Raw genomic sequence first — 274,452 nt, 5'->3', positions numbered from 1 at the left:
AATAAATGTGTGGTGAAACACAGTATTGCACGCTACACTCACTCTATACTACACCCACAGTCCGCTGTGTCAGGGACACGTCAAGGAAAGCCCGCCGGCCCTTCCCTTCTGACCAATCAAATAATCGGAAGGGAAGGCCTGACGTGCCGTGCGTGACGCTGCGTCACATACACAACTGCCCGCGACAAGAGGCATATATGAAATCTCCCTTCTACACAATATAATATTTGCAAGTATAGAATGGCTGATGTTTTTAGTCAGAAACAGGTAAACTGTAGTGTACACTTACTACTAATAAATAACTTTAGTGCTGAGTTACTTATTTGCACTGTAAGAGACTGTATATCAACGCAGCCTCTGTCGGTCTTCTCACTCACACTTTCCTGCCACATCTGGCCGAACAATGAAACCTAGCCAAAGTAGCTAGATAGCATTAACCTGTTAGGCCCCAAGCCTATTTTTCAGGTTTCAGGCTCGAAAATGACATTCCCAGAACAAATGACCATATCTTCCCTTCTAAAAGGGTTAAATTAATAATCTTTTTTCTCAAAGTAATGATAAACCTGTGAGTTGGATGTAGAAAAGTCAGAATCAATATAGATGTTTTTTATTTTAAAGAAAATTCAGATTGAACAGAGTAAAAAACTGTAAATTATAGTGTCCGTCCAAAAGATAGTTTGTACTTATAGTGAAAACTAACCTTGGATGATGGGTTAGTAGACTAAAAGCTTTAGGAATCCAAAGCACAACATGTAATAAGCACCCTGTATCAAGATTGATGCAAAACAAGTGATATTTGACCTTTTTAGACAGATTTAGCAAAAATAAAACTCTTTTGGGGCCATTTGGGTGGATTTTCCATATTTCTGGCCCCCCTTGTTCGTTTTTGACATGTGACATCTTTTTCCGACCATTAGAGCCAATAGAATCCAAGGGAAATCGTCCCGCACACACTCATGTTAAAAACGTCTCTGCGTGTGCTAGCTTGCAGCAGAGGTGAAAAATATCCCTGCTCTGATAAAAAGCAACGGAAAAGCTGTTTTATTGCTTATGGATTATCAGAACATTTCAAAGGGGACGCAGTCACATTGGATTAACCTATGGATTAATTACAGCATCGTTTTTATCGTTTTAATGCCATTGAAGACCAGTTTAGACCAGACAAAGACGAAGGTAAGCCATGTTAGCGTTGTGGGCTACCTAGCGCCACTTGTTTTGATGTACATTTTTGTTGATAATGTCGCAAGTTTGTATCTTTCAGTGTTGAGGTGGGCACCGTTAGATTATGTGTCTCCTTGCAATCATAAACGATGTGTTGGATGTGCACCTAGGATAAGTAATAAGGGAGCTAGGAGTGATTATCGATGCAGTAATAGGTTAGCATTTTTGGCTCAGGGGTCATTTAGATGCTTCTTATGAGACTTGTGTTTTGTTTTGGTAAAAATGGTTTGTATCGTCAGTTAGCTGAGATTATTTCTTTTAATCTGGTATAACACATTAATAGGTTCTTAAATATTAAGATCCCGTGAAAAAAAAAAATAAGTACCCGCCGGCGGGGACCTTGGGGTTTGAAAGATTAAACATATAGCTGCTGATGCTATCAATTTAATGCCGATTGAAGAATGATGGTCACAGAAAAGAGTGTAAGCTACATTAAGTTAAAATAAAATAAATATAATAAAAAAGAAGAACGGCCGAAAGGAAATGTAATTGTCATCCAGGCCGCTAAACTCAAACAATAGTTACAGGGTTCCTGCAGGTTTCGCCAACTCAAATTTAAGACTTTTTAAGACCTTTTTAAGACCACTTTGAATAGAATTTAAGACCTATTTCACGGCAAGAAAGTATGAAGGAAAATTGAAAGAAGAAATAGTCCCATAATTATTTACAAAGTAAATGTATTCATGTTCAACATAAGAACAATGACTGAACATAACAGCATAACAGTACAGAACTGTGCCAAAAAGTGTCTAAGTGTGTGTGCTTGTGTGTGTGTTAGGGCTGTGCAATTAATCGTATTTTAATCGCAATTACGATTTTGGCCTGCCACAATTACAAAAACAACATGATCGAAAAAAAAAAATTATTTAGCTTTGCTAGGTTGTGACAGTGCACTACAACATATTTGATCTAATTTATTTTAGTCTAATTTATTTTTAATCATCATATTTATATATGTTTAGTAGCTTGTGGAAGTGCGCTCCAAAATATTTGTTGATCTTGTTTATTGGTATTTATTATTTTTGATATTATTTATTTAAATGTCATTTATTTAATTTATTTTTGTATTGGTTTTTCAATTGAATTATACATTCAGGGTAATCAACAGTTAAAAAGATACTGTTTAAATTATTTGTTTTAAAGTTCAATAAATGGATGTTTTCAAAGTCAATGAATAATCGTATTTAATAATCGTGATATCAATTATTGACCAAAGATAATCCTGATTATGATTTTTGCCATAATCGAGCAGCCTGTGTGTGTGTGTGTGTGTGGGGGGGGGGGGGGGGGTGTGTGTGTGTGTGTGTGTGTGTGTGTGTGTGTGTGTGTGTGTGTGTGTGTGTGTGTGTGTGTGTGTGTGTGTGTGTGTGTGTGTGTGTGTGTGTGTGTGTGTGTGTGTGTGTGTGTTTGAGAGAAAGAGTAAAAGAGTAACAAGAGCTATATTCAGAGCTCCGCTGCCTTGGCTACACTATTTCATTGTTGCTGTTGTATGATTGGTGTTTAACTACGGTCTTTAGCGTCTACAGCACCTCCGCTTTTAGGGTTGACGTAGACCCAAACGTCCCCCTGTGTTGTCGCGGGAGCTGCTGCACTTGCTAATGCTACATTAGCAAAACAAACGCTAATTTATTTTGCAAAAGGTGCAGCGGGCTTCAAACACGTTCCCTTCCACTGGTTTCAACCAAGCACTAAATTCGATGTTTTCCAACCAAATACGGTTGAACTTACACTTTCCCATATTTATTTGTAAGTACAGATGTAGCACTTCATTTCAGATGCCTACCCGTGCGGGTCCGTGATCTGCACGGGGTGGGCCCCTGCTGAAAAGGAAAACCCCCCGCAGGACTTGATACGCACCCTTGATAAATAAATGTAATTATAATTAAACCAGCTGCAATGGATCATGGATCCACCAGGGGGAGCCGTGATTAAAAAGCTGCCGCACTGGAACTCATGTGAAATAAACAGCTGACAGATCTACAGGTATCTGATATAGCGGATCTTTGTTAAGATCCATATGTCACGGATAGGATCATATTATAGGCTAAATAAGAGACATGTAATCCTTTACAAAACATCACCATGTTTTTATTTAATAAAATAATGCCCTTCACGTTGGCGTAAGTACAAAACCATCGCTATGTTTTTTCATCAGGAAATGCAGCCCGGCTCAAACAAACGATTTTCAATCATCATCCTCACGATCATTTAATGTGTCATATGTTCGCGAATTGAAATGGATGCACTAATACATGTAGTTTAATCCACGTGAGTTTACAACAACAAAAATAATCGCTTTGTTTTTATATCACATCCGACCGGAGGAAAATGCAGCACGGCTCTCACTATCGATAATCGTAATCCCACGGGCAAACAATAATATGTACAGTGTTAATAGTTTACTGTATTATTAGTGTTTAATATTACTGCTATAACAATCACACATTGAGTTGTTAAAATCAGACCGTTGTTTTTTAAACGGTCTGAATGAAACGGCAGCTCTCAGGTGATCAAGGTGTGTGTTTACAATATCAAATATGCATAGTAATTTAATAAATATATGAGTGTTGAGAGCTGTTCGGGAATATAGGCTATTGCGATATGAAGCCGATACAATAAATCAAAATCCAGTACCATTCTGAAATCCCCAGGATGTGTCTAAGTGATCTAACTAGGTTCTATTCATATTCTTGATGGGAAGAGCAGTGTAAATGGGCGACCATATGCATTTGAAAAGCAATATAAATCACACAGTTATTATACAATAGGCTTTAAAAGCACCATCGATAACCATTACCCTTCTCCAATTCAAACTCTTGACGGGAAAAAAGGTTGGTTTATACTGTAGCCTCTACTGCATACATACAAAGGCCATTCAAGCTAGACGTTCTTCTGGAAATGTTCACATCAGGCACCTTCAAGTTAAACAATCAGGTGAACAACTTTAAGGTGCATACCGCCACCTCCGGAGTCGGCTTGACTCGGTTTGAATTCATAAAGAATGCACAAATGTATTTAATCGTTAATGTCAGATATGTACTAAGTAAATACATTTGTTCCTGTCCGAAAACCAGTCAGTATCTGGTGTGAGCGTTAGGGTTAGGGTTAGGGTTAGGGTAATGTTGTGAATCGAGTGGCCTGTGTTCGTCGTCCATAACATACGCCTGCCCATACCATAACCCCACCACCACCATGGGCCACTCGATTCACAACATTACCCTAACCCTTTTATTGTGGCCACCCTAAGGCACACCTGTGAAATAATCATGCTGTCTAATCAGCATCTTGATATGCCACACCTGTGAGGTGGGATGGATTATCTCGGCAAAGGAGAAGTGCTCACTATCACAGATTTTTTCAGATTTATGAACAATATTTGAGAGAAATGGTTATTTTGTGTATGTAGAAAATGTTTTAGATCTTTGAGTTCATCTCATGAAAAATGGGAGCAAAAACAAAAGTGTTGCGTTTATATTTTTGTTCAGTGTAATTATATTAATAAATGCAAAAGTAATAAGTATTTTCAAGGAGGAGTAGAACAATAAAACTAGATGAACACTTGCTCAGCTCAAGACAACAATACATCTCTCTTAACGCCAGTGAAACGCAATGTCCTTCCATTCATTCAACTGACTTTATGAAAAATGATATATCTCCCCTGGATGTGAGTTTTTTGTGTTGGTTTGATACGCTTCTCTGTAGATGAGAGGGATGAATGGGGATGTAGTCCTCTGCAGAAATGTTCCTCTCAAGTGGATCTCCAAACAAGCAGTCTCTCTATATTTAAACTCATAAACTGGAGAAAGGTCCAATCTTCTCCCCGCTTTTTGGTGACTGTTGGTAACTTCTTCAGGAACATCAGCCCTGAAGCAAACAAAACCAAACTCTGCTCAAAGTCTCTCAGGCCTCCAGCAGACACACAGCCCAAAACACAGAGGCCCAATCCCAAACCACACCCTACCCCTCCGTTCGCGCTTAGGATCTGCAACATTAAGTGCTGTTCCAAACCAACGAGTGTGGAGGGGGGAGTGGGTTATAAGCCCTCAAACAGTGAGTCTGCAGCGGTCTCTACCTGACCGGAGTCACGCTGTGTGTGTCCGTCAGTCATCCACTGATAAACTGCGATGTTAACAACCTCATGATAACCTCATATGTTTTTAACTTAGGATCATACCTGTGTTTAGTCTAGAAAAAGGTAAATATGTGCATTTTATTATAAAGTTGTGTATATTTACAGACTGTTGCAAAAACTAAGAAGCTTATAAACATCAGGTTTAAAACTAAAAGAGCTTTACAAAAAAGTTGTGGACTTTCACAGTGTTTGCGGCAGCGGATGCAGCGGCGGATGCAGTGAGGGATGCAGCGGCGGATGCGGTACCGGCGCAGCGGCGCTGTGAAAGTCCACGGCCCACCTATGCCAGAGCCAGCAGCCCATCGAAGGCAACAGCCCACCGGGAAAAGTCCCGAATCTCCCGATGGCCAATCCGAGCCTGCTCACACACACACACACACAACTGAAACCAAAACTCATTTACAAACATCTCTCATACACATATGAAACGCTCTCATACACATGTGAAACACAGTAGTGATGGGAATTCCGGCCCATTTTAGTGAGCCGGATCATTTGGCTAGGCTCACCAAGAAGAGCCGGCTCCTTCGGCTCTTCAAGTTTACCACATTATATACCTTTTATAATTAAATCAAATGTAGCCTTGTTTTGACTAATGATTTATATGTGTACACATATATCACTTAAATTATTCAATACATCCTTTCTACTGAAGTATTCAAAAGTAAAAATGACATGTTTAATCTAGATTTGCTGTGGCCAAATGTTTTCATTGCATTTACAGACCCTTAACTCTCTGATACCACCCAATGAATGCACTGACTTGCTTGTAGAACCACACACGCTACACAAAGCAGATAACAACACCTCTACAAACGTAAGCATAGACATTTAAAAAAAGGGGCTACTGTATCGACATTTTTAAATTATATTTAAAGAAAAGGCCCTGACAAAACAGCAGGGCTTTATTTCAGTATTAACTATAGAAAAAAAGACAGCAAAAGCTGACATCAAATCTTTACTGAGCCTAAGGATAATCATAAATAAATAACATTTGTTTTTAATGACTGATGTTATTTGTTATAAGATGTAGAACTTGACGTTATTTAAATACATTTGACAATTTTAAGCTTGGCCTATCATTGATAACACAATTGTTACGGTAGAGTGAAGCAAGCAGGACCCAAATGCATATTAAACTGAAAATACCTTTATTTCAAGGATAACTCGGATAAACAGAACACTCCCCTGTGAACACAGTCACAGACAAACGAGGAACCAACAAAGACAGGCAGCAAAAACAGAACTTAAATACACACAAGACTAATCAACGAAACAAGAGACAGGTGAGGAGGGAGGAGAAAATACACGGGCACCAGGGGGGTATACTACGTAGCAGGATTTTCGCTTAGCCGGCTAACTTCAGGGACAACTCGGGGTTTCCGGTCCTACAAAGCTGGTTCTTTTTTTTAGCAGGCTAGATCTCCATGGTAACTTATGCTGTGTGGCTAACCTGCCCCGGAGCAGGTTAGGTTGCAGGCTAAGAGCTAAACTCAGTGAAAGCACTGCCTGCTGACCAATCAGAGCTCAGTGTGCGGAGTTTAACGCGATCAAGTCATATTACAGGAGAAGGGAAACACAGAAAAGCTGCCGTTGCAGGAAAGACGGCCGGCAAAAATCACCGACTGTGTGAACTTGAACATTAATAGAATATCATCTCCCATCTTCAGAGCAATCTGTTTATTATAACATTAGCGTTAAGAAAGCTTACTTATATATCTGCCACAACATAAGTAACCGGATCAGAGTAACATTAAGTAGGCTACAGTCCGCGGCATATCACATCATAATGTATCATATATTTCCTTATCTGAGTCAGCTGAGCCGTATCTGGCCGTGCAACACTCACAGTGTCACATACTGTATGCAGAAGTATTATTTGAAGCAACAAATGAAGTTGACGAAACACTCGAGACAAATGTAATTAAAGTCAGATCCACTCCTGTCTTAGTGCAGTGATATCAGTGATATCATAAACCTGTTAATGTACGCATTCAAACACTTTTTCGTTTACCAGCTGTATTCACCTTGCAGGTGCAGCTATGTGGCTTCTTCATATGTCTAATATTATAGTTGACTTTTCATTCCGGAAGTATGACGCTGCTGTCAGTATGCGTCTCCATGTTTGTGATTGGTCGAATGCTCCAAATACCACCCCTTTCATGTGAACGCGCACCTAAATAGATAGGACACGGCTGGCTTGAGCGATCCACTTGATAACCCGCGTCGTAGGACCGCTTAGCGAGAGCGAGTATGTTTTGGATTAGGCCAACCGGGTCATTTCAGAATTGTGGGTACATTTTGAGTTTAGACAAGAGTGAAAAAAAAAAGTTTTTTTCTGTATTTTTTTCTTTCATTTCTCAGAGAGAATACTTTATATTTTACTCTTCCAGTATTTGCCACGCTTAATCATGTAAGAATTTTTATATTTTAACAGATAATCGGTGAACTAAGAGTAAAATCTGTCAACTCTGTTATGGACAAAGTGGGTTGAATATTTATTGTACTAAAATGCAATACATGTTTAAATGATGTCTTCCCTGAGAGAACATTTGTCCCTATATCAATTAATTAAAACTTAAGCTTTCTAGGATTAATATTATTTTTTCAGGAGTTAAAACACTGAGACGTTTCATTGAAAAGTTGCCAAGGGCCCTTTCATTTTCTGATAATTATAGATTTAAAAATTAATCAAATGCTTAGAAATGTCCTGTAATGAGTAAGTTAGTCATGACACATCTTCTGTTTTTTTGGTTGACAATAAAATGCATTTAATTGTCTTTTTTTTTAAACAAAACATAGGACAAACAGAGTTGACGTGACTCGAACAGAGTTGACATAACAGAGTTGACACACCATGAACTAAAGTCCAAACCAGTAACATTGCAATTTTAATAACTTGTCTTTAAAAAATGTGAACACATTTTACATGACTGGTAGCAACATCTATAAAGTTGTAAATTTTAAGTTGTAAATTTGTTTACATTGTCAATATCACAAAATCACAATATAACGAACCCCCTCCACCCCCAACCCACTTGTAGGCAGTGTTGGGCAAGTTACTTCCAAAATGTAATATATTACATATTACTTATTACTCTCTTTTGAAAGTAATAAGTTACATTACAATATTACTGTCTCTGAAATGTAATGAGTTACACTACTTTAGTTACTTTTTAGTTACTTTCACCAAAATAACCGCAAAAGAATAGCTAGGTATTTTAAATGCTCAAATGTAGTTTAGTGCAGCTCATTATGCATCCAGTGAAGGGCAATGTGGTATAGCATAACAACTGTGTAGGCCCTTAAGGCTACTAACAACTTGTATTACAGGGCTTAGTTGAATACTCGATTCTGATTGTAAATTCTTAACATGTGACACATTGTTAATACAGTAGTACAGACCGCTGTCAAGGACTATAATGAAGGTTAAAATATTGTAAATCAAGGCAAATATTATTTAAACCATGCTCATGGTTTGAAATGGCAAACATTGAAAGGCAAAAGTATTATTAAAACCATGTAGCCTACTAAATCATCACCTTGGTCCCATCATATACGCTGGGAAGAGAATATTTACTGTGCTTGAAAACTGGTATCACATCATCATGTGAGGTTGAATTTGTGACCTGGAGAACATTTCAGCTGCAACATCAGCTCGTTGATAATAAGCTTGGGATATGAGATATTTTTTTAGCCATTCGTGGTGAAGGCATCTGCTATTGTATGCATTATTTTTGACCCAACATTTCTAAAGGCATGTCAGAATATGGTACTATTTTCACATGAATATTCTAGCCATTGTCTATTGTTATACCACAAGCTGCAAAATGACCGCCTTACCCCACTGTACAGGCGGGTAGTTGTTTAGATATACCTGGCACCTGCGGGCCGCAGAGGGGCGGCGTAGTTTCGGGCGACGAAGACTGCTGCTCCGGGGCTGGCGAGTCAGGCTAGTAAGCTAGTGTCCACAACGGAGGGTAACGTGATGTCCGCATCTGACCTGTTGCTACTGTCTGCAGTAGATGCAGTGTTGCTGGCGTTTAGTGATGGTTGCTTTAACCATTTTCGTATAAATGATTATCCACAGATCAGATGTGTGTCACTGCTGTGGAAGCACTTTGGAAATGATGCACGCGCAGCGGAGCAGGTCACGCGCACCTGACACAATTTTTTGTTAGTATTTTTCGCTACGTTCTCTTTTTTGAATGGTTGCATAACGTTCAACTTCCCCGAAGATCTCGACGCGAAGCCTGAAGGGTAAACACCAGGTTTACTAATCTACCCGCACAATTTGTCCGGTGTCGGAATGTCTCGCTATGTTAGTACATTCTTAAAAAACAAAACACCATTTAATTTTGGGTTAAAATGTGTTGTAACTGCGTTACTGAGCATTGTAACGGGTAATATATTACCCACATTTCATTAGTAATGCGTTACATTACTTCGTTACAGCAAAAAGTAATATATTACTGTAACTCCGTTACTTTTGTAACGCGTTACACCCAACACTGCTTGTAGGCCATTTCAACATGGCGCGTTGTCACTTTGGTAGGTTGTGGGATGATTCTGAGGGAAATTGTAAAAACTTGTCTTTCAAAAATGTGAACACATCGTACATTAACTGGTAGACTGCATCAGAACATCTATAAAGTTGAACATGTTAAGTTGTTAATTTGTTTACATGTTGTCAATATCACAAAATCACAATATAACACCCCCCTCCACCCCACCATCCTGTTCATCTATAAAATCATTGATTTGATAATTGATTTGATCAATAAGAATGCAACAAAATAACAAATGCACCCTGCCCCCAGTCCCTGCAGTAAGAATTATTCAGCAATTTCAGACCATATTTCTTTGTCTATTTCAACATGGCGCGCTGTCACTTGGGTAGGTTGTGGGATGATTCTGAGGACATCATCAAAGGGATACCATAAAGTGTCCTCACGAATTGGCCTGTAGAACCTATTTTGCCCAGCCTTGTGCATGCATGTGACTTTTGCATGCGTCTCATTGACCTCAAGAATGGTTCCAGGATAAACGTCGTCGTCATATTTAATGACGCACCATTGTCCAATCATCATGTCTTTGCTCCCCCACTTGATTTCTGCTGTTTGCTGTTCAGTGCAATCAGAGGAGACTGGCATGGGTTGTTCTTCAGTGCTATCAGGGAGGACAGGCTGAACAGGAAATTCAAATTTCTGTGAGTTGTAACATGTACACTCAAAAGTCCCTCTAGTGGAGCAGGGACAGCTGACATCTCTGTAGATGACCTTTCCTGGTGATTCAGTGATCATTTGATGGAGGCGCATTGTGGATGGAACCACAGGGAGTTGTTTTGGCATCTTCTGCACTGCTTTGTTCACAGCCTCCTCCTCAATGTAGAACAGCTGTACAGAGGTCTGGGCCGTTAACAGACTGTCATACAATTGCCTGGCATTTGCAATGTCTTTTCCTTCACTGACCAGTCTGTCTGCTGTTCTTTTTAAGACGCCACCCACTCCATCTGGAGCACCTTTCCCGTGCCCTGCTTCGAAGAAGCTCCAAGTGCCCTTTTGGAAGCCCTGCTTGAACAGCTCTGTGCTAAACATGTAAAAATTGCCCTTTTGTCGATATTGGGTGCATGGTCCATCACTAAAGAAATGAACCGTATTGACTGATGGATAGTGTGTTTTCACATGATCTAACACAGGGGACATGTGCGCCCATATGGCAGGTGGACTTTTCTCTTTCGATGCTGATATAGTGGTGAAGCACAAATGTTTCTCCTCTCCACCCACATGAAGGATTCCTGTATGCAGGGTAGCCTGCTGCTGAGAGGATGCAAAGTGAACCGCTTGTATCTCTGCAGACAATTTGCAAGCATAGTTTTCGGAGAAATCGATGTGAATCAAACACTCCTGAGATGTCATACTTTTCTTGTGCTCACGGTAGTGGTTGTATTGTGTTTTAATGTTGAACTGATGCCTTGTGAAGACTCTCAGCTGACTTTGGAACATATCGATCATCTCTCCAAGAGAACTCTCCATCTCCTTTTTCACAGTCATTCGGACTGGTTGTGATTCTTTTTTAATTTCTTTCTCATTTTCTTTGTTTTTCTTCCTCCTTTCTCCCAGCTCAGTTGTCCACTGAACAAATTTTACGGAGGACCCAGCCTCATAGCCTTGCTTGATGGGATAGGCCTTGCTTCTGCAGTTTGCACATTCACCGTACGCACATTCTTTGCCAGCATTATCACAACCTATTGAGTTGGCAATGACTTCCAAGTCAGTCGTTTCAAGAAGTTTCAGCCCGTGAAGCTTCTCCACAAGAAAGGATAGGTTCTCATGCACTTTGCAAAGACAGGTTTCCCTGTCAGAAATGGATGGATGGACAACCCAAAAAGGACGCATGGAGCAGAAAAGCGTGTATGAGAGCTTACATGATGGGTATTCAAGAAGAAATTTGCGATGAAGATTTTTTAAGGTATCATTTAGAAACCTCTTTTGCATTTTCACTTTCTTCCGAGTAACGGTTTGTTTTTTTCCTGCCGTTGAGCGGCTCACGTCATCTCTCAAGAAAAACTTCTTCACGTTTGTTTGGAGCACGCTTTGGGATGTTTGGTACTTGCTTCGCTGAAATGACAATCCATGACTGTTAATGAGACCACACCGCTTTCGTGAAAAACCAAATACGGCCTGTGTTATTTTCAGTAGCTTGTATCTTTTCAGGATTTTTCCTGACACAATTTTAGCAATGATCTGACGATCTCTTTCCTTTTTGCTCTCTTGGTACTTTTGCTTGATAGTGCTGGTCAATGCATTATGAAACAGTAGAGTTCTTTGAATCGCCGGAGAGACTCTCTGTCTTCCTATCTGTTTCTTTGTTTGTGATCGAGGGGATTCAGTCGCCTTTGGGAATCTCTGCATGCGCTTCCTGTATCTTTCGACAGTAGACGTTTTCTTTTTCAGCTCGATCTCTAATCTTTTGATTTCTCTGTATAATTTGGAATTCTTTCGTCTCATTCGTTTCAGTCCTGATGTCCTTTGTCTGTAATAACAAATACAATACATTATTTACCAAGTGAATTTAACATATATTGCAAGTATATTTTAATATATTACGTAGTGCATTGACAGTTTCTAATAATGAAAGAACTACACTTCTCTAACTCTATAGTAGCCTTCTCTACTGTAATATTAAACTCATCAACCTGCTCTCACTTAACCATTCTAACCTGGATGGCCCTGGGTCAGGGTCTGGCTGAGGGTCTGGCTGAGGGTCTGGCTCAGGGTCTAGCTCAGGACTCTGCGGTGGTGTTTCAAATCTCTGGTGTTGCTTCAAATAACTCCTTGTTCTGCATCTTTGCTGAGCCTTTCTCCAATATTTCCTCTTCTGCCTCTTCCCCCTTTCAGTCCGAGTAGCCACTTGGCCAGTTGACCCTGCATCCCTTCTCTTCATCCATCTCTCCCTGTCTTTTTTCAAATTCGCTGCCCTCCTTTCAGGGTCAGCCTCTCGCCGTGCCCTGTACTGCCGTTGCCTTTCTGCTGCCGACACCATCTTCAATTACATTTTAATGACCTGAAAAGCGACATCACACATCTCACCTTTCCAGAAAAATAACTCTCAATTATATATTAACTACAGCAAAATGGTCAAAAGTGACTGAAAACGTGACTGTTAGTCGCTGTCAACTCTGTTATCATGAAAATGTAACAGAGTTGACGATAACAGAGTTGACATTTTCCACCATTTTGTGTCTAACTCCATGTGCTATCTTAGAACCAGACAACACATGCCATGACTAAAACCACAACTTTATGAATTTCCATCATATATATATTTTTTAAGAAATGATGGAGAGATTCACTAAAACATCATACAAACAGAGTTGACGCTTAATAAATATACTCTTGGTTTGTTCTCAACATTTTTGCACAAATTATTAAGAGAGAAAGATAAACATACCATTGTTCCCTCCAAGGAAGAGAGGAAAAGGAAGTGACATCACTTGGTGCAGGTCACATGGTTTTATTTGAATGCTATAGGGTTTTTTTATGTAGTTTTATGCCAGACATAACAGAGTTGACAGAGCTCTGGGACAGGTACATTTTTTATTTTTTAAATATCAAGATCAGCTGTGTTAGAGGAAAATAACATTCTGTGCAACTGATTATATACATATTTATAGATTTATCATAAAAAATCTGCACATTTTGGTGAATTATGTAATATTTATTCAAGTTGAAAATGTGAATTTCTGTCCTGGGACAGGCAATTTTGATGGTTTTGGAGGGCGTGGGAATCATTTGATGAATATTTAACAAATAAATTGTGCATAAAATGTACTCCAAACATTGTTTTTTTTTTACATAGTCTATTTAGTGATAATATTGAAAGCAGGGTCTGAAAATATTTTTTTAGGAGAAAATAATTAACATTGTTTTTGCTGGGACACCAAATGTAACCGCAATTCTGAAATGCCCATATATAGGTTAGGTTGAACCAGTTTCGTAGTACAGGCCTCAGGTGAACACAATCAAGTAAACAGGTGGGAACAGGTAGGAGGGAACACACACAGACAGGAAACCAAGGACAGATCTAAACAAGACACAACACAGATCGACAGATTGTGACAACAATTGCATAGGCCCTCAGCCCATTTGAGGCAAGCATCGACACCATTGCACTTTTGTTTTCTCTATTTCTGAACCCCCACTGGTGTAGGGCGTGTTTTGGGATTGGGCCTCGCTGTTGGAGGGCTTGATTACCCACTCCCCCTTGTTGGTTTGAAACAGCACTTAATGTGGCGGACCCTCCGCGCAGTGTGTAGGGGTAGGGTGTAGGGGGTGGATTGGAATTGGGCCTTATTGGCCTCCTGAACCCTCTCTAAACTCCTCTTCTATCCATGAAATTAAGACATTAGTGCAATAACTAACCAGTGTTTTCCTGTTTTTGTGAAAGACTTAAACACTTATTTTTGAAATAACTAAGAAGTTCGGTTTTCTGCGCTCAACATCCACAAATATTAAAACAAAATACTTATTTGGGATGTTGAGTGTAGCTGCCAGGAAAGCAATTGGAAAGAAACGGCTCAAATCAAACAGCCCATCTATAGATGATTGCTCCAGGAACTTAAATTTGGGAGCATTGGAAAGCGTATATTACCCTGATACGTCCTTCTTTTGTTTAATTGTTTGAATATTTTATTTAATTATCTATACCAGGGGTATTCAACTAAAATTCAACAAGGTCCAGTTAGAGAAAATCTCCCCATGCAAAGGTCCGGAACATCAAAATGTCTAACTTGCTTTATGAATTAGTGTGTATATATTGAAGTAGCCTGTAGCTTTATCAACGTCTGCATGTAATCAACAACTGACTGCCAATCAAATAAAGAAAGTACAATTCATAAACAACAATATTTATTGTCAATTAACATTGAACTCTACAGATATACAGTAAATACTGTGGATATGTGTAATGTTCCTCTGTGGCTGCTTTTAAAAAGAAAATAGAGAAAATAAATAAAATAGCTTTTGAATATATGAGCATCTTAAAAGTGCTTAATTTTTAGATAAATAAAATAAAGTGTAGCTGCAGCTTGAGTTACCCTTTTTCTTTGTTAACCGTTTCACATCATGACTTAACAGTTTCAGACGATTATAGAACAATATGCCACCTAAAGAGATCCATTTACTATTTGTTTATTTGTTAAGTGTTCTTTTAAATAAAAAAATATTAATATACAGCTCTGGACACAATTAAGAGATCACTGCAGGATTATCTGTTTCTCTGGTTTTACTAACATGAATTATTTTTATTTTACAAAATACTGGAAACATTTTTCTGTGTTGGAATTCAACAGACTCTGGAATGCAATGGCTACCATACGTGGAGAGATTGAGATTAAAGAACAATTTGGAGTGGCCTCTTAATTTATTCCAGAGCTGGAGCCTACTCTTTGCAAATAACTGCCAATAAACACAAGGTTAAATATTGTATTCAACTTTCTAATTGCAACATTTTAGCCTCTTATGATCAGTGCCCATTTGCTGTTTGTAAAGCGATACATTATACTTATATTGCATAGCAAATTCTTATCGGGAGCCCAAGTATACGGAGAGCTTTAGAGCAAGGTGAGCACATCATTTTTAGTTGTATCTTCATAAACATTTGCATTATTTTTTATAACTTTCAAATTACAGTAAAGACCCTGGTAACACTTCAGAAAAATATTACAGATTTTAGTCAAAAATGTTGCTTTCTAAATGCTTTTTTACATTGAGTGGATAAAAACAACGTTATTATTCACTTTATTTTCGGTGCTTAATGAGGGACTATTTTTAAGGCTCAAATGGTCTCATGTGGAAACTATACACAGACAGAACAGCAGCTGCTAATGTGTGCTGGCAGCAAAAGCATTTAAAAAGCATCTGATAATATTCCACTAATTAAGATAAACATTGTGTAAATAAATGAACAAGTTTTGTACATTAAAGACGACAATCCTTCAGGCTATGTCTCAACCTCACAATGATCCTCAGTGGAGGCTACATGTGTTTGAAGTTGTACAGCCTGTGAAATAATGAGAAACACCCCCTCTCACTAAATGCTCACTAAATGCTTCAGTACACACCAAGTTTAGCATCGCTGCAAGCAGGACAAGGAGAAGAGAAATATTTCCCTCATTAGATCACAGTTTATGGGTTCATGAAAGAGTTGGCAAAAAAATTGGTAACAAAGCCATCGAAAAAACTGGAAGAAAAGTACTTAGTTGTCCACTTTGGTGTTTTAAGGGTAAAATACAGTAAAAGTGTTTGTGTGTAATGTATGTTATGTTAACATTTTAATGTAGCACACATTATACAATTTGATATCCTTTATTAAATGTATGTTCATTTTTTTAATAAATAACCTCCATGAGATGCAATTAGGGAAAAAAGGCAAGTAAATGGACCTTAACCCTCTGGATTCTAAACCCTAGATTCCACCGGGCCGTAAGTTGCGTTACGGCTGTGCCGTGGCGTTCGGAAAGATCGCGGCCACTCTAGTCAATGGGTGCTATTCCACCAGACACGCCGCGTTACGGCTCAGAAGCGTCCCAGAAGCGTCTCGCCACTGGGCTCCGCTCAAAATAGGATTGAAGTCTATTTTTGGACGTGAGGCGTTGCAGAGGCGGCGGGCAGGAAGTTGACCGGTGACAGCATCCGGCCCATTCCCCAAATAAACTAATTTGCAGACCCTATCCCTCCGTATTCTTTCAAGTAGGAGGAGAAATGCCAGCGTTCTCCTCCGGTTTACAGGCACTGTGTAAATTATATTTATAGAATAATTATGATGATGAATGCATTTTTTTACCACTAAAATACAGCAACACATCTTTGATTCATGTCGTTTATAACTGTAATATTACAATTATTATTACCTTTGTCTGCACAAAGTATCCTGTGCAGGAAATATGCCCAAATCAACAAAAACTAAGAGCCGGCAGGCAAGACAATCCGCTTCTGAAATGCTTCTGAAACGCGCTGTTGAGGCAGAATCTCTGCTTCGCGCGTTCCTCTATGACTTTGTTTTAAAAGAAGGAAAAGTCAAAGCACCAGGATAAGGGTTAAACAATAATCTGCTTTAATGGTAAAAACATACAATACATCACCCAATCACCCAATCACCTAATCACGAAGCACTCTGCAGAGTAATCCGGGCTCAGGTTCTACCACCGTGTGAGACACGTCTCAGGAACGGCAAGTCAAAAACAAGAGCGCAGAGGAACAAAATGATCACAACATTTATACACAGGTGGGGAGGAGTTTTGTCGCTTGCTCCTTCCTAGCTATTTGTTTATTGTCGGGTTCACTTCTGAGCGAGCTAGCCAGTGAGTTGGCAGTGTTCCATTGGTCGGTTTCCCTTCTGGGCGGAACCCCAGGTAGTGAGTCCGCAGTTGTTGATTCCATCTGTTTCTTCTGTGCGCGTGTGTGTGTGTGTGTGTGTGTCTATGTCCCTCTGCCCTTAGGCAGATCCCCCAATCAATGATTTGGAGTCATGACAGAGGACTCTTTGACAGAACGCATACTCATTCCCCCTAAACATCTTCAACACACACACACATCCTATCATTTATCTTATCACACAACAGTCACCTGTTTTTCTTTATGAAAGCCATATTTGTAAATATCCAACCGCCATCGTCCCATGACAGTCACCGAATCAGTCAACCATAATAAGTTAACCACATAAGTTAATTGTTCTTGTGGCTTAATGGCTTCCCTGAACTTCCCTTCACCCCAAAGTCAGCTCTCTGGAATGAATACATTTAAAAATGAGAACAAAAGACTATGGTCTCGTTTACTGTGTGATCCAATTCTCAAGGCCTCTTTTGGGGTCTACAGGAAATGAACCATTAACTTCAAGAAAGAATTTAACTGTATTATCTTTGAGGAAAACCCCCTTTGGCTTCCCCTGTTAATTGCAAAAACCGTGGATGATTCACAGAGAGACCCTAACACTCTCCTGATATTCTGGGAACTGCAAAGCAGATGTCAAAGGTCATTTGTATTATGCCTAACCACAGATAGCCAAAAAACCACCCTTTTGATTACACATAAAAGTGGAAGAAAAGACTATTGCGCTATATTTAAAAGAGGAAAAATGTACTTTTCCCTTCAAATTTAACACACACGAATATATATAAGGTGACATTAAAATAAATATATCACAAATCCCCCTTTTGTTCTTGCCCCACGAGATCAACTCACATAAGACATTTGAAACACAACTACTGTCATTCTTTGCTACTGTGTCTGTCCCCCAACCTTAAACCTTTGGGAACAGTACACAACTTTTCATGTCAGTGAAGGAACTATCAGAGTGCGAACCTGAGTGGCAGACAGCAGTGTCCTTGTGTGTTGAACCATCCGGGCCCCCCTCCCCCTCAAAGCAATACGCCAACAAGGGTAGCTGATAGGGGGGGATGCGGCCTTTCCTTCAAAGGTGGAACTGATGAATCTGATCAGAGAGAAGTAGACTCCTCTGCTGCCTCGACAAGTCCCCCAGCCTGCTGACAGCCACTTCCGAGTCGTCTGCTGTAGGGATGTCCGCGAGATCCTTCTCCTCCAGTCCGCTGATGACAGCTTCCGAGTCGTCTGCTGTAGGGATGTTCTCGTTGACGATAGCCAGGTCCGTCCTGATGTGTCTGGGTCCTTCCAGGTGATTTCCTCGCCGCACACTGGCTCCAGTAGTACCAGATGTCCCCCTTTGCTCCTCGGCGGACGGCATGAGACGTCCTCTGGGTCACTCAGTGGGGGCCGGAGAACCTGGGGTTGAGCCACGTAGGCCTGACGACCTTCAGCCAGACGAACTCCGCTGTGTCGGCCTCCTGCTCCTCGGGTCCCCCTTTTGGCGTCAGGAACCTGTGTGGAGAAATCTGATACCCACCCCTCAAGTCTACGCTCAGGGCTTCTGGGCCCTCAGGTGTTTGACCCACCACTGATAGGCTGCTTGGAGCCTGTTGGTGGGGTGTCTTAAAACAACAGCTGTCTGTGAACAGGTTTTCTAAATTAGTTGCAGACCTCCTATCTGCCTGTGCCGCTTCAGAATCCTAACACTTGGCCTGTGTCAACAAAATAAACCCCAACATCTTCAGGTGAACTAAATAACATATTTCAATTGCTCTGAATTTCTGACAAGCATCCGTGTTATTTTTAAATGAAATCCTTGAGATCCTATTTAAAATCTAAATATAATATGAACTGCTAATGTCTCTGGTAATGGAACACACTAATGTTATGGATTCAAAAACAACTAAAATCATGATACTGACAAAGTGAATGATTTCCTGGTGATACTGCTTCTACTTGTCAGTGCTTAGATATTATCAAGCTGAAAACTGAATACAGAAATCCAACATACTGTCATCAAATGTCTTTCTATTATTAATTTAAATTAAATGTACATCCCAATAATGATCTAAACAGTCTATGGCTTTTACTTCTTTACCAGGCTAGTTACAAGATGTTGTCTAAATTAAATTCTATCTCATTACATTACTATGTTTTAACTTAACTGTAATATGTTCTTTATACATTTCAAACATCAGTTACTTTAATACCTGTTGAAAAATTACAAAATTGTTTCATTATCACAGGTCACCTTCTCTGGTATTCCCATTCTGGAATTACATCTCTCACAGTAGCCCCTCGGCCATTGATTCTACATCTGTGTTACCTGTTATAACTTAATCAATATTAGAAACATGTCAACATTTTTAGGAAACCTCTCGTTTCCCTTGGAGCTCCAGAATAATGTGTTAGTCTAAAAACATGCTTGGTTAGTCATTGTTTTAGAATCATGCAGTTGCACTGATCACATGCAGACATACATTCACACTCACACTGTCAGTCAGGATCAAAGGTAATTTGGTCTCAGTCTTTTTGGCCATGTGTCGTGCTCCGCAGAGACTTTAATATTCTACTAGCTGGAGTTGTACTAGTGACATCATTGTGTTGATGTCAACCAATGCAACAAAGTTTTTCTGGTGTTCGCAGAACCATTTTCTTCAGATGTTTAACAAACAAATTATCAATACACTTTATTAATATACCGCCCCTAGGAAATACAATACCTGACAAATGTTCATGCAAGGCATTCTTAAGTGAACCTGCAGAAAACGGCCTTTTGAATTAATATTCCAAATTAATCAATAATAATAATAACAATAATCAATTTAATCAATTTGTTTACCCTTTGAAGTGAACATACCTCATAATGTTACATCAGGATGTTAAACTAAGGTTTGGCCAAATCAATCATTATTACTGTTTCAGATCTAACTGGAGGTTGAACAAACAAAACCTTTTTTTGTTTACATCATGCAAACCACTACCACATTTTCCAATTTCAGCATCAGCCTTGTTACTCTAAAATTACGTCTTAAATGGGAATATTAGAAATGAAACAAATATTTAATCTTCAGAAATGTTCTTAACAAATGGAGAGTAATGCCATCTCTCTATCTAGTGAATAGCCAACATATTTAAAAAATGTCAGATATACAAAAATAAGCCTAAATACTCTTTTACTATCAAAGTCTAAAGCTAGACCTAAGCTGAACAGTTTTGGTAATGGACAATTTAATCTCAAAACAAAACTGGACTTGTGTTCTTGTTATGTGTTCTTCAAAATACATTCTTAAATACCTTGTGAAGTATTCACAATATAACTAATCCTCTCTAGGTTATGAAATCCATTCATCTTTAACCAGATACTATTTCCCTATTTATTTTTAGTTCATGATAATAATGGTATAACGTCCACACGTTTACCCATAGCTAGTCACTATGTCAAGATTATCATGTGTGACATAATAATCAGATGCCTTGTTTGCCAAACAAGGATATTAAACTTTAATCTTTTCAGTATTCCAGACCATCATTAAACAATCAGCCTCCCTTCCTAAACACTAAGCATATCGTTCTATACCACCTTCTGATAAACTCTTGCACAGTTATGATGTAAAATCATCGCATGATTTCTTCAGAGTCTGAACAGACTGAGACCAGCCTGTCTCAAGATCTTGTCATATTGAGAACAGTCAATGATTCATTGTCCTCTTCAGCTGTAGTCAGTGGCAGGGCCCCCAAAAAGCTAGAACCGGCCCTGGTCAGTGGGCTCCAAGGAAACTCTCTCTGGCATTGGGATGTCCTGAGGGGGAAGGGACCTCTGGATCAATGTGATACAATCAGCAGACACACGTTGTCCTCTGTACAGCAGAAATCCCCAAAAACTGCAGTACCTCTTCACACCACTGTTGCCTTGACAACGAGGCACAAGCAAACTGTCCATACCTCCTCAGAGATGCGTTCTTTGAACACTTCTTCTGTTTCTGTAATGAGCAACTTTTCACCAACACACTGATTCAGAGTACAACCCAAAGGTGGCGCACAACTATCCAATGCTGCTTTAATCACAGCAAATCAGCTACTGAGAAAAACTCAATGTAAATCTCTCCCCCAGCGGGTGACAAAATAAAACAGCTGAGTGTCTATATGGTCAGGACTGCTGAAACATGTGAATGTTAAACCCATTAATGGTAACAGTCTTCCTATTCTTCATTACTTCAGTTCTAAGTTAATAGGCAAAACAAAGACACCCTTCTTAACCACTATAGATTCATCTTTTATCTACATGCTTATTCTCTTCTTTTTCAAATTATCTATCACAGTTCTGTGTTACAAGCAGGGCTAGGTTGTAACGGAATACAAAACTAACTGTATCTAGCGCTATATATTTAAAACAAGTAATCTGATTACAGTTAATTAATATATTTTTGGAACACTTAAAAGGAATTATTACAAAATGTAATCTTCATTATTACTAAAGCTGAAACCTAAATAAATCATCACGGAACATTTTTCTGTCCTTATTACTTAATTTTTTCAATAAAAACTAAAAAGCATTGTGAAAACTCCCATTTTTGAGAACATCTCAACACTTTTATTCCATCTAAGCACGAATGTTTATGACAAACTCATCCTATTAATCCCAAACGGTCTTTAATGGTATCAATTGGGAACTTTCTTAATATTAATTATAAATGCAACGTATGTTCTCTTTAGAACAAAGACAGGATAGTTGCATCTGAAACTGGTTAGTAGCAATGTTCTGTTAATCTAGATAAGCCTGTTGTTCTTATATCTAGTAAATATATTCTTATTTTATGTTACTCACAAAACAATATGACCTTTTCCAGAATATTAGTTAACTTTATATAACATTTACCCTCTCTATACTTTTCAAACCATCTTATTTCTCCTGTCTCTCTTTACTTCTCATTTCTCCTGTCTTTCTGTCTCACTGCGCCCTCTCTTCGCCCTGCAGCAGCCGGCTCCTGCACCAGCCTCTCATAAATCACCCCTTTGTGTAACCGTGTGAGATGGCTGGAGCAAAACCTCGTGCAGCACCTCTGTCCTGTTTAAACATTAACAGGTTCCTTCTGATTGACAAACTTACAAAAACCCTCTGTTGTACTTTCTACTCTTTCTTCATAAACTTAAAAACACAATTCTGGTGGATCGTTTACGTTTTCAGTTTCCTATCTACTTTAAACAACCATCAACTGAGAGTAACTGTATATGATAAATACAACTCCTAAATAACATTACAATATATATTTCTTCCAGTGAGTTCGTTATTTTATGTCTAACAAATTCTCCTCTTTCCATGTCGTAATCTAGGTGGAAAAATCCACCTATTATATTTAATTTTGAATAAAGCCTTACATTAATGTACTTCATATACTCAGTAAATCTCTTTTTACTTTGCCCTAAGGTTACTGTATGTAATATAATGTTTCCTTGAAGTATAATTAAGTACAATCCTTAGTTAATGACAACTACCATGAAATTCACAATGCAATGCAACGGTATCAATCAGTTCTCAAAGACTATGTTTAAATAGCAGCAAATTATTGTTTCTTATTTATTTCAATATATCTACTACATCAAATCACACATTCTGTTAATTTTCTATGTATTTCACTCCAACTTCAGGCATTAGAGAAAAAAGCAAGCAGACACACTCCGGGCTGCTGCTGCTCTCGAGAGGAAAAAACGGGGGGGGGGGACTCTCACAGACAAATACAGAAACATCCCCCGCTGGACCCCTGATCATTTTCAAGAGAAGGGGGGCTTCTTTCAACAATTAACACTTCTGATTCAATTTTTCTGCTTGAACCCACTGTTCTCGTAAGCTCTTAACTCATGCTTTTCTCGTTCAAATACTCGCTCTATTATGACTCCGTATCTATTCATCTGACTAAGGCTGTTTCATGTTCAATAATATATTCTATTTATTCACCTGGTACATAAATATATCCTCCTCAATGTCTGTCCAGCTTTTTAGATGCAACATTTCTTTCAACAGAATGGGAGTTAACCCCAACAGACTTATAATGCACCTCCCGCCCCATGAGCGTCGGATCTGTTATTTAATTTAGTCTTAGATGCAGAGTCAATACTAGCACCTTCAGCTAGCTGCCGTGCGGGACTCTATACCCGCAACCAACACTACACTGACTTATAACGCAACTTTTGGTTCCTATGAACCTCAGATTTGTTATTCACTTTAGCCATGGATAGAGACTCGATAATCTACTTTGCTTCCCCAGCAAGTATAGCCTGTGAGGACTCCCATACCTCCACTAGGCCAGGGACTCTATACCCTTCCAGCCGTTAGAGACTCAATACCCTACGCTGAATTACTTGCTGATTCACTTTTATATGTATATAACTTTCCTACTTACCTAAAATATGTATTGCATATTCCACCATAACAACTATGACACCAGAATATGTCTCTGACAACTCTAAAATTTAGTTTAGCCAATTACAGACCTTCAATAGAAACAGGCTCGTCTGCTCACCTTTCAATTGTAGGATCCTCGTTTTAGTTGTCAGAGACTATTCTAGGCCTCTCCTCCGGACCATTCGTCCGCTGGCTGCTGATTTTCCTCTAAAAAACCATACTCATGACGTCACCACGTCGGCACGTCATCACGTCGGGGTCACCAAATTGTTGAGGCAGAATCTCTGCTTTGCGCGTTCCTCTATGAGTTTGTTTTAAAAGAAGGAAAAGTCAAAGCACCAGGATAAGGGTTAAACAATAATCTGCTTTAATGGTGAAAACATACAATACATCACCTAATCACCTAATCACGAAGCACTCTGCAGAGTACTCCGGGCTCAGGTTCTACCACCGTGTGAGACACGTCTCAGGAACGGCAAGTCAAAAACAAGAGCGCTGAGCAACAAAATGATCACAATATTTATACACAGGTGGGGAGGAGTTTTGTCGCTTGCTCCTTCCTAGCTATTTGTTTATTGGCGGGTTCACTTCTGAGCGAGCTAGCCAGTGAGTTGGCAGTGTTCCATTGGTCGGTTTCCCTTCTGGGCGGAACCCCAGGTAGTGAGTCCGCAGTTGTTGATTCCATCTGTTTCTTCTGTGCGCGTGTGTGTGTGTGTGTGTGTTTCTGTCCCTCTGCCCTCAGGCAGTCCCCAAATCAATGATTTGGAGTCATGACAGAGGACTCTTTGACAGGACACATACTCATTCCCCCTAAACATCTTCAACACACACACACATCCTATCATGTATCTTATCACACAACAGTCACCTGTTTTTCTTTATGAAAGCCATATTTGTAAATATCCAACCGCCATCGTCCCATGACAGTCACCGAATCAGTCAACCAACATAAGTTAATTGTTCTTGTGGCTTAATGGCTTCCCTGAACTTCCCTTCACCCCAAAGTCAGCTCTCTGGAATGAATACATTTAAAAATGAGAACAAAGGACTATGGTCTCGTTTACTGTGTGATCCAATTCTCAAGGCCTCTTTTGGGGTCTACAGGAAATGAACCATTAACTTCAAAAAATAATTTAACTGTATTATCTTTGATGAAAACCCCCTTTGGCTTCCCCTGTTAATTGCAAAAACCGTGGATGATTAACAGAGAGACCCTAACACTCTCCTGATATTCTGGGAACTGCAAAGCAGATGTCAAAGGTCATTTGTATTATGCCTAACCACAGATAGCCAAAAAACCACCCTTTTGATTACACATAAAAGTGGAAGAAAAGACTATTGCGCTATATTTAAAAGAGGAAAAATGTACTTTGTCCCTTCAAATTTAACACACACGAATATATATAAGGTGACATTAAAATAAATATATCACAGCGCCCGGTAGGGTAGGAAGCCGGAGGAGGCCGGACCAAAACCGCGGCGCAGCCGTGACGCGACGCAGACGGACCCTGTGGAATCAAGGGGCAAGGGTATTTTCTCGATTTTTAGATGTTTCCTTATATCTCCTTTTAAATATATTTGTTATAACACGGCACTACATATGTTACATATCGAAATATTCAGGACAGTCTCTGGTCTTGCTATAAATGAAAGTCACTCACCTTAGAGCACTGTGTGATGAGATAATTAGCTTTAAAGCTGAACATTTGACATCCGATTTTTGGAAATCTTCAAAACTCTTGTGAAAACACACATTTACTCACTTCATCCAATTTTTTTGGTGTTTAGATTTGGTTTACCAAAGTGTTATGTAACACATGCAACAAAAGTGAATGCTGAGCACAGAATTATTTATACGAATCAAGTTTGATCAAACCTCTCTAATATAAATGTAGAAATGTCAGTGTGTGGACCAGCACATCAGAAGTCTAGGTCGCTCAGGAGAAAATGGATACTGTGCAACAAAGGTGAAAAGACACAAAGCAGACGTTGTTTGGAAAAGGTAGAGAAAGCTATAATATTTATTCCCTCTTTCTTTCAGATAAACATTTGAAATACATATATATTCAGTTACCTTGAAATTGAGAGTATCCTGGTTTTAATTATTTGTACCTATTTTGATATAATTTAGTGTTATTACTTCTGTTTTAATTATCCCTATTTAATATAAACTAATGGTTTTATTTAAATTTAGTAGCTAAGCTATATATTCTAATTTCGGGAACCAGGACTCTGTATTTGAAATGTTATTTCAGATTCTTAAATAAAATGAAAGAAAGCTTATCACATTATTTCTATACACATATAGTTATAACATATTCAACATAGTATCAAAACAATCAATAATCAATCAGTTCTTGGCTCTCAACTTGTGAAGAGGAAAAGATGCACAAGTTCTTGTCCTACCACCGTTGTAGGTAACTGTAATAGTTATCTTCCTTTAGATAGGTCGATGGGTTGCTCTCCAGACTGAAATATGCCACAGTACACCAGCATAGATGAGAATTTCCCAACCACAGTGCTCACAAATGTGTTGTGGGACACAATCTGTAAAACTGTAATCCAGTGCCTCCACACATGATGCTGACAACTGTCTGATATTGTGGTCATTAACTTGTGCATTTGTTGCAAAAATATGCAACGCTGAAGTGATTTCTCCGGTTTCACACTTTTTCAAGATAGCTATGTCACTGGCAACGAGCGCCGTGGTCTTAGCTTGTGTACACAACCTGTTCAAAAGTTCTGCAAAGACAGTGTCCTGTTGACGTACAATGGTGTTTAAAAGGGTAATCGATAATTTTTCAGTCCAGAAATCACATAGCATGTCCTCCAAATACAAGGATTTGCCTTGAACTGGCTTGAGTTGGAAAAAGCCGCCGACAGCTATGACGCTGACTTTTCCAAATGGTGAGTGATCACTAATCCGCTTAATCTGCCTAAGTCTACCGTGAACATAGGCTAGCAAGTTATGATTCATCATTGAAATCTCATCAATCACCAGGATCTGCAGATCGCTCAATTCAGCACGTAAGGTACTGACCCTTTCCTCTCCTAACGGCGTGTAGGGAGGTTTGACATTCAACCCTATAGAAAATGTGCTATGTATTGTGCTGGCTCCTAAACTATAAGCAGCAATGCCAGTAGGGGCAGCAACCCAGATGCTTCATAGTGGATTGCTTTAATGAGGTGCGATTTCCCAGTCCCAGCACCACCTGTAACAAACACATTGAAGGGTTTTGGGTTCTTGCCATTTACCTTTTCAATGCACCATTGTCTAACTTGATAAAAAATCTCTCTTTGTTTGACATTGTCAGAATGTTCAATCACTTCAGATTCTTTCTCAAATGTTTGCCTGTTTACATCAACAGTAGTTTTAACACTGTGAAACACAGTGTCTAGCAACCATTGACCGTTATGGAAGAACTGTTCGAAAGTCTGAAACCCTTCAGGTTTTAAGTCTTCAGTCACACGCTAAGGCAGGAAAAGCTGCAAGATGTTCCTGAAGTACTTCTCGGGATTGTTGGAGCAAACACAGTGGTGGTGGCTTAAAGCCCACCTCCGCTCCGCGCCATCCGTTAGATGAGCCTGGTCACATTAAATAAGAGAAGGAGTTCAAAACACCGGCATAAAAGTTACAACAATAATCTGATTTTAATTGTAAAAAACAACAATACGAAATACAGAGTGCCCTGTAACAGAGCACTCCGGGCTCCCCGCTCTACTGCCGTGCGATACAGATATCTGGACCAGCCAGTCAGAAACAGGGGGCATCGTGCATGAATAAACATCAGTATACATAGAACAATTTGGGGGCAGAGTTTCTTTCCCCCCCCCCCCAAATCTCTAATTGGTCGATTTCACTCCTAAGCGAGTCAGAGAGTCGATGGGGAGGAGTTGTGTCAGCTGCTCACTCTCCTAGGTGTTTTTACTGGTTGGATTCACTTCTGGTCGGGTCCAATACAGCGAATCAGAGTTCTGGGGAAAAGTATGTTTCTTCTGAACAGAGCGTGAGAGCTTGGAAGTAAACAAGGACAGAGTCAATCTTTATCTCTGCACCTGTATTTACTCCTTTACTTTCCCAAGGAATATCTCACACAAACTATTCTTTCCTCAAACAATCAAACATTGGACACAGATATATTCGTGCCTGAGATTATATTGGCCCCAGAAATAACCTTGAAAATAATATGTGCGTGTGCTGGTATCTGGGTCAGTGAGTGTAAGTGAGAAGGTTATATATATATAGGATTACTTGAAAATAGTCCCAAATAACACATGTTTACTTCAAAACAGTTCAAAATAATACATGTTTACCCTACACAGTTAAAAACAATACATGTTTACTTTTTTTTCATTTATATAAATCCATCAGAAGCTGGGATTTAGAGCACTTTAAACCTTTAGGAACAGTCCACCACAGCAACTTCTTATGACAGTGGAGGGAGACCAAAATATGTTTAAAAAAAAATCGTCCTTGTCGGCTGAGTCATCGTGCTCGTCCTCCACCGACGCGTAAGCCAACAAGGGCATTTGGTACGAAGGGGAAGGGGCAGCTTTTCTCTCAAAAAATTGGTTATTAAAAAAAAGTCCCTCAAAAAATGGGTTATTAAAACAAAGTCTCTCAAAAAATGGGTTATTAAAACAAAGTCTCTCCAAAAAGGGTTTTTTATAACAAAGTATCTCCAAAAATGGGTTATTAAAACAAAGTCTCTCCAAAAATGGGTTATTAAAACAAAGTCCTTCAAAATATCAACCTGTTTCAGCGGAAAGTGGAGTCCCCTGTGCCGTCTTGGCTAGCCGTGTTTTTGTCCCCCTAGCCTGCTGACAGCGGCTTCTGGGCAGCCTGCTAGAGAGATGTCTTCTGGATCCTCCTCCTCCGGCCCGCTGATGGCGGCTTCCGGGTTGATGCTGGAGAGATGTCTTCCCGGTCCTCCTCCTCCTGTCCGCTGATGGCGCCTTCTGGGTCGACTGCTGGAGAGATGTCCTCCCGATCCTCCTCCTCCGGTCCGCTGACGGCGCCTTCTGGGTCGATTTCCTTGACGAGGGCCAGGTCCGTCTTGATGTCGTCCAAGGTCCCGACCACACACTGGCTCCAGTGGTACCAGTTGTTCCCCTTTCCTCCTAGGAGGACGGCATGAGAGATCCTCTGGGTCACTCGGTGGGGGCCGGAGAACCTGGGGTAGAGCCACTTAGGCCTGGACAAACTCCGCTGCGCTCGGGTCCCCCTTTGGCGTCAGCAACCTGTGTGGAGAAGTCTGATACCCACCCCTCAAATTGATGGCAATAAGGTTTCGAACTCATGACCTCTACTTCCTTTCCTACGCTCAGGGCTCCTGGGCCCGGCAACTGATGGCCATGGGTCAGCTCAAATGGGGAGAAACCTGTCCCTCGGTTAATAGAGCTCCTGATTGACATAAAGGCCAGAGGCAAGGCGTCTAACCATTTCATGCCTTTCTCCTCACATGCTTTGCTGAGTTTCTTTTTGATGTTCTGGTTCATCCTTTCCCTGAGACTGTGGATGGTAGACTGCTCCAAAACTGTGTCTTAGTCCTAAGGACTGTTCTACTGTGCCTGGGTCATGGTTCTTGAAATGAAATTACTAAATTGTACAATAAACCCATTATAATGAAATTACTAAATTGAAACCCATTATACCCCTCCTGGAAACATTGCCTTCGAAACTATAGAGACCATGTTTCCCAAAGAAGATATTTCAGAGTACTCATCTTCACCTACAAAGTTATTTCAAAGTCCTCTGACTCATCATCAGGAACACTTTCACCTGTCAAAAAGAATCAGCAATGTTAAAAATCAAGTTACATAGTCATCAAGCCATGCAGGGATCATGCCGAGTCAGATAAAGTTCATGCGTCATGTCTCACAATGGTTCAACTAATATGGCATAGTCAGAAATCCATTGCCAAAAAAAAATCACCTTTTGTCGGTGGGTCAATGTTACTGTAACAGTCAGAAATTTACTAATAAATTCACATTCATTCAGTCTTTGCAAAGTCAGTCTCGAGATCTCATGTCCTAAAGTGCACTTTGATATTATACCAGCTGGAGTTTTTATTAGTGACATCATTGTATTGATGTCAAACAATGCAACAAAGTTTTTCCTGTGTTTGCAGCACAATTTTCTTCAGATGTTTAAACAAACAAATTATCAATAAACTTTATTAATTTACTGCCGCTAGGAAACACAAAGCCTGACAAATGTTCATGCAAGGCATTTTTAAGTGAACCTGCGGATTACGGCCTTTTACATTAATATTCCAAATTAATCAATAACAATAATCAATTTGATCAATTTGTTTACGACATGCAAATCACTAACACTTTTTCCAATTCCAGCATAGGCCAGTATCTTTTGTCTACAAAAATCTGTCATATATGGAGCGCCATCATTTATTACTTCACGATTACAACTTTAACTTTCAAGGTATCTCTAACTTTTCATTGGGACAGCTGCTTTCCACATTTCCTGAAATGTGTTAGCCAAAAATGTAACTTCCTTATAGTACTTCTACTTCTGTTTATTGACACCTAATCTATATTAAAATGTCTAATAGATATATTTCAGAAACTTGTGCATATCATTATCTTCTTGAATCAAAACATTATTAAGATCTGTAAAGCTCTACCATGTATTTTTTAACTCATTATATTGCTTTTCCAAAATTAAATTAGCTGTTTTAAATGTTATATTAAACTCTACATATTGGACTACAAACAACAGTTATTTCCCATAAAAAGTTCTCCTGTAGTAATATATGCCACAATGGTGAAACCAATACCTCAAATTGAAATACTATATTTTGTTTAGAACTAGCTTTCCCTTCAACATGACTTATATAAAAAAACGTGAAACGTGGAAAAAATTATGAAACAATACAGATTTTAGTATTTTGAGCCCCTACTCTCCCCATAACTGACGGCAACAAAAGTCCTACATTATTCAATTAAAATAAAGAAGTAAAAACAATAAGTGTTGCTTGATATTGAGTAAGAAAAAGATTGATAAACGCTGTGAGACTGGATTTGCGGAGAGCATTTCGCCGCGATCCCAACTCCTGTATTACCAACGTTCAGGGAGCTCTATGCAAGTCAATAGGACGCCCTGCCCGTTGAAAACTGACTTCCAAGGGGTACCCTGTACGTAATAGAGTGACGGGGAGGGGCCCTGACCTTCCATCAATATGTGACGGGTTGGGAGTGAGAACGTGTTGGCATACATCACTTCCGCCAAAAGAAGGATGTCCCAATAAAAAAAAAGAAGAGACTCCTCCGAATGTGACCCACAAATGCGGCCTACTTTTCCCCAATTTGAAGGATACATCTGATCCTCCGCGGCCTAGCATATCCCAGGTTGGAATGCGCGCTTGTGACGAGTTACGTTTTTTCCGAAAATGGCGTCAACCGTCCCAACTGAGGCAGGAGCGAGTGATTTCGTTTTCAAATGTGAGTAAAAGTGTTTCATCCCACTTAAATAAATCCACACAAAAATGAATCCCAAAGGGGTAGCTTTTCATCTGCTTACAATTGCTTTTGTTTTAGGGAGCAAAGAACATACAGAGCTTTTTATAAAGCTGAGGGGGGGGGGGGAATGATACCCTCTTCACGGGGGCCAAAAACTCGGCCAGCGTTGGATGGAGGTAAGGCACAATATACCAATTGTATCATTCTTACTCTTATCAATTATCCCTCATTCTATAAAAACCCCTCCCAAGAAAACAACAATTAAATGCAGCAATACCCAATGTTCTTCATTGTATTTTTCTGTAGGAGTGATTTCTCAGCCTTTTGAGCATTAAGTAAATGTTTTATTAATTATTTGTGTGTGTCTTGCAGTGTCAGTTTTCCCAATTTAGCATTTTTGAGTTATTGTTATTGATAATAGTTCATTTCTTCTTCTATTATATCTGTGAGTAGGAAGATTTTGGAAGAAATGGGCCTGCAGGGGAAGGTGACTCCACTGCAAGCGAAGAAAAAGTGGGACAACCTTAAGAAGTATAAAGTGTGTGTGTGTGTGTGTGTGTGTGTGTGTGTGTGTGTGTGTGTGTGTGTGTGTGTGTGTGTGTGTGTGTGTGTGTGTGTGTGACATTAATAAACACATTTGCCGACATTAGTTTAGCAGCTGCTGTTATTTTACTGTCATGATTGTTTTACTCTGCCTTAGGATTGCAAGTACCCAGGGTCAGGAGAGGGAGTCAGTGGGAAATCCACCGTTGCATCTTGGCCATGGTTTGTCCTAATGGATGAGGTATTAGGACAGAGACCCTCCATCACACCTCCTGTCCTAATTTCCTCCATCCCAGAGGACACACCACGGCCGCTCCAGAGCTACTTCTCTCCACTGTCCACCGAATTGTCCATTACGTGGGTTTGCAAGGTGGATGCAATCGAGGGCTGCCATGTCACTAACATGTTTTCAGAAACAGAGAATAACAAAAGATGAATAAAGACACATTTGCTCAATGATTTTCACCATAACAAATGTCTCTGCTCTACAATTGTTTTACATACCTTATATGTATTGGTGGTCCATGTGAACCTCCTCCAGGGCAGACACCTCTGCACACAGTTGGTCCCGCCAAGGGGCACCACTGACTGCCTCCACATCTTCCCCCTCATCCTCCGCCACGTCCTCAACAATAAATGCATCGGGGGCTATGATGTCACCGGATGTCAAGTGGCAATATGTTATAACCCCGGAAAATAAGTCATGTTACAGATGTAGCACTCCAGATAGGAATCCAATGGGTGTGTCCCAGCCAAAAACCCAGCGGATCCCAGTGGCTGGGGGTGTTGCCAAATTGCTAGAGGGCGTTGCCAAATTTCCCCATTTGTTCAATTACAGGATTTAACCATGAGATGGTGTTCAACCCCTAATTTGGGGAAAATATCAAACAAGGAAACAGAAGTTTTTAGCTTGCTTCAAGGTCCAATGTATTATGCCAACCAACAACATGGTACACATAGCACTCTGTATAATACAAAACATCGATTCTTGACATAAAACAACTACTAACAATGCACATACTGCAAACATATATCCAATTTAACACACAAAATGTCCTTCTTGGAGCTAAACTGCACCATCATAGCTAGCGGCGCTAGAATAGCTAACGGCGCTAGCAAAGCTAGCATACACAGCTACAACAATTACAGAACCCAGAAAAACCCTCCAAAAATACCCTCTAACAACTATCACGCCAACAGTCTGCTTTTCACATTAATATTACACACAGACAATCTACATATATAACATTTATCACGGATGAACTCACCTAATTTGGGGAAAATATCAGACAAAGAAACAGAAGTTTTTAGCTTGCTTCAAGGTCCAATGTATTATGCACCTGTGGCAAGCTACAAGCGCCCTCTGCTGGACAGACCCGGAAGGTCATCAACCATGACTTGTCATATCTATTAAACACTCCCCTTCAAAACAGATGTCGTCCCGACATTATAATCCACAATATTAGGCCTTCATGTCAGCAACATCTATACACATTTATTAAGCACATACTGCGCTCACTGCTCAGTTTGGCAAAAGTGTACACACTCAATTTATACATTTAAGCCCTTGGCTTAGTAGAAAGTCCATCATTGTGTGTGGTGTATATGGTTGTGTCTAACAAGCTTTCCTTCCTCAGTCCATAGGTGTCTGAAGTGTATATGTGTGTATGTGATCACTCTACACCAGGGGTTCCCAAAGTGTGAGGCGCGCCTCCCCTTGGAAAACAGAGCATTTTATGACATTTTCTCTTACTGGACCTCTTTCAAATGCAATTGAATACCCCTGCATTATAGCAAGAACAGCAACAATAATAATAATAATAATAATAATAATAATAACGAGTTGCTTGGGCTCGCGCGGCCTATCAGCCGTCATGATTTCACTTCCATCGTCGTCCTGATGTGGTTGTTCTGTGTCCCTACTTGTTTTAGTTGTAATTTCTCTTTTTGACTTTGCAGGTTGTAGCTGTATCTCTAAGGGCAGATGGTCACATGGCAACAGGAGATTACGGTGTAGTGTCCGGCTTCCTCTACCCTTCCCTTGCTGCGGCAGAACTTCATAGATGGGCATGTCTTTCCCAACCTGACGGATGACTTTGCGGATACAATCTTCCCAGTGGCTTCGCAGTTTACCTGTTCCCTCTCTGGGTGTCAGATTCCTGACGAGGACACGATCACCCTCGTGTAGTACAGAACTCCTTACTTAGCTGTCGTAGTTTCTCTTGCTCCTCTCAGCACATTTCTTTGCATTTTCTGCTGTGATCTCATATGCCTCTTGCATCTGTTGTTTCCATTTCCTCATATACTCTTGATGGTCTGCATTTCCTGTCTCAGGGGTCAAGCCAAACAATAAGTCAACAGGCAGTCTTGGTGACCTCCCAAACAGGAGATAGAATGGGGAGAAGCCTGTAACATCACAGCGAGTGCTGTTGTATGTTGCTTAGCGATCCATACAGTTCCTACTAATCATCTCTCTAAGTTACAAGGATGACCTTATTTTATCAACCTCAAACAGAAGCCGTTTGTTGTACAGTATTATCCCACTTAACGCTTAACACTTGTCTATTTCGTTTTAACCTTTATAAATATAGTCTATGATTTTAACTTGGAGGCTACTATTAGCATCGTTAGCACCGATGTAGCTACCACTCGCTTACACGCTAAGCCAAGCCTTAACATTAATTACGTAGCTGATTAAAATCATTAACACGTAAATAAGTACTCAAATTTCACTTGCCGCAAAACTACATTCATGCACCTTCTGTTTCAACAGAAGCCGACTACTCTTCTGCCGGGGGTCCTGCCAACCCTGTGTCCTGTGCCGTTGGAGGTTCCGCTGGGGGTCCTGCCAGCTCCATGTCCAGTCCCGTTGGAGGTCCCGCCGACTACTCTCCTGTCGGGGGTCCTGCCAATCCTGTGTCCTGTTCCTCTGGGGGTCCCGCCGTCAACTCTTCTGTCGGGGGTCCTGCCAACCCCTTGTCCTGTTTCGTTGGAGGCCCAGCCATCACCTGTCTTGCCGGTGGTCCTGCCCACTCCTGGTCCTCTTCCATCGGGGATCCTGCCGAAGCCTGTCCCACCGGCTCCGTTTCCTGTTCGGCCACCACCGGGTCCTGCCCGGCCTCCGGAGCTGTCTGGTCTTCGCCCTCGAGCCCAGCCCCCTGAGAGCCGCGGTCTTCGCCCTCGAGCCCGGCACCCTGAGAGCCGCGGTCTTCGCCCTCGAGCCCGGCCTCCTGACTCTTCCTGCCGCGGTCCTCGCCCTCGGGCCTGGCCCCCTGACTCTTCCTGCCACTGCCTTCGCCCTCTTGCTCGGCCCCCTGAGTTCTCCCGATGTGGCCTTCGCCCCACCTTGGACTCTGCCTTGCCCCCGGGCCGTCCACCCAAGTCCCCCACCTTGGACTCTGCCTTGCCCCCCGGCCGTCCGCCCGAGTCCCCCTTCTCGGCTTCTGCCTTGCCCCCGGGCCGTCCACCCGAGATCCCTTCCGGGTCCTCCGCTGTCAGCCCAAAACCCGTCCTCCAGACCCCCTCCACCCACCCTGGTGGCCCTAGTGTTAACATCTCCTTGTAAGGAGGTGGGGCGAACCAGACGGAGTCAACGGCTGCTGACTCTTTGCCTAGGGTCCGCCCAGGAATGAAGCCACCAATTAGATATATGAAGGCAGAAGCAACCGGCACAACTCCTCCCAAAGAATCTGTATGTAAACTGTCCCAATATTCATACTCGGCTCTCTCTTCTGACTGACTGTCCTGATACGTATATCACACGGTAGTAGAATTGAGCCCATAGTACTCTGTATTTTGTACTATTGCTTTTACCATTAAATCAGCTCATTGCTTTTCTCATACCTCGGTGTTCGAGTCCTTTCCTTGAAAAGACTACTCATCAAAGATCGGCGCGGAGCAGAGTCGAACCTTCAACCACGCCACTGGGTGGTGCTCCAACAGAAGGCGGAGCTTTTTGATTAAAGATTTGAAAATATTGTTGCTTGGTTTAAAAGTAGCACAATTCATGATGTCAAACCTTGGGAAGTATCTAGATATCCCTGCCCTAATGCCAAAGTAACTGGCAACTGAATATGTTTTGCCGCTTGATGTCTATGTTTGGACCACAGCGTAAAAAGGAGGGTTTCTGCCCTGTTTCTGCTCCGCTGTTTTCTTGTCGCTCTTGTCTTGTCAGTTCGTAAACGGCCAAACTGTATACAGTTCAATCGAACGGACTTCTTTGTGCAGATGTGAGCGTCCTTAACAACGGTCAATAAATCCTTGACTGCGGTCTGTCTGTTCTGGATTAACAACGTGTCACGTGTTCTGAATTGACCAATCAAAATCGAGAATTCAACTAAGCCATGTAATAATGAGCTTTAAAAATATGTGATAACCACTCTCTTCCTCTCCCTCTCCTGACAGGCCGTCAGTGTCACTCATGTAGCTGGCTGTACTTCAGTTGTGATTTTGCGCTTTTATACATATTTCTTTTTTAAAACTTCAATTTCAGGGGTGGCAAGTCTTAGGCGGCTGGTTTCTCAGAACCTCACAGAGCACACAGAACTGAAGGAACACAGGCTTAACCAAAAATACTATCCACTGTCTTTATTTTTTTTTCTGAGGATAGGTTTGAAAGAGACAGATTTAAATTTACAAAGGGAGTTGAAGCAACATTTGAAAGAAATCCTACATAAATTACAAAAGTACACAACTAGCAAGATATATATATACTGTAGTATATACTAGACTGAAATAACTAAAATGAATGCTTGTTGTGGAGAGGGGCACTATGTCCAGCGTCCATTCCTCGGGGTAGGAGTTAGTGTGTGAGTGTGTGTGTGTGTGTGTGTGTGTGTGTGTGTGTGTGTGTGTGTGTGTGTGTGTGTGTGTGTGTGTGTGTGTGTGTGTGTGTGTGTGTGTGTGTGTGTGTGTGTGTGTGTGTGTGTGTGTGTGTGTGTGTGTGTGTGTAGTTTCTTGCATTTAAATAACTTTTTCGATGTGTTCCAGTCAGGCTTTCGTCCAAACCACAACACTGAGACTGCTCTTGTAAAGGTCTTCAATGACATCCACTTAAACACAGACAGTGGCAGAACTTCAGTGTTAGTATTATTATATCTCAGTGCTGCGTTTGACACTGTTGACCACAACATAGTACTCGACCGACTAGAAAACTGGGTGGGACTTTCGTAAACAGTTCTAAATTGGTTTGAATCCTAGTTAAAGGACAGAAAAAACGTTGTTTCTATAGGTACATTTACACATCTGAGTTAACAAATATGACATGTGGGGTACCTCAAGGCTCCATCTTGGGGCCTCTTCTCTTTAACGTCTACATGCTACCACTGGCTCAGATAATGAAGAATAACAAAATAAGTTACCATAGCTATGCGGATGACACACACATTTACGTAACAATTTCACCAGGAGACTATGCTCCAATTCAAACACCGAGTAAGTGCATTGAACAAATCAATGACTGGAGGTAATGGTTTTTGGAGCCAAGGCGGAACGTATAAAAGTTAGCGCTGAGCTTCAGTCTGCAATGTTCAAAACAACAGATGGAGCCAGAAATATAGGTGTAGTCATGGACTCTGACCTGAGTTTCAACAGTCACATTAAAACAGTTACTAAATCAGCTTACTATCACCTAAAGAACATATCTAGGATTAAAAGACTAATGTCACAGCAGGATTTGGAAAAACTTGTCCATGCTTTTATCTTCAGTAGACTGGACTACTGTAATGGTGTCTTTGCAGGTCTCACTAAAAAATCTATTAGAAAGCTGCAGCTAATTCAGAACACTGCTGCTCGAGTCCTCACTAACACTAAGAAAGTGGATCACATCACTCCTGTTCTGAAGTCTTTACACTGGCTTCCTGTGTGTCAAAGAATATATTTCAAAATGCTGCTGCTGGTTTATAAAGCTTTGAATGGTTTAGGCCCAAAATACATTTCTGACCTACTGCTAAATTATGAACCATCCAGATCTCTCAGGTCTTCAGGGACGGGTCAGCTTTCTGTCCCCAGAGTCAGGACTAAACATGGTAAAGCAGCATTCAGTTATTGTGCTCCAAATATCTAGAACAAACTCCCAGAAAACTGCAGGTCCGCTACAAATCTGACTACTTTTAAATCCAGGCTGAAGACTTTTCTTTTTGTCGCTGCTTTTAATTGAACTATTCATATCTTAGACTGCACTGTAACTTTTATACATGTATTTTTTTCTTTTAATGTTTCTTTTATTATCTTTTCTTTTTAATGACTGATTTTAAATGCCATTTTCTTAATGTCTTTCATTTTTTGTAAAGCACTTTGAATTGCCTTGTGTTGAAAGGTGCTATATAATTAAACTTGCCTTGCCGCGTGTGTGTGTGTGTGTGTGTGTGTGTGTGTGTGTGTGTGTGTGTGTGTGTGTGTTTGCATGTGTGTGTGTTTGCATGTGTGTTACGACCCTGGGTCGTTAGGTCATGTGTGTGGGGGGCTTTGGGAGAGTCAAAAAGGATGGAGGTGACCTCTTTGGATGAATCCTTTAAAAGGCAAGTGATGGCATCCTGTCAAAGAGAGGGTGAAGTTCAGCCCAGCTAAACCTATCAGCTCTAACTGTAGATTCTCCACTGTAGCCCTGCTGTCAAATCTGATAAGACAATTACTGAGGTCTTTGAGAGCAGTATTTGGGAGCGGCGTGGTTCTGATCTGACTGAAGTTCCTAGGGTCCAGCCATGCTAAGTCAGCAAAGAGAGCCATGTGTCATAAACCTCCTGTGGATTGTCTCGATTGCTGTGTCCAGAATAGCGTTGTTATGGGCATAGATATGTCTCATAATTATTTGTGTGAACATACAAATAATTTGTGTGTTGTGTTAGAAATTAAAATCAATGTTGATATGGCGTAATTTGAATTAAATACACTATTTGATTTAAATCAGTTTTATTCTGAAAAACCGGAAGTTATCACTATTAGCTTAACACTTTTATTCTGAAAATTCGTCACTTCCGGTTAGCATTTAGCATCTGGCGGAATCATACGATTTCAAACCTTGAACCAAGGTGAAATGACATGTGATGTTGTACACTGAGCACACTGGGATTAACACTCATTTATTGACGCTGAATAATGTGTAGCAGGGAATGTTTAAATAACCACAGACGCCAGAATGATACAATTTAGCTACAGAAAAAGGCAGGAATTGCATTGGACCCGCCCCCCGACAAAGCCGGCCAATAGGAGAAGACCTCAGATGACAACAGGAAGAGCAAGCCAAGAATTGATCTCTTCGACCCCCTGACCTGAACTGACCGGTCGGATGTGGAGAGCTCCTCCACTCGCACATTTCATTTTGTACACCACCGCATCTTTTGTGTAATTAAATGCTGTTAACTTTTATAAGCTTCCCTTGACTCTTTTCAGTCTCTCCTGCCTTCAGGGTTCTAGAATTGCTTTCAATTTGGCGTCCCTGGGTGGACCTGAAGCAGGATAGAGCTGAGTAGAGGGGAAGGCTGCAAGCTAACTAGCATCACACCAGGCTGCACAAAGGGAGGACAGGCTACAGACTCACTGCTGGAGTTTTTGGCTGGGCCTAAACGAAAGGTGAGACAGTTACCTATTCAATTCAAAAACTGTATCGTTAAATAACTTACATTAGGTGCAAGCGTTGGTAGTGATCTGTAGATTGATCTGTGGTGATAATGTGGTGATTGCGAGTGGTGTGGAGATTGTATATAGTGTTTCTATTCATCTCTATTGTATCTTCGGCGCCGCCCGATTAATGTGAATATTACATAGTATTAAGACCTTCTGGGGAGGTACCAGACTTGATCTGGTTTACACTGGACTGGGTCCATTCATGTTAGTCTATATGTTTGATGTGTTAAACCGGCGTAGTCTGGTTTAATAAAGTATATTGTGTGGAGTTTTTAAGGCGAAAAGTATATTTTTGTGCGATGTTCTAAGCCGAAACGATTGTGTACAAGATTGGTATGAGATCAGCTTTTAAGGTGTTAGAAATTAAAATCAATGTTTTGATGGTATAATGTAGCTTAAACATACCGTCAGTTTAAACGCTCTTTTATACTGAAAAACCAGAAATTCTTGTGCACAAGCAGTTAAGCTTTTATTCTGAAAATCCTTCATCTACGGTTAACATTTAGCATGTGGCTAATATACGATTTCCTAAAGAGGTGAATTGAGTAGCGAAATGACATGGAGTGGTGCAAACCGAAACCTACTGATTTAACACTACAACTATAGATGTCGAGATACTACCATGCTGAATATTAAATGAAAGTACAGTTTATTTGAATACACTATTGTTTACAGACGAGAGTAGCATGTGACAACATCCGGAATGACCGGAAACCAAACCAGCCGTGAAGCATTTTCTGTATGTTTTAGAGTATTGATTACAGCGTTTAGAATGTGTTACATGAAAAGTGATGAAAGAGAATAAGAGGAGAAAAGGCGTGTTAAGCATATGTTAAAGGTGAAAAGTACCAATCCTCTGTTTAAATGCAACAACGGACATTAGAGGCGAGGCGAGCCGGCTGGCGGGGAGGAGCCAGCAGAGGATATATAACGGCACCGAACGGGGGATGGGCCTTCTCTTCTTGCTCAGGAGAGCCAGATCACGGCTGTTTTCTGCCGGAACAATATTCTGTCTGTAACACTACCGCGCCTTTTTTAATTAAAGTATCCCATTTGAATCTTTTCAGAGACTCCATTTAGTCTCATTTTAAAGCTTCTCTCCTGGACGCGAGAATAAAGAACATATTTAACAATTGGGACCCGGACGTGATCTCGTTTCAGCGGGAGAGCAGTTGCAGTTTTCAAAGGAGCTTGAACAATGCTGGCAGACATACACTCGGGCCCATACAGAAAGGTAAAGAAGTACCTGTTTATTCAAAATCTTCAATAGATTACATAGTGAACAATAAGAGTGTGTGTCTGTCTGGTAAGTTGGACACCTGAGAAAGACTGCTTAAATTTAAGTTAAAACAAGCCTAAATTGATAAACATTGGTATCCTACCACGTGGCGTTGCTTTGTTACAGGCAGGGTGAGTTCAATTTCTTTTTTTTCTATTTAACCCTGCATGCTATTCGTTTGTCTGTTATTACATGTCGGCTAGAGGCCAATCACTTATATAGGTGTCTTTTGCTGCGTTTTACGTTTTACGTGAATGGTTTTAGGCCATTAAGCAGTCGGGACTGCTTGAGGCAAAGACACAGCCAAAGTTTGAAGCTAAGGTTATTGGAGTGAGTGTTTTGTGTTAACAACAGTGTGAGGCTGTTTTAAAAAAGTCATTTTTCAAGGAAAAGGCCTGAGGAGTTTGAAGCTTTCAGTGGTTACTTTATTTCTGTTTTCAAAAAGACATTGCGTTGTGGATTACGGCAGGAAGTGCGACATTCGTGCGTTAGATAGACGATATTCTTCCTATTGTGTTTGGATAGCGTCCCATTTTGTCCCATAAATAGCGTGTTTAAACAGAAGAGATGACCATACTGGCTCTTAAAGTCAAAACATTTACGTACATGGGTAGAGGACTATGACGTAAGGGTATAAGGCCCATTTATCATTGTAAACTAAATAGAAATGTTATTTTAAACTACAGTGTTGTGTGTTGAATTTACTAGACAAAATATCACCTCACCATTATTTCAACTCCAGGTGTTTTCTCAAATCCCTTTTTTCTTCAGGTCAAAGGTTGGAAAACCAGTTGCCATCTTGTCTTGACCTCATGTTCACAGTGAGCCACACGGCAGTCGCCATCTTCTAAAGAACATCATACTTCTTGTTCGAGTTAGAACTATTGGAAGTACTTCTGCTGGTAAATGTGTATTGGCGGTTTTGTGAATATTCTTGTTTGCAAATGTGTTTTGGCGGTTATGTGCTGTGTTGTTTAACCATAGTGTAATGTTCTTCCTATTTTAAAGATATTTTTAAGGAAACTAAGTTTCTCCTTGTTAAAAACGAGTCAGTTTTGCAACAGCTATTCCCTAGTGCAGTGGTTCCCAACCTGGGGGCCGCGGCCCCCTGGTGGGCCGCGAAGGTATTGCAAGTGGGCCGCCAAATCTTTTCCAAAATAGTATGATTTTTGTGGGGGGGAAATCAGATAAAAATATACAGAATAATATTTAAAATGATATAAAAAATGTAATTATTCTTTTCATCATTGCATTTTTCCTTAAAATATTAGATATGTGACGAGCAGAGAGATAGGAACATTTGTTGTAATCGGCCGGACTACTTTGCTGCGGGACCGGCGGGACAGCTCTGCACTTGATTGATGCTGATTGTGTAAACTGTAATTAAGTTAGAGTAGAGCAGAGTATTAAAATGGATAGCTGGCTAGCAACAGGGAGTATTAAAAGGAAAGAGAGACCAGAGGCTGTCAGTGAATCGACCGGTGATCTCCTGGCCGTCAAACAAAAAAGAAGAGTTCGAAGAAAGTACAGTGCTGAGTACTTAGCGCTGGGATTTTTTTGGACAGGCACAGAAGCTGAGCCGTTACCGCTGTGTGTCGTGTGCTTTGAGACTTTGTCAAACGAAGCCTTGAAGCCATGTAAACTGCGCCGTCACCTCGAGACAAAACATGGACAATATGCGACCAAGCCGCGGGATTTTTTTCAGAACAAGCTCAGGGAGTATCAGAGCAAAAAGAAGTTAATTGAGCATATGGGCTGTGAGAACACAAATGCTGTGGAAGCGTCTTTTCGGTTCTCCCAACTCATTGCCAAAGCTGGAAAACCACACACCATCGGCGAGGATTTAATTCTTCCCGCTGCAAAACAGATCGTTCAGGTGATGTTGGGAGAGAAGGCAGTGCAGCCTATCAACCTCGTTTCATTGTCGGATAATACGGTCAAACGAAGGATTGATGAAATGGCAGATAATGTGTTGGAGCAGCTGATCCAAAGCGTAAAAGAGAGCCGCTTTTACGTGCTCCAACTGGATGAGTCAACCGACGTCGCAAGTCTGGCAAACCTGCTTGCTTATGTGCGATACGAAAATGGTGGCGAGATAAAAGAGGAGTTTTTATTTTGTAAACCTCTGCCTACCCGTTCAACTGCTGAGGCCATTTTTCACACTGTGAACACTTTTATTGTTTCCAATGGGATTGACTGGTCCAAATGTGTTGGATTGAGCACTGACGGAGCCCGTGCAATGCTGGGACAGCACAGCGGGGTTGTCCGACGTGTGAAAGCGGTGGCTCCGCGGGCAACATCTGTCCACTGCAGCATACACCGTGAAGCACTTGCTACAAAGAAAATGCCCCCCGATCTGAAGACGGTTTTAGATGAGGCGGTCAAAGCTGTCAACTTCATCAAGAGCCGTCCACTGCAAACACGTTTATTTGCGGTGTTATGTGGAGAGATGGGCAGTGATCATCACCAGCTACTGTTACACACTGAAGTGCGGTGGCTCTCCCGAGGCAAAGTCCTGACGCGACTGTTTGAGTTGCGTGATGAAGTGCATGTGTTTTTTTCTCGACACAACGTTTGAACTCGCACACCGCTTCAGGGATTTTGAGTGGTTGGCTAAGTTGGGTTACCTGGCTGATATTTTCAGCCACTTAAATGGACTCAACCTCGGTCTTCAAGGGATAACAGTGAACATATTCAATGTCCAGAATAAAGTTGAAGCAACCATAAGAAAGCTGGCGCTGTGGGCTAAGCGTGTCGAGCAGTCAAACTATGACTCGTTTGAAAATATGGCTGATTTTCTGACAACGGAACAGAGTCCACTTCCCATCACCGTGAGCAACGCTGTCAGAGAGCACCTGCAAGGTTTGAGGACCCAGCTGCGCGCATACTTCCCCATCCCAGATGTGCAGTACAACTGGATAGAAAACCCATTCGCCAGCAACAGTGATGAGGCTCTCGCTGCTTTGAGTGCAAAAGAGCAAGACAGTCTCCTTGATCTCTCTTGTGACACCGCGCTGAAGCTGATCTTCTCACAGAAGCACCTGACAAACTTCAGGCTTCATGTTGCTTCTGAGTACCCTGATCTGGCTAACAGAGCTGTGAGATTCCTGATGCCTTTCCAAACGACGTACCTCTGTGAGACTGGATTTTCTGCACTCGTGGGATTAAAAACTAAGTACAGAAACCAACTGAATGTTGAGCCAGATCTTCGACTGAAACTTTCATCCATTGTGCCAGACATCAAACATCTGGTTGCCGCCATGCAACACCAGCCGTCTCATTAGGTGAGTCAACATATTGTGGGCCTGTTGTTGGACTGATCCACTGCAGCTTTATAGAAGCTTTAATTTTATTTCGTTGCAAGTATTGCTTTTACTTGTATGTAAATATTTTTCTGCTGTCGAGGCTTAACATTACATGCATAGTTTTGAACTTTATCTGTGCACTGGTTTGTTTGTTTGTAGGCAGATGATTTAATGTTAAAATACAAAGTGTAATTTTTCATTAATGAGCCCAAGCAGAATTTACATCATCTTTACAACGGATTTGTGTTTATTTGTAGGCCTATCGATTTAATGGGCTTACTTTTGATATTTGGATTTTGTTTTGATTTGATTTTGGATGTCAAATTGTTATATATGAGAATGCATTTCTCCATTGTTGATGGATATAGTTATTTATTAATCATTTGATAATTAGCCGGTTACAGACAGCCCATTGCTTGTCATTTCTGATATCTGTGTGGTGTTGATGGACAGCTCCTTTAATAATTGTGTGTGTGTGTGTGTGTGTGTGTGTGTGTGTGTGTGTGTGTGTGTGTGTGTGTGTGTGTGTGTGTGTGTGTGTGTGTGTGTGTGTGTGTGTGTGTGTGTGTGTGTGTGTGTGTGTGTGTGTGTGTGTGTGTGTGTGTGTGTGTGTGTGTGTGTGTGTGTGTGTGTGTGTGTGTGTGAGAAAAAGTGTGTGTGTGGGCTTCCAACATGTTTCTCCTCTATTCAGTGCTCCATTTAGGTTCAAATTTTAATAATTTGGATGTCAAATTGTTATATATGAGAATGCATTTCTCCATTGTTGATGGATATAGTAATTTATTAATCATTTGATAATGAGCCGGTTACAGACAGCCCATTGCTTGTCATTTCTGATATCTGTGTGGTGTTGATGGACAGCTGCTTTAATAAATGTGTGTGTGTGTGAGAGAGTGAGTGAGTGAGAGAGAGAGAAAGTGTGTGCGTGTGAGAGAGAGAAAGCGAAAGAGAGAAAGTGTGTGTGTGTGTGTGTGTGTGTGTGTGTGTGTGTGTGTGTGTGTGTGTGTGTGTGTGTGTGTGTGTGTGTGTGTGTGTGTGTGTGTGTGTGTGTGTGTGTGTGTGTGTGTGTGTGTGTGTGTGTGTGTGTGTGTGTGTGTGTGTGTGTGTGTGTGTGTGTGTGTGTGTGTGTGTGTGTGTGTGTGTGTGTGTGTGAGAGAGAGAGAAAAAGTGTGTGTGTGGGCTTCCAACATGTTTCTCCTCTATTCAGTGCTCCATTTAGGTTCAAATTTTAATAATTTGGATGTCAAATTGTTATATATGAGAATGCATTTCTCCATTGTTGATGGATATAGTAATTTATTAATCATTTGATAATGAGCCGGTTACAGACAGCCCATTGCTTGTCATTTCTGATATCTGTGTGGTGTTGATGGACAGCTGCTTTAATAAATGTGTGTGTGTGTGAGAGAGTGAGTGAGTGAGAGAGAGAGAAAGTGTGTGCGTGTGAGAGAGAGAAAGCGAAAGAGAGAAAGTGTGTGTGTTTGTGTGTGTGTGTGTGTGTGTGTGTGTGTGTGTGTGTGTGTGTGTGTGTGTGTGTGTGTGTGTGTGTGTGTGGCTCCTCACTGCTGTGTTAGCGACTGTAGAGCTTCCAACATGTTTCTCTTGTATTCAGTGCTCCATTTATGTTCAAATTTTAATAAAAAAAAGTGCTTTGAGAACGCATTATATGGCCTCTGTATTTATGGGAAGGTGGGCCTCGAAAAAATGTAAGACTTAAAAGTGGGCCCTGAGTTGGAAAAGGTTGGGAACCACTGCCCTAGTGGATTAAGCTGGAAATTAAAATAGCACACTCTGGTGGTAGTAGCGAATTATTACCCAAATAGAAGAAACACCATAACATTGTGAAGTATAATTTTAAGTGTTATAAATAAACACATGCTTGATCCCCAAGACAGAATTGCAAGTGGTTTCTAATTATAAGAGAAGAAACTTTACATAATACTTTTTCAAACACCAATTTATTGAAGCTAACACAAGTGGCAACATTAGCATAATTTCATACATTTCGGTATGCACTGTACACAGGAGATTTGGATTTGAACCAAATTCATATTTCAAAGTCAAAACCATACACGTTACAACTTTATTTTAACATTTCATATTTTAATTTTGCATATTTTTTATATATTAATTAACTTTATTAATATTTTACCTTAAAAAAAAAAAAATCTATAATACATTTTTTTTTTAATAAAACCTTGAGCAAAAAAAAAAAAAAAAAAAGATTTAAAGTTCGGACGAACAGCAACGAAGGTGCTAGTCAGAAGATTAGTGCTTCATCTTTGATAAGTTCATAAATAGTTCGAGATCATGTCACCAAAACAAACTAAGTTGAGACTAGACGCAGGGCCAGTCTCAACAGCAGATATCAAGGGAAGGATACAAATCAGATCAGATGCTTAACAGTTCCAAATCTTAGACAAAAGACATGGAACCACATGGAGAAACTGTTGGAACAATGGCAAACGAGAGGACTGTATCCAGCTGATGATCAACCAACACCAACGAAAGCCCATAGAAAAGCAGTAATTGACCATGAAAATTGAAAATACCTGCGAGAACAACAAGCATGGATCAAAGCCGGACAACCCTCTTGGTATGGACCTGCTAAAAGCGCTATAAACAGAGCTGAAAAAAGAAAATCTAGAGTTACAAGTCTGGTACTCTATCTAAAATATGTCAGCCAAGAATCAACGAACGGCATGTATGTGGCTCAAGGAGCAGTGCTCACAGCAAAGGAAGATAAGAAAGAAAAGACAGAAGAAGCTCCAGTAATCCAACCTTCAAAGCTCCTTCCAAGCCTGACAGATGCGCCTCCTCCCTACATGACAGAAGAATACAGTTTCTTTCAACCCCCAATACAAGCTCCAACTCTAGGTGTTTTAGGAGGAGTATCGGAGTTGGACGGTCTCCCCACAGCTACACGTGTCAAAGACTTGGAGTATGAGGTAAGACTCCTATCTGGTGAGCTCAACAGAAGATTGGAAGAACTAGGCATAAGAATGGAAGAGGAGCTCAACAGAAAGATGGAAGAACTCAGCAAACGTATGGAAGCACAACTCAAGAGAAGAGAAGGCGAAGGTTCTCCAGACACCACAACCGTAACTGAAGCTGGAAGACTCAAGAACTGCTCAACACTCACGCTACCGGTGATAGCGGCTGGAGAAGGAGGATTGAAATACCAATCATGGACTCACAGAGACATGGAAGCATTAGCGGCAAAACTACCTCCACTTAAACAAGGAGGTCAGAAGTGGGTGAATGATCTGGAAAAATACACAGTCCAAGACCACCTGTGCTTGGGAGACATGAGGGCACTGCTTGAACGGATAGAAGGAAGACTAGAGGCAAGAGCAGTGGATTCCAAGGCCAAATGCACCAACTCTCCAGATTACATTTTCTTCAACAAAGTCAGGTCGAGGTATTGGGCTGCCATTCGTCAAATCTACCCAACAACACGGAGTTTACATGCCCTCAACAGCCTGAGAAAAGAACCGGGGGAAGACATGTATGCCTTCCTGAAGAGATGTTAAGGAGTGTGGGAGGACTGCACTGGAGAACGACATGACGTTTCACCGTCTGTCGTAATGCTGTGGAAGAACGCGGTCAATAACGCCCTTCCCCAATCAGTGCAGGCAAGCCTGGGAGATGTGGTGGCATTAGACGCTATACCCATTGAAGAATGGAGACAACATCTCATTTACCACGATATGAAATACCAAGCAACCCAGAGATGTCAAAGACGTACAGGATTTCCAAACATGAACCAAATGCCACAGACAGCCTGGTATCAACCACAACAATGAGGAAGCTTAGAGGACCAGAACATCAGGTGATGCATCTTCAGCACTAGAGTATTTTGAAATCCAGCTACATAGAGCCACATATGTCACCACAGGAGGGAGAGGTTGAATGTTATTTAAAAGATAGTGAGTAGAATATTGCATTTACACAGAGCATCCACAGATTAGAAGTAGCAGAGTAGAACATTTAGCAGACTATTTTTGTAATTATGAGAAGGAAAATACATTACGAGTGATGTTGTTCCCCCACACAGAAAACTAATGTGTCCACACAACTAGTGAGGTCAAGAAGACGGGCTTCCACCCAAAATATGCAAGGGGCGGCGATACACCTGACGTGAAGCTGTCCAGACCTGAAAACAGAAACTCGATTCTGCTGTGGTGAAGTCTGGCTACAAAGGGAGGTATCCGATAGGGTCGCTTGTCTCAAACCAGTGAAGAAGTCAACAAGAACCCAGCTGAACTAGAGAGGGACTATTAGCAGGAGAACAGTGACGGAGCGACAGAGACTGGCCCAACATTTTCCGGCCAGTACATAGATAGACCCCGTCAGAAGACCGAGGCTGTGTTTAAAGGGGAACTTCATTTATTGTTAGCCAGAAGTGCAGTTTTTAATCAAAAAAATATGTGATTTATGGAGTCAGATTACATTTTTCTCATAAACACAATTTTATAATCGGTCTGAAGTATCTGTTTTAAGGCGTGAGCTGCAGATTAAATAACATAACACTGATTGAGAGCTTGGATGAAGAAGTTGTAGGGTTTTTACAACAGTTTCAAGAATCAGTCTTTATTTATTTATTCTTGAGTAACTTTACTGATTTATAGTGTAGTGCGTAAGGCAATATCTCATTTGAGTGAGGGGCACCAGCCCTTCATGCAGGTCACTCTCTGTGAGAATAGTTCATATTTTCCCTCCAGTTTGGAGAAATATTATTTTATCATATGTTAGTTCAGCAGTGTCAACCAATCCTCTAATCCTAGAATTATTGAGACGCATTAGCGACACCAGGGGTATTGTTTTTCGCAGCAACGATGATGCATAATACCATGACAAAAGCCATTATTGAAACAAGTAAACTATTAGAAGTGCTAATTGCTGATTTTTTTTTTGTGAATATGCATTTATACCATCAGAAAACCATAAATCATACGATATTTTTGTACCCCTTGTGGGTACACGGAGAAGTTATATTTATTTAATGCAACGTTATGGGTTTTACATGTCCTGTTCAGAATAGGGTAATCATTGCAATATTAATTGAGCATTTTATGCTCAAAGGAGGGAGTGTCATGATTATACAGATATGTTGATTTCAGTGACGTTGTAGTTAATAAATAATAACATGTAGTCAACAATAGGTCTCATAACAACAAGAGGTATGCCAAAGCTTGGGCCTTCTCCAAGGAGGGAGTGGTCCAGTTTTAGATATTAGACAAATAGAAGTGGATGAATATGTCAGAACTCTGAGTAATATTGTGCAAGTTGTCTACACAGCAGGCTAGGAAAACTACAGAGATACCAGACGAGACACCATAAGAGACTCCTGTTCGGCCAGGTGATTGGGTGAGGGTGAAAGTTCACAAAAGACAGTGGGCTCATCCCCGGTGGACGGAAGCGTGAAAAGTTGTAACGAACTTCAAACGCGCTCCGGTTAAAAGGTAAAGAAAAAGGAGCAAATTGACACCACCTCACACATTGTCACCCTTCACTGGCAACTTCCAGAACATTATTGGGAGTTAGGACTGATTTGGCAGAGCTGGAACAAAACAATAAATAGAAATAAGATAAAGATAGAAACAGCTCAAGAGACAAATTGTCTATAGATTTTTATAGATTGTACATTAATGTGAAAACCTATTTTTTGTTTTACATCTGAAAAAGAGTCCAATTGTTTATGTTATTTTTGTACTCATTATTTAAATTCTGTAACGGACACAACCAGGGATAAAATAGAGATGATGACAAGAACAAAGCCAAACCAATTGTGGGGTCCCCTAGGGATAAGAGTCAGAATAGCATTGTTGATTGTGCTCATTACACTTGGCACCTTTCTGGTTGGAAGGGGAGTACAATATCAAGTAAAACATGGAACCATTAGTTCACTCATAGAGAATGCCCACATCACTAACAAAACTCCAGCTGTGTTTCACAGACTTTCACTTATCCCCAGAGCCAAAAGATCAGCTGATCAACAAGAGGAGGAGTTAGAAATACTCGGTCCCAAACAAGAGGCAGTTATAATCAAGATGATTCACCCCCCCTATATGCAGTTCTTGTATCAAATGATGAGATGGGTTTAAGTGATCGGGATATGTAAGTGATGGGGATTTACAGATTAGGGGAATCTCTAAATACACTGGATCCATGTTTTAGTCCGTACCAGAAACACCCCCTGTTAAGCTATGAACAACCGATCGGTGACCTAAGCACAATTATTGAAAATGATTGTTAGACACAGGCTACTAACCCACAAGTACAGCTTTGTATGTACAAACTCTATGAACAAGATTCCCCAGCAGATAGTGGCGACATTGCAGATATGTCCAGTCACAAAAGTTACTACGGTTCTAGATAACAGTTAGATTTAAAGTGATGGAGAAAATATGGAGACGTTCTTTTATAGTGTGTGAAATATGTGGTGCTTGAAACATGTAGGTATTTAAATTTATAGAAGAAAATGGTTTCCGGAAAGAGTTAATTGGAGTAAACATGTTACAGTGGGTGAAAGCAATGTTTAGGGATATGGTAAAATTATTAGTAGACATGAATTGTGTTTAGATGACATTTAACAACTAAGATAGATAGTATTATTAGGAAAATAGAGTGGAAAAGGTTGGATTTATTTTACCTCAAGTGTGTTAGAATTAACTATAGATAATGCGTCCAGAGATCTCTCTCTCTCTCTATCTATCCGCCTGTCAGACCGCTACGACCCCAACTTCCAAGCAGACAAAAGACCTCACCACGGAAGACTCCTCCTTCTCCATCGAACAGACAGAGAAGCAGAGCTGAACCATCTCCACCTGAGGAATCCAGAACTACAGGTGACATAAAAAGGCACACTCTCATCGGTCCCCCACAGGACATGAAGTTCCAAGCTGAGCCACAAGATTTGGGCACAAGAGCAGAGTGTGGGACATGAGAGCAGAATACGCCCTCCACGCAACAAAGTAGAGACTGTAAAGGAGGAGAAGAAATGCAAAGCAGTTGGGCCACTCAAAAGAGTTACAGCGGAAGGATCCAAGAGCGGATGGACTGAGGAGAAGGTGGACGGAGGAGAGGAAAGGACGGAGGAGTTGGCATGGTCAGGCAGAACGTGAGGGGGTCGTGGCTTGACAACCAGAGGGGGAGAGAAGGAAAACGGGAGTGAGTGAGTTTACACATAAACACACTTATTCACCAACGAGAAATACGTAAAGAAAAATATTTATTAGCCATGAATTAATCAATTGGTGAATTTATAAAGAAAGAAAGAGGAAACTATTAAATAACCCTAAAAACACACTGAGGGTAGAACATATTATTCAATCTTTTCATCATATGAACAAATGATTATTTAAGAGATTTTTATTCATGTGTGAATTTGGGGAAGATTTAATTTGTTACAGTATAGACCTACAGTTTAAAGGGATGGTTTTAGTAACCACTCTATAAAAGCAGACAAATCTTTATTTGTATGGAAAATGTTAAAGGTAGAGCTGGTACCAAGCCAAAGATAGTATTCCAATCTAAAGCATTGATTTCTCCATTGTAGCATGGTTATTACCTCAGGAGGGAAGATTAAGGTGGAAATAACATTTGTTTTTCGTCCAAGATGTAGAGTTTTAAAAAGACACTGGGCAAAGAGCGATAGCAAAGTTTAATTTTTTAAAAACTAATGTAGTTGGGAGGAATACATGCAGGGCCTTGGAGCACTCATTGTGATGGTACATATTTGTTACAACAAACATCGTTTAGGGAGAAGGGGTCGCTCAACCCACCCTGCAGATGTTTTAAATCTTACTTGCAGCTTCAGAGGGAGCGCACGGCACCAGAGTATGAGTTTTAAAAGACAAGCGCCACCAGCTCCTAATGGTCATCCATTCACCAGATGACCTGACATTTAGAGATGTTATTTAAGGGAGAAACATGTCTGCCATAAGTGTAAATTACGGAATTGAACTACAAACCATTAATGAAATGACTTCTGTTTTAAAGTCCTTGTTAAAGGAGGGAGTAATTATCACATGCTCGGGCACCCAAGGTTCCACACACTGTTAAAGGGGTTAGCATAGCTATTTAAGTAGACCATAATTGAAAATAAATTAGTATAATGCGTTATTGATATTCCACTGGTTCTCACACCATTTCAAGGACTTTATCACTGCATTAGAACAGACCACCCAAAGTTACTGAGTAGGAACTTTTAAGTGATGAAATTCTACAACTGTTGTAACTGACCAAAATCTTCTCCCAGAAATGACTGTCTAGAAAGCCGTACCCCAGAGTAGAACGCACAACGGCCCCTTCTAGAGAACATATTACTTTCATACCTTAAATGGTATGAAAGGAGGGAGGGTAAATTTCTCATGAGGAGACAGTTACAAATGCTAGCAGAACAAGACGACCCACCCCCGTATACAGATGTTGATGACAATGATGAGTTAGTTTAAATGATATGGATGTTCGGAGATGAGATTGATCAATGAATGTCCAGCCGATGTGATTCTTTAAATGATATCATGTGAAGAAGTGAGCAAAATTAAAATGGAGTGAATCCATTTCAATTTACTTCATACTATTCCAAGATAGTATATTTTTATTATTCCAATTAATTTTTACACTATTCTAAGATAGTCCATTTTATTTGACTTTATTATTTTATACTATTCTAATATGGTAGATTTCATGTTGTATAAATCATTGCTATTCTAAAATGGTTTGTTTCTTTTCAATTTGTAAAAACAAGTGCCTTAACACTGAGCGTGGTATGAGAACGGTTTCTGTGAAAGGAGGAAAGAAGAAATGTTCTGATACCAAGCCATTGCTGCTATTTTGAAGAATAATATTGAATGCAAACACTAGAAGTTATACACAAGGGACAACTTTTAGGTTTGAACCAGGCAAATAATTTATTTTGTATTTTTGTAAAATTAAGCCTATTGAACCATTCCATTTAGATTGTATGTTTGTAATATGAGATATGCACTATGCGAAGTTCAGATGAAGAACTCATTGATTTCAGTATTATACACACCTTTTAGGTGTGTAAGGAGGGACTGTTAGAAATTTAAAATCAATGTTTTGATGGTATAATGTAGCTTAAACATACTGTCAGTTTAAACACTCTTTTATACTGAAAAACCAGAAATTCTTGTGCACAAGCAGTTAAGCTTTTATTCTGAAAATCCTTCATCTACGGTTAGCATTTAGCATGTGGCTAATATACGATTTCCTAAAGAGGTGAATTGAGTAGCGAAATGACATGGAGTGGTGCAAACTGAAACCTACTGATTTAACACTACAACTATAGATGTCGAGATACTACCATGCTGAATATTAAAAGAAGGTACAGTTTATTTGAATACACTATTGTTTACAGACGAGAGTAGCATGTGACAACATCCGGAATGACCGGAAACCAAACCAGCCGTGAAGCATTTTCTGTATGTTTTAGAGTATTGATTACAGCGTTTAGAATGTGTTACATGAAAAGTGATGAAAGAGAATAAGAGGAGAAAAGGCGTGTTAAGCATATGTTAAAGGTGAAAAGTACCAATCCTCTGTTTAAATGCAACGGACATTAGAGGCGAGGCGAGCCGGCTGGCGGGGAGGAGCCAGCAGAGGATATATAACGGCACCGAACGGGGGATTCGCGCTTCTCTTCTTGCTCAGGAGAACCAGATCACAGCTGTTTTCTGCCTGAACAATATTCTGTCTGTAACACTACCGCGCCTTTTTTAATTAAAGTATCCCATTTGAATCTTTTCAGAGACTCCATTTAGTCTCATTTTAAAGCTTCTCTCCTGGACGCGAGAATAAAGAACATATTTAACAAAGGTCAGCATCTATAGAATTTAGAGCTAAGATAAATGAAGATTGTGTTGTTTTGTATTGTCAAGCAGTGTGGTTTTAATCTGCACATGTTGAGTGTTCCCCTTCCCCCGGTCACATGAGGTTTATGCTATACTGCTAAGCTAGTTAGCTAGCCAGTTGGCATTACTAGATGATGAAGTTTGAGTGAAGATACAACTGGTAATTACTGATTAAATACACAGGGATGGTGTAGATGAACGTTGAGAGAAGATTGAGTTGTTTTGTTTTTCATGCTTTTCAAAGAAAGTCATTTGAACTTTATTATTTTGGGGAAATAAAAAGGAAGTAGGTTTATGAACCGGAAGTACTAGTTGATACATTTGAGAGGAGTTCAAAAATAAAAAAGGTCCCCTAGCGGACATAATAAGTATTACAGTTAATACATTCTTCACCACACAGATAAAGATTACAGGTGGTTTCTTTGAATTGAAGTATTGTAGTTGACTCATTTTATGACATTTGCATAATTTCATAAACTTGAGTATACACTGTACACGGTTTATTTGGATTTGCACCATATTCCTATTTTCATATTACTAAGTCAACTCCTGTTCATTTTTATTTCTTTATTCAGATTTAAAAATTTGCATAATTTCAAAATGTTAATTTAATTTGTCTAATTTTGATTAATTAATTTTAATTTTGATTTGAAAAAAACAAACAAAAAAAACAACAACCAGATTTTAAAGTTAAGTTCAGGTGACATAGGATATCTTTGTAAAGAATACAAAGGTACTATTCAGAGGATTAGTTTTTCATCTTTGATAACTTAATAATATTATCCAAGTACTTAAACATGTCGCCAAAAGACACCAAGTTGAGACCAGTCGCAGAGCCAGGCTCAACTGCAGATATCAAGGAAAGGGTAAAAATCAGATCAGATGCTTTAACAGTTTCAAGTAAAAGACAGAAGACATGGAACCAAATGGAGAAACTGTTAGAACAGTGGCAAACGAGAGGATTGATTCCAGCAGATGATCAGCCTGGACCAACGGAAGCCCATAGAAAAGCTGTAGTTGAACATGAGAATGCTGAATACCTACAACAGGAAAAAGCATGGATCAAAGCCGGACAACCCTCTTGGTATGGACCTGAAAACATTGCTATGAACAGAGCTGAAAAAAGAAAAGCTATGGTTGCAAGTCTGGTATTCCATCTGGAAGATGCCAGCCAAGGATTGACAAACAGCTTACATGTGGTAGAACTCAGCAGAAGAATGGAAGAGGAGACCAACAGAAGAATGGAAGAACTGCCCCAAAACGAGAAGAACCAAGAAAACTAAAAGATCCAAGACTGGTGCACATACCTCCATGCCATTGATAGCGGCTGGAAGAGGAGGATTCAATACCAACCATGGACTCACAGGGACATGGAAGCATTAGTGGCAAAACTACCTCCACTCACGAAAGGAGGTCAGAAGTGGGTGACTGATCTGGAGAGATACACAGCCCAAGACCACCTGTGCTTGGGAGACATGAGGGCCCTGCTCGGACGGATTGAAGGACGACTGGAAGCAAGAGCAGTAGATTCCGAGGCCAATTGCACGCACGACCCAGATGACACTTCATTCATCTACATCAGGTCGAATTATTGGGCTGCTATTCGTCACATCTACCCGACAACACGCAGTTTACATGCCCTCACCGGCCTGAGGAAAGGCACGGAGGAAAACATACATGCCTTCCTGAAGAGATGTGAAGGAGTGTGGGAGGACTGTACTGGAGAACGACATGACGTTTCACCGGCTGTCACAATGCTGTGGAAGGAAGCGGTCATTAAAGCCCTTCCACAATCAGTGCAGGCACGCCTTAGAGATGTTGTGGGGTTAGAAGCTAAAATCCCAGAAGAATGGAGACTACATCTCTTTCACCATGACATCAAATGCCAGGAAATAACAAAGGAAGATGATGAAGAAACAAAGAAACTGGAAAAAATACTTTTGAAGATGCAGGTGGCTGAGAAAGATACTGAAGCTAATCAGATGGCCATACTAGCAGAGAAGGCAGGGTGGACACCTCCAACAGTTCAAACTCAGGAAGAACCAGCGAATCAAATGCAGAACCAACAAAGCGGAGGAGGAAGTGTATGTCCACAAAACCAAGTTCAGCAGATACCTGTGTATCTTCCTACGCAAGTACAGCCACAAGCACAGCAGTATCTTCAACAGCAGACACCTGTGTATCTTCCTACGCAAGTACAGCCACAAGCACCGCAGTATCTTCCCACACAATTCCAGCAACAGCAAATACCTGTGTATCTTCCTACACAAGTACAGCCGCCAGCTCAGGTATACACTCCCATACAGCATCAACAAAAGGGACAATGGAGAGGAAAGCAACGCTCAAGAGGAAGAAGAGATGGCGGCTGCTTCCTATGTGGTGATTGTAGACATCTGGCCAGAGATTGCCCCACTCAGCAATATCCACCACAAGGTATCACCTCACCATACAGAGGAGAACCAATGTTAGATATGAGAAAAATTGAGGCGGAAGCACATGCCAGGGCCATGACGAATATTTCTGTTGGACCAGGGGATTGGGTAAATGTAAAAATCCACAAGATGAAGTTGTTGCAACCTGTATGGAGTGGACCGTGGGAAGTTGTAGAACGCACTGCAGATGCACTCCGGATCAAAGTTAAAAAAGGAACATGTTGGCACTAGGGCTGAAACAAACGACTAATTTGATAATCGATTAATCTATCGATTAATGAAACGATTAATCGATTATTCGGATCGTTAAGGTTTTAACTTTACTACTACTTATATCGATACTGCTTATCGATCCGGTCCTTTTAACGATAGTATTAACGGTTCTTTTGACAAGAAATAAGGTAAACAAATTGTGAACAAAACTAACATTGCTTTTCATTTTAATTAAATGCATAATATTTCACATTAAAAGAAACAACAATATTTTAACAAATCATATTAAATAATGCGATGACAGAACTGTAAACAGAATAGCTGAAACTTTAACAAAATACATAACTCAGTTACCTCTAATCATTAACCTATGTTTTTTCAACTGAGTTAACTATGTGTGTTGCTGCTCGCATACATAACACCTGACGTGGAAACGTTACTCGTGGATGGGGGGGCTACAGAGCTACTAGAAAGACAATCGAACCCGGTGCATTTCTCCGTCTGGATGTGGAGCACTTTTGCTAAATGTTTAGACAAATTGCTCGTGCTACTGCCCTTATATGATAAACTGTTATTGCACTTTTGGTAACGAGCATTGTCCACATCGAAACGGCTAAAGATTAACCACACCTCGGAGCGCGTTCTCTCCGCCATCTCCTCCTTGTGTGTTGCATGCATGTAGCAGCTGCGTGTGTGTCTAAACTGCCCCGCCCCCTCGCAAGCAGGCGGGGGAGAGATCTCTCGTCTGAATTGGGAAGATCGAAAATACATTATAGACGCATTTTGTAGTCATATTGCATATTAGAAAAGGAGTTGGCGACACTAAGACTGCGATATAATGTTTATGTAGCAATAATACATATGACATATGTTTTAAATGTCTCCTGTACCGATAAAAAAGAGCAATAACGTTGGAGCTTAACGGGGTGCAGAACACATGTGATGACGACACAAACGAATCGACGACTGAATTAGTTGCCAACTAATTTGGTAATCGATTTTAATCGATTAAGTCGATTAGTTGTTGCACCCCTAGTTGGCACCCACTTACACAGTGTGTAGCCGCACCGCTACATTTGCAGAAACGGCACGGCAGTTAGAACTGATTTTGGAAAACTGGTTCAAAACAATAAGGAATCGAACATTTTTACAACGACAGCACCAGGAGATGAGTAAACTCAAGAATCCGTAGAGTGTAAATACATAGAGAAAAACACATTTTTATACTCGAACTGTTTGCACATCCTAGACAAGGGATTTAGACAATATAAATAAATGTTCACTAAAAGTAATAAGTATAATGGAAAGTAGACATAGGCCTACACTTGAGTCAAATTATATTACTGTGATCTGATTAGTGTGCTCTGCAGGTTTACTATTGTTCTAAGTAAGAGTGGGATTTAAAATATTGGAGAAAATATGGAGATGTTCTTTCGTAGTGTGTGAAATATGTGATGCTTGAAACAGGTGTTTCAATTTATAGGAGAAAATGGTTTCCTGAAAGAGTCAGGTTGGGTAAATATGTAGCAATGGATGAAACAATTTTTAGAGGGAGTATTTGTAATATCATTAGTAGACATTCATTGTGTTGTTTAGATGGCATTTAACAACTAAGACGGATAGTATGATTAGAAAGAGACAGAGTGGAAAGGGTTCGATTTATTTAACCTCAGTGTGCTAGATTTCTTATAGATAATGCGTCCCGAGACCTGGACTCCCCCTCTGAGTCAGAAAGGCTACGACCCCGTCCCGCCAAGCAGACAAAAGACCTAACCCAACAGGAGACTCCTCCTTCTCCATCAAACAGACAGAGAACCAGAGCTGAAACAACAACAACAACAACATAACTGCAGCCAGAACTATCTCCACCTGAGGCATCCAGAACCAAACGGCTTGCTGACATACAGAGATACTCTCATCAGTCCCTCAGACCGGGCATGAAGTTCCAAGCTGAGCCACGAGATTTGGCAAGAGCAAAGTGTGAAACTTGAGAGCAGAATCCGCCCTCCATATAAACAGCAAAGAGACTGTAAAGGAGGAGATGACATATAAAAAGCAGTGCAAGAACAGTGGCATGTTGTGTGCTGCAGATGTGACTGGGCCAAAGGCTGCCTAAAAGAGTTACAGCGGATGGATTCAAGAGCTGATGGACTGAAGAGAAGACAGAATCAGAGGAGTTGGCATGGTCGATTAGAAGTGAGGAGGCCGGGGTCACGGCTTGAGACAACCAGAGGAGGAGAAAAGGAGAACGGGAATGAGTGAGTTTACACATAAACACACATTTGTTCACAAACGCACATAAAAGAGACCACATTTAAATAACTTGAATTCACTTGATAAATACGTAAAGACAAACAGATTTATTAACCATGAATTAATCAATTGGTAAATTAAAAATAGCAGTAAAGAGGAAACCATTAAAGTAAATTGAGAAAATCACACTGAAGGAGACATGATGGAAATATTCACTCCACTTTAAGCAGTGGGTGTTGTGGAGTACAGAGTAGAACCATATGCTTCAATCTTTTCATCATGTTAACAAATTATTCTTTTAGAGATTTTTATTCACGTGTGATCTCATTTGTTACAATATTGATCACCATTAAAAGGATAGTTTTAGGAACCACTCTATAAGACACATCTGTATTTGTATGGATCATGTTAAAGGAAGAGCTCGTGCCAAGCCAAATATAGTATTCCAATCTGAAGTGTTGATTTCTCCATTGTAGCATACTTATTACCATAGGAGGGCTTTCAGATGGAAATATGAAATGACTTCTGTTTTAAAATCCTTGATAAAGGAGGGAGTAATTGTTACATGTTCGGACACCCAAGGTTCCACACACTGCTAAAGAGTTTAACGTTGTTTTTTAAGTGGACCAGAATTGAAGATAGATGAGCTATGAAATACATAGCAGAGCTACACAGATCCTAGTAATGGTTTGACTCAAGATAATAGTTATGTACACAAGTTTCTGAATTAGATCTATTAGACATTGTAATACTAATTAGGTGTAAATGAATTGCAGTATCAGTAGTACTATAAGGAAGTGAGTTTTGTACCAAGTTTCAGGAAAGATGGGAGGCAGAAGTCCAAAAGGAAAGTTAGAACCATCTTGAAAATCATAGTTGAAATTGTGAATGAATAAGGAATGGCGCTCCACATATGACATATTTTTGTAGATAAAGGGAACCCGCCTATGCTGAAATACCTCTGAAAAGACTCTGCAGAGCACGACATGGCCGAAAGACTGAGACCAAATTACCTTTGACCCTGACTGACAGTGTGACAAAATCACTGTCAATGACTGACCCTGGGGTCAGTCACCAAACCAAACCTGACTTGACAACCAGATAGTGTGAGTGTGAATGAATGCCGGCATGTGATCAGTGTAACTGCATGATTCTAAAACAATAACTAACCAAGCATGTTTTTGGACTAACATATTATTTTGGAGCTCCAAGGGAAACGAGAGGTTTCCTAAATATTCCATAAAAAGGGGAAACCGGACACGTTTCTAATCTACTTGATGATATTTTATTCCCACAGGAGTTGGCGGTTTGCAAATGTAAAACTCAATCTAAAATCTGAAGATTCTGTTTCTTTTGGGCCATGAAAGACGGAGAGAAACACTTATTTTCACTGAAGTGTTTACTGTGGAAATAATAATAATGGATCTAAAATTGTAAACAATGTTCGTTATGTCCCTAACCAATATTTACCTGAAAGTGTTTTCCCCCTCCCCATTACAGGATTTTGTTACACATGAGTTCATGTGTAAATAGGGGGGAGTCTGTATAATGTATAATGTCAACATGTAAATGTAAAATGCACAATTTAATTTTTTTCTTTAAGGATTGAAAGAAACTTTCCGCCCCAACCCAGATGTTCAAACTGAGCATTGAAGATAGTTTTAGGATTAACCTGCTCCATATCTAGGGATAATATACTGTTTGGTGAATGTTGACATGTTTCTAATATTGATTGAGTTATAACCGGTAACACAGATGCAGAATCAGTGGCCAAGGGGCTACTGTGAGAGATCTAATTCCAGAATGGAATACCGAAGAAGTTGACCTGTGATAATGAAACAATTTTGTAATATTTCAACAGATATTAAAGCACCTGAGGTTTGAAATGTAGAAAGAACATATTACAGTTAAGCTAAAACATAGTAATGTAATGAGACAGAATTTAATTTTGACAACATTTTGTAACTAGCCTGGTAAAAGAAGTAAAGGACATAGACTTTATTGTTTAGGTCATTATTATCATTATGGGGATATACATTTAATTTAAATTCATAATAGAAAGACATTTGATGACAGTATGTTGGATTTCTGTATTCATTTTTCAGCTTAATAATAGATAGGTAGAAGCCGTATTGCCAGGTGCAATCGATGGGATTTCTGCACACGATCCAAGCAGAGAATGACGTACCTTACAGGACAGACACACTCAGGAAATCATTCACTCTGACATCATCATGACTTTAGTTGTTTTTGAATCATAATGAAATTGTATTACATAACGTTAGTGTGTTTTTACCAAAAACAGGAATAGTTAATTGTTATATTAGATTTGAGAAAGATTACAAGGATTTTATTTAGTTCACCAAGAAGATGTTTTTTGTTTGTAACATATGCCAAGTAGTAAGATTCAAATATCAGCAGGTTCTGAATTATTATTCCTCTGTCCCAGAACCAACAAGAATGTGGATGGAGAGAACTATATCTACTGGAGCCAGCAGAGATTCGTAAATTGCACCAGAGACACAGTAAAAGGATGACACAAACAGTTAGATAAAAACAGACCGATAGAATGGCGCTAGACTTGTTTAAATAAAGAGTAATATTTAGCTATTTTTAGATAGTTTAATCCTTCTTATACTTTGTAAAGGAACAAGTGCCTTTACACCAGATACAGTATGAAGATGATTTATGATGTGAAAGGAGGGCGTTAGACATTTTCCATACCAAGCTAATTGCTGCTATTTTGCGAAGTGACATTAAAGGTTTAAGATAGAAGTTATGCACAAATGAAAACTTTATATTTATGATAAATATGTATTCTTATTTGTATTTTTTACTTTTATGAGTTATGTACCATGCAATGTTCGGATGAAGAACGCATTGATTTCAATATTATTTACATACCTTAAATGGTATGTAAGGAGGGATTGTTAGAAATTAAAATTAATGTTGATATGGCGTAATTTGAATTAAATACACTATTTGATTTAAATCGGTTTTATTCTGAAAAACCGGAAGTTCTCACTATTAGCTTAACACTTTTATTCTGAAAATTCGTCACTTCTGGTTAGCATTTAGCATCTGGCGGAATCATACGATTTCAAACCTTGAACCAAGGTGAAATGACATGTGATGTTGTACACTGAGCACACTGGGATTAGCACTCATTTATTGACGCTGAATAATGTGTAGCAGGGAATGTTTAAATAACCACAGACGCCAGAATGATGCAATTTAGCTACAGAAAAAGGCAGGAATTGCATTGGACCCGCCCCCCGACAACGCAGGCCAATAGGAGAAGACCTCAGATGACAACAGGAAGAGCAAGCCAAGAATTGATCTCTTCGACCCCCTGACCTGAACTGACCGGTCGGATGTGGAGAGCGCCTCCACTCGCACATTTCATTTTGTACACCACCGCATCTTTTGTGTAATTAAATGCTGTTAACTTTTATAAGCTCCCCTTGACTCTTTTCAGTCTCTCCTGGCTTCAGGGTTCTAGAATTGCTTTCAGTTGCTTAAAATAATACTTCTGCATACAGTAGCTATGTGACACTGTGAGTGTTGGACGGCCAGATACGACTCAGCTGACTCAGATAAGGAAATATATGATACATTATGATGTGATATGCCTCGGACTGTACTTAATGTTAATCTGATCCGGTTACCTATGTTGTGGCAGATATTTAAGTAAGCTTTCTTCACGCTAATGTTATAATAGTCAGATTGCTCTGAAGATGGGAGGTGATATTCTATTTATGTTCACGTTCACACAGTCAGTGATTTTTGCCGGCCGTCTTTCCTGCAACGGCAGCTTTTCTGTGTTAACTTTCTCCTAGTAACAAGTAGCTATAAACACAATAACATTAAATACAAATGAAAGCAATAGACAGGAATATATGCATATTCAGTAGAAAGGACACGATGAATATTATAACATTTAATGTAGCCACTATGAAGGCTGACCTAAATACGGTGCTTTTCTACAGATTACTTTATTACTGCACTGGTAAGGTAAAATTAGGACGATTAATACGATGTGAAGTGCTTTTAACTTTGACCCGCTTGACTGAATACACAACAAACAATGAAGAAAGAGTTTTATCTGGGCTGCTTCGCTGCCAGCTGCTCCCCCCGGGATCCAAAAGTGACGTAGGCTATAGCCTGTACTTCAACATCAACAAAAGTGCTCGATATATGCTATATTGAACCAATAAACTAACACAAACTAACTATCACTATAACATGATGATGATAAAGAATGCATCTAACGTTCCGCTGTTCATTATAAAAAAAACAGAGCATTATGCTCTTACTTTGAAATCATGCGAAAATGTCTTCATCAGCAGGCCATCACGTGGTTTCCGACAATAACCGAGTGACACGAGACCGGCGAAAAATATGTCTCAAAATTCCGTGTGTGTAAAAAGACGATCCACAAGCAGAAATGTGAGATCCACGTGCAGAGATTTGAGATCCGCAAGCGCATTTTTGGCATGGATGTATTCATGGTCGACAAATACAAAATGGATTCACAAATGCCTGATCGAAAGTTGTAAATGTTAAAGAGATATTAACAGATCTTTTTTTTATTTGTGAAAATATTAAGCGTATTTGCAGATCCGTTTTACACTTGCACATTTATTTGTGAGTTCGCAAATCTTTTAAATGCATTTGTGGATGGTGTTTTACATTTACAAATCACATATTTACACACAAATAATTATGAGAGATATCTATGCCCATACGTTGTGTACATTTACTTCATATGCTCTCTGCATCGCTTAGTGCAGGGGTGGCCAACCAGTCAGAGGTTAAGAGCCACATTTGTTCTATGTTACTGCAAAGAGCCACATCAAACACACAGTCACTGATACCCCTTGTTTCAGTTTTTTGTTTTCTGGAGACAAGATTTCAACCACGTCACAGATGCATTTTTGTGGCATTGGGATATCTTTTTTTTTAAATCCTCTGGAGCAGAAAGAGGAGTTGTGGATTATTGTTATTGATTAATGCATCAGTGTTTCTTAGGGTCAAAAACACTAAACTCACAACTTAAAATGAAAGCGTTTAGTTTATTCAATAAAAGAGCACATGTTCAATGTGAAAAAAAAAGATTATTTGCAATTTGGTGCTATATATATTAGGGCCGGGACTTTAACGCGTTAATTAAGATTAATTAATTACACAAAAATTAACGCGTTAAAAAAATGTACGCATTTTAATCGCACTTATTTTTGCACCGCGGAACGTTTCTCACTGGATGAGTTTCAGGGGTACCAATTATACTGGAGCACCAACTAACGTTCATGACTTCAAACAACAACAAACCACAGTGAACAATAGTCAAACATGAACGAACAAGCTGATGAGACCGCTTTGGTTGGCCCCGTGGATGGGACATTTTGTTTTAAAAAACGGACGGATGGAAGCATCGATAAGAGCACGGTTGTTTGCAAATTATGCAAAAAGGAATTTGCATATCACCGCAGCACATCAAGCCTCAAGTATCACCTCAATGCAAAACCTATAGCAGCTAGCGTGGAAGCTAGCGTGGACGTTAGCCCGACTCGGAGTACAAGGACCCACACCCAATTCGCGTTGATCAAACAGTGGCCTATGCAACAGAGAGATTTTATTTTTCATCAGGATATTGGAAGAATAGGAGGGATTGAGGTCAATCACTGGCACTTTTTTATTGTATTTTAAATGGTACAGTACACTTTATGTTGAACTATTTATTATGTTGTTGGTGCAACTGGCACTTTATGTTGAACTGTTTATTGTTTTGGCCAAGGTTATTGAGAGAGTTGGACTGAAATGTATTAGATTTTTTAAATCAACTGTTGGTAAATCAACAAAGTCTGTTATGGCCTCTGAAGCAACAGAGAGATGTTTTCTAATAGTCAGGGTTTCCAATGTTCTGAATGTACTTGAAAGTATTCTGTTATACTTAAAAAACAAAGTGTTATAGTTTACAGAAGGTCTACCTACCTATAGGCTACCTGAATCTCTGAAATGTACTATATTCCTAAATATACTATTGCTACACTTTATGGCAAAAATTGCACTTTTCTGTTGGTCTTGGTTAAGTGCCACCTTGAAAAATATAAACAATGTTTTGTTGCTTAAGCTTATGTATTCAGTCATTATTCAATGGTATACTAAAATCCATGTGAAAAAAATTGCTTCTCACTGTTCTCAGGTCAAATATTTATATGTGATTAAAAATGCGATTAATTGCGATTCATTAATTACAAAGCCTGTAATTAATTAGATTAATTTTTTTAATCGAGTCCCGGCCCTAATATATATTTTTTAAACACCTTGAATTTCAGGGTGGGCGCGGGGCTCCGTTTGCGGGGCTCCGTTGGCGGGGCTCCGTTGGCGGGGCGCAGCGCCCCTCTAAGACAATGGTAGGGGAAACACTGGATAGTGTTTAATCAACGATAGGTTTCCCCCCCCTCAAAGGTGATTGGTTCTCTGCATCGCAGGTATTATTGTGATTGGCTCTTGGGCCACACCAAAATTAGACGCGTTGTCATCCTCTCATACTGACACCAGACATACACACGTAGGGAGAGCCGGGAAAAAGTAACACGGGACGAAAGTAACGGAGCTATTTTATCCGAGCCCAAACAACTTTGACCGGCCAAATTACGTCAGAATGATCAGCATTCAATACTTAACAGACCTACTAAATATCAGGTTTAACTGTCAAGAGTAGTGTTGTCACGATACCAACATTTTGGTTTCGATACCGATACCAAGTCAAGAAATGCGATTCCGATTCTTTTTCGATACTTTTCTTAAAAAAAGGGAAACAGTCTTAAATGTAATTATTGTGCTTTATTTCACACCAGAACCATAACCATAACACAAACTTTTAAACAATGAGAACAATAAATAAAATAAATGACAAGAATTCCTATTAAATAAAATTAATACATTTCTTACAGACAGGCCTCGTGGTGTCCGTAGGCTTGCCCTCACTGTCAGAGATATAGCTAAAATACATCAAATTTCGCTTCTGGCGTCTTTTTTGTAAACAAGCCGAGGCGCAGCAGCAGTTGCACTCCCACTTGCAGCCATGCTTCTCATTTTCTCACATGCTCTGGCAGCTAGAGCGTGCTGGAGAGGGGAGGGACTGCAGGCATGGCTGCAGTGCAGGGATTGGAAGCAGAGCGCTGAAAACACACGGCTCTTATTAACACGGCGCTTTCTCACCGGAGTACTTTCCCCCGTCATTCTTAAAGTACAGATACTAATGAAACGGAGGAATCGTAACGTTTTTAACGGCAGGGTATCACGGTATACCTTTCAAGTATCGGTACACCGTGCAACACTAGTCAGGAGTCAGTGTCTCTCCCCCAAACTCACACATATAAACTTTGATATGAACTGAAGAGCCGCATGAAACCAGGCAAAGAGCCGCATGCAGCTCGAGAGCCGCGGGTTGGCCACCCCTGGCTTAGTGCTTCATCTGGAGACATCTATTCAGCCCTGCTTCTTTTCTTTGTTCTTTTCTGAGGGAGTGCAACCGCCACTTCAATGTCTGTTCCTTCCTCCCTCTCCTCAATGTTTTCATTTGTCCATTTGGCAAACGTGTCTGCAGCTGCTTTCACAGTTTTGAAATCCCTGGCGATGCTTTTGAGACTTTTTTGTGTGGCACTCACCATTCGATGGGCGGAAAGCATGTCCATCTTTTGTGTCTGGAGGTACTTGGACAGCGGAGTGTTTTTTTCAAATAGTCTCAGGAATATCTGTGCTGTTAACACTGTCTCAAATCTCAGGAGGCCCTCTTTAAAGCCTCGTTACGATCTTTGGAGTTGGGCTCTCTTGTCAGCGGGTTAAATTAGTTATTGGTTTCAACAGTCACATTAAAACAGTTACTAAATCAGCATACTATCACCTAAAGAACATATCTAGGATTAAAAGACTAATGTCACAGCAGGATTTGGAAAAACGTGTCCATGCTTTTATCTTCAGTAGACTGGACTACTGCAATGGTGTCTTCACAGGTCTCACTAAAAAATCTATTAGAAAGTTGCAACTGATTCAGAACACCGCTGCTCGAGTCCTTACCAACACTAAGAAAGTGGATCACATCGCTCCAGTTCTGAAGTCTTTACACTGGCTTCCTGTGTGTCAAAGAATAGATTTAAAAAATACTGCTGCTGTTTATAAAGCACTGAATGGTTTAGGACCAAAATGCATTTCTGACCTCCTGCTAAATTATGAACCATCCAGATCTCTCAGGTCTTCAGGGACTGATCAGCTTTCTGTCCCCAGAGTCAGAACTAAACATGGCAAAGCAGCGTTCAGTTATTATGCTCCAAATATCTGGAACAAACTCCCAGAAACCTGCAGGTCTGCTGCAACTTACTACTTTTAAATCCAGGCTGAAGACTTTTCTTTTTGTCGCTGCTTTTAATTGAACTATTCATATCTTAGACTGCACTGTAACTTTTATCCATGTATTTTTTCTTCTAATGTTTATTTTATTATCTTTTCTTTTTAATGACTGATTTTAAATGCCATTTTCTTAATGTCTTTCATTTTTTGTAAATCACTTTGAATTGCCTCGTGTTGAAAAGTGCGATATAAATAGCCTTGCCTTGCCTAATAAAGATTTCATGTGACACATACACTGCTCACCGACACTATAAACCTTGTCCCTCATACTAGCCCTGACAACACCGGTAAGCACACCTTCATCTAGGCTGCACTGTTATGTGTCCTGGCTTGTAGTGGTTCTCTCCTCTATCTACACTCTTCTTGTCATCTTTGTAAAACGATATCAGACTGGTAATTGACACAGCCATGACTTCTAGTTAAATTCAGTGTGGCTAAAATGAAAAGTTTTGTTAAAATATGCAAGCATGCGAAAGTCAAATTCAGCTTTATTGTCAAAAATTCTACATGTGTTATACATCCAGAAATATCGAAATATCGTTTCCCACAGTGTGACATGTATACATAAAACAAAACAAAAGGGCCTAGATAAACGTGGTATACATTAAACAAAACAAAAAGGGCCTAGATAACGGGGTATACAGTTTAAAATGTTAATATATTTAAAGCGTTCAAAGTGTAGTTTCAGTGCAAGTCAGTTGAAACGTTCTTAAGTTGGCGTGACGTTGAAGTCGTGCGACCCTGCTGCTGTACTGGCTTGTAGTTCGTTTATAGCATAACGTTAGCATTTCGCTTTTGGCGACTAGATTTATGATTCAAAAATTATAAAAGTAGGGTTGACATGTGGAGATTATCCGGCTGAACAAAACGTGATCCCTCTCTTAAATGTGTGTCAACCACAGACCTTATTTCGAGCTATTTTCCAAAATCCTATGGAGAATTTGCATTGGTTTTTCACCAAGGAACCGGAAGAAGTTTACTTCCGGGTTTTACGACGCGTCACTGCGGTTCTCTATTGGGAGATATAAAAACGATAGCTTGTCGCAGCGAATCAGCACGAGCCAGCCGAGGAGACCCGGAAACAAGAGTCTCTTAAGTTTGAGGTAAAGCAGACACATTTAGTGTCCGGCACGGACCATCTCCGAATAACAAGATCGTTATCTTGTGCCTCGTACGAACTGCTCCCAATAACAAGTTTGTTATCTTACATCTTGCAGCCGGCACACACACACACACACTTCTTTTGCATAGACTTCCTTCTGTCCGGCCCCTCCCCCATCAGTTTAATACACACAGCTTCACATACTTGACATCTTTAAGATATGTTTAACATATAGTTGTTTATAGTTGGGTAATACAAGTAATACATGTGAGTTACCTTAATATCAATAATAACGAGGAAAACATTACCTCTGCTCTCAAGCAGTGAAATAGTAGAACTTTACATTTATATATAGAGAATGCACACTCATTTTACCAATGCAGTTTTCCAGATGTTTGACATGCTGTGTCCAAATAAGGATATCCCCTCGCCACTTCTCCTAATAGGAATGTTTTCACTTCTCATATTTCCAGCTTCTTGTTATACAAACTGCTACATATTTGATACAAAGTAATTAAACACACATATCTGTTTAATCAAACTCATGTCTGGACACTGTGAACACAGGTTGCTTCAACGTTCACACAGTCGGTGATTTTTGCCGGCCGTCTTTCCTGCAATGGCAGTTTTTCTGTATTTCCTTTATCCTGTAATATAAATTGATCTCTTTAAACTAGGCACACATTGGTCAGCAGGTGGTGCTTTCACTGAGTCTTAGCCTGCAACCTAACCTGCTCCGGAGCAGGCTAGCTGCTCAGCATAAGTTACCATGGAGATCTAGCCCGCTAAAAAGAGAACCAGCATCGTAGGACTGGAAACCCAGAGTTTTCCCTGAAGTTAGCCGGCTAAGTGAAAATACTGCTTCGTAGTACAGGCCTCTGATCACCTGGGAGCTGCCGTTTCATTCAGACTGTTTAAAAAAAACAACGGTCTGATTTTAACAACTCAATGTGCGATTGTTATAGCAGTAATATTAGACACTAATAATACAGTAAACTATTAACACTGTACATATTATTGTTTGCCCGTGGGATTAGGATTATCTGTAATGAGAGCCGTGCTGCATTTTCCTCCGGTCGGATGTGATATAAAAAAAAAAGCGATTATTTTTGTTGTTGTAAACTACATGTATTAGTGCATTCATTTAAATTCGCGAACATATGATACATTAAATGATCGTGAGGATGATGATTGAAAATAGTTTGTTTGAGCCGGGCTGCATTTCCTGATGAAAAAACAAAGCGATGGTTTCGTACTTACGCCAACGTGAATTAAACAACATTATTTTGTTAAATAAAAACATGGTGATGTTTTGTAAATGATTACATGTCTCTTATTTAGCACAGAATATGATCCTATCCGTGACTTATGGATCTTAACAAATATCCGCTATACCAGATACCTGTAGATCTATTAGCTGTTTATTTCACATGAGTTCCAGTGTGGCATCTTTTTAGTCACGGCTCCCCCTGGTGGGCAAGGGGCTAATAATATTAGGAGAACATTACATCTCATATCATGTACTAAAAATAATCCTCAGCCAACCATGTTACTAAGCTTAGATGCACACAAAGCTTTTGATCGGGTCAAGTGGAGCTTTTTATACAACACACTGGATGCTTTTGGGTTTCAATCGACCTTCATACAGATGTAGCACTTCATTTCAGACGCCTACCCATGCGGGTCCGTGATCTGCACGGGGTGGGCCCCTGCTGAAAAGGAAAACCCCCCGCAGGACTTGATACGCCCCCTTGATAAATAAATGTAATTATAATGAAACCAGCTGCAATGGATCATGGATCCACCAGGGATAAAACCTGTTTGATCCGGTTTGATAAGTTTGGTTATACATATTTGCATTCTACGAGCCAGTATGTTCGTCAATATTTTTAGACCGTTACAAAGCAAGCTAATTGGCCTATATCCCTCACATGAAGTCTGATCTTTGCCCTCCTTATATAGGACAGATATAATTAATTTGAAAGTATTCCATTAGATTTTGTTTTATCTCATTCACCACTTTCTGGTCCGATAGAATTGACACATTAAGACGCCAATATTTTGAAAAAAGATTCTCTTCCCATGTCTATAGTCAATGTTATATAGACCCTCCAGAAATCGCAATCCTGCGATCGCAGAATTTACCGCATAATCAGCAAAATGGCGCAGATTTTTAAAAGGCCGCATATTCATCAAAAGGCTGCATAATCCCCGCATTTTTCCTCACAGAGTTGAGGAAAAAAAAGTTAACTCGTCTTGACGTGAAGTAGTGATGATGATGACGTGACGTCATCAGCTCGCGCATCACAGAAGGTAAACAACACCGTAGAGTGAACGTGTGGAACTCACACAACGAACATTTCTGCTAAAGACCGGGCAAAGCAGTACCCCGATGTCTTTCACGAAAGTGGGGGGAAACTATTCTGCACCCCGTGCAACTGTGTGTTGGAGCATACGTCTTAGAGAAAATCGACGGTGACGACCCACTTTGATTCATTCAAACATTCAAAAATGCTTTCTGCTGCTGCAGACAACAAAGCCAAACAACTCACGTTCACCGAGGCATCCACCTCCAAAACCCTTTCGAGGGCTACAAGAAACGAAGTGAGTAGCCTACAAGATTGAAGCTGGTCAGATAACGAACGAGTAAATGAAAACAGAATGAGGCGGAGAGGTGTGTGTGTGTGTGTGTGTGTGTGTGTGTGTGTGTGTGTGTGTGTGTGTGTGTGTGTGAGAGAGAGAGAGTGTGATTAAAATAGCCATTGCTTTTACAATAAATAAACATTGAATGTGTTTAATTGAATAGGAAAGGGGTTTAACGTTAGTGGCAGGTTGTGTGTGAGAGAGAATAAATAAGACAGCCCAATATTTAAAACAAAAATCTATTCTTCATATTTTGCAACTTCCCGCAATTTCACCGCATAGAATCACATAAAAACCCTGCATGTTTAATCGCATAATCAAGGATTTTAGCCCGCGTTTTTCTGGAGGGTCTAGTTATAGGAGCATGGTCACTTATGGTTATAGTCTCTATGTCACAATTCAAGACTTTGTCTATATTTTGTTGTGACACACAAACAAAGTCTATCCTTGAATAGCTACCATGTGGGTTGGAATATAAAGTAAAATCCTTCCCTCTGGGGTTGTTGTTTCTGCATGGATCTATGAGACCCAGCTCTTTAACAACATTGTTCAACACCTTAGATTTTTTGGAAGTTGGTCCTTGTTCTGGTGGCAACCTATCTAATTTGCCGCTCTGTACAGTATTAAAATCCCCTCCAACTATTATCATGCCTTTACCATTAGTAGTAATAATCTTAGCTATGTTTAAAAATAAATCCTCGTTCTCTTCATTTGGGGCGTACACGTTCAGTATGGAAATAGCCATGTCTCCAATAGAGCCAATTACCATTACAAATCTTCCCATGTTATCTTTGATCACTTTCTCTGCTGAAAATGGCAAAGATCTATTAGTTAGTATGGCCACGCCCCTTCTCTTGCCATATGAAGCATGAAATACTTGGTTTACACACTCTCTTTTTAGTTTTTGCCTTTCAACCTCAACAAGATGGGTTTATTGAAGCAACGCAATTGAACATTTTAGTTTCTTTAGTTCGCTCATTATATTTTTCCTTTTTAAGGGGTGATTTAAACCGTGGACATTATAGGATACAATATTAAACCTACTCCTATTGATTTTTGTTGAAACCCCTCAGTTTGGCACCTCATGTAAATCAAAACAACTGCGCAAAACGACACACAGCGAAAAAGGTAAACAATAAACATCTCCATCAGAACAAATAAACAATGACAAAACAACATGACTCCCAAAAGTCCCCTAACCAGAGAGGTGTGGCGAATTCTCACTGGGGAAATAGCACTATGTGCACCTGCAACTTCCAGCTGTTATGTAAAGTTGCTACTTACTCTAAGTGAGTTGTGAATTTGCTCTATATTATCAACATGTTCAGTAGTTTGCACAGGTAGTATATTACTCTAAAAAGCTCTCCTTGTGTTATACGTACATTATGTTAGGCATATCTCTAATTGTCTCACTATGTTTCAGGACCTTCTCCTGGTTTTGTATTTGTTCTAGTCCTTTTTATCATCCTTACCATAGTGATCATGACCGTGAGTTTGTTCAGTGACGGCCTGTGGGTCTGGCCCTGTGGTGTGAGGCTGACTCCTCTTCTCCTTCTGTCTCGTCACCATTGTCCAACTTCTTTGTGTTATCAGCCTCTGTAGTTCATCCCTCTCCTCCTCCTGCACACTGATCCCCATGTCTCTCAGCCTCCGTTAATGTAGTGAAAAATTGAGGCTTTATTTGAAGTATTAAAGTAAACGTGTTATGGCAGAAAGTTCAATAAGGTGTATTTCTGGTATATTCATTTTATTGTCACCTTATATATTCATGTGTGTTAAATTTGAAGGGACAAAATACATTTTTACTCTTAAATATAGAGGTTTTTTCATATATTCCTGAAAACGATGTCCGATTTTTAGTAATAATAGATTAGCGCAATAGTCTTTTCTTCCACTTTTATGTGTAATCAAAAGGGTGTTTTTTTTGGGCTATTCGTGAGTAGGCATAATACAAATGACCTTTGACATCTGCCTTGCAGTTCCCAGACATCGGGAGAGGCCCTGAGTCTCTGGCTTCCTCTGTTAATTGCTAAAACCAGTATTGATTAACCCAAAGGGAGATTTGCCTCAGATATAATGCAGTTAAAGTCTTGTTAAATAAATGATTCATTTCCTGTAGACCCCAAAAGAGGCCTTGAGAATTGGGTCACACAGTAAACGAGACCATCGTCCTTTGTTCTCATTATTAAATGTATTCATTCCAGATAGCTGACTTTTAGGTGAAAAGAAGGTCAGGGAAGACCTTAGGGCATGGGAACAGTTAACTTATTTTGGTTGACTGATTCTGTGGCCGTCATGGGACGATGGCGTTTGGATAGTTACAAGTATGGCTTTCATAAAGAAAAACAGGTGACATTTGTATGATGGGCTGCATAGAGATAATGTGTGTGCGTTTTGTCAAAGAGTCCTCTGTCATGACTCCAAATCATTGATTGGGGGATCTGCCTAAGGGCAGAGACACACACACACAAGAGATGAAGCAACAGATGGAATCGACAAACTGCTGACTCACTGCCTGGGGTCCCGCCCAGAAGTGAAACCGACCAATGGAACACTGCCAACTCACTGGCTAGCTCGCTCAGAAGTGAACTCGCCAATAAACAAATAGCTAGGGAAGAGCAAGCGATAAAACTCCTCCCCCCTGTGTATAAACGTTGTTATGATTTTGTTGCTCGGCGCTCTTGTTCTGACTGGCCGTTCGTGAGAGGTGTTTCACGCGGTGGTCGAACTTGGGTCAGCCCTTTAACCCTTATCCTGGCTGCTTTGAATTTTTCCTCTGTTAATCTGACCCATTCATAAAGGAACGCGCGGAGCAGAGGTTCTGCCCCAACAATGTCTTAGTCCCTGATGCCAGGAACACTTTTAGCTGTGCAGGATATGGGGACTGTGCCTTGACATTCTTGTCCTTTAACTTTTTTATTACGTCCCGCACCTGCTTTCTCTCTTTCTGAACCTCATTCATGTAATCTTGATTGAAGTAGATGGTACGTCCCTCATATGTGGTCTTTTGTTTCCATGCCTGCTGTATGACCTGCTCTTTCACCCTGTAGTCTAGAAAGTGAACAATTATCGCCCTCTGGAATAACCAGAAAGGCAACCAGGAGAAGGTTTTGGGTAAATCTGCGGCACTGTGAGTGCAGACGTGGATGTGTCCCTTTTATCATTCATATCACATCATAATGTATCATATATTTACTCATCTGAGTCAGCTTCTTGAGCCGTATCTGGCCGTGCAACTGTCAGTGTCACATACTGTATGCAGAAGGATTCATATTTGTCTAATATTATAGTTTACTTTTCACTCAGGAAGTATGACGCGCTGCGCTGTCAGTACGCTTCTCCATGTTTGTGATTGGTCGAATGCTAGAAGCTAGATAGGACACGGCTGGCTTGAGCGATCCACTTGATAACCATCGTCGTAGGACCGCTTAGCGAGAGCGCGTTTGTTTTGGATTAGGCCAGCGCCATATAGATAGAAGAGTTACAACAACGGAAGTCCAAAAACGGTTATCGTCACGTGGTTCATGTAGACGAGGATCGTTCCCCGGAAGTTCATGGCGGGCAATGTGAATGCATTGATAACATGAGATAGAGCTACAATTTTTGGTAATTATTAGTGAATAAAGGTTTTGATTTGCAATATTTATACAACAAATCGATATGTGTATGTATTTACATCAATATGTTTTATAATGTAAAATAGAATTTGCTAAAATTAAGTGATAATATTAGGATTAGTGTGAACAACTAGTTTACATGTTAGGCTAACAGTGCCTTGGTTAAAGAGCCTGTTGCTGTTTATTTATAGCTTTGAATTCTTTAAAACCATTATTATCTTCTTAAACTTGTATGGTAGTCAGGAGCATCACTTTCTAATGTTTATTGATATATTTAGAGGGAGGGGATCTAAAGGAATGCTTCAAAATTCAGATTAGATTAATTTCTACCATTTTCTTAAATTCATGGTAGTTTCAGTAATCCCATGGTAATTGAGGACACAAGTTATCTAAGTGACTAATGTCATCTTTATGGCTTTCAGAAAGGACAGGAGACCGACAGGTGACTATCAAAGGACTAGCAGCAGCAGCAGCAGCATGATGATGATGTTAAATGTGTTGTTTTAGGAACATCCTTTGCAAATACATGGAATTCAATAAACATTGAATAGCATATCATGCAGTTTGTCTGTGCCTTTTCCTCCGTGTTGTCCTGGTTTGCTTTGCTGCCTCCTAGTCGCCACCATGGTTTGCTGTGCTGCCTGGGGATGCTCAAATCGCTCAGAGAAAGGAGTACGAATGTACGGCTTCCCCACTGACACAGAGCGGAGGAAAAAATGGCTGGCTCAAGTCAGCAGGAGCAATTTCACGACCCACAGCAAAAAAATATGTGAGGTAATTATATACAAACACTGCATTTCCACTTTTTCACAAAACGAAAACCACACCATTGGGAAAGCTTAATGTTTTGTTTAATACAAAAAAACAGGGAAAGGCTTGAAAAACATTAAGAGTTGAGACTCAGGGTGCAGGTATTCAGGCTCCATTGAATCCCCCTGTGGTTCTTGGTGCTGAAAGAGGGACTAACAGACAGGAGAAAGGGTTATACACACCTATATAGCACACCTATTGGATGGGAAATTGCCTTGGGGAGATAAGGTCTTTGTTCCCAACTGAAGTTATGGAACTTTATTATTTGTGAGTTTAACAAAGTATGACAAATGGCATCAGTAACAGATGTGATATGAATTTCTATAAAGTTGTCTCACATTCTTGGTCATATTTTATATACAGTATCTAATGACTGAGTATAACTTGTCCAGTAAGTATAAAGTGTTTCCTAATACTGTGTATTCAACCACTATGGTATAGTGTATGGTACTATGGTATGGTATCCTAGCTTAATCTGTTATCTGTCAACGTTCCCTAAATCTACTAATTTAGGGATAATCCACTGACATCCTTTAATACACATGTTAATTTGAATCAGATGTAATGATAATATCCGCAATATAAATCTTTAAACTTCTTCTTACCTTTAAAAGTCCGTCACGAACGGTCTATTATGCTGCAACTCTACAGCTCTGCTAGCCTGGGCGCTAACTTCCGGGGAACGATTGAGAGGCTCCACGATCCGCCATTGCTGTAAAAAAGTGGTCCATTGGAGTGAACGGAGATGACGTAACTCTCAGTCTATATGGCGCTGGATTAGGCCAACCGGCTAAATCAAACATATCCAGGTTATGTTGAACCGGCTTCGTCGTACAGGCCTCTGGTGTCCTCAGCGAAAGACATCCAAAGAAAGCAGGGATAAGCAAACTCTGGATCCCTCATATTTTCACAATTTAGCCGGTCTTAGTTTGATGAAAGGCAGGACGTTGAAATTAGAAGTTGTGTAGTTATATTTGTTTGTTTAATAGTAATGTGGAATTACAAGCTAGGTAGCAAACTAACCAAGTTTGCTATATAACCAAGTTTGCTACCTGTAGAAATTTAACATGAATGCTTCATCCACAATCTGTTGTCACTGCAAAAAACTCATCCAATCACAAGGATTTGGCAACAAGTATTAGCCAATCACAGCACAGTCGACACTATGTCGGATTTTCATCTGACAGAAGGGGAAGAGATTTTTTCTAACATGTACATTTGGTGGGTTTATAAGATGGTGCAGGAAGTCCTAAAACCCAGAAATTAGTTAGCATGTTACCACTTTTGGTGCTTTGTCTCAAAGTCAAAAACATTTTTTAACGTGTATTTCGCCTGAAATAAGGGTCTGTGGTTAACAGAAGATTACAAGATTTTCTCATTTTGTTTGAAGACAACAAATATGTTGGTAAATACCAAACTCATACATTTCTTAGGCTTCTATGTGTACTAAAAACAGGAGTTTCCTTTGTTGACACTTAGGCATGGAACTCTGATGTAATATGTGTAAAGCTCATTGTTGTGGGGGCCCTTACAGTGTTAACTTCCTGGTCGGCCTACCCAAATACTTCAACACTGTAACACTATTTGAGTATCTACCCAAATGTGTTGAAAGTGACATTCTAAGACAAACTGACAATGACAAATAACATAAAGTTTCATTTAAAGTCAGTCCTCAGGATATTGTTATGCCAGCCCTTCGAATCGTATTAACGTTGACAAGACTATTCCGTCTTAAGGTCCTGTTACTCACCCTGGAGCCTTGTCATGGAGATTGATCTGTTGCCATGTAAGATCGCTAGTTTTTATCCTCTTGTTATAAGTTGTTATCATATTTGAAGCTTCGGGATATGTTTGACAGGCGACATGTCGGCAAATACTCATTGTTCCCTCCTTACTGTTAGTCACTTCGAATGAAGGCACGAAGTCAATGAAGAAAAGTTGTCATGCACGCTTTTTTAAGAAGAGGTGATGGACATTTACTGGGAACTTTCTATCAGGGTTTACTGCTATTTCCTGAAACCAAATGAACAAATGTAAGCACACAATGCCATGCTAAACGACTTTAGTACATTCATGAAAAAAGTCCCAGGTTCAATTTGTGCGATCACACAGCTGCGACAAATGCTGACTGCTGCTAAAATCGGAGGCAAAGAACAAATGTTAAATAGAGCTCTATATCATTAAGGCCATAAATGACACAGCCGCCACATGGCTCACTACAGAGAGGAGGGCAGTCAGTAGAACGTTGGAGGGTGTTTAAGGGGAGGAGGGTGGGAGGCAAGGAGAGATAACAAGAGGACGTGTTTACAGACCTTTTTATTTACCCATCATCCTCGGCAGTGGAAAAGAGAACATCCAACGCCAACGACAACATGTAATCACAGCCTGTCAGGAGCATAATAAAGTCAAATGTATTAATATCTACACATGCATGCCACCTACAATAAACACCGCAAACACACTCCAAATACACACCCACACCGGAATATCTTAAGATATTACAAAACAGCTTATTTAAAAAGAACCTTATTTATTTATCACGGAGAAAAAAGGCCCAATTCTAAAGGCATGCATAATACATACACACACACATAAATTGGCAGCTATGATGATAAAATCTCTACACAGATTCCACTAACCAAAAATCCAGAAATGACTTTTCTTTGTATTCATAGGAGGGTAGAGCTGCATATGGATCCAGTCTTGTGACACCTGTTCGTGTGTAGATGTTAATTCATGGTGTTGATAAGGCCTGATAATATGTATGGGTGAGAGTGTGATCATAATTCAATTTTGTGGGGATAATGATACAGGAAGTAAAGGTCGATTTTCTCCAAGGTGGACAAATGAGCCGACAAAAGCAGATTAGAAGGAGAGATATATGTGGGATAAAAGTGGAAAGATCCCTGTGGGGAGTTCGGTCATCTAAGGGTTGAATCATAGACTGTATAAAATAATTGGACGTAGACACCTCAATGTTAACCAATGAGAACACGGTTTTGAGTTCACTGTCAGAAATCTGTTTTTGTAACCAGAAGAGTTCATATATGGATGAGATGGTTGACCAGAGGCCTGACTTTAATTACATTTGACTCAAGTGTTTCGTCAACTTAATGTGTTGCTTAAAATAATACTTCTGCATACAGTATGTGACACTGTGAGTGTTGCACGGCCAGATACGGCTCAGCTGACTCAGATAAGGAAATATATGATACATTATGATTAGGGCCGGGACTTTAATTAAAATTAATTAAAATTAATTAATTACACAAAAATTAACGCATTTTAATCGCACGTATTTTTGCACCGCGGAACGTTTCTCACTGGATGAGTTTCAGGGGTACCGATTATACTGGAGCACCAACTAACGTTCATGACTTCAGACAACAACAAACCACAGTGAACAATAGTCAAACATGAACGAAGAAGCTGATGAGACCGCTTTGGTTGGCCCCGCGGATGGGACATTTTGTTTTAAAAAACGGACGGATGGAAGCGTCGATAAGAGCACGGTTGTTTGCAAATTATGCAAAAAAGGAATTCGCATATCACCGCAGCACATCAAGCCTCAAGTATCACCTCAATGCAAAAACATATAGCAGCTAGCGTGGAAGCTAGCCTGGACATTAGCCCGACTCGGAGTACAAGGACCCACACCCAATTCGCGTTGATCAAACAGTGGCCTATGCAACAGAGAGATTTTATTTTTCATCAGGATATTGGAAGAATAGGAGGGATTGAGGTCAATCACTGGCACTTTTTTATTTTATTTTAAATGGTACACTTTATGTTGAACTATTTATTATGTTGTTGGTGCAACTGGCACCTTATGTTGAACTGTTTATTGTTTTGGCCAAGGTTATTGAGAGAGTTGGACAGAAATTGATTAGATTTGTTAAATCAACTGTTGGTAAATCAACAAAGTCTCTGAAGCAACAGAGAGATGTATTCTAATAGTCAGGGTTTCCAATGTTCTGAATGTACTTGAAAGTATTGTGTTTTACTTAAAAAACAAAGTGTTATAGTTTACAGAAGGTCTACCTACCTATAGGCTACCTGAATCTCTGAAATGTACTATTTTCCTAAATATGCTATTGCTACACTTTATGGCAAAAATTGCACTTTTCTGTTGGTATTGGTTAAGTACCACCTTGAGAAAAATAAACAATGTTTTGTTGCTTAAGCTTATGTATTCAGTCATTATTCAATGGTATACTAAAATCCATGTGAAAAAAATTGCTTCTCACTGTTCTCAGGTCAAATATTTATATGTGATTAAAAATGCGATTAATTTTGATTAATTAATTACAAAGCCTCTAATTAATTAGATTAATTTTTTTAATCGAGTCCCGGCCCTAATTAGGATGTGATGTGATATGAATGATAATGTGACACATCGACGTCTGCACTCAGTGTACTTATGTTGTGGCAGATATGTAAGTAAGCTTTCTTAACGCTAATGTTATATTAATAATAATAATAAATAATAATGCATTACATTTTTTATTGGAGAGTTTTTACAGGTGCTCAAAGCGCTTTACAATTACACATATTAGACTTGTAAGAGTCATTACTGTGGACATTACCCACAGGAGCAAATGCGGGTAAAGTGTCTTGCCCAAAGACACAATGGTCTGACGCAGTGGCGGGATTCGAGCTGGAGTTCACCAGTGCCCCTTGATCTGATGACCAACGCTCTAACCACTACGACAAAACCATATTAGTCAGATTGCTCTGAAGATGGGATGTGATATTCTATTAATGTTCACGTTCACACAGTCAGTAGATTTTTGCCGGCCGTCTTTCCTGCAACGGCAGTTTTTCTGTATTTCCTCTATCCTGTAATATGACTTGGTCGCTTTAAACTCCGCACACTGAGCTCTAATTGGTCAGCAGGCTCAGTGCAACCTAACCTGCTCCGGGGCAGCTTAGCTGCACAGCAGGAGTTACCATGGAGATCTAGCCCGCTAAAAAGAGAACCAGCGTCGTAGGACCGGAAAGCCGGAGTTTTCCCTTAAGTTAGCCCGCTAAGCAAAAATCCTGCTTCGTAGTACAGGCCTCCGGTGGTGAATGAAAATGGGAACGTTTACAACTAAAGACGGCGCCAGTGTTGTGCTAGTTACTGAAAACCAGTAACTAGTTACCATTACTAGTTACTTCATTTCAAAAGTAACTCAGGTACTTTACTGATAACTTACACCAAAACAAAAAAAAAACAGTAACGCATTAGTTACTTAAAAAAAGGTCTCCCATTAATGCCCTTATAGCCTTCATTTCAGTACTGTTATTGCATTGGAGAATAATACAATCTGTTGATCAAGAAATAGCAATATAAATAGTAAAAATAGCCTGCATGTGTTCTACAACATACCGTGCAATGGCTTTATCAACTTTTCCCTGGCTAGCAGTCCCTCGGTTAAAATCCAGCCGCTGTTGCTTAGGTGGAGGTGGAGTGGCGTCGGATGAGTCTGGGTCTGTGGTCTTAGCTACTAGCTTCATCCCAGCATGTTGTTTCTGCAGATGTTTCAACATATTTGAACTGTTTTGTTCAGTAGATAGGATCTTTGACCCGCCAAGACACAACTTAAATTTAACTAAAACGTTCTTTTCTTTGTGCTTGACAAAAGTGAAATAGTGAGAATATCTCTGTTGTATATATAAGACTATGGACTACGACATTTAGGTTGACCGTTTATTGAACACGTTGTTGCATACGCTCCCATGACAACACCACAACAACACAACTGTATCGGGTTCACACATCCCAAAACTCCCGGTGATAGTGGACTTTTTTCAATGCCATACGATCTACCCACACTACCTTTGCGATCGACGCATCGGACTCCCCTGGTGTAGTGTATCTGTAATTCATATTATCATGATATTATGTGATGCAAATCTTGGTATCTTATATAGGACTTTTAAAATGAAATGATAAAGACAATAATACATAAGTTGGTCTTTTGTGTATATGCAATCCAATGAAAAGCTAATGATGGCTTACTGCTGCCACTGGTGGCCAGAAGCTATATTATCCCAATACAATTTATTAAAATCGTCATTTGTGTAGTTTGTATACCTTAAATATTAATAATAATAAGAATAGATTTAATTTGTTAGCGCTTTTACAGGTGCTCAAAGACGCTTTACAGATATAGTGAAGAGAAAAGAAAAGAAAGGAACAACAAATAAATATATAGTTAAAGTTAAAATCAAATAATACAAAAACAATCACACATTAAAAGCCAGATTGAAGAGGTGAGTGTTTGTGAGTTTTTTTAAGGTGGTGAGGTCAGTGCAGTCTCTGATGGGTTGTGGGAGGGAGTTCCAGAGGGAGGGGGCAGCGACGGAGAAGGCTCTGTCCCCCCAGGTCCGGTGATTGGTGCGGGTGGGGATGGATAGGAGATTGGCTTCTGATGAGCGGAGGCAGCGGAAAGGGTGTGGTGGTGCAGCAGGTCTGTGAGGTAGGGGGGGGGCCTGATTGTTGAGGGCTTTGTAAGTAATGAGGAGGACTTTGAAGTTGATTCTTTGATGGACGGGGAGCCAGTGGAGGTTCTGGAGGACGGGAGTGATGTGGTCTCGGGAGCGGGTCTGGGTGAGGAGGCGGGCAGCAGAGTTCTGGATATGTTGGAGTTTATTGAGGAGGTTGGATGGTATGCCGTAGAGCAGGGGTGCCCACACTTTTTTGGCTGGTGAGCTACTTTTGAAATGACCAGCTCACCGAGGTCTACCAACCAAAAATAAAATCCCAAATTGCAAGGGTAGCTGAATAACACGTTTTATTTATACATGGGATAACTACAATAGGGCTGCAACAAACGACTAATTTGATAATCGATTAATGAAACGATTAATCGACTATTCGGACTATTATGCCTTGCACAATTTCTCAAACGCTCTTATTTAGCCATCAACTTTTAGATTTAGCTTGAGGTTGTTTTAGGCATGTGGAAACTAACAATGAAGACAATAAAGATGAATACTTGATTCAAAAATACATATATTATTAAATTAACAAATTGTGAACAAAATTAACATTGCTTTTTATTAATTAAATAAATAATATTTCACATCAAAAGAAACAACAATGTTTTAACAAATCGTATTAAATAATCTGATGACAAAACTGTTAACAGAATAGCTGAAACTTTAACAAAATAAAGAGTAACTCAGTTACCTCTAATCATTAACCTATGTTTGTATAATTGTGTGCAGTGGCGGCTGGTGGAACATATTTTTGGTGGGGCTGTTGATATAGTGAGTAAACATTTTTCTTTTTGGGAGAAATTACCCCTTAAATTGGAACTTCTGGTGATGTAATGGCCCCATAAAATCGTGGTTCTAGGGCCAGGAACAATAAGGCTGAGTCGGGCTGAGTATGCTAAACTAACTGCGGTCAAGCCAGCCTCGGGAAAACCTAGTCAAGTCAGCCCTCACGTGATATTGCGGTGCGCGAATATCCTATGCATTAAGGTAGAGTAAAAAAAAATCATCCCTCTGTGTTTAGATGAGAATAAAACAAAAACTGTCCAGTATCAAAGACTCATTTCACTTCAGGGTGATAGCAGGACATCCCATCTAGTCACTCAGAAAAAATCAGGACATTCTGATGTACAGTTTCAAAATAAAAGACCTTTGAAATCTCTATTGTATGAGCTATCATCCCTGTTTTTAGATGAGAATAAAACTAAAACTGTCCAGTATCATAGATCCATCTCACTCCAGGGTGATAGCAGGGCACCCCATCTAGTCACTCAGAAAAAATCAGGACATTCTGATGTACAGTTTCAAAATAAAATACCTTTGAAGTCTCATATATGAGCTATCATCCCTGTTTTTGGATGAGAATAAAACAAAGACTGTCCTGTATCATAGATCCATCTCACTCCAGGGTGATAGCAGGACACCCCATGTCGTCACTCAAAAAAAATCAGGACATTCTGATGTACAGTTTCAAAATAAAATACCTTTGAAGTCTCATATATGAGCTATCATCCCTGTCCCCAAAGGTCTTTTATTTTGAAACTGTACATCAGAATGTCCTGATTTTTTCTGAGTGACTAGATGGGATGTCCTGCTATCACCCTGAAGTGAAATGAGTCTTTGATACTGGACAGTTTTTGTTTTATTCTCATCTAAACACAGAGGGAGGATTTTTTGTTTACTCCACCGTAATGCATAGGATATTCGCCCACCTCAATATCACGTGAGGCTGGCTGGCTTGACCGCAGTCTAAACTAGAGAGAGAATCGCTGTCAAGTGGGCTACAACTACAACAAGATGAACATATTTGACCGTGATTTAATTGTAATACACGTTTCAAAATGATGCCGAAGTAACAATACTGATACCGGATAGTAAAAACCATGAATTAAGGCTTTGACAAGTCTGCAGACAGACGGCAGGCGAAAAACCTTTTAAAATGCGTGTTTTCTAATGGAGATTTGGCTAAGGTAACGTTGTAAATGCTCCGACCGTCCACACTCACAACAACGGCCTATACAGACATAAATAAACCAGCGACTGTATTCGCCATGACACAAACAGTATGTGGTTTGTACTTGTTTAACTTTTGTCTAGTGTCTGAACAGATATGAAGAGCTGTGAGCTCTGAGTGCTAAGAGCTAACGGCTGTGTTGTTTTTCTGGGGAGCTCACTGAAGATGACGTCACGGCTCTGCCTTCACTGCGTTACTATAGATACTACCCCAGTTCCTCACGAGTCTAAAAAACAACTCACGTCAACGCACGTAAGCAACGTGGGCACCAACGTGAGCGCTCTCGTGACGAAAATATTTGACGGCGCTGATTGGCTGAAATTATGTTTCGGCGGCACAGTTTACTATTGAGACTTTTGCAACGTGCTGGTTGCTGCTGGGTGGCTCGGGGGCAGCGCCCCGTAATGATAAACTAATGCCAAGGGCAAGGCCAGTCAGGAAACATGTGACTTATCAGTAACTTTAGACATCGTAACACAATTTTAAACAAGATTTTATTGTAGATTATACATTTTACTGATACCAATTGTATGATATTTACCTTGTTCATTAAAAATAAAAAATATAAAATATATATATTTTTGAAATATATATATATCCTACATATATATATTTTTTTCTAATTTAATTTTTATTTATTTTTTAATTTTTGTATGTGGGAAGAGGTGGGGCGGCGCCCCTAGCGCCCCTATGGGCCGGCCGCCACTGATTGTGTGTGTTGCTGACGTGGAACCGTTACTCACGGATGGGGCTACAGAGCTACTAGAAAGACAGTCGAACCCGGTGCATTCCTCTGTCTGAATGTGGTGCACTTTTGCTAAATGTTTAGATAAATTGCTTGTGTTACCGCCCTTACATGCTAAACTCTCTTGGCAACGAGCATTGTCCACCTCAAGACGGGTAAAATGTAACCAACACACCTTGGAGCGCTTCTCTCCACCATCTCCTCCGTGTGTTGCTGCATGTAGCAGCTGCGTGTGTGCAGCGCCAAATATAGACTATCAATATGGCGCTGCGTGTGTGTGTAAACTGCCCCACCCCCTCGCACACAGACGGGGGAGAGAGAGATCCCGTCTCGATTGGAAAGATAAAAAATACAGCGACCATAGACGCATTTGTTTGTCTTTTTGTTAGAAACGAGTTGGCGACACTAAGACTGCGAGATAATGTTTGTGTAGCAATAACACATGACCTTTCTACTTGGAGGGAAGTTGCTGTCATATGCCTTGTGAACACTCCAATAATGTCTCTCCACGTTACCTTTCTTTGGCAGAGTGACGCTTGCTTTACAAATAAAGCAAATAACCTTTGAATGTGACATCACAAAAAAATATTCTTCCTCCCATTCTGGGTGGAAGTGGTATGTCTTTAGCTTTTTGCTCGGTCCCGCACTCATTTTGTTGTTTGTCTCTTAATTTGAGTTTTCCCAGCACTTTGTATCGCTTTGCATTCTGGGTTAACAGACTGGAAAGCGATAGGTCGCTTTTTTTGTCAATCAAGTAAACTCCTGAATTACGGCCCGTCCACACAGCGGCGTGCGTTGACGCTTCACCATTCACTTTTAAGTGGCAGGGAGGCCAAGGGAGGAGGGATCAAAACCTGTTTTGTCTATTTTAATGGAGCTGGATTTTTTTTTTTATGAATGACTCGCGATCTACCAGCATTGGGGTCGATCGCGGTCGACGTAATGGGCACCTCTGCCGTAGAGGATGCTATTGCAGTAGTCGAGTCGTGAAGTGATGAATGCATGAATCAGGGTTTCAGCAGCAGAGGAGGAGAGTGATGGGCGGAGACGGGCAATGTTTTTGAGGTGGAAAAAGGCGGTCCTGGTTATGTGATTTATGTGGTGGTTGAATTTGAGCTGACTGTCGAAAATGACTCCGAAGTTGCGTATGTGAGGGGGGGGGGGGGGAGATAGAGTGTGGCTGTCAATGGTGAAGTTGAAATTCTGGGTGTCTTTGATACGGGATGGGGGGCCGATGATGATGTCTGATTTGGCACTGTTCAATTGGAGATAGTTTGTTTGCATCCATGCTTTTATTTCTGAGAGACAGTTGGTGAGAGTGGAGTGTGTTGTGGGGGTGATGGTTTTTGTTGAGATATAAAGTTGGATGTCATCGGCGTAGCAGTGAAATTGAAGGAGAATAATCCTCTGATATATTTTATTCAAGCCTGTGTGACTGAAAGGTCTCATCTGTCCTGGTGATTTGACTGTGCATTAACCATTATAAAGACGGAAACAATGCATTTTCTAAATATTATATTACATTTAAATCCATCCAGAGGTTTTCTGGTGATACATGAAGTCCCCGTACATTATGACACCAGTCTCATGTGAAAAGGGCTTAGCATGGCTCTCGTTTCAGCCTCAGCCCCATGAAAGAAGTATTTTTTGTATCACTTTGCTGAGCCTGTAGGCCTCTCTTGTCCTACTGCTGCCTTCCCGCCATGAAACAGCAAAACACACTGTGCTGGCAACTCATGCTTACAAGATGTAGAGCTGTCTGGAGGGCAGCTGACTTGCAGGGATTTGTCTTTGAGGGTTCGAATTTCTTTGCAATTGCAAGATGATGTCCAGTTGAATTAGGTTGAAGAAACATTTGCTAATCAGATTTTATTATCCATATTTAAAACTTGAATTGCGTATAATGTTACAGCAATCTCTTTCTTAACTTGCCATTTGCAGTACTTTTCCTGACATTTAGCATATACACCAAAAGGGTAAATAATTGTATTTACAGAGGACTACAAAATATAGAGTGAAAATGAACTTGCATAATATTTCAGTATAAGTCATCTGTCTAGGCAGGACTTCAGTCACATATCCTGCATGTTGGGACCGCCAGCTGTTCACACAGCAGGTGAATTCAGGAGATAGCTGGCATCCTGCATTGATTTGAACACTGAGAGCATGAAAAGAAGGTTTGGGTTCCAGGTAGAGAAACCATAAAAAGGGAGTTTTTTTAAGCCTTGAAACAGTGCAGTAAATATTTGGACTAAATGTCAGAAAGTGTTTCCTCATTCTTAGAACTGTGAATTACGTTTAAGCACGACAGAGGTGGAATTTATACTTTGCACTGTTGGTGGTGATCATGGTTGCCAAATGCTGCATTTTTAAGCACTATATGACCTTTATTTAACAGACTTTCCTATACGAGTTGACATGTTCGTATTTAAACCAACATCCCAGAGGAACAAATTCATTTCTCTAGATAATGTTGGCGTGTTTTGCCATTGATGGTAAATTCACTGTGAGCCTTTGGTGTTCTTCAGATTTTTGTCTCCAAGCTAATTTACACACATTTGCATGTTAAGTAAGAATCAGGGCAACATTATGCAAATTCATGAAAGCTAACTATTAAAGCCATTTTTATTGGGTTTAATTTTAGACATGCCTTAGTTCAGTGACTGAAATACCTGTATATTTGGTCACTGCAGCAATGAGTGACTTATTACGGCGCACCTTCATATATTATTAAAGCAATCCTGGGGAACAGATGGAGATACGTATGTAGTGTGGAAGAGGGAAACGACAACAGAATATAAATACATCGACATATAAGTTGACATTGTTTTACCTTTTTTTACCCTTATCTAATGTCACATTACAAAAAACGTGCTACAATAACTATTATCGAAGGAAATTGTTAGCAAAAAAACATTTATAACCTATTATTTGCCCATAGCTACATAAGGAATGTCTTAAGTATCTATTTTTCTTTACAAAGTCCAGGTATTGATACCAGTCTTTTAGAAGTAAATTCATTTGAGGAATATAGGACAATGGCTTTATTGATGGCGATTGATAATATTTTTCTATTTTTTATTAAACCTTTATTTAACCAGGTGGTCCCATTGAGATCATGGATCTATTTTTCAAGGGAGACCTGTCCAACATGGCAGCAAGTAGGTTACAACGTGAACATAAAACAACAGATAACACAAAAGGACATCGTATTTACAGGGCTACATTTACAGAGACATTGACAAGTACCAACAGTATCATAGCACCTTTCCAAGCTTTGAAAACAGGCAGTGGAACCAATTTGCTCATTTTCAAATATCTTTGAAGACTGTTCCAAGTAAGAGGAGCTGCGCACATAAAAGCTTTCGTACCTGTGTCAGTCCTTGCAGTTGGCACATGTAACAAAATGAAAATGCTATGATGCACAGACAAACCAACTGTAAAATGGATGTATGTAAGTATTTTTAGTTACATGATTGGAAACAGCTTTTAGAGTACATTGTCTTTGTTTTACAGATAATTTGATCTGATAATTTACCTTTACGAGACAGTAGTAATGTACCTCTCCATGTATTTTGGCCCAGAATACAGATAAGATTATTCAGCTCCAGCCCGGTACAGAGACATAAAAACTTCTTTATAGACATAGCAAGAGATACAACTCTATAATCTGTAAAACAGGAAGGATGCATAACCGTTAATCATTAAAACATCTTGTCGGCCCTTTTTTTTCTATCAAAAAACCACTCATAGTTAAGCTGATATACATGTGTTTGTAGTGTTTACTTACTGCACCAATGTATTGCGCAATATCAATCTAATACATCACCACATAATGTATTTCATCTACAAAAACAGCCAATAATAGTATAATATGTGCTGGCAAGTACTTCAAGCTGTACTTTATTCTTTCAAGCCTTTCTGATTTTTTTACCCTATGTATGCTCCCCACTTGAGATAAAAGCTTTACACACAGCACACACGTGTTGGTAACTCATTTCTAAAAGACGCGTTTCACATGAGGGTGTTTGTCAGGGTGAACTGCATGCTGTGCGCCTCACACGTAGAATAGAGGACGAAAAGCGACATACAGAGAGATAAATAGATATACCCCAATGCACACAAATCCCTACAGGCATGTGTGTGTGTGTGTGTGTATGTGTGTGTGTGTGTGTGACTGCATGCTGTGCGTCATGCTGCTGTTGGGCTGTTCCTGGGGAGAACGTCAGCAAACACACACAGTAAGCTCCGAGGCGGAATCTCCAGCGGGGATTTGACCTGCCGCGCTGCTGAATTCACAATCTAATACCTTCCATCAGTTTACATTTTGCACCCTAGACTTGGTTTGGCTTTTCGCTTAACACAGACCCACCTGGTCTATTAGGGAATCCTGCTAAAACACAAGTGTTGGTTACATAATGTAACATTTTCACTGCAGCAACTAATGGAGATGAAAAAAAAGACATACACAAGTGAAGAATTTAGAATTGAACTGTTTTCTTGGACCTTGTGAGCCTCTCCGCTCACACAGGGTTCAAATCGGGACGGAAAGAGCAGGTTGGTGGAACACAGGCGTTTATTAACTCCAAACAATAATATGCGCGGGTCTCAAACGTTGCCCGGGTGGGAAACTTCACAGGTCCTTTGGCGACCTTCCAGGATCCCGCCTACTGCATAACAGAACAGAACCAGGTTACGACATGCTTTTCTTCCCGAACTGATTACCTGATTCCGATCAGCTGTCTGGCCTCCGGCCGAGCCACTCCCTTCACTCCAGCCGCTAGCGCCCAAACCACACCCCGCTGCCACATACCCCCACCGCCCGACTCAGGCCGGGATCCCGCCGGCCGCAAGCTGACTCTCCCCCCCCCCCCTCCGCCGAGCGAGAGAGGAAATCAGCCACGACCATCCGGTTACCCGGCCTGTGGATCACCTTGAAGTTGAAAGGCTGTAACGCCAGATACCACCGAGTGATCCGAGCGTTGGCATCCTTCATGCGGTGGAGCCACTGGAGCGGGGCATGGTCCGACCAGAGGGTGAAAGGGCGCCCCAGGAGGTAGTACCGCAGGGCGCCGACCGCCCACCGTATGGCGAGGCACTCCTTTTCCACCGTACTGTAGTTCACCTCCCTCTGGGCGAGCTTACGGCTAATGTACAGTACGGGGCGGTCGACCCCCTCTACGTGCTGGGACAAAACGGCCCCCACCCCACTGTTCGAGGCGTCGGTCTGCAACACAAAAGGGAGAGAGAAGTCAGGAGAATACAGAAGCGGCTTACCACAGAGGGCTTTTTTAACCCTCTCAAACGCCAGCTGACACCGCTCCGTCCACTGGACCGGATCTGAAGCACCCTTTCGGGTCAGGTCGGTCAGGGGACTGGTCAGCTCTGAAAAGGACGGGATGAACCGCCTGTAGTAGCCGGCCAGCCCCATGAACCTCCTGACCTCTTTTTTCGTCTTGGGCGCCAGACAGGCTGAAATGGCGGTTGTTTTCTCTATCTGTGGCCGCACCTGCCCGCCGCCCAAGTGGTACCCCAGATACCGTACCTCCCTCCGTCCAACCGCACACTTCTTCGGGTTGGCCATGAGCCCCGTCTGCCTCAGGGACTCGAGCACCGCCCCCACCTGCTGCATATGCTGCTCCCATGTCTCACTGTGAATTATGACATCATCCAAGTAAGCAGCAGTATATGCAGAGTGGGGACGCAGCACCCGGTCCATGAGCCGCTGGAAGGTGGCTGGAGCTCCGAACAACCCGAAAGGAAGTGTGATGAATTGGTATAAACCATACGGAGTGGAGAAAGCCGTTTTTTCCTTAGACTCTGGAGAAAGGGGAATCTGCCAATAGCCTTTGGTTAAATCCAGCGTCGTGTAAAAGCGAGCAGTGCCTAGCCGATCCAGGAGTTCGTCGACCCGGGGCATTGGATAAGCATCACATTTGGACACCTCGTTCACCCTGCGGTAGTCCACACAGAACCGGATTGACCCGTCGGACTTACGTACCAGCACGACGGGGCAACACAAGTCACTGGTGGACTCTTCTATCACTCCCATCTCTAGCATAGCCTGAAGCTCCACCTGAACAATTTTCCTCCTGTGTTCAGGCAGCCGATAGGGCCGTGAACGAATGGCCACGCCCGGGGGCGTTTCTATGCGGTGGTGTATGAGAGAGGTGCGCCCTGGCAGCGTAGAGAACACGTCGGCAAACTGCCTTTGCAACGAAGCAACGTCTGCTCTCTGGCCCGGTGAGAGATTGTCGCCACAACAGACCGGGGCTACTTTGTTGCTTTTAATGACCTCCGGTCCCAACTCATCTCTCTCAATCACCGTGGTGGCCAGAGAAACCGACGCCACCTCCCTCCATGCTTTCAGGAGGTTAAGGTGGTAAATCTGTGTTGCTCCCCCCCTGTCAGAACGCACCACCTCATAATCTATGTCCCCCACTCGTCGTGTGACGACGAAGGGTCCTTGCCACTTGGCGAGTAGTTTAGAGCTAGAGGATGGGAGTAATACAATCACTTTATCTCCCGGTGAAAATTGTCTCAGTTTCGACCCTCTGTTGTACAGGCGTTGCTGACGTTCCTGAGCCTGGAGCAAATTCTCCCGTGATATCTGCCCCAGTGAGGGGAGTTTTGCTCGCAGGTCCATAACGTACTGTATTTCGTTCTTACTGGTGCTTGGACCCTCCTCCCAGTTTTCCTTAACTAGGTCCAAAACACCCCGGGGCTTCCTACCAAATAACAGCTCAAAGGGAGAAAATCCCGTGGAGGACTGGGGCACCTCCCGCACTGCAAACAACAGAGGATCTAGCCATTTATCCCAATTACGGCTATCTTCGTGAACAAACTTACGAACCATGTTCTTTAGTGTTTTGTTAAACCGTTCCACCAGGCCGTCGGTCTGCGGATGTAAAACACTAGTCCGTATTGAATGGACGCCCAATAGTTCATACAGCTCGCGTAGTGTGCGTGACATAAACTGTATGCCCTGGTCAGTCAGGATCTCTTTCGGGATCCCGACTCGGGAGATAATGTGAAACAGTGCCTGCGCGATGCTCTTTGCAGAGATATTACGCAGCGGCACTGCCTCAGGATATCGCGTTGTATAATCCACTAGGACTAGTACAAAGCGATATCCCCGTGCACTCCGGTCTAATGGCCCGATGAGGTCCATTCCAACTCTCTCAAAAGGCACCTCAATCAATGGTAACGGGCGCAAAGGCGCTCTGGGGATGGCCGGCGGGTTAACCAGCTGACATTCACGGCAAGATGCACACCACCGCTTCACATCTGCGCGAATGCCCGGCCAATAAAATCGGGCCATTATCCGGTGTAGTGATTTGTCGTACCCTAGGTGACCTGACATGGGGTTATAATGAGCTGCCTGGAAAACCATTTCCCGACGGCTTTTTGGCACCAACAACTGGGTATTTATCTCTCCTGTCTGTGTGTCACGGCTTACACGATACAACCTGTCCCTAACCACCGTAAAGTGTGGGTGAGTGAGTGCTGCGTTTGGGTGCAGCTGGGAGCCATCAATACTCACCACCTGGCCGAAGGCGTGCTGAAGGGTCTCGTCCCTCGACTGTTCGAGGGGGAAATCTTCCACGGGAAACACCAGCGGGTCCAGAGGGACCTCCGCGGCCCCCTCTGTGTCCGTTTCCCCCTCGATGTCGTCAGCCGCCTCCGACTCTCCACTAAACACAGCACACAACTCACATTTCCCTGCCGTCCGTGAACGCACCCCCATAGCCCCCGCTAGCTTAGCAAACCCCGGCCAATTCGTTCCTAAAATCAGAGGGTGGCTAAGGCGAGTGCTAACTCCAGCCTTGACTCTATGCTTTTTCCCCTTATAAGAAATTTCCAGCGTCACCTCCGGGTACTGGTAAATATCCCCATGCACACACCTCACCTTCACCCACGATGCTTCAATCAATGCCCCAGGCAGAACCAGGTGCTGATGGATCATCGTCTGATTACAGCCCGTGTCCATCAGAGCCTGGTGTGTACCCCCTGTATACATACCGGTATACTGTACGTCCCTTCCAAATCGGGGGCGGCAACTGGCGGTCCTGCAACCCGAACCAGCTGTCCGACCTCCATGAGAGGACACTCCCGTCGGAAGTGGCCGGGCTGCCCGCACCGCCATTAATCCTGCCCTGACGTCTGAGGAGCCCCCCCTGGTGCCGGACGACCAGAAGCGTAGGCCGGACCCTGGGGAGAGATAAAAACAGGAGGGTAAGGTAGAGCTAGGGGGGAAAGTGTCGGGGCTGCGGGGTTGGGGCTGTGTGATGGTGGGGAGGGAAGGGCAGCTGCTCCAGGAAACCTCCTCCTCGGGGCTGGGACGGGTCGGCCCGCTGAGACGGCTGGTGGTCGGGGCTCCTCTTTCATGCTCCGCCGGGGAAGCGAGAGGTGGTCCTCCGCAAGGACGACGGCTGCTTCCAGGTTGGCGGGGCGATGGCACTGGACCCAATTCGCCGTCGAAGATGGCAGGCTGGCGATTAACTGCTCCAGCGCCACCTGCCCGACGACTTCCTCAGCGGAGCGCACCCCCGGCTGGAGCCAGCGGCTCGCTGCATCCAGGAGCTGCTGCGCGTAGGAGAAGGGCCGGTCAGCGTCCTCGAAGGGGAGGGCCCGGAACCGGCGGCGATGTCCCTCTGGCTTGCTGCCAAGCCGGTTCAGGATGGCCTTCCTCAGATGCCGGTACACATGCCGAGAGGCTGCTGGCAGGCTGTGGGCGGCTAGCTGCGCACTCCCAGATAGCAGAGGCAATAGCCGCGCTGCCCACTCCTCCTCCGGCCACCCGCACGCCGCCGTTGTGCCCTCAAATATGTCCAGGTATGCCTCCGGATCATCCTCTGCCGTCAATTTCTGGAGGTGGTCGGGCCGGGTTGGTAGCGGGATCGCCCTCCCGAGCGGCCGGACGCTGCAGCAGCTCCCGTAGGAGAGCCCGGTCCTCGCGCTGGCTCGAGGCGATCCCGAGCAGAGCCTCGCTCTGCTGTCGCTGTAATGCTGTGGTGGTCTCCTGCATGTGAGCGAGACGTTGGAGGGCCTGACCCAGCGGGGTTTCTCCTTCCGACATCAGGTCCCTGTTCAGGTGCCACTGTGAGCCTCTCCGCTCACACAGGGTTCAAATCGGGACGGAAAGAGCAGGTTGGTGGAACACAGGCGTTTATTAACTCCAAACAATAATATGCGCGGGTCTCAAACGTTGCCCGGGTGGGAAACTTCACAGGTCCTTTGGCGACCTTCCAGGATCCCGCCTACTGCATAACAGAACAGAACCAGGTTACGACACACTTTTCTTCCCGCACTGATTACCTGATTCCGATCAGCTGTCTGGCCTCCGGCCGAGCCACTCCCTTCACTCCAGCAGCCAGCGCCCAAACCACACCCCGCTGCCACAGACCTCTTTCACAAAACAAAACTTCAAACTAAATGTACAGTATGTATATTTATGAATTACAGTATTTCATAAGGTGTCATTTACAGCCTTTAGTCAAAGGAATAACATATGTGTTCAATGTGGAAAAGAACATCTGTATGTAAAAATCTAATTTTCCATGCATTGCCAAATAGGTAAGGGTCATACAAAGATAACCATAAGCAGTTTCAGCAGCGAGGAGACGCACTGTGCAAATATGTGTCATTTTCAGTTCTACATCCATGAACGTCTACCAAAAGCATCACATGAAAAGAAAATATTGTGGTGTGAAGAAACACTATCAATATTTTCGGCAACTGCAAGCCTCATTACTGTAGAAGCTGTTGGCATGGCAAATCGTACGTGTCTTAAAACGTGATGTGTCTAGGTCTACAATATAAACAGATAAAGATTGAATATAAATAGGAGTGTGATGCCCATTGCTGAGTTTTTACCTTTTTGTGTTGGCGTAATCCAGTCTAGGGCATTGGTCAGCAACAGGCGGACCGCGGTCCGGATCCGGACCCAGACCTATACTCAATACATCAATAGCGGATTTAAATTTTGACGGGGCGATTATATTTTAACCGCTGCCGACAGGGGGCGAAAGAGACGAGTGAGCAAAACAGGGAGAGAGGCGGAGAGGAGAGTGAACAGGCGTGTTAGTGGCAGACAGGGAGAGACACATAGTTACACATTGCGCTCTCCAAGAAGAGGAAAGTGGACAGTGAGAACAGAGCTTTTAACCCTGAGTGGACTCATTCATGTTCATCCTGCCCACTGGGAGCACAGAACCAGTGTGTCTCATTTGTTCAGAGACCGTGGCGCTCATTAAAAGTGCCAAAACGCCACTATGAGACAAAACACAAAGTGTTTGACCAAACATTCCCTCTCAAGTAAGAACTGAGGTCACAACAAATACATATCGTTCCAGGGCAGGCTAACCGAGTCTAACCAATGAGCTAACCAATGAGCACCTGCATGTGTGTATGAGAATGGCCCTGACACCATTTCAGCCCAGATTCAAACTCCTGGCAGGACAAGCTCGAGCTCAATTCTCGCACTGAACAAAAAAAAAAGTGATTGAGGGACTGCAATATAAGAGGGAAAGAAAGAGAAACTTTAAAAAATGTCAATTGTTATGATGTGTAAAGACTGATATTGTTCTATAATTGGTTGAAAGTGTTAAGTCATGATGTGAAACGGTTAACAAAGAAAAAGGGAAACTCAAGCTGCTGCTACACTTTATTGTATTTATCTAAAAATTAAGCACTTTTAAGATACACATATTTTCAAAAGCTATTTTATTTATTTTCTCTATTTTATTTTTAAATGCAGCCCGAGAGGAACATTACACATATCCACAGTATTTACTGTATATCTGTACAGTTCAATGTTAATTGACAATAAATTGTTGTTTTTGAATTGTACTTTCTTTATTTGATTGGCAGTCAGTTGTTGATTATATGCAGACGTTGATAAAGCTGCAGGCTACTTTAATATTCATAAAGCAAGTTAAACATTTCGATGTTCCGAACCTTTGCATGGGGAGATTTTCTCTAACTGGACCTCGTTGAATTTTAGTTGACTACCCCTGCTCTAGGGGTACCAGGAAGGTTCATTATAGCAAATGTAGACATTTGTTGGAACAGGATATATTTGGATTTATAAAACAGACAAGTCAAATAAAGCAATCTGATTGGTTCTTAGCCATGATATACTGAGCATATACCACGGGTAGAATTGTAGTTACTTTTCACAACAAGTCAGTATCCCTCCGCGTCTGAGAAAAACTGTATACAGTTGGGCTGAAAAGCAAACTGCCTGCAGTTTGCTTTTATCTGAAGTGGGGAGCATAAACCTTCCTTTTTACGCAGCGGTCCAGACCTAGACATCAAAACATATTCAGTGTGCAGTTACTTTGGCATTAGGGCAGGGATATCTAGATACTTTCCAAGGTTTGACATAATGAATTGTGCTACTTTTAAAGCAAGCAACGATGTTTTCAAATCTGTAATCAAAAAGGTACGCAAAAACGCTATCGACCAATCAGATTGCTTGATTTGACTTGTCAGTTTATACATTTGATTACATTTCTTCCATTACGAAACAAACTTACAAAGCATAACATGGAAACATTTAAGATTAACTTTGACCTCCGGGGTGGTCTTACTATGGAGGAGTGGATTGAGGAGTGCCTACAGCAGAGGTGCCCAGTACATCGACCGCAGGGGCAATGCTTGTAGATCGCGAGTCATTCATAAAAATAAAAAATCCAGCTCCGTTAAAATAGACAAAACAGGTTTTGATCCCTCCTCCCTTGGCCTCCCTGCCACTTAATTCAGGAGTTTACTTGATAGACAGAAAAAGCGACCTATCGCTTTCCAGTCTGTTAACCCAGAATGCAAAGCGATACAAAATCAGTCAAGTGCCGGGAAAACTCAAATTAAGTTAAAGAGACAAACAAGAGACCGGGACCGAGCAAAATGCTAAAGACATACCACTTCTACCCAGAATGGGAGGAAGAATATTTATTTATGATGTCACATTCAAAGGTTATTTGCCTTATTTGTAAAGCAAGCGTCGCTCTGCAAAAGAAAGGTAACGTGGAGAGGCATTATCGGAGAGTTCACAAGGCATATGACAGCGACTTCCCTCCAAGTAGCGAGTTGAGAAAGAGAAAGCTCATGTATTATTGCTACAAAAACATTATCTCGCAGTCTTAGTGTCGCCAACTCGTTTCTAACATGCAAAAAGACAAACAAATGCTTCTATGGTCGGTGTATGTTTGATTTTTCCAATCCAGACGAGATCTCTCTCTCCCATTACATTACATTACATTGCATTTAGCTGACGCTTTTATCCAAAGCGACTTACAATAAGTGCATTGGACCAGGAAGATACAACCTTGAAGAAAACAGAATCATATAAGTACATCAGGTTTCATAGAGCCAAACATTTCAAGTGCTACTCAACTGGCTTTAGAAAGCCAGCCCTTTATAGTATATAAGTGCTTTGTTAGTAATTCAATCGCTCGAAGTGGAGTCTAAAGAGATGAGTTTTCAGTTTGCGCCGGAAGATGTGTAAGCTTTCTGCTGTCCTGATTTCAATGGGGAGCTCATTCCACCATTTTGGAGCCAGGATAGCAAACCCACGTGTTTTTGCTGACGGGAACTTGGGTCCCCCTCGCTGTGCGGGTGCAGCGAGCTGTTTGGCCGATGCAGAGCGGAGTGCACGTACTTGGGTATACGGTTTAACCATGTCCTGGATGTAGGAAGGGCCAGATCCATTCGCAGCATGGTACGCAAGTACCAGTGTCTTGAAGTGGATTCTAGCAGTTACTGGAAGCCAGTGAAGGGAGCGGAGGAGCGGCGTGGTATGGGAGAATTTAGGAAGGTTGAAGACCTGACGAGCCGCTGCATTCTGGATGAGCTGCAGAGGTCGGATGGCACATGCAGGTAGACCAGCCAGGAGGGAGTTGCAGTATTCTAGGCGTGAGATGACGAGGGCCTGGACCAGAACCTGCGCTGATGTCTGGGTCAGCTGGGGACGTATCCTCCTGGTGTTGTAAAGCATGTATCTGCAGCAGCGGGTCGTTGCAGCAATGTTTGCAGTGAAGGACAATTTGTTATCTAGGACCACACCCAGATTCCTTGCAGTCTGAGTCGGGGAAACAACAGAGGTGCCGATGTTGATTGTTAGGTCAAGAGTGGGACAATCTTTTCTTGTCAAGGTTGAGCTTGAGGTGATGAGCAGACGTCCACCGAGAGATGTCCGCTAGGCAAGCAGAGATGCGTGCGACGACCTGGGTCTCTGAGCGGAGAAAGGACAGAATTAGTTGGGTGTCGTCAGCATAGCAGTGGTATGAAAAACCATGCGGGCTAATGACAGACCCGAGCGAGTTTGTGTACAAGGAGAAGAGGAGGGGACCAAGAACAGAGCCCTGAGGGACCCCTGTAGTTAATTTACAAGGGTCGGACTCGGACCCTCTCCAAGTAACCCTGTAGGTGCGGTCTTTGAGGTATGAGGTGAGGAGGGAAAGTGCAGTGCCTGAAACTCGAAGTTCTTGGAGAGTGCGAAGGAGGATCTGATGGTTCACCGTGTCGAATGCAGCAGACAGGTCCAGAAGGATGATGACAGAGGAGAGGGAGTCTGCTTTAGCAGTGTGCAGTTCGTCAGAGACAGCAAGGAGAGCAGTTTCTGTTGAGTGACCTGCCTTGAAACCAGACTGGTGCGGATCCAGAAGGTTGTTCTGATGGAGATAACAGGAGAGTTGTTTAAAGACAGCGCGTTCAAGTGTTTTAGACAGGAACGGGAGGAGAGAGACAGACCTGTAGTTTATAACATCAGACGGGTTGAGAGTGGGTTTCTTTAGGAGAGGGTTTACTCTTGCCTCCTTGAGACTGTTTGGAAAGTGACCAGAAGTTAGAGAAGTGTTGATGAAATGGGTGAGAAACGGTAGAATATCAGGAGCGATAGTCTTAAGGAGGTTTGAGGGGATAGGGTCCAGAGGACAGGTGGTAGGACGGGCAGAGGTAATGAGGGTAAGAACCTCACTTGGAGAGAGAGGGGAGAAGGAGGTCAGTGTGTGGGTGAACGGTGGGTCTGGTGACCCAGCGGTGAGTAAAGGTGAGTCAGAAAAAGAAGAGCGAATATCATTAACCTTTTTTTCAAAGTGGTTAACAAAGTCGCTTGACAGAAGGGAGGAGGGGGGAGGGGCTTTGGGAGGGTTCAAGAGGGTGGAGAAGATAGAAAATAGTTTTTTGGGATTGGAATAGGAAGATTGGATCTTATCTTGAAAGAAAGTGCTTTTTGCCTGAGAGATGGAAGCAGCGAAAGAGGAGAGGAGAGCCTGATAGGTTAGGAGGTCGTCATGGTGTTTGGATTTCCACCATTTCCGCTCTGCTGCCCGAAGGATGGTTCTATTAGCACGCAGTGCGTCATTTAGCCAGGGAGCAGGAGGGGACTGACGAGCCGGCCGAGATGTGAGAGGACAGAGAGAGTCCAGAGAGGATGAGAGAGTAGAGAGGAGAGTTTCTGCAGCCGAGTTTGGAGGCAGGAGTTGGAACGAATCAGAGGAAGGGAGGGCTGAGAGCACCGATGAGGCAAAGGTAGAGGGGGAGAGGGAACGGAGGTTACGGCGGACAGGTGCAGAATTAGAAGAGATTAGTTTGTTATGTTTGGAAAGGGGTAGAGAGAATGAAATAAAGAAGTGATCGGATGTGTGAAGTGGGTTTACAGAGAAGTTAGAAGTAGTGCAGTTCCTTGAGAATATGAGATCAACGACATTGCCAGCGTTATGAGTTGGTGGGAATAGAGACAGTGAGAAAGCAAAGGTGGTTAACAGAGATATTAGTTTGTCTATCTTCCCTTTCTGGAGGTTGAAGTCTCCGAGAATTACAGCGGGAGGGCCAGTTTCAGCGATGTGTGAGAGGAGATTATCTAACTCCTCCAAGAAGTCCCCCAAGGCGCCTGGTGGACGGTAGAGAACAACAATGGTTAATTGTATAGGATGGGTTACTGTGACGGCATGGAATTCAAAGGTGGAAGGAGTGAAGTTAGGTAGCTTGAAGAGGGAAAAGCTCCAGTTGGGAGAGAGCAGGAGACCAGTGCCACCTCCTCTGCCAGAGGGTCTGGGTGTATGGGAGAAGGAATATGCTGTGGAGAGAGCTGCTGGGGTGGATGTGTTGGATGGAGTAATCCAGGTCTCCGTGAGAGCAAGGAAATCCAGAGACTGCAGGGAAGCGTAGCCAGAGATGAAGTCAGCCTTAGGAACAGCTGACTGGCAGTTCCAGAGGCCCCCTGAAACTACACTGGATCTCCCCCGTCTGTGTGCGAGGGGGCGGGGCAGTTTACACACACGCAGCTGCTACATGCAGCAACACACGGAGGAGATGGCGGAGAAAACGCGCTCCAAGGTGTGGTTAAATGTTACCCGTCTAGAGGTGGACAATGCTCGTTGCCAAGAGTGTTTAGCATGTAAGGGCGGTAACACAAGCAATTTGTCTAAACATTTAGCTAGTGTGCACCACATCCAGACGGAGGAATGCACCGGGTTCGACTGTCTTTCTAGTAGCGCTGTAGCCCCATCCACGAGTAACGTTTCCACGTCAGGTGTTATGTATGCTAGCAGCAACACACAGAGTTAACTCAATTATACAAACATGGATTAATGATTAGAGGTAACAGAGTTACTCTTTATTTTGTTAAAGTTTCAGCTATTCTGTTTACAGTTCTGTCATCAGATTATTTAATACGATTTGTTAAAACATTGTTGTTTCTTTTGATGTGAAATATTATTTATTTTATTTAAATAAAAAGCAATGTTAATTTTGTTCACAATTTGTTAAGTTAATTTAATAATATATGTATTTTTGAATCAAGTATTCATCTTTATTGTCTTCATTGTTAGTTTCCACATGCCTAAAGCAACCTCAAGCTAAATCTAAAAGTTGATGGCTAAATAAGAGCGTTTGAGAAATTGTGCAAGGCATACAGTAATAGTCCGAATAGTCGATTAATCGTTTCATTAATCGATAGATTAATCGATTATAAAATTAGTCGTTTGTTGCAGCCCTATTGTAGTCCCATATCCCATGTATAAATAAAACGTGTTATTCAGCAACCCTTGCAATTTAGGATTTTATTTTTGGTTGGTAGACCTCGGTGAGCTGGTCATTTCAAAAGTAGATCACCAGCCAAAAAATTGTGGGCACCCCTGGTCTACAGTATCTCCAGAAAAAAAGCCCCCTGCTAAACGACGACATGCAGAGCTAAGTGATGAGCAGGTAGACCAACTAGAAAAAAAATTAAACGAACAGAACACTACTAAGCAAACAAAATGGGCAGTTAAGTGCTTTGAAGACTGGTGTCAGGATAATTCTGTGGTCATAGACTTTCAGACGTCGACAAAACAGCAGCTCAATAACATCTTGAGATTTTTTTGCAACTGTCAGAAACGGTAAAGGCAAACTATACGGCCTGAGCAGCTATATCGGTCTACGTGCTGGACTCAACCGGCACATAAATGACCCACCACTCAGTCTGTCCTGGTCCCTCCTCAAAGACACCGAGTTCACAACTTGCAACAATGTGTTTATCGGCGTTGTGAAAATGTTGAGAAAGAAGGGACTCAACACTTCAGTCCATAACAGAAGATGACTTCAAAGCTATCAAGCAAGTACTTGATCCAAAAACTCAGAAGGGGCTAGTAAACAAGGTGTGGTTTGAAGTTCAACTGCACTTTGGGCGCAGGGGAAATGAGGGTAATCGGCAGCTCAAACCCTCGTCTTTCACCACCAAAACAGAAGAAAACGGGCTTAAGTATGCAAAGCTGATGTTCAATGAGCACACAAAAAACCACAACGACCCGCAGGCGAGAAATAAACAGAGCACAAGGGGATTTACTGCAATGTCGACAATGTTTGGTAAATTATGTGTAGTGCATATTATTTTGATAGATGAGGCTAGATTAGGATAGCTACTAAAAATCACATTTGCTTTGTTACAGGTTCACTCGAGAGCCAATGGGCGTTAATCACCTTTCCACAATGTTGCCTAGAATGTGCAAGCAAGCAGGAACACAGCTGAAATACACCAACCACTGCCTCTGCAGTACCCCCATTCAAAAGCTTTCTGATGCAGGTCTTGAAACAAAGCAGAGAAATGATGACCGTTAGTGGCCACAGGTGTGAAAGCTCCCTCCAGAGCTACTGGAAGCCAAATCTCGGGGCCTGGAGAAAGTGGAGCAATATTCTCGCCACGCCAAGCAACAGCCTAGAACAACCTCAGCCTAGTGAAGTGGTTCTCAAACCTTTTCTATCATTCCCTACTTTGAACAGGTGGGCACAAGAATATCTTAGGCAAAGTATTCGAAAGAATAATGTTTATTGTTTGCATGTTATGTTGTGTTTATTGTTGGCATGTTACGTTACGTTTTTTAGATATTTCATTTACAATTATTTTGGAACACATGTTGGCGGTATCTTCCTCCACAGGGTTTAACATTAGCTTAATAGGTGACTGGAAAGGAGGAGGCCCAAAACTGACGCGGCAGAACTACAGACCACACAGCTACAAGCCAGTGTTACCGGCACCAGACCTAGGGGTAATCTGGGCCAGCAGCAAGGGTTACACAGGCTAAGGAGCACTGTGTAACCAACATATACTGTAAACTGTGTCTGTGGATTTGTAGAGAGAGGACCAAAGTTAGCGTCTTGCTCAGATCACAGCACCTTTATTTCTGACATCCATGGCATACAGTTCTGTCACATTATGTCAAGCCTCTCAGTTAAAATGCATGATAAATTAATATCAAACCGTCTTACAGACAAAACATATAAAAAGTATAAAGTATAAATAATATAAAACATTCTGCCTAAAGAAGAAATACATGCATATGAATTAAAATGATTTAACACATATTCCACATAAACAATAATTGGCTTAACTTTGCATATGAATAGGTACCAAAATAATATAATTCAAAACACACACTCACTTAACAGCAGCACGTGACAATATGGCGGGACCACGCCATGTTACGGAATGGCCGGAACTGTGAAACTAGCTTGACTATGATATTTTCCTCAGCACCATTTACTCACTGCTGGCTGGCTAATACTCTTAACAACATTTTAAAATACATTTGCTTATGCCACAGTGTTAAATGTCAGTTACTTACACGTACAAAACTACTGTGTAAAACTGTGTTTTATGAAAACAGCTACTTAGCATGGCGATGCTAACCAGAGCAATTAGCTACAAAAGGACACTGGCTACACTTACACACATATCACAAATCCTGTGAAACATTACTAAACCATTGACAGTGCATTCAGTAACATCTAGCATTTCCAACCTGTTACACTCTTCCCTGCTTCAAGAGATGTCTCCGGACATCTAGAACCAACCTAACACAAGTCGTATTTAGCAGTCCAGAGTCGAGAAAGTGTGTGGGTCAAAGTACAGTCTGTTACAGTCGAAAGTATTTTAAGGTACTGTGGACGTTGTCACAGGTCTAGCATGTCCATACTGGTGTAGGGCAGCAACAGGTTTCAGGAACAGCTGGGTAAAATGGCATGTGATAGGGAACACAGGCAACCATCAAGTTTGCTCCTGGCCTCCAGGGCTGGTATGAAGGTTGTCCAAGGTGGTTATATGTGAGCATTTCCAGAGGTTTCATTGCTCGGGTTGACTTCATCACCGGCAGCATTTCGTCATCTGATGGTCCTGTTGCAGGCTCACTATTGTCCACCTGTTCCTCTGACCCTGCATCCTCCAAAATGTCATCCATCGCTGGTTCCTCCTGTAGTTCCTCCAGTAGTTCCTCGGCTGGTGGAGTAGTAACCTGCACCGGCATCTGCACTGAATCTGGCTCTGCAACTGGGTCAGTTTAATGTGGCTGCTGCATTTTAGCAGTCTCGGTTGCTTGTCTCCTTGGCTGGAAATCTGGAGCTAAAACGTTCACTGTTTGGTTTAGGCTGAGGCATTAGGGGTCTGACTCTCCTCCTTCCATACACAGAGGACCTGAGGCAATACGTGTTTTCTTCCTCCTCATCCGAATGTTCAGAATCCTGCTCCACCGCCTCAGTGTGGTTTACCTGGTTGTCGCTCTGTTTTTGTCTTTTCTTGTTTGGACACTGACTCTGCTCATCTTGTTCCAAGGGAAAATCATTAACATGTAGCAGAAGGTTACGATGCAGGACACGGAGGGTTGGATCTCCTTTTTCTGGCTAAGCTCTGTACACAGGTCCATCGCCAAACTTTTCAACAACATGATGAATTCTCTTTTCCCAGTAAACACAAAGTTTGCCTGGGCCACCCCTCTCTGATCTCCAGGCTGCAGCACCATGCCTTTAACATGCCGATCATAGTATTTCTTCTCTTGAGCTGAGCTCTTCCCACTGTTATCTGAGGCAATCTTATCTGCTTCCTGCATGCGAGAAGCCCATTTCTGTGCATATTCCTGTCTGGACTGTGACTCTTGTTCAGGCAAATCAACAGGCAAGCGTGGGGCTCTTCCATACAGGAGAAATAACGGTGAATAGCCTGTTCCTTCATGTCTCGTACAATTGTACGCGTGGACTATGTGGGGTAAGTGATCCTTCCATTCAGCCTTTTTGTCCTCTTGTAGAGTGCGGAGCATCTGCAGAAGTGTCCTATTCAGACGCTCAACAGGATTCCCTTATGGGTGGTAGCGGGTTGTTCGAGAATGAGCGATTCCTGCCAGCTGCTGCAGTTTCTGGAAAAGGCCATTCACAAACTCCCGGCCCTGATCATGATGTAGCTTTTCAGGGTAGCCGAAGCTTGGAATGAAGTCATAGAAGATTTTCTCGGCTGCTGTTCGGCCTGACTTATTCTTGGTCGGGTAGGCTTGTGCAAAGCGAGTAAAGTAGTCTACTAGGACTATAATGTACTCATAGCCACCCTTACTCTGTTCAATATGGAGATAATCAACAGAGAGGAGCTCAAATGGAGCACTGGTTGTTATTGAACCCATAGGTGCTCTCCCTGGAATGCTTGGCCGCTTCTGTTTAACACACTGGCACTGACGTAGTCCTCGATTTCACGTTGCATAAAAAGGCCAATAAAACCTTTCTCTCGCCAAGTGGATGACTTTGTCTGCGCCAACATGCCCCATATCCTCATGCAGGCGTTTCAACCAAGTTGGCTTCAGCCGACTGGGGAGAACCAACTGTTTTCGTTGTCCTGTCTGCCTGTACAATATTCCCTTGTCAAGTGTGAGTCTATTCCATTCATGTACGAGTCTGTGTGTCTCTCGTCCCATTTGTCTCTTGTCTCTATCATTAGGATTCCATCCTCTACTTTTCACGTTCATCACCTCACAGATGGGAGCATCTTCCTTCTGAGCAGCGCAAATGTTTTCTGGATTGATAACTGGAATGCCTTCATGAAGTGTGTCGTCTGTACCCGGATGCATCTGAAACGCAGCCACCCATGGCACGTCATTGTCTCTCATGGCTTTATTCCCCTGCCAGATGGCAGAGATAGTCTCTGGGAGAAGTGTTTCTCTGTGTCTTCCAGGTGATTGAGAAGTTGCACTGGATACTGTGACAGGGTGTCAGCGTCTGCATTTGACTTGCCTGGCCGATATTTTATAGTGAAATTAAAGTCAGCTAGCTCGCCAGCCCAACGATGCCCACTTGCATTCAACTTGGCCGTGCTCAAAACGTAAGTAAGGGGGTTATTATCTGTGTATACGGTGAAGGTGGGTGCATAATAGAGGTAATCTCTAAATGTATCGCAGATTGCCCACTTCAATGCAAGGAACTTTAGCTTGCCTTAATGGAGATGGTAGTTTTTCCTCAGCTGGCGAGAATGCCCTTGAACCATAAGCGATGACACAGAGTTCGTTTCCCTGTTGTTGATAGAGCACGGTTCCCAGACCCTTCATTTGAGGCGTCGGTGTGAAGGACGAAGGGCAAATCAAAGTCCGGGTAAGCCAGAATGGGTGGACTGGTTAGCATGTCCACAAGACGTGACACCACAGCACCGTGTTCTGATGTCCACTGGAAAGGTGCTTTGGATGAAAACTGTCCATTATTTGTGGTCTTGGTCTGGTTAGCTCTAGCTGTGGTGAATGTCTGGCTAGACTCTTTAGGGCCCTCTAGTAGTTGATACAGTGGCCTGGCTATCCTAGAAAAGTCCTGTATGAAGGTTCTATAATAGCCCAGAAACCCAAGGAGCGCTCTAACTTCTCCAATATTCTTTGGCTCTCTTTTCTTTAAATGCTGAACTGCCTCAAGCTCTATATAGACACCTTCCCTGGTCACTAGGCGCCCTAAATACCTGACCTGACTTTTAAATAGCTCACAAATCGTCTCAACGTGGTCATAAAAGGTCTTAGAAAAGCAGAGCACGTCATCCAAGTATGGTGAGCAGCACTCATCCCTTAGATCACCAAGGACTCCCTCCATGCACCTTTGAAATGCCGCTGGAGCATTGGTAAGGCAGAATGGGAGGCGGGTCCACTCGTATAGCCCCCAAGGCGTGCTAAAGGCGGTCAGGTTTCTAGAACTCTCATCAACAAAGCCCTGGTGGTAAGCACGCTTTGTGAGGTAGATATCATGTTTAGTGTGGTTCTGAATAGCAGAGATGGGGACTCAAGTCACATGACTTGACTCGAGTCAGACTCGAGTCGCATATTTTTTGACTTGAGACTTGCTTGACTAACATTGATAAAAGACTTGACTTGACTTCGTATTCATGACTTGAGACTTGACTTACAGATGTAGCGATTCATTTCAGACAGTTTGAAACGTGAGGGCCGTGATCTGCCCTCGCTCAAGGGAAAACCTCCAGCTTGACTTGAGACCGCCCCCGTGATAGATAAATGTAATTATAATGAAGCCAGCTGCAATGGATCATTGATCCACAAGGGGGTGCAGTGGGGTTCCACACTGCAGCTCATGTGAAATAAAGTCAGATACAGTACGCTGGATGTACAGTGGAACTTTGTTAAGATCCATATGTCACGGATATCATACTCTGGGCTAAATAAGAGACATGTAATCATTTACAAAACATCACCATGTTGTTATTTAACAAAATAATGTAATAATGTAATGAAAAAAACGAACGGGAGGAAATGCAGCCCGGCTCTCGATTTTTAATCCTAATTTAATCATCATCTTCACCACGATCATTTATGTTTAAGTTCGCCGAATTGACATGAAATCACTGACACATATGAATATACTGTATTCAACTTCATTAAAACGTTATTAATGTGCCTAAACTCAGTAATTCACTACATATATTTATATTTTAATGGAGCCTCGTCGGCAGTTCAGGATTCCAAAGCGTAGCGGAGGGACCCTGATCCGCATGACGGGTATTATTTTCCCCATAAGGTAGAAGTCGCTGCAAATTATCCCGCTTATTACATGGCCACATTCTCAACAAAGTAACGACATGACTCCCAATATTAATTTAAATGCTTTTATGGATTTAGAAAATGTTTTTATTGATTTAAAAAATAGTTGTATTGATTTAAATTGACATGCATCCGCTGAGAAAAATAGTCCGTTGTTACTGTTTTTTAAACAGTCTGAATGTAACGGCAGCTCTTTCCCCCACTGATCTTTTTTCTCCAGCAGCTAAATTAACTTTAGGTTACTCTGAGTGACCATAGACTGTATGTGACAAGCTTACAGTTAGTGACGTAACAACACCATAAAAGCTGGTGGGTTAAAAGCAATACGGGAGGTAAAAATAACTACAATAATTGTGATTTATTTATTGTGGCTTTTATGTTTTTAGGTATAAAATGTTATGTAATTCAGGCTTATAGTTCATCCTTCTCTAAAAGCCTTCAACAATGACAATATTCATAGTAATTTAATAAATCCTTCCAACACACATTGTAAAAAATAGCCTACTGTAAGTTAAGAAATCATTCCAATATGTACATCTTCTGATGTAACAACAATAACATTATAAATAGTAACATAGCTGAACATGGTATTGCACATTTAGCTTTGAGTGTTACTGACCTGAGATGTTTTTATTACATGAATTAAGGGGACTGAGGCTTTGGGATGCAAACTCATCAGGTATGAAAAAGGTGACAAGGATCCGAGCACCCGGCTCCCCCACCCCACAGAATATCGGCTTTAAAATGAGGAATAACAGAGGATTTTAGCAGTCAGAACAACTAAAGCAGCAGTGTTAATAATAACAGAAACGCCAAAGAGTCACATCTAATAGAAATATATAAAAGCATTTATTTTAATTGTGTAGCAGTCAGTTTATAATTTTGGCATTACTGTTGAGCATTTTGAAAATGTATTTTCATGCCTCTGTGCAAGGCTTAATCTTTCTATCTTCATAGCCACATGGTGTAAAGCAGCCTCAGCCGTGGCCGAGGCAAAGCAGCGGGTGTGGGAGAAGTTCGGAGAAGACATGGAAAAGGACTTTCGGGCGGCACCAAAGTTGTTCTGGAAAACTGTCCGACACCTCAGGAGGGGGAAGCAGGGAACCATCCAAGCTGTGTACAGTAAGGATGGGACGTTGTTGACCTCAACTGATGGACTGTTAGGGCGTTGGAAGGAGCACTTTGAGGAACTCCTGAACCCGACAACTCCGCCCTCTATGTTAGAGGCAGAGCTGGAGTATGACGGGGGATCGACACCAATCTCCTGGGGGGAGGTCACTGAGGTCGTCAAACAACTTCACAGTGGCAAAGCCCCGGGGGTGGATGAGATCCGCCCAGAAATGCTGAAGGCTCTGGGTGTTGAGGGACTGTCATGGTTGACACGTCTCATCAACGTTGCGTGGAAGTCGGAAACAGTACCGAAGGAGTTGCAGACCGGGGTGGTGGTCCCCCTTTTTAAAAAGGGGGATCAGAGGGTGTGTGCCAATTATAGAGGCATCACACTTCTCAGCCTCCCCGGGAAAGTTTACTCTAAGGTACTCGAAAGGAGGGTCAGGCCGATTGTCGAACCTCAGATTGAGGAGGAACAATGCGGATTCCGTCCTGGTCGTGGAACGACGGATCAGCTTTTTACTCTCGCAAGGATCCTGGAGGGGGCCTGGGAGTACGCTTATCCAGTCTACATGTGTTTTGTAGACTTGGAGAAGGTGTATGACCGGGTTCCCAGGGAGTCACTGTGGGAGGTGCTGCGGGAGTATGGGGTGAGGGGGTCTCTACTCAGGGCCATCCAATCTCTGTACTCCCAAAGCAAGAGCTGTGTCCGGGTCCTCGGCAGTAAATCGGACCCATTTCAGGTGAGGGTTGGCCTCCGCCAGGCCTGCGCTTTGTCACCAACCCTGTTTGTAATATACATGGCTCGGATTTCAAGGCGTAGTCATGGGGGAGGGGGTCTGCAGTTCGGTGGACTAAGGATTGCACCACTGCTTTTTGCGGATGATGTGGTTCTGATGGCTTCATCGGTCTGCGACCTTCAGCACTCACTGGATCGGTTCGCAACCGAGTGTGAAGCGGCTGGGATGAGGATCAGCACCTCCAAATCTGAGGCCATGGTTCTCAGCAGGAAACCGATAGACTGTCCACTCCAAGTAGGGAATGAGTCCTTACCCCAAGTAAAGGAGTTCAAGTATCTCGGGGTCTTGTTATCGAGTGAGGGAACAATGGAGCGTGAGATGGGTCGGAGAATCGGAGCAGCGGGAGCGGTACTGCAGTCGCTTTACCGCACCGTTGTGACGAAAAGGGAGCTGAGCCAGAAGGCAAAGCTCTCTGTCTACCGCGCCATTTTCGTTCCTATCCTCACCTATGGTCATGAAGGATGGGTCATGACCGAAAGAACGAGATCGCGGGTACAAGCGGCCGAGATGGGTTTTCTCCGCAGGGTGGCTGGTGTCTCCCTTAGGGATAAGGTGAGAAGTTCAGTCATCCGGGAGGGACTCGGAGTTGAACCGCTCCTCCTTCGCGTCGAAAGGAGCCAGTTGAGGTGGTTCGGGCACTAGTTAGAATGCCACCTGGGCGCCTCCCTAGAGAGGTGTTCCAGGCACGTCCAGCTGGGAAGAGACCAAGGGGTAGACTTAGAACCAGATGGAGGGATCATATCTCTTCGCTGGCCTGGGAGCGCCTTGGGATCCCCCAGTCAGAGCTGGTTGATGTGGCCAGGGAAAAGAAAGTTTGGGGCTCTCTGCTGGAACTGCTACCTCCGCGACCCGACCACGGATAAGCTGGAGAAGATGGATGGATGGATGAATGGTGTAAAGCAGGGGTGGGGAACCTTTTTCCTCTCAAGGGCCATTTACATTTTTCCAACATCCTCCGAGGGCCGTACAAATTATTGACCTCTGCTTAAAAATACTAAAATCACAGCCCATTCATTTGGCCTTTCTTTCATTCTGTGCAAAGAAAAAGCAACCTCTCAATCCAGATATCTCACCATGACTCGTGCATGCATTCACGTGCACGGTTGTGGCATGACCACCAAAACAGAAAGATTTGGACACAAGATGCAAATGTATTTAGTTTCCTATCCATGTGGACATGATTTAAGTGTGTGTGTGTGGGGGGGGGGGGGGACCTAACCTCCTCTAGGGGGGTCTGGGAGGATGCTCCCCCGGGAAGATTATTTTTTAAATGTTGAAGTTAGAAGCATCGATCTGGAGCACTTTGAGAGCAAAATTAGGAGCTCTATGGATACATCTCTCAATACCCAGATGAAACAGAATTAGCAGATTTCTTTTTCTTTATGGATATTTTACAAATCACTCCCCTTTCAAACTGTATTCTTGTTTATTAATAACACGTTTTTTACTGTCATATAGTATTTTATACCTGTTTACCTTATATTTATTACGTTATTTTTTATAATAACTATAATGATCATATAAAGATGTGCCTTTTACCTCACTGGTCGGAGAAAAAGCTTCTTATATTCGTTAGCATAGCTAGCTAACCAGATGCTAATAACAACACAGTTATTGACTGTATGATCAGTATGACAGAAGAACAGATCGCCACTGGGCTTTCAACTAAAGACACAGCCACGCAGAAACTGTGGCATGTGTACGGCTCCTTATGGGTACTGACATTTTTGGAAGTGCCGGAGCGGCATTATGGTGCTCTCCGTCAGAAATACACCCCTGTCAGACGAGACATATACCACGTGATGACACGTTAAGCTCGTGTTGTGTTCAAGGACCCTGACCTTGGCCAGGAAAAACAGGCACTCGTTTTTTTGCGGTCTAGATTTCTTTAATTTTTTTCTTTTTTGCGTGTGTTTATAAATCACCTCGAGGGCCGTACCAAATGGTCTCGCGGGCCGCAGGTTCCCCACCCCTGGTGTAAAGTAACTAAGTTCATAAACTCAACAAGTACTATACTTGGGCACAATTTTGAGATACTTGTACTTTATTTAAGTATTTCAATGTTTTGCTACTTTGATCTTCTACTCCACTACAGTTCAGAGGTAGGCCTACATGGTTTACTTCTACTCCCCTACATGTATTTAATACCTTTAGTTACTTTACAGATGTGGATGAATGATGTGAAATATAATCAAGTCTTAAATCAGACTTTAGTTCCACCTGGAGTAAATCCACAAGCTACCCTGCAGTATACAAAGTCATTCAAACTAGCTGCACCTTTAGCAGCTTTGAGAACACTTTCATGATCAATCATTATAAAACATAGCATATGTTATTCTGAAATGGACCAATCTGCACAATGACTACTTTTACTGTCGCTACTTTAACTATATTTTGATGATAATACTTTTCTACTTTTACTTGAGGAACATTTTGAATGCAGGACTTTTACTGTAACAGAGTATTCCTACACTATTACTTTCACTCAAGTACAAGATCTGAGTACTTCTACTTTTACTCAGGTACAATACCTGAGTACTTCTACTTTTACTCAAGTACAAGACCTGAGTACTTCTACTTTTACTCTACAAGATCTGTGTGCTTCTACTTTTACTCAAGTACAATACCTGAGTGCTTCTACTTTTATTCTATAGTACAATATCTGAGTGCTTCTACTTTTACTCAAGTACAATGAAAAAATCTAATCCATCTCATTTACCGACGAACATTTCTACTAAAGACCGGGCAAAAAGTGGGGGGAAACTATTCTGCACTCCGTGCAACTGTGTGTTGGAGCCATAGACTGTATATAGGTTGGAGCATAAGAGAAAATCGACGGTGACGACCCACTTTGATTCATTCAAACATTCAAAAATGCTTTCTGCTGCTGCGGACAAGAAAGCCAAACAACTCACGTTCAACCTCCAAAACCCTTTCGAGGGCTACAAGAAACGAAGTGAGTAGCCTACAAGATTGAAGCTGGTCAGATAACGAACGAGTAAATGAAAACAGAATGAGTGCGTGGGGGGGGGGGAGGTGAAGATTTTTTCATCTTGGTGTTTTCTCTATCGTGTGAGCTCCACACGTTCACTCTATACAGTGTTGTTTACATTCTGTGATGCGCGAGCTGATGACGTCACGTCAAGACGAGTTAACTTTTTTTCTTCTCAACTTTGTGTGGAAAAATGCGGGGATTATGCGGCCTTTTGATAAATATGCGGCCTTTTAAAAATCTGCGCCATTTTGCTGATTATGCGGTCAATTCTGCGATCGCAGAATCGCGTTTTTCTGGAGGGTCAATATAATAAGACTCTGCTGCTCCGAGATGATGGTCTAGCTTCAGCAGCTACATTACCTATGGGTGCGTTCGTTAATATTAACTGTGCGTCCGGAGTCACTGTGGCACAGACTGGACCGCTGGTGGACCGCTGGTGAACAGCTGTTAGAACGGGCCGTTCAGGTGTTCAGAGCAGAGCTCCCTGTCGGAGCGGCAGAGCGTGATGTGAACTGAAAGGTTTTTCTGTGGCAATATTATTTAAGGAATCGTTGAGCTAGCTTGCTAGCATACATTGTCACTATCTGCTAACGTTAGCTTTAGCCTTCTATTTCTAATAGTTTTTTTCATAGGCTATAAACAGAGGTGGTATAAGTATATATATATTGTACTTGAGTAAAAGTAGAAGTACTCAGGTCTTGTACTTGAGTAAAAGTAGAAGTACTCAGATCTTGTAATTGAGTAAAAGTAGAAGCACACAGATCTTGTACTAGAGTAAAAGTAGAAGTAGGCCTACTCAAATCTTGTACTTGAGTAAAAGGAGAATCACTCAGGTCTTGTACTTGAGTAAAAGTAGAAGCACACAGATCTTGTACTAGAGTAATAGTAGAAGTACTCAGGTCTTGTACTTGAGTAAAAGTAGAAGTACTCAGATCTTGTACTTGAGTGAAAGTAATAGTCCCAGAGCGTAGGAATACTCTGTTACAGTAAAAGTCCTGCATTCAAAATGTTCCTCAAGTAAAAGTAGAAAAGTATTATCATCAAAATATAGTGAAAGTAGCGACAGTAAAAGTAGTCATTGTGCAGATTGGTTCATTTCAGAATAATATGATATGATATGTTTTATAATGATTGATCATGAAAGTGTTCTCAAAGCTGGTAAAGGTGCAGCTAGTTTGAATGACTTTGTATACTGCAGGGTAGCTTGTGGATTTACACCAGGTGGAACTAAAGTCGGAATCAACACTTGATTATATTTCACATCATTCATCCACATCTGTAAAGTAACTAAAGGTATTACATAAATGGAGTGGAGGAAAAGTACAGCATGTACCTCTGAACTGTAGTGGAGTAGAAGAACAAAGTAGCAAAACATTGAAATACTTAAATAAAGTACAAGTATCTCAAAATTGTGCCCAAGTATAGTACTTGTTGAGTTTATGAACTTAGTTACTTTACACCATGTGGCTATAAAGATAAAAAGACTTAAGCCTTGCACAGAGGCATGAAAATACATTTTCAAAATGCTAAACAGTGCTGCCAAAATTATAAACTGACTGCTACACAATTTAAAATAAATGCTTTTATATATTTCTATTAGATGTGACTCTTTGGCGTTTCTGTTATTATTAACACTGCTGCTTTAGTTGTTCTGACTGCTAAAATCCTCTGTCATTCCGTGGGATGGGGGAGCCGGGGGCTCGGATCCTTGTCACCTTTTTCATACCTGATTAGTTTGCATCCCTGTATGTTAAAAAGCCTCAGTCACCTTAATTCATGTAATAAAAACATCTCAGGTCAGTAACACTCAAAGCTAAATGTGCTATACCATGTTCAGCTATGTTACTATTTATAATGTTATTGTTGTTACATCAGAAGATGTACATATTGAAATGATTTCTTAACTTACAGTAGTCTATTTTTTACAATGTGTGTTGGAAGGATTTATTAAATTACAATGAATATTGTCATTGTTGAAGGCTTTTAGAGAAGGGTGAACTATAAGCCTGAATTACATAACATTTTATACCTAAAAACATAAAAGCCACAATAAATAAATCACAATTATTCTAGTTATTTTTACCTCCCGTATTGCTTTCAACCCACCAGCTTTTATGGTGTTGTTACATCACTAACTGTAAGCTTGTCACATACAGTCTATGGTCACTCAGAGTAACCTACTGTTAATTTAGCTGCTGGAGAAGAAAGATCAGGGGGGGAGGGGGGGAGAGAGCTGTGGTTGATGGGCCATTAGTTGTGTAAATACACAGCTGAGAGCTGCCGTTTCATTCGGACTGTTAAAATAACCGTAACAACGGACTATTTTTCTTAGCGGATGCATGTCAATTTAAATCAATACATACAACTATTTTTTAAATCAATAAAAACATTTTCTAAATCCATAAAAGCATTTCAATTAATATTGGGAGTCATGTCGTTACTTTCTTGAGAATGTGGCCATGTAATAAGCGGGATAATTTGCAGCGACTTGTTCCTTATGGGGAAAATAACAATCTTCATCCAGATGAGGATCCCTCCGCTACACTTTGGGATCCTGATCGACCGATGAAGCTCCATTAAAATCTACATATTTTTGGTGAATTACTGAGTTTAGGCACGTTAATAACGTTTTAATGAAGTTGAATACAGTATATTCATATGTGTCAGTGATTTCATGTCAATTCGGCGAACATAAACATAAATGATCGTGGTGAAGATGATGATTAAATTAGGATTAAAAATCGAGAGCCGGGCTGCATTTCCTCCCGTTCGTTTTTTTCGAATAACAAAATGATTTTGTTAAATAACAACATGGTGATGTTTTGTAAATGATTACATGCCTCTTATTTAGCACAGTAGTATGATATCCGTGACATATGGATCTTAACAAAGTTCCGCTGTACATCCAGCATACTGTATCTCACTTTATTTCACATGAGCTCCAGTGTGGAACCCCACTGCACCCCCTGGTGGATCAATGATCCATTGCAGCTGGATTCATTATAATTACATTTATCTATCACGGGGGCGGTCTCAAGTCAAGCTGGAGGTTTTCCCTTGAGCGAGGGCAGATCACGTACCAATCAGGGCCCTCGCGTTTCAAACTGTCTGAAATGAATCACTACATCTGTAGCTAGCTCAACGATTCCTTAAATAATATTGCCACAGAAAAACGTTTCAGTTCAAATCACGCTCTGCCGCTCCGACAGGGAGCTCTGCTCTGAACACCTGAACGGCTAACACAAACGACTTATTTTGGATATAAAACGGCAAATTTCGCCGAATGGTGACAAGTTTGCATCACTGATAGACAGAGTACAACTGAAACATAACATCTGAAACGATGTAACAACATAATACACTTTGTGGATCCAAAAGCGTAGCAGAGGGATCTTGATCTTGAAAAATAGTCCGTTGTTACCGCTTTTTAAACCAGGGGTTCCCAAACTTTTCAGCCCGCGACCCCCACAATAACAGTGCCAGAGACTGGCGACCCCCTGTCGAGGGGAGGGGGGGGGGGTCCATGAGTGTTTTTTATTGGTTAAGTGGTCCTTGGTATGAAAAAGTTTGAGAAACACTGCGCTAGTGGATTGTCAAAGGGAGAGCCTGGTTGCGGGGAAATTATACAGACTGCTAGTCCGCCCCTGAAAATGTCTATGCAAACGTCATTATTAATAATATATATATTTTTTTTAATTATTAAAAAAAATGTATCAATCTTTTTTTTATCAATTTTTTTTATTTATTTTTTCCATTTTTATTTTGTAATCATCTCGCGACCCCCACTCGGGGTCTCGCGACCCCCCACTTTGGGAACCCCTGTTTTAAACAGCCTGAATGAAACGGCAGCTCTCAGCTGTGTATTTATTTACATAACTAATGGCCCATCAACCATAGCTCTCTCCCCCACTCCCCCCTGATCTTTCTTCTCCAGCAGCTAAATTAACTGCAGGTTACTCTGAGTGACAAGCTTACAGTTAGACACAACACTGTCATCGCAAGTGACCCTCAGTTAGTTTACCTTTATGTTCAACTGCTAAATTTGTTGCTGATAAAAAAGGTCTTCTACTGCACCTAATTACCTTAACACTAGAACCGCCAGAGGTTTTTGTATAGGCCTACCTAAACCCGTCAAATCCCGCTATTAGAATGCAATTTTTAACAACATAGGGTGCTACATAACACACTTTTCAGGAAAAGTCACAGACTGGGAGACTTTAATATTTTATTGAAAAAAAGTTACATTGCAAACACACAACACACATCACACAAATTGACCCGATTTGCGGTTCTCTTGTTAAATAAACTCACTAATTAATGAAACCAGTTCAATACGCATTATTCTTATTCTTATCATTCTTTATGAGCGCAGAAAGAGTCTTAAAATCAGATCTGTTTTTTAAATGAAATCTGACGGCAGGCACTTAGCTCTGATCACCTATGATAAATGCGCCACACCTAATCGCTGGCCATTCAGCCAAAGGGCTCCCTCTATACAAATCAAACTGTAGACGGTGTGAAAGTACCTATTGTTTTAAATAATGGTCGGAATGTGACCTGTGAGCCTTCTGAATTACCGTGGGACAGCACATTCTAAACTAAAATGTTCAATCATAAAGTAACATCTTATCTTTTCTTAATAATATCTTCATATTAATAATACTAATAAATCATACAGTATGTGTCCGAAAGGGAGCAGGAGGAAGCAAACACAAAAATATACAAAAAATATACTGCATATTAAAGCAAACGATTGTATTGTAATGTAAACATTTACATTATTATTATGATTATTTAATATATAAAGACTATATATTATTGAATTACAAGATTAGATATACTTTAGTTGATCTAAATATTGATTTGTTCAAATGCTCTTCAAAACACAACGGAAAGTCCACGAAACTTGTCTTTCTGTATTTGTGAATGAAGCGCCATCTCCTGGTTAAAACCTGAAATTGAAAATCTGGCAACGCCCTCTTGGAAAATAGTGGGAGGGCTTAACATTCCTCTATACTGGTCTTAGGCAGGTCGTAGGCAGGAAGCTGTAAGCTGGAGTCTGAAATGAAGTGCTACATCTGTAAGCTTGAGATAGATGACTTGAAAGGACTTGACTGTTTTTTTTTATTTCATATTTGCGTTTGTTTTTGTAGTGAGATATTACGTTTAGTTTTTTCGAAAAACGTGATTATAGCGTCATGCGCGCAAATCTGGCAACCCACTAGAAGGCAGGAGTCTCAGTTAACATGGCAGCGGCTAGCTTTAGGCTACTCCAAAAATAGTGAAGTTTGGATTCAAGGATTATTTTGTCGAAGACAGTAATAAGAAGAGAACAGCGGTATGCAGGGTCTGCAGCATAAAGATCAGTGACAAGACCACCACAACCTCCAACTTCATTCGTCACGACAAAAAAAACACAGAGAAAGGTGCGTGCATGTGTTGTGTTAGCTAGAAAGCTAACGTTAAGTTTAAGCTACGTTAGACTTGGTTTCAAATCAATTAAAGTGGACCTATCATGCTATATTTGCATAATATAGTTTAGGACCATACCTATATAAAGGCATATTTATACTTTTCATTTTTCAAAATACCAAACAGATCATGCATTTTTAGCACTTCCTTATTTCGCTCAATTTAACACTGCCTTTCATGCTCGGATTCAGTGAGAACAGCGCTTTCGAACGGCAATGTCCATGGCTCCTCCTGATTGGTGGAGTTGGCCCAATAGCCGTAGCGCTACTTCTGTGACGTCATAGAAGTGTTCAAATCTGGATCAGTCTGTATCAGATCCGTTGCAGCCCCTTTTTAAGAGATGTGGGTATGGAGGAAAATAGAGAGGGTTGTGTTTTCTGACACTTGGTGAGTTCCCTGGAACACCGGGGACACATTCATGTATAAAAGACGTACAAAAGTGCATTTTGCATGATAGGTCACCTTTAAGCAAAGAGAAGACAAAACGGTAAATTAACACTTGAACCGCAGAGGGATTTATTTTGACTAACCCTGATACTGACGGGCTGTCAGGAGAGGGAGAGAGAGAGAGGAAAAGAGATGCCTCGTTTATTTCCCCTGTGTTATTATCAGAAGTTACTGTACACTTTTGAATAATGTAGTTCATCTACTTTTAGTAGTTTGTTTAAATGTTTTAATTATGTTGTTTTTGTTTGTAGAAGTGCATAATTCCTTGATTTATTGTAAAATGAATCTGAACTTTTTGAGCTGTTATGATAAACTGAAGCAATTTCAAAATTAACCCATTAACTGAGTTTTAAATTGTCCTACTTAGTTTATAAGGAAATTATGAAGAGGAACAAATTAAATGATTTGAAAATGATATCTATGTAGGTGCTGACGCTGTTGGCGGTTCTAGTGTTAACAGACATTTAAATTAAATATGTGCAATGGCAAATGCCATATATGATTTTCTTACCTGGAATTCTGCCTTTTTTAACAGACTTTTTGAGTCCTAGCTATATTGTCTACAGTTCTAGGGTTAATATGAATCTAATATGATTGTCATCGGTCTAAATTAGATTTCAAACGATTAGCTGTGTATGTAAGGAAGATCATAGTGTGGGTTGAATCCATTTTCATAAACACTGTCTTTTAACTGTTTTAAATGCGGAAACTGGGCTTATTCATCAGAATTTTGTATGACTTGACTTGACTTGCTTGACCTGAGCAATGACTTGCTTGACTCTCACCACAGTGACTTGGGACTTGCTTGATACTTGTAGGTCAAGACTTGAGACTTGCTCATGACTTGCACATGTAGGACTTACTCCCACCTCTGCAATAGGAATTTTTACCATTTTAGTGGACCCACTTGGAACATCTACTGAAGCTGGAAACAGCTCTAACCCCTCAGAACAGTTACTCAATAGGTCGGGTTGAAAGAGCATTGTCCTTCCCCTTGGCCATTCCCTGACTCTACACCTAATCTCACAGATCTGTCCTGCTGGAATAGTGACACCTTTCTTTCCTGTTCTCACAATGCACTCAGAGGCGGTCTCATCGAGGGTCAAAATCTGCAGAGCAGAAACTAGGCCTTCCACTGCACTGTCACTGATACTTAAAGCTTCTTTGTGGAGTGTGTTTTGAGTGTGGGACAACTTTCACTACATCAAGTAATCTCAAAACACATCAACATATTCACATGGGAGAAAACCTGTGCAGCTGTGAAGAGTGTGGGACAACTTTCACTACATCAAGTTCTCTCGAATTACATCACCGTATTCACACGGGAGAAAAACGTACTGTTGTGAAGAGTGTGGGACAACTTTCATTACATCAAGTAATCTCAAAACACATCAACATATTCACACGGAAGAAAAACCGTACAGCTGTGAAGAGTGTGGAACAACTTTCACTACAACAGGTGCTCTAGAATTACATCACCGTATTCACACAGGAGAAAAAACGTACTGGTGTGAAGAGTGTGGGACAACTTTCACTACATCAGGTGCTCTCAAAACACATCACCGTATTCACACTGGAGAAAAACCGTACAGCTGTGAAGAGTGTGGGAAAACGTTCACTGTATATAGACTTCACCGCCTCGCCAACGCCTTCAGAACCGTTTCACGATCCTGTCAGATGATCCGGTCCATCCAGCTGATGCTTCCTTGGCGCTGGCCAGTCAGGATCTGCACCCTGTCGACACTGCAACTCCTGCGCTGGCAGCCGACAGTATTTGTGCTGCTTCCCAGGCCACTGTGAAGTCAACTCGGCGTCCCTCATCCCGTCTGGCGACCTCCTCGCGTCTTAAACCCCTTAAAGAGGCCGTGCTGAGACACTCGGGAAGTTTTCCAGGCCCTGAGCCGGCAAGGAAATCCTCTCCCAGCCCAGTTGTTACTGTCTCATCACAACACCCTCAATCACCGGCACCTCCTCGTCCCCTTTTTTTAACTGAAACTTGGTTAGACCAAAACAACAGTGCAGTTGTTCTTATAGAATCAACTCCTCCCAACTTTAGTTTTATGAGTCAGGCAAGACTGCATAAGAAAGGGGGTGGAGTAGCTATTTTGTTTAATGATTTATTTCAATGCAAGCAGACTATGTATGGGAACTTTGCTTCTTTTGAATATGTGGCCCTTTAGCTGAAATGCTCCTCTCGAGCTCTTTTCCTAAACACCTACAGACCACCCAAATACTGTGCAAGCTTTTTTGATGATTTTACCGAGTTGTCTATAGTGTGTATTGACTTTGACTGTTTAATCATTGTTGGTAATTTTAATATCCATGTTGACAATCCCCAGGACAGAGGGGCTAAAGAACTGTTTTGTGTTATTGACAATTTTGGACTGACTCAGCATGGCAAGGGTCCGACGCACAATAAGGGGCACACCCTGGACTTAATCGTATCAAAGGTTCTGAACATCTCTAAGCTTGTGGTGACTGATGTAGCGCTCTCCGACCATTCCTGTGTTTTCTTTGAGAGCTCTATTAGCGTCCATACAACTGTTAAGAAAGAGGTAACCACTAGACGTCACTTAACTGAAAATGCAGAGGAAATGTTTGCTCAGATTTGTACTCCCTCAATTGCCTATGCTAACTTCTCAGTAAATTAGCTAGTTGATCATTTTAATTCTAAAATAACAAATGTCTTGGATACCATTGCTCCCATTAAAACAAAGGAAGTATCTAGCAAGAAAAAATCTCCATGGAGAAAAGCCATGACTGTGAGAACAGCAAAAACTGAGTGCTGAAAAGCTGAACGCAGGTGGAGAAAAACAAATCTCCAGGTTCACTTGGAAATATATAAAGAGAGACTCCGCGTATATAATCAGGAAATAAAAAAGGCACGACAGTCTTTCTTCTGACATCATTACCAAAAATAAAAACAACTCACGTGCCTTGTTTGCTACCGTCGACAGACTAACTAACCCCCCAGTGTCAGTAGCTTCAGAATTTCTATCCACCAGGGCCTGCAATGAATTTGCCTTCTTCACTGACATAAATAATGCAAATTAGACAGGCAGTCAGTGCCTCTGCATCAGGTACAGCCAATGTTTTGTCCCTGTGTTCACCTAAAACCAATTCAGACACCATGACACAATTCCGTCTGATAAATGCTAATGACCTGGAAGACATTATTCAACATCTGAAATCTTCCTCCTGTAGCCTCGACATCATCCCGACAGGATTTTTCAAAACTGTTTTTCCCTGCATGGCCTCAGATATACTTCACATAGTAAACAACTCTCTTCAATCAGGTGTATTTCCACAGGCCCTGAAAACTGCAGTAATTAAACCGCTCCTAGCAAATTGATCTAAAAAGTAGTTTTTCAACAGTTGAGTCATTTCATGTTTTTAAATGGCGGTTTTGATGTGTTTCAGTCGGGCTTTAGACCTAACCACAGCACTGAAACTGCACTTGTAAAGGTCTTAAATTACATTCATTTAAACACAGACAGTGGCAGAATATCAGTTTTAGTATTATTAGATCTCAGCGCTGCCTTTGATACTGTTGACCACAACATATTGTTAGACCGTCTAGAAAACTGGGTGGGAGTTTCAGCAACAGCTCTAAACTGGTTTAGATCCTACTTGAAGGACAGAACAAACTTTGTCTCAATAGGCAACTACACATCAACTGTGACAAATATGTCATGCGGGGTTCCTCAAGGCTCCATCCAGAACGCTGCTGCACGTGTCCTCACTAACACTAAAAGAGTGGATCACATCAGTCCGGTTCTGAAATCTTCACATTGGCTTCCAGTCGGCCAAATAATTGATTTTAAAGTACTATTGCTAGTTTTTAAATCATTACATGGTTTAGGACCAAAGTATATTGTTGAACTCCTACATAATTACAAGCCATCAAGGTGCCTCAGGACTTCTGGGACGGGTCTGCTATCGGTTCCGAGAATAACAACAAAACATGGAGAAGCAGCTTTAGCTGTTGTGCCCCGACAATCTGGAACAAACTACCCAAATCATGCACGTCCGCAGAAACGCTTACTATTTTTAAATCAAGTATAAAAAGATATCTCTTTGCCGCTGCTTTTAATTGAGATGATCATATTCGAACTACAGAATGCCCTTTAAACATGTATTGTATAAGTAAGTAAGTAAGTAAAAGTTTATTTCTAAAGCACCCCTCCCAGCACGAATGCACAGAGTGCTGTACAGAATATAGCAGTGGTGTTTATTTTTGCTTTGTAATGCCTGTTGTAAAATGCCATTATATAATGTGTTTTTACTGTATTTATTCCTGTATTTATTCCTCAAAAGTATTTTTATTTGTTATGTAAAGCACTTTTAATTGCCGCGTACAGAAAAGTGCTTTATAAATAAACTTGCCTTGCCTATATCAAGCTTCTTGTTCACACAGGAGAAAAACCATAGTGGTTTTAAGAGTGTGGGAGAAAAAAAAAAAAACTTCACTTAATGGTGTAAGCATGCTACTTTAACATACAGTAGTCTGGCATACTGGGGGTGTGTTTTTTTCTTATGTTTTGTCTTTTTATGATATTTATTTTTGATAAATATATTTGCAGATGGTGATGCATCTATTTTACTTTGACGTTTAGTGTTGAAGATAAAATAATCTTGAATGATACGGCTGTTTGTCAGACCTGGGTTTACTGTTAAAGCTACACCCCCAAAGATATGCCAACATGTGTGAGATGCTCACATTTTAAAAACACATTCTTCACTAAACTGTATATGAGATGTCAAAAGCAGTATTATGTGTGTGCATCAGATATGGCTAGATGCTGTTTTTCCTATCAAAGCATTTTGTTAAGTATTCTGATACATGTATTTGAGTTTGTTCAATAGTTGTATAGAAACACTGTTTATGAAACCCTGAGGGTGAATTTGAATTTTAAAATGAGTTAAATATGATCATTCTCCCATAACTAATGACGAGGGATCAAATAATATTTTTATACTCACAACATATGACTTGTTGAGATCATGTCGAATATGGTCGTCCGTCTCATTTAACACTTGGTAAAGCGTGTGGAGAAAAGTACCCTGAACAAGCCTCTTATCAGTGGCGGGCCGTGCATTTCACACCTAGGCCTTCAGTGATGTCCTACACAGTCCTACCTGAATTATTCCACCTCTTAATACCATCATTATGACGCCATGGCTCTAGAAACTATACATTTAGACAGAAACGCAGTATAACCGGGCGTTGCATCACCTTAACATAGTCAAGTACAACAGAGTTATATTAATATTTCCGAAGCATTTATAATCAATATATCCGCATTTACAATTAAGAGTGTTAAACTACCAGCTTTAAGATCGCTTGGATACGGTCAAAACTTAAAAATAAAATGGGGCTTTTAAGGCATTAGTCTACAAAGTTTTATTAAGTCCACCAAACCAAGTTTGTTCACTAAACAGCGCATTGTCGCACCCAAAGCAGTTTCATTTAAGAAACGTGACGATAAAGACACAAACTATTCACTGAAAATAAAAGAAAACAAACAAATAATTTGCATTTGTTCATGAGGATATATTTGCGACAGTGGTGAAAGTGTATTCCTAGCACTGAATGTCCACTTTGATAAAGGTTAAACCAAAACAATTCAACAAGTCTCCTTGAGTACTTTTACTGCACAGCTGAGCCAGTGCGCCACACACATCTCTATATCTCTTGCAGAAGCATCAAACATTTATTTTTTATATATTTGTCATTTTAATTACATATATATTAATTCGTTAATATTGATTTAATATTAACGACATAAAATGACAAAAATATATTAAAATAAAATAAAAAATAAAATGCTTTGTACTCACCAAAACAACTGATTATTTGAATACAAAATCCATCCTCCTTTCTTTCCTCAAGAAGACTTCAATGACTCTGTTGTACAGTTTATCTGTGCGTTTCAGTTCCACCAATAAGTCATTTTCTATAGACATGAAGGCTAATGATGAAAGCCTAGTCTGTCCAGTAGAATTTCTGGCATAAGTTTTAATTCGCTTTAAGGCCGAGAATGACCGCTCGACAGAAGCAGTGGACACAGGGATAGTCACTGCCACACATGCCAATGTGTAAAGCTGCCCCATGCTCTCACTCAGATTTTTCTGCTTAAGGAAATCAAGGAGATCAATGGGACTTTTCCCTTCAAAATCAGTCATGGCATACATTACAGTCAGTTCTGTTTTTAGCCGGGACAGATCGAACAGTGTTCCGTGACTCTGTGTTAATTTGGCTAAGGCTGTATGCGGGAATTTTTTCCGGTAGGTCTGAAAGTGCTGGGGGTCCAGGAGGGAGAGAAACATTAATTTTTCGTGGTCTTGAAACCTACTCCGTATCTGGCAAAGAATGTTGTCCAGAATATTGCTGTGGAGTTGTTGGTAGTATGCGCGAAGGTCTCCTTGTGCTGTACGTGGGCCTCTGCGTGCGCTCGGACCACTTGAGATGCGCGCTGTGTCCTCGTAGATCTGACGAAACTGGCACCTCTCTCGCTCAATTGTGTCACAAAACTCGTTCACCCTTGTCAGACAGAATTGTACATCCAATGTTTGTTTCTGTAGTATTCCAAAGAGCACATCTGAATGCTTAAAAATCCCATTGAATGTTTCAAGCAAAAAACAAAACTCAAAATCATCCAGACGTGCATTAAATCCATCAGCGCTAAGAATAGTATCCCCATCATACTCCTCATGATGTTCCAGTATGTGGTCAAACACCTCCTTTAGGGAAACTCTCTTCTCAAAGACTGCATTGACCAATCTCGATGTATATTGCCACCGCGTTGGTGCAACATTAGGAAGACGACGCTTGCAAATGTCATCCAGCAGTTGCGTGCGCTTAGGGGATCTGGAGAAAAATGCTGCAAGGCCATTGAGGCTGGCAAGAAAGACCTTGCATTCTTTAAGCTTTGAGGCCCCTTGAGTCAGTACTAAATGTAGTCGATGTGCATAGCAGTGAATGAATAAGGCCATAGGTGCCCTCTCCTTAACTTTAGCCTGCACCCCGTTTAGTCCAGATGCCATGACCGCTGCGCCATCATAACACTGTGCCACAACTTTATCCAGACTACATTCATATTCCTCCATGAAACGGAAAATAAGAGCGGCAATGTCATCAGCTCGCTTGCCGCTTGTAACATCTTCAAATCTGACAAACCGCTCCTTGACACCTGTGTCCGTCACATAACGCAGGACAAGTGCCAGTTGTGCTACATTACCCACGTCTGTCGTTTCGTCCACCATAACAGCGACAAAGGGTGCTTTTTTAATCTCCATTTTGATCTCTTCTCCCATCACTTCAGCAATAGCATAAATCAGGTCGTTTTGTATTTTGCCTGACGTCCCAGTAAACACTTTGTTTGTGGACAGGTGGTAATGCAAGTCTGTGTTGTTCTCAGCAAGCAAAGAAAGAAGCTCCACGTAGTTTCCTCTGTTTCTGGACTCGGCGCTTTCATCGTGTCCCCTAAATGAAAGTTCCTGTTTACCCAAAAACAGGACACAATCAATCAGTCTTTTCAATATTTCCCTATTTTTGTTCACCCTTTCGTTGTGGAGCTCCGTTTCCCGGCGCACTTGTTCGTTGAGCTGTAGATCCACTCGGGTGTCCCCAAAGGTTTTCAAAAGCACCATTGCTTGTAAGTGCCCAGCCGTGCTTTGGTGTCTCGTTGCTGCCTTGGTTAGACAACTCAAGTTTGCAAATCCAGTGTGGCTCCAAACACCAAATCGATCAGTTGCAAATAGCAGGCATTCCCAGCAGTACAATTTGCAGTGCCTCTTGGAGGCTGTGAGCCAGGGGTACCGCTCGTAGTTAGTGATTTGAAAGTGGCGGAAAAACCCTTTCCCCCGCTGTGATAGGCTCGCTAGCGTCGGGGTTGGCCGTTCTCTTCTCACGATGTCTAGCTTTTCTTGAAAAGTTCGTCTTGAAAATGGCGTTGTAATTATATCTGCGACCAAATCGATCTCTTCTCCTCCTTCAGCCATTGTGGGTTGAAAAAAAACAGCTTGTAGAAATCTACACAAATTAGCTCGTTCAAATTCAAGTTCAGTTTGCTAGCTCTACATAGCTCTGCCTCTCAATAGTGCGTATCCAATCAAAAGACGTGCACGTGCTAACGTCATCGTACGCCTGCTAGCTGGCCCGTTGTCGCCAACTCAAAATCTGATTGGTTAACGCCACAGTTTTGTTTCAGTTCACTTTAATCTACAGGCGCCCGCACTGTTGATTCTGAAGGCCTAAGGGCAGATTTCTTGGACCCTGGCAACACATTATGGCTGAAATATGATTGGATAAAAGCTCTAACATAAAGGCCAACCCTCCAAATCTCGTTCTGAGGCTGGAAGCAGCGCAACCAAGAGGAAAGCTATGAAATGAAGAGAATAGACTACAGGGAATAATTTAATACATATTTGTGGAAAAAATATATCAAAATTTAATTTATATTCTGATGATGTTTAGGCCAGCAGAGAAGGCCTTGCTGGCCCTGACGGCCCACCACTGCCTCTTATTATAGCTAAACTCTGCACCAGGCTACTGTCACTGAAATAGAACACGCTGCTTTAAACCAATTATTTTGTACAAAAACTGGGCTCTCTTTGTCTTGCTGTTTAGTGTTACTTAACTCTTGAAAAAGTTCAGTACTGTTTTTGTCCCTGATGTGTGCGGGGAGAAACCGCTTCAGCTCATCAACAGTTAAATCACATTTGTTACTGAACATCTAGCATTTCCAACCAGCTACACGTGCAATTTGAACCTTAAACTGAACTGCATGTGCCTGCGTACAATCACTCTCAACATCTACCTGTGTAATACTGGCAAACGGTATTGGAAACATAAATTGCCATTATATTATTGATCTTGATAGATTCAGTTTGTGGATCATCAGATTTATGTCTTGGACACTTGGATAAAGAAACCTCCATGGCTGTCAACTTATCACCCCCTCAAGTGAGTGGCATCAGTTCGAAGGAACCCTTGAAAACATTGAACCAGGGCCACCCCTCCCTACACGCAGATCACGCAGTCTGCGTGACATTGCGGAGGATGCCTCATCTTATGCGCAAATGCGGCGCACTGTTTCCCCGCTGCGAGGCTCCGGCGCTTACAGTTCCCGAGCGTGCTCCACTGGCACACACACACACACCCCCCCCCCATCCCATCATTTTGCAAGTTGGCCTGGGGCAGCCCTGCATTGAACCCCTTCTAGGGAGAGTGAAGGTGACCTTGCATATCTTTCAAATTGTAATAGTAAATGAAGCTGCTACTTGTAAAATGTCTCCTCCGGGTACGATTAAGAATTCCAATCATTTCAAGCCATTCCCATTGCAGTGTTGGTCACTAAAAAGGTGTGAAGTTGACATATCCCATCACTCCAACAATATTGGCTTTTGTTGTTTCGATGTCGTAATCAATGCATAATCACAACATTCACGCGATGACCTTCAATATTGACTGTGCACATGCACAGTATAAAATCCTAATAAGAAATCTGGTTAAGTGTAAGAAAAACTCAATACATCTTGTGTTCCCTGCAGACATCAAGCGCTGTTCCCAAAATCCATTACGCTGAGTAAAGAAAAGCCTGTGTCTCATTTTGCAGGAAGTACAACTTGAAGCATGTGGGTCCATGTAAAGACAAACACACACACACAAGTGAAACCCTGTGTAGTCAAGAGTGTTCAAACACACTAAAAGCGCGGGTCTCTCCATTGGTATTCAGCAGGGTCAGCCGTTTCTTTCATTAGTATTCTCTGTACCCTCCCATCATCATTGCGTTGTTGCACTGGGCCACCTATCTGAAAAGTGGCCATCAGGAGAAAACAGTGCTCTGCCTGCTCCTGATCCTAATGGAAACAAATGACAAAAATAGCAATCTAGGTCCTGGAGATTAGAGGAGAAGGAAGGGCGACACACAAGGAGAAAGAGAGTGGACAGAGAGAGGTTTGACACAGGGAAATTATAAAAAAAAACCTTAGCTGCTCAGTTGACATAAAGCATTTGCTACCATGCTTTGGTTAAGTTTTGTTAGTGTCTATTGTTGCAGTGCTTTTGTGAAAATCTGTTTTAGTTTAAAATAAAGTCTTGATGTTCCACAGCAAATCAAGAAGTGAGCAAGCAACAAGCTTTTTCTTCGAGGTTAACTGTCACAATTGTTGCTAGGCTACTGAAAAATGTAACTGATGTGCTGCTTATATTACTGCAGTTTAAATTCATTGTGTGCCAATTTTAAAACATCAAAATCTGCCAGTCTGGACCAAAAAATGGAGACAGACTGATCAACAGCCATCCCTAGAGCCTCACATGGCAATAATAAAACACTGCTGCTGCTCAACACAATTCCTACTAATTAGGCTGTGAAAGCTTGTAAAACAAGCATTATCCTATGAAGCGTACATCTGAGAAGAAAGATAAAGAGAATTTCAGCTGAGCAAATGACACCACATGGCTAGAAACTTCCAGAGGGGTGGGTGAGACGGAGGTGAGGAGAGACAGATGAAAGAGAGATTCCGCAGCCTCCCACTCGATCGCCCTGTTCCACTGGACCTACCATCAGCAATGACCCGACCATCAACGGTAAACAATGCTTTCTCCTGGTAGTTCTCGCAACAAGTACAAATAATATAAAACCTGAATCTGGAAAAAAAACTGAGAGAAACCCTGAGAGGTGACTGGAGAAAGCGTGACAGCAGAACGCTGTTTTGTCCCGAGTTCCACATAATCTGAGTTTGTTTATCGGGAATGCATTTCTTCCTGTCATTTCCGTTTCTGCTCCCACAAGCTCTGTTTGAGTTCAGAGTTGCTGCTGGTGTTTGGTAGAGTTCGATTAACTTCTTGTGCAAACCTCTTAAAAACATGTTTGCTTTACTAGAGCCCGATAGACGCCACGTCATGACACACTATTAACGTAGCTGCTTTTAACTGCAACTCCAGCTTGGCTCTGTCTCACAATAAGAATGGTTGCCTGCATAAGAGCTGAGCTTATATTGAATCAACTTCCTACACTTATGTTACTCGAGTCAGCAATACATTTCTGCCTGAGTTTTCTGGGTCCAACAGCTGGTATTTTAAAGTAAGGTTATCATACAACTTAATGACAGTTGGGATTTTCTCCCACACTGTAAATTCTTAATTTCCCTGATTAAAACTCCCAATGAAATGCCCAGATATATTGTTCAGTTAGAAAAAACAGGTCAGAAAAAAACTACTTTTTTAAAATTAGATGCTGTTGAGGAAAAACACAAATGATCATTTCTGCACTTTGTACACTCAATTATTTATAGGCAAACAACTCTAAATGTCGTCTCGGATAAATGTTTGAGAGAGCGTTAATGCTTTTTAGATTTCTTCTGTCAAGTCTTACAAGTCTAATAATTAGATTGCGGCTCCCTTAACAAAGTGAGAAATTAACCTGCAATAGAAACAAATGCATGTGAAAGAGAGCTTCTCTCAACTTTTTAATTGGAACAGAATATTGCTTTAAATGTCAATTTCAAGGTGTTTGTTTCACACTAACTGCTTTTTTATTAGACCATCAGATACAAATTGAATTCAAAGTTTTACAATAACTGTTTGAATGACAAAACAAAAAAGGTATTTGTAGTCTGTATAACTGGCTTACTAAACTGTTATGAACTCAGGATATAGGACCCAATTGCACGACCGACAGACAGACAGACAGACAGAGGTAAAGTATTTGTAAGATACTTTATTTTTCCAAAAAATGATCACTATCTAATCTCAGGATGAGATGACAAAATGAGAACAAAAGAAAATCGCTCTCGTTGTGAGGAACAAAACTTTCTTGATAACAACAAGAGCATAGACCTGACCATGGCAAGAGACAAGACGAACTGACAATGAACACTGGGAGACTGGGGAATTTAAACACACGGCAACAAGACAGGTGGAAACAATCAGGGGCGGGGCTGGTGCTGATGAGCACGGCAGGCACACAAGGGGTGGACAATCAGGAAGCCTGGAATGAGAGGTAAATGGTGACAAAACAAACATAAGAAAAAGGAAAATGAAACTCTCTTAACATTTCTGTTGGTGCACAACATAAACAGTGAATACAATGATCATAAACATGTTTGAAAGGCAATAATGTTCTACATTTGGAGTCCTTTGCACATTTAACTGGAGATTTCTTATGTCTGTAAGTCTACAGCTAGCGTCTCATAGCGCTTCGGCCTAGTCAGGCAGCTACGCTCACTTTATTGTAAAAGGCACTCTGGACCTCTACTCTTTATCCGCTTCATGTATTTTACTCTCCTCTTCTTATCTTCATCATTTTACATCTGCCCTACTACTTTGTTACCTTGTAACGTAAAGTAACCTAAGGCTGTGGGGCATCCATTATGAGAACACTCGGCCAACTTCTCTACAAAGATATTTGAAAAGTTTCTAAGTTTCCAAAAAGTTCTTCACATCTTTAAAATGCTCTTCAGAAAATGTCCTTTGTGGTGTGATATCTGAAGTAAATGAGAAAATAGTTTTCATGTTGTTTTGATGCCATTTCTCAATATAACTGAAGGTTGTTTTCCTAAACTCTAAGCATAACATTAGTGTTTCAGTATAGAGTGGCGAAGTCCCTCCCCTTCCGGTGGACCTCCATGGGACCTTATTTTGAAAAAAATATGTATTGAAGTCAATGGAGAGACAAATATTATCTTTCGATCCTGTTTGAATTGTGCCACGAATTACACATATGATGTTTGTCGAAAAAAAAAAAATGTGTCGTAAAACTGTGAAGTAACACATTTGTTTGTGTGAAACGCTCAATGAACAACATCTCCGGTCTAGCATAACAACACACGTCACCAAGATGGCCGTCACTACTGTCTTGTCAACAAAATGATTGACTACCCTCACTATCAACACAATGAAACACGTCCAGAAGAATGTCATGCAAAGCTGCCTGCCTTCCTTTGATTCTCTCTGAACTGCCTGGTCTTTTTTATGTTTAATGTCAACCATTTATGCAGATAGCATGAAGTAGAAAAGATCGGCGATCGCCGATGCTAGCGTTAGCATTTCTCCCCCAGGCTTAAACGGTGTATTATAGAATGATCACACCGGTGACAGTACTCTTCAAAGGGTTCACGAAATATGACTACTACTCTTGCTGTTTAACATTTTGGGCTACTTAATGTTACTTCATGTTAAGGCTAATAAAAATGACAAGGCTGTAATGCTAACTAACTGACGTGCTTGCTACTAGCAAGGTAGCTAACTTGATCCAGCCACTCCTGGTCCTTTCATCAGACGGGAAGCGAAAGAACGAGCAAGACCCATTGCTGGTATGATAACAACCTGGTACTAAGCACACAGGCATCTTGTTAAAGTTATCTCTTAGCCAGCGCCATATAGATAGATTATATCTATATGGCGCTGATCTTAGCTATCTCTTAGTGGAGGAAAACAATTGTGACATCACTTACGTGACTCTGGGATTTGTAGTCTTTCTAGTTGCGTATTTTTCATAGTCTTATATTTCAACAGTTTTACGACAAACTGTGACTTTTTTCACATGGAAATTATTTTTTAAGATTGACAAACATCATATGTGTCATGGCAAAATTAAAACGGGATCGAAAGATACGTTTTCTCTCTTCATTGACTTCAATACATAATCTTTCCGAAATAAGGTCCCACGGACAGTAGATGGGCGTGACTTCGCCACTCTATATGGTTAGAAGTTGTTCTACATTCATACAATATATAACTTCAGATGAGGACTTATATTGTATTTAATATGTTTAAAATTCATTTGAACTTTATGTGAAACACCAAATATCAGTTTGATTCAAAAAAATTAATATTAGGATGTAGAATCCCCCCTTTCTTCTGTTTCTCCATTTTCTAATAATGTAATAAAACGAAACAGATGGCATATATCATAAGAAAAAAGTGTCCTCTGAATCTCCTTTGTCCTCTACCTTTAGTCTCTCCATCTCTCACAGCTTTCTTTTCAAACTGAGACTTGCTTTTTTACAGTATATAGCAACATGCATTTCTTGAAATGATCTGACCAGGCTTTCCCAGTAGTGCTTAAAAAAAGTGTCATTGTCCTCATTTAAATCTTTTTCACATTGTACACATGTTATCACTATTTGTTATTTATGTTTAGGATGTTTGTTGGATTCAATTAGGAGGAGAGGTTCCAGGCAGGGTTTCCGCTTGGATTTTTTGTCGCCGGTCAAATGTCCGGACAGAATTTATTTTACCGGACAAATTTGAAACTTACCGGTCATGTTTCAATAATAATAATAATATTAATAATTGTGTAGCAGAGTTTCCGTTAGCAGGTAATCATCGGACTATGACCGGATATGCCTCGAAGTGATTGTCAAGCCCTTGTGTATTTTTGCAGTTTCCCAGCTTGAAAGGGATGGTACAGTCCATAGGAGGTTTTCACTGGGTTTCACTCATACAATGACCACAACTTTGTTTTCTTTTGAGTTCTTCTTTACTTTAGTTTTTGTTGTTGCAGTACAGCATATGTAGCAAGGTTGTAAGGTGAAAAAACCTTAAATGAAAAATAATTACTGTAAATACAATGCACATTAAATAATAAATGCAAAAATACATACTTTACATATATTTTTTACCACTTGTGAATATTTTTTTTCCTTTCTTATTGTAGTTTTATGAATTATGCTTTTAAACAGTTTTTAACTTATGCAGTCTCATTAAAAATGAAAATATAATAGACTGAATTTTTAGCAGCATTCAAACCGTTTTTATCAATCTACATCTCTCAATAAACAAATCACATTCCTTTTTAACTTAACAATCATGCTGCTTTAGTTTGAGGACATCAAACAAACAAATGACACTGAACTAGAACGTACATTCTATACATTCTAACGTGCGCCACGTACGGCAAGTTGTAAACTCTTCTATAAACACACAGTTCGTCTCTCACCGGCCGCCTCTCCAGCTTTTTATGGCTGCACCAGTGCTGCTTCTTTGTCGTTTCTCTGCTGGTTTGTTGCTACTGCTGGACGCACGCTCTTTAGTTTATCCCTCTCCAGCTTTGATTTCCGCTCTCCTTTCAGGTGCGGTGCTTTTAAAGGTGCAGCGACGCTGATTAGCAATTAGGGAATGATTACATGATGACAGCTGCCACTCTGTCAAACAGCCCAACTTTTTAACCCTTTGCTCTCCTGTGGATTCTCCAAGTTGATTTCACAGTGATGTGAACGGTCTTTTAAGTGAACAATGGGAGCCGGCTCGCGCCCGCAAACAAGCCGTTTTCTTTTTTTTTTTGTTAAAGGTCACATGTCATGCTTTTCCGGTTATTACCCGTCCCCTTGTGTGTTATGAAGGTTTTTCTGCATGTAAACGGTGTGCAGAGTCAAAACCCTCGAAGTACACCCTGTAGCGAGTAAATCGCTAAAACTGAAAATACCTCCCCAAAACGCCTCGTTGGTGAAACGTCATCATGACGTCTTGATGACCATTTGATTCTTCCGGGTACGTGCTTACGAAATCACGTACCCGGAACTAAATGGGCCAATCCGTGGAGCCGTTACGTTACGTCCGCGGAGCCGTTACGTTAAGCCCCCGCTGATTGGTCCAAATTGACCAATCCACACACACACTCAGTGCTTGCAGCCCTGCTGATTTCTGCTCCGTGCTGCAGGCTGATAACAGACAGTTAGGATCGCGCGAAATTCTCTCTGCAGACCCATTCTCACAGCGTTTATCAACCTGTAAACCTTTTTCTTACTCAATATCAAGCCACACTGATTGTTTTTATTTCGGCCGTGACTTTGTGTGTGTTCAGGTTGAGTTTGGCTGTGTATCGCTAAACAAGGAAATCACGGAGGGGAGGGAGCTGCAGCGAGCCGTTTAGTGGAGAAAGTGAATACTGCTGAATACACATACTTTACAGAGATGCTGTATGCGAAACCAATGTGAGTTTGGAAAATTGTACAGTATTTTTCTATTTTAATATACCTCAACAATGGAATTATGATCAGTGGAATGGCCATGACATGTGACCTTTAAGTAATACAAGACAGAATGATATGATGATCTCCGCGCTACAGCTGCTCCGTGCATGCATGCATTGACATGTAATATCCAAGGATTAGAGACGGTTGGATTCTGCTGTTTTGAGCATTGCAATATATTTATTTTCACTATGTAATTTATTTATGATTATCCTTAGGCTCAGCAAAGATTTGATGTCAGCTGTTGCTGTCTTTTTTTCTATAGATAATAGTTACAGAAATAGAGCCCTGCTGTTTTGTCAGGGCCTTTTCTTTAAATATAATTTTAAAATGTCGATACAGTAGCCCCTTTTTTTAAATGTCTATGCTTAAGTTTTTATAGGTTGAAGGATTATTTGAATTATTTGAAGGATTAAAGTAACGTGTTATGGCAGGAAAGTTCAATCTGGTATATTCATTTTAATGTCACCTTATATAGACTATGTGTTAAACTTGTGATCTCTGCATTGAGTGACTTCTGCCTAGCAGATACCAAGAAGAGGCCCCTAGGGTCTCTCTGTTAATTATCAATAGTCCTTGCAATTAACAGGGGAAGTCCCAGATACATTTTCAGATAATGTAGTTAAAGTCTTGTAGAATTAATGTTTATCGCCTACACATCCTGCAGGCCTGGAGACTTGGGTCACCCAGCAGTAACCAAGATAAACGTCCTTTTGAGCTTATCAATAAAATGTATTCATTCCTAGTAAGCTGACTTTGGGGTGAAGGGAAGTTCAGGGAAGCCATTAAGCCACAAGAACAATTAAACTTCTGTTAATCAACCAAAACTCATGACTTTCAGGGGACAGGACATTCGGACCTATAACAAGGGTCACTTCCTAGAGAATATGTGTGTGTGCTGGCTGCAAGATGTGAAATAAGATAAGGAAACTTGTTGTTTAGAGCAGGTTCGTCAAACTGAATGAGACTTTTTGTTTCCGGGTTTCTTCTTCTGTGTCGCACTGATTGGGTGCGACAGGCCATTTGTTGGTCTCTGCCAATAAGATGACCTCTGGGGAAAGCACGTACACACCTCCTCCTGTGTTTTAGTATGAAAGCCTGTGTTTTCCTTTGGTTCGCGCTCTTGTTTTTCACCGGCCGTTCCTGAGACCTGTCTCACACGGTAGTAGAACCTGAGCCCGGAGTACTCTGCAGAGTGCTTCGTGATTAGGAGATTGGGTGATGTATTTGTATTGTTACCTTGTATCATTAAAGCCGGATTATTGTTTCACTTGCATTCTGGTGTTTCTTAATCCCTCCTTTTTAACGAATTTACCCAGTTTAGCAAACGACACGCGGAGACGAGGTTGGTTTTCAACATCCTCCAAATCTCCAACAAGGTGCCTCTTCTTGGTGAGCCGAGCCAAATTATCCGACTCACCAAGAAGAGCCGGAATTCCCATCACTAGTGCTGATGTTTAAAACTCAGTTAAGGTCTTTTTTGATATTGCTTCAGTTTATAATCGTAACAGATCGAAACATTCAGATTCATTTTTCAATAAATGATTCCACAAACAATAAACAACATAATTATTACATTCAAAGAAACTACTTGTAGAAGATGAAGTACATTATTCAAAAGTTTAAATTAACTTTGGATAATAACACGGGAGAAACGGATCCTCTCTTTTCCTCTCTCTCTCTCTCTCTCTCCCTCCCTATTCTGACAGCCCGTCAGTTTCTCATGCAGCGCGCTAAACAGTGGTCGGGGCTTCAGGTGATTATGCAGCAGCTGATTTGATCTTTCTCTCACGTCCGGTTATACTTCACTCGTGTTTATGTCCATATCGATCAGATCCAGCTCTCCTGATCGGCCTTTGTAGAGAGCACAGATCAAACTATTAAGAGTGAATATCGGCTGATAATGACCGGCGGCCGATCGATCGGAGCTTCCCTAATTATTACCGGACATTTTGACTGGCAGATTTTGAATTTACCGGTTTTTAATAAATGTTACCAGCTAAAAACCGGTAACAGAAAGTTGCTATCAGAAACAATGCCTGACGTGTTTTGGACGTAATCTCATCTTTGTTTACATTAGCAAGCCTCGCTAACACTTAGAGCTAACCTGTACTGGAGAGCACATTTGTTTAAAAAGCAGGAAATAATGTGATAAACCCGCAAGAGAAAAAGCATTTGAGCTCCATACCGTTTCAGAAATAATCCTTGATTTGGCTTAGAACAGGATGGTGTTTTATCACAGCAGAATTTAACTTTATCTCCGGTAGAATTCTGATCAGGCATTTGCTCCGCCTCCTCTTTTGTTTTTCAAGCTAAGGACCCAAAATCTGCGCTTCTCTAACAGGGCTGCAAAAGAGGGGTATGAGCAGTATGAGCAACCCAGTCTCACGGCATTTCGTGTTATAGTCACGACATTTAATCTATTGATTCGTGTTCACCAACACGATTTTCCCCTTTTTTTTTCGTGTCACACAGAACGATTTTAAAAGCAATGTATTTCTATTGGTAGTATGTTTCGTGCCTGCAGCACGTCTTTTTGTCGGGTCGGGTCTTGGAAGACCAGAAGCTGGGTGGTTCATAAAAATATGTTCTTACTCAATATCAAGCCACGATTATTGTTTTTATTTTAAATTGTATAATGTCGGACTTCTTTTGCCGTCCACGAGGAAAAGAAATGGGGCTCAGAGCCTCAAAATACTGAAATCTGTATTTTTGTAATCTTTTTTTCTTTCTAATTTGTTATTATTTTCTAAATAACACTGTTATTTACTCAACAATAACACACAATTAGCCTTGTTTTTATTTATTTTTTTAATTCTATAATCTCTGGCTTTTTTGGCGTCCGTCAGGAACTGAATTTAAAAATAAAATAACTGAAAACAGATACACAGCCACTGAACTGATTACCCAAGATCCTCAGCTATGGTTTAAGCTCGGTAATTGGATTGTTTAGCCGCAATGCACGTTGGGATATGGTGTTAATGCGATATGAAGTGATCTCTACAATAAAACAGTTTAGTTTCGGATGTACAAAGATATTAATAGGAGGAGGTGCAAAACAGAAAAACGAATTAACCTTTATTCAAACATTAAAGAATACTTTAGGTTAAGGTCTTCTTTCAAATAAGGAAAAAGCTTTGGGGGTATCTACAGATAAATATTAAGCCTGAGCCGGTGGGGGCTATGGGGCAGGTTAAGCTGCTAATGCTGCTTGAAACTACCTTTATTAACAGTAAAGTGTACTCAAACTCAGATAAAAACCATTTCAGCAAGTGTACATAAAAACAAGAGTAAAGAAAACCCATTTCCTTTTAGTTCTGATGGCAAGATGGCACTTTATATACTGTCATGCAAATGCACACCTAGAGAAGAGCTTCGCCTAGTGAAAAAATAACTCGACAATATGTGTCTGCAGAGAGGATGTGCTCCAGCAAGCCTTTTCTGGGTGTTGACTTCATGTTCTCCAGCTTCCTGAGAGTGAGAATAGCTTGACAGTAGCTGTGTCACACTATGCTCTCTCTTCACATGTGTGGGTGGGGAATATGAGCTTATGTTCACCTCTATCCTTTTTCTGTGCCAGGGACTACATGCTGTGCATGTGCCGCAACCTTGTTATCCCTGCCTGGAAGACCTGTGGCTTGAAAATAGACATACGCCCCCCACCTAAAAATGAAATAGCTCTGTCTCTCTATCTCTGTCTCTCTACCTGGTTGCCTGGTGCTATGTGTGTGACTTACTATGGTGCTAGCCCAGGATCTAAAATAGCTTCAGTTAATCCCTCAGGTTTCAATAGCTGTCACTATACCTTATATCACCTGAGCTGAGCACGGGAAAGAGAGGAAGGAATGAAAATAGAGGATATGAGCATCGGAGCCATAGGAAGGGGGGGGGGGGGGTGACACAAAAGAGGATGGCAAAGGATGTATAAGGCTCCGTTAGGAAATGTAAAGCAAAACAAAAAGTATGTTTAATGTTAGGAAATTGGAAATATGAAAGAGTACTCAAAAGGCTGCAATTTAAGTCATCTATTTCTCTTGATTTGTCTCTTTTATTTCTCCCTGCAAGACGCCAGTCACTCAATCCTTCAAACAGTGGATCTCCATCAATTATTTACCCTCAGCCAATGTACTTTTCCACTACAGATTGCAGGCTTATTGCAGAGCCCTGTAATCACATCTCCCCTGGGCCAGCGCGGGCTGAAATAGTAATGGCAGATACGTAACATCTAAAGCCACAGCATGTTGGGATGTCATCCGCGTTGTCGAGCCATCAACACTCCTCCAGCTATGACTCACCCACAGTGGCCTTGCCTTTAAAATAGCTTATAATGGCCTGCAGAAAGGCCTGTTTAACAATCTCACACACAGAAGCGCTTTCAGGTTATGTGCAAGCGTAAAGAGAGGCCAAGCAGATCATGCAGTATGGACAGGCTGCTGTCAAAGCAACAAAATAATGCCTATAATATTGTCATTGTTTTGACCCTTGTGTTGTGTTCGAAAACTGTTACCGTTCATGGTGTTCGCGGGTCAATTTTGACCCGTGATTTATTTCAGTCCAAAACACAAAAAAATAATGACTATCATAACTAACATAACTAACTTATTATGCATTCAGAACCGTACAATCCGGTTGTAATCGTATTGTATGGCCCCAAAACACATTACACAACATATTGCACACGTGCATGTGTGTGTTCAGGTTCAAGTGTTTATGTACATATTCTTTGTGAAAGGTGGAGTTCCCGTGGGGGGAGGGAGGCCAGAGGGAGGGGAGACCAGGTGCATGTTGTGAACAATTATTGATACAGTGGATGAAGGGGGTGGGGTGTCTAAAGTCAAGGATGAATCTTGATTTGGCCAAATTTGACCCGAGTCACCCACACCGGAAAACCAAATGATACACTTTTTTTTTGAGACCTTCAGACTTGGCTAAAATTGTCATTGACATATGTCATTAGATAAATTGTCAGTTTATTTCATCTATGGTTTATGATGGCTACCCAAACCATAGCTTGAGAAGCACGGCGGTACAACTGCTCTCTCAGGCTGATCTTGGATAAAAAGAGATCATGTCTGCAGTGGCGGTTCTACGGGGTGGCAGCTGCCACCTCAGAAAAATGCCTTGCCACCCCAGCTGCCACCCCATTTGGCAGCTTTGTTTTGAAAGAAAGGTTGTAGCTCATCGGACATTTATGAGAGAAAATCTCTAATGTCCGAGTGCAAGTGAATGCAGCACAAGACGCGAGCCTTGTAACCCCTCTCCCCCCTGGCTCGAGCTTGGAAATATGATTGGCGACGATTTCATTTGAACGGGAGGACCGCGCAAAACGAGAAGCATTTCGGATACAAGTAGACAGAAGCAGTGGTGTAGTGGGCGTTGGACGCGGGGGTACGCCGTACCCCCACTTATTTGAAGCATGATTTCTTTTTTTAATAGTCTAATACATCTAAAATCATTGCCAGTGTTATCAGTTGCAAGTGTGTGTTTGTTGTATTAATGACGAAAACATAATAGGCAGATTTCACATTAATTATAATAAAAACGTAGGTCAAGCATTTATGCATCTTGATTTGAAGCATGTGTGTGTGAGGGGCAGAACCGTGCACTGTGCGGGACTGCACACACAGCATTTTTATTATTTGTCCCGCGTCCCACACATTGAGACTATGTCCCGCATTTGAGTGATATCGCGCAGAAAGGCCGGATCGGTTCGCTGACAGCATCATGTAAGTTGCGCTGACAGGCGACACAGAGGTCCCCCAAGCCCCCCCCCCCCCCCCCCCCCCCACGTTGACAGTTCACGAGCGCGAGTGTCTCCGGTCCACCCACCACCCCGTCCACCCAGTAAAAAAATCCCCACTACACCACTGGACAGAAGGAATGAGGTATTTGGGGTCAGGGTATGACTTGGGTAGGCAACAGCCATACCAATAAATGGGTTATCCCCACCATGAAAAATGATGTTAAAGTAAACAAAACAAAGTCTGCCAACTCGCGCGGAGTAAATTGCACAGACAGCATAGTAAGATTGATTTCAGTAGCCACTTGTCTGGAAATACCGAAGACTAGAAACGGTTTTGAAAACTTTTGTCACGTAGTGATCGTCTTTCTCAATAGAACATCTTTGATAATGTCTTCTGGCCAATCAGAATCACGATAACGGCGTGGTGTTGTTGCAGGAAGTCCCGACAGAGAATACTTTTGCTGTAGTACATCTCTATATACATCGGTACAACTATAAGACCCCATGGTTTGATGATTGATAGGTGTGTGTGATGTCTTTCATTTTGACACACAGAACAATGGGGGCTATCCACCCTTATCCACAATGTAAAGTCATTCACACAGCCTCTTCCCTCTCCTCTCTGTGAGGAGCAGCAGGTTCAGCTTTCAGAATGAAGTAACAAAAAACTAAAATGGCATTTATTTTTTTAAATACGTTGTGTAGTAATATATATTTATTTATTTTTCTTCTCAAGAGAGCACCAGAATGTGTATTTGATGTTAGTATTTCAAAAAATCTCCTGGGGGAGAATCCCCCCAGACCCCCCTGCAGGGGTTGGGTTTTCAACTCTTTCACCTGTGGGGAAATTGTAGGATTGGCTCCAGGTCGCCCTTTTTATTAACTACAAGACAAATGTGCCTTTTTATTTCATACAGTTCAATTTGGATTGAGACAGGGAAATAAGCTAAACCTCACGCGTGGCGTTTCACTGTCAAGGGGAGCGTGTATGTAATTACATTGCAAATACTGACTTGAGCCCCACCACTGTATGGGTTAGCCCTACCATAGATTACCCAACACAAGTACTCTGGAGCCGCAACTGTTTGCAGTCTACTATTACAGAGAAGAGCCTGTCAAGTTTGGCTGTACTCAGCATTGAATCAAAACGCACCATAGCTTTAAATCTTAATAAGTTTGTGTGGCGTTTTGCTGATCAAGATGGTAATCGCCACATTTAGCTGTTATAGGCATGCCAACTTGATGCTCTGCTCACGGATGACTCGATGAGAATAATAAACTGTTTAAGAAGATGACCATACATGTGTAAATACATGTTTCTTCTTTGTGGGGGTCTGCCCCCAAAAAACAGTTTCAAGTCCTGAGAAAGTCAAATAAGACAGTGTGTAAAACTTCACTGCCCAGCCAAAAAAAAGTAACTACTTTGATTTAACTAGGCCAGTAGGTAAGGGCTTTCCACTGGCTAATAAATTCAGCGATGTATGTTTTAGCTGAATACATGTTTTTGAACCCTAACTGATGCAGTTAGTCATTTCTTTAATGTTTGTTCTTTCTGATGTAAAGTCAAGGTTGTAACTGTTTGCAATGAAGTTGTGGGGCGCTGAACTGTTCCTTTGAATCTTTTGAATGATGATAGTAATTACTGGTCTTTCAAATTTGAAGGAGGTTGAGCAAGCATCTTGAGGAACGTTCATCATTAGCTCCTCCACAAAATATAGTTTATTTAATAATAACACTGAATATGTGAATGATAACAATGATTGACAGCTGATAGGAATAATATGATTGTTAATATTATCATATTCATACAGACACACATCGATGAGACAGTTAATTAATGTACTTATTGCAGCAGTCTGCATATTTGGTACCCCTGCTGGTCTAAGAGTTAAACCAACTCATTCAGTTAAAATTCATAAAATTACGTGTGCCACCTTATATATTTATATTTAAGGCTTTACTGATGTGCCACAATAATGTCACCTAATGTTATTGAGTTAAAATATCAATATTGTGGCTTTCCAAGTTAACATTGATTGATATGACTGCGATTAAATCAGCATATACCTCTGCCAGGGGATGCCACCCCTGAAATTCTCCTGCCACCCTCTTGCCACCCCATGAATATTTGTCTAGATCCACCCCTGCATGTCTGTGACTGGGCACAGGTGCGAGATCAGCCTGAAGAGTTACTGGGCTCCGTCAATAACCGAAAGGGAGACATTGAGCAACCTCCTGTCCTCCAACCCAGGAAATAGCACCACATCGGGTTAGTGCCTTTCCTAGTTGTCTGTTCTTACACACATTAGCGGTAGCAATACAACTGTGGCAATATTGTTTCCCCTTTTTTTACATGTTGGTAATTGAGCTTTGTTGAGGCAGAATATCTTCTTCGCGCCGTTCCTCTATGAGTTTGTTTTAAAAGAAGGAAAAGTCAAAGCAGCCAGGATAAGGGTTAAACAAGAATCTGCTTTAATGGCAAAAACATACAATACATCACCCAATCACCTAATCACCTAATCACGAAGCACTCTGCAGAGTACTCCGGGCTCAGGTTCTACCACCGTGTGGGACACGTCTCAGGAACGGCAAGTCAAAAACAAGAGCGCCGATCTTCAAAATGATCACAACATTTATACACAGGTGGGGAGGAGTTCTGTCGCTTGCTCTTCCCTAGCTATTTGTTATTGGCGAGTTCACTTCTGAGCGAGCTAGCCAGTGAGTTGGCAGTGTTCCATTGGTCGGTTTCCCTTCTGGGCGGGACCCCAGGTAGTAAGTCTGCAGTTGTTGATTCCATCTGTTTCTTCTGTGTGCGTGTGTGTGTGTGTGTTTCTGTCCCTCTGCCCTCAGGCAGATCCCCCAATCAATGATTTGGAGTCATGACAGAGGACTCTTTGACAGGACACATACTCATTCCCCCTAAACATCTTCAACACACACAAACATCCTATCATGCATCTTTAACAGAAGTTAATTGTTCTTGTCGCTTAATGGCTTCTGTGAACTTCCTTTCACCTTGAAGTCAACTTACTAGGAATGAATACATTTTAATGATAAGCTCAAAAGGACCTTTATCTCGTTTACTGCTGGGTGACCCAAGTCTCAAGGCCTCTTTTGGGGTCTGTAGGAGATAAATCATTAATTCTACAAGACTTTAACTGCCTTATATCTGAAAATGTATCTGGGAATTCCCCTGTTAATTGCAAGGACTATTATAATTAACAGAAAGACCCTAGGGGGCTCTTCTTGGTATCTGCTAGGCAGAAGTCACTCAATGCAGAAATCACAAGTTTAACCCACATTCTATATAAGGTGACATTAAAATGAATATACCAGATTGAACTTTCCTGCCATAACAAGTTACTTGAATACTTCAAATAATTCAAATAATACTTAAATTCCCCCTTTTGGTCTCGCCCCACGAGACCAACTCACATAAGACATTTGAAACACAACTACTGTCATTCTTTGCTACTGTGTCTGTCCCCCTACATTAAACCTTTGGGAACAGAACACAACTTTCAATGTCAGTGAAGGAACTATCAGAGTGCGAACCTGAGTGCCAGAAAGCATTATCCTTGTGTGTTGAACCATCAGGGCCCCCCTCCCCCTCAAAGGAATATGCCAACAAGGGTAGCTGATAGGGAGGGGGAGATGCGGCCTTCGCTTCAAAGGTGGAACTGATCAATCTGATCAGAGAGAAGTAGACTCCTCTGCTGCTTCGAGAAGTCCCCCAGCCCGCTGACAGCCGCTTCCGAGTCGTCTGCTGTAGGGATGTCCGCGAGGTCCTTCTCGTCTAGTCCGCTGATGACAGCTTACGAGTCGTCTGCTGTAGGGATGTCCTCGTTGACGATAGCCAGGTCCGTCCTGATGTGTCTGGGTCCTTCCAGGTGATTTCCTCGCCGCACACTGGCTCCAGTAGTACCAGATGTCCCCCTTTGCTCCTCGGCGGACGGCATGAGATGTCCTCTGGGTCACTCTGTAGAGGCCGGAGAACCTGGGGTTGAGCCACCTTCAGCCAGACGAACTCCGCTGTGTCGGCCTCCTGCTCCTCGAGTCCCCCTTTTGGCGTCAGGAACCTGTGTGGAGAAATCTGATGCCCACCCCTCAAGTCTACGCTCAGGGCTTCTGGGCCCTCAGGTGTTTGACCCACCACTGGTAGGCTGCTTGGAGCCTGTTGGTGGGGTGTCTTAAAACAACAGCTGTCTGTGAACAGGTTTTCTAAATTAGTTGCAGACCTCCTATCTGCCAGTGCCGCTTCAGAATCCTAATACTTGGCCTGTGTCAACAAAATAAACCCCAACATCTTTAGGTGAACTAAATAACATATTTCAATAGCTCTGAATGTCTGACAAGCATCTGTGTTATTTTTAAATGAAATCCTTGAGATCCTATTTAAAATCTAAATATAATATGAACTGCTAATGTTTCTGGTAATGGAACACACTAATGTTATGGATTAAAAACAACTAAAATCATGATACTGACAAAGTGAATCATTTCCTGGTGATACTGCTTCTACCTGTCAGTGCTTAGATATTATCAAGCTGAAAAATGAATACAGAAATCCAACATACTGTCATCAAATGTCTTTCTATTATGAATTTAAATTAAATGTACATCCCAATAATGATCTAAACAATAAAGTATATGGCTTTTACTTCTTTACCAGGCTAGTTACAAGATGTTGTCTAAATTAAATTCTATATCATTACATTACTATGTTTTAACTTAACTGTAATATGTTCTTTCTACATTTCAAACCTCAGTTACTTTAATACCTGTTGAAATATTACAAAATTGTTTCATCATCACAGTTCACCTTCTCTGGTATTCTCATTCTGGAATTACCTCTCTCAGTAGCCCCTCGGCCACTGATTCTGCATCTGTGTTACCTGTTATAACTCAATCAATATTAGAAACATGTCAACATTTTTAGGAAACCTCTCGTTTCCCTTGGAGCTCCAGAATAATTCGTAGTCTAGAACCATGCTCGGTTAGTTATTGTTTTAGAATCATGCAGTTGCACTGATCACATGCAGACATGCATTCACACTGTCAGTCAGGATCAAAGGTCATTTGGTCTCAGTCTTTTTGGCCATGTGTCGTGCTCCGCAGAGACTTTAGTATTCTACTAGCTGGAGTTGTACTAGTGACATCATTGTGTTGATGTCAACCAATGCAACAAAGTTTTTCTCGTGTTCGCAGCACCATTTTCTTCAGATGTTTAACAAACAAATTATCAATACACTTTATTAATATACCGCCCCTAGGAAACACAATACCTGACAAATGTTCATGCAAGGCATTCTTAAGTGAACCTGCAGAAAAGGGCCTTTTGGGAATTAATATTCCAAATTAATCAATAATAAGAACAATAATCCATTTTATCAATTTGTTTACCCTTAGAAGTGAACATACCTCATAATGTTACATCAGGATGTTAAACTAAGCTTTGGCCAAATCAATCATTATTACTGTTTCAGATTTAACTGGTGGTTGAACAAACACAGCCTTTTTTTGTTTACATCATGCAAACCACTAACATATTTTTCCAATTTCAGCATCAGCCTTGTTACTCTAAAATTACCTCTTAAATAGGAGTATTAGAAATGAAACAAATATTTAATCTTCAGAAACGTTCTTAACAAATGGAGAGTAATGCCATCTCTCTATCTAGTGAATAGCCAACATATTAAAAAAAAATGTCAGATATACAAAAAAAAGCCAAAATACTCTTTTATTATTAAAGTCTAAAGCTAGACCTAAGCCGAACAGTTTTTTAATGGACAATTTAATCTAGAAACAAAACAAAACTGGACTTGTGTTCTTATTATGTGTTCTTCAAAATACATTAGTAAATACCTTGTGAAGTATTCACAATATAACTAATCCTCTCTAGGATATGAAATCCATTCATCTTTAACCAGATACTATTTCCCTATTTATTTTTAATTCATGATAATAATGGTATAACGTCCACACGTTTACCCATAGCTAGTCACTCTGTCAAGATTATCATGTGTGACATCATAATCAGATGTCTTGTTTGCCAAACAAGGATATTAAACTTTATAAAACGGACAAGTCAAATCAAGCAATCTGATTGGTTCTTAGCCGTGATATACTGAGCGTATACCACGGCTAGAATTGTAAGTTACTTTTCACAACAAGTCAGTATCCCTCCGCGTCTGAGAAAAACAGTATACCGTTGGGCTGAAAAGCCAACTGCAGGCAGTTTGCTTTTCATACTGGAACAAGAAAGCAGCGGAGAAGTAACGGGGCAGAAGCCCTTCTTTTTGACGCAGCGGTCCAGACATAGACATCAAAACGGCAAAACATATTCAGTGTGCAGTTCCTTTGGCATTAGGGCAGGGATATCTAGATACTTTTGAAGGTTTAACATAATGAATTGTGCTACTTTTAAAGCAAGCAACGATGTTTTCAAATCTGTAATAAAAGAGGTCCGCAAAAACGCTATCGACCAATCAGATTGCTTGATTTGACTTGTCAGTTTTATAAATATATTTAAATTTCTTCCGTTACGAAACAAACTTACAAAGCATAAAATGGAAACATTTAAGATTAACTTCGACCTCCGGGGGGGTCTTACTATAGTATTGAGGAGTGGATTGAGCAGTGCCGATCTCCAGAAAAAAAAAGCACCTAAACTACGACATGCAGAGCTACGTGAATAGCAGGTAGACCAACTGGAAAAGTAGTACCATTCAAAAACTTTCTGATGCGGGTCTTGAAACAAAGCAGAGAAATTATGACCGTTAGTGCCTGGCCACAGGTGCGAAAGCTCTCTCCAGAGCTACTGGAAGCCCAATCTCGGGGACCGGAGAAAGTGGAGCAATATTCTCGCCAAGCCAAGCAACAGCTTCGAACAACCTCAACCTATACAAGTGACCACGTAAGCCATGCTACTGATGCTGGACAGTTTTTCAGTGGATGCACAATAAACAGCAACATACACATTAATGTAAATAAACAGCCAAATAATGGATCAACGCTCTCTGTCTAATATGTTCGCTTGCTGTTAGTGTTGTTGCATAGCAACAGCATATTTAAATTAGAGTGTGTATTTTTCTTTCATATTGCCACACTTGGTAACCGTTTTATAAAAGCAATAGCTCACTTCAGGCCGTGATATATGCTCATTATATCACAGCTAAGGGGGTTGTCGACCCTCCGCTTCGCGTCGGGCCGAACCACGCCCCTTAGCTGTGATATAATGAGCATATACCACGGCCTGTCGTGAGCTATTGCTTAATTAATCTTTTCAGTATTCCAGACCATCATTAAACAATCAGCCTCCCTTCCTAAACACTAAGCATATCGTTTCTACACCACCTTCTGGTAAACTCTTGCACAGTTATGCTGTAAAATCATCGCATGATTTATTCAGAGTCTGAACAGACTGAGACCAGCCTGTCTCAAGATCTTGTCATATTGAGAACAGTCAATGATTCATTGTGCTCTTCAGCTGTAGTCAGTGGCAGGGTCCCCAAAAAGCTAGAACCGGCCCTGGTCAGTGGGCTCCAAGGAAACTCTCTCTGGCATTGGGATGTCCTGAGGGGGAAGGGACCTCTGGATCAATGTGATACAATCAGCAGACACACGTTGTCCTCTGTACAGCAGAAATCCCCAAAAACTGCAGTACCTCTTCACACCACTGTTGCCTTGACAACGAGGCACAAGCAAACTGTCAAAACCTCCTCAGAGATGCGTTCTTTGCACACTTATTCTGTTTCTGTAGTGTGCAACTTTTCACCAACACACTGATTCAGAGTACAACCCAAAGGTGGCGCACAACTATCCAATGCTGTTGTAATCACATCAAATCAGCTACTGAGAAAAACTCAATTTAAATCTCTCCCCCAGCGGGTGACAAAACAAAACAGCTGAGGGTCTATATCAGGGGTCGGCAACCCCTGGCACGCGTGCCAGCATTGGCACGCGGCACCGTAACCAGTGGCACACTAGGAATAAGTGGAATAAGTGTGCAAAATATTTAAATTGTATTTTCGGATCCGGAACGAGACCGCCGCCAGAGCGCGTCTCCCCGTTACCTGCAGAAGGAAGCCATGCACGCAACGCAGCCCCGCTCTCTTTACTCCAGGTGACTTTCTGCCGCTTTCCTCCGTGGTGCAGTGCTGATCGTTTCAACGGGGAGGAAAGCACTTCACAAATTGCAGTACCCATAAGGAGCTGTACAAATGCTGCCGTTTTTGCGTGGCTGTGTATTTAATTGAAAGCCCAGTGGCGATCTGCTCATCTCTCATCGAAATAATATGCTACAAAGGGGGCGGACTGGCCATCTGTGTGTTGAACTTTCCTGTCGGCTCCCAGACCGTAGTCGAGGAGGGCAGAAGCAACAAGCTTCAGGTTCAATAACCTACTTTAGCTTAAATGACTGGAGAGAGGTGAGCTCTTCTTGGGAGGCCGTTGCATTTATTTAGCTGTTCTTCTGTTTCACAAAATACATCACAGACCTCTGTTTTTCTGCTTTTCCGTTTCACTTCCAGAAACATACACACGCTCACTCACTGTCGCTCTACCATCCACAAACACATGCACAAGCCACACCCCTTTCTCTCTATCTCTCTATCTTAAAGGGACAGCGATCTCATCTCACTCTGCATGACCCGACGCGACCCTAATATCATAACATGTGTGCTCTGGAGAATCACAGAACGGACGATCGTCCTTATTATTATGCTGTTTAAACCAATTACTTAAATTTGTTTGTTAAATTCGGCATCGTGTATGTTGCGACATTGCTTCCCCGCAGCAAGGCTCCCCGCCCTCCTGCTGATAGTTGACGAGCGTTAAGCTCCTCAACCCCCCCCCCCCCCCCCCCCCCCCCGTTGATAGTTGGCACGCTGATAACAATCTTTTTTGTAAATGGCACTTCATATCAAAAAGGTTGCCGACCCCTGGTCTATATGGTCAGGAATGCTGAAACATGTGATTGTTAAACCCATTAATGGTGACAGTCTTCCTATTCTTCATTACTTCAGTTCTAAGTTAATAGGCAAAACAAAGACACCTTTCTTAACCACTATAGATTCATCTTTTATCTACTTGCTTATTCTATTCTTTTTCAAATTGTTTATCTAAGTTGTGTGTTACAAGCATGGTTAGATTTGTAACAGAATACAAAACTAACTGTATTCAGCGCTATATATTTAAAACAAGTAATCTGATTAAAGTTAATGAATATATTTTTGGAACACTTAAAGAAATTATTACAAAATGTAATCTTCATTATTAGTAAAGCTAAAACCTAAATAAATCATCACGGAACAGTTTTCTGTCCTTATTACTTAATTGTTTCAATAAAAACTAAAAAGCATTGTGAAAACTCCCATTTTTTGAGAACATCTCAACACTTTTATTCCATCTAAGCACGAATGTTTATGACAAACTTGTCCTATTAATCTCAAACGGTCTTTAATGGTATCAATTGTGAAATTTCTTAATATTAATTGTAAATGCAACGTATGTTCTCTTCAGAACAAAGACAGGATAGTTGCAGCTGAAACTGGTTAGTAGCAATTTTCTATTAAACTAGATAAGCCTGTTGTTCTTATATCTTGTAAATATATTCGTATCTTATGTTACTCATAAAACAATATGACCTTTTCCAGAATAGTAGTTAACTCTATAAAACCTGTACTCTCTCTATACTTCTTCAAACCATCTGACTTTTCTCTCTCTCTTCCTCTCTGCGCCCTGCAGCCCCTTTGTGTAACTGTGTGAGATGGCTGGAGCAAAACCTCGTGCAGGACCTCTGTCATGCTTAAACATTAACAGGTTCCCTCTGACAAACTTACAAAAACCTTCTTTTTACTTTCTACTCTTTCTTCATAAACTTAAAAACACCATTCTGGTGGATCGTTTACGTTTTCAGTTTCCTATCTACTTTAAACAACCATCAACTGAGAGTAACTGTATATGATAACTACAACTCCTAAATAACATTACAATATATATTTCTTCCAGTGAGTTCGTTATTTCATGTCTAATAAATTATCCTCTTTCTATGTCTTTATACTAGGTGGAAAAATCCACCTATTATATCTAATTTGAATAAAGCCTTACATTTAATGTACTTCATATACTCAGTAAATCTCTTTTTACTTTCCCCTAAGGTTACTGTATGTAATATAATTTTCCTTGAAGTATAATTAAGTACAATCCTTAGTTAATGACAAATACCATGAAATTCACAATGCAATGCAACGGTAACAATCAGTTCTCAAAGACTATGTTTAAATAGCAGCAAATCATTGTTTGTTATTTATTTCAATATATCTACCACTTCAAATCACACCTTGATCTGTGAATTTTCTATGTCTTTCACTCCAACTTCAGGCATTAGAGAAAAAAGCAAGCAGACAAACTCCGGGCTGCTGCTGCTGCTCTCGAGAGAAAAAAGGGGGGGGGACTCTCACAGACAAATACTGACAACCCCCCTCTCTCCCCCACTGCAGCTCTCAGCCTTTTTAGGAGAAGGGGGGCTTCTTTCAACAATTAACACTTCTGCTATCCTTTTATTCAATTTTTCTGCTTGAACCCACTTTTCTCGTAAGCTCTTAACTCACGCTCCTCTCGTTCAAATTCTCCCTCTATTATGACTTTGTATCTATTTATCTGACTAAGGCTGTTTCATGTTCAATAATATATTCTATTTATTCACCTGGTACATAAATATATCCTCCTCACTGTCTGTCCAGCTTTTAAGATGCGATATTTCTTTCAACAGAATGGGAGTTAAAACCCAACAGAACAAGAGATAGCGAGATCCGTTAGTTTCAAATGGCTTTTCAAAGTTTGCGTTTTCTCCTCTTGGATTTTTACATATAACTCAACTTTGACTCCTATGAACCTAAGAATTGTTATTCTGATTTTTTCCGGATGGCGTCTGAAAACAGCCACTGAACATCCCCCAACGAGTCTTAGCCGTCTACTTTTGAAAAAAGTACGGGGCCTTTCATCGTCTTCTTACACACCACACCTCGTTGATTCACTTTTATTTTATATAACTTTCCTACCTATCTAAAACATGTATTGTATATTCCACCGCAACAACTATGACACCGGAATATGTCTCTGACAACTCCAAAGCCAATTAGAGACCTTCAATAGAAACAGGCTCGTCTGCTCACGTTTCAATTGTAGGATCCTCGTTTTAGTTGTCAGAGATTATTCTAGGCCTCTTCTCCGAACCATTCGTCCGCTGGCTGCTGATTTTCCTCTAAAAAACCCTACTCATGACGTCACCACGTCGCCACGTCATGAAGTCATGACGTCGGGGAAACACCATTTGTTGAGGCAGAATCTCTGCTTCGCGCCGTTCCTCTATGAGTTTGTTTTAAAAGAAGGAAAAGTCAAAGCACCAGGATAAGGGTTAAACAATAATCTGCTTTAATGGCAAAAACATACAATACATCACCCAATCATCTAATCACCTAATCACCTAATCACGAAGCACTCTGCAGAGTACTCCGGGCTCAGGTTCTACCATCGTGTGAGACACGTCTCAGGAACGGCAAGTCAAAAACAAGAGCGCCGATCTTCAAAATGATCACAACATTTATACACAGGTGGGGAGGAGTTTTATCGCTTGCTCTTCCCTAGCTATTTGTTATTGGCGAGTTCACTTCTGAGCGAGCTATCAAGTGAGTTGGCAGTGTTCCATTGGTCGGTTTCCCTTCTGGGCGGGACCCCAGGTAGTAAGTCCGCAGTTGTTGATTCCATCTGTTTCTTCTGTGCGCGTGTGTGCGTGTGTGTTTCTGTCCCTCTGCCCTTAGGCAGATCCCCCAATCAATGATTTGGAGTCATGACAGAGGACTCTTTGACAGGACACATACTCATTCCCCCTAAACATCTTCAACACACACAAACATCCTATCATGTATCTTTAACAGAAGTTAAGTGTTCTTGTCGCTTAATGGCTTCTGTGAACTTCCTTTCACCTTGAAGTCAACTTACTAGGAATGAATACATTTTATTGATAAGCTCAAAATGACCTTTATCTCGTTTACTGCTGGGTGACCCAAATCTCAACGCCTCTTTTGGGGTCTACAGGAGATAAATCATTAATTCTACAAGACTTTAACTGCCTTATATCTGAAAATGTATCTGGGAATTCCCCTGTTAATTGCAAGGACTATTGATAGTTAACAGAAAGACCCTAGGGGCCTCTTCTTGGTATCTGCTAGGCAGAAGTCACTCAATGCAGAAATCACAAGTATAACACACATTCTATATAAGGTGACATTAAAATGAATATACCAGATTGAACTTTCCTGCCATAACACGTTACTTTAATACTTCAAATAATTCAAATAATACTTCAGCTTTCAGATGTGTCATCTGCGAAACCCCCGCAAGGAGGGAGGATCGAGGACAGAAACGTTGATCTGAATATCCCTAAAGATTTCCCATTCACCATGTCACATTGCACTATTAATGGAAACGTTCATGTTAATGTTAATTACAGCTAAGCCTCAAATGCTAACATGCACAGAGTTAGTTCCTCCCGTTGCAACAGCCTAGTTCAAACATCAACAACAGACTATTTTTCTTAGCGGATGAATGTCATTTTAAATCAGTTACAACTATTTTCTAAATCAATAAAAGCATTTCAATTAATATTGGGACTTAAGTCGTTACTTTGTTGAAAATGTGGCCATGTAATAAGCGGGATAATGTGCAGCGACTTGGTCATTATGGGGAAAATAACACCCGACAGGCAGATCAGGAGCCCGACGCGAAGCGGAGGGCTCTTGATCTGCATGAATCCCTTACTATACTATATATTACCCGTTACTTATTAAGCTGACGCTTATTATCCAAAGCGACTTACATTCACTTCAATACCCTAGACATGCCTACGGGAGCAATTAGGGTTAAGTATCATGCACAAGGATACATCCACATGATGACTGCAAGGGCTGTGCATTAAACCTCTGATTGGTGAATGCCTATATACATTACATTTCATTTAGCTGACACTTTAATCCAAAGCGACGTAAAATAGATGCACTAAACCATAAAAATACAAACTGAGAACAAGAAAAATGAAGATATATTTGCTTTATATAAGCTACACCTTTGTAAGTTCTGGTGCATTAGTTTGAAATGAACTAATTTAGAAATAATTGTGTGTTTGGTTGAATGGCCAAGGTACAAGCAAAGCAGGTTTCAGGGTCATTAAATATATAGATAGAGATAGGGATATGTGGGCCCAGCTGAAATGTGAGCAACTGCAACTATTGAAGCTGAGCGGGCACAGCATGAGTGGTTTCTTTCTGGATAGCACAGCAGATAAAAGGCGTTGTTTACCGTGATGAGGTGTTGGAAGTGTGCGGGTTCACACAAAGTAACATCAGGTGGCCTGTGGCTCTTCATCTTACATCTCACTGGTCTCAAATTGCTTTGACAAATCACAACTGAGTCAGGGAGGCCTTCTGTCAAACTTCAAAAGCAAAGAGAAGGAAAAATGAAACATGGTAGTGGTTTAAGGCTGAGTGAAAATAGGAACATTCGGAGATGTCACAAACTTGGATACACAAGGAAAAGGACTCAATGCCAACCCGGGAGACAGAGGTAAAGAACAAGTACTATACTTTATTTTCAAGATGTGTGTACAAAAAATTATCGACACTCTTAACGAGGTGAAAAAAAGGTTCCAAAAAGGCACAACGAAAATCGCTTACTACGTGAGGAACAAAACTTACGAAGAGTTTCAGGAGCATGAATCAGGCTTGAGACAAGATATGAAATTATTGGTAAGCAGACTACTGGCATGGAGACAGGACAAGACAAACTGACACAAGACAAAGGAAGGCTGGGGAATTTAAGGCGAGACACGGCAGGCAAAAACATAGTTTTTCATGCACTGGTCAATTTTGAGATGTTGTGCTATTTTGATTCCATAACATGTTTTATTTCAGGCTTTTGGAAGGAAAACGTACAACATACACATTTTACTATAGTTTGTCTATTTGCGATTTCTCCTAAATCCACCAAAAGTTAGCATTCTAACGTAACATAAAGTACCACGGCCGCTGTTTGCACCATATCATCAGAGATACCGTTGGAAAGCTCCGTTTCTCCTGCACAATCTCAAAAGATCCAAATATGGTAATTTCCTTTTTATCAGCAACCAATCGTGAAAGTACAAAGGGGTCTTAAACCAAGAAACAAAATCTCATTGGCTGGTGTCAATTTCTGACAACATGATTCGTTCAGATGCGTCACGTGGTGTGCTGAAACACTTCCTGGTTAGCTTTCCGCTAGAAATTTAAATCTCAAAATGGCATAAGAACGGCGAAAAAAACGTTGACAGAGAAGACGACAACAATTGTCACTTGCACAAAGCAAGATTATACAAAAAACAAATGAAATGAAACAAGAATTTTGAACCTGGCTTTATCCAAAGTTCAGATTTCGGTTCCTGAAATTTGTTAAAATATGCGCATATTTAATGAGATAATGCAAAAGTATCTTCCAAAGAAAAACTTGTTGTTCGTCACAACCACCACATTTCAGTTGTATTATAAATAAGGGCTGTCAGTCGATTAAACTATTTAATCGCGATTAATCGCATGATTGTCCATAGTTAATCGCGATTAATCGCAAATGAATCGCACATTTGTTATCTGTTCTAAATGTACCTTAGAGGGATATTTTGTGTGTAGGAGGCACTGTGATGGATCGTTGGAGCTCTGTGCAACTCAAGGCATATGCTCGAACGGGAGCTGCCTGGACGCTGCAATCATGTTGCGCGCACTACCCGTGCTGAGTGTGCTGACTTTTCGTACAATGTCCCACTGTCTGGCTACCTGCATAAAGTCAAGTGCTCGGCGCAGTTGTTGGCGAAATGTCGCTCCTCTGTTTTCATTAAAACAGCTCCTTATATCCGTTTGCGCAGCTAGCTAGCACCAGATGCCAACAACAACAGCAATACACGTAATGTGTGCACGTTCACGTGTCTCTCTCGCTCGCTCGCGCCACACATACACACACCCTCCCGTTCCTCCCGATGGCCAGTCGGTGCCTGCCGGTGAGCGTGGAAGTGTGGTCTGCGAGTGGCAGGAGCGGGGCTGTCAGCATCAGCTTGTATATGGTATTTAAAACTCCATGCGCTCTGAAATTACGGGGCGGCCGAGGACCAAAAATACTTATGCGTTAATCGCGTTAACTTGACAGCCCTATTATAAATATGTAATGGTAAGGTAAAGAAAAAGCTGCCATTATAATGCATTCCCGACCCAGTCTCACGGCATTTCGTGTTCACCAACACGATTTTTAATCTATTGATTCGTGTTCACCAACATGATTTTCCCCTTTTTTTCGTGTTGCACAGCACAATTTTTTAAAAGCAATGTATTTCTATTGGTAGTCTTTCCCCTTTTTTTTCGTGTTGCACAGCACGATTTTAAAAGCAATGTATTTCTGTTGGTAGTCTCACGGCATTACGTGTTATAGGAAGACCGGAAGCTGTGTTGTTCATAAAAACATGTTCTTACTCAATATCAAGCCACGATTATTGCTTTTATTTAAAATCGTATCATTTCGGACTTTTGTTGCTGTCTGTGAGTAAAATAAATGGGGCTCATTTTTCCTTCTAATTTGTTATTCTTTTCAAAATAACACACTGTTATTTAGTCAACAATAACACACAATTATCCTTGTTTTTATTTGTTTAATTCTATAATCTCGGGCTTTTTTGCCGTCCTTCAGAAACTGAATTTCAAAATAAAAATAACCGGAAACAGACGTAGGCCTAAGGAACATTTCGAGCATCACCGAGTTTAGGATGGCCGAAGACACTACACTACCCATAATCCCCAGCTATCGTTTAGGACTACAGTCCCCGTGATTAAACTTCAAGTCGGGATTGGATGTTGGAGTGGCAGTGCGCCAAGGTTACAGAATCGAAACTGGATCGAACGCCGCCCCCCCCCCCAACAATTAGAAGTTGCCAGTATTAAACACCAATTATTAACCAATTAAAATGAACCGATTAAACATCTCTCTGACACAGTTTAAACGCATTTCAAGTGGAAGAATTGTTTGTGTCTCCTCTTCGTGTCTTCGTGTCTAAATCCTTGTTTTATTTATGTTAAATTGTTGTTGTCGGTTAATTTTCCATTTAATTTATTTTGGTTTAAGATATCATTATTTTTTATTTATTATTATCATGTTAGATGTTTAAACTTTTCTGCATTTTATAAGGCAATATATACTTTTTTGTTTTTGTCCGTAGGCTACTTAGGTTATTAAAGAGTTATTGTGTCAAAATATAGGAAATGTATTAATATTTTATTGTATAATCGGTACAGGAAATTACATCATTCAGAGCACCACCTATTGGCCAAAGACGCTGCCACCGGCATTGCGATCCATCCTCTGACAAAGTAAGTTGGGTCACTAAAGTCTGATACATGTTTTGCTTAGATTTAATAATTGGGGCTTTTTTTTAAGCCTTTACTCGCATACTGTTAGGGCAGAACCTCTGCTCCGCGCGTTGCTCTATGAGTTTGTTTTAAAAGAAGGAAAAGTCAAAGCACCAGGATAAGGGTTAAACAATAATCTGTTTTAATGGTAGAACATACAATACATCACCCAATCTCCTATTCACCTAATCACGAAGCACTCTGCAGAGTACTCCGGGCTCAGGTTCTACTACCGCGTGAGACACGTCTCAGGAACGGTCAGTCAAAAACAATAGCGCCGATCCCAGGTATTAAGTCTGCAGTTGTTGATTCCATCTGTTTCTTCTGTGTGCGTGTGTTCTCATTCATAACACTCCGTTCGATGTCTCACTATGGGATGCGCCTCATCGCGGAGCAAACAGAAGCATTAATCTCATTACGCCAATCCTGATTGGCTGGTGATCTTGACGTCAGCGTCAGGGAATCCACCCCCTATAAGTAGCTTGCGCTACGCCGCATGCGTCATTCAAACACCTCTTCTCGCTTCGGAGCACATCTCGAGAAAGATCAGTAGCTAGCTAGCTTAACGGTCCACAGACTGATTTACGAAGCTAACCTTCGGTCGACGGGCGCTCGCCGGCTACTTCTATATATACTTCTGCAAGAAGACTGTTAATACCAACACACCAGTTAGTATTGCAAATCGACCTCGCCGTTTTCTCCTCGGGAATAAAGGTAAGGTTTTGATTTTTTCAAGCTAGCAACACACGTGTTGCTAGTCTTCCCTCACTACCGACACCACGGTAGCAAGGACGTTTTTTCTTTTTCTCTCTCACACAGGAGGAGGGGAAGATAAAAAGGGTATTAACACACCAGTTAATATTCTTTGAGAATAAAATTCTACACCGTCGTTTTTTCTCCGGATTAACGACAGTTGGGGAAGTATTTTTTCTCAGCAACGTACCTGTTACGAGCGGGTCCTCTCCACGCCGTCACCACGGCGACCGAGATGGACGCTTCTCTCCCTCACACCAGAGGAGTCAGGGACTTGGAGGCTCGGCTCTGTGGCTGCGGGTTGAAGATATCAGGCACAGACTCACACCAGGTCTGCTCGTCCTGTCTCGGGCTAGAACACGCCCAGGAGGCTATCGACAACCCCGGCTCGTGCGGACATTGTGCCCGCTTCACCATCAAGAGCCTCCGCCGACGGCTAGCACGCCAAGCTAGCTTGTCGGGTCAGGACTCCCTCATGTCCTCTGATTTACCGGACGGAAATCAGGACACGGGGGCGTCCACCACAGAGATGGAGCCCCGCACTGTGTCGGTCTGGGGCTCATCAGTAGTGGCAGCTGCAGAACCGGAGTCCCGCGCCGTGTCAGGCTGGGACTCGGTGGCAGCGAGGGACGTGCGAGCGGAGCCCCGCGCTGTGTCAAGCTGGGGCTCCCAACTGGACCTCACCATGGTCTCGCCCGCGGATGATGTCCCGGAGTTGGACTACATGGAGGACGAAGAGGATGAAACCTCTGGATTCCTCCTGTCCGACTCTGATGAGCAAGACGATGATGTCTTCGTGTCATCAGCTCAGGCTGCAAAGCCGGGAGCGATGGCTGCTCTCCCGGGCGATGGCACACCAGCTTCGCCCTGTCTGAGTATAGACCTGCAGGCCGTGTGTCAGCGTGCCGCAGCCAGCCTAGACATCCCATGGCCCGAAATGGCCAAGGAGACCTACAGGTCCCGTTACGAGGGGAAACATTTGCCCCAAGCAACGAGGACAAAGAGGCAACTCCTGCCGGTCTTCCCGGAGATGTTGGATGAGGTGTCGGTCTCGTGGAGAGACCGGCCCTTCAGCAACAAGGCCCCAATCCAGGGTGCCTCCTCCCCTAGACTGCGACGGTATGGAGAGGCTCGGCCTGCTCCGCATACCGCCGATGGAACCGCTGCTGGCAGCTCACCTCCTCCCGAGGATGGCGACTACACCGAGCAGGAACCCCACGCTGCCGGCAAAGGCGGACCGGTTCCAGTCAACCATGACTGAACGGTCCTACAGAGCCGCAGCATTGTCTGCCAGGGCTTTGAACATTTCCTCGCTGCTAACCGCTTACCAAGCGGAGCTCTGCGAGGATCTATTGAGTAATCCTGGACCGGCAGTACTGGACGAGATAGCAGCGATCACGGACATCTGTCTCCGCGTTCAACGCTGCGCCGTCCAGGCCACGGGAAAGGCAATGGGAATTATGGTGGTGCAGGAAAGAGCTAGATGGCTCAACCTCACCAACCTCCCAAAACCGGGAAAGAGAGGATGTGCTGGACATGCCCATCGTTCCCGAGGGGATTTTCGGATCTGCGCTCGCTTCTATGCAGAAGAGATGCGAGTCCAAGAAGAAGGAAGACGAGGCCCTCCACCTCTGTCTTCCTCGATGGGTCCAGCCGCTGCCTTCACAGCGGCAGTCCCTCGCCCAAGCTACCTCAGCTGCTCGGTTTAAAGTACCGAAACAGCAGAGGTCACGGCCCGCCCCGAGTCCCCAGCCCAGGCAGGAGACGAAGGCGAATTGGCCCAGAAAGTCTCCGGTTCCGGCTGCAGCCCAGGCGCAGCCAACCCGGAATTTCGGCCAGCAGGCGAGGAAGAAGAAGCTGGCGGCCTGACAGCCTCCTCTTCTTCCCTCGGTGACGGAGCTGGAAGGTTCCCCAGCTCCAGATGTGTTCCCGCTGCCTCGAGAGATGCCTCAAAGCCATCCTCAAGTGCACCAAAACACATGTCACAATATTGCTCTGTTTTCTCGGATAAAGCATTTTCCGCTGACGCATCCAGGCCTCAGGCTGAGGGCGCAGCTCAGAAAAATGAAAGAGAAAACAATAAAACCAATAAACAGCCCGCCATTTGTTCCCCTTTTGAGAGCAGCTACGGCCTCTCTCAAAAGGCGGACGATGAACGGGTCTGTGAAGGCACCGCCGCCACGCGCATGCGCAGTAACGACTGGGGCTGTGAGGCTACCACCGTCACGTGCAGGCGCAGTGCCGGCTGGGGTTGTGAAGGCACCTCCGTCACGCGCATGCGCAGTGTCGGTGGGGACTGTCAAATCGGGGTACCACCGTGTTCAGACACTAGAGGGCCCCATAACACAACAAATAGAGACTCAGAGGGCAAAAGACGTGACATCTCCGCTGGCTCTAAGGAGCAAACAGTGGAAGATGCTCACAACGTCTGCTTGGGTGTTCAAGACAGTTACACGGGGTTACAGACTCCAATTCGCTTTCACCCCCCCTTGCTTCTCGGGCGTTCTGTATTCACAGGCCCGAGGGGAGTCAGCCCACATTCTAGAAAGAGAGATTCTCTCACTTCTAGAAAAGGAGGCTATATCTATAATACCCGCCGAGCAGAGTCAGAGCGGCTTTTATTCCAAGTATTTCCTCGTTCCCAAACGGGGAGGGAACGGAATTCGGCCAATACTAGATTTGAGGGCTCTGAACAATATCTAAGAAGATACAAATTCAGAATGCTCACTCACACATCTCTGCTGCGTCTCGTGCGACAAAACGACTGGTTTACATCAGTCAACCTGAAAGATGCGTATTTCCACATCCCAGTATATTACCCACACAGGAAATATCTGAGGTTCGCATTTCAGGGGATCTGTTACGAATACAGAGTACTTCCCTTCGGTCTGTCTCTCAGTCCAAGAGTGTTTGTACGATGTACGGAAGCCGCGATAGCCCCGTTAAGACAACAGGGTATTCGCCTGGCAACCTACCTAGACGACTGGCTGCTTCTCGCACAGTCGGAACAGGAGGCTATTACGCAGACAAATGTCCTCGTAAAGCACCTGCTCAACCTGGGTTTCATAATAAACACAGAAAAGAGCATGTTGTGCCCGGCACAGACTGTACTCTTCCTGGGTTTACACCTGAACTCGGTGCCCAGCCCGCCTGTCAGCGGAAAGAGTGAAAGCTTTCAGAGCTTGCCTCGCTCATTTCCAGCTGCGCAAACATGTGCTTTTCAGATCATGCCTGCGGTTACTGGGGCTCATGGCGTCAGCCATCCTGGTTGTACGGCTGGGACGGTTACACATGAGGGAGTTTCAGCGCTGGGTAGCCGCTCTAAAACTAAACCCCGCGCGTCATGGAGCACGGAGAGTGATGGTTACTGTGAAATGCGTAATGGCACTGCGCCACTGGCTGCACCCGACTTTTCTGGTACGGGGCGTGCCTATGGGTGCTGTCCTTTCACGGAAGGTGGTCACCACAGACGCATGTCTGACAGGCTGGGGAGGTATTTACGAAGGTCGTCCGGTGAGGGGTCTCTGGAGCAGAGACCTCCAGCGGTCGCACATAAATTACCTGGAGCTTTTAGCGGTGTTCCTCACCCTAAAACGCTTTCTGCCTTTTCTCAGAGGACACCATGTCCTTGTGAGGATGGACAATACGACCACAATATTGTATATAAACTGACAAGGGGGTTTGCGCTCTCTCCAGTTACACATGCTGGCACGCAAACTGATCTTGTGGAGCTGCGGCCGTCTCCTCTCTCTGAGAGCGACGCACGTACCGGGTGTGATGAACCTCGGTGCAGACCTGCTGTCCAGAGGTGTACCACTATATGCAGACTGGACTCTACATCCAATGGTTGTGAGCCAGCTGTGGGTGCGTTACGGCCGAGCCGCGGTAGATCTGTTCGCATCAAAAGAAAATGCTCACTGTCAGCTTTTCTTTTCAATGCGCGATCAAAACGCACCATTAGGCGTGGACGCGCTCGCGCACATTTGGCCTCCGGTCCTCCTGCTTCCTCCACTAGGTCTCTTTATGACTGTTAGTGGAGGATGTTTGAGGACTGGTGCCTTCAAAAAGGGCACACCTCTTTTCAATGCCCTGTGGGAGTGATTTTATCATTTCTACAGGACCTAATTGATAAACACAGAGCTTTCTCCACGATCGAAGTCTACCTGGCTGCTATTGCTGCATGCCATGTGGGTTTTGAGGGTAAGACGGCCGGCCAGCATCCTCTGGTCTGCCGTTTTATGAAGGGAGCTCGCAGGCTCCTTCCTGTTTCCAGGTCACTGGTGCCCTTATGGGACTTGACAGTGGTTTTAGATGGGCTCACTCAAGCCCCATTTGAACCCCTGGAAGAAGCTGACATGAAGCACCTGTCACTCAAGATAGTGCTGTTACTGACCCTGGCATCCGCCAAGCGAATCAGTGACATTCATGCGCTATATGTACATCCTTCATGCACTCAGTTTGCCCGAGGGTTAACGAGAGTGTTGCTGAAGCCCAACCCTGCCTTTATACCTAAGGTGGTTGGTTCATGTACCCCCATTGACATTGAGGTATTTCCTCCGCCGCTGTGTCCCTCCGGGGAACAGCAGCCGAATTTGCTATGTCCAGTCCGTGCTTTACGCACTTATATGGACAGATCAAAAGAGTTTCGTCATAATGACCAACTCTTTGTGTCCTGGGCTAACCCTCAGAAGGGCAAGCCTGTTACTAAGCAACGGCTCTCTCACTGGATTGTGGAGGCAATTGCTTTGGCTTACACGAGTCAGGGTCTGCAGGCACCTTCGGGTTTGCGTGCTCATTCGACTCGTGGTCTGGCTACATCCTGGGCTTTGTTCAGGGGTGTTTCCATCCAAGACATTTGTGCAGCAGCGAGCTGGTCCTCGCCGCTCACTTTTGTCCGCTTTTACAGATTAGACGTCTTTGCTCCCAGTGTGGCCCATGCAGTGCTGGGCCCCCTGCTGAGTTAGAGCTCTAACTGTTAAGTTCTGGTTGGTCTTGGTGACTTTTGAGATAAGCTCGTCTGGCAATTCGGGAGCTACAATATCCCATAGTGAGACATCGAACGGAGTGTTATGAATGAGAACTATAGGTTACTTACGTAACCCCAGTTCTCAGAGTAACATGAAGTGAGATGTCTCACCAGACGGCCCTCCTTGCTATGGTGAAGCGAGAAGAGGTGCTTATTTTGAATGACGCATGCGGCGTAGCGCAAGCTACTTATAGGGGGTGGATTCCCTGACGCTGACGTCAAGATCACCAGCCAATCAGGATTGGCGTAATGAGATTAATGCTTCTGTTTGCTCCGCGATGAGGCGCATCCCATAGTGAGACATCTCACTTCATGTTACTCTGAGAACTGGGGTTACGTAAGTAACCTATAGTTTCTGTCCCTCTGCCCTCAGGCATATCCCCCAATCAATGATTTGGAGTCATGACAGAGGACTCTTTGACAGGAAACATACTCATTCCCCCTAAACATCTTCAACACACACATCCTATCATGTATCTTATCACACAACAGTCACCTGTTTTTCTTTATGAAAGCCATATTTGTAAATATCCAAACGTCATTGTCTCATGACATCTTTAGGATTAGGTAAATAACAAAGCTTAACTGTTCCCATGGCCTAAGGCCTTCCCTGACCTTCTTCTCACCTAAAAGTCAGCTATCTGGAATGAATACATTTAAAAATGAGAACAAATGACTATGGTCTCGTTTACTGTGTGATCCAATTCTCAAGGCCTCTTTTGGGGTCTACAGGAAATGAATCATTAACTTTAACAAGACTTTAACTACATTATCTGAAAATGTATCTGGGAATTCCCTTGTTAATTGCAAGGACTATTGATAATTAACAGAGAGACCCTAGGGGCCTCTTCTTGGTATCTGCTAAGCAGAAGTCACTCAATGCAGAAATCACAAGTTTAACACACATTCTATATAAGGTGACATTAAAATGAATATACCAGAAATACACTTTATTGAACTTTCCTGCCATAACACGTTACTTTAATCCTTCAAATAATACTTCAATATTGAACTGTTCTAAGTCTGAGAAATGCTTTCGCCATAATCAGCAAAGCAACATTAATGTCAAATTATTCTTGCGGGCGGCTAGCTAGCTAGCTAGCTCACGTTCAACATAAGCTTAAACTAGTTTAGCTACATTTATATCAGCTCATAAGTGGTGTGTGAAAAATATTTGTCTTAATTACGGCTACATACGTCGGTGTTAAAGTGTGAGTTATACGTTATCTTAATCGCTTTTGTTTTACACATGACAGTACCAACGCTGGCCGACATTTTAATATATATTTGGGGGGGAAGGGCATAGTCCACGTCCATGTGCTTGTTACGCGTATGAAACAGGAAACACGTAAATGAATTCAGTCTGTCTGAAGTAGTTAAACCATCACAATGTGCATTTAAAAAAGCTAGTTTCACTACATAATTCACTTTTTCTGTTCTCTCCTGCAGCTCCTGTACCCACACCACAAACACATACACTGATCTACACCATCATAAAACCAGCGGCACTTTTAAGAGCCAAACTCAACCTATCTCCCTATCTCCCTATCTAGCTCTCTTATATCTATCATCTATTTCTTTATTCACCCTTCTATCTACTTTCCTGTGTTTGTCAGTCTGTCTGTTTGTTTTTAATCCCGTGTTAATCATGCCAGGTGGGTCTACAAAAAAGACATGTCCCTTCTGTCAGAACATTTTATTTTGTGCACAGAAGATCTGTGGACATTGCCTTAAGGAGCAGCCAAAAAAGCCGCGCCTTGAGAAGAAGCTCAAGAGGTTTGATGAGAAGCGAGGGGTGTTGGGTGTCAGGGCGGAAGAAGAACCACAACATTGCTTCCATCAAGGATGAAGCCATTGTCTTGGTATGTACACTTTTTACTGTATGTTAAGGCCCGGACACACCAAGCTGACATCAAAGAACTGACACAGACGGACCCTGACTGTTTGCCAATATATTGGGCCAGGATCAAGTTGAATGTTGTTTTTATATACATTTATTTCTTAATGATGTTTGTATCTTATTATCAATACACTTTGATATCAACTTCAAATTTAGATATTCTTGCAAAGGTATTATTTAATATGATCTTTTCTTTCAATTTTAAAACTACTCTTATCTTAACTTTCACAGCCAAGGGACACTATTTTAATTTTACTACACATTTAAATAAACAGAGCACTTCCTTCACTTCCATGTTGTGTTCCATTCTTGCTTATGTACACACTTTTAGACCTTAAAGGTAGGGTATGTAAGTTTGAAAAACCGGCTCGAGATCGCTAGAATTTGAAAATACACAACCGGAGAAAATCTGCCACTTCCTTATAGAGCCCCTCCTCCAACACACACGAATGCGCACATGACCAATGAGGGCACAAGATAAGTTTGTGCACAGATGGAAGGCTGACAGGTAGGTAGGCCATCCAGTTACTTTAGCCGGGCCGGCTCAGATGATTGGTCGTGCTTTTTACAGTATTACGGCTTCCACAGATTAAATGTTTTTATGGATTTTTTGTCAAAGCACTTAAGATATTCATTGCTATCGGGATGTTACGAGCATTCCATGGAATATAACAAAAAGTGTATCTCGAGACGGTTTTTCAAACTTACCTACCCCACCTTTAATAAGACTACATAATTGTATGTTACTACTCTATATTACTCTTACGACTGCAGCCACAACATACGGGAACGTTTTACATCGTAGCACGCAATTTCAATTTCAACAGTGTCAAGCTATGCTTGGATTGTGTTACATTTTGTATTATGCAATAGTCATTGTAAGTGTTAACTGTTGATTGTTGAGTGGTCACACATTTGTATCTTATTGTACTTTAACTTTAAGATTATCAGGGTTTGAACTTGGACTCAGGATACTGATTTATTTGTATTTTCTGTTTGTCTATAAAATATTTTCTGCTTCTACTGTGTAACCTTCCTGGTAAATACATGATTCTGCAAAAGCTTAACTCAGCATCTAGGTTTATGAATGGCATACAACTAGATGCTGTCATCAGTAATGTTGTAGTTGTAGTTATATAGTTGTTGTTGATGTTGCCTTTCCATTTCTTTAAACAGTACATATATTATTTTGTCATTACAGCTTGGGAAACTCCATGCCATTGGCTTTAAACCAGTGCTGCTTCTTGGCAAGGAGACCAGGAAGAAGGACGTAAAATGTGAAATCCTAACCCCTCGCTGCACACTGACCGCCTATGCCCAGGATTACCTTGACAAGATAGGCACTTTTTATGAGTACCTTTGTGAAGGTGAGATGCTTGCACTATATCTTCACAGTTCACAGTATTGTGTACTGTTGGAGATTTGGTGGATGTTTAAAACCAACCTCGTCTCCGCGTGTCGTTTGATAAGCTGGGTAAATTCGTAAAAAGGAAGGGATTAAGAAACACCAGAATGCAAGTTAAACAATAATCTTGTTTTAATGATAAAAAGTAACAATACAAATACAAATACAAATACAAAGGAAGTACTTCCTGCTCTTCCTCCAATCTCACGGATCTGGTCAGTTTGAAGAAAAGAAGAGAGTGGTCTAAAGAAAACATCGGCTTATATCCAAAACCCCAGGAGGAGCTATGCGGCTGCCCCCCCCCCCCCCCCCCGAGGGGTCCTCCACTTAGAAAAGACAGCCAATCAGCGCGAGCCAGAGGCGACCCTTACATTCGAGATAACAAACCCCTCCTTGCAAGTTTCACATACTTTTGGTATTTTATAAAGATAGTTTTAAGATATAGTTTTTTATAGTTGGATTATACAAATAACACATGTGAGTTACCTTAACCTCAAACAATAATAACAAGAGGAAAACATCAGCTCTGATCTCAAGCAGTAAAAAGTACCGCACACTCATTTAGCCTGCAGCTCTTTCAGACACTTGAGCTATTGTTCTTTAAGAATATTCCCTGCAGAATCTTTATTTCAAATAAAAGGTTTCACATTGCATATTTCCAGCTTCCTTTACACATACTGCTATTATTAATACAAAGTAATCAACCACACACATATATTTAAAACAAGTAGATTTCCCTGATCATTTGACATGCTGCTTCCATTTCCCATAGAGTAATAAAACATGTTTAAGCTAATTTCTCCACACTTTTTGTAGCCCTCCAGTACCCACATATGAAAGAATAAAAGCAGAGGAATCAAATAAAACACCAATACAGGAATAGTTGATAAATAATTATACAGGACATCTGATCACAGTAAGAAATACACACACATATTCTCTAGGAAGTGACCCTTGTTATAGGTCCGAATGTCCTGTCCCCTGAAAGTCATGAGTTTTGGTTGATTAACAGAAGTTTAATTGTTCTTGTGGCTTAATGGCTTCCCTGAACTTCCCTTCACCCCAAAGTCAGCTTACTAGGAATGAATACATTTTATTGATAAGCTCAAAAGGACGTTTATCTTGGTTACTGCTGGGTGACCCAAGTCTCCAGGCCTGCAGGATGTGTAGGAGATAAACATTAATTCTACAAGACTTTAACTACATTATCTGAAAATGTATCTGGGACTTCCCCTTTTAATGGCAAGGACTATTGATAATTAACAGAGAGACCCTAGGGGCCTCTTCTTGGTATCTGCTAGGCAGAAGTCACTCAATGCAGAAATCACAAGTTTAACACATATTCTATATAAGGTGACATTAAAATGAATATACCAGATTGAACTTTCCTGCCATAACACGTTACTTTAATACTTCAAATAACTCAAATAATACTTCAATCCCCCTTTTGGTCTCCCCCCCACGAGACCAACTCACATAAGACATTTGAAACACAACTACTGTCCTTCCTTGCCACTGTGTCTGCTCCCCAACAGTATACCTTTGTGAACAGAACACAACTTTCAATGTCAGTGAAGGAACTATCAGAGTGCGAACCTGAGTGCCAGAAAGCAGCATCCTTGCGTGTTGTTGAATCCTCAGGGCCCCCCCCCCCTCAGCGGAAAACGCCAACAAGGGCAGCTGATAGGGAGGGGGAGATGCTGCCTTTCCTTCAAAGGTTGAACTGATGAATCTGATCAGAGAGAAGTAGACTACTCTGCTGCCTCGAGAAGTCCCCCAGCGAGTCGTCTGCTGTCGGGATGTCCGCGAGGTCCTTCTCCTCCAGTCCGCTGATGACAGCTTCCAAGTCGTCTGCTGTAAGGATGTCCGCGAGGTCCTTCTCCTCCAGTCCGCTGATGGAAGCTTCCAAGTCGTCTGCTGTAGGGATGTCCTCGTTGACGATAGCCAGGTCCGTCCTGATGTCCTCCAAGGTCCTAGCCGGTGATTTCCTCGCCGCACACTGGCTCCAGTAGTACCAGATGTCCCCCTTTGCTCCTCGGCGGACGGCATGAGATGTCCTCTGGGTCACTCTGTAGAGGCCGGAGAACCTGGAGTTGAGCCACGTAGGCCTCTTGACCTTCAGCCAGACGAACTCCGCTGTGTCGGCCTCCTGCTCCTCGGGTCCCCCTTTTGGCGTCAGCAACCTGTGTGGAGAAATCTGATACCCACCCCTCAAGTCTACGCTCAGGGCTTCTGGGCCCTCAGGGGTTTGACCCACCACTGGTAGGCCGCTTCAGAATCCTAACACTTGGCCTGTGTCAACAAAATAAACCCCAACATCTTCAGTTGAACTAAATAACATATCTCAATAGCTCTGAATTTCTGACAAGCATCTGTGTTATTTTAAATGAAATCCTTGAGATCCTATTTAAAATCTAAATATAATATTAACTGCTAATGTCTCTGGTAATGGAACACACTAATGTTATGGATTAAAAACAACTAAAATCATGATACTGACAAAGTGAATGATTTCCAGGCGAGACTGCTTCTACCTGTCACTGCTTGGATATTATCAAGCTGAAAAATGAATACAGAAATCCAACATACTGTCATCAAATGTCTTTCCATTATGAATTTAAATTAAATGTACATCCCAATAATGATCTAAACCAAAAAGTCTATGGCTTTTACTTCTTTACCAGGCTAGTTACAAGATGTTGTCTAAATTAAATTCTATCTCATTACATTACTATGTTTTAACTTAACTGTAATATGTTCTTTCTACATTTCAAACCTCAGTTACTTTAATACCTGTTGAAATATTACAAAATTGTTTTCATTATCACCGTTCACCTTCTCATTCTCATCCTGGAATTACCTCTCTCAGTAGCCCCTTGGCCACTGATTCTGCATCTGTGTTACCTGTTATAACTCAATCAATATTAGAAACATGTCAACATTCATCAAACAGTATCTTATCCCCAGATATGGAGCAGGTTAAATCTAAAACTGTCAATCAATGGTCAGATTGAACATCTGAGTTGGGGCGGCAGGTTTCTTCCAGTCCCTAAATGAAAAAATCCCACACTCCCCCTTTTTACACATGTAAACATGTGTAACAAAATCCTGTATGGGAAGAAAACCTTCAGGTAACCAGTGGTTATAAGAAAATACCAAACATCATTCACAAAAGTACATCCATCATTTTTCACAGTAAACACTCCAGGGAAAATAAGTATTCATTTCCAGCTGGCAGTCCTAAAAGAAACAGAATCTTTAGATTTTAGTTTGAGTTTTACATATGCAAACCGCCAACTCCTGTGGGAATTAGAAACGGGTCACATGTGGTTAACCCCCTTTTGCAGAATTTTTAGGAAACCTGTGTTTCCCTTGGAGCTCCAAAATAATATGTTAGTCCAAAGACATGCTCGGTTAGTTATTGTTTTAGAATCAAGCAGTTGCACTGATCACATGCAGAAATACATTCACACTCACTCTGTCAGGTAGTAAAGTCAAGTTCGGTCAGCCCCAGAGTCTGTCATTGATATTGCTTTTCTCAAGTCACACTGTCAGTCAGGGTCAAAGGTCATTTGGTCTCAGTTTCATTGGCCATGTGTCGTGCTCTGCAGAGACTTTGATATTCTACTAGCTGGAGTTGTACTAGTGACATCATTGTGTTGATGTCAACCAATGCAACAACGTTTTTCTCGTGTTCACAGCACCATTTTCTTCAGATGTTTAACAAACAAATGATCAATACACTTTATTAATATACCGCCCCTAGGAAACACAATACCTGACAAATGTTCATGCAAGGCATTCTTAAGTGAACCTGCAGAAAACGGCCTTTCGAATTAATATTCCAAATTAATCAATAATAATAATAATACATTTTATCAATTTGTTTACCCTTAGAAGTGAACATACCTCATAATGTTACATCAGGATGTTAAACTAAGTTTTGGCCAAATCAATCATTATTACTGTTTCAGATCTAACTGGAGGTTGAACAAACAAAACCTTTTTTTTTTTTTTTTTTTTTTCATGTAAACCACTAACATATTTTCCAATTTCAGCATCAGCCCTGTTACTCGAAAATTACATCCTAGATAGGAATATCAGGAATGGAACAAACATTTAATCTTCAGAAATGTTCTCAACAAATGGAGATTAATGCCATCTCTCTATCTAGTGAATAGCCAACATATTTAAAAAATGTCAGATATACAAAAATAAGCCTAAATACTCTTTTACTATCAAAGTCTAAAGCTAGACCTAAGCAGAACAGTTTTGGTAATGGACAATTTAATCTAGAAACAAAACAAAACTGGACCTGTGTTCTTCAAAATACATTAGTAAATACCTTGTGAAGTATTCACAATATAACTAATCCTCTCTAGGATATGAAATCCATTCATCTTTAACCAGATACTATTTCCCTATTTATTTTTAGTTCATGATAATAATGGTATAACGTCCACACGTTTACCCATAGCTAGTCACTATGTCAAGATCTATCATGTGTGACATAATAATCAGATGTCTTGTTTGCCAAACAAGGATATTAAACTTTTATCTTTTCAGCATTCCAGACCATCATTAAACAATCAGCCTCCCTTCCTAAACACTAAGCATATCGTTCTACACCACCTTCTGGTAAACTCTTGCACAGTTATGCTGTAAAATCATTGCATGATTTCTTCAGAGTCTGAACAGACTGAGACCAGCCTGTCTCAAGATCTTGTCATATTGAGAACAGTCAATGATTCATTGTCCTTTTCAGCTGTAGTCAGTGGCAGGGCCCCCAAAAAGCTAGAACCGGCCCTGGTCAGTGGGCTCCAAGGAAACTCTCTCTGGCATTGGGATGTCCTGAGGGGGAAGGGACCTCTGGATCAATGTGATACAATCAGAAGACACACGTTGTCCTCTGTACCGCAGAAATCCCCACAAACTGCAGTACCTCTTCACACCACGGTTGCCTTGACAACGAGGCACAAGCAAACTGTCAAAACCTCCTTTGAGATGTGTTCTTTGCACAGTTCTTCTGTTTGCAATGAGCAACTTTTCACCAACACACCGATTCAGAGTACAACCCAAAGGTGGCGCACAACTATCCAATGCTGCTGTAATCACAGCAAATCAGCTACTGAGAAAAACTCAATGTAAATCTCTCCCCCAGCGGGTTACAAAATAAAACAGCTGAGTGTCTATATGGTCAGGAATGCTGAAACATGTGAATGCCAAACCCATTAATGGTAACAGTCTTCCTATTCTTCATTACTTCAGTTCTCAGTTAATAGGCAAAACAAAAAACTTTTCTTAACTACTATAGATTCATCTTTAATCTACTTGCTTATTCTATTCTTTTTCAAATTGTTTATCTAAGTTTTGTGTTACAAGCATGGTTAGATTTGTAACAGAATACAAAACTAACTGTATTCAGCGCTATATATTTAAAACAAGTAATCTGACTACAGTTAATGAATATATTTTGGAACACTTAAAGGAATTATTACAAAATGTAATCTTCATTATTACTAAAGCTGAAACCTAAATAAATCATCACGGAACATTTTTCTGTCCTTATTACTTAATTGTTTTAATAAAAACTAAAAGCATTGTGAAAACTCCCATTTTTGAGAACATCTCAACACTTTTATTCCATCTAAGCACGAATGTTTATGACAAACTCATCCTATTAATCCCAAACGGTCTTTAATGGTATCAATTGTGAACATTTCTTAATATTAATTGTAAATGCAACGTATGTTCTCTTTGGAACAAAGACAGGATAGTTGCAGCTGAAACTGGTTAATAGCAATGTTCTGTTAACCTAGATAAGCCTGTTGTTCTTATATCTAGTAAATATATTCTTATTTCATGTTACTCACAAAACAATATGACATTTTCCAGAATAGTAGTAACTCTATATAACCTGTACTCTCTCTATACTTCTTCAAACCATCTGACTTTTCTCTCTCTCTTCCTCTCTGCGCCCTGCAGCTGCCGGCCCAAGCTTCTCTCATCAAAACCTCTTTTGTTCTCCAACTGTGTGAGATGGCTTTTAGCCTCGTGCAGCACCTCTGTCATGCTTGAACATTAACAGATTCCCTCTGACAAACTTACAAAAACCTTCTTTTTACTTTCTACTCCTTCTTCATCAATTAAAAAACACCATTGTGGTGGATCGTTTACGTTTTCAGTTTCCTATCTACTTTAAACAACCATCAACTGAGAGTAACTGTATATGATAACAACTCCTAAATAACCTTACAATATATATTTCTTCCAATGAGTTCGTTATTTCATGTCTAACAAATTCTCCTCTTTCCATGTCGTATTCTAGATGGAAAAATCCACCTATTATATCTAATTTGAATAAAGCCTTAACTTTAATGTACTTCATATACTCAGTAAACCTCTTTTTACTTTCCCCTAAGGTTGATGTATGTAATATAATTTTCCTTGAAGTATAATTAAGTACAATCCTTAGTTAATGACAAATACCATGAAATTCACAACGCAATGCAACGGTATCAATCAGTTCTCAAAGACTATGTTTAAATAGCAGCAAATCATTGTTTCTTATTTATTTCAATATATCTACCACTTCAAATCACACCTTGATCTGTTAATTTTCAATGTATTTCAGTCCAACTTCAGATCACTAGAGAAAAAAGCAAGCAGACACACTCCGGGCTGCTGCTGCTGCTCTCGAGAGGAAAACGTGGGGGGGGAACTCTCACAGACAAATACTCACACCCCCTTCTCTCTCCCCCGCTGTAGCTCTCAGCCTCTATAGGAAAAGGGGGGCTTCTTTCAACAATTAACACTTCTTCTATCCTTTTATTCCATTTTTCTGCTTGAACCCACTGTCCTCGTAAGCTCTTAACTCACGCTCCTCTCGTTAAAATTCTCCCTTCATTATGACTTCGTATCTATTCATCTGACTTAGACTGTTTCTGTTACCAGTAAATATTCATAGACTTCATATCTATTGATCTGACTTACTGTCCTTGTTACCAGTAAATATTCACAGACTTCATATCTATTGATCTGACTTACTGTCCTTGTTACCAGTAAATATTCACAGAAAAAATTCCCCGTACAGTCTATTCAGCTTTTATTGTCCGATGTTTATTTCAACAAGTTTAGCAAGCCTCTCAGCGCGCTTCAACACCGTCTTTCAACGATGTGACGCTGACATGGAGCCGAAACTCAGGCCCACAGAACTCTTTATCGTGACGTTTGGCTTTATAGATTCAACCCCACAGAACAAAGGATTAATGAGATCCGGTCACTTCAAAATTGCTTTTTGAAGGTTGCGTTTCTCTCCTTTGGATGTACTTATAACTCAACTTCGATTCCTATGAACCTAAGAATTGTTATTCTGATTCGTCCCCGGATGCCGTCTGAAAACGGTCACTGGACGTCCCCCAACGAGTCTTCAGCCGTCTCCTTTCTGAAAAAAGTACGGGGCCTTTCACCTTCGTCTTACATACCTCGTTGATTCACTTTTATGTTATATAACTTTCCTACCTATCTAAAATATGTATCTGTACTGTTACTATAAAAACACTGTAAACTTCGTCTGACAACCCTACAATTTGGAATATGGTCAAATCACAGGTTTCGAATTAAATCGTGTCTGCTCACCTGGTAGCCTATTGTACAGAGCTCTGTTTTTAGTTGTCAGAAGAGGCCGAGATGTTTAGCCCTGGACTATTCCGTCCGCTTGCTGCTGCTGGTCACTTCCCCGAAAACACCCCACTCAGACACGTCGGGTCACCATTTGTTGGAGATTTGGTGGATGTTTAAAACCAACCTCGTCTCCGCGTGTCGTTTGATAAGCTGGGTAAATTCGTAAAAAGGAAGGGATTAAGGAACACCAGAATGCAAGTTAAACAATAATCTTGTTTTAATGATAAAAAGTAACAATACAAATACAAATACAAACACAAAGGAAGTACTTCCTGCTCTTCCTCCAATCTCACGGATCTGGTCAGTTTGAAGAAAAGAAGAGAGTGGTCTAAAGAAAACATCGGCTTATATCCAAAACCCCAGGAGGAGCTATGCGGCTACCCCCCCCCCCCCCCGAGGGGTCCTCCACTTAGAAAAGACAGCCAATCAACGCGAGCCAGAGGCGACCCTTACATTCGAGATAACAAACCCCTCCTTGCAAGTTTCACATACTTTTGGTATTTAATAAAGATAGTTTTAAGATATAGTTTTTTATAGTTGGATTATACAAATAACACATGTGAGTTACCTTAACCTCAAACAATAATAACAAGAGGAAAACATCAGCTCTGATCTCAAGCAGTAAAAAGTACCGCACACTCATTTAGCCTGCAGCTCTTCCAGACACTTGAGCTATTGTTCTTTAAGAATATTCCCTGCAGAATCTTTATTTCAAATAAAAGGTTTCACATTGCATATTTCCAGCTTCCTTTACACATACTGTTATTATTAATACAAAGTAATCAACCACACACATATATTTAAAACAAGTAGATTTCCCTGATCATTTGACATGCTGCTTCCATTTCCCATAGAGTAATAAAACATGTTTAAGCTAATTTCTCCACACTGTTTGTAGCCCTCCAGTACCCACATATGAAAGAATAAAAGCAGAGGAATCAAATAAAACACTAATACAGGAATAGTTGATAAATGATTATACAGGACATCTGATCACAGTAAGAAATACACACACATATTCTCTAGGAAGTGACCCTTGTTATAGGTCCGAATGTCCTGTCCCCTGAAAGTCATGAGTTTTGGTTGATTAACAGAAGTTTAATTGTTCTTGTGGCTTAATGGCTTCCCTGAACTTCCCTTCACCCCAAAGTCAGCTTACTAGGAATGAATACATTTTATTGATAAGCTCAAAAGGACGTTTATCTTGGTTACTGCTGGGTGACCCAAGTCTCCAGGCCTGCAGGATGTGTAGGAGATAAACATTAATTCTACAAGACTTTAACTACATTATCTGAAAATGTATCTGGGACTTCCCCTGTTAATTGCAAGGACTATTGATAATTAACAGAGAGACCCTAGGGGCCTCTTCTTGGTATCTGCTAGGCAGAAGTCACTCAATGCAGAAATCACAAGTTTAACACACATTCTATATAAGGTGACATTAAAATGAATATACCAGATTGAACTTTCCTGCCATAACACGTTACTTTAATACTTCAAATAACTCAAATAACTCAAATAATACTTCAGTACACAAAATGTTTGTATCAATGGAGAGCTTAACATTTCCTTATAACCAACACAGTTATATGGAATGAGTTTGGATCAACTCATTTAATAAAGTCAGTTAAGTTAACAACAACTTACAGCGACTGTTTTCAATCCATCCAAATCTTGTGGGACAACAACTTGATCCAGTATTTATCCTTTGATACAGCCAGAAAGCAGTCATTCGAGCCATTTATTTGGGTTTGGCAAACTATATTTTTGTGAGATAACTAACACACATCCTTTCTACCTGTTAACTGTCACTATTTTTAGCTGCAAAGTATTACAAAAGTTGAAAGTAATTGCAAAATATTTAGGGTTATGGACAACGTTTAACTGTTTATTATTTTAGCAACCTACATACAATAAATACATTTTTAAACACTGAGTATGTAGCCTAATGAGACATGGCTTACTCTGCAGAGGGGACTTGTGGACATTTAACTGTTATTTATCAGGAAATAGTTAGGCAAGTTTACGTGAATTTGAAAAACCATTTTGGGGTATTGTGCTACCACTTGCGCATTCATTGTATACAAATTGAAAGTTGTAAAGTTGTTAATGTCAAGGTAGTTAGGTTTGATGACTGAAATGTATGTTCAGGCTTCAGCCATCCCTTAAGCAATTTCCTTTTAGCAAACCGTTCCTAAACGGTTTCCTTTATCAACGCCCAAAAGGGAACAATATTTTGAGGTTAATGGTAAGAGCACAATACATGAAGACGATCCCAGTTAACCATATATTCAGTTTGGCAGTTCTGTATTAAGGTCATGTTTCTCGGGTTGTAAACAAAAGCAGTTATCTAGTGCATCCAGAGGTCCCTTTACATTACATTTATGTTTTTATCCAAAGCGACTTGCTACTTATTTGATTGCACTTATGCAAAACACGTTTGCGTCAGTCTCATAAATTCTGAACAAAATGTGTGGATGTAAATAATGTAAGGGAACATACATGCACACGTCTATATGTTGTCTACCAACAAATTGACATGTCACATCACATGTAGTATGTAGACACAAATCGGAAGAATAATATCGCAAAAACAAAACTATAAATGGTTGACTGGATAAATACCACTATTTCTCTGCTATTAACTTTGACTGCAAACAGTCCAATGACATGACGAGTATATTTTTGGCTACCACCACGGAGGGGCCAGGTAATAAAATAGATAGATAGAATCGGAGGGAGGAAACCCTCTTTAATGGTCACACATGCAGAGCACACAGCACACACAGTGACATTTGTTCTCTGAGATTTGCAGCTTTTATATTTATAAAAGTCAAGAGTGTTTTCCGATATTTTCCTAAAAAAAATTTGTAGGTAACTTGTTGACAAGTCATGCTTCTAAAATATCTCAAAACACCTAATTGCACTTCTTGCATTTTGGGGAATAATGATTGTTCCAATAGGTAAATAATAATAACAACAATAGCTTAATCTAAATAACAATTTCACCTACAACTTCATAAATATGAAAGGAAAATGGGATACTTGGGTATGTGTATATCCTTAGGTACTCGGATATAAATAAATATTAAACGTTTAGAAAAATACAGTCTTTCATTCCTGAACAGACATGTGCTTACTATATGGTTATACCTTTTTCACACAAAAATGCAAAGCAACAGCAGGCTTACTTTACATTTGATAAATCACAAAATAAAACTCCTATGTGATTTGGTTTACACACAGAAAGGGTCTTACATTGTAGCGTTGGGCAGTAGGTCGATTACATCAAAATGATTTGGCTCATGTCCATATATTGTACGAGAGGTTGATATCATTAATATTGTGGTCTACCTAAAGCAATCCCTGACCATAGGGGTAAACTTCGAAGCAACTCATGCAACAACGTCACGCAGCATATTTAAACTTTATACTGAAGAACTGCATTTAGATACGACACTGTCCAATAATGAACATACGGGGAATAAACTTAGGTTTTTGAATCAAAGTTAAATTCATTTAATGTTACAGCACAACATGTCAATATTTATCAAACTATTCCTTACACATAAAGTATGGAGTCAATTATATAGGCAAGACGACAAAACAACAAGACTTCATAGATCAACCTCAATTAAATCGCAATAACAAAAAAATATCTGTACCTAACACCTATTGCATCATGTGATGCTGCATTTGTGGGATGTATTTTGAAACTTGAGTTTAAGCTTAACTTGGTGTACTGTATGTATATAGTAATATTTCTTCTTCAACCCACAGCTGTCAGGACAGGGTCCGTGAGGGACATAGTACTTGTTCCAAGACGCAAAAAGAAAAAGTCAGGTATATTAACAGTATTAGGTATTTTGACTGATTATAAACATTTGCATGAGTCGAATTGATTTGTATTCTAATAAATCTATCAACATGTACTTTAGCAAAGTGCATGTAAACGCATTGATTGATGCTTCTTCAGTGAGTTAACAATGCTATATTGTGACTAATAACTATAACTGATACATTATCCAAAAATCCAAAGGGCTTTAATTGTCTAATTAGACTAAAATACATACAGTCATATTTGATAAGGTGGTGATGAGAATGCTAGGCAGTAAAGGAAGCAGCAGTGCAGTATTTTCTTTGGTCATCTCAGGCTCAGCAGTGGTACAGATGTAGCACTTCATTTCAGACTCCAGCGTACAGCATCCTGCCTAAGACCTGCCTAAGACCAGTATAGAGGAATGTTAAGCCCTCCCACTATTTTCCAAGAGGGCGTTGCCAGATTTTCAATTTCAGGTTTTAACCATGAGATGGCGCTTCATTCACAAATACAGAAAGACAAGTTTCATGGACTTTCAGTTGTGTTTTGAAGAGCATCAATATTTTAGATAAACTAAAGTATATCTAATCTTGTAATTCAATAATATATAGTCTTTATATATTAAATAATCATAATTATAATGTAAATGTTTACATTACACTTCTTTATTTGTTATGCTCATACTTTAACCTTTACAATCGTTTGCTTTAATATGCAGTATATTTTTGTGTTTGCTTCCTCCTGCTCCCTTTCGGACACATACTGTATGATTTATTATTATTATTAATATGAAGATATTATTAAGATAAGATATGATGTTGCTTTATTGATTGAACATTTTAGTTTAGAATGTGCTGTCCCACGGTAAATCAGAAGGCTCACAGGTCACATTCCGACCATTATTTAAAACAATAGGTGCTTTCACACCGTCTACAGTTTGATTTGTATAGAGGGAGCTCTGTCAGTGTTCGAATTACCCATTTGCTTTCGGGGAGCCCTATTTTTCAGAGCACATCCTGCTACTAAATATGTCACACGCACGCTCTGTTGACTGGCGCAGCAGCGCGGATGCGATCAATTGCTATAAAAACACTCTTCTACTAATACAGACGTTGTCACTATGCCGGCGGATGTGGCCGTTGTTGAAGCCTCTTCAGGCTCTGCATCGGCAGGCCTCTCCCTCGGTGTGGAGCTGTCAAGCTCGACCCTAACGCCGCTTACAGCTGGCCAACTAAAAGTTGTTTTCCGTTCACGTTGTCATTTTTAGACTCCTTCGCTTCTTTGCTTGTGAATCCAAAGCTGTGACGCTTGGCTGTTTTCGTTTTGCCATATTTTTTATTAGAAAGCCAGAGTTAAAAAAATATCAATATGAACATTTCAAATAACGCGCCGGCATCACCGCAATAACCATAGCAACATAAGTAAGAATGCAGCGCCGCCACGTACAGATGGCAACACCCAGACATAACCAAAAATATAAAACAAATATTCAGAAACTGTAATGAACAATAACTATTATTTATTTCAAGAACTGTTATTTACAGAAACTCAACATTTCTAATCTGTGTGACACAAATATGCACGATTGTGTTGGGCTCCCCCTATTTATCTCAAAGTCAGCCTTCAGGGGAGCTCCCTCCCTCTTCGGGGGAGCCAAGCTCCCCCTAGCTCCCCCCCATTTCGAACAGTGTCTGTGGCTGAATGGCCAGCGATTAGGTGCGGCGCATTTATCATTGGTGATCAGAGCTAACTGCCTGCCGTCAGATTTCATTTAAAAAACAGATCTGATTTTAAGACTATTTCTTCGCTCATAAAGAATGATAAGAATAAGAATAATGCGGATTGAACTGGTTTCATTAATTAGTGAGTTTATTTAACACTCGAACCGCCAATCGGGTCAATTTGTGTTATGTGTGTTGTGTGTGTGCAATGTAACTTTTTTTCAATAAAATATTAAAGTCTCCCAGTCCGTGACTTTTCCTGAGAGTGTGTTATAGCACCCTATGTTGTTAAAATTTGCATTCTAATAGCGGGATTTGACGGGTTTAAGTAGGCCTATACAAAAACGAAGATATTATTAAGATAAGATAAGATGTTACTTTATTGATTGAACATTTTAGTTTAGAATGTGCTGTCCCACGGTAATTCAGAAGGCTCATAGGTCACATTCCGACCATTATTTAAACCAATAGGTGCTTTCACACCGTCTACAGTTTGATTTGTAAAGACGGAGCTCTGTGGCCAGTGTTCGAATTACCCATTTGCTTTCGGGGGAGCCCTATTATTCAGTGCACATCCTGCTACTAAATATATCACACGCACGCTCTGTTGACTGGCGCAGCAGCAGTTGAGTAAAGTTGGAACGATATTGGCAGATTCAGATTTCACGGATCAATAACTCATGAACAAAACTTTATTCAGACACAAATGACGTATCCTAAGTACCATGGTAAAGTTGACAACAAACTACATTTGTATCAAAAAAAGCCAATACGTGCTGTCCTCCAAACTGGAAACATTACATTGGTCTCCATCCGCAGCCGGAGAAGAAATGAGTGCTCAGGGAGCGTCTGCAAAGTGCAACTCCGAAAAAAGAGAATACAATAATATTCAATCACTATTATACAGCTTATTACTACCAAACTCACTACACACATCAATAGTCTCCGGTTGGTCAGACTTCAGCAGAGAGTTTGGAAGAATATGGTTTTGAATAATTTGGTGAATATTTATAATGTAAAATCATGACATCATCTTCAATAACCGTCTATACCTCCTGGATCATGGGTGTAATCCTAGACGGCACACGAGAGCAGATGGCCAGGCAAGAGCTAAAAAAGGTGAGTGAAACTGATTATTCCAAATATTTGCATCCCTTTAGTACTGTAGGCTTGAGAAAGGAGACTGAACTGTGTCTACAGCCAACTTCCAGCGTTATTATAATCATGCAGTTTTTGGAGACATTTGTGTTGTTTTTAACCAATACATTTAGAATATAAGCTTCCCTTTTTTTCTTGTTCCTGTTGAGAAAAAAAAAATGAATACTGTGTAAATGAAATTATTGTTTTGCACCTGTATATTATAGAAAATAACACTTATGTTTACATATTCCCTAGGTTTTTCAGGTCGCATTTGATCTATATGATGGAGCCATTGGATTTGTCAAAATAAGAAATCAAAACCAAACCATATTCTCCCAAACTCTCTGCTGTAGTCTGACCACCAGAAGACTATTGATGTGTGTTGTGAGTTAGGTAGAAATATACTGTATAATAGTAACGTTATTGAAGATGATGCCATGTTTATTGAAGATGTTACATTATAAATCTTCCCCAAAATTATTCAAAAGCACATTCTTTCAAACTCTCTGCTGTAGTCTGACCAACAGGAGACTATTGATGTCTGTAGTGAGTTTGGTAGAAATATACTGTATAATAGTGAAGTGATTGAAGATGATGCCATATTTATTGAAGATGTTATACTATAAATATTCCCCAACATTACTCAAAAGCACATTCTTCCAAACTCTCTGCTGTAGTATGAGCATCAGGAGACTATTGATGTGTGTAGTGATTGAATATTATTGTATTCTCTTTTTTCGGTGTTGCACTTTGCAGACGGTCCCCGAGCACTCGTTTCTTCTCCGGCTGCGGAAAGAGACCAATTTAATGTGTCCAGCTCGGAGGACGGCGCATATTGCCTTTTTTTTATCAACATGTGATTGTAGTTGTCAACCTTACCACGGTACTTAGGAGACGTCATTTGTGTCTGAATAACGTTTTTTTCATCAGTTATTGATCCTTGAAATCCGAATCTGCCAATATCGTTCTAACTTTACTCAACTCGCAGCAGCGCGGATTCGATCAATTGCTATAAAATCACTCTGCTACTACTACAGACGGTGTCACTACGCCGGCGGCTGTGGCCGTTGTTGAAGCCTCTTCAGGTTCCGCATCGGCAAGCCTCTCCCTCGGTGTTGAGCTGTCAAGCTCGACCCTAACGCCGCTTACAGCCGGCCAACTAAAAGTTGTTTTCCGTTCATGTTGTCATTTTTAGACTCCTTCGCTTCTTTGCTTGTTAATCCAAAAGCTGTGACGCTTGGCTGTTTTCGTTTTGCCATATTTTTATTACAAAGCCAGAGTTAAAAAAATATCAATATGAACATTTCAAATACCGCGCCGGCATCACCGCCATAACCATAGCAACGTAAGTAAGAATGCAGCGCCGCCACGTACAGATGGCAACACCCAGACATATTCACAAATATAAAACAAATATTCAGAAACTGTAATGAACAATAACTATTATTTATTTCAAGAACTGTTATTTACAGAAACTCAACATTTCTAATCTGTGTGACACAAATATGCACGATTATTTTGGGCTCCCCCTATTTATCTCAAAGTCAGCCTTCAGGGGAGCTCCCTCCCTCTTCGGGGGAGCCAAGCTCCCCCTAGCTCCCCCTCATTTCGAACAGTGTCTGTGGCTGAATGGCCAGCGATTAGGTGCGGCGCATTTATCATAGGTGATCAGAGCTAACTGCCTGCCGTCAGATTTCATTTAAAAAACAGATCTGATTTTAAGACTATTTCTACGCTCATAAAGAATGATAAGAATAAGAATAATGCGTATTTACTGGTTTCATTAATTAGTGAGTTTATTTAACACTAGAACCGCCAATCGGGTACATTTGTGTGATGTGTGTTGTGTGTGTGCAATGTAACATTTTTTCAATAAAATATTAAAGTCTCCCAGTCCGTGACTTTTCCTGAAAGTGTGTTATGTAGCACCCTATGTTGTTAAAAATTGCGTTCTAATAGCGGGATTTGACGGCTTTAGGTAGGCCTATACAAAAACCTCTGGCGGTTCTCGTGTTAAGGTAATTAGGTACAGTAGAAGCCCTTTTTTATCAGTAACGAATTTAGCAGTTGAACATAAAAGTCAACAAACTGAGGGTCACTTGCAATGACAGTGTTGTGTCTAACTGTAAGCTTGTCACTCAGAGTAACCTACAGTTAATTTAGCTGCTGGAGAAGAAAGATCAGGAGGGGGAGGGGGGGAGAGAGCTGTGGTTGATGGGCCATTGGTTGTGTAAATAAACAGCTGAGAGCTGCCGTTTCATTCAGACTGTTTAAAAAACGGTAACAACGGACTATTTTTCTTAGCGGATGCATGTCAATTTAAATCAATACAACTATTTTTAAATCAATAGGATACATACAACTATTTTTTAAATCAATAAAAACATTTTCTAAATCCATAAAAGCATTTAAATTAATATTGGGAGTCATGTCGTTACTTTTTTGAGAATGTGGCCGTGTAATAAGCGGGATAATTTGCAGCGACTTGTTCCTTATGGGGAAAATAACACCCGTCATGTGTGTGTAGAGGTGTGTGTGGTTAAAACACTTTCATGAAGTGAAGGAGGTTTTCCTTCTATAAAACAGCTGTGGGCAGCAGTGAGTGTCAAGGACATGAATTCATAGATCAAGGCAGAATGGTGCACACACTCTCCTGTCCTGCCAACACTGGCAGGACGGTAGGTGACACGCCCGTTCTAAGCCGTGTCCCTCACTCCTCCCATCCCAAGCTGCATCCCCCAAAAGTGTATTATGTTGTTACATCTCAGATGTTATGTTTCAGTTCTGCTCTGTCTATGTTCAGTGATGCAAATTTGTCACCTTTCGGCGAAATTCGCCGTTTTGAATCCAAAATAGGTCGTTTTTGTGATTCATGTAGATCTGCAATAAAAATATTGTTGGGGTATGGGGGGGTCTGGGACCCGGAGTAATCTGCGGCCGTGAGCTGTTATGTGCCATCATGACACGCATGGTGTTCTTTTTTTATATATTATAATGAAGTGTGAGCTGTGTGCTCGAGTCTTCCTGCCTGTCGGCTCTGCTCATGGATGTATAATAAGACTCTGCTGCTCCGAGATGATGGTCTAGCTTCAGCAGCTACATTACCTACGGGTGCGTTCGTTAATATTAACTGCGCGTCCGGTCCGGAGTCACTGTGGCACAGACTGGACCGCTGGTGAACAGCTGTTAGAACGGGCCGTTCAGGTGTTCAGAGCAGAGCTCCCTGTCGGAGCGGCAGAGCGTGATGTGAACTGAAAAGTTTTTCTGTCGCAATATTATTTAAGGAATCGTTGAGCTAGCTAGCTAGCATACATTGTCACTATCTGCTAACGTTAGCTTTAGCCTTCTATTTCTAATAGTTTTTTTCATAGGCTATAAACAAAGGTGGTATAAGTATATATATATTGTACTTGAGTAAAAGTAGAAGTACTCAGGTCTTCTACTTGAGTAAAAGTAGAAGTAGGCTACTCAGATCTTGTACTTGAGTAAAAGTAATAGTCCCAGAGTGTAGGAATACTCTGTTACAGTAAAAGTCCTGCATTCAAAATGTTCCTCAAGTAAAAGTAGAAAAGTATTATCATCAAAATATAGTGAAAGTAGCGACAGTAAAAGTAGTCATTGTGCAGATTGGTCCATTTTTAGAATAATATATATGATATGTTTTATAATGATTGAACATGAAAGTGTTCTCAAAGCTGGTAAAGGTGCAGCTAGTTTGAATGACTTTGTATACTGCAGGGTAGATTGTGGATTTACTCCAGGTGGAACTAAAGTCTGATTTAACACTTGATTATATTTCATATCATTCATCCACATCTGTAAAGTAACTAAATGTATTACATACATGGAGTGGAGGAAAAGTACAGCATGTACCTCTGAACTGTAGTGGAGTAGAAGAACAAAGTAGCAAAACATTGAAATACTTAAATAAAGTACAAATATCTCAAAATTGTGCCCAAGTATAGTACTTGTTGAGTTTATGAACGTAGTTACTTTACACCATGTGGCTATAAAGATAAAAAGATTAAGCCTTGCACAGAGGCATGAAAATACATTTTCAAAATGCTCAACAGTGCTGCCAAAATTATAAACTGACTGCTACACAATTTAAAATAAATGCTTTTATATATTTCTATTAGATGTGACTCATGGCGTTTCTGTTATTATTAACACTAATGCTTTAGTTGTTAAATCCTCTGTTATTCCTCATTTTAAAGCCGATATTCCGTGGGGTAGGGGAGCCGGGGGCTCGGATCCTTGTCACCTTTTTCATACCTGATGAGTTTGCATCCCTGTATGTTAAAAAGCCTCAGTCACCTTAATTCATGTAATAAAAACATCTCAGGTCAGTAACACTCAAAGCTATATGTGCAATACCACGTTCAGCTATGTTACTATTTATAATGTTATTGTTGTTACATCAGAAGATGTACATATTGGAATGATTTCTTAACTTACAGTAGGCTATTTTTTACAATGTGTGTTGGAAGGATTTATTAAATTACTATGAATATTGTCATTGTTGAAGGCTTTTAGAGAATGGTGAACTATAAGCCTGAATTACATAACATTTTATACCTAAAAACATAAAAGCCACAATAAATAAATCACAATTATTCTAGTTATCTTTACCTCCCGTATTGCTTTCAACCCACCAGCATTTATGGTGTTGTTACGTCACTCACTGTAAGCTTGTCACATACAGTCTATGGTCACTCAGAATAACCTACAGTTAATTTAGCTGCTGGAGAAGAAAGATCAGGGGGGGAGGGGGGGAGAGAGCTGTGGTTGATGGGCCATTAGTTGTGTAAATAAACAGCTGAGAGCTGCCGTTTCATTCAGACTGTTTAAAAAATAGTAACAACGGACTATTTTTCTTAGCGGATGCATGTCAATTTAAATCAATACATACAACTATTTTTTAAATCAATAAAAACATTTTCTAAATCCATAAAAGCATTTAAATTAATATTAGGAGTCATGTCGTTACTTTTTTGAGAATGTGGCCATGTAATAAGCGGGATAATTTGCAGCGACTTGTACCTTATGGGGAAAATAACACCCGTCATCCAGATCAGGATCCCTCCGCTGCGTGTTGGGATCCTGATCGACCGACGAAGCTCCATTAAAATATACATATTTTTAGTGAATTACTGAGTTTAGGCACGTTAATAACGTTTTAATGAAGTTGAATACAGTATATCCATATGTGTCAGTGATTTCATGTCAATTCGGCGAACATAAACATAAATGATCGTGGAGAAGATGATGATTAAATTAGGATTAAATATCGACTAAACAACATTATTTTGTTAAATAACAACATGGTGATGTTTTGTAAATGATTACATGTCTCTTATTTAACACAGAGTATGATATCCGTGACATATGGATCTTAAGAAAGTTCCGCTGTACATCCAGCGTACTGTATCTGACTTTATTTCACATGAGCTCCAGTGTGGAACCCCACTGCACCCCCTGGTGGATCAATGATCCATTGCAGCTGGCTTCATTATAATTACATTTATCTATCACGGGGGCGGTCTCAAGTCAAGCTGGAGGTTTTCCCTTGAGCGAGGACAGATCACGTACCAATCACGGCCCTCGCGTTTCAAACTGTCTGAAATGAATCGCTACATCTGTACCAGCATTGCCCCCGTGGTCGACGTACTGGGCATCTCTGGTGTAGACCTTACAAATGAAGTGTAGCCAAGCCCTAAAGCAGGGGTCTGCAACCCGCGGCTCTTTAAGCCCTTTTCTCTGGCTCCCTTGAGCTTAGACAAAAATAAGAAGGAAATAAAATACAAGTATTTGTAGGACTATTTATATTTTTTTGCACGGTTGAAAATGTTTTGTATCTTGTATTTTGAGGTGATACTGTGACACATAAATAAAAAACAAAACGGTTTTAATTAGGTAAACTAAAATATGTATCATGTTAGAAATTAAAATCAATGTTTTAATGGGGAAATGTAGTTTAAACATGCCGTCAGTTTTAATGCAGTTTTACACTGAAAAACCAGAAATTCTTGTGCAACACCAGCTGTTAAGCTTTATTCTGAAACTCTTTCATCTCCGGGTGGCAGTTAGCATGTGGTACATTTACAATTTCCAAAAGAGGTGAATTTAGTAGCGAAATGATATGGAGTGGTGCAAACCGAAGCCTACTGATTTAACACTACAACTATAGACGTCGAAATACTACCATGCTGAATGTTAAATGAAGGTGCAGTTTATTTGAATACATTATTGTTTACAGACGAGAGTAGCATGTGACAACATCCGGAATGACCGGAAACCAAACGAGCCGAGAAGTATTTTTTAGAGTATTGATTACAGTGTTTAGAATGTGTTACATGAAAAGTGATGAAAGAGAATACGAGGAGAAAAGGCGTGTTAAGCATATTGAATGTGAAAATAACCAATCCTCTGTTTAAATGCAATAACGGACATTGGAGACGAGGCGAGCCGGCAGGCGGGGAGGAGCCAGCAGAGGATATATAACAGCACCGGAGGAGAGATCGGCCTCTTCTCTTCCCTAACGAGGAGCGGATCACAGCTGTTTGTCTGACTGAACAATATCATGCTTGTGACCAACCCGTGCCTTTTTTAATTAAAGTACCCAATTGAACTTTCACAGAGACTCCATTTAGTCTCCTTTTAAAGCTTCTCTCCTGGTCGGGAGAATAACGAACACAGTTAACAATCTGGTGAGTTCCCTGACGTGATCCCGCTGACCGAGGAGAGAAAACCAACCGGCTGTTTCCTGGAGACGCTTGCAGCCATTCGACACACAAGAGCTCAAATCAATCTGTAAAAAGATGCCTGTTATGACAAAGATTCTTCACTAGTTAAACTAGGCAATGTTAGATTTGTGTGTTTGACGGCAGCCGGCGGATCCTGAAAATAGCTGTGCATTTTAATGTTAAAACAACCCAAATTGATAAAATAATCACTCTAAAACCACGACCACGGCGTTGTTTTGTCACAAGCAGGGTGAGTTCACACTTCTTTTTTTTTTCCATTAACCCTGCATGCTATTAACCACGTGTGGGTGTTGAATTTTAAATATAAATGTGTGTGGACATTGTACTTCGGATAGGTGCCTTGCTGTTTTCACGTAAGTGTCTCTTGTTACGCTCGTAGTTAGTTAGCCTATGACGTAAGGGTATATAGCCCATTTGACGATTTTTGTTAAGATCTGGAGACATAGCGAATCGGTTAAGGGCCGAGTAAGTGAAAACCAGCAGGGCATAGCAAATTAACTCAGGGTTAAGTAACCGAAGTCAGTGCTTTAAAGAAAGTCCTTTTCAAGAAAAGGCTTGGTTAAGGTCTAAGCCTTTATCAGTGGTTAAAACTGTTCTATTTAAAAAAAATATTGCGGGTGGGTTACGGTAATCGGAATTACAACAGCAGTGCAGTAATAAGACGACGGTCTATTATTAGTTGCTGATAGGTCTCCATATTGGTCCCGGTTTGGCGTGTCCAAATAGCAACAGTTAACCATAGTCGACTATAAAGTCAAATATTACGTGAACAGGTTTATAGCTAGTGCGTAAGGGTTCCTAACTTTAAGTGATGATATCAATAAGATAAAGCCCATTTTTTCATAGTAAACTAGATAGAAATGTTGTTATTTTAAACTAAGTGTTGTTTTGGCTTGGATTTCAGGGTTTATAATACCACACCAGTGGTTTACTTTGTTACGGTTTGTTTAAAGATGGACAAATCTCTTTGTCTACAGGTCAGAGTGCGAAATAATCGGGTGCCATCTTGTTTACACCCCACATGTGGAAAAACAAAGACAGGGCAATCGCCATTTCGTGAAATGCAAATTCAAAGCACTCCTTTCTTTGTTCTTATGCAGCTGGTTTCACTCCAATGAGGCATTTTCCTGACCTCCATCTTGTGAAGAACGAATAATACTTCTTGTCACAGTTGGAACTAGAAGGCTGAATCAATTTTTGGATATTAAAGGGAAGGATTGTTGTATTTTCAAAGTTTTTAAGTATTGCTGCTGGCAAAAGTGTATTGGCGGATTATTGATGTAATTCTGCTGGCAAATGTGTTTTGGCGGTTTTTGAAATATTCCTGGTTGCAAATGTGTTTTGGTGGTTACGTGCTGTGTTGTTTAACCATAGTGTAATGTTCTTCCTATTGTAAAGATATTTTTAAGGAAAATAAGTTTCTCCTTGTTAAAAACAAGTCAGTTTTGCAACAGCTATTCCCTAGTGCAGGGGTTCCCAAACTTTTTCAGCATGAGACCCAAAACAGAAATGTTGTGGTCCTAACGGACCCAAGCTAAAAAGATGTCAAGATTTTCCATAATATCTACATTTATAAACAAAGAATGCAACACACCATGAATTTAAAATGTAAATGAAAATGTTTATTTAATTATAAAAGTGCTTCGCAGCAATTAGGTTTCTCCCCATAAAAACCTTCCCTTTGAGCTTGCCCAGAAAAAATAAGAATCAAAGCAAAAAGACGAAACATGGGAAGTGCAGTCAAGTATATACAGTACAAATAAAATCTAAACTATACAATTAACAAAAGTGCAATATTAAGTTTGTCACTAGCTCAAAAACTATGTACACACCATTTTAAAGTATTTTAAATGAACAAAGAACAAACATGTTGTAAACGGAAAGGGACAAAACACTAACTATAGGAAGTGCAGTATACAGTACATCACAGGTGAAACCACATTTAAATTATCAGAAGTGCAACATTAAGTTTGTCACTAGATCAAAAACTATGTACACACACTTTTAAATGAACAGAGGTGTTGTAAAACACTCTGAGAGACAAAGAAACTCCAACACTTGGCAACTGATTAACTTTACTGACTTATTTACAATATGTTCTCATCTGACATGCTAGAAGGGGTATTATATCATATATTGATACATGATATAATATAATAACAATTACATCTAATGAGAGGTATGTACCTGGTTGCAGTGTTGAAAGTGTGCCGGTCCTACCCGGTCCTTAGTACCGGTAAGAGATTTCCAGGCGGTCCGGAGGACCAGGAAGAATTGACAGCTCCACCCGTGGAATTTATACTACGAAGGGCAGATATTTTGGTTTGGATTACTGGTCTGGGGGAAGCTCGCGAGTGTGTGTGTGTGTGTGTGTGTGTGTGTGTGTGTGTGTGTGTGTGTGTGTGTGTGTGTGTGTGTGTGTGTGTGTGTGTGTGTGTGTGTGTGTGTGTGTGTGTGTGTGTGTGTGTGTGTGTGTGTGTGTGTGTGTATACGTGTGTGTGTTTGTGTATTTTTGCGTTTGTGCGTATTGTGTTTGTTTCCCGGGGAAAACACTAACGAGAAACACCGGCTGCTGTTATGCCTGCTGTGACCTCAAGTTACTCCGTTCTCCGCTTGTAATTATGCCGTTACAAGCTTCTAAATTGTATTTATCATCTGAATTTGCCGAAAAAAGTTTCATATTCTGAAAGCCAAGACTTTGTTTATTTAAAATCAAACAAAACACCCGAACCCCGAAAAACTATTTTTTTACGCAAATCCACGTTTATTTTGAAATGAGCCGTTGCGACTTCCGACTGATTTCGATAGAGCGGGTCACATATTAGCTTTTTCCCACTTGATCAGAACAGCGGGAGGAGAAAAGAATGGAGTGACTGAATGACAGCTAGAAAATTAGGCTACTTGGTAATTAAAGCAAAAATGCAAACGACGATTCTTCAGATGTTTAAGAGAAAGGAGAGAGATGAAGAAACTCAGAATGTGCTTAAAATTTGAAAAACAACGCCCACAGATGACACAGGTGATGATGCTTATTTAGCCCAGAGAATGGACATGAACATGGCCATGTTGAATATAATAAGTTAGCTAACTAGCAAACTGTATATCTCTATATGGGGTGCCCAACCAGTCGATCCCCAGTCGATCTCGAGATGTCTAAAAGTAGAACAACAATATTCTGTTTTATCGTTAATGTCCTACAACAGGGGTGGCCAAACCTTTTGGCTCAGGGGCCACAATGATGTATCAATGTGACAGCCGGGCCGGGGGGCATTGTTTGGTTCCGTCTTGATTCATGTCGGGCTGAGGGTTGTTTTAATCTCATTCTCCCGCGCGCGGGGCGACGTCCACGCGCAGCTGCGACGACCAGGGAGGAAGGGACTTTTCGCGGCGCGCGCGGCGTGTGGACAGTGGGGGATAACATAAATAAAAATTGGATCGTTGTATTTTAGACTTTAAGGCTTTTTAAGATCAGCGCGGGAACCCTGGCTCATTTATACAAATATTGGACGGGCCGCATTAAACACATCAACGGGCCGCATGTGGCCCGCGGGCCGTAGTTTGGCCACCTCCAGGCTCGGTTCTACGGGGGTGCATAAGGGTCCCAGTTGAATGTTATGCACCCTCACTTGAAAAAGAGAAGGGAGTGAAAAATATTACATATACAATAACAATAATAATAATAATAATAGTAGTAGTAATATGAAGAAGAAGAAGAATATAGTTGAAAATAAAATAAACTGTAATTGTGTTCAAATATTGTGTTCAAATAACTATTGTTAATAACCCCCCCCCCCCCGTCAACGATCGCCGCCGTCTTGGTTCAAAAAAGGTTGGGCACCCTTGCTCTATATAGTCAATGGCTATCTTACTCAGAACACAACATGTACACAGCATACTATTTTAACATTAAATATTTTGCTTTGATATCTTCTATTTTAATCTGCACATTGTGGCATACATTTTATTTTATTAGTATTTTAATTTATGTAACCAATATTCTGAAAATTCAAAGAAAGACAGACACTTGTACATTTTTGACTGTCTGCTGAATTTAGTTATACATTTTTATTCTAATTTATAACAGTTGAGGCCCAGAGGGAGGAAGAGGAGACTCAGCCAGAAGAAGTGGCAGCAGGTCCCTCAGAAGCCACCATAGGTGATGCTAGCCCTACTGCATACCCTTCTATATGGAAAGAAGAACAATATGAACAGTTCAAACAGAAAAATGAATGGATGTATGCTCACAATGGAAGGCTAGGCTGTATCCCATGCCATGATGTGAAGGATCTGGGTGTCATGGCATCCCGTGGTGTTAATATTGCTATTCAGTGGGCTGATGGAAAGATAATCCCAGCTGGTCAATCAAGGGATGTGCAGCTTTCATCACTGCGCAAAAAAATCTGTGAACACAAGAACTCTGCAGCACATAATGAAGCAGTCAAGATTATTCAGACAGCAAATAAAGATATTCTTCTGAACATGAACGCGAGTAGTCAGGAGTCTGTGTTTGAGTCTACTGCCAAGGTATTCATGACAGCCTATTATGTGGCCAAGAACAACAAGCCTTTCACAGACTTTGAGATTCCGATTGACCTGCAGCATGCAAATTCTGCTGATTTGGGACGTGTTTTGCATAGCAAAACTGTCTGTGTTGACATAATTGAGCATGTGTCATCACAGATGAAAAAGGAACTTCTAAAAAACATAATAGAGACCAAGAGCAAAATCACAGTATTGGCTGACGAGTCAACCAGTGTTGGGCACAAATCAACACTAATTGTCTTCCTGAAGGCTAGTGTTGATGGAGACATGGAGCCCATTGCCTTTCCGTTGGACCTGGTTGAGCTGGATAGTATGTCTGCTGCTCATATCAAGGAACAGATTATGGGTTGCTTGCTTAAAAATGGCTTCACTGTTGAGTTGCTGAGAGAAATCGTCATTGGATTTTGCAGTGATGGGGCCAGTGTCATGTTGGGAGTGAAGTCAGGTGTTGGGAAGTTGCTCCAGGATGACTTCCCAGGCATCATACTATGGCACTGCCTTAATCACAGACTGGAGCTTGTTGTTGACCAGGCACTGGATGTGACAGGGGGAACAAATGACTTCCAAGCATTCATGGACAGCCTATATTCATTATATAGCCAGTCACCAAAAAAGATGCGGCAGCTGAGTGAATTTGCTCACAACCTGGACATCGCCCTCAGGAGGATTGGAAAAGTGTTCAGTGTTCGCTGGGTAGCTTCTTCATGGAAGGCAGTCTCTGCAGTTTAGCAGTCTTATCGGGCCTTGGCACAACATTTCCGTGAGGCATCAGAGGATGATACAAGGAACAGCAGAGAGAGGGCCAAATTCAAAGGTCTGCTTTCTAAGTTGTGCTCCATCAACTTCCTGAAAAGTCTTGCACTGATGGCAGATATTCTGATTGAACTTAAGAACTTGTCAGAAATTCTTCAGAACAGGAAGACCACACTCCCAAAGGCCCATGACATCATGACGACGTATGTGAAACACATAGAAAGTTTCAATCGCTACCCAGGACAACATGCAGTTGATGCCAGTCAGGCAGAGGAAGTGATGGAATTCAAGGGAGAGGATTTAAGAGTTGGCAGGTCTCCCATCATTGACTCTGCTCAGTTCATCCGAGCAGTGGCAGACAATATGAAACATTATAGTACCTGCAAGAAATTCAAACCACTTTCACCCCTGCCTGGTTGAAGTTTTCAACCAGCAGATCTATTCTGGGCTGGGTTTTTGACAGTGCCAATCTGAGGTCATGCTCAGGATTTAGCCTGTTTCTGTATTTGTTTTTCAGGTATGCTAAAATAGAAAACCCAGATTCACACAAGTATGTGGTGCCAAACTGTATCAATACTTCTACAGCTATCTTAGCCAAGCAGGAGAACTCAGCCTGCTGGAAATGAGCAACCCAAAACTGTGCCAAAGTGGTTGTTTCAAACAGCATCTTACTGCCCCTGTTGACCTGCAGTGTGACCAGTGCCTCTAACTCTGCCTGACTGAGACCCAGGTCTTGTGATGGCACAGCTTGGAAGGGAAACTTCACCCACTGAAGGTTTTAAGCTCTCTGTGAGTCAGGGAAGTACAGCTTGAAGTTCTCCTGTAGTTGAGACAAGTGCTCGACTATATTCAGAGAGACACACATCTTTAAGACAAGGCTTGATCAGCTGCTCCCCGATGGAATGGGGCTTCTTTGCTTTGGCAATGTGGAGGCTGACTTGATAGGATGCCCTCAGTGCCCCTCTGTTCCCTTTGAATGCCTGAAAATAACAGAGAAGATATCATCATTAACATTGCTGGGTTATTGGGTGATTTTTAACACCAGCCGGCGTACGCTGTATACCTAATGTGGACCTGGCAACCGCATTTATAGCGCATTACATTACATGTTACTTGTTAGACGCTTTTATCCAAAGCGACTTACATACTCAAAACTGTGAATTAGGACCCGCTAGCCGGTACTAGGCCAAGTGGAAGCGAAACCAAAAACGGGCCCCGCACGGCTCGGCACGCTTAAAGCGAGCTACCCGCTGCAGTGGAAACGCGCCATAAGTGCAAGCAGGCATTATTTGAGTGTGAGGACAGGGTTTGAGGGAAAGCAATACATATTCTGAACCTGAAATCAATAAAGTATGCTCTCAAATTTAAAGACCACGCTCTTGAATAAAGATAGGGAATAACCCCCATATGTATTGTGCATCACACTGCAGCAGTCACGTCCGTGCGGCTACAGTGAAAAAAAGCTTTCTCTCGCTTTCCTTCTCATACTACCTGCCACTTTCCCTCTAATCTTCCTGTGGTTATTGTTTCTCTGTTTTTCTCCCGGCCGTTATAAAAACATTTTAGGCTAGTAAAAGTTGAAACATCGCTCTGTGCCGCTGCAGAATGTAGTGGACTCGCGGGAGCGGGTAGAGAACGCGCGAGAGTGCGCAGCTGGCGGTCCGCTCCGGGGCTCAGTCTGCATTTCATCCAACTTTGCATTAACGAAACAATTTCACAACAGACCCTGACAAACTCACAAACACACAAATCAAATGATTAAAATGAGTGACTTACTTTTCCGCCGTCAAAACACTGCTTCTTGAACGACTCTTCTTTGCAGAGGAAAAAATCATTCGATTTGTCCCGATGCAGAGGATGTTTTGTTTGGAGATGCCGGTCCAATTTGTTCATTTTCAAGCTTTCGTTACTGAGCACCTCTCAACATAAAACACACTGAGGCCGCTCCTCTCCATTTCGAACAGCTTTTGTGAAGCCAACGTTTAAAAACTCCTCTTTGTATCGTCTTTTTGCCATCATGTACGATCGGGATTAATCAACAGACAATAAACAATAAACAGACGGCGCAAAAACTTTCGCGGGGGACGCGTCAGAGCTGATACAAATACAATCTTTTATTTTTAGTTTATTTGTATTTAGAAAATTAAATAATTAAATAGACAATGCTATATTGCATAATTTATTTTTCAAAATAAAAAATAAAATAAAAAAATTATAAAAAAATTGTATTTGCAACGCAGCCATCAGCTCTAACGCTGTGTGTGTGTAGCAATGCATTTAACATGGCGACCCAATCAAAACGGGTCCACGACCCATTTTGGGTCGAGACCCTGAGTTTGGGAAAGGCTGCCCTAGTGGATTGAGCTAGGAAATTAAAATAGCGCACTCTGGTGGTAGTACAGAATTATTACACAAATAGAAGAAAAACCATAACATTGTGAAGTATAATTTTAAGTGTTATAAATAAACGTAAGCTTGATCGCCAGAATAGAATTGCAAAGTGGTTTCTAATTATAAGATGAGAAACTTTGAATAATAACATAATGTAAATAATATGACTGTAGAATATTCAAACACCACTTTATTGAAGCTAACACAAGTTGAGACATTTGCATAATTTCATACATTTCGGTATGCACTGTACACAGGAGATTTGGATTTGAACCATATTCATATTTCAAAGTCAAAACCACACACGGTACAACTTTATTTTAACATTTCATATTTTAACTTTGCATAATTGTTATATATTAATTAACTTTATTAATATTTTACCTAAAACTTAAAAAAAAAAAAAAAAATCTATAACTTAAAAAAAAAAAAATTAATAAAACCTTGAGCAACTAAAATTTGTTTTAAAGTTCGGACGAACAGCAACGAAGGTGCTAGCCAGAAGATTAGTGCTTCATCTTTGATAAGTTAATAAATAATTAGAGAACATGTCACCAAAACAAACTAAGTTGAGAATAGACGCAGAGCCAGGCTCAACAGCAGATATCAAGGGAAGGATACAAATCAGATCAGATGCTATAACAGTTCCAAATCTTAGACAAAAGACATGGAACCACATGGAGAAACTGTTGGAACAGTGGCAAACGAGAGGACTGTTTCCAGCAGATGATCAGCCTGGACCAACGAAAGCCCATAGAAAAGCGGTAGTTGAACATGAGAATGCTGAATACCTACAACAGGAAAAAGCATGGATCAAAGCCGGACAACCTTCTTGGTATGGACCTGAAAACATTGCTATGAACAGAGCTGAAAAAAGAAAATCTAGAGTTACAAGTCTGGTACTCCATCTAAAATATGTCAGCCGAGAATCAACGAACAGCATGTATGTGGCTCTAGGAGCAGAGCTCAGAGCAAAGGAAGATAAGAAACAAAAGACAGAAGAAGCTCCAGTAATCCAACCTTCAAAGCTCCTTCCAAGCCTGACAGATGCGCCTCCTCCCTACATGACAGAAGAATACAGTTTCTTTCAACCCCCAATACAAGCTCCAACTCTAGGTGTTTTACGAGGAGTATTGGAGTTGGACGGTCTCCCCACAGCTACACGTGTCAAAGACTTGGAGTATGAGGTAAGACTCCTATCTGGTGAGCTCAACAGAAGATTGAAAGAACTAGGCATACGAATGGAAGAGGAGCTCAACAGAAAGATGGAAGACCTCAGCAAAAGTATGGAAGCACAACTCAAGAGAAGAGAAGGCGAAGGTTCTCCAGACACCACAACCGTAACTGAAGCTGGAAGACTCAATAACTGCTCAACACTCATGCTACCGCTGATAGCGGCTGGAGAAGGAGGATTGAAATACCAATCATGGACTCACAGAGACATGGAAGCATTAGCGGCAAAACTACCTCCACTTACACAAGGAGGTCAGAAGTGGGTGAATGATCTGGAGAAATACACAGTCCGAGACCACCTGTGCTTGGGAGACATGAGGGCACTGCTTGGACGGATAGAAGGAAGACTAGAGGCAAGAGCAGTGGATTCCAAGGCCAAATGCACCAACTCTCCAGATTACATTTTCTTCAACAAAGTCAGGTCGAGGTATTGGGCTGCCATTCGTCAAATCTACCCAACAACACGGAGTTTACATGCCCTCAACAGCCTGAGAAAAGAACCGGGGGAAGACATGTATGCCTTCCTGAAGAGATGTGAAGGAGTGTGGGAGGACTGCACTGGAGAATGACATGACGTTTCACCGTCTGTCGTAATGCTGTGGAAGAACGCAATCATTAACGCCCTTCCCCAATCAGTGCAGGCAAGCCTGGGAGATGTGGTGGTATTAGACGCTATACCCATTGAAGAATGGAGACAATATCTAATTTACCACGATATGAAATACCAAGCAACCCAGAAGGACAAAGACGAAGAAATTAAAACATTACAACTAAGACTCTTAAAGATACAAATGGCTGACAAAGATACCGAAACTAATAAAAACAAGAAAGCGGCAAGACAAATGGCAGCTACATCAGAGAAGGCAGGGCAGATTCCTCCAACAATTCAAGCTCAGGAAGAACCAGAGAATGCAGTGCAGACATCTCAAACAGTTGAACCTCACCAGCCAGAGAATCAGATGGAGAACCAACCACCAGGAGGTTTCCGAGGAGGTAGAGGCAGAGGAAAAGTTCTCCGGTTCGAGGGATGCTACATATGCAATCAGCTGGGCCATTGGGCTAGAGATTGTCCACAACAACAAATGAAATACCCACCACATGCACCAAACAACGGCCCACCATGCAGTTTCCATGATGACGACGGAGGCAGGGGGTCCCGGAGATGTCAAAGACGTACAGGATTTCCAAACATGAACCAAATGCCACTAACAGCCTGGTATCATCCACAACAATGAGGAAGCTTAGAGGACCGGACCATCTGGTGATGCATCTTCAGCACTAGAGTATTTTGAAATCCAGCTACATAGAGCCACATATGTCACCACAGGAGGGAGAGGTTGAATGTTATTTAAAAGATAGTGAGTAGAATATTGCATTTACACAGAGCATCCACCAATTAGAAGTACCAGAGTAGAACATTTAGCAGACTATTTTTGTAATTATGAGAAGGAAAATACATTACGAGTGATGTTGTTCCGCCACACAGAAAACTATTGTGTCCACACAACTAGTGAGGTCAAGAAGACGGGCTTCCACCCAAAATATGCAAGGGGCGGCGATATACCTGACGTGAAGCTGTCCAGACCTGAAAACAGAAACTCGATTCTGCTGTGGTGAAGTCTGGCTACAAAGGGAGGTGTCCGATAGGGTCGCTTGTCTCAAACCAGTGAAGAAGTCAACAAGAACCCAGCAGAACTAGAGAGTGACTGTTAGTGGGAGAACTGTGACGGAGCGACAGAGACTGGCCCAACATTTTCCAGCCAGTACATAGATAGACCCCGTCAGAAGACATGGGCTGTGTTTAAAGGGGAACTTCATTTATTCTTAGCCAGAAGTGCAGTTTTTAATCAAACAATTATGTGATTTATGGAGTCGGATTACATTTTTCTCATAAACACAATTTTATAATCGGTCTGAAGTATCTGTTTTAAGGCGTGAGCTGCAGATTAAATAACATAACACTGATTGAGAGCTTGGATGAAGAAGTTGTAGGGTTTTTACAACAGTTTCAAGAATCAGTCTTTATTTATTTATTCTTGAGTAACTTTACTGATTTATAGTGTAGTGCGTAAGGCAATATCTCATTTGAGTGAGGGGCACCAGCCCTTCATGCAGGTCACTCTCTGTGAGAATAGTTTATATTTTCCCTCCAGTTTGGAGAAAGATTATTTTATCATATGTTAGTTCAGCAGTGTCAACCAATCCTCTAATCCTAGAATTATTGAGACGCATTAGCGACACCAGGGGTATTGTTTTTCACAGCAACGATGATGCATGGTATTCCATGACAAAAGCCATTATTGAAACTATTAGAAGTGCTAATGGAAAATGTTTAGTGAATATGCATTTATGCAATCAGAAAGCCATACATCATATGATATTTTTGTACGCCTTGTGGGTACACGGAGAATTTATATTTATTTAATGCAACGTTATGGGTTTTACATGTCCTGTTCAGAATAGGGTAATCATTGCAATATTAATTGAGCATTTTATGCTCAAAGGAGGGAGTGTCATGATTATACAGATATGTTGATTTCAGTGACGTTGTAGTTAATAAATAATAACATGTAGTCAACAATAGGTCTCATAACAACAAGAGGTATGCCGAAGCTTGGGCCTTCTCCAAGGAGGGAGTGGTCCAGTTTTAGATATTAGACAAATAAAAGTGGATGAATATTAATAATAATAATTTGTACTCATTATTTAAATTCTGTAACGGACACAACCAGGGATAAAATAGAGATGATGACGAGAACAAAGCCAAACCAATTGTGGGGTCCCCTAGGGATAAGAGTCAGAATAGCATTGTTGATTGTGCTCATTACACTTAGCACCTTTCTGGTTGGATGGGGAGTACAATATCAAGTAAAACATGGAACCATTAGTTCACTCATAGAGAATGCCCACATCACTAACAAGACTCCAGCTGTGTTTCAGAGACTTTCATTTATCCCCAGAGCCAAAAGGTCAGCTGAGTAACAAAAGGACGAGTTAGAAATACTCGTTGCCAAAGGTGATGCGGTTATAATCAAGATGATTTACCCCCCTTATATGCAGTTATTGTATCAAATGATGAGATGGGTTTAAGTGATCGGGATATGTAAGTGATGGGGATTAACAGATTAGGGGAATCTCTAAATACACTGGATCCATGTTTTAGTCTGTAGCAGAAACACCCCCTGTTAAGTTTATGAACAACCGACCGGTGACCTGAGTAGAATTATTGAAAATGATTACAGTTGAAACAGGCTATTAACCCACAAGTACAGCTTTGTACGTACAAACTCTATGAACAAAATTTCCCAGCGGATAGTGGCAACATTGCAGATATGTCCAGTCACAAAAGTTACTTATGTTCTAAATAACAGTGAGATTTAAAGTGATGGAGAAAATATGGAGACGTTCTTTTATAGTGTGTGAAATATGTGGTGCTTGAAACATCTAGGTATTTAAATGTATGGAAGAAAGTGGTTTCCTGAAAGAGTTAATTGGAGTAAACATGTTACAGTGGGTGAAAACAATGTTTAGGGATATGGTACAATTATTAGAAGACATTAACTGTGCTTAGATGACATTTAACATCAAAGAAAGATAGTATGGTTAGGAAAATAGAGTGGGAAAGATTGGATTTATTTTACCTCAGTGTGTTAGAATTAACTATAGATAATGCGTCCCGAGATCTCTCTCTCTCTATCTCTCCGCCTGTCAGAACGCTACGACCCCATCGTCCAAGCAGACAAAAGACCTCACCACGGAAGACTCCTCCTTCTCCATCGAACAGACAGAGAACCAGAGCTGAACCAACAATGACAAGACTTTATCCAGAACCATCTCCACCTGAGGAATCCAGAACTACAGGTGACATAAAAAGGCACACTCTCATCGGTACCCCACAGGACATGAAGTTCCAAGCTGAGCCACAAGATTTGGACACAAGAGCAGAGTGTGGGACATGAGAGCGGAATATGCCCTCCATGCAACAAAGTAGAGACTGTAAAGGAGGAGATGAAAAGCAAAGCAGTGAAGAGAGTTACAGCGGAAGGATCCAAGAGCGGAGGGACTGAGGAGAAGGTGGATGGAGGAGAGGAAAGGACGGAGGAGTTGGCATGGTCCGGCAGAACGTGAGGGGGTCGTGGCTTGACAACCAGAGGGGGAGAGAAGGAAAACGGGAGTGAGTGAGTTTACACATAAACACACTTATTCACCAACGAGAAATACGTAAAGAAAAATATTTATTAGCCATGAATTAATCAATTGGTGAATTTATAAAGAAAGAAAGAGGAAACTATTAGATAACCCTAAAAACACACTGAGGCAAGGGCGCCGGAAGCGGGGGGGCCAGGGGGACATTGGCCCACCCACTTTTCAGCCCTGCCCCACATTTTCGCAGCTGCAGATGCCGTGGAAAACTGTACAAATCCCTTTTCAATAATTCCCCTAAAGTCACATCTAAAACGTGATCTGATCTAGCTGTGTATATTTTGTTATTTTTGATTGTTATATTCAATCTCACTAGCTACAGGCATGTTTGAAGCTTGTAAAGGGAAGATGACAGCTCTCACTCGCCACTTTGCTGTTCCTCAGCGCCGCTCCCCCTCCCTCCCGCTGAAATTATGAATGTAAGGTGTATAGTAATCATAGATAACACGGCAGGGTCCGTTACAGTTTGTTTTTATCTGGTTTCAAATAAGCAAATTCTTGGCTTTCAGAATATTAAACTTGTTTCGGCAAATTCAGATGATAAATAGGCCTACAAATTTGAAGCTTTTAACGGCATAATTACAACCGGAGAACGGAGTAATTTAACGTCACTGCAGGCATAACAGCCGGTGTTTCTCGTGAGTGTTTTCCCCGGGAAACAAACACAATACACACAAACGCAAAAATACACAAACACACACGTATATACACGCGGCGCGGAACACTGTACAAATCCCGTTTCAATAATTCCCCTCTACTCTAAAGTCGCATCTCAAACGCGATCTGATCTGGCTGTGTATATTTTGTTATTTTGTCTTGTTATATATATTCAATCTCAGTAGCTACACACATTTTTTAAGCTTGGAAAGGGAAGACCACAGCTCGCCTTTCACTGGCCACTCTGATCTTCAACAGCGCCGCTCCCCCCTCCCTCCCGCTGAAATTATGAATGTAAGGCATATAGTAATCATAGATAACACGGCAGGGTCCGTTACAGTTTGTTTTCATCTGATCTCAAATAAACAAAGTCTTGGCTTTCAGAATATTAAACTTGTTTCGGCAAATTCAGATGATAAATACAGGTTTGAAGCTTGTAACGGCATAACAAGCGGAGAACGGAGTAACTTAACGTCACAACAGGAACAACAGCCGGTGTTTCCCGTGAGTGCAGTAATCCAAACGAAAATATCTTCCCTCCGTATATTTTGATCATTTGCTCCGCTAATAATCAATCAGATCGATGGATTCCAGAGAAGAAAAAAACTTTAAAGGCCTTTTTCTCAAAATGATGACTCTGTAATAGTCATTATATAATTAAGCAATAGCTCACGACAGGCCGTGGTATATGCTCATTATATCACAGCTAAGGGGCGTGGTTCGGCCCGACGCGAAGCTTCGATCACGGCCTGTCGTGAGCTATTGCTTAAATAGTCCCTCCGTTGCCTTCTGCACAAAACATAGTGCAAGGTGGTTGCTATGCAACAGCACTAACAGCAAGCGAACATATTAGACAGAGAGCGTTGATCCATTATTTGGCTGTTTATTTACATTAATGTGTATGTTGCTGTTTATTGTGCATCCACTGAAAAACTGTCCAGCATCAGTAGCATGGCTTACGTGGTCACTTTTATAGGTTGAGGTTGTTCGAGGCTGTTGCTTGGCGTGGCGAGAATATTGCTCCACTTTCTCCGGTCCCCGAGATTGGGCTTCCAGTAGCTCTGGAGAGAGCTTTCGCACCTGTGGCCACTAACGGTCATAATTTCTCTGCATTGTTTCAAGACCCGCATCAGAAAGCTCTTGGTACTTTTCCAGTTGGTCTACCTGCTCTTCACGTAGCTCTGCATGTCGTCGTTTAGGTGCTTTTTTTTCTGGAGATAGGCACTGCTCATTCCACTCCTCCTAGTAAGACCCCCCCAGAGGTCGAAGTTAATCTTAAATGTTTCCATTTGATGCTTTGTAAGTTTGTTTCGTAACGGAAGACATTTAAATATATTTATAAAACTGACAAGTCAAATCAAGCAATCTGATTGGTCGATAGCGTTTTTGCGGACCTCTTTGATTACAGATTTGAAAACATCGTTGCTTGCTTTAAAAGTAGCACAATTCATTATGTTAAACCTTCAAAAGTATCTAGATATCCCTGCCCTAATGCCAAAGGAACTGCACACTGAATATGTTTTGCCGTTTGATGTCTATGTCTGGACCGCTGCATCAAAAAGGAGGGCTTCTGCCCCGTTACTTCTTCGCTGCTTTTTTGTTCCAGTATGAATTGCTTTTCAGCCCAACGGTATACTGTTTTTCTCAGACGCGGAGGGATACTGACTTGTTGTGAAAAGTAATTTACAATTCTATCCGTGGTATACGCTCAGTATATCACGGCTAAGAACCAATCAGATTGCTTGATTTGACTTGTCCGTTTTATAATGTGACATATTTTGCTTAATGTTTGGAGTAGCCTACAAAAACAATCCTGATATCATTAGAAAGCTAGGAATCAAAATATGTCTTCGGGTCAATGCGACTGATTTCGATGGAGCAGGTCACTTTGCATTAGGTAAAATAAAGCAGGCAGACATAACAGGAAGAATATGTACATTTTAACCCAATCAAATAGGACATTTCCACACCATTCAAATGTATCCATGTAAATTACAACCAATAAAAAAGCTTAGATTTGTTTATTTGTTACGTTGTTTACTTTATTTGTTACGTTGTTCTGTGTGTCAGCCGTTAACCTAGATAGAAAGAATATAGCCTACACTTGCAAACATGTCAGAAGAACCGACGCAGAAGAAAACTAAATACAGTCAATCTAAACTTAAATGTAACAACTGGAAGGTCACATCCCTGATATCCACATCTCCGGAGCCTGGACCTTCTTCAAACATCGAAGCCAGATGAACCCAGCAGCAGCTCTGCGGCCGCAGAAACTGTCAAAACCGCCGCCGCCGTTGTTGAACCGAAACAGGCTGGTTCCGACTGCATGGAGGTTTGCTGTCGGGACATTGAGGCGGGTAAAGCTGTACAGCTAACTATCGGAAAAAAGGAGAACGCTAGTACATTATTTGGGCAAAGAGAAGGTACAAAAACAGAGAGTGGTTAATTCTTTGCAAAACCACTAAACGATAGTGATACATTGCGATGTTAACGAGCTCATGATAACCTCATATTTTTTTTACTTAGGATCATACCTGTGTGTTTAGTCTAGAAAAAGGTAAATGTGTGCATTTTATTATAAAGTTGTGTATATTTACAGACTGTTGCAAAAACTAAGAAGCTTATAAACATCAGGTTTAAAACTAAACAAGCTTTACAAAAAAGTAACAAAATTTGGAGTTTTATTTGAGTTATTCATTTACATTTTTTGTCAAAGAGATGCTGATATGAAAACGTTGTTAGGCCTACATATTACGGTATTTCCTGTTTCTGCCGGAGAGAGGGGAGTTTGTCCCAAAGCTTGTGCTGTATTTACTCCCTCCATCTGACAGGAGGGAGCCTCATGTGTCACTCCACGGAGTTCACTCCGTCACGGAGGGGGAGTGTGTGGGGTAGGGTGTAGGGCGTGGTTTGGGATTGGGCCATACACACACGCACTTTTTTTGGCCCCCCCACTTCTAAAATGAATCCGGCGCGCCTGCACTGAGGGTAGAACATATTATTCAATCTTTTCATCATATGAACAAATTATTCTTTAAGAGTTTTTTATTCATGTGTGAATTTGGGGAAGATTTAATTTGTTACAGTATAGACCTACAGTTTAAAGGAATGGTTTTAGTAATGTTAAATATGTTCTTTATTCTCGCGTCCAGGAGAGAAGCTTTAAAATGAGACTAAATGAAGTCTCTGAAAAGATTCAAATGGGATACTTTAATTAAAAAAGGCGCGGTAGTGTTACAGACAGAATATTGTTCCGGCAGAAAACAGCTGTGATCTGGTTCTCCTGAGCAAGAAGAGAAGCGCGAATCCCCCGTTCGGTGCCGTTATATATCCTCTGCTGGCTCCTCCCCGCCAGCCGGCTCGCCTCGCCTCTAATGTCCGTTGTTGCATTTAAATAGAGGATTGGTACTTTTCACCTTCAATATATGCTTAACCCGCCTTTTCTCCTCATATTCTCTTTCATCACTTTTCATGTAACACATTCTAAACGCTGTAATCAATACTCTAAAACATACAGAAAATGCTTCACGGCTGGTTTGGGTTCCGGTCATTCCGGATGTTGTCACATGCTACTCTCGTCTGTAAACAATAGTGTATTCAAATAAACTGTACTTTCATTTAATATTCAGCATTGTAGTATCTCGACATCTATCGTTGTAGTGTTAAATCAGTAGGTTTCGGTTTGCACCACTCCATGTCATTTCGCTACTCAATTCACCTCTTTAGGAAATCGTATATTAGCCACATGCTAAATGCTAACCGTAGATGAAGGATTTTCAGAATAAAAGCTTAACTGCTTGTGCACAAGAATTTCTGGTTTTTCAGTATAAAAGAGCGTTTAAACTGACGGTATGTTTAAGCTACATTATACCATCAAAACATTGATTTTAAATTTCTAACAGTCCCTCCTTACACACCTAAAAGGTGTGTATAATACTGAAATCAATGAGTTCTTCATCTGAACTTCGCATAGTACATATCTCATATTACAAACATGCAATCTAAATGGAATGGTTCAATAGGCTTAACTTTACAGAAATACAAAATAAATTATTTGCCTGTGCTCAAACATAAAAGTTTTCCCTTGTGTATAACTTCTAGTGTTTGCATTCAATATCATTCTTCAAAATAGCAGCAATGGCTTGGTATCAGAACATTTCTTCGTCCCTCCTTTCACAGAAACCGTTCTCATACCACGCTCAGTGTTAAGGCACTTGTTTTTACAAAGTGAAAAGAAACAAACCATTTTAGAATAGCAATGATTTATACAACATGAAATCTACCATATTAGAATAGTATAAAATAATAAAGTCAAATAAAATGGACTATCTTAGAATAGTGTAAAATTAATTGGAATAATACAAAATATACTATCTATGAAGTAAATTGAAATGGATTCACTCCATTTTAATTTTGCTCACTTCTTCACATGATTTCATCATTTAAAGAATCACATCGGCTGGACATTCATTGATCAATCTCATCTCCGAACATCCATATCATTTAAACTAACTCATCATTGTCATCAACATCTGTATACGGGGGTGGGTCGTCTTGTTCTGCTAGCATTTGTAACTGTCTCCTCATGAGAAATGTACCCTCCCTCCTTTCATACCATTTAAGGTATGAAAGTAATATGTTCTCTAGAAGGGGCCGTTGTACGTTCTACTCTGGGGTACGGCATTCTAGACAGTAATTTCTGGGAGAAGATTTTGGTCAGTTACAACAGTTGTAGAATTTCATCACTTAAAATTTCCTACTCAGTACCTTTGGGTGGTCTGTTCTAATGCAGTGATAAAGTCCTTGAAATGGTGTGAGAACCGGTGGAATATCAATAACGCATTATACAAATGTATTTTCAATTATGGTCTACTTAAATAGCTATGCTAACCCCTTTTACAGTGTGTGGAACCTTGGGTGCCCGAGCATGTGATAATTACTCCCTCCTTTAACAAGGACTTTAAAACAGAAGTCATTTTATTTAATGGTTTGTAGTTCATTTACACTTATGGCAGATATGTTTCTCCTTTAAATAACATCTCTAAATGTCAGGTCATCTGGTGGATGGATGACCATTAGGAGGTGGTGGCGCTTGTCTTTTAAAACTCATACTCTGGTGCCGTGCGCTCCCTCTGAAGCTGCAAGTAAGATTTAAAACATCTGCAGGGTGGGTTGAGCGACCCCTTCTCCCTGAACGATGTTTGTTGTAACAAATATGCACCATCACAATGAGTGCTCCAAGGCCCTGCATGTATTGCTCCCAACTACATTAGTTTAAAAAAAATGTAACTTTGCTATCGCTCTTTGCCCAGTGTCTTTTTAAAACTCAACATCTTGGACGAAAAACAAATGTTATTTCCACCTTAATCTTCCCTCCTGAGGTAATAACCATGCTACAATGGAGAAATCAATACTTTAGATTTGAATACTATCTTTGGCTTGGTACTAGCTCTACCTTTAACATTTTCCATACAAATAAAGATTTGTCTGCTTTTATAGAGTGGTTACTAAAACCATCCCTTTAAACCAGGGGTCGGCAACCCCTGGCACGCGTGCCAGCATTGGCACGCAACACCGTAACCAGTGGCACACTAGGAATAAGTGGAATAAGTGTGCACAAATATTTAAATTGTATTTTCGGATCCTGAACGAGACCGCCGCCAGAGCGTGTCTCCCCGTTACCTGCAGAAGGAAGGCATGCACGCAACGCAGCCCCGCTCTCTTTATCTCCAGGTGACATTCTGCCGCTTTCCTCCGTGGTGCAGTGCTGATCGTTTCACCACGGAGGAAAGCACTTCACTAATTGCAGTCAGTGCTTGAATTGGAATAAAAAAGGTGCCAGTACTCTAAATCAGCAACAAGTATTTGGCACAAAGTCATAGTATATCCTATAATGCTGGTGGGTTTGTCTCTTTACTGTATATTTTAGAAAGGCTCACTGTACTTAAACAAAATGACTCAGGGTGCATCTGAGATTAGAGCGGGTGCAGTGGTAAAGTGCTATTTTTATAAGTGGGGAGTGGACCTGACACCCTCTAGTCTAGGGGGGTCCGGGGGCATGCTCCCCTGGGAACATTTTTTTTAAATATTGAAGTTAGATGCATCAATCTGGTGCACTTTGAGAGCAAAATGAAGAGATATATGGATACCTCTCAACATCCATAATGAAACAACTGTAAACAGATTTACTTTTTCTTTATGGATATAAAAGAAAGTAAAGCTTGACTCCTACTGGCTGGTTAAATGACTCCTCGTCCCTGAGGCCACTACCAGTTTTTTGTGCCATTTTGCTGGATTTATTTGTCAATAGCGTTGCTGCACAAAGTGATAGCCTTCTAGTTTAAATCTACTACCCAAAAAGAAACATATGGAGATGGGTTACGATTTAAAAAAAATTGCAAATCTATTTGGGAACAGTGGGGCCGGGCCTCAAATCCTATAGGGGGGTCCGGGGGCATGCTCCCCCGGTAAGATTTTTTTTGAAATGTTGGACTTAAATGCATCAATCTGGTGCATTTTGAGGGGGAAATAAAGAGACTACACCCATATGAAACAAAAATGTATACATTTAAATAATCATAAAATCATAAGTACATGGCCATAACCAATAACATACAATATCCAATATGAAAAAACATTGAAACTTGTTTATTTATTTGTTTTTGGTTCATTTATAGTTGTGAGTGTGTCTGGGCTCCTGAATCGGCCTCTCCTGTCTCCCTCCTCTCCCCCTGCTCCTCTTTGAGGCAACAGCAAAGACTAGTTTTAGCTCTCAACAAGTTTATCTTACCTTTTTTCACCTACTTAACATTTTGTTTGTATTATTCATGCATATTTTACTAATCACTACCCCCTCAAATGGAAATATGTGTTTACATAAATGGTGACCGGACCGTTTGAGACCCACTGAGATAACTTAAACTAAGTTAACTATCTAAAGACTCAGAGAGTAATTTACCTCACCAGAGCTGTAGTTATCAGCCTCTCAGTCTGACAGCAAAGGACTCTCCCTCCACCTTGTTGTTGAAAAAGTTCCTTATATCCGTTAGCGCAGCTAGCTAGCACCAGATGCTAACAACAATACACGTAACCGGTGCGCGCGCTTTCTCGCTCGCTCGCGCCACACATACACCAACACACACCCTCCCGAGCTTGAATGACACACAGAGACCAATCGAGGGCATTAGTATGATCTGTATGAAAGTGGCAATGTCGGCAGGCCACGTCATGTAGACAGCCAGTCACCCTCTGTGAGGCAGTCAGACCCACATTTGCGCTGCGTTGCGTTTACAATATATACGTATATTGCCGGTGGCTGAGTACCGGCAAGGTGCCGGTACTCAGTCAGAAGTGCCGGTACCACATGGGTAAAAATCAGAAGTGCCGGTACTGCGTACCGGTGAGTACCGGCCCAATTCAAGCACTGATTGCCGTACTCATAAGGAGCTGTACAAATGCCGCAGTTTTTGCGTGGCTGTGTATTTAGTTGAAAGCCCAGTGGCGATCTGCTCATCTCTCATCGACATAATATGCTACAAAGGGGCGGACTGTATGTTGAACTTTCCTGTCGGCTCCCAGACCGTAGTCGAGGAGGGCAGAAGCAACAAGCTTCAGGTTCAATAACCCACTTTAGAGAGAGGCGAGCTCTTCTTGGGAGGCCGTTGCATTTATTTAGCAGTTCTTCTGTTTCACAAAAGACCTCTGTTTTTCTGCTTCCTCGTTTCACTTCCAGAAACATACACACGTTCTCTCCATAGGTTCTCTCACTGTCGCTCTACCATCCACAAACACACATGCACAAGCCACACCCCTCTCTCTCTCTCTCTCTCTCTTAAAGGGACAGCGATCTCATCTCACTCTGCATGACCCTAATATCATAGCATGTGTGCTCTGGAGAATCACAGAACGGACGATCGTCCTTATTATTATGCCGTTTAAACCAATTATTTAAATGTGTTTGTTAAATTCAGCATCATGTGAGTTGCGCTGACACGCTGCTTCCCCGCAGCTAGGCTCCCCCGCCCTCCTGCTGATAGTTGACAAGCGTCAAGCTCCTCACCCCCCCCCCCCCCCCCCCGTTGATAATTCTCGATCGTTGGCACGCTGATAACAATTATTTTTTAAAATGGCACTTCATATCGTAAAGGTTGCCGACCCCTGCTTTAAACTGTAGGTCTATACTGTAACAAATTAAATCCCCAAATTCAAACATGAATAAAAATCTCTTAAAGAATAATTTGTTCATATGATGAAAAGATTGAATAATATGTTCTACCCTCAGTGTGTTTTTAGGGTTATTTAATAGTTTCCTCTTTCTTTCTTTATAAATTCACCAATTGATTAATTCATGGCTAATAAATATTTTTCTTTACGTATTTCTCGTTGGTGAATAAGTGTGTGTATGTGTAAACTCACTCAATCCCGTTTTCCTTCTCTCCCCCTCTGGTTGTCAAGCCACGACCCCCTCACGTTCTGCCGGACCATGCCAACTCCTCCGTCCTTTCCTCTCCTCCGTCCACCTTCTCCTCAGTCCATCTGCTCTTAGATCCTTCCCCTGTAACTCTTTTGAGTTGCCCAACTGCTTTGCATTTCTTCTCCTCCTTTACAGTCTCTGCTGGTTGCATGGAGGGCATATTCCGCTCTCATGTCCCACACTCTGCTCTTGTGCCCAAATCTTGTGGCTCAGCTTGGAACTTCATGTCCTGTGGGGGACCGATGAGAGTGTGCCTTTATATGTCACCTGTAGTTCTTGATTCCTCAGGTGGAGATGGTTCAGCTCTGCTTCTCTGTCTGTTCGATGGAGAAGGAGGAGTCTTCCGTGGTGAGGTCTTTTGTCTGCTTGGAAGTTGGGGTCGTCTGACAGGCGGATAGATAGAGAGAGAGAGAGATCTCGGGACGCATTATCTATAGTTAATTCTAACACACTTGAGGTAAAATAAATCCAACCTTTTCCACTCTATTTTCCTAATCGTACTATCTATCTTAGTTGTTAAATGTCATCTAAACACAATTCATGTCTACTAATAATTTTACCATATCCCTAAACATTGCTTTCACCCACTGTAACATGTTTACTCCAATTAACTCTTTCAGGAAACCATTTTCTTCTATACATTTAAATACCTACATGTTTCAAGCACCACATATTTCACACACTATAAAATAATGTCTCCATATTTTCTCCATCACTTTAAATCTCACTGTTATTTAGAACCGTAGTAACTTTTGTGACTGGACATATCTGCAATGTCGCCACTATCTGCTGGGGAATCTTGTTCATAGATTTTGTACATACAAAGCTGTACTTGTGGGTTAGTAGCATGTGTCTAACAATCATTTTCAATAATTGTGCTCAGGTCACCGATCGGTTGTTCATAGCTTAACAGGGGGTGTTTCTGGTACGGACTAAAACATGGATCCAGTGTATTTAGAGATTCCCCTAATCTGTAAATCCCCATCACTTACATATCCCGATCACTTAAACCCATCTCATCATTTGATACAAGAACTGCATATAGCGGGGTGAATCATCTTGATTATAACCGCCTCACCTTTGGGACAGAGTATTTCTAACTCCTCCTCTTGTTGCTCAGCTGATCTTTTGGCTCTGGGGATAAGTGAAAGTCTGTGAAACACAGCTGGAGTCTTGTTAGTGATGTGGGCATTCTCTATGAGTGAACTAATTGTTCCATGTTTTACCTGATATTGTACTCCCCTTCCAACCAGAAAGGTGCCAAGTGTAATGAGTACAATCAACAATGCTATTCTGACTCTTATCCCTAGGGGACCCCACAATTGGTTTGGCTTTGTTCTTGTCATCATCTCTATTTTATCCCTGGTTGTGTCCGTTACAGAATTTAAATAATGAGTACAAAAATAACATAAAAAATTGGACTCTTTTTCAGATGTAAAACAAAAAATAGGTTTTCACATTAATGTACAATCTATAAAAATCTATAGACAATTTGTCTTTTGAGCTGTTTCTATCTTTATCTTATTTCTATTTATTGTTTTGTTCCAGCTCTGCCAAATCAGTCCTAACTCCCAATAATGTTCTGGAAGTTGCCAGTGAAGGGTGACAATGTGTGAGGTGGTGTCAATTTGCTCCTTTTTCTTTACGTTTAAACCGGAGCGTGTGTGAAGTTTGTTACAACTTTTCACGCTTCCGTCCACCGGGGATGAGCCCACTGTCTTTTGTGAACTTTCACCCTCACCCAATCACCTGGCTGAACAGGAGTCTCTTCTGGTGTCTCGTCTGGTGTCTCTGTAGTTTTCCTAGCCTGCTGTGTAGACAAAACTTGCATAATATTACTCAGAGTTCTGACATATTCATCCACTTCTATTTGTCTAATATCTAAAACCAGACCACTCCCTCCTTGGAGAAGGCCCAAGCTTTGGCATACCTCTTGTTGTTATGAGACCTATTGTTGACTACATGTTATTATTTATTAACTACAACGTCACTGAAATCAACATATCTGTATAATCATGAGACTCCCTCCTTTGAGCATAAAATGCTCAATTAATATTGCAATGATTACCCTATTCTGAACAGGACATGTAAAACCCATAACGTTGCATTAAATAAATATAAGTTCTCCGTGTACCCACAAGGGGTACAAAAATATCGTATGATTTATCGTTTTCTGATGGTATAAATGCATATTCACAAAAAAAAAAATCAGCAATTAGCACTTCAAATAGTTTACTTGTTTCAATAATGGCTTTTGTCATGGTATTATGCATCATCGTTGCTGCGAAAAACAATAACCCTGGTGTCGCTAATGCATCTCAATAATTCTAGGATTGGAGGATTGGTTGACACTGCTGAACTAACATATGATAAAATAATATTTCTCCAAACTGGAGGGAAAATATGAACTATTCTCACAGAGAGTGACCTGCATGAAGGGCTGGTGCCCCTCACTCAAATGAGATATTGCCTTACGCACTACACTATAAATCAGTAAAGTTACTCAAGAATAAATAAATAAAGACTGATTCTTGAAACTGTTGTAAAAACCCTACAACTTCTTCATCCAAGCTCTCAATCAGTGTTATGTTATTTAATCTGCAGCTCACGCCTTAAAACAGATACTTCAGACCGATTATAAAATTGTGTTTATGAGAAAAATGTAATCTGACTCCATAAATCACATAATTGTTTGATTAAAAACTGCACTTCTGGCTAAGAATAAATGAAGTTCCCCTTTAAACACAGCCCCGGTCTTCTGACGGGGTCTATCTATGTACTGGCTGGAAAATGTTGGGCCAGTCTCTGTAGCTCCGTCACTGTTCTCCCGCTAACAGTCACTCTCTAGTTCAGCTGGGTTCTTGTTGACTTCTTCACTGGTTTGAGACAAGCGACCCTATCGGACACCTCCCTTTGTAGCCAGACTTCACCACAGCAGAATCGAGTTTCTGTTTTCAGGTCTGGACAGCTTCACGTCAAGTGTATCACCGCCCCTTGCATATTTTGGGTGGAAGCCCGTCTTCTTGACCTCACTAGTTGTGTGGACACAATAGTTTTCTGTGTGGGGGAACAACATCACTCGTAATGTATTTTCCTTCTCATAATTACAAAAATAGTCTGCTAAATGTTCTACTCTGCTACTTCTAATCTGTGGATGCTCTGTGTAAATGCAATATTCTACTCACTATCTTTTAAATAACATTCAACCTCTCCCTCCTGTGGTGACATATGTAGCTGGATTTCAAAATACTCTAGTGCTGAAGATGCATCACCTGATGGTCTGGTCCTCTAAGCTTCCTCATTGTTGTGGTTGATACCAGGCTGTCTGTGGCATTTGGTTCATGTTTGGAAATCCTGTACGTCTTTGACATCTTTGGGTTGCTTGGTATTTCATATCGTGTTAAATGAGATGTTGTCTCCATTCTTCAATGGGTATAGCGTCTAATGCCACCACATCTCCCAGGCTTGCCTGCACTGATTGGGGAAGGGCGTTAATGACCGCGTTCTTCCACAGCATTACGACAGACAGTGAAACGTCATGTCGTTCTCCAGTGTAGTCCTCCCACACTCCTTCACATCTCTTCAGGAAGGCATACATGTCTTCCCCCGGTTCTTTTCTCAGGCTGTTGAGGGCATGTAAACTCCGTGTTGTTGGGTAGATTTGACGAATGGCAGCCCAATACCTCGACCTGACTTTGTTGAAGAAAATGTAATCTGGAGAGTTGGTGCATTTGGCCTTGGAATCCACTGCTCTTGCCTCTAGTCTTCCTTCTATCCGTCCAAGCAGTGCCCTCATGTCTCCCAAGCACAGGCGGTCTTGGACTGTGTATTTCTCCAGATCATTCACCCACTTCTGACCTCCTTGTGTAAGTGGAGGTAGTTTTGCCGCTAATGCTTCCATGTCTCTGTGAGTCCATGATTGGTATTTCAATCCTCCTTCTCCAGCCGCTATCACCGGTAGCGTGAGTGTTGAGCAGTTCTTGAGTCTTCCAGCTTCAGTTACGGTTGTGGTGTCTGGAGAACCTTCGCCTTCTCTTCTCTTGAGTTGTGTTTCCCTACGTTTGCTGAGTTCTTCCATCTTTCTGTTGAGCTCCTCTTCCATTCTTATGCCTAGTTCTTCCAATCTTCTGTTGAGCTCACCAGATAGGAGTCTTACCTCATAGTCCAAGTCTTTGACACGTGTAGCTGTGGGGAGACCGTCCAACTCCAATACTCCTCCTAAAACACCTAGAGTTGGAGCTTGTATTGGGGGTTGAAAGAAACTGTATTCTTCTGTCATGTAGGGAGGAGGCGCATCTGTCAGGCTTGGAAGGAGCTTTGAAGGTTGGATTACTGGAGCTTCTTCGGTCTTTTCTTTCTTATCTTCCTTTGCTGTGAGCTCTGCTCCTTGAGCCACATACATGCCGTTCGTTGATTATTGGCTGACATATTTTAGATAGAGTACCAGACTTGTAACTCTAGATTTTCTTTTTTCAGCTCTGTTTATAGCGCTTTTAGCAGGTCCATACCAAGGGGGTTGTCCTGCTTTGATCCATGCTTGTTGTTCTTGCAGGTATTTTCAATTTTCATGGTCAATTACTGCTTTTCTATGGGCTTTCGTTGGTGTTGGTTGATCATCAGCTGGATACAGTCCTCTCGTTTGCCATTGTTCCAACAGTTTCTCCATGTGGTTCCATGTCTTTTGTCTAAGATTTGGAACTGTTATAGCATCTGATCTGATTTGTATCCTTCCCTTGATATCTGCTGTTGAGCCTGGCCCTGCGTCTAGTCTCCATTTAGTTTGTTTTGGTGGCATGTTCTCTAATTATTTATGAACTTATCAAAGATGAAGCACTAATCTTCTGACTAGCACCTTCGTTGCTGTTCGTCCGAACTTTAAATCTTTTTTTTTTTTTTTTGCTCAAGGTTTTCTTATTTTTTTTTTAATTATAGATTTATTTATTTTTTAAGTTTAAGGTAAAATATTAATAAAGTTAATTAATATATAAAAAATATGCAAAATTAAAATATTAAATGTTAAAATAAAGTTGTACCGTGTATGGTTTTGACTTTGAAATATGAATATGGTTCAAATCCAAATCTCCTGTGTACAGTGCATACCGAAATGTATGAAATTATGCTAATGTCACTACTTGTGTTAGCTTCAATAAATTGGTTTTTGAAAAAGTATTATGTAAAGTTTCTTCTCTTATAATTAGAAACCACTTGCAATTCTATCTTGGCGATCAAGCATGTGTTTATTTATAACACTTAAAATTATACTTCACAATGTTATGGTGTTTCTTCTATTGGTGTAATAATTCTGTACTACCACCAGAGTGGGCTATTTTAATTTCCAGCTTAATCCACTAGGGAATAGCTGTTGCAAAACTTACTTGTTTGTAACAAGGTGAAACTTATTTTCCTGTGAAAATATCTTTAAAATAGGAAGAACATTACACGATGGTTAAACACAGCACATAACTGCCAAAACACATTTACAAACAAGAATATTCACAAAACCGCCAATACACATTTACCAGCAGAAGTACTTCCAATAGTTCTAACTCTAACAAGAAGTATGATGTTCTTTAGAAGATGGAATGCCTAGCCTCAGTGTGTTAAAGCAAACAGAGTACTCCAATTAGCATTTCATGAAATGGCGACTGCCGTGTGGTTCACTGTGAACATGAGGTCAAGACAAGATGGCAACTGGTTTTCCAACCTTTGACCTGAAGAACAAAGGGATTTGAGAAAACACCTGGAGTTGAAATAATGGTGGGGTGATATTTTGTCTAGTAAATTCAACACACAACACTGTAGTTTAAAATAAGATTTCTATTTAGTTTACAATGATAAATGGGCCTTATACCCTTACGTAATAGCCCTCTACCCATGTACGTAAATGTTTTGACTTTAAGAGCCAGTATGGTCATCTCTTCTGTTTAAACACGCTATTTATGGGACAAAATGGGACGCTATCCAAACACAATCAGAAGAATATCGTCTATCTAACGCACGAATGTCGCACTTCCTGCCGTAATCCACAACGCAATGTCTTTTTGAAAACAGAAATAAAGTAACCACTGAAAGCTTCAAACTCCTCAGGCCTTTTCCTTGAAAAATGACTTTTTTAAAACAGCCTCACACTGTTGTTAACACAAAACACTCACTCCAATAACATTAGCTTCAAACTTTGGCTGTGTCTTTGCCTCAAGCAGTCCCGACTGCTTAATGGCTTAAAACCATTCACGTTAACTTAAAACGCAACAAAAGACACCTATAGAAGTGATTGGCCTCTAGCCGACATGTAATAACAGACAAACGAATAGCATGCAGGGTTAAATAGAACAAAATAAATTGAACTCACCCTGCCTGTGACAAAGCAACGCCACGTGTGGTAGGATACCAATGTTTATCAATTTAGGCTTGTTTTAACTTACATTTAGGCAGTCTTTCTCAGGAGTCCAACTTACCAGACAGACACACACTCCTATTGTTCACTATGTAATCTATTGAAGATTTTGAATAAACAGGTACTTCTTTACCTTTCTGTATGGGCCCGAGTGTATGTCTGCCAGCATTGTTCAAGCTCCTTTGTAAACTGCAACTGCTCTCCCGGTGAAACGAGATCACGTCCAGGTCACCAATTGTTAAATATGTTCTTTATTCTCGCGTCCAGGAGAGAATCTTTAAAATGAGACTAATATAAATGGAGTCTCTGAAAAGATTCAAATGGGATACTTTAATTAAAAAAGGCGCGGTAGTGTTCATGGGCGCGGGAAGGGGGGTGCTGAGGGCGCTGCAGCACCCCCTAGCGGCAGGCAGGGGGTGCGGAGCTCCCCTGTCTGAATTATTATTTGACGGTTATTGCTGCTCCCGCTGTGCATAATCTGTGTAATATGTAGCCAATACATTCCACATTGTTGGTAAAATAATATTTTGGCCTGCCCCGAATGTTTTTTCTGTAGCCCCGGACAATTCTATCTCAATAATATAATACATTAACTGTGCTTTACGTGAACCTCATCAAGACACTAGAAAGGACGGTAGGACTGTCATTTCCCGTGTTCAGTGAATGCAACAGAAGCAAGACACCAGACCAATCAGAGAGTTGCATGGACATAAAAGTGTGCTTGTGTCATTCAAGCTCGCGGCTCTGTGTGTGTGCGGAAATAGCGCATTGTGAGAGAGGGGGAGAGAGAGAGGGACCGGTGCCAGCAGCAGGGACCGTGTTGTTAGCATCTGGTTAGCTAGCTCCACTAACGGACATCCGGAGCTGTTTGTTCCACAACACGCTGGAGGAGAGCTCTCCTCTCAGACTGAGAGGCTCAGGTGAGCTAAAGGACTCTCTGAGTGTTTAGATAGTTAACTTTAGTCTAAGTTATCTCAGTGGGTCTCAAACGGTTTGGTCAAAAATTATTCAAAAGATTATGTCCGCCGCGGCACACCTTCATATGATCATTATAGTTATAAAAAGAATAAGAGAATAAAGGAAAAACAGTTATGAAATACAATATGGCAGTAAAACAAGAATACAGTTTGAAAAGGGAGTGATTTGTAAAAAATCCATAAAGAAAAAGAACATCTGCTTACAGTTGTGTTTCATCTGCGTTGAGAGATGTATCCATAGATCTCTTAATGTTGCTCTCAAAGTGCACCAGATTGATGCTTTTAACTTCAATATTTAAAAAAAATCTTCCCGGGGGAACATCCCCCCGGACCCCCCTAGAGGAGGTGAGGTCCGCTCCCCACTCGTAAGAAATAGCACTTTCCCCCTGCCTATATGCGGTGAGCTGATTATCGAGCCTTCATTCTAACAGTCGCGGGTTTACTGTGTGTTTGCATGTGGGGAGTTTTTTGTGTGCGTGCTCTATAGTGCCCGTAATAGAGAACCGCAGTGACGCGTCGTAAAGTACACTTCTTCCGGTCCCTTCGCAAAAAACCAATGCAAATTCTCTATAGGATTTTGGAAAATAGCTCGAAATAAGGTTTGTGTTTGACACACATTTAAGAGAGGGATCACATTTTGTTCAGCCGGATAATCTCCACATGTCAACCCTACTTTTATAATTTTTGAATCATAAATCTAGTCGCCAAAAGCGAAATGCTAACGTTATGCTATAAACGAACTACAAGCCAGTACAGCAGCAGGGTCGCACGACTTCAACGTCACGCCAACTTAAGATCGTTTCAACTGACTTGCACTGAAACTGCACTTTGAACACTTTAAATATATTAACATTTTAAACTGTATACCCCGGTTATCTAGGCCCGTTTTGTTTAATGTATACCACGTTTATCTAGGCCCTTTTTGTTTTATGTATACATGTCACACTGTGGGAAACGATATTTCGATATTTCTGGATGTATAACACATGTCGAATTTTTGACAATAAAGCTGAATTTGACTTTCGCGTGCTTGCATATTTTAACAGAGCTTTTCATTTTAGCCACACTGAATTTAACTAGAAGTCATGGAGATGAAGGTGTGCTTACCGGTGTTGTCAGGGCTAGCATGAGGGAAAAGGTTTATAGTGTCGGTGAGTAGTGATAGCAAGAGTACCGTTAACCTTTTAAGACCGAGTTAATTTATTCACATTAATTCCCATCAACAAATCAATTGTATGTGTCACATGAAATCTTTATTAGGCAAGGCAAGGCAAGTTTATTTATATAGCACTTTTCAACACAAGGCAATTCAAAGTGCTTTACAAAAAATGAAAGACATTAAGAAAATGGCATTTAAAATCAGTCATTAAAAAGAAAAGCTGATAAAATAAACATTAAAAGAAAAAATACATGGATAAAAGTTACAGTGCAGTCTAAGATATGAATAGTTCAATTAAAAGCAGCGACAAAAAGAAAAGTCTTCAGCCTGGATTTAAAAGTAGTAAGTTGCAGCGGACCTGCAGGTTTCTGGGAGTTTGCTCCAGATATTTGGAGCATAATAACTGTACGCTGCTTTACCATGTTTAGTTCTGACTCTGGGGACAGAAAGCTGACCCGTCCCTGAAGACCTGAGAGATCTGGATGGTTCATAATTTAGCAGGAGGTCAGAAATGCATTTTGGTCCTAAACCATTCAGTGCTTTATAAACAGCAGCAGTATTCTGAAATCTATTCTTTGACACACAGGAAGCCAGTGTAAAGACTTCAGAACTGGAGCGATCTGATCCACTTTCTTAGTGTCAGTGAGGAACCAGTGTAAAGACTTCAGAACATGAGTGATGTGATCCTCTTTCTTAGTGTTAGTGAGGACTCGAGAAGCGTTGTTCTGAATCAGCTGCAGCTTTCTAATATATTTTTTAGTGAGACCTGTGAAGACACCATTGCAGTAGTCCAGTCTACTGAAGATAAAAGCATGGACAAATTCTTCCAAATCCTGCTGTGACATTAGTCTTTTAATCCTAGATATATTTTTTTATGTCTTTAGGTGATAGTAAGCTGATTTAGTAACTGTTTTAATGTGACTGTTGAAACCAATAACAAATTTAACCCGCTGACAAGAGAGCCCACCTCCGAAGATCGTGACTGGCTGAGGGACAGACTCGGGGGCAGGTTCTCATGAATTTCTTGGCTTCTCTCCCCCGAGCCAGAAGAGGAACACTACAGCTTGGAAACACTTACTGTTCCTGAAATTATCAAATCTGTTGGGCATCAGGGACCTGAGGCAATTGTGGCAAGCATGGCATTGTCTGAAGAGCAACAGAGGGCAATTCAGGTGGCTACCATTGGTCAGCGAACCCACCCAAACTGGCATTTGTTCAGGAAAGGAAGGTTGACTGCCAGCAACTTTGGAGCTGTCCTGAGGTCAAAGTGTGTGATTGCTTCCTTTATTGCCAGGGTGCTAGGGCAACAACAGGCCCTTGATGGTGTTTTGTCTGTACAGTGGGGGACTATGAATGAATGTGAGGGCGTCAGGGCATTCACCACTGCAACTCAGATGCAGGTCCATGAGTCAGATTTGTGGCTCTCCCTATCAGGATTGTTGGGGGCATCTCCGGATGGTCAGGTAGGGTCTTCCGCTGTGCTGGAGGTAAAGTGTCCCTACGGAGCCAGGGAAATGACAATTAGTGAAGCATTGCAAATCATGGGCTTCTGTGTCAGTTAGGAAGGAGAAACATTCAGCCTGCGTGAGGAACATCCTTACTGGCACCAAGTGCAAGGTCAGCTTCACCTGAGTGCAAGGAAGAAGAAATAAAAAAATTGTGAATTGTTTTTAATTTACATTTACTCGCCTTTGCAATGTTGTGGTTGTTAGAGTGTTAGGTTTCCTGTCAGCTCATCTGTTGGGAAGATATAAAATATAGTTTCATGGAAGCCACAACGTCACATATATTGTAAGAGCATTAAGACATACAGTACATAGGCTAAAACAAAACATCTAAAGATATAACCTTGCACTTTGATAAGTCTCGTGAACATTTTCACTATTTTGAAATTTTTATAGATGAAAATTGAACTAAAGAAATAAATGGTAGATTAATCCATATTGAAAATAGGTGTCAGCTGCTACACTAATTATAATAGTTATATTTCTTAATTAATTAAGATAAGATATTACTGTATTGATCCCAATTTGGGAAATGTTTGTGTTAAAGCAGCATAACAATAAAAACAAAATATAAGTTATTATATATACAAAAGTATGTGAGGGATGGAATATTAAATTGAATATAAATGTAAAATGTACATGTGATTTTACGTCCAAGAGAAGCTATGGAGCAGAGAGTTCTCTGCCAGCCTGAGGTGATTTGTTAGTTCAATATGTCAAACTGATTTCCCTGACTACAATCTTTAGTTACATGGTGAAACGTTATGCTGCTTGTACTAATAAGACTTATCATATAAGCCACACAGGTTTTAATAGGATGTATTCATTATCTTTACTTATGTTGCGGTCTTTTCAGCAGTGCCATCTCTATAACGGCGATACAGTCACTACCCATTATTTACATTTCACCGTGACATGGACAAAAATGTAACGTCAGCTTACCTCATGGCACGAATCCAGACTCTCCTTTGGAAAACATTGGCCGGGAAACGATAGAACAAGCACGTTTCATGCGAAGACCTGTGGCTGCAACCCGGAGCAAAGCAACAAACCATTGCGTAGCTAACTAGTAGCGCTAGCTTTAGCTAACGTTAGCCAACGAAACGAACTGCCAAGTAATATTGGAAAACACTGGTAATTAATTATTCTATAATTTTTAAAACTACGGTGTTAAAAACGACAATTTCAAAAATACAGATTCTAATGGTCAGATATAGATATACAGATACTAAAGATAGGCAGGTACTTGCTTTCAAGCACAACACAGGGGAAAACAAACTTAGCGGGAGTGTTTACGTGTTCGGCGTAATGACGTACAACGGCCTCGACAATTTCTGTAGTCCTATTCAGCCATTCGGTAACAACCATCGTTTTTCAGACTCGTAAACTCTTCAAAAATCCCCAGTGGGGTCACTGCTGATGTATTTAATGTCGTAGAACAAAACGTCAATTACCTCTTAAATTTGTGTCAACCACAGACCTTATTTCGAGCTATTTTCCAAAACCCTATGGAAAATGCTAACTTACTTCCGGGTTTTAAGACGCGTCACTGCAGTTCTCTATAGTGTTCACTGGAGTCCAGCACCTCAGCACCCCCACTCAAAATACCTTCCCGCGCCTCTGGTAGTGTTAAAGACAGAATATTGTTCAGGCAGAAAAAAGCTGTGATCTGGTTCTCCTGAGCAAGAAGAGAAGCGCGAATCCCCCGTTCGGTGCCGTTATATATCCTCTGCTGGTTCCTCCCGCCAGCCGGCTCGCCTCGCCTCTAATCTCCGTTGTTGCATTTAAACAGAGGATTGGTACTTTTCACCTTCAATATATGCTTAACCCGCCTTTTCTCCTCAGATTCTCTTTCATCACTTGTCATGTAACACATTCTAAACGCTGTAATCAATACTCTAAAACATACAGAAAATGCTTCACGGCTGGTTTGGTTTCCGGTCATTCCGGAAGTTGTCACATGCTACTCTCGTCTGTAAACAATAGTGTATTCAAATAAACTGTACTTTCCTTTAATATCTCGAAATCTATAGTTGTAGTGTTAAATCAGTAGGTTTCGGTTTTCAACACTCCATGTCATTTCGCTACTCAATTCACCTCTTTAGGAAATCGTATATTAGCCACATGCTAAATGCTAACCGTAGATGAAGGATTTTCAGAATAAAAGCTTAACTGCTTGTGCACAAGAATTTCTGGTTTTTCAGTATAAAAGAGCGTTTAAACTGACGGTATGTTTAAGCTACATTATACCATCAAAACATTGATTTTAAATTTCTAACAGTAACCACTCTATAAAAGCAGACAAATCTTTATTTGTATGGAAAATGTTAAAGGTAGAGCTTTGAAGGATTATTTGAATTATTTGAAGGATTAAAGTAACGGGGTATGACAGGAAAGTAAAATCTGGTATATTCATTTTGGTGTCACCTTATATATGTTCATGTGTGTTAAATTTGAAGGGACAAAGTATCTTTTCCTCTCCCAATATATTGAGGTGAATTCTGTGTGTTTAGAGAAGGATGGGAGCAGGAGATCTCCATATTTGGGAATAGTGCCAGACGCTGGAATGCTTCCCTCGTAAAAGAAGGATGGGTGCGTGGCACAATCTTGTAGCAGATGTGTATGTGTTTTCATTGAAGTAAATATAAATGCTACATGATTACTGGTCAACTATACCTCTGTTCTTATTCTTTCATGTGTGGGTACTAAATGGCTACAAACATTGTGGAGAAATTAGCTTAAACATCGTTTATTACTCTATATGAAATGGAAGCAGTTTTATGATAGGGACGAGAGAGCTGGAGGAGGGTAGCACATTCCAGGAGGTTTCAGCATGTCAATTGTCAGGGGAATCGACTTGTTTTCAATAGAGGTGTGTGGTTAGTTACTTTGTGTTAATAATAGCAGTATGTGTAAAGGAAGCTGGAAATATACAATGTGAAACCTTTTATTTGAAGTAAAGATGTGAACAATAGCTCAAACAAATGGAAGGGCCATAGGTAAGCCTGTGAGAAGTTTGACTATTTGAAAAGCATCTCTAATACCGCTTAAGAGCATAGGTAATGTGTTCCTCGTTGTTATTGATATGAAAGTAATTAACATGTATTACGTATATTTAGCCAACTATAACAACTATATCTTAAAACATACTTTTAACTTGTGTGTGGCAGTCAGGAGGCGGGAAGATGGACTCAGGGACCAAGGGCCATAAAGGAGATGTGTGTGTGCTGGCTGCAAGATGTGAAATAAGATAAGGAAACTTGTTGTTTAGAGCAGGTTCGTACCAGACACCAAAAGGTGTCTGGTCTTCGTCAAACTGAATGAGACTTTTTGTTTCCGGGTTTCTTCTGCTGTGTCGCACTGATTGGGTACGACAGGCCATGTCTGGGTCTCTGCCAATAAGATGACCTCGGGGGAAAAGCCCGCTCACACCCCCTCCTGTGTTTTTAGTATGAAACACTGTGTTTTCTCGGGGTTCATTCTCTTTTTCTTCAGGCTGACTAGGAGGGTAGGACGGAAGTAGAGCAGGAAGTACTTCCTTTGTCTTTGTGTTTGTATGTGTAATTTGGACTGTTGCTGTATATCATTAAAGCAAGATTATTGTTTAACTTGTATTCTGGTGTTTCTTAATCCCTTCCTTTTCTACGAACTCACCCAGCTTAGCAAACGACACGCGGAGACGAGGTTGGTTCTCAACATCCTCCAATCTCCAACAAGTGGTGACCCCGACGTTTCTGAGTGGGGTGTTTTCGGGGAAGGGACCACCAGCGGCAAGCGGACGGAATAGTCCAGGGCTAAACATCTCGGCTTCTTCTGACAACTAACAACAGAGCTCTGACAATAACAGGTAAACAGATGCCAGTTTAATTCGAAATCTGTGATTTGACTATATTCCAAATTTTAGGGTTGTCAGACGAAGTTTACAGTGTTTTTTATAGTAACAGTGCAAATGCGTGTTTTAGTTGTTAAAACCGAATATTGAGTTTCGGCAGGCCAGAAGGGTATTAAAGTCCCTGGCTTGGAAGTGGAGGTTTAAGAGTCCCCACAATTAAAATCGGATATCAAGTTCCGACAGGCCAGAAGGGTATTGAAGTCCCGGGCTTGGAAGTGGCGGTCTTGAGTCCCCACAGTTAAACTGTCTAGAGTAGTCAGTAGGTTTTATTAAGTCTCCATATAAGACTGACTCAAAATAACGGATCCACAGCTCGACGGGGCGGGGGACTAGTTATTTATGTTATAAGTGATCCAAAGGAGAGTAACGCAACCTTCAAAAAACAATTTTGAAGTGACCGGACCTCATTAATCCTTTGTCCTGTGGGGTTGAATCTATAAGGCCAAACGTCACGATAAAAAGTTCTGCAAAGCCTGGGGGTCCTCCATGTCAGCGTCACATCGTTGAAAGACGGTGTTGAAGCGCGCTGAGAGGCTTGCTAAACTTGTTGAAATAAACATCGGACAATAAAGGCTGAATAGACTGTACGGGGAATTTTTCTGTGAATATTTACTGGTCAGATAGAGAGGCAAAAGCCTGCTGCTTCCAAAACCATTTCTCCCCTCAGTGAGGTGGAGCTCATTCCTGGTCGGGTGCCGCCATCTGGTGGCAAACAGGGTGTGGCACAGAAAGGACAGACTAGCGGTTCGAGTATTGCTTAATAGTATAGTTTGTTGGCTCCATCTGCTGGACGTATTTTGTAGTATCTCTTGCAATATTGCGTTACACCTGGAAGACGCTTTAATCCAAAGCAACTCACAATAACTGCGTTTCACCAGGAACATACAATCAAAGAAGACAGGATCATTTAACTAATCAGGTTTTATAAGTGCCAAAACATTTCGAGTGCTACTCAACTGGCTTTCAATAAGCCAGTCCGCTGCTCCTATATAACTCCTTTACTGGTACTTTTCTGTTACTGCATTTATCACTCAAGGGGGAGTTCAAATAAATGTGTTTATACACTCAAACTATTTACACGTCTAGACAAAGCCAGGGCAGTTAAATAAATACAGTTACTACATTAGGAGTGACGACGAGCATTGTCCTGTATATCACAAATTACTAGTGAACACATATTAACCAAGTCAGATAAATACACGCGAAGTCAATATGGAAGGGCAGTTCAAAAAAAGTGATTTAGACGTCCCAATTCCCGGAAGTTTCCAAGAACAATGGGGACAGATTGAGGGATTGATTTTAAGTGGAACAAAACAGGGAGACAAGAAGAAGGCTTGTGCCGACCTTAGGTTCCTCCATGATAAAATGATAAAAGAAGATAGAGTGGGAGGGGATGACACTCTAGGTAATTTAGGCTCAGCTCTGAATCAGTATGAGCGACAGCTGGTAAAGAAACTGGGTAACCTAAACGAGCAGAAGCCCGGATTTTTTGCCCGTCAGAAACTAAAGGAAGAGAAAGAGGCGGTTGATAAATTAAGGAGGATTTGCCACAACGCAGCAATTGTCGGGAAGGGGATGATTGTGCTTCGCCCCCCAGTCAACAATCCCCCAGTCATGGTAGCAGCCCAAACAAAGGGGGGGGAGTTTCAACGCTCTAGTGACGTTGGCACTCTCCTGTTCCCCCAGGACAGTAGGGACGCATGCGTGCTGACACCACCACCCACAGATGACGACATACATCAATATGTTGCAGAACGTATCGCATTTTATAGGGATATGACTCAAAAGGACACCTCGGCCTCAGACAGGAGGAGACGAAATCTCAGCAGTGCTGTAAATAACGGGTGCACTGCAAGAAAGGCTAGTTCAGGAGAGGGGTCTCAGACAGGAAATGTAGGGGATCAGGGGGTCTCAATTCAATCCCCCCTGATTTATCCGGATTTATCCAGTGTATCTACACAACCGCCTCCTTACTCTTCCCCTGTCCCGTACGCACCCCCCAGGGATAGTCTACAAATGACACTGACAAAAGTGGGCTCTGGGTCAGCCCAAGAACAAGCAGGTGTAAGGGGGGGTAACTTTAAAATAGTGGGTAATGTTTCGCTAACTCCTTTAAGGAAGACCTCCATTACAAGGGGCGAGAGCAGCCCCACACCGGAAGAATTGATCGCCATTGTAGAAAAATATGAGGAGAGGGAAAGAGCTTATGGTGGTGCGGACCATCAGGATGGGGAGGGGGTCTGTTGTCAGGAAGCGGAAGAATCATTGAGAAGAGAGAAGGAAGAAATAGAACAAGTACATCAGGACAGCATGAATAAAGGCCAGGAGGGCGGTAGCCAACAACAAGCAGGTGGGGAAGGGTACAGTGAAAGTTCTTCCGAGGGCGAGGGCAGTTTGAGGGACCTGCCGTTCCAAGAACGGCAGGCACAAACAGGCCATTACTCCACCAGCAAGGGAGGGGCATCGGGGGATGAGAGTGGTGAGTGTTCCTCTGGAGCAAAACAGGGAGATGTCAACGGCAGGATGTGCAAGAGCAAGGTTAAGCACATAAATATGACAGGAACAATCACTGAACTGACTGCTACACAGGTCCTTGCACTTCCCCGTATGTCTTTGAGATCCCAACACACCTCAGAGGACAACACACCTCTTCCCTTTATGGGTCCAGTAGTACAGGCTCCTTTGGTTGCGCTCCCCAATGGGAATACCGCTTACCACCCTTTCTCACTAGGGGATGTGCATGCACTGGTTGACAAAATGCCGCTACCTACTGAGGGAGGGAGACATTGGATGAGAAAGTTTGCTGATATGTCAGTAGGACAAACAATCTGCCTTGGTGATTTCAGGAGGATATTAGCACAACAGACTTCCAGCCATGACGTAAAGAGAGTTGAGGAGAGATCAGGAACAGTAACAATGAACGATAACCAGCCTATCTCTTCCAACAACATACACAGCTTGCTGAGCTTGGCAATGAGAGCACATTTCCCACAGACGGGAGGAGGTTACGGCTCACTCTCTTTCACGTTCACACCAGGGGAGGCCGCAGCAACCATGTTGCTCAGGTCACGCCAACAATACATAGTAGCTACTGATTGTAGTCCAGAAAATAGTGACCAACATATGCAGATGTTCCGTAAAGCCATATTGGCAGCAGTACCTGCCGAGATTAAAGCTCTTATGGAGGACAACCCAGAAGTTGATCTACTAAACACGCAGACATGGGAGCGTCATCTGGGCCATCATGTAGGAAAATTTAACAAACAACTTACAAAGAATAAAACTGAGGAAGAAGAGTTAAGAGTGCAACTACTCCGTGCTCAGCTAGAAATAGCCCGTAAAACAGTTCAAAATGAGAAGAAAAGTGCCAAACAGCTGATTGTTCATCCTGTGGCGCCGGCAGACCAGGCACCGGGGCCGCAAAACCCAAATGGGGGTTTTCCCAACCAAGGTCCATTCTATAACCAGCCCCAATACGGCTACAATAATGGTTTTCAGCAACAGAGGGGCGGGTTCAGAGGCAGGCCTAGGGGTAGAGGAGGGTTTCAAACAGCTCCGGGAATGTACCAATATCAAAAGAGGGGGTGTTTCATCTGTGGACAGACCGGCCACTGGTACAAGATGTGCCCGACGGGAACCCCTCCACAGGAAGGGCGGGGACAAGGGGGACAGAGAGGGCATGGACAAGGGAACAGAGCAGATATGCAGTATGTCCAGAAACCCCATGAGGCAGCCCCACAGGCCCAACACCAAGACCAGGGTCACGTTGCACCAAATATGATGGCTGCTCCCTATGGCCAGTTTGTCCAGTACGAACAAGACTGTTACCCACCACAATGAGGTCGCCCAGGGAACCCTGAATGTACGGGCCTGGCGGACCCTTACATGGACATGACTGTAGAACACGCGAAATTACCGTTCCTTGTTGATTCAGGAGCTCGATATTCAACTATCAACTCCCCCGTTTTTAACACATCCAAGTCCAGTAATACGGTCTCAGTCATAGGGTTTTCGGGAGGAATAGAGCAGGTGCCGCTCACTACGCCATTACCCACCAGAATAGCGGGCCAGCTATTTCTTCATCAGTACATTTTGGCACCCCAAAGTCCGGCTAACCTCATGGGGCGGGATGTTCTTATCAAAGCTAACGCCTCAATCCTCTGTTCCCCCGACGGACTAATAATATCATTCCCAAATGGCACTCGCCTCAATTGTTCACTGTCAACCATAAAGTCAGCTTCTCAAATGATGTTGGCCCAATCCACTGCAGCAGAAGCAACTCAGCAGGCCACTATATACTAGGGGTTGCTCGACCGGCCCCAAGACGACACGCCAGGACTATTTTCCATTTTTCAACAATGGAAGCCGTGGATTAACCTCCTCAGGCCTTATGGTTCCCCTCCAGATCCTCCCCATCTGACGCTGAATTATGATAGAATGGACGACCAAAGTTATGCATATGCGTATGACGCAGAGGTGGCTATGTCCGTTTGGGACGTAGCCACAACCAATTTATTTATGGGTCAAGCGGGGGTGGCTGCATCTGTTGAACTCACTGATGAGCAACTCTATTGGTACCGTATGTCAGCTGAGGCCACACCACACATTTCATTAGCTATCAGGAGGGGCTATGAAGCCAGGGAACTTGGTCCTATGGTAAAGACACTGCTAGAAGTCGAGGATTGGGAACCAACACAAATAGCAGCACTCACGTACTCTCCCTCACACAAGGCTTATGCTCTAAAAATCTGCACACAAGAATGCATCTTCATGGAGAGACACGAAGTGGAGAGACATCACGGTAGAGAAAAGACTGACCATTCATTTACTGAAGACATGTTGCGTGACCTCCCACCTGACCTGTGGGCATCTGACTCTCATGACGTAGGTTTCTGCTCAAAGGCTGCACCAATAACATTTGAAGTGAGTAGCACTATGCCTGTATATCAACCACAGTACCCTGTTAAACCACAGGCCAAAGGGGGAATCAGCAAGGCAGTTGAGGGTCTGAAGAGAGCAGGGGTGTTGGAACCCTCACAAAGCGAGTGGAACACTCCAATACTCCCGGTATCAAAACCTAGCGGGGAGTACAGAATGGCTCATGATTTAAGGACCATTAATGCTATTACAACTACAGCTCTGGTACCAGTGCCTAACCCGTACACGGCTATTTGTAATATCACACCTGAACATACCTGGTTCACCTGTATTGATCTGGCCAACGCTTTCTTCTGCATACCCCTGGCGGAGAAGATGAGGCCTATTTTTTCATTTACAATGGGAGGGGAGAAACTACAGTACACGAGACTGCCCCAAGGCTTCAGTCTGTCTCCAGGAATATTTAACAAAATACTCAGGGAACAGCTAGATGGCGTTTCATTACCAGAGGGGGTGGTGTTGATCCAGTATGTAGATGACCTTCTCATTGCAGCACCCTCCGCAGCCTCTTGTTTAGAGGCCACCAGGAACCTACTGGTTCGCCTCCAGGCAACAGGGTTCAAGGTCTCCAAGAAAAAGCTACAATGCACCCGTAAAGAGGTGACATTTTTGGGCAGAGTTATCTCTCCAGCAGGTACGGGCATGTCAGCAACACATCAGGAGGTTATATTGCATCACCCAAAACCCAGGACAGTCAAAGACATGTTATCTTTTCTGGGTCTCACAGGCTACAGCAGACACTATATCCCAGAGTATAACCCAAGAACAGCTGTACTGAGGACACTGATCAATGAGAAAGGCATGCGCAATCTCACTGTCACACTGGACTGGACACAAGCTGCAGAAGCTGCGTTCATTTCTCTCAAACAATCCATGTCCCAGGTCACCTCTCTCGCCTCTGCATCCTATGCATTGCCATTTTTCCTTGATGTTTCTGAAAATGAGAACACAGTAAATGGTGTTCTATTTCAGAAAAAGGGGGGATGTAGGTCAATACTGATGTACATTAGTGTCACACTGGACAGAGTGGAGAACAGGGAACCTCCATGCACAAGACATGCAGCAGGTACAGCACGTATCTTAAACAAAATTTCACACATTGTGATGAGACACCCTTTGACAGTACTGACAACACATAGCATTGTCTCTTTTGTGAACTCAAGTGCATTCACAATGACTTCCACAAGACAGACCAGGTTAGAGAAAACTCTGACGCAAGCACACATCACCTACACACATGAAGGAGTTAACAGCGCAGACACCATTGGCAGCGGAGAACCCCATAGGTGTGAGGAAAGAATCATCCAGGATGTGAAGCTAAGAATAGATCTCAGAGACGAGCCTATGCCACATGCAGAAAACCTGTTCACAGACGGCTGTTGTTTTAGACACCCCACCAAAGGGCTCCAAGCGGCCTACGCAGTCGTGAGTCAAAAAGCTGAGGGAGAGTTTGAAGAAAGATCAACAGGAGAAGTAACAGGGAAAGTCTCAGCACAGTTGGCAGAAGTAATGGGAGTCATTGCAGCATTAGAGCTATCAAAGGGAAAAGATGTAAACATCTATACAGATTCAGCATATGTTCATGGTGTCATACATGTGGAGATGCGCCAATGGATGCGAGCAGGATTTGTAACATCCACCAATACTCCCATCAAACACGAGAAACAGATCAAAAGGCTTGCAGAAGCAGTAATGTTACCCAACAAACTAGCTTTACTTAAATGTAAAGGTCACAGCACGGTGGACAACTATTTGGCTTGGGGTAACAATGCAGCAGACAAGGCAGCTAAAGCCAGAGCAGGGTATATACCCCAGTTTCAAATGCTGGTCTTGAAATCTGCTGACTTACTGCCCGCAGTAACAGATGATACTCTTAAAGAAGCTCAAGCAACAGGGTCTCCTCAAGACAAGACAGTATGGTTAGACAGAGGAGCTACCAACAAAGACGGGATATGGTACTCCCCAGATGGGAGACCAGTGATACCCCCAGGATGGATAAGATCAATGCTTAAAGAAGCACACGGCCCAACACATTGCGGCAAAACTCAAATGAACAGACACCTGACTCACTGGTGGCACCCCTACCTACCTGACATGATAGCTAATTACCTAGAGGAATGTGTAATTTGCTTAACCCATAACATCAGAGCCACTGTAAAACCGCACCAGGGAAAGTTTCCTTTACCTAAGATGGCAGGAGAAGAAATCATAATTGACTACACTGACATGATTGACAAAGTAAGAGGGTTCAGATACTTACTAGTTGTAGTCGATGCATACACAGGTTGGCCAGAAGCTATGCCATGCAGGAGAGAAGATGCAGACTCAGTGATCAAGTTCTTAGTCACTCATTACATTCCACTACATGGGTTTCCTAGGAAAGTGAGGTCAGACAATGGCAGCCATTTCAAGAACCACGACCTACGCACAGTAGAACAGTCTTTAGGACTAAGACACAGTTTTGGAGCTGTCTATCACCCCCAATCTCAGGGAAAGGTAGAAAGGATGAACCAGAACATCAAACAGAAACTCAGCAAAGCATGTGAGGAGACAGGCATGAAATGGTTAGAGGCCTTGCCTCTGGCTCTCATGTCAATTAGGAGCTCTATAAACAAAGGGACAGGCTTCTCCCCATTTGAGCTGACACATGGCCATCAGTTTCCTGGCCCAGGAGCCTTGAGTGTAGGAAAGGAAGTAGAGGTCCTGAGTCCGAAACCTTATTTCCAGCAGCTTAAGGGATTGGTGTCAGGATTTTCCACACAGGTTGTTGATGCCAAAGGGGGACCCGAAAAACACGAGGCCAACACAGCGGAGTTCGTCTGGCTGAAGGTCATCCGGCCCAAGTGGCTCAACCCCAGGTTCACCGGCCCCTACAGAGTGACCCAGCGGACATCCCATGCTGTCCGCCTAGAAGGAAAGGGGGACATCTGGTACCACTGGAGCCAGTGTGCAGCGGGGAAATCACCTGGAAGGACCCTCGACGACATCCGGACGGACCTGGCTATCATCAACGCGGACATCCCTACAGCAGACGACTTGGAAGCAGGCATCAGCGGGCTGGAGGAGAAGGACCTCGCGGACATCCCTACAGCAGACGACTTGGAAGCAGGCATCAGCGGACTGGAGGAGAAGGACAACAAGGACATCCCTACAACCGACAGCCCAGAAGTCGCCATCAGCGGGCCGGAGCACGAAGACACAGGACTTCACGGGAAGACAGAGGCACCTGCTCCCCTCTGATCAGGTTGCTATAAGCTACACATAGCACCTCTTTTAATAACCCATTTTTTGAGGGAAGTGGTATCTTAATCCACAGGTTAAAGTCATTTATTAACCTATAAGAAGACTCCATTTATAAACCCAAATTTAGGGAGTTGTTTTCTACAAAAAAAAATCTATATTCAAGGGATTTGTCTTTCTTTTTACCTCATGTGATACTGACACAGGGACCAAAACCTCTCAGAGAACAATAGAAAATGTCTGAAGGAGCCCTGAATTTCCTGATAACCTGTTGGTCACTACTAGTGTTAGGAGTAATAATCTACTTGTTCGCCCTGCTGTATGTACATTGTAACCTTTAAAATCATGGTTGAGTGACCCAGTGGTTCACCGCATTTTTTTTAATAACTTGGGGGTTAGAATAGACGTATACTGACACTAGAAGGGTTGGAGCTCACAGTATAACTATGTATGGTAACTGGAAATGGTTGGCAGGATTAGCCCTGGTTTCTACTGTGATTGTTACCATTATTTTAATCTCATGTGATTCCATTGACCACCCAGACTCCACTCCTCCGCCAAATGAATCCGTAACTAGAGTCAAACGGAGCCATTATGAGACAGTAGTTACCCCAATGTCTCCTAGACAAACCTTCACTCTCCATGCAGGTAGTGATGGAATAATACAACTCGACTTGTGCAAAATTGCCTCCTGCAGAAGCCTCGACCGTACCTATTCCTACCTAGCCAAATATGTCTGCTTAGCCCCTGCGGTATGTAACAAAACCGTCACAGATACGGTTAAAGGTGCTCCTTACATTTACAGAGGCAGTACATACAGGACCAAAGGCGACCCTTCTGTGTCCGTCAAATACACATACGGGTGCACCTGCGAGTCCTGGTCCGGTGTCCTAGCAAATTCGGGTCCTGATGACTGGGGATACATGCCACCTTACCGATCGGCGGAAATCGTTAGATCCCTCAAACATAGAATGAAAGTGATTAGGAGAAACCCAAACGTCCCATGCGTTGTCAGGTTTTGTAATCCCGTACGCATAACGCTAAAAAATGTAGTGCTCTCCGACGCTGGACTTTATGTCCTCGCGGTACATGCAGGGGGGGGTTCGCCACAAGGCCTCTTCGAAATTAAAGTTAAACCTAAGGTGGAACGAAACCTTCCTCGGGCAGCATCTAATATTAAATACCTGTCTAAAATTACATGTACGGATAAATGCACGGGGGATTATAGCCAACTTCAACCTCTAGACGTCATCCAAATGGCCACAGGATACACAGATGACAACCTATGGTTAAAATGGGTTGCCCAAACAGCCCAAGAACAAATGGCAGGGGATTGCCTAGCCTGTGCTACGGCCCGCCCGCAATTAGCCACTGACCCTGCGCCCCTGTTTCCCACAGATACCTGGGGGTACAACTGTATGTTACAACTGACTAGGATGGCCAGCCCTCCTAACTGTACCACCCTAGCCAAACTTTTCCCTCCAATTGATAATGACACTAGGACAGGCCCATTTACGCCTGACATAGGCGCCGGTGGGTACACATGTTTTTCCATGGTTGAAAAGTCCCCACGTTTTGACCTAGGAAATGTCTCTACGGATTGGTGTAACCTCACCATGTCTAGCACTAATATAGGACATTGGGCCAGAGCTGGGCTCTACTATTATTGTGGGGGCCACCGCCTGTTCACCCGTATTCCCGAACTATCTGTAGGATTGTGTGCTATGGTGCGCCTCCAGGCACCCCTAATGTTATTAGGCAAAAAACTGGGGCTCACGGACCCTAAAGACACACTTAATACCAACCTAATCACTCGACGTAGGAGACACGCGCTGTCCAAACGCCACGCCCCGGGCTCCTTCGATTTGTCTGTCGACTCTCCCACCTACATCGATTCCATCGGAATCCCACGAGGGGTCCCTAACGAATACAAACTAGCTGATCAAATAGCTGCAGGGTTTGAAAGTTTGCCAATTATCTCTGCCTTCTTCCCTGTGACCCCTATCAAAAATGTAGAAAGGATCAACTATGTACATTACAACATACTCCGATTGGCCAATCTCACTAGGGACGCGGTAGAGGGCCTGGCTGAACAATTGGGTCCAACATCCCTTATGGCTGTGCAAAATAGGATGGCGTTGGATATGCTTCTTGCAGAGAAGGGTGGAGTTTGTGCAATGTTTGGGGAGATGTGCTGCACATTTATTCCCAATAACACGGCTCCAGACGGTTCCGTCACAAGGGCTTTGGAAGGCCTTCGCACCCTATCTAAAACTATGCATGAACAATCAGGGGTACAACATTTCTTAGAGGAGTGGTTCGCTAACATGTTTGGTCAATGGAAAGGTTTAATAATGTCTCTCTTTGTTTCTGTAGCTACTTTTGTGGCCATTTTAATAACATGTGGTTGTTGTTGTGTGCCGTGCATCCGCTCCTTGTGTGTCAAACTCATCATTTCCACCGTTGAAGGAAAAGCTGCTCCTCCCCCACTGTACCAAATGCCCTTGTTGGCATATGCGGAGGGAGAGGACGAGTATGATGATTCGGCAAACAAGGACACAATTTTTTAACATAGTTTGGTCGTTCTTAACTGTCATTGGAGGTTGTTTTCTGTTCTCAAAGGTTTAAGGAAGGGGGACAGACACAGTATTAAAGAAGGACAGTAGTTTTGTTTCAAATGTCTTATGTGTGTTGGTCTCGTTAATGCGAGACCAAAAGGGGGAAATTGAAGGATTATTTGAATTATTTGAAGGATTAAAGTAACGGGGTATGACAGGAAAGTAAAATCTGGTATATTCATTTTGGTGTCACCTTATATATGTTCATGTGTGTTAAATTTGAAGGGACAAAGTATCTTTTCCTCTCCCAATATATTGAGGTGAATTCTGTGTGTTTAGAGAAGGATGGGAGCAGGAGATCTCCATATTTGGGAATAGTGCCAGACGCTGGAATGCTTCCCTCGTAAAAGAAGGATGGGTGCGTGGCACAATCTTGTAGCAGATGTGTATGTGTTTTCATTGAAGTAAATATAAATGCTACATGATTACTGGTCAACTATACCTCTGTTCTTATTCTTTCATGTGTGGGTACTAAATGGCTACAAACATTGTGGAGAAATTAGCTTAAACATCGTTTATTACTCTATATGAAATGGAAGCAGTTTTATGACAGGGACGAGAGAGCTGGAGGAGGGTAGCACATTCCAGGAGGTTTCAGCATGTCAATTGTCAGGGGAATCGACTTGTTTTCAATAGAGGTGTGTGGTTAGTTACTTTGTGTTAATAATAGCAGTATGTGTAAAGGAAGCTGGAAATATACAATGTGAAACCTTTTATTTGAAGTAAAGATGTGAACAATAGCTCAAACAAATGGAAGGGCCATAGGTAAGCCTGTGAGAAGTTTGACTATTTGAAAAGCATCTCTAATACCGCTTAAGAGCATAGGTAATGTGTTCCTCGTTGTTATTGATATGAAAGTAATTAACATGTATTACGTATATTTAGCCAACTATAACAACTATATCTTAAAACATACTTTTAACTTGTGTGTGGCAGTCAGGAGGCGGGAAGATGGACTCAGGGACCAAGGGCCATAAAGGAGATGTGTGTGTGCTGGCTGCAAGATGTGAAATAAGATAAGGAAACTTGTTGTTTAGAGCAGGTTCGTACCAGACACCAAAAGGTGTCTGGTCTTCGTCAAACTGAATGAGACTTTTTGTTTCCGGGTTTCTTCTGCTGTGTCGCACTGATTGGGTACGACAGGCCATGTCTGGGTCTCTGCCAATAAGATGACCTCGGGGGAAAAGCCCGCTCACACCCCCTCCTGTGTTTTTAGTATGAAACACTGTGTTTTCTCGGGGTTCATTCTCTTTTTCTTCAGGCTGACTAGGAGGGTAGGACGGAAGTAGAGCAGGAAGTACTTCCTTTGTCTTTGTGTTTGTATGTGTAATTTGGACTGTTGCTGTATATCATTAAAGCAAGATTATTGTTTAACTTGTATTCTGGTGTTTCTTAATCCCTTCCTTTTCTACGAACTCACCCAGCTTAGCAAACGACACGCGGAGACGAGGTTGGTTCTCAACATCCTCCAATCTCCAACAGCTTGTACCAAGCCTAAGATAGTATTCCAATCTAGAGTATTGATTTCTCCATTGTAGCATGGTTATTACCTCAGGAGGGAAGATTAAGGTGGAAATAACATTTGTTTTTCATCCAAGATGTAGAGTTTTAAAAAGACACTGGGCAAAGAGCGATTGCACATTTTAATAAAAAAAAAACTAATATAATTGGGAGATATACATGCAGGGCCTTGGATCACTCATTGTGATGGTGCATATTTGTTACAACAAATATCGTTTAGGGAGAAGGGGTCGCTCGACCCACCCTGCAGATGTTTTAAATCTTACTTGCAGCTTCAGAGGGAGCGCACGGCACCAGAATATGAGTTTTAAAAGACAAGTGCCACCAGCTCCTAAAGGTCATCCATTCAATCAGTGATGACCTGACATTTAGAGATGTTATTTAAAGGAGAAACATATCTGCCATAGGTGTAAATTCCTGAATTGAACTGCAAACCATTAATGAAATGACTTCTGTTTTAAAGTCCTTGTTAAAGGAGGGAGTAATTATCACATGCTCGGGCACCCAAGGTTCCACACACTATTAAAAGGGGTTAGCATAGCTATTTAAGTAGACCAGAATTGAAAATAAATTTGTATAATGAGTTATCGATATTCCACCGGTTCTCACACCATTTCAGGGACTTTATCACTGCATTAGAACAGACCACCCAAAGGTACTGAGTAGGAACTTTTAAGTGATGAAACTCTGCAACTGTTTTAACTGACCAAAATCTTCTCCCAGAAATGACTGTCTAGAATGCCGTACCCCAGAGTAGAACGTACCGATTGATCACGACGGCCCCTTCTAGAGAACATATTACTTTCATACCTTAAATGGTATGAAAGGAGGGAGGGTACATTTCTCATGAGGAGACAGTTACAAATGCTAGCAGAACAAGACGACCACCCCCGTATACAGATGTTGATGACAATGATGATAGTTTAAATGATATGGATGTTCGGAGATGAGATTGATCAATGAATGTCCAGCTGATGTGATTCTTTAAATTATGAAATCATGTGAAGAAGTGAGCAAAATAAAATGCTAAAATGGAGTGAATCCATTTCAATTTACTTTACACTATTCCAAGATAGTTTATTTTTATTTTTCAATTTACTTTGCCAATCCAAGATATTTTATTTTATTCTTTATTACTTTATACTATTCTAATATGGTGGATCTCATGTTGTAAAAATCATTGCTATTCTAAAATGGTTTGTTTCTTTTCCCTTTGTAAAAACAAGTGCCTTAACACTGAGCGTGGTATGAGAACGGTTTCTGTGAAAGGAGGGACGAAGAAATGTTCTGATACCAAGCCATTGCTGCTATTTTGAAGAATGATATTGAATGTAAACACTAGAAGTTATGCACAAGGGAAAACTTTTATGTTTGAACACAGACAATAATTTATTTTGTATTTTTGTAAAGTTAAGGCTATAAAACCATTCCATTTGATTGTATGTTTGTTAATATGAGATATGTAATATGCAAAGTTCAGATGAAGAACTCATTGATTTCAGTATTATACACACCTTTTAGGTGTGTAAGGAGGGACTGTTAGAAATGAAAATCAATGTTTTAATGGGGAAATGTAGTTTAAACATGCCGTCAGTTTTAATGCAGTTTTACACTGAAAAACCAGAAATTCTTGTGCAACACCAGCTGTTAAGCTTTATTCTGAAACTCTTTCATCTCCGGGTGGCAGTTAGCATGTGGTACATTTACAATTTCCAAAAGAGGTGAATTTAGTAGCGAAATGATATGGAGTGGTGCAAACCGAAGCCTACTGATTTAACACTACAACTATAGATGTCGAGATACTACCATGCTGAATGTTAAATGAAGGTACAGTTTATTTGAATACATTATTGTTTACAGACGAGAGTAGCATGTGACAACATCCGGAATGACCGGAAACCAAACGAGCCGAGAAGTATTTTTTAGAGTATTGATTACAGCATTTAGAATGTGTTACATGAAAAGTGATGAAAGAGAATATGAGGAGAAAAGGCGTGTTAAGCATATATTGAATGTGAAAAGAACCAATCCTCTGTTTAAATGCAACAACGGACATTGGAGACGAGGCGAGCCGGCTGGCGGGGAGGAGCCAGCAGAGGATATATAACAGCACCGGAGGAGAGATCGGCCTCTTCTCTTCCCTAACGAGGAGCGGATCACAGCTGTTTGTCTGACTGAACAATATCATGCTTGTGACCAACCGGCGCCTTTTTTAATTAAAGTACCCAATTGAACTTTCACAGAGACTCCATTTAGTCTCCTTTTAAAGCTTCTCTCCTGGACGGGAGAATAACGAACACAGTTTACAGTCACATCCTGCTACGGTCCCGCGCCAGCGCCTTTTCTTGCAGGCGAATAACCTGACCCCCGGCTCGATGAGCGAACTATGGATAAATCAAAGAAAAGTACCGGAGGAACACAGGATTTTATTCTGCGTGGACAGAGTTATATGCTTTCACAGCAAACGATGCTGGTTTACCGGTATGTTTGATATGTAGAAAGTTGTCAAAGGTGCTGCAGCCTTTACCTATCGAGGAACACGGAAGAGGAAGACAGCTGACGATCTTCAGTCATAATTCAATGGGGTATGTCATTTATTTCTGAATAACCTTTTTTGTTATATTCCATGGAATGATCTTAACGTCCCGATAGCAATGAATATATTAAATGCTTTGACAATAAATACATAAAAAATGTATCTCTGGAAGCCGTAAGCGCTGTAAAAAGCACGACCAATCATCTGAGCCGGCCCGGCTAAAGTAACTGGATGGCCTACCTGCCTGTCAGCCTTCCATCTGTGCACAAACTTATCTCGTGCCCTCATTGGTCATGTGCGCGTTCGTGTGTGTTGGAGGAGGGGCTCTGTAAGGAAGTCTGAAGGAAGGGGCAGATTTTTTCCGGTTGTGTATTTTCAAATTCTAGCGCACTCCAGCTGGTTTCTCCATTCCTACCTACCCTACCTTGAACTCTTTTTAAGGTGCAGCTTTATATTTAATTTATTTCAAAGTGGGCCCATTTTAATTACATTTTTTTCCTTCAAATGTGCAGAGGACTCCCCAAGTGCTGTGTTTAATTTATTTTAAAGTAGGCCTGTGCATTATTTGTAATTCTCCTTATTATTATTTGTTTCTTATTAGAGGTTAACAGTTGTATATAATGTAATAAATAAAAAATGCAAAAAAACTGTAGTTTTTGTCTATGATATAACAATAAATACAACTTTATAAGCTATCAAGCTATGAAATATGTTTTGCGGCTCCAGACATTTTTTTGGAAGAGGGAGCAAAATGGCTCTTTTGGTCAAAAAGGTTGCAGACCCCTGCCCTAAAGCATATCCCACTTTCTTTGGCTATTTCTCTCAAAATTGGAGCATAAAATAAAAAATAAACAATATGATGTATTGAAGAACACTGACGGTTCTGCCCACTTTCTTTTGAAACCAAAGAATCAGGGAAAGCGGAAACAAATGTTTTAGCTGCTATGTTTTGTATGTTTCTTTAATTGTTTACCTGACTGACAATCATCAGCCCTTGTAGATAAAAAGTGCAAGGTATTCTTTATTTTTTGTAGACTGAATAACCCAATGTAACTTTGGAAAAAAAAGATTCAAGGTCAATATTGCAGATTCAAAAATGCTCCGATAAAGCACATCTATAGCATATTGGAATGGAAGCCCTTCCTCCCAAAATACTAATGAGGCTGAAAAACAGCTTCAAGAAGCTACTGAACCAATTTAAGAAACATAAATAAACCCAAGGACGTGTAAATAGATAAATATGAGTGTCCAGTGAAACATGTACCTAATGGAAATTAATGGCCGAGGCTGCAGAAAGTGTGTCCGCAGTGGTTTCAGGTAACACGGCCGCGACATTCTAGATAGTTCAGAGGGTGTTTTAATGAGATTGAGGTCTGCACACAGGGCCAGCGGGAGACGGAGGAGGGTAAGTTACACCCAAACACACATGCACAGCAGGGAAAAGTGTGTCTACGAAGACAAGATAAGAAAGTAAATGAGTTACCCTCTTTATTGTTTAATGCGATTCAACACCTTACACGTACATGAACACATAGAACCCAACGGTATCACATGATGCTAGAGGAAGCGCAGGTGATCAGTTCCTTTTCGGATGGACTTACACTGTAAAGCAGGGGTCGGCAACAGGCGGACCGCGGTCCGGATCCGGACCCAGACGCCGACTTATACGGACCCGGAGCTATAATCAATACATTAATAGGGGATTTTTCGGCACCTCCCGCTTTTTCAACGCTGATTTGGGTGACTTGTGTAATTCGTGGAGAACCGAAGAGTTTTCGTTTTGGGGGTGGGGAGTCCGTCCGTCAGTCCGACTGACGGACAACTTCTCACTTCAAAAAAGAAGAATAAATCTAGACCGCAAAAATAATTAAACAAGCTTTAAAACTGGTCAATTGTTATGATGTGTAAAGACTGATATTGTTCTATTATCGTCTGAAACAGTTAAGTCATGATGTGAAACGGTTAACCAAGAAAAAGAGAAACTCAAGCTGCTGCTACACTTTATTTTATGTATCTAAAATCAAGCACTTTTAAGATGCACACATTTTCAAAAGCTATTTTATTTATTTTCTCGATTTTATTTTTAAATGCAGCCCGAGAAGAACATTACACATATCCACAGTATTTACTGTATACCTGTATAGTTCAATGTTAAAGGTGAGGTAGGTAAGTTTCAGAAACCGGCTCGAGATACACTTTTTGTTATATTCCATGGAATGCTCTTAACATCCCGATAGCAATGAATATCTTAAGTGCTTTGACAAAAAATCCATACAAAAATGTCATCTGTGGAACCCGTAATACTGTAAAAACTACAACCAATCGGAATTGCCGGCCTGTCTGTCAGCCTTCCATCTCGTGCACGCACAAATGTATCTCGTGCCCTCATTGGGCGTGCATTGCAGCAGTACTTCAATGACTCGCCAGCAACAGGCGGCCACTTTCCCCATGGCAGAGATAGGTTAAACATTGTCTACTGGTCGCAAAAGAAAAAATGTAACGGAACAAATTAAGAACAAAAAGAAAGTGGAAACTAGGAGAAGTCAAACCAGAGTCAATATCGGAGTTGCTTTGGCTGTGTAGTATTGCTAACCTAGATGTGTTTAGCTTTGTAAGTTTTTTTTTTATATGTAACGTTACTGCAGCCTGCTCTCGCGGAGGAGGTGCTCTGTAAGGAAGTCTGAAGGAAGGGGCGGATTCTTTATGGCTGTGTACTTTCAAATTTTAGTGCACTCGAGCTGGTTTCTGAAACTTACCTACCCCACCTTTAATAGACAATAAATATTGTTGTTTTTGAATTGTACTTTCTTTATTTGATTAGCAGTCAGTTGTTGATAACATGCAGACGTTGATAAAGCTGCAGGCTACTTCAATATATATCACACTAATTCATAAAGCAACTTAAGACATTTTGAAGCTCCGGAACTTTGCATGGGGACATGTTCTCTAACTGGACCTCGTTGAATTTTAGTTGAATAGCCCTGCTGTAAAGGATAACTATCAAGTAAACAGCAGCTGGTCGGATCAAATGTTATGTGTGTGTACTTATGTGCTTCTGGGAACATGCATGTGCGCTTTTGTTTCTCTATGTGTGTTAAAGTAACGTGTTATAGCAGAAAGTTTAATACAGCGTATTTCTGGTATATTCATTTTAATTTCACCTGATATATAGGATGTGTGTTAAACTTGAATGTACGAGTCAACTTTTTCCTCTTAATTATAGAGAGGGTTTTTTTATATATATTCCTAAAATGATGTCCCATTTTAAGTAGAAGTAGATTAGCGCAAATGGTCTTTTCTTCCACTTTTGTGTTATAATCAAGAGGTGGTTTTTTGGCTATTTGTGAGTAAGGTACAGTACCAACTGTGATTTCTGCCTTGAGTGAAATGATTACCCGTTGATAAGTATTTTTCAGAAAGTCATTTTGGGTTTTCAAGGGCGGAACTCAGTAGGTTATATGTAAGAGTTTTTTGTATGATCTGGAAACTTAAATTAATAAAAGGAGGAAATGTTATGTCAAGTATTGGACCTTCTCAATATAACTATAATTTAATTACAGTTTCCAGATATTAGAAGAGGCCCATGAGTCTCTTTGCTAATTATCAATGGTCTTTGCAATTAACAGCAGATGTACCCATGTTAAGTAAATTGGTAAAGGTCAGAGGAACTCCAAGAGAGGGCTTCCTCAGGTATAATACAGTTAAAATATTGTTAGTTAGTGGTTCATATCCAGCATGCATTAGCTAAGAAACGATAAGGATGTTGGTGTGCTGGAAATGTATGTGTGCTCATGTGCAGACGTATATATAGTTTGTTAATTGGATAATTCATATCCTGCAAGACTCCTAAAAAGGCCATGAGACGATTGGGTCACACACAGTTAGAGAGACAATGGTCCTTCTGAGTTATCAATAGATGTATTCATTCTAAATGAACTGACTTCGGGGTTGGAGGAAGTTCAGAGAAGGCCTTAGGGCACATGTGTCAAACTCAAGGCCCGCGGGCCGAATCCGGCCCGTCTACAATTTTGATCAGGCCCGCATATCAATTTATATCATCAATACAATGTGGCCCGCTTAAATGTATGATACTGTTCTGGCGGCACGAAGAGCCTACGCCGTAAGCTACGCAAATTACGTTGTTGGTACCTGATTGGCACAGGCAGAATGCTCTCAATTCCTATGGCCAATTGCGGAGCCTACGTAGCAGCCAACACAGAAGCATTAACGGTCTGCTAGCCCGCACCTGTTAGCTAGTAACACAGAGAATGTCAAAAAAAGGAAGATTGATGTTGAAGGGAGGCTATTTCAAGAGAGGTGGGAGATAGAATACTTATTTACTGAGTATAAAGAGAGGCCTGTGTGTCTTATTTGCAATGAGACAAAAGCCGTGTTCAAAGAATATAATTTGCGTCGTCATTTTGAGACGGCCCACCAGCAGCAATATGCCACCATGGACAGGGAACAGAGGCTTCAGAAAGTCACGGAGCTCAAAAAAGGCAGGCAACAACAGCAAAATATGTTTCATAGGGCCAAATCTTTAACAGATGGAGCTGTAAAGGCAAGTTTCATCATAGCAGAGGAAATCGCTAAATCAGGGAAGCCATTCACCGAGGGGGACTTTCTAAAAAACCTTTATGCTTAAAGTTTGTGACATTGTCTGCCCCGCCAATAAACAAAACTTTGCCAATGTCAGTCTGACAAGAAATACCATAGCCAGCCGTGTGGATGAGCTTTCTGACGATTTGCAATCACAGCTCAAAGATAAAGCAAAAGAATTTGTAAACTACTCAATTGCTGTGGATGAAAGTACGGATATATCAGACACGGCTCAGCTGGCGATTTACATCCGCGGAGTGGATGCACAGTTGTCTGTTACTGTCTGAGGAGCTTTTGGACTTAAAACCGATGCACGGAACAACCACCGGCGAGGATATTTTCAAAAAGGTGGATGAGTGCATCAGTGGAACCGGCTTACCATGGAATAAACTTGTGGGGCTGACGACCGATGGGGCGCCTGCTATGTGTGGGCAAAGGAGTGGACTGGTAGCAAAGGTGCGAGAGAAGATGAAGGAGACGGAAGGAGAGCTGACTGCTTACCACTGCATTATTCATCAGGAGGCCCTGTGTGGAAAAGTGCTAGGTATGGAACATGTCATGACAGTGGTTACGAAAACGGTGAATTTCATCCGAGCACGGGGCTTGAACCACCGCCAATTCAGGGCACTTTTGGAGGAGAGAAATTCGGAGTATGAAGATGTGCCATACCACACGCTGGTTATGCCGTGGCAAGGTGTTGCACAGATTTTATGAGGTGCGCGAGGATATTGCTAGTTTCATGGCTATGAAGGGGAAAGCTGTCCCCGAGCTGGCCGATGAAAAGTGGATACATGACTTGGCTTTTATGTGTGACATAACGCACCATCTCAACGCACTGAATGTGAAACTGCAGGGACGCAAACAGCTGATCACGGACATGCGCGATGCAGTGAAAGCCTTTCGGACAAAACTGCGATTGTGGGAGAACCAAATGCAGCAGGGAAACTATGTTCACTTCCCGACCTGTCAGTCTGTTGCAGACAACCTCAACACTGCTTTCCCGAATGAGAGATGCGCAGAAAAACTGAAAACACTCAAAGCCGAATTCGAAAGGCGATTTTCCGACTTTGAGACCCAGAAATTCAGGTTTTACCTTTTTACAAATCCATTTTCAGTTGATGTGGAAAGCGCCCCAGATAACTTACAGTTAGAACTAATAGAACTACAATGCAATGGGCCACTAAAGGCCAAGTTTGACTCTGTTGGGGCAGGTGAGTTTGCTACATTCATCCCAAGCACAATGCCACAGCTCCGCCTTCTGTGTGCCCGTGTCCTGAGCATGTTCGGGAGCACATATTTGTGTGAGCAGATGTTCTCTCTGATGAAGATCAACAAGTCTTCTCACAGATCCCGACTCACAGACAAACACCTTGGCTCCATTCTGAAAGTGGCTACAGCTCAGGACTTTCAGCCAAGAATAGATGAACTTGCATCAAAGAAAAGATGTCAGGTGTCTGGTGGCTTAAAATAGCATGCCAATATTGATGTGTCAAATCTGGGAAATTAGCTGCATGTGAGTTTTCCTTGACTGAAAAGTTTATTTGTACGTTTGTTGACATGTATGTGCACCTGGTTGCAAATCAGAAGGCTACAGTTTATATGGGACGTGTTAACAATATGATCAAAGATCTGTTACTGTTACTTTTTTGCTTACTATTTAGTGTCCCACACAACCATATTCAGGACTTTAAAACAAGCCTTTTGAGAGTTGTAGAATGTGGGCAAGATCATTCACTATTCATTATTTAGCTTTTACATCAGGCCATACCTTTTTATATAATGTCCCAAATAACCTTTTTTTAAATAGTCCTATTCAGGCCTGTGAAAGAGGTTGCTCTGAGTTGGCTGCCTACCAGTTCAAATGTATTCAGAAGGCATTGTTTTGCTTGACTAAATGCTATGATGCTAAGAAATTTTGTTTTTTGTCGACTTAGTTTGGGCTTTATGTTGACCAACTAATGTGAAAAGGCTATATATATTTATATATATATAAATGTACATATGGTACTGGTCTGTGAATTAGGTTAAATGTGTGTTTTGCTTGACAGTGAGGTTAGTATGTAAATGTTGGGGGTTTTATTTGCAGCTGATGTTATGCCAGTGGGACAGACTGCAAGGGACAACATGTTGAGATGTGTTTTACTTTTATACAATGTTCCACACAACCATTTAATTGTTGTATCAAGGCTTGTGATATCTGTTGAAATGTGGGACAACGTTCAATATTTGTTCTTTTATATTAGGTTGATTTGTTTGTGTTTATTATTCAACACAACAATGTTTTCATATTGTTGTCATATTCAGGCCTGTGCAACAGGTTCTGAGTTGGCTGTATGCTAGCCAGAAAGCATTATTTTGCTTTACCAAATGCTATGATTGCCAAGCAATGTGTTTAAATATATATGGGAAGGCTATATAGTACATACAACAATACATTGAAAGATATGTTTTTATGTTGTTTATTGAATAAAAAAGGCATGTCAGTAAAGCATATGTCCGGCCCTTAATGTGATTCCAATTTCCCAGAGTGGCCCTTTGTGAAAATGAGTTTGACACCCCTGCCTTAGGGTATAAGAACAGTTAACCTTTGTTAGTTAACTAATCCTAAAGATGTCATGAGACGGAGAGAAGGAAGTTTATGCAAAATGTGTGTGTGTGTGTGCAGGCTGCCAGATGCAAGATAACAAACTTGTTATTCGGAGCAGTTCGTACCGGACACCAAATGTGTCTGCTTTACCTCAAAACTTAAGAGACTCTTGTTTCCGGGTCGCCTCGGCTGACTCCCTCTGATTGGCTGCCTAGGGCTCGCCCAGGAGTTAATCCACCAGTAGATGACCTGTAGGGAGGAGCTACCGACACAACTCCTCCCCACTTGTGTGTATAAATATTATGATATTCTTATACACGGGGCTGTCTTTTGAGTGGCTGTCGTGATACACATTATCACACGGTGGTAGAATTCAGCCCGGAGTGCTCTGTATTTTGTACTGTTGCAGGGTACTCTGTATTTTGTATTGTTGTTTTTTACCATTAAAACAGATTATTGTTTAACCTTTATCCTGGTGCTGCAAATTACTTATTTTATAATTTGACCAGCTCATCAACGGACGCGCGGAGCAGAGGTGAACCTTCCAACCACTCGATTGGGTGGTGCTCCAACAGTGTGTACTCATGTAAGCGTGCTGGGTTGTGGTCTTGCAGAACAACCTCATGACATTTTAATGAACCAATCAATGCTTATAGGTTTCTAGTTGTTGGATCGTGTTCAGCTTGTAGTAGATGCAGAGTTCAAGGAACACTGACCTAAAAATAACAAAGGGAAGAGATCCACTGGCACTGGGCTTAAGATTTCATGTTGAATTGCTCCAGATTGAATGGTAGAGATGGCAGATGAGACTGTGTGTTGATGGTGTGAAGTTAAAGCAGCAGGGCCAAAGAATGGTGATTTAATTCTGAGCTATTGTCCATTCAAGCTTTGTTTCAGGGTTCCATTCCATTTATGTTGGTAGCAGCAGCTTTTAGCTTTGATGGCCCGCGGATCTGGAATAAACTTCCAGAACATCTGAGGTTTGCCCAAACCTCGAGTTCTTTTAACCTGTTGAACCCCATCCCCCTATTTAATAAACTATGAATGTTTTATATCCATGTAAGGGGAAGAAACTCAACTAACTGTTCTTTTTTTTCTTTTTTTGCCAACAAAACCACAAAGCTAACGCTGAGCCTCTGAGCCACTTCCCCCCCCCCCCAGAAACTGTATTGAAATCCACTTCCCCCATAAACTGTATTTAAGTCTCACCCTGGTCACTGACCTGCCAGTGTGCAACTTTTGACAGGATAACAACTGGTGACTTCTAGAATTGTGTGAGTAACATTCTGTTTTTAGACTTCTCTGTTTCAGTGTGTGTACTCTGTATAAATGCTCTTTAGTTGATCTGACTGAAATTGTGATTTTAAATCTCAAAACCGCTACAGTATCTGTCAGGCAGAAACTTGGGACAACTCATTTGCTAGGGTTAACTTTGATTTAAACATTTGTAGAATACTAAGAGCTTTATTGAGTAGGTGTAACTGTATTAAGGGTTAAACTCATAACTTTATAACTTAGGCTTTAATATAATTGTAAAACCATTCAGTGCCACTGAAAATACAATAACAACTCAGGAGGGAGGCAGTCTAGATTTCCTTTGAGGGCCACCAGCTGCAGAGAGTTAACTAATTAAAGGGGCGTGGCCCCACAGCTGTGAGAAATCAGCAATCAGGTGTCCATTTTAGGTAACTTTCCTGGAGCGTCAGACAGACGAAGACTGACAAAGACATTAGAGTCCTGCGGGAGTAACACTGACAAAGAAATTAGAGTCCTGCAGGAGGCACGAGGGAGGCAAAGAGAAGGCAAAATCATACTCAGATTGAGCTAAGTATCGCTGGTGTTTTATTTTTGTTGCTCTCTCCCAACTGGAGCTTTTCCCTCTTCAAGCTACCTAACTTCACTCCGTCCACCTTTGAATTCCATGCCATCACAGTAACCCATCCTATACAATTAACCATTGTTGTTCTCTACCGTCCACCAGGCGCCTTGGGGGACTTCTTGGAGGAATTAGATCATCTCCTCTCACACATCCCTGAAACTGGTCCTCCCGCTGTACTGCACTACTTCTAACCTCTCTGTAAACCCGCTCCACACATCCGTTCACTTCTTCATTTCATTCTCTCTACCCCTTTCCAAACATACCAAACTAATCTCTTCTAATTCTGCACCTGTCCGCCGCAACCTTCGTTTCCTTCTACCCTTGCCTCATCGGTGCTCTCAGCCCTCCCTTCCTCTGACTCGTTCCAACTCCTGCCTCCAAACTCTGCTGCAGAAACTCTCCTCTCTACTCTCTCATCCTCTCTGGACTCTCTCTGTCTTCTCACATCTCGGCAGGCTCGTCAGTCCCCTCCTGCTCCCTGGCTAAATGACGCACTGCGTGCTAATGGAACCATCCTTCGGGCAGCAGAGCGGAAACGGTGGAAATCCAAACACCATGACGACCTCCTAACCTATCAGGCTCTCCTCTCCTCTTTCTCTGCTTTCATCTCTCAGACAAAAAGCACTTTCTTTCAAGATAAGATCCAATCTTCCTATTCCAACCCCAAAAAACTATTTTCCATCTTCTCCACCCTCTTTGACCCCTCTAAAGCCCCTTCCACCTCCTCCCTTCTGTCAAGCGACTTTGTTAACCACTTTGAAAAAAAGGTTGATGATATTCGCTCTTCTTTTTCTGACTCACCTTTACTCACCACTGGGTCACCAGACCCGCCGTTCACCCACACACTAACCTCCTTCTCAACTCTCTCTCCAAGTGAGGTTCTTACCCTCGTTACCTCTGCCCGTCCTACCACCTGTCCTCTGGACCCTATCCCATCAAACCTCCTTCAGACTATCGCTCCTGATATTCTACCGTTTCTCACCCATTTTATCAACACTTCTCTAACTTCTGGTCACTTTCCAAACAGTCTCAAGGAGGCAAGAGTAAACCCTCTCCCAAAGAAACCCACTCTCAACCCGTCTGATGTTATAAACTACAGCCCTGTCTCTCTCCTCCCGTTCCTGTCTAAAACACTTGAACGCGCTGTCTTTAAACAACTCTCCTGTTATCTCCATCAGAACAACCTGCTGGATCCGCACCAGTCTGGTTTCAAGGCAGGTCACTCCACAGAAACTTCCCTCCTTGCTGTCACTGAGGAACTGCACACTGCTAAAGCAGCGTCCCTCTCCTCTGTCATCATCCTTCTGGACCTGTCTGCTGCATTCGACACGGTGAATCATCAGATCCTCCTTCGCACTCTCCAAGAACTTGGAGTTTCAGGCACTGCCCTTTCCCTCCTCACCTCATACCTCAAAGACCGCACCTACAGGGTTACTTGGAGAGGGTCGGAGTCCGACCCTTGTCAATTAACTACAGGGGTCCCTCAGGGCTCTGTTTTCAGTCCCCTCCTCTTCTCCCTGTAAACAAACTCGCTCGGTTCTGTAGCCCGCATGGTTTTTCATACCACTGCTAGGCTGACGACACCCAATTAATTATGTCCTTTCCCCGCTCAGAGACCCAGGTCGTCACACGCATCTCTGCTTGCCTAGCAGACATCTCTCGGTGGATCTCTGCTCACCACCTCAAGCTCAACCTTGACAAGACTGAATTGCTTTTCCTTCCGGGAAAAGATTGTCCCACTATTGACCTAACAATCAACATCAGCACCTCTATTGTTTCCCCGACTCAGACTGCAAGGAATCTGGGTGTGACCCTAGATAACAGGGTGCACTTCACTGCAAACATCGCTGCTACAACCCGCTGCTGCAGATACACTCTTTACAACATCAGGAGGATACGTCCCCAGCTGACCCAGAAAGCGACGCAGGTTCTGGTCGAGGCTTTCGTCATCTCACGCCTAGACTACTGCAACTCCCTCCTGGCTGGTCAACCTGCATGTGCCATCCGACCTCTGCAGCTCATCCAGAATGCAGCTGCTCGTCTGGTTTTCAACCTTCCTAAATTCTCCCACACCACGCCGCTCCTCCGCTCCCTTCACTGGCTTCCGGTAACTGCTAGAATCCACTTCAAGACACTGGTACTTGCGTACCATGCTGCGAATGGATCTGGCCCTTCCTACATCCAGGACATGGTTAAACCATACACCCCAGCTTGTGCACTCCGCTCTGCATCAGCCAAACAGCTCCCTGCACCCTCACTGCGAGGGGGACCCAAGTTCCCATCAGCAAAAACACGTGGGTTTGCTATCCTGGCTCCAAAATTGAGGAATGAGCTCCCCATTGAAATTAGGACAGCAGAAACCTTACACATCTTCCGGTGCAGACTTAAAACTAATCTCTTTCGACTCCACTTTGAGCAATAGAATTATTAACAAAGCACTTATATACTAATAAAGGACTGGCTTATCTAAAGCCAGTTGAGTAGCACTTGAAATGTTTTAGCTCTATGAAACCTGATGTACTTATATGATTCTGTTTTCTTCAAGTTTGTATTTTGTTGGTCGAACGCACTTATTGTAAGTCGCTTTGGATAAAAGCGTCAGCTAAATGTAATGTAATGAATTAGCCACGAGCGAAAAAATGCTAACGGCGCTTGCACAAAACAAAACACGGTATTACACCATTATTACTTATTGTAACTGCAAATCCAACCCCTTGACTAGCATCGTGAGAAGACACAGAATCGATCGGTATCTAGATCATCACTCCATGATAAGAACTTGCGACTTTATAAACAAAAATAGACATCACAACACGTGGCGCTAGGTAGCAACAACGGCAATATCTCTTACCTTCGTTATTGTCTGATCAAAAGTTGTCTTCAATGGCATTAAAACGATAAAAACGCTGCTGAAGGTTAATCCAATGTGTCTGTGTCCCTTTGAAATTATTTCTGATAATCCATAAGCAATAAACCTACTTTTTCCGTTTTCAGATTTGAGAGCATTAGATAGGCTTTGCTCTGGGAAAAACTGCATGCACGTAGCCCCCACTTTTTTTTGATAACGTTGGTTTTGTTGTCGTTCTAGTTGGAGCTTTTCTTTAGGGATGAATTATTCAAAAATACCGTGACTAGGGTGACCAGGTCCCAACAAACTAAATGTGGGACAAGGAGTATGTTTGTGTGGGACAATGTCGGACACCCTCTCAACAGCACACTGGAAAAAAAATCTCTATTTCTATTCTGTTTCATTTGGTTTATTCAACAGCATCCAATAAACAATGACAGAAAGTGAAGTCAAAATGCAGTAACAATTTAGTATCTTGATAAAGAAAAGTAAACTAAGGCTAACCAAGGCAGCAGGCATTATTCACTTCAAGTGTTTAGAAATGCATCTTCCTAATTCAACTAGTGTATTACCTGTAAAAGTAGGTACAACATAAATTAATAGATAAAATCAAAACATAAATACAAATCAAAACTGGCCAGGAGGGAACAAAAACATAATAATACATAAAATAAAATAGCTTTCAGTTTTGTCCATCAAAGCAACGAAAGGTGGGCCCCTCCACAGTGTGTGGGTTATTTTGTCACCTAGAACCACTGGTGTCTTTAACTCTGTCAAACAACTCTCCACAGAGGCAGGTGCAAGCACATCTGTTATTATGGACGCTGCTTTTGTACGACCACATGACATTTTCTTTACTATATCAGAGTCTGGAAAAATGGTCGGCGCTAGCTTGTTACCACAGTCATTTGACCTGTATGATTGGGAGTGTTGCACTGTATGGTAAACACTTGTTATTTCTGCTGCTGTTACCTTGTCTGAGTGGCCATCATTTTTTGGTTTGAGTCGGAATGTCTCCATAGAGTGGGATGTCTCTTTTTGAGCGACACGTTTTTTGTGAGAATCGCATTCTCTGTGTCTTTTGACGTCGTATTCACCGCGATAGGAAATTGAAAAATTATTCAATTAATCTGCACTGGCTTCACCCACGGGCTAGGGAATGCTCCGGTTTTTGGACAAAATTAACATGGGATCACTCCGGTAAATGTACGTACTTCGTCTCACTTGAATATTAATTGCCAGATTGAATACAACATCGACCCAATTTCTCCGGTCAATTTCAGGAGAGTTTTGAAAGTGACAAAACACTGTTCCACACATTTAAAAACACTTAATCAATGTTTACCCAGGATCCATGCACCTTCCCTGGCTTGTAAAATGTGGTGATGCGCCCTGGAGGTATCCTACTATTTAAAACATGTATACACTCATGTACACCCTTCATAGGGTTCCCTAACACAATGCACACAGCCTGGAGCAGCGACTCGGCCGTTTTCCCCCGTTTGTCCATTTGCCTATCAGTTTGTTAACGAAATGGACAGAGCCTGCGTTTTCCCCCTAAAAGTGACTTTTAATGGTGGTTTTTGCGTTTAAATGATGGGTGTTATCATTCACAGGGTCTTTGTTTTGTTTGGTTTTTGTCAAAATCATGTGATAATTAAATAAATAATAAAACATTAGTATAACCTTGAAGGTTCCCAGGGGCAAATACAGTGCCAGGTAACAGACTATTTAAACAATGTTTACCCATGATTAAGACACCTTCCCTGGCTTGTAAAATGCGGTGATGCGCCCTGGACGTATCAGACTATTTTAAACAACTTTTCCCCGCCTTTCAAACACGTATCCCTGGGTGTTTTAGCCTGTCATTTTGCAGGATATCATTTAACATTGACCCTCTCCTGAAAATGAGCATATTCAGTGCATTTCCGGGAGAGGTTACATGTTAAATGATATCCTGCAAAATGACAGGCTAAAACGCTCTTCCATACGTTTAAAAACACTTTTCCGACTATTTTAAACAACTTTTCCCCGCCTTTCAAACACTTGTTCCTGGGTTATAGCCTGTGATTTTGCACGATATCATTTAACATGGAATCTCTCCTGGAAATGGACATATTCTGTGCATTTCCAGGAGACGTTCAATGTTAAATAATATCGTGCAAAATGACAGGCTACAACTCTCTTCCAGACGTTTTAAAACACTTTCCCCGACCATTTAAACATTATTTCTGGCTTGTAAAGTGCGGTGTTGAGCCCTGGTAGTATCAGACTATTTAAAGGGTCACCAGGAGCATGAGAATATCCTCTAAAGAAGGGGTGGTGGTGTCGTGAAGAAGGCCGAATAGGGATGCCGATGTGCGGACGGTAAAGCACCGCAAAATCCACCCCTTTAGGGTTACCAGGGGCATGAGGTTCTGTAGGGTGTGATCATCAGGGTTTAGTCCGTGGGGGAGTGCTTAAGTCCGGGGGCCCGGGGACTCACGGGGCACGAGGTCATGGAAGTGCCACTGTTGCCGGAGGTCCTTAGTCCGTCCTTTGGGGCTCTGTGAGGGGCTACAGAGAGGTGGTTTTCCCGGTCCCTCTCCTGGAGCTATCAAATAACCTGAGCTCCATGTGAGGGAGAGAGGCTGGAGGTCATTAGGCAGTCCTTTGGGGCTCTTTGAGGTGCCAAAGAGAGGTGCTTTTCCCGGTCCCTCTCCTGGAGGTGTGAAAAAACCTGTTTGCCCGTATTAGGAAGCCGAGCTGGAGCTACTTCGGGGCTCTTTGAGGTGCCAAAGAGAGGTGCTTTTCCCGGTTCCTCTCCTGGAGGTGTGAAAGAACCTGTTTGCCCGTATTAGGAAGCCGAGCTGGAGCTACTTCGGGGGTCTGTGAGCAGCCACAGAGAGGTGCTTTTCCCGGTCTATTTCATGGAAGTCTGACATGAGCAGAGTGTGCATGCTTTGAAACTAATACACCCACGCTTAGCATGCTATTTTAGGGTATAAATCTTATCTTATCACCATGGATGTACCTGTATTTAAATAAAGCTTACAGCACCGGGTATTCCCAGGCGGTCTCCCATCCGGCCCGACCCTGCATTACTATGGGTCTCTGAAACAATCAGACTTTTACCACACTGTTAGCAGGCTTTAATCAGATTTGTAGCACTCTTTTCCCCGCAGAAACTAGTTTAAATCACCGTGGTCACCATGGTGGGGATTTAGGAATGTACCTGTGTGTGGTGCGGAGCCCCTAGAGAAGGCGAGGACCCCCCTAGAGGAGGTGAGGTCCGCCCCCCACTCATAAAAAATTGCACTTTAACCCTGCCTATATGCCGTGAGCTGATTATCGAGCCTTCATTGTAACAGTAATTCAGATGCAATTAGCCTATATAAAAGGGCTCAAATTGGAAGAACTGTCTGGGCCGTCTTTTTCACACAATTCTGCAATAGGTAGATCTCGCCTTTCACCTAGGCCGAGGTCGGTGATCTTGGGCTTAAAAAGGTTGGTGACCACTGGTCTAAAGCATTTTTTATTTTCATTCTCCCCCTCTCATATTCAGTGTGGACGGATTGAGACAGCGTGGTGTCCAGAAAGCTGCAGAGACTTCAGGGAGAAACCTCTGTGTGATGGACGTCCTGTCTGTTGGTTTGGAGAAGACTGAGGGTCTTTCCTCTGTGAGGAGGTCCAGGCCTGATGGAGGAGCCCATGCTGGGCAAAGCTGATACCAACTGCACAGGCCTAGTCTGTCACTTTATTTGACTAAATGTGTTTACTTTAATAGTTTTACTCCTTCTGTCCATATGTGCTTTTTATTTAAAACATTTTTGATTAAGTTTTGGTTCACATTTCAATAAATTGTATTTGTATTTGCACTCCTTTTGTCCATTATTCTTACTGAAGATTGGCCCCATTTATTTGTGACGTTGCAAACTCTGCGGTACAAGGCACAAGTGATCTGAAGCTCATAAAGCGAGGCAAATAGAAATAATCAGCTGATGGAGTGTAGATGTGGAAATAGGTGCATTCGATCAGCTGACTGTTTTTACAATAAAAGTAGTGTAGGCCTACTGGTCTTAAAATCTCATAGCATCAGCTTTTAATTTTCCTCTTGGATGTTCTTCTTGACCCTCAGAGAAGGAGAAAATGTTGTGTCTTTCAGGCATGTCCTTTCCTAACAAAAATTTTAGGAAACATAAAACATATTATTGCAGAACAAGTGTGTTATTTATGAAAGCGGTGTGTTTGTGTGTTTAGGGGCTGTAGATATAATTATTTTGTAATTGTAATGTTTTTTTTTTATTTCAACAGTGAGCTACAAAGACAATCAGATTATGAATGAAAAGTATGAAGTTCATCAACATTGAAATATATGTTATTATCAAAATAATATTGAACTGTTATCAAAACGTAGTGCAACTGTAGAAGCTTGCTCTGTTGTCTCACTGAAAGAATAACTTTTACCACGTTTTTTACAGGCAATATTGAGAGATAAATAGTAGCAGTTCTCACTATGTGTTAAATATCTTTGCCTTTAATACATTAAATTAGAAAGCTGGCTAAATCATATTGCTTGTTAACATCTAAATGTAACTTTTTGCACAAAAAAAACCCTCAACTTCACTGGTGTGTAGGTGATCAAGTATTGTTTAATGGAATGTATAAGTGTATTAAAGTCAATACTTTCTTGATTCTTTTCTGATTCTGTGAGGAGTCCAGTTCTGTCTCTCACTCTCTGGTCCAGCCTGTCTGCATCACCTGGACACCTTAAAAAAACAGATATATATGTAAAGTACAATGTGTACAAACAATATAACTGATTCTCTTCTGTTGAACATGTTGGATTGTGTATTGTCTGAGTCAGGGTCCTTTTTATTTTACTGTAACTTTGGAAGTTGTGTTACCAATGCTTGCTGTTTATTTGATACCAATTTGGTAATGCAATTCATAAAAACAACAAGGTTTGGGTTTGTTCTTCAGATGACTGTGATGTTAATGTGTAAGCTCAATAATGAACTCCAGCTCAACCAACCATATTGTAATATCTAAGTAATCATCTTGAAATATGACATTAATAATTGTAATATACACACATCTTGTTGTGAGGTTGATTTCACATACACTACTTCGACATTACCTTGTCTACATACTTGAGTATAGCCAATTTAAATTAACCTCAGCCAGTGGTGTAGTGGGCGTTGGACGTGGGGGTACGCCGTACCCCCACTTATTTGAAGAATGATTTCTCTTTTTAATAGTCTAATACATCTAAAATCATTGCCAGTGTTATCAGTTGCAAGTGTGTGTTTGTTGTAATAATGACGAAAACATAATAGGCAGATTTCAGAGTAATTATAATAAAAACGTAGCTCAAGCATTTATGCAACTTGATTTGAAGCGTGTGTGTGTGAGGGGCAGAACCGTGTGTGTAGGGTGACCAGGTGTCCCGCACTGTGCGGGACTGCACACACAGCATTTTTATTATTTGTCCCGCGTCCCACACATTGAGACTATGTCCCGCATTTGAGTGATAGTCGCGCAGAAAGGCCCCCCGTTGGCATTTCACTAGCACGTATATAGTGTCTCCCGTCCAGCCAGTAAAAAAATCCCCACTACACCACTGACCTTAGCGATGCATACAGTTCCTACCTAAATATGAATCATCTCTCTAAATGACAAGGATTAACGTATTTTATCAACCTCAAACAGAAGCCGTTTGTTGTACAGTATTATCCCACTTAACACTTGTCTATTTCGTTTTAACCTTTATAAATATAGCCTATGATTTTAACTTGGAGGCTACTATTAGCATCGTTAGCACCGATGTAGCTACCACTCGCTTACACGCTAACCCAAGCCGTAACATTAATTACGTAGCTGATTAAAATCATTAACAAAGAAATAATTACTCGAATTTCACTTACCGCAAAACCGCATTCATGCACCGTCTGTTTCAACCACAGAGCGAGTCACAATAGTCCGATATATAAGCATGAAGAACAAACAAACACGGCCGGGGGCAAGTTGTGTTCCCTTGATGAGCTGAACAGGCAGAGTACCTGTAGCTTCACGGAGCAGCTAGCAGAGAGACAAGAAGCTAACAGCAGCAGTCACTTCACAGAGCCGTCACTCAATGTGACCACGCCCTAATTTATGCAAAAACTTTAAGACCTAATATAAATAAAAGGGTCGTGTTAGAAAACAATTCACTCACAGATCCATAATCATGAAGGTGGAATCTAACTATATTCATAATAATATTTATTGCATCCATGGGTAGAAACATGTTTTTTTCTGCTGTAAAGTTGGGCATTTTAACATGGGGGTCTATGGAAATTGCTCCTTTCTGCAGTCAGTCCCTATTGCCCAATATATGAACTGCAGTGTGTGCCACTTTCGTATTGGCGTCCCGGCTCTTCCACAGAGTTTGCCGCTTGGTTTCAATAGATCAACTCCTATGTCAGCAGATGGCCTCATAGCAGGAGAATGTCTGCATTCGCACACAAAATACTCATAGACAGTATAGCCTACTCCGGGTGATTTACCGTACAATCAGTCGTGAAAGTTAATTACATCATAGTTGGCGTTCCTAGCGTGTATGCTACCGAGCTAAACAAGAAGGCTACCAAGAGCTAGACATGCTAGGGAAAACATTGTTTTTATGCCAGCTACAATGAATGACCGAACGTAGCAGACTACCTGTATAATATTGCAATTGTAAACATGTTCTTGCTAGCCTAATATGAACCACTAGCTGTTGTTCACAGTAGGTTGGCATATTGCACTGAACAACTAGCAGTAGGTTAGCATATTAATCTAGCTGGCAATCTAACGAACCTAAAACAACTAAGTCTCTCTAATATTTTGTGATTTTCATCCGATTTCGTCCAGCCAGATAAGGAAACTCCTGGCGTATCCGGCGACCAACACATGACAGGATGAGCACTCTGATGCCTCGTCCTAAAAAGCCCCAGCACCAGCTTACAAAGCTGCGATAGGCAAGATGCCGAAAACGCCTATAAGGGAGGAATGGATGATATACAGTGTATACATGTATATTTACTAGGGCTGTCAAGTTAACGCGTTAATGCAAAAAAAAATGAACGCCACTAATTATTTTAAGGCGAGACACCCCAGGCAAAAACATCGTTTTTCATGCACTGGTCAATTTTGAGATGTTGTGCTTCCATAACATGTTTTCTTTAATGAAAGAAAAACATGTTCCTTAAAACGTACAAAATACACATTTAAGTGTTTATTTTTACTATAGTTTGTCTATTTGCGTCTGTAGATTTCTCCTAAATTGACCAAAAGTTAGCATTCTAACGTAACATAAGGTATTGTGACCGCTGTTTGCACCATGTCATCAGAGATCTCGTTGGAAAGCTCTATTTCTCCTGCACAATCGCATCAGATCCAAATATGGTCATTTCCTTTGTATCATCAACCAATCGTGAAAGTACAAAGGGGTCTTAAACCAAGAAACAAAATCTCATTGGCTGGTGTACATTTCTGACAACGTGATTCGTTCAGATGCGTCACGTGCATAGACTGTATATTTAAATGGACGTAGTGTCCGTGACGTCACCCATAGGATTCTGCAGAGTTGCTGAGAAGCCCTTAGTAGGCGGAGTCGGCCACTAACGGCTTGACAGCGACGTCAGAGTCTAATCCCGCCTGCTCCAAATAAGGGCAAAGAGGCGGAGCCGAGGCGGGATCTGCTGCCTCCGAACTGGAAGTAAACAGAGCTAGCTCAGGCTAAGAAGTTAAGCTAACATGAAATACGTGCATACCAAGTTACTGCTAACAGTGTAGTTCCCCTATATAAACGTTACATTCATAATCAAATGAGACAATCTGCAAGAGAATTAGCTATGTTTTTTTTTATTCTTAATGCTTGTCATTCATACGTTAAGAAAAGACGGACTCCACAGCCCGGCCCCGGACCTCACGGAGCCGCAGTGGGCTAGCTCCGGGACGCCGGCTGGAGCTAGCCCCCTGCGGCTCCGTTAGCTCCGGTGGCCACCACTGGGATAATTGGGTCCCCTATTAACATTTGCTCCCGTTTAGCATTATGGGCGTCATAGCCATAGACTATAAAAGTCTTACCCAAGGCTGAATCATAAACTAAAATGTATATAGTATAAAGGGTTACGTCCTTAGCTGGCTAATAAGTAACAAGCTAAGCTACCAAGCACACAAACACCTGCGAACGGGAAATGTATAATATTATCATTTCAGACTTCTTGGAAGTTCTGTTAGTACATTCAAGCGCACAACACAACATTTTAATTGTCTGGTATTTGTAACAATATTCCCTAAAAGGCACAATCACCACGAAAACGGCTAAAGCTAAAGGGTCAAGTACAGTAACTACAACTAACTAACGTTATAGCCTCTATGGTTGTAGCCTAGCAGAGTCGACAAGTTGCTGTTAGCTGACAGTGAGGCATGTACATGTGGGTAGTTGACGTGACGCCTTGTTTTTCTGTTCATGGTGACAAATATATATAATAACTGGTGATGTTTTATTAAAATCTCAATTTTTATTAACATCTTGATCTTCAATAACCAATCCATCTGTAATTCATGGGCTCTATACTTCTAATATTTAAATATTTGGTTTGAAACATGAATATTGTCCACTGGTGTGACTGTCCGGGGTCACATTGCCAATCTTCAAACTACTGTAATAAACAAAATAATACAATAAAATACTTTAAATAGCTTTTATACAAATAATAGCAATGTTTACTTTATGAAACTATAGGTTTTAAGTATTCATGTACCAAATCCAAATGCTTATGACGCATTACATTTTGTCCACAAAACTGATGTCCACCTAGTGTGACACCATTTTGTGAATATAGAACAGGCATTAATTTGGGGACCCATCATTGAGAGAGGGCCTTATTTATCCAGGAAGTACAGAAGACATCCCTGGACCACATGCAATGAACAGAGGGTGAGTTTTGGCTCAGATGTTTATCATAATATTGCTATTTTGTCACTGTCAGAAATGGGACCAATAACGCTGTCCTTTGGTGTGACTTAATGAAATTGTTGATATGAACATTTTAATACATTTATGTTATTTTACATTTAAATATGATGTAAACCTTACACTGTAAGTTTGGATTGAAGGCTCTCTAGCATACAGCTAGGCCGCAAACTGACAATGTAACTGAAAAGGTCCACTGGTGTGACAACATTGTCCTATAGTGTGACGTAAAAGTCAGCTTCACACTAGTGGAAATGGCTGTCACACCAGTGGACGTAGGTTATAAATAAGGCCTAGATAGATGCATTTTAAAATTAATTTAGACTACTTATATAATACGTTTTCTAACCTTTTGAGTACACCGAAAGTAAAACATTTCTACTGTTTTCTATTTGTTTAGTTTGAGGTCCAGGGGGAAGGTATGAGAGACAGGCAGACGATGACTAGTAAGGATAGGACAAGAAAGTACAGGGAGAGGTTGAATGAAGATCCAAGGAGGAGAGAGGATTTCTTGAGAGAGAGACGCAGAAAGTAAATTAACATGCCACCAATAATGATTAAACAACTAAAATGTTTCATTACATGGACAGAAATGCTTAAGGCTTTGTCCTTTTTTCTGAGGATATCAGGAGAAAAGAGTGAATGGAGAAATTGTTAGCCTCAGTGTGAAGTCTGTGTCAGCAGCAACAAATAAGCGGCTTCAAGAAAAATGGAAGAACTCAAAAAGGAGATGTAGGGTAAGGGACAGGGCCAATAAGGCTATACTTGAACTAACTCCACAGTCACCTCAGGCTGATGATCAACCTTCTGGCCATGAAGAGGTCAATGAATTCCTAGTACCTCTTTTATGCATCACACCAACACATTCCCCCAATGAGATGGCTCCAATCAAACCCAAGGTATTCAAAAGAAAATCTTCTGTCAAAAAGCAGCTGAAGAAGCTATTTATTCAAAAAAAGAAATTACTTAAACAAGTTAAAGCAGAAAAACGAAAAGCTGAGAGGTTTAGAAGGCAGAATCAACACCTCATACAGACACGGAATGTTTGTGGGAAAAGTCCCTCAAGAACAAAACAGTCCAAACAAGGATACATTGCTGGACAAAGAAAAACACAAGTGGAGTCCTTCTTGACTAGAGATGAGAACAGCAGACTTCTCCCTGGGAAAAAAGACATTATTGGTAAGAAAGAAAAATTGCAGAGGAGAGTACTAGCAACATCTTTAGTTGATTTGCACAAAGAGTACAACCAGACATCTGAAGCAAATCATGCAATATCATATAGACAGTTTGTACGATATAAGACATTCTTTGTCACAGAAGCCTGATCAAATGATGGTAATACATGTGCCTGCTACCAGCATGAAAACATGCGGCTCCGAATTGACAGCTTGTCACAGAGGGGTATACTCTCCTCAAAAAGCCTATCATATCTCCTCTCAAGTATTACTTGTAATACTGAAGACTTACATTGTATGAATCGAACATGCACAAAGTGCTGCTATGATGAAATCAAGCTTGCGGCTTATAATCCTGACGAGCGAGCCAGATGAGAACACTGGACGAAGGAAGACGTGGTGGTTGGGAACAAAACATATACAAACTGGGTAAAGAAAACAGAAAATGGTACAGTGTCAAAACTTGTTGAGGAATTCAACAGAGAGTTTGACGCCATTGCCATCCATCATTTCAACTGGCCTCACCAGGCCCAGAAATTCAGGCAACTGAAAGACAACCTGAGAGAGAACGAAATAGTTCAACATGTTGACTTCTCTGAAAATTATGCCTGTAAATTGAACACAGAGATTCAATCATTTCATTTTGGAGGAAATCGACAACAGGCATCCATCCACACAGTAGTGGCTTACACATCAACAGGTTCACAATCGTATGCCACAATCTCTGACTCTCTCAGCCATAATGAAAGGGCTGCGTGGGCCCATATCAAACCTGTCATACAGGAAATGATGCAAAACTCGGTCCAAAAGATTGACACGCTCCATGTGTTAAGTAACGGTCCAGTCACACAGTATCGAAATTGGGCAAACTGTTTCCTCCTCAGCAGTGTACCCTATACCTGGGGGCTCAAGCCAATCACTTGGAATTACTCAGAGAGAGCCCACGGTAAGGGTGCACCTGATGGAGTTGGTGGAGCTGTGAAACGGATGGCAGACAACCATGTCCATGGGGGGAAAGACTTACAAAATCCAAAGGATTTGTATGAATTTCTGATCAACAGAGAAGTCGAGAACATCCAAATCAAATGGATTGATGAAAGTGACATTAATGTCTTCAATGAAATGTTGCCACCATCAGTTCCAAAAGTCCCCGGGCTTCTTAAAACACACCAGATACTTTCTTTTTGTCCTGGAGAGAATTACTACAGGGATCTGAGCTGCTTCTGCCAATACCCAGAGATGTGTGAATGCTTCAAACCAACTAAGATGAGGATGGACGATTCTTCGAAAGCAAATTCTGATCACCAGGGCCTAGGAGTTCAAAACCTTTAATCTCAATCAGATCCGATCAGATTTTGAAATCCCATTTTTTGTGATCCAGGAACAGACAAGTTGGCCAGATTTTGTCTCTGGAGTTCAAAGCAATTTAAGATAGGATCAGCCTGATCCAGATTACTATTTTTCAAGATGACGAGATCCTGAATATCAGTGCTTTAATCCTACCCATCGCCATCTAGTGGACATGAAAAATAATACAAGGAAGACAAGAGACCTCATTGCAGACATCCGCAATTACTTTTGAAAGGTGATGATAGATGGACTTTTTTTTTGTTGAAGGTATTTTTTCTTTAATCTAAATTACATTTGTGATTGACAATCTTTGTTGTGATACTTTCATGAGCATAAACATTTATGTCATCAACATTTGGTTGAAAAAAAAATAGGCCACCACAAACATGACCAAAAAATGAAAAATAAAATTGATTTGCCATGAAGGCTAAAAATTGTGTATTATTTCAGTTAACAAACTTTGCCATCTTCTTTAAATTGAAACATATTTTTAAATAAATGGTACACTACATTTTGCTCTGGTAATCCACTGGAAATCCACCCATCTGGTGGGATCAGGATAATCCAGTTTTTTGGGATCAAACTGATCCCAATCCTGTGTTGTCGGTTTTAACTACCCGTTTTGAAGATTTGATCCAGATTAAAGCTTGGAGTGGATTTCCTGATCTGGTCAGATATCAAAGTGATCCAAATCCTGTTTTTTGGTTTTGAACTCCCCAAAATCGAAATCTGATCTGATCCGATAGGGATTAAAAGTTTTGAACTCCTGGGCCCAATCCAAGCTTTAATCTGGATCAAATCTTCAAAACGGGTAGTTAAATTCAACAACACAGGATTGGGATCAGTTTGATCCCAACAAACTGGATTATCCTGATCCCACCAGAGGGGTGGATTTCCAGGGCCCAGGAGTTCAAAAGTCATAAACATAAACGCAAATAGCTTTCAACTGATTGCAATGTATTCCCATCTCACGCTCATGGAAGCATGGCATTCGTTTGTGTCGGCTGCCCTTAAAGGCAATGTGAGCGTCCATTCCCATTGGATAACGGAGAATTGTACACCCGGATATAAGTATTATACCCTTATTCATAATGTATAACCACAAGTATTTGTTAATATAAGTAATTGTTAATACAAATAGATATACTTGAACTTTAAATTGTGCAAGCAATACTTACTTAAACTAGCACTTAAACTAGTACTCGCCGTGAGCTAGCTAGCTAGCTAGCATTTGTTATATTTGGATAATACCCTATATTATTTAGTTACTATACCCCTCAGAAAGGTGCCAGAAACAACTTTGGCGCCGATTAGATTATTATTATTATTATTATTTGTGGCTAAATTGATCGTATTTCTTATAACTATGTGTTACCCATGCTCTTACCTTGATTCTGAAGAACTGCGACTCTCTCATCCAGGTTTGGTCACGTAAAGTAATAAGGTATGCCGTCTTTACGACGGTACCTGAGGATTGTGGGTAATGTAATCGCAAAGCGGACAGGCGTCGTCACAACAATAGCTGAGGATTTTGGATAGTGTAGTGTCTTCGGCCATCCAAAACTCATAGAAAACTACTTGTTTCTCAGAATTGAAGGGGAAAACGTGACAAAAGCATTGTGAACTAAAACCTATCAATGTCGTTTAATTAACAAGGATAATGAGTAGTGGGGATATCACTGTAAAATCAATAAACAATGAGGAGAATACTCACTTCCGGGTGTAACATTCTCTCTTATCCAATGGGAAGGGTCGCTCAGCGCCTTAACTGCAGTGGACAGCTGGATGGAAATACATTGCAATCAGGTGCGTCTGTTTATGAAGCTGAAGGAGACTCGGTGCGTCACAACTGCCATTTATTACAATGCATTTATGTGATGACTTTCAAAGAGAAAAAGCAAGAATAGGGGGAATAAAGTATGATTTTTTTTTGTATGAATTGATGTTTCATCCAATCGCAGAGCTTGTTGACTTATCACGAGGTCTGTCGCAAAGCGGACAAACGTCGTCACAACAATAGCTGGGGATTGTGGGTAGTGTAGTCTCTTTGGCGCTCCACATTTCAGAGAAAACAAGTTGTTTCTCAGAATTTAAGGGGAAAAACACAAAAGCATTGCACACAATTTAAACCAATCAATGTTGTGTAATTAACAAGGATAATCTGGTGTTTTTTAGTCGATGAGTAGTGCAGATATCACTGTAAAATCAATCGACAGTAATGGGTGTACCTACTTCCGGGTGTGCAATTCTTCGTTATCCAATGGGAATGGACGCTCACATTGCCTTTTAAGGGCAGCCGACACAAACGAATGCCGTGTTTCCATGAGCGTCAAATCCCGCCACAGATGGGAATACATTGCAATCAGTTAAAAGCTATTTGCGTCCCTTTATGAAGCTGAAGGAGCCTAGGAGCGTCACAACTGCACGCCACGGGACCCTGACCAAACGTTGCTCCTGGACGATTATGGAGTGAGAGTGTGTTGTAGCGTGCACAGCTGATCGAAAGCTTGAACACAAACCACCAAATACAAAAACATAATTCAGATCCAGTCGTCATGACTCCACTCCGGAGGGATTCCCCAATCATTTCTTACAGTTTCTCATCAAGGGGGTGTCTCCTGTCCCCGGTAAAAACACACTGCCTGAGGAAGGCTATGTGTATTTTTTTTGTCATTAACCTTTTTCGGACCAGTTATTTATTTATTTTGGTGACGATCCGACCTCCATGCTGCTACTCTGGTTCAAACTGCATCCACCAAACAATATTATTTATCTCGACCTCCCCAAAATAACCAAAATCCGACACGGTGTGAGATGTTTTTTTTAGCTGTTCTATCATCATTTCCTGCGATCTTCTTCATAAAGTCAGTCAAAATGAATGAATGAATATGCGTTTCTTTGACTATGTATAGGCAAATATGGGCGTTACGTGAAGTCCGCAAAAGCTGCACCGCATTTCGAGTCGATTGTGATTTATAAAGGGAAACCAGCGTAGGAAGTGCTGTACGCACTTTCCTCGCCGGTAAGCAATGTTTGGTGAATCGGAAAATGTCGGAAAATGTCTGTACCTATTTTTTGGATTTCTACTACGTAAGCAACCTACCCACGTGAATCCTACGCACGGCGTTATAAATGAGGCCCCAGGACAATATGGCATTTTGTTAGCAACTAATTCACAAGAGGAACGATAAATAAAATGTGTTTTAATGTTAAAAGTTTCCAGGTTTATACGTAGAAATTTAGGAGTTGCACCTAAGTAGTGTTTGCTGATTGTAGCAGGTATCACAGTGGTCCTCAAATGAAAAGAAAGTGCTTTGCCAACTCTTTTCCTGATCAGCACAACATTTGATGGAGGCAGCTTTTTTCCTTCCCTCTCTTTTGGGCAAAGGCGAATGTTGTGGACATGTGCCAGGAGACCTAACTCCAACGTATGTAAATTTGAGTTTTGAGATCAAAGTTAGATTTGACGGCTGCTGCCCCACCTTTTTCTGGTAGCTCTTCGGTTTCTGGAAAGCCTTTCCATCCCGGCTCTATCTCCCCTGTGGCAGCAGCAGGAGTGGCTGCAGTAATCCAGTTAGAGGAAACTCGCTCACTCTAAATAGCAGCCACAGAGATTATTCCTCTGGGTAAAATGGCTTTGCGCACATTGGTTTGTGTGTGTGTGTGTGTGTGTGTGTGTGTGTGTGTGTGTGTGTGTGTGTGTGTGTGTGTGTGTGTGTGTGTGTGTGTGTGTGTGTGTGTGTGTGTGTGTGTGTGTGTGTGAGAGAGTGTGTGTGAGAGAGAGTCTTGCGGCATGTGAGTGCAGATCTTGAAGGAACATGCAATGTAATCATAGGAGGCGATTACTTGGTAGCAGTGAGGTGTGTGTTGGTGTAAGTCCTAGGAGAATTACACAATGTAATCACAGAAGACTGTTACTCAGTGGCATTCAGGTGTGTGTGTGTGTGTGTGTGTGTGTGTGTGTGTGTGTGTGTGTGTGTGTGTGTGTGTGTGTGTGTGTGTGTGTGTGTGTGTGTGTGTGTGTGTGTGTGTGTGTGTGTGTGTGTGTGTGTGTGTGTGTGTGTGTGTGTGTGTGTGTGTGTGTGTGTGTGTGTGTGTGTGTGCGTGTGTTGTGTTTGTGATAAGAGTGTATGCACTGAGATAAAATGACTGCTTCGAAGATTGGAGAGGCTAAAACTCCACACACACAAACACACAACAAATCTACTCCCATCAGCACTTTGTATCTAAAGTGAACTTGTGTTTGCATTTCGGTTCAAAACTTTCTCTTAGAACATCAACACAAATTTTCAGTGAGAGTCTCTCTGAATCCCGGTTGCATACGGTGTTATGTGTGCATGAATTTCACAAGTGTCACAGCCCTTCTGTTTGACACCAGCAAAGCTTTCTGGAAGTTTACAACATTAGCAAAAACTGGATAACACTAGAGTTTGAACGAGATGCGTTGCCTCCCGAAAAACAATGGTTATGAAATGATGGCTTACCAACAGTAAGTCAGGCACAGAAGGTCTATTAAATAATCATTTTAAAGAATAGTAAAATACACATTTCAATAACAATACTGCACATGTGTTTTAAATGTATTACTCAGCGTATTTTGTCACAGTATACTGTGTTTAGTTTTCTGTGTAGGCCTATCTATTTTTCATGTGAATAATCTTTGATATTTTAATGTTATGATAGTTTAGTTTTTCTTAGTATGTTTTTCTAATTGTTTTTAGTGTTAGGTTGTTTTACTTACAATGTATCTTCTTTAACTTCATGTATGCACCATATAAGCCGAGGCAAATTCCTCATATGTAAAACCTACTTGGCAATAAACCTGTTTCTGATTTTTATAATTAATGGTGAAATCACTTTTCAGTGTATCTCTTTGTACAATATATACATATTTGAAAAAAACCTCTTGCATAAAATCATAACATAAGGTATGGAGATGATATGATTTGGAACGGGCAGTGTTTGATCCCAAATGCAGCAGGGAACCAGAAAAAGTGTGTAATGCAAGGCGAAGATGGATGTATTGTGAACTGCAAAACTTATGTTGGGAATGTGTATTCTTTATATGCCACCGTTTGGATTTCAATATTTACAATAGTTTGGTCATAAATCCAATAGTCTTAGCATTTGGTTTCCAGAACATGTAACAGTAGAACAAAATATTCATAGATTTATAATCACAGACATTTCTTAGCTATTCTTGTGTCTTTAACATTGGTTATCGATTTACCTTTATTTATTTATTTATGGTCAGACCTAAGTGAATTAGCTCAGGTTGTTTTGCATAATTGTGCACTTGGGTTAGGTTCAAGGTTCTTTATTTGTCAAACGAACATAGCTACAGTGTAGTTATGTCAATGAAAATCTTGTGTCACAGGCTTCTCCAACAGAGAAACACAAAACACAGATAAACAGAAAAATATAGTGCAAGTAAATAGTAAATACAAGAGGAAAATAGTTTAAAAAGTGAAATAGTGAAATATATAGCAAACATAGCCAACTTTCTGTGTGGATACGGACTCATGTGCAGGATTCTTATTTTCTAACATGAAAGCCCACAACAGCTTTCACCCAAAAAATATCCCTTGATCCTAATAAACTAGCAAGCTTGTGCAAGTGACGGTTGACACTTTCTTCCACTTTAAGTACACAAATGTTAGATATTTTTAGTTAGCATGTTTGAAGGCCTTGAAACGTGACTTCAGAAAACGTGGTTTTCTGTCATGTTGTCTCCAGTGTATTATTACTCTGGGCTCCTTTTCTGAGTGAATCTGAGCACTATGTTTGATATCAAACAACAGGAAGAGCTCTCGGATTTGTGGAAAAAAAATCTCTGCAATTTTTGTTCTTACATCTAGCTGTCAACTTTTATCTTGACTTTAATATCTAATTTCTTACTTTCTACTTCCTTACTAAACATTTTCCTTTTTGGCTTCCATTCTTTCTTTCCATCTTTCTTCAATAAAACACACAGCCATGCCCTTATCATAAATGCTCAGTATTTTTCTTCCTTCATAAAGGCAACAGGCAGCATGTTTTACCCTCCTTAGATTAAAAAAAGAAATAAAAGTCACAAATAAACCAAGAGCCCCAGTGAAGAGAGATTGCAAAACTTAAAAGGATATGCTGCAGGGCAGGACACAAGAGAAAGAAACAAAGCCGCAGCTGCATTATGACATTTCAAAGGACATCTTCACATTTGAGTATTAGAGCTTCCAGGCAAGCAATCTTCACCTGAATGGGGAAGCTCTGCCCTTGCGTCTGAAGATTTCACACACAAACCAATGTCAGGTTTATAGTCCATATTTCACATCCCTTTTTCAAAGGAAATTCTTTAAGTTAGGTCACATACTCCCATGCACCAATCAGGATTCAGCGACATTGGAATATGATGACATTTGTGTTGCCAGGCCACTGTCAATCAATCAAATTAAAACAGTCCTAAAGTCTTGATGAGGTATTAGTGAAGATTTGTTGAGCAAAAGATTGGAGAAGGTGAAATAACTATTTGCGTATAAGTGAAATGTTAAAATGAACCTTCAAAACTCTTAAAGAATACCTTCTGATTTACAGAAGTCTCTTTACGAGTGAAGGTCAATTGGAACATGTCTTTTTGGGCTTCACATGATTCACATGAAATTTGTAATCTAATGGTTTGCTTACTACAAAATTAAGCTTTCAAACACTTTCTTTGAGGCTTGGTTGTAGCCAAGAAAAAAAGTTTGGGGAAAATGGTATCTACTGTAAACCAAAACTGACTTCATGTCCTTGTCTGATGCTCAAGCTGCTTTCAGCCACAGACTTTGTGCACCATTCTTGCTTAGCTGCTAAAGCAGATGTTTGCAAAAAGCCAAAGATGTCTGCTGTTTGGAAGATTGCTACAGCCAGCATGTGCAAGAACAGAAGTTCATTTTGTTCGACCCTAACTGATGCTAGGCATGCTGGTTTATCTGGCACCTCAGTGTGTGTGCTATCCACTGCCAGGAGTAATAAAACACAAACCCTGTGGTCAGGTACAGCATCACAAATAAAAACTGCTTATTAACATCACAACACAACCTCATTAAGCAGAGATTCAAGAGTTGGGTGTGTAAAAGTTCACTTCAAATGACAAATATATGATTTACTGACTTAATTACTACTAATGTAAATAAAAAAGAAAGAACAAAAAACGGTTGGAGTTGTGTGTGTTGAAGTCATACTGCCAGATCATAGTAATAAAGAGCTTTTGGAAGATGGATTGGTGTGGGAAGATATTTGGTTTATTTCAAAGCAATTCGCTGCCAATTGACAGGTATCCATTGATAAGAGTCACACTGACTGTCAGACGGCAAGCTGTGAAATTCCCATCGGAGCAAAAAACTCACACTCGCACATTTACTCTTGATTGCCCTTGGTCATCCATGCGAGATAAAACACACATACACACTCCTCCCACCTACACGTTCCCAGGTAGTGTCTCCAGACTGTGGGAGAAACTGTCTGACAAGGTGCCAAGAGTTAAATTATCTCACATCTGATTGGACGTCGGGGTTGGTGGTGACAAGATTTGACTTGAGAGTTATGCATCAGTGATCATGATCTCAGTTGAATCCAAAAAGGATTTTACATAAGACCTACTGAAACAAAAAACCTGTAACAATGAAGTTGAAAAGTGGATTACTCTTTTATTAAGTCAAAGAAAAGTATATTCATTTGTCTTACTCATTTAAAACCTCTCTAGATGATGGAATGTGAGTAGACGTACTTTGTTTACGATTGGAAAACATTGAACTTTTTGAAGTTCCCCAATAAAACTGGACAAGTCCCGGAGCTTTCAGCAATACAACTTGTATTAGGAGTTCAGTGTCTCCAGTTAATCTGTCAGAAGTATAAATGGCCACTTTAGACTTGGGCGGCGTTCAAACCAACAATGACACTGCTTTAAAAAATGCAAATGTTTGCATTGGCATGAATGTGTTGTAAAATATACCAATTTATAAGCTAAAAACAAATTGGGATGCTCAGTTTGAGTCAAGGTCCATGAGCATCAATCCTTCAGACACTGTGCAAAAACACTAACCCCTCGATTCCACCGGGTCCATCTGCGTCACGTTACGGCTGCGCCGCGGTTTTGGTCCGGCCTCCTCCGGCGTCATAACCCACCGGGCGCGTTTCAGAAGCGTTTCAGAAGTGGAGCGTCTTGCCTGCCGGCTCGCAGTTTTTGTTGATTTGGGCATATTTCCTGGACAGGCTACTTTGTACAGACAAAGTTAATAATAATTGTAATATTCCAGTTAAACGACATGAATCAAAGATGTGTTGCTGTATTTTAGTGGTAAAAAAAAAATGCATTCATCCTCAAAATTATTCTATATATATAATTTACACAGTGCCTGTAAACAGGAGGAGAACGCTGGCATTTCTCCTCCGACTTGAAAGACTGCGGAGGGATAGGGTCTGCAAAAGGAGTTTATTTTGGGGATGGGCCGGATGCTGTCACCGGTCCACTTCCTGCCCGCTGCCTCTGCAACGCCTTGCGTCGAAAAATAGACTTGAATCCTATTTCGAGCGGAGGCCAGCGGCGAGACGCTTCTGGGACGCTTCTGAGGCGTAACGCAGCGCGTCTGGTGGAATAGCACCCATTGACTAGAGTGGCCGCGATCTTGTCAAACCTGCGGCGCAGCCGTAACGCGGTCGTAACGCGGTCGAAACCAAGCGGCAAACTCTGGGGAACAGCCGGGACGCCAATACGGAAGTGCAACACACTGCAATTTCCATAGACCCCCATGTTAAAATGCCCAACTTTACAGCAGAAAAAAACATGTTTCTATCCATGGATGCAATAAATATTATTATCGATATAGTTAGATTCCACCTTCATGATTATGAATCTGCGAGTGAATTGTTTTCTAACACGACCCTTTTATTTATATTAGGTCTTAAAGCTTTTGCATAAATTAGGGCGTGGTCACTTTGATGGACATGTACATCCCTCACTGTCAGCTAACAGCAACTTCTCCACTCTGCTAGGCTACAACCATAGAGGCTACAATGTTAGTTAGTCATAGTACTGTACTTGACCCTTTAGCTTTAGCCGTGTTCGTGGTGATTGTGCCTTTTAAGGAATATTGTTACAAATACCAGACAATTAAAATGTCGTGTTGTGCGCTTGAATGTACTAACAGAACTTCCAAGAAGTCTAAAATGATGATATTATACATGTCAATCCCGTTCGCAGGTGTTTGTGTTCTTGGTAGCTTAGCTTGTTACTTATTAGCCAGCTAAGGACGTAACCCTTTATACATACATATACATTTTAGTTTATGATTCAGCCTTGGGTAAGACTTTTATAGTCTATGGCTACGACGCCCATAATGCTAAACGGGAGCAAATGTTAATAGGGGATCTAATTATCCCAGTAGTGGCCGCCGGAGCTAACAGAGCCGCAGGGGGCTAGCTCCAGCCGGCGTCCCGGAGCTAGATCACTGCGGGCGGCTCCGTTACGTCCGGGCGGTGGAGTCCGTCTTTTCTTAACGTGTGAATGACAAGCATTAAGAATAACAAAATATAGCTAATTCTTTTGCAGATTGTCTCATTTGATTATGAATGTAACGTTTATATAGGGGAACTACACTGTTAGCAGTAACTTGGTATGCATGTATTTCATGTTAGCTTAGCTTCTTAGCCTGAGCTAGCTCTGTTTACTTCCAGTTCGGAGGCAGCAGGTCCCGCCTCTGCTCCGCCTCTTTGCCCTTATTTGGAGCAGGCGGGATTAGACTCTGACGTCGCTGTCAAGCCGTTAGTGGCCGACTCCGCCTACTAAGAGCTTCTCTGCAACTCTGCAGAATCCTATAGGCAGTGCTTGAATTGGGCCGGTACTCACCGGTACGCAGTACCGGCACTTCTGATTTTTACCCATGTGGTACCGGCACTTCTTACTGAGTACCGGCAAGGTGCCGGTACTCAGTAAAATGCCGGTACTCAGCCGCCGGCAATATACGTATATATTGTAAACGCAACGCAGCGCAAATGAGGGTCTGACTCTGCCTCACAGAGGGTGACTGGCTGTCTACATGACGTGGCCTGCCGACATTGCCACTTTCATACAGATCATACTAATGCCCTCGATTGGTCTCTGTGTGTCATTCAAGCTCGGGAGGGTGTGTGTTGGTGTGTGTGTGGCGCGAGCGAGCGAGAAAGCGCGCGCACTGGTTACGTGTATTGTTGTTAGCATCTGGTGCTAGCTAGCTGCGCTAACGGATATAGGGAGCTGTTTCAACAACAAGGTGGAGGGAGAGTCCTTTGCTGTCAGACTGAGAGGCTGATAACTACAGCTCTGGTGAGGTAAATTACTCTCTGAGTCTTTAGATAGTTAACTTAGTTTAAGTTATCTCAGTGGGTCTCAAACGGTTCGGTCACCATTTATGTAAACACATATTTCCATTTGAGGGGGTAGTGATTAGTAAAATACGCATGAATAATACAAACAAAATGTTAAGTAGGTGAAAAAAGGTAAGATAAACTTGTTGAGAGCTAAAACTAGTCTTTGCTGTTGCCTCAAAGAGGAGCAGGGGGAGAGGAGGGAGACAGGAGAGGCCGATTCAGGAGCCCAGACACACTCACAACTATAAATGAACCAAAAACAAATAAATAAACAAGTTTCAATGTTTTTTCATATTGGATATTGTATGTTATTGGTTATGGCCATGTACTTATGATTTTATGATTATTTAAATGTATACATTTTTGTTTCATATGGGTGTAGTCTCTTTATTTCCCCCTCAAAATGCACCAGATTGACGCATTTAAGTCCAACATTTAAAAAAAAATCTTACCGGGGGAGCATGCCCCCGTACCCCCCTATAGGATTTGAGGACCGGCCCCACTGTTCCCAAATAGATTTGCAATTTATTTTAAATAGTAACCCATCTCCATATGTTTCTTTTGGGGTAGTAGATTTAAACTAGAGGGCTATCACTTTGTGGAGCAACGCTATTGACAAATAAATCCAGCAAAATGGCACAAAAAACTGGTAGTGGCCTCAGGGACGAGGTGTCATTTAACCAGCCAGTAGGAGTCAAGCTTTACTTTCTTGTATATCCATAAAGAAAAAGTAAATCTGTTTACAGTTGTTTCATTATGGATGTTGAGAAGTATCCATATATCTCTTCATTTTGCTCTCAAAGTGCAACAGATTGATGCATCTAACTTCAATATTTAAAAAAAAATGTTCCCGGGGGAGCATGCCCCCGGACCCCCCTAGACTAGAGGGTGTCAGGTCCACTCCCCACTTATAAAAATAGCACTTTACCACTGCACCCCCTCTAATCTCAGATGCACCCTGAGTCATTTTGTTCAACTACAGTGAGCCTTTCTAAAATATACAGTAAAGAGACAAACCCACCAGCATTATAGGATATACTATGACTTTGTGCCAAATACTTGTTGCTGATTTAGAGTACTGGCACCTTTTTTATTCCAATTCAAGCACTGCCTATAGGTGACGTCACGGACACTACGTCCATTTATATATACAGTCGTAACGCGACGCAGGCGGAACCGGTGGAATCTAGGGGTAAGGAACAGGATTTTATAACAACTTGTTGGCGACCTTTAAATCGGCCAAACACAATCCGTCTTCAGGGACCCTATTTGTTTTACAAATATTTGTTGTATTAGGCTTATGATTTAATTTCAGCTTGACATTATAAATGTTTGCTTAATATTTTCTCTTTGCCAATAATAAATGATGTATAATTCACCTTTTACTTAGCTGTGTTAGGACTGCTCTGCACTGCCCACAGCTCTGGAGTGAATCCATACTTTCAGGTTTGAGCGCTGAGTCACTGTGCTGTTGGACATGATAACTCACTGTCTGCAACCGTTCTGAAGGTCACTGAGACCAGTTACCGTGACAGTTGTTTAGGTGTAATCTGGCCTTGTGTCTACACCATCAGGCCTAATGATGACTGTTATCACATGATGGCTGTGACACACTGTGTGAGTAACCTTTATGACTCAGTGTCACCTCCACATAATGTAACATATGCTATTGAAGGACTGAAGGGGTTATATGTATTTTAGTATTTACCTTTTTATTTCGAGGAATCATGGAATATGGCAAATGAAATATAATGGCACATATTTTTCCATAGCTTTTTAAATATTTATAGACTAAGATAGATATATATACCCAGCGCCATATAGACTGAGAGTTACGTCATCTCCGTTCACTCCAATGGACCACTTTTTTACAGCAATGGCGGATCGTGGAGCCTCTCAATCGTTCCCCGGAAGTTAGCGCCAAGGCTAGCAGAGCTGTAGAGTTGCAGCATAATAGACCGTTCGTGACGGACTTTTAAAGGTAAGAAGAAGTTTAAAGATTTATATTGCGGATATTATCAGCACATCTGAATCAAATTAGCATGTGTATTAAAGGATGTCAGTGGATTATCCCTAAATTAGTAGATTTAGGGAGCGTTGACAGATAACAGATTAAGCTAGGATACCATACCATAGTACCATACACTATACTATTGTGGTTGAATTCACAGTATTAGGAAACACTTTATACTTAATTGACATGTTATACTAATTTCATACTGTATATAAAATATGACCAAGAATGTGAGACAACTTTATAGAAATTCATATCACATCTGTTACTGATGCCATTTGTCATACTTTGTTAAACTCACAAATAATAAAGTTCCATAACTTCAGTTGGGAACAAAGAACACACCTTATCTCCCCAAGGCAATTTCCCATCCAATAGGTGTGCTATATGTGTAGCATATATATATGTGTATAACCCTTTCTCCTGTCTGTTACTCCCTCTTTCAGCACAAGAACCAGAGGGGGATTCAATGGAGCCTGAATACCTGCACTGAGACCCTCACCCTGCACCCCGAGTCTCAACTCTCAGTGTTTTTCAAGCCTTTCCCTGTTTTTTTGTATTAAACAAAACATTAAGCTTTCCCAATGGTGTGGTTTTCGTTTTGTGAAAAAGTGCAAATGCAGTGTTTGTATATAATAACTAGGGCCGGGACTTTAATGCGTTAATTAAGATTAATTAATTACACAAAAATTAACGCGTTAAAAGAATTAACGCATTTTAATCGCACTTATTTTTGCACCGCGGAACGTTTCTCACTTGATGAGTTTCAGGGGTACCGATTATACTGGAGCACCAACTAACGTTCATGACTTCAGACAACAACAAACCACAGTGAACAATAGTCAAACGTGAACGAAGAAGCTGATGAGACCGCTTTGGTTGGCCAAAGTTGGTTGGTTGGTTGGTTGGATGGGACATTTTTTTTTTTTAAACGGACGGATGGAAGCGTCGATAAGAGCAAGGTTGTTTGCAAATTATGCAAAAAGGAATTCGCATATCACTGCGGCACATCAAGCCTCAAATATCACCTCAATGCAAAACATATAGCAGCTAGCGTGGAAGCTAGCGTGGACGTTAGCCCGACTCGGAGTACAAGGACCCACACCCATTTTTAAACCAACTGTTGGTAAATCAACAAAGTCTGTTATGGCCTCTGAAGCAACAGAGAGATGTTTTCTAATAGTCAGGGTTTCCAATGTTCTGAATGTACTTGAAAGTATTGTGTTTTACTTAAAAAACAAAGTGTTATAGTTTACAGAAGGTCTACCTACCTATAGGCTACCTGAATCTCTGAAATGTACTATATTCCTAAATATGCTATTGCTACACTTTATGGCAAAAATTGCACTTTTCTGTTGGTCTTTGTTAAGTACCACCTTGAAAAAAATAAACAATGTTTTGTTGCTTAAGCTTATGTATTCAGTCATTATTCAATGGTATACTAAAATCCATGTGAAAAAAATTGCTTCTCACTGTTCTCAGGTCAAATATTTATATGTGATTAAAAATGCGATTAATTTCGATTAATTAATTACAAAGCCTCTAATTAATTAGATTAATTGTTTTAATCGAGTCCCGGCCC

The 274,452-nt window shown here is 41.3% G+C and overlaps 3 protein-coding genes and 2 long non-coding RNA genes across 6 annotated transcripts; 2 read left to right on the top strand and 3 right to left on the bottom strand.

Annotated features, from left to right (window-relative positions):
* Nucleotides 1-31,766: 31,766 nt before the first annotated feature.
* LOC307033833 lies at nucleotides 31,767-32,740 on the bottom strand. Its single transcript, XR_013806673.1, has 2 exons — nucleotides 32,168-32,740; nucleotides 31,767-32,061 (listed from the first exon to the last, which is right to left on the bottom strand). It is a non-coding gene; the product is annotated as an uncharacterized lncRNA (long non-coding RNA).
* Nucleotides 32,741-38,542: 5,802 nt separating this feature from the next.
* Nucleotides 38,543-273,382, top strand: LOC307033208 (uncharacterized protein). 2 transcript variants are annotated; one of them, XM_079671594.1, is made up of 4 exons: nucleotides 38,543-39,639; nucleotides 53,717-58,654; nucleotides 272,731-272,837; nucleotides 273,317-273,382. In XM_079671594.1, exon 2 carries the CDS (start codon nucleotides 55,122-55,124, stop codon nucleotides 56,412-56,414), a length of 1,293 nt encoding a protein of 430 aa, XP_079527720.1. In that variant the 5' UTR covers nucleotides 38,543-39,639; nucleotides 53,717-55,121; the 3' UTR covers nucleotides 56,415-58,654; nucleotides 272,731-272,837; nucleotides 273,317-273,382. The 2 variants fall into 2 exon arrangements, with proteins under 2 accessions (XP_079527720.1, XP_079527719.1); XM_079671593.1 differs by lacking the exon at nucleotides 38,543-39,639 and having other exon boundaries at nucleotides 45,366-58,654.
* Nucleotides 42,316-43,849, top strand: LOC307032955 (zinc finger BED domain-containing protein 5-like; the record flags this gene model as incomplete). Its single annotated transcript, XM_079671227.1, has 2 exons — nucleotides 42,316-42,980; nucleotides 43,162-43,849. 2 exons carry the CDS (start codon nucleotides 42,316-42,318, stop codon nucleotides 43,847-43,849), a joined length of 1,353 nt encoding a protein of 450 aa, XP_079527353.1.
* On the bottom strand, nucleotides 89,259-92,498 carry LOC307032953 (uncharacterized protein; the record flags this gene model as incomplete). Its single annotated transcript, XM_079671226.1, has 2 exons — nucleotides 89,259-89,705; nucleotides 92,022-92,498. The coding sequence occupies 2 exons, from the start codon at nucleotides 92,496-92,498 to the stop codon at nucleotides 89,259-89,261; spliced, it is 924 nt and encodes a 307-aa protein (XP_079527352.1).
* Nucleotides 218,103-219,752, bottom strand: LOC307033874. The gene is made up of 3 exons (XR_013806692.1): nucleotides 219,268-219,752; nucleotides 218,510-218,557; nucleotides 218,103-218,318 (listed from the first exon to the last, which is right to left on the bottom strand). It is a non-coding gene; the product is annotated as an uncharacterized lncRNA (long non-coding RNA).
* Nucleotides 273,383-274,452: the final 1,070 nt, after the last annotated feature.

The sequence above is a fragment of the Notothenia rossii genome (assembly GCF_949606895.1).
Source record: "Notothenia rossii genome assembly, chromosome: 3".
NCBI classification, from domain to species: Eukaryota; Metazoa; Chordata; class Actinopteri; order Perciformes; family Nototheniidae; genus Notothenia; species Notothenia rossii.
The sequence above is the reverse complement of the archived record's forward strand: the minus strand, read 5'-3'. Positions and strand labels throughout refer to the sequence as shown.

Coding starts and splice junctions, on each gene's coding strand:
- LOC307033208 (XM_079671594.1), top strand. CDS start 55,122: ATGGAAGCATTAGTGGCAAAACTACCTCCACTCACGAAAGGAGGTCAG.